Consider the following 263,226-nt stretch of genomic DNA (forward strand, 5'->3'; position numbering starts at 1 on the left):
TCTACAGTGTAGTATCAGTACTTTTTCTTATATAAAGCACCTGAATACGTCTTTCACCATTGCTTACAGCACTACTGAGCATTAAACAGATTCCTAGAGTGGAATGTCCCAGAGAATGAGTGAGCGGCAACAGCACAAAGACACTAACAAGACAAACCAGACATTAACCCTGCCAGCACCTCCGGTAGACATGCAATTGTCACACTGCACAACACCAAAGTGCTGGATGCAACCAACAAAAACTGACTGTTTCACAACACAACTATAGGAAGATGCATCTGAACATTGGCGTGCAGGCTCCTTCCGAACCTGATGGTGCCGCTAGGGTTTTAAAACACTTTAAATTAATAGTAATCTGGGCAGTATTAATCGAGAGAGCAGAGAGAGCAAGTGTCTGTGCTTATTTTGAATTGCTGCTGAGTGCATATGCACAGACATTTATGTGTCGGTGATGAAAGTTAAGTATTCTCATAAGGAAAAATAGCAGTGAAAATGTGAGCAACAATAACGTGTTAGCAGCAAAACACGCTTTCGGTTTCAAAACTAAAATTCCTTATGCAGAATGGTCTCCCTCAGTATCGTAAGGATCATTATTATTAATGCAATGACATGTTTAATGTTGTAATTAGTTGAGACGGAGCCAGTTTTAACTGCTTTGTGTAGCTTCATCCATCGTAAACTTGTGCTTAAGTGCTGAACTTTTTAAATGCACTTAGTTGCTTTAGTTACAGCTGGCATGCTCATCTCTCTCTCTCTCTCTCTCTCTCTCTCTCTCTCTCTCTCTCTGTGTGTGTGTGTGTGTGTGTGTGTGTGTGTGTGTGTTTGATCTACCTGTTGTGATAGTGGCACAGAGCAGCCAGTGTTGTGCTGGCTGTTATGTAACTGCTGATTTGTATTCACACAGTTGTCAGGCCTTTATACAGGACCGCCAGCCAAAGCCTGCTGCTGTCGCCCTGCAAACAAATTAGAGCCACCAGCGGGAGGCTTTTTGCTTTGATTCGAAAAAACAAAAAAAGAAACAAAAAACAGAGCAGATACAAACTTCTGTCTCTTTGCAGATCGTGTTTGCCACTGTCATCTGCTACCACACATCCACTTACATGATGTATTTTTGCTGTCTGTTCAGTAGTGCAGCTCATACTGCACTGCAGCCTGCAGAACATCTGCAGAAACTATGAAGTCATTCACTCCAGAAACACATTTTAAGCCTCATTTTAAACTTTAAGCCTCAAGTATTCCTGTGTGTTGCTGGTCTTTCTTGTTGCCATATTTTTTATTTGTTTTCCGTGTCTCTCCTGCTTCCTGTACATTGCTCCGCTCTCTGCTGAATTAAGTGTTAGCTTAGTTTTATATTCTTTCCTCGAAAGGACCTGTTTGCCACATGTTTCTGTGCAGGTGTGCATACAAACACAATAGTTATCGAGTAGCAGCAACGTGACCGTTGTTAAGGAAACAAACTGGGTCATCTTTTTGTTTTGCACCACCTGATCCTCCTGCGTTAATGCCTGTTGGTCCATGACTTTGGTCCACATTGAAATATCTCAACAATTGATTATCATGAAATTTGATGCAGATGTTCATGGTCTCCAGACGGTTACTCAGAATGACTGTGGTGATCCCCTGATGTTTCATTTAGTGCCACCAGCAGGTTAAAATTGTTCAACACGTCAACCTCAATTATGCTTTCAGGTGACGTGCTAAACATTAGCATGTTCCTGGGCACATGTCCCTGCAATCTTCCAGGGGTTAATGTGGAAGGTTCTGGAGAGTGAACAGAGGTAAAATTATACTTGCCTGAGGCTTTGCTGAGCTTCTCTGCAGCTTTTGAACTCACGCAATTGCATGTGGCATCCTCACCCGTTCCACCCTGGGCCTCTCTAACAGGGATCCGGCCTCTCCAGATGGGAGTAGTTTCTACATGTGCTGCAGGGACTCTGAAAGTATCCACCACACCTATCTGCAGCGTTGAACATGAAGCCATCGCTAAGAGCTGGAAAACGCAGCATACTCTGCTGATTCTGATGACATTTTTCAATTCAGTACAAAGGTTTGAAGTCACTATTTGAACCGTGATGTGAAGTTGCTGCTTCTGAGTGTCTTCAGTTCAGTCTGGTGCTGGTTTGAGCTGTTTTATTAAGTTCAGTTATATAACTAGGCCCATAATAAACCCTGAGGCTAATAACTCTTAGCAATAGAATTATTGCACCGTGATTGTTCCTGTGACTTTTAGTGACCTTTTAATCAGGAAGTCATATTCTGTATATCACAGCTGAGCTGACAAGCAGCATCCTGCTACCACTGAGGGGGGCAAAGACAGGACCCCCCCTCCCCCTCCCCATCACGTGAGGCCGAAGTTACTCTCTTTTGTCATGCGATGACACCTGAGTCAATAGTCAATTTCAGTATTGGACAGTAAAACATACATGAAATCAGTATTTTATTGGCATATCTTCATACACATTTGCAAATCTTGTTTTGAACGGTGACATTTTGTGTGTGTGTGTGTGCGTGTGTGCATGCATGTGTGTAATTTGTTGTATCTGTTGTTCTTATCACACATCTGACCTCATATTTGTGTGTCTCTTCCCAGGTGAACAGACTGAAGCCCAGTTCCCATGAGAAAGAAGGACAGTTGTCTCGAGAATTTCTAGAAAGTTTCAGTAAACACACACACACCCACGCACCCAACCAGACAGACACACAAATACTCACAGGAAAGCCTCATGCAAATGAAAAAATTGTCATCTGTTGCCACCTGCTGGCTGAAGTCAAACTCAAAACAGCTGCATTTCCTTTAATTGTCAGATTCTCGAGCAACATCTACATGCACAATTATGTGGGATTCACACATAATTTGCCAGCATTGGTTAAAAAATAATGCCAATAATAGACTTAAATTGTTATGTATTGTTAGCAAAAATGAAAGCAGAGTAGTCATTTGAAGGGTTAGCACTTTTATTAAGCATGTTTTGGAATAGTGTAACACTGCTGCACTGACTTCAGCTATTTCTTTAAATATCCTGTAGCGTAATTAAGACATTAATGTATTACTTTACAAATTCTAATTTAAACTCTTCTGTGTGACAACATGTTCAGTGTGGCAAGTGAATGAGTGTAACAGTTGATTACATACTGATGGATGTTAACTGAATGAATGAATGAATGAAACAAAGATAAATTCTTGAACAAATGCTGACTTCATGAGTCTGTAATTGATGGAAAATGGCAGCAGGACTCTAAACTCTCTTTGAACCCATGTCAGTGTTGTCACCTTAACCAGGACACCCAGCAAAGGAAGGAAGTGAGACAGCAAGCAAAGCAGCAAATAAATATGCAAGAGATGGGATAACGAGCTGTAAAAAGGCTGGGGAGAGGGAGACAGAGAGTTTCTAAGCATGAATAAAACGGAGGTAAGTCCACCAACACCACCACTGATCTGAGCCAAAAGTACTGACTGACCCTGACACACACACACCCTCTGACACACACACACACCCTCACACACCGCCCTTCTTTTCTTTCTGCTCACAGGAAGTGGTGTGAACTGCCGCTTCTTTCTCAGGCCTTGGTTACCGGCACACAGGTCACATGTTCCTTTCAGGCGCTGATGTGCTGTGTGATATCATCTGCAGAGTCTTACACATACGCTCAGTGGAACATGTTGAGGGTATGAAAGCTTGATCAACTTGTCCATCAGGGGGATGACAATCATGCCACAACCACGCTCATGATGATCACACAACAGCCGCCGTAAAGATTCAGTACACTGCGTGTTGATTTTCTTTAATATGTGGCAAAATATGTTTCTACTGTGAGACATTGGTGAATATTCATGAAAACCACACTCCAGCAACTATAATCATGTTGTACTTAGAAGCTGATGTAAATCAAAACACCTGCTGGTAACTTGGAGCAAAAAGTACAATATATGACAATGTCGCAGAAAATGGAAATTCTAAAGTAAAGTACTTGAGTAAATGTACTTTGTTACATTCCACCACTGAAGAAATGAATCAGTCGAACACCTATCACTCAACATGCTTTACTGCTGTCGGGGGAAAGTAAGAGCAATATACCACAGCAGAGGAAACACACATGGCTGCTTGTTCTCATCTCTTAACAGACTGTTTGCCCCAACTTCCCCATAACAGCAGCGCGTATCTACAGCATTTGTTGCCTCGTTCTCATAAAGACACAAATAGTGTGAAGACCATTATCACTGTTTCGTGTAAAGCGCTTTTACTCACGCAGTTACAAAGGATGTGTGAAACAGGAACAACATTTTACAGTAAAAACAGTATAATATTGACCAGAACATATAAAGCATTTGAAAGAAAATATAGAAGTATGGATTATTATGAGTAATTCATACCACAGTTTAGCGTCCATGACAGCAACTGCTTTGATTTTTACCATTTTTATCTGTCATGAGTCCTGCCAACAAGGCTAAATTTCTGGAGTGCCCCTTTAATAATGGTCGTTCAGCCGCCGCGTATGCTGAATCTATGGCACCGGCACAGCTCCGCCATTGCCTGGAACACGTTTTGTGTACTTTAACTTTTTTGCCTCTGCTTTTTCTATTCCTCTTAAGAAAACCGCCGGCTCACAAAGCTAGCGACCTTCTATCGCCCTTATTTTCAGTTTGTTTTTGCGTAGAGGGACTAACCACAGTGAGTCATTTCCTCTGACTTGGGTGCAGAATACACTGCTGCTGCTGTCTTCCAGCATGTTTGAATACGGCTTTAATAGATGCCTGTGAATATTTAATAGAGGAACTGAGACACATAAGGTCATTCTAAGTGTCAGCCTTGTTGTCAGATAGTTAGATATTAGTAGGCTCCTTAAGTCAGGACCAGATCTGGGTTCAAGTTCCCAATGTTGACATGCAAATACAAAACCACTCTACTGAGATGCTCTCACACATGAAACTGAATCCTTTCCAGCTCCAAGGATGATGCTCTGTTACATAATAGAATCACCTCCATCTCTTCTAACATCCCTCACTGAGGATTGTAAGCACACGGCCATTTAAAAACACAAAAACACCACAAAATATTAAAAAAAGGCTCTTCCTGAAATGTGTATCCGCCGGACACAGAGGAACTCTTCAGCACATTTGACCAATGGTCCTCATCAACTCCTTCCACCTCTCTCTCTTTCAATTAAATAATGCTTTGTCACCCTCTTCTGAGGCGGAATAAGGGGCCATATTCACCTCACGGACGCGCCTCTTTATGTGTTTGAGCTTAACAGGACGCTCGGTACAGACGCTCTTGGACACAGCAAACGCGGGGCACAGAAGCTGTGAATAGGGGGCTCTGTGGTGCCCCCTAAAAGAGTGTTTGTGTGTGCTTCTGTGTGTGTGTGTGTGTGTGTGTGTGTGTGTGTGTGTGTGTGTGCTGCAGGGGGTGGTCTATTTGGGCTGCTTGTTGGCGTGTGCCCGCTAGCATTTGTGGAGAATGTGCATGTGAGGCCCCAACATGTGCATCCATCTGTGTGTGTGTGTTTGTGTGTGTGTGTGTGTGTGTGTGTGTGTGTGTGTGTGAGGTGAGGGAGAGATGCAACAACAAATGCACCAAAACACGATGGAAAAAAAGTCATATTCTGAACCTCATTCTTTCAAAGCCGCAGCATGATGCATTCGTGGTCCCTTGTGTTATTCTTACTGAATTAAAACTGGGGGGGGAGTGGCGATCAATTGTTACAGCAATTACACAGACGTGAGCAGGACACAACAGGAGTGAGGGAGAGGGAGACATAGGGAAAGAGTAAAAGTGAGAGAGAGAGAGAGGGATGCCTCTTATAAAGCCAAGTCCTGTCTCTTTGGGAAGAATTTGTGAGCCGTGAGACCGGGCTTTGGGTCAGAAACAGGAGCCCGATGAGCCAATGACTGTCTCCATAATTCTCCTAAATGGTGTTTCAGTGTCGCGGGACGCAGGCTGCTGAAGTTACTCTTCCTGCAGATTTACAGTCCCAGTTGTGTGGTGCGAGCATGCGTATGACAACAAAGCAGACATGTGGACGAAAGGCTGAGGCTCCGGGCTCCTAACTCCTCTCTGCACGGCTCAATTAGATTGCAATCCCAGTTGAAAAGGTAAGAAAATGAATTTCTCAGCTGAGTGCAATGAGAATACGAAAAAGTAAAGAATTTTGTATCGCAACAAGAGATGGAAATTCTTTCTAATACAGGTAAGTCTCCATTTTCTTCCCACCTGGATAATGATGTATCCGGAGAGGAAATGTGCAGACTGTGAAATCTCTTGTTATGTTTCATTTATTGTCAACTTATATGTGTATTTATGGATATACTTATGGATTTACGTTGCATTTTTCCACAGCTGACTGTTATATTTCACTGGTAAGGGTGGTAAACTATTAATAAAATTTCATCCAATTTCTCATTTGGCCAAAAGTTTTAATTGAATGTCAGATTCACAATTCAATTCACCAAATCTTCACTGTGGTGGGAAAATGCTTATGATAAAAATCTAATAAGAAAATGATATCAAGCAGTATCAAAAGCTACATAGAACTTAGCTTATAAAAAAGCAGATATTGGTTGTTTTCCTAATGACTACCTCTGATTTGTTTACTCTCAGCTGCATTATGAACTGTGGAACATTTGAAGCTATCGTTTAAATAAGCCTCATTACTATAATAATGCTTTTTGATGCAAAGTCTGACAGGATGCACCTCCAGCATGTGATAACAACAGGACCATCAGAGATGAATGGAAGTATCTTCAGAGCTCACATCCAATCAGATTATCTGATTTTAGAGCATAAGATTTGATAAATACTGTCAGTTTGTGTATCCTGTAGTAACAGAGTAAAGCTTTAAAAGTTACGGATAAAAAAAAAAAAAAAAAAAAAAAAGACACTTGAGTTGATCACTTCACAACATGAGCCAGGCGGAGTAACGGTTGGTGAACTCTGGTTTAGCACTCTCATTGCGCTGCTCGCTGCAGCTGTGGGTGAAAACGTTGGAAACTGTGACCAAATATAATAAGTAAATGTTATTTTATGTCTGAGAAGTCGGAGGAGCACGATGGAAATAACTCATCAGGCTTAACTGTGTTATTATCCCCAATGGTCGTCTGCAGTACGTTCAAAATAAACCAATACACCAGCTTAACTTTACATATTAGTTTCCTTTGTGCAAGGTGTTATATATTTATGCATGTTTACCTTCCCTACACCATCACTCTCAGAGCAGAGTGTTGTACTGTCGCCGTCTGATTAACAGAATGGCAGCAGTTTTAGAGCTGGTGCCAGCAGAAAGAAATCTGAAAAAGTGAGGCAGCAGGAGAAACAAGGAGACACAGAGGAGTTAAACTAATGTTTGCACACTGACACACACTGACAAGTATTTTTTTTTCTTTATTCTCGCCTAATAAATCCCACCTTATTTAGGCGCCACATGCAATTCTGTTAATGCAGATAAAGTGAAATTGTTTGAGGTAAAATAAGGAAAGCGAGAGAGAGAAAGGAAGGTAAGAGCGAAACGAACCGTGGGGGAGTGTGTGAGTGTGAGGGGGAGAAAAAGAGGGAGAGATGGAGGGGGATTACTCCTCACTCCAGAATACTAACGAGGGCCTTTTGTCACAGATCTCTTTCTCTCTCTCTTCCTCTCTTCCGCTCTCTCGTTTTTCCTTTCACTCATCTCACACACACACACACACACACGCATAATTGTACACTCTTTTTCAAATAATTGCACACAAACACGCATACATGCGTACAAAGTCACACATGCATGCCGACACACACACACACATATGCAGAAACACGCATGTATTTGCAATCCCACTCTCACATAATCTCACACACACACACACACACACACACACACACACACACACACATACGGATGGACACAGAGTCGTTTTTGTCAATGGTGTCTTTTGTTTCTTTTATCTCAGCTCCAAACAAAGCATTCCTGTGTACACAGAGGAGAGAGAGAGAGAAGGAAGGAGAGAGAAAGAGGGAAGTAGAAAACGAGGGAGAGGGAGATCAGGAAAACATTCAGCGCTCCTTTGTTTGGCCAAAGAAAAAGTTTTGATTCAGTGTTTGGGTTCGTCTCTCTGAGGCAGGGCCGTACAGTCAAGTTGTCGTGTTGCCATGGAGATGGAATACATCCTACTGGAGAGGTTGGTGAAGAAATGTTTTCGCTCTCATTAACTCCCATTTGCTCTATTAGTTATCTGATATGTGCCGCGGAGGAATTTGAGTTTTTTTTTTTCTTCTTGGGACATGCAAGTGTTTGAAAACTGGGCGAGAGGGCGACGGACTTGAAAGAGTGAAGTTTTCAATGGTGTCATTGTAGTTATGAAGCTTTTGAGGGGCTCACCCTTGCATAATCACTAAAGTGTGATGTAATTGAAGCTGATTGGTTATGCAATCCGTGCTTAGCATTGCATAGAAGCTATTTTGATTTACACTATATGGCCATAAGTATATGGACGCCCCTGTCTCATACATTTGTGTACTTTTGGTCCATGGTGTGGGATTTTTTTTTTTTTTTTTCATGCTTGGTGTAGAACTGCAGAAAGCCCTGACCTCACCTGCATCCAACACCTTTGGGATACATTAAAATGCAGACTGCAAGTCAGACCTCCATGGTGGAAACTAATTTTAATTGAAAGTTATTTACTTACGAACTAGCAGTGCCTGTTTGTGGCTCTTCACATTTCAATTGATTAATTGCTTGAAGCCATAAGAGATTAAATGATCCAAAGATTAGAAAAAAGTCCCGAAAACTACAGAAATCTTTGTGGTTGAAACTTTTCCTCTTTCCAACCCATTCACCATCTCACCACCTCCAGGTCAGTGGACTATATTTATACACTAACTGTGTATAAATGCTGCTTAAGCGTACTTTTAGTTAAGATTTTGAATACAAGACTTTAGTGGAGTATCTTAACGTTATAGTGATACATGCGTAAAAGATCTGAGTTCTTCTTCCACCACTTCTTAGCACATCTTCATCAGTGCCCAACTCCGATATTTGATATTCAGCAATCACACATTAAACTAAAAACCTTATGATGATCATGACACCAGCTCTGACACCCATGAACATGTCGACATTCTGACCCATGATGCTCAGTACTCATGGGTCAGACTGACATTAACACCTGCCTCTGCGGTCGTTCCCGCTACAATAGGTGTCTGCTGGAAAACACTTTGCCGCAATGACACTCACACACGCAGACTCACATGGTGGACAAAAAGCCAGGCACGATGTCAAGGCTGGTAACAGGCATAATGCCAGGGTGTCCATAGACTTTTGGCCATATAGAACACTGTAAACGACTTGTGCATAAGATGCAATGGTACATTTCGCATTAATGTGTACTGTTTGAGACATAGAAACAGAGAGACCTTGTGAGGATCCAGATAAAGCAGCAAAAAACACCCAGAGAAAGGACTGCAGAAGGGCCCCTGCGCCAGGCTGAAAAAGAGTCCTGAGCAGGACACCCAAAAAGCCAAACTTTGGCTCTTTTCCTACCAAACCCTTACCGCCATCTCCAATTACCAGTCAGAAGTTCACTCTTTGTCCGCTAAAGGCCTCTCTGGTTAGAATCAACAGTACAGCCTTTAAAACACTTTATCTAGATAAATGCCGAGTTTCGGACAAAGATTTTTTACCTTAATTGATGCAGCCTCTCTCCTCCAGCTGACAAATGAGACTCTGTGTGGATGGTTTGCTGGGTTGATGCAGTAAATCTTCATCCTAATTCTTGTCCTCCTTCTTTTCTCTTTCCTCTTCCTTATCTTCCTCTTTTGTGGGCTGTCCTCTCCCCACTGGCCTACATGATTTGTTGGACGTAAGTCAGCGTGTCAGATGTGTGGAGAAACAGTAACTGTCTGTGTGTGACGGGTGGGCTGTGTCTGCATGATCTGACAAGCATCACACAGTGTAAAACACTAAAAACACAGATAGCACTGCAACATACATGAAACTGCTCCAGGTTGGGAACATTGGGAGTTCATTTTCTTAACATTGAGGCAATAATACATGAGGTTTGTCTTGTGGAAACAGCTCAAAATCAGGCCTGTAGATTTCACAAATACACTACAAAAATAAACAGGTGATTTCTCCCTGTAATACTGATCGTTATTCCCATGGTCATACCCACATTTGTCTTCTACAGATATACAATTTACCAAAGCACAATCACGGTCAAGCAAAAGCAAAATCAGTGAGTGGTTATCGTGCTACAATTATAGCATCCTGATGTTAAGCAGGTATAATGTTTCGGCTACCATTCTCCCCGTCTCGGTAGCATTTGCTAATTAGCACTAAACACAAAGCACAGATAGGCTGAGAGATGCATGTGTCATTATTTTGCAAGTGTTTGGTCATACGCACTAAACAATTGGACAAAAAAAGTTAAGACCTGAAGATGTGTTGGTGAAGAAGTGAGAGCATCATTAGATGTGTTTCCATCTATTGTCAAGTGAACCCCAAGTGAATTTTGAAAAGCTGCAAAAACAAAAAAATTAAGAAAATGCAAATTAGGCGCATTTCCATAAACTGGTTTGGAGCGAATAAATTAGGCTACACAGGTTAGCGTATATGATACCTTACACATGGCTATAATAAGATGAGTAGAAGAAAGCTGAAAACCAGAAACAGTATGAGTCGCCGTAGCCGTCTGAGAGAAAAATGGAGAGAGGTCTGCAGGAATTTGTGTCATTTGGGAAAGTTGTAATTGTTCTTTCCCGTCAACTCGTGTTGGACATGTTTCGTGCTGTCCAGAGAGCGTTATTGGAATATCGAGGAAGATGACGACAGCAGAAACAGCTTCTTCTTCTTCTTCTTTGGGTTCTGTAGCAGGAACAGCTGAGCAGTTTTGTTCGCCTCGTCAGAACTTGTTAGGCAAAGGTGTTTCCATCTCCCATTTAGTGCATTAACACTTTCGAAAAAGGCAAAAACCGCGTCCAGCGAGTGTAAAAACTTTTTTGCTTTTGTTTTTTTCAGATTTTGCAGTTTCCATCAAGCCCTTCAAATGCAGTATAAAAAAATGTGCAACACCTTGCTGGAATGACCCACAGAGAGCCATGCATCTAGTGTGGCTAAAAACCTTTCTGCTTGTTTTAAACATCTTTAATGACACATTTGAATAAAAAGGATCAGCAGTATAACTCAGCAGCTGTATTATCACACTCTTTATATTCGTTATTTTCTGAATCTGTTTTTCAATTGCTCTCTCTGGCCTCTAACCCAACATTACTTTAGTACTGTACCACACACACACACACACACAAAGAAAAGAAAAACAAGCCTTGCCCGTAAGCGTATATTGCTGAGAAACAGAAGTTGATAATTTCTTCATATTTGTGTGGCGCAGAAAGATGTTGAAACTGCGTTGAAATAAATGAGGAAACCAACAGTTCTTCCTCTCACAGCTGTTATCTACAGACGCTTTCTATTGACAAGCTAAAGATAGACTCCCATAGTGTTTTTTAATGTTCTTCACACTGAAGAGAAACTAAGGCTCTCAGTTTTTTCCAGTGTTGTAACAGAGAGGCAATTTTTGTAAATTTCCAAACTCGACAATACAGCAAGCATGGCCAGGTGCACTGACGTCAGACGGCAGACCTGAACTTCTCTTTTTATTTGAGTAATGTGACAGCAGATGGTTCAGGAGCAGCCATAAAGACTCCTGCCTGCAAACTTGGTCAGACAAGTATCTCAGAATAAATCTCAAAAATCTACAGAGACCTTAATGCTTGAAGGGAGCTACAGTTTAATTTTCTGGCTACAAACTACTGACAAGATGGCTCTGAGTATCATCCCTAAAATCTGCAGGGTTCAGGAACACTTCCAAAATATGAACATGAGACAAAAGATTGAGACCCCCCCCCCCCACACACACACACACAGCGCACCCATCCAGGTGTTTTTACTCATTCTGGATGTTAGACCTCGTCTTAGTACTATAGGTTAGGGTTGAATACCAGGAATCTGAAATTAAATAGATACAGGAAATACTTGCCAATCCTCCTCCTCTACTTCCCATTCCTGGTAGAAAGCAGCTTTTCTCACGAACTTTTTTAGTCCGTCACTGCAGTGTATGATGGGAGTGTGACTTGAGTCCTATTTATGAGACCACACATCTGCATTTAGAAAACCTCAGGAAACTCCCACTACACTTTCACCGAAATTCGGCAGAAAATTGAGTCACATGATGAAAAACAATGGTTTTGCTGGTCTGGTTGAAATGTGTCCTGCTTTGTCATTCAAAGTTCCAGTTTGATCTTAACTTCTCTGCTAGTTTTTTATTTTGCTACATATCTTGATTATAAGCAGTCACTGGTTTGGTTTCAAGCGTTGCTAGACTCGCATGTGACTGATTAACCCTGAGGATGAGAGCAGGTGGCTGCAGGGGAAGTTACCAAAACCTACATTCGTGGAAAGTTTCGAAATTTTTCTACAGGAAGCCACTATAATCTCAATCACATCAAATGCAGAAAAAAAATCTGCTCTACTTTTTCTCAGTAAACTTAATGTAAGCTCACATAAAGACCTCTCAGTCCCAGTCCACCCCAAACTAATCTCAAATGACCTTTTAACAGCACTGGCCAATCACAGAAATGACTGAACTCTTTCTTTGTTATTCACCAGATGACATCTGCCACACCTCCGTCCTCTCGTAGCTCCTCCCCGCAGAAGGTTTGCCACTCCCAGACACAGACAGATGTTTTAAAGCCCCTGCTGGGCGGTGGCATATCCGGCGGAGGTGGGACTCTGAGGAAGAGGAGGCGTGTCCTGTCCAAAGATGGCCGTAGCAACGTGCGCATCGAGCACGTCAGCGGGCGGAGTGCCCTCTACATGCGTGACCTGTGGACAACATTTCTGGACATGCAGTGGCGCTACAAGTTCTTCCTGTTCACGGCCACGTTTGCGGGGACCTGGTTCCTGTTCGGAGTGCTGTGGTACCTGGTGGCACTGGTGCACGGAGACCTGCTTGGTGAGAGAGCACGGATTGTAGGTTAACAGGTGGTTTGATGCTCACTCCTTGAAAAACATGCTGGGATCGTTGTACATGATCTACTGCCCTCCTCGCTGTGAACACTTTTCACTGGGACTATCTCTTTAGGAGAATGGCGACCCAATGAAAACTGACAGAAAGGATTATCCTGAATCACCAGGACACTGTTGACACTTTTTTTATGCTTTGAGCAGCATAAACAAAATTCTTCTGTTTGGGTCAAAGCAGAAATTTCATGCATATCTCAAAACCCAGCAATAGCACTGAAACTATTGTGAAAATATGTTTTTGTGGCTGTATAGATGCTGGGGGGGCAGGGGGGGCGACTGCCACCCCTCGTGGCCCAGTTTTTGAAAAATGTGCGCTAAAGTGCCTTCTTGGGAGCCAAAACGTGTGCTAAAGTGCCCCCTGGGAGCCAAAACGCACACTAAAGTGTCCTCTTGGACGCCAAAATGCGTGGTAAAGTGCCCTCTTGGACGCCAAAACGCGTGGTAAAGTGCCCTCTTGGACGCCAAAATGCGTGCCAAAGTGCCCTCTTGGGAGCCAAAACGCGCGCTAAAGTGCCCTCTTGGACGCGAAAACGCGTGATAAAGTGCCCCCTGGGAGCCAAAACGCGTGCTAAAGTGTCCTCTTCAGTGGCGAGGACACGCTATATGTGCCCTTTTTTTCCTTTCCGCCCCTGCCCTTCAAAAAGTCTGTGCACGCCACAAAGAGCATCTTAATACAAAATCCACTAAGTTTTTGATTTCATAAATTACATGTGCACTCACTTTATGACACCATCTATTGATCCTGGTCCTCTTTTCTGGTGCTCACGGTAACAGATGTTATCTGAAAGTCCTGTAATGCAATTCAATGTACCCCAGGACACTCCGCCACTGAACTATGAGGCGTTGTGTCATGCCCAGTCCACACCTACATGGGTATTTTTAAAACAGGGTTTTCCCTCTTTTGTTCTAAAAAAAAAAAATCAAGTCTGCACAAGCGCTGTGTAAAAGAGCATGCCAAACCAACAGAAGACAATATAACCCTAACCCTAAAGCCACGTTGGCCAATCAGGGGACAAAGTTCCATCCAGAGGTTCCATCCTAATATGGTCAACACATGGCAAGACACGACCCGCCTTTGCCACGGTACACAAATGAGCTAATGGTGCACACTCTGTTGCCACAAGCCCAGAACTCAGATTTCCCTGTCTGCACGTCAGCACTGCAGACACAGTTTTTGAATATTTTCATTCTGGAAGGGATTTTCAAAAAGCTCCGTTTTCATAGGACTTCCCAGCTGCCACACCCCCGACAAACACAGCAGTCAGCTGTCTGTGTGCAGCATGGAAACATCGAGATGGTGTTGTGTTAGGGTCCGACGACGCTTTCTGAATTGGACGTGGTCACACTAAACCGGGGTGGTGAGTTGCTCTTTAAGCTGTTTGTGTTGGTTTGAAACTGCCCTGAGGCATGTTTCAGTTCTTGTGCAACAGGGTGTAGCTCATCAGGAGTTAAATACACTACATTATATAAAGAGGCAGGTGGCGACATCAAAAGCTAGAATGATATCTAAATTGTAGGAATGCCAAAAATGCATGCTGCTCGAGCCCAGTGTCAACATCCAACAGTCAGCTAGCATTTTAACCAAATAACAAAAAGACATAGCCGTCGCCACTATTTAGTATTTTCTCTTCACTACTTTGGACAATGGATGTACTAAGAGAATTGGACACTGTGTTGATGATGAAGATGGCCCCCAGTTCAATCCAATGATAGTTCCTCAAGGGCTAAAGAAGTTGGCTGCGTGCACACAAATAGCATGAAGGCTTTTTGGGCCAGTTTGTGTCACATGACCTGCAATTTCAACTGCAGACGCTACGTCAAAATCGCCTCACAGCCCAGCACTATTTTCTGCCACAGTTAGAGCAGCTGTGGTTATTTCATATAACAGATTTTTTTGAAGTGGGCGGGGCCCAGTTAGAAAAATGTGATGTCATGTAGTTTGATCACTGTCAGTCCAATGTGTTTAAACCACACCCACAGTCTTGATAAAGCAGATTAGCACAGTGTCAAACTCTTAATAATCAATAACCAAAGTTTGATGTTTTGGGAAATGATGAAACTATGATTGTTGCCTATTTATTCATGAATATATTTAATGTTATACATGTTTAAGTTTTAAAGCCAAGTTCTCAGGCTTAAGTGTTAAAGCATTCACACCTTAGTACGTGCAGTTCTACAAAATGGCATAAAGTGCAATAAGCATCTATAGTAAAAGAATGTGACCACAACTGATTAACCATAGTGCGAGAATATGACAACCAACATGGGGGTGTGATGTGGCGTGCGTCATAGCTGCATGAAGTGGTACATGGGCGGCTCGTGAGAACTGCTGTCTTAAAGGAATCATATCTTTCATGTGTCTTTTCAATATGATCTGTCTTTTTAATCTGATTTGCTCTCCTGTATTAGCAATTTTATGCATATGAACTATTTTATAACTTAATTTTAAAAGGTCCTGAATCAAAAAGTTAATATCCACTGTGTGATAATGCTTTGGGCTCAGTCGAATTGTCTTTGCAGCTCTGCACAACTACTTCCATATCTGCACTCTGTCAGTGTTGTGCAGACATGAAGATGTTTATCGTATTTATTTTATTTATAGCCTTGTTTAATGTTGCAGCCACATGTTCTGCCCTGGGAGTATCTCATCTTTAAGACATTACAATGACCAGCATCCCATAAGTGTGCAGAAATAAACTGTCAACATAACAATTTCAATTCTGTTGCCTTTTCAATCATGTTCGTGCAGAGTTCGACCCTCCGTCAAACCACACGCCCTGCGTGATGCAGATGCAGACCCTGACGGGGGCTTTCCTCTTCTCCCTGGAGTCCCAGACGACCATTGGTTATGGTTTCCGCTGCATCACTGAGGAATGTCCAGCCGCCATCATCCTCCTCATCATCCAGCTCGTCATCACCATGCTGATGGAGATCTTCATCACTGGTACCTTCCTGGCCAAGGTAGCCAATCCTTAAAACATTCCAGCTGCAAAGTGAGATACAGAAAATGTCTTTGTACATACGTCCAAACAGTTTTTATAGTCATACAATATAAAAGAGAATTTGTTTCCTTAAGCAGATACAGTTAAAAGCAGATATATACTCTGCTACCTTCAATAACTGAAGCGCAACTGTCCACGCAGGGTGCATTCATCTTTCCCTAAGCTGTCCGTTTAATGCTAGACTCTCACACGGGTCTTCTCAGAGATTATCAGACCGACTACAGAACTGACGGAGCTTCCTCTGCTCAGGTTGCTCGGCCAAAGAAACGAGGCGAGACGGTGAAGTTTAGCCAACACGCTGTGGTGTCGACCCACGAAGGTCGACCCTGCCTGATGATCAGGGTGGCCAACATGCGCAAGAGTCTCCTGCTCGGGTGTCAGGCAAGTGTCCATAGAAACAGATTACCAGATATTTCCACCGTTTCTACAAATTCTACTTGTTTGTCTTAAGAAACTGAGAGGAAGTTGAATAAGTGACAATAGATTATGTGTATATGTGCAATTTATCAAATTCTGCACAGCTAAAACGCCTCATGCACACTGTCCCTCCCAGGTGACAGGAAAACTCCTCCAGACGTCGCTGACCAAGGAAGGCGAGACGGTGCGTCTGGACCAGAGGAACGTGCCCTTCCAAGTGGACACGTCCAGTGACAGCCCCTTCCTCATCCTGCCCCTCACCTTCTACCACCTCATCGATGACAACAGCCCTCTGCGAGCCTGGGCAGCCAAGGGTAAGTTTGATGGTGAGGGCCGGAGGTTTGATGGGCGGTGGTAGGTTCATCAAACACAATGGTTGGTAATACACTAAAAACCTGGTCTACTCTACTTTTTGCGACGAGGATGAAGGGTAGCGATAAATCCAGTCTCCCACTCTGAACCTGACAACTGCTCTTTAGGCTCCCTCATCTTCTCTGTACATTACGAAGCTGGGTAAATAGTGCTAGTGGAGAATGCCAATGCAGATTCCCACTGCCCTGCAGGCAATGAAGACCGATTTATAGTCTGTTAAAGCTACTTTTGCTCTGGGTGTCTGTCGGGTCTTCGACGCTATGGGCCATTAATATAAACCTGCTTTCTTCTAGCTACAGCAACAGTTCTGTGGTTTCTTACAGGAATTACTGAGAAATCATGTGACAGGATGGTAAACTGCATCCTCTCCAGATGTAGATTTGCTCTTTTTAGTTGTTGGTGAGCTCAGATGGTGTGAACCATGTTCAACCACTTGCTTGACATGAAACATGTGTGCATCCTCATTAATTCCTCCTTCCTTTCTTCTATTTTTCTTCTTTTTTTCACCATTCTTTAATGTCCTTCCATTTACCTCCACCAGGTGGGGGCTGGACAGATCCAGAGTTGGCAGACTTTGAGCTGCTGGTGATCATGAGCGCTACGGTCGAGCCAACCTCCGCCACCTGCCAGGTACGCACCTCCTACCTGCCGGACGAGATTCTCTGGGGCTACGAGTTTCCCCCTGTGGTCTCCCTTTCCCCATCAGGCAAATATGTAGCAGACTTCGCCTTCTTCGACAAAGTGGCCAAGACGAAGACCACTCCCATCTTCAAACCATCCAGCCCCCAGCACGGGTACCAGAGCAACGGGGGCGGGACTGTGCCTGAATTGTCCGATCCAGACAAGATCCGTCTGGAGCAGAGCTACAGGGAGAGGGGGGAGGACCGCGGCCGGGCAAGAGACGCTCCTCTCAGCGTTCGCATCAGCAATGTGTGAACAGATGGAAGGTTCAGATGGGAGCGCTTCATAGAGAGAAATGCACAGGAGACTGGTTTGCTGGCAACAGTGAATCTCTGATAAACATGACATCAACACAGTTGGGAGACTGTCTTTTTAGACTGATTTGAACTTATATCGGAATATCTAGGTCCCATTAGCACCAAATGATGCAGAAAGCAAATATGGAAGACTACAGACCGCTGGTCAACTTCATGTGTGTCATTGTCATACGTTTGCTGGGATAATGCATGTTTTACACTGGTTTGACTATTCATATGACGGCATAACACTGCCTAACTGCAGCTACTGTATGTATGTTGGATCATATACTGTAGACACTTTAATAACAACAAAACATAATAGGTTGGTTTATTTATTCACACAGAAAAAAAATCGAATGGAACAAAACAAGCAGAGGAGAGCACAGAAACTTCGGTGGGTTTGTTAGGGTTTTCCCCTGAGGAAAAAGAGAAAAACACACGAAGGACTGAAAGGGGTAAGGCCAGTATGATGGGGGCGGCAGGGAAAACCCACAGAAGAGGTAGAACCTGCTTTTACAAAAGTCGTATAACTCTGATTGTTCGCTTCTATTGCAGTAAAAACACCAATGAGTAGCTCAGCCAGGTTATTTAGAGCTCTTAAAATGCCCACCCACAACTCTGTTACAACACTCTCAAGATGAGTTTGTATTCCTGTTGTGAAACAGCAGAAGTGCTGGATTTAAAGACGCGCAATGTGTATTGTACATGGCAATGCACTGTAATATGTTAGATAAAGCACTTTGGAGGTTCTGTCATAGTAACGTAGCACCACAAGGGGAACGTAGACAAACTTCGATTGCTGTTAGCACTTTATGTGAGTACATGATGTACGTTCGCACCTTAGGAAGGTTAGCTGCCTCTGTCTGGAAGCTTAAGATGTGTGTTTTTTTTAATACTACTAAAACCTCGTACACACTGACTATCTGAGGCGTCTGGAATTGATACTTTAAGACAGATGATAGTTTTTTACCAGTACAAAGTTTGTCTTTCTCAGTGGCCTCAAACAAACAGCTGCAGTTGTGACTGCCCATCTGGTTACTATAAACACTGAGGAAGCTCTCCTCTCTGTGGGAAGTATAGGAGCCTTCTGTGCTTTCATTTCGAGTTAATATTAACCTTATCAAATTAACATCGGATATTTTGTCAAAGCCCCCTTTATTTAAGGACGTGAAGAGGACTTTTAATATGGCTGCACCAGACGTCACCTGAGTGCTGAGAGAAACGAGAATGTGTAAGTGATGTTGTGAGTCACCGATAATGATTCTGTTGGAATGGAAACGTGTGACAGCTATGGTTAGGCATGAGATGAAGCAAGGACGAGTATGATAGAGATCAACATGTTGGAAATTGCATGTATTTGTAACATTTCCTTAATTAACATCAAGCTCTGGAATGTTAGTAGTGTTTAAAAAGCAGATGGAGATATCAAATGAGACAAATTCTCTCTAAAAAGTGATTTAATAAAGCTGATTATGAGTTATTAAAAGGCCACAGTTTGTTTCATGTCTTTCTCTAGCAGTTTTACTCAGGTTTAAAAGCTGATTACTGAGGCCGGAAGGCAGGAACTCTGAGACTCATCCGTCTAAACTGCATGATGTAGACTTTCCTAAATCTCCACTGGAGACATGTGAAGTACTTATCCATTCTCAGTGTATTACTCGCATTCGATGGCGGTCGGCATGCCCCCAGTTTGGAGAAGCAGACACGAGTAGTGGCACAGAAGCTCAGCGCACTGCTGTGGACGGACAGCAGCGGAACATTTTAGCCGTCCAGAAAAAAAAGTCGATATCACTTTAAGCGTACGATACATCGGTCTTCAAACCCCCCAGACTAAAACAGTGATTTTACATCACAGAACACGGGTGAGTTAGTTTGGACCTGAACTAATGTGCTAGAAAACCAAAGTTACACACAAGCTAACACAAACAAGACAGCCGGTGGAGGCAGCGGTAGACCGCAACCTGTGATCGGGGGGAAGCCCTCCAAGCTGTCGCTCTTGGAGGAGCTGAAAGGCCGGAGTCACTCTGGTTTGAGACTCATTGCCTGTAGCCGGATGTCACACTCTCATTTTTATCTGGCCAGGAGAAGAAAGAGAAAGGGGATCAGTGTGACTGTCTGGATGGGTTGGGCTGCATGCCGGCCTCTCAACTGCCCCCAATTGAAGAGTCGGTTATGCAGCATGTACTAATAGCCATGTACTGCTGTTTGATGCCACAGCCAAACCGTGTTTTGGAGTCCTGTGGGGAAAGGCTGGAGGTTGATGGAAGGAGTAACGGAGAAGTAAACAGTAGAAACGTCCATGTTTTGCAGTTGGCTTGGCATGCATTGAATTCAATGCTTGTGACTTTCTAAAGTGCCCTAACAGAACTGTGCTGACGCCACAGCTGCACTCTATAAATCCAAATGATGGGTCACATTGTGCATCGATGCTGTATTTTACATTTGAAATCCAACTTATGATTCATCTTTGATTTTTCCAATTCAGTCAGTCAACTTTGTCAGTTAAAATCATTCGGAAAATAGCGCATCATGCAGCCCGCAGCATCAACTTACCGGAGAAACAGAAAGTGAAACAGATGGTAAAACCCATAAATCTACAAATGAACAGGACCTCTTCCTGAACATCAGCTCAGGGTAAAACATAAAAGGCCTAGATACAGAGAGTTGGTTGGGTATTTCCATATGACATTGAACGCGTCTTGCTCTTCTGTTTGAGAGGTTTTGAGTTAAAGGGTCATCGAGGTGAAGGCTTATGCAATTAGCAGTTTGCAACATTTAAACATTTGCAACATTTAAAATGTATTTTGGTAAATCTTTTGTTTTGAAATAAGACAGACTTGCAGTTCACTAACCTCCAATAAACAGACCCTCATGCAAACAGAAGTGTCACAAAAGGGGATGTTACTGTAATGGGCGTATGCCAGGCTGTGGCGAGTATGCCCAAGTAGCCAGTGAGGTTATGAGGAGGGCGGTACTCGATTCGTCTTGGTATAACACTTAGCTACTTCCTCATGCACCACGTTCACGATGCTGCAGCCCGTCGTCCTTCTCTCTGTGGCTTTTCTGCTGCGTTCATGTGAAGCAAAAGGTAAAAACTTACTATTGCTGATTTACTTTTCCTGTTGTTGTACTGTGGCGCTATAAGAAAGTGAGGTGAAGAATTTGTTTGACTGGGACTAATTTTTGAATCCTGAGAAACTTCTACAATTCTGTCAATAGTGACGCTAGTGAATGTACAACTTAGTGTGTGATGTGGAGGGCCACAGGAGACCAACGCAGTGTCCTCAATAGCCAGGAGGCTATAATAAAAGAGCCTTGCAACTGACAATAGGCACAAATGCATCCAAGAAGCTTTCAAGACACCTCGAGAGGTGCTAAGTGACTCTGATTTTCTTAATACATCCATCATCTGTCTCCTCTGTCTGTCTTACAAGAGCAGCTAAAATTACACTAAAATTACCCTGAAATTAGCCGTCGTTCCCTGTCTCATTCAAGCACCATGGAAAAAAAGGCTCCGCCGATCTAATCTCTCTTCAGTTCAACCACTAAATGATCTGTATGGGCGTCCTGTGTGGAACCTGTGAAGACGATATGATGCGTATGAAGTTATTCTTCTGGCTTTTTTTGGCAGCTACTTAACAGCTTCAGGTGCATCACCATCGCGCTCTGCAGTGGATTTAGGCTGGGAGAGCGGTGATGCCTACTGTGACACACCCTAACTCTCAGCAAGCCATGCCTGCAAGCTAACAGAGTCTTGCAACTGACAAATCATGATCTGTACTGCTGATGTTGCCAGTGAGAGGATATGATCGGATTTAGTACATCTAGATATTAATAATAATGGAATTCTGTCATGTCAGAAGTATAGGCCTAAATGAAAGCCCATCTGGATTTAATTACGGATACGAGACATGGGAGACAAACGGGGCCGTTAGTGTGTGATGTGGAGGGCCACAGGAGACCACTGACAGAATTTGGCTTCACACACAACGTTTTTTGTGTGTTTTTATTTAAATCACCAGTTTTGACACCATTTGCCAATGAGAATCTGTGTCATTATTTGTACAGCACAAAAATACACTTCACATACAGTTCTTAATCAGTTAAATTTACTTTATTTCATCCATAATAATAATAATCCACTCACTATCAAATAATGCTTTCCCAGAAGTCTAGGGTACATATTATATTGTGCTTTATGACCTTTGTGATATCACTTATACATATTAAAAGCAAGACAATGACTATGAATGCTGTGGAAAGACGAATGACACAACTTTCAGTTGCAGAGCGAGATAACGAATTAGAGAACCGCTGTAGTTTACGGGTACAAAAAAAATGAAATATACAAGGCTGAAATTATCTTCCCTGCTCCATGTGAGTGTGTCAGAGTATGTTCTAGCAGCGGGTACTGAGAAAAGAGGTGCGACAATGTACAGCAACAAAAAAGCATTAATATATACAGTATGTGTATACGCTGTATATACATATAGATTCTTTACAGCAAACCTGTGAAACTGTTATTCGGTTTTTGCCCTGTGCATTCGTTTGATAGCCTTTATTTAATACTAATGCTATGCTAACATGATGCAAACTTGGTTTATTCTCATAGATGTTACAGGGGAGCGGATGTTTATTTGACCAAAAGCACACGCAAACACACACACAACAGCGCTAATCATGAGATCAGTATCATCAATCTTGTTGCAAGAGTGAAATCTCAAACTGCCTCTACATTTTCCATCACTGAATAGAACATTTCCCTGCTGTTGCATATAGAATGTGTGCATATAGAAATAATGACATACACAAAAAGCAAAAACATCTATAACAGAAATCTATCATTGCTAAGCACTTCATATAGCACTCACTGCAGCTCTGTCTCCCAAATTATCTTTACATTTACACTTTTATTTTAGATCAACATTATGAGGAAACATTTTTAACGCACACAACATTGAGATATTATGGATAACCATGTTGCTGATATGGTGAGCTCATTAGCGCAGCTAATACGGAGCAACATCAACATTTTGTGCATGACCTTATGTGTCTGTTACTACGAGCGACACATTTCACATACAAGTAGTCTAATGATACACTGTTTATATGGAAATACTGATTATATCTGCTTTCTACATACAAATGATTTTGATATCTGTTCTGTTTGCAGGTGCAGTGATCCATGTGTTTGCGAAGACAGGACAGGATTTATTTCTGGATCTCAAGCAAGATGTTTCTTTAGAAGGAGACACTGACTTCATATGGAAATTCAATGACAGTCATAATATTGTAAAATATACAAATGATATTTCAGCAAGAATTCACAAGAGTTATCAAGGAAGAACTGTATTTTCTGCACAAAACTTTTCTTTACTCTTGAATAATGTAGCAAAGACGGACAGTGGACATTACACTGCACATGTTTCTGGTGACGACGACAGCCTTCTAGTTAAATTCACGGTCACCGTTCAGGGTAAGTTTCTCGACATTTTAAATGTCGATACACAGCAGCAGCCTGTTTCACACCCTTCACACCTGTTGTTGTTGTTTTTTCTTCCAGATCCAGTGTCTCCGGTTAAGCTGAGAGTTAAATCCACCGGCTCCTGTAACCTCACTGTGACCTGCAGTGCAGTGGGCTCTGACATCAGCAGCACTGCTACATGCGACAACAGAACCTGCTCTGAGGCCACAACCTATCCCTCCTCTATCAGCATCTACGTGGAGCAAGGCTTCGTCATCTGTAACCATAGCAACCATGTGAGCTGGGAACAGGACAAGAAGGATATTAAAACTTTCTGCGAGCCGATTCCAGGTAACATTAAAAGACGTAGCAACAAATGTTAGTGACAGCTCAAACTTACTCCTAAGCACTCGGAGAAGTTCTCTGGAGGCAGGTTGCCTTAGTTTAGTCGTAATGGAGAGCCATGTAACAACAAACTGACATAATATTTATGTAATATTTATTTATTTGTCTGTCTATGTTCTTTCAATTTGAAATGCTAGAATTGTCAAGTGTTGGTAAATCTAGAAACACACGAGCCAAGCCATTTTTCCATTCTTTTTTATGTTATGTACTGCTATCTTGAGAAAACAAAAGGGTGTTTCATCTGATGAGAGATCAGGAGTGCCCTGCCCGCATGTGTGCATGGCGCCTTGACAACTGCAACTACAGAAAAAGTGCCCATTATTGATTAAAGGTTACTGTACTTCAGCCTTCCGTATTTATATACATACTATATTAGAACATCCATACACATCCAGAATCCAGATTCGCCAGAATCCTTGACCACCGTCTGTGAGCCTGCACCTTACAATAATAGGCCACAATGTAAATAGATAGATAGATAGATAGATAGATAGATAGATATACTTTATTTATCCCAAGCTGGGAAATTGCAGTGCAGCAGCAGCATTACACACAGTGAAATAAGTGAAAATAAGACTATAAAGAACAAACTATACATAATAAAAATATAAAAATAGCGAGCAGTAAAAAGATTATATACATAACAATAATAATAAAATAGCCAAATAGTAAACAGTAGTAAAAGTATTGCACAAAAAGAATATCAAATGCAAATGAATATCAAAATAGGAATATCAAAAGCAAATGGCAGTGAAAATAAAGTGTACTGTGACTGTAAGAACAAACTATATATAATAAAATATTGAAATAGCAAGCAGTAAAAAATTATATACATAATAATAAAATATCAAAAGCAAACAGTAGTGGTAAGAAGTATTGTATTATTATTATTATCTTCAGCTGTTATTGTACAGTGTAATGGCATGTGGCAGGAAAGATTTCCTGTATCTGTCCCTTCGACAGCGGAGCTGTAGCAGCCTGTGGGAGAAGGTGCTCCGCTGTCTGTCCACTGTGTGATGGAGAGGGTGCTGATCATTGTCCATGATGGATAGCAGTTTATTCAGCGTCCTCCTCTCCACCACAGTCTGAAAAGACTCAAGTCTGAGTCCAAGTACAGAGCCAGCCTTCTTGATGATCTTGTCAAGTCTGTTGGTGTCGCTGGCTCTGATGCTGCTGCCCCAACAAACAACAGCAAAGAAGATGGCGCCGGCAACCACAGACTGGTAGAAGATCTCCAACATTTTGCTGCACACGTTGAAGGATCTCAGTTTCCAAGTACCCTCATATCAAATCACACGGAAAAACATTCTCACAATTAATGGAAAAAGTTCACAAATAGCTAACATGGTTTTCTTTGCAACTCCCTAACTTGCCCCACAGAGCAGTGTGTGTCATGGTCCACTCTTATGAAGCTTATGAACTGATGATAAACTTGCTATCTTGAGAAATCTGCCTTTTGTTTTCTCCAGATAGCGAGAAAAAAAGTCCGTCATTAGGAGAAAACTAGCTTTGTTATCGCAAGACCCTGATGACTGATCTCCAGACAACAGCGTTAAAGAACATAACTGCAAGCACGGCCGTTCCTGACTTCTGTAGAAATATGATGGCTGATTTTTTCCAGTTAGAAATATTATCCTGTGTCTATTGGAGCCTCATGAAGGGTCTTGAAAGAAAAATGCTGTTTCTCTGAATAGCAGGGTTTAAATTAAGTCGGGGAAGTTTTGTAATTGTCATTGTCATGTGCAACTCGTCACGACCCACAGATGCGTCATGAAATTCTGTAGAAGTCAACACTCTAACACCTACGGGTCAGAAAAAGTTGTCAAGATCTAAAAGGTCAGGAAACCGTTTGAGGTTAAACTCACTAAAGATTATTTCTGCCTCCAAGCAGAAACAGTCTGGAGGAATATCAAAACTACAGTCTTGATGTTTCTAAGGTTTTTCCAAAAGGCAGCTGGACTTGTTTGAAGTTCTAGAAGATGTTTCGCCTCTCATCCAAAAGGCTTCTTCACTTCTAACTGACTGGTGGGAAGTCTCAGGTATTTATCCTCTTGCAGGGTCATGGACCCGTCTGGCTATCATGTGAGTCGTTAAGGTCACATGGGCCAGGGTGTTACTGGGTCAATAGACTAACAATGGGTGGGTCCTGGTGTGAAAGGCCATCAAAGGCACCTGGCTCTTGGTGTGAATGAATGGATGTTGAGCTGTCTGGGGAGGGGTCTGAGTCCTGCTTTGTAAGTGATTGATTAGTGGTGTCTTAGGCCACACCCTCGGTTCAGTGATCGTGTTTCCAATTTGACATGGATGGCTTCTTTCACTCCTCTTTCAAACCATCTGTCTTCCCTGACCAGAATACGTCCATTACTGTCTTCAAAGAAAAAGAGTGTCCCTTGTCCTTCAGATATAGATATGGACTACTGAGTCTTGACCCGAGAAGTACCATGACCTGGATGAATGAGAACCTCCACATACAGTCTGTTTTAAGTTTTTAAGTTTATTTACTTTATTGATCCCAAGGCTGGGAAATTATTCTCTGCTTTTAACCCATCACTGCGGAAACACACACACGCAACATGCACCATGCAGTGAAACACACACAGGAGCAGTGGGCTGCAATCAAGCGCCTGGGGAGCATATTGGGGGGGGGGGGGTTAAGTGCCCTGCTCAAGCTGTCCAATGGAGGGGGAGGGAATACTCCACCACACCCACATTTTTCCACCGGTCCGGTGGGGGAATCGAACCGGCGATCTTCCGACCACAAGCTGATCCTCCAACCTCTAGGCCAACATTTCTGATCTATTTCTTTGTTTTCTTTTCAGTTTCTGGTGCAACACCCACAACTGCATTTGTCCTTGCCATTGTAATTGGTTGCGCTGTGCTGGCCCTTTTCCTGTTCATAAAATGTAAGTGAAAGCTCGCTTTTCCAGCACAATAACAGTGAATTGATGCAATTACAGTGTAATCCAGTATTTCAGCAGCAGAGGATACACACACCTCCCTTGAATGATTAAAGTGCAGCTGAAAAAATAAAATGTAGATTTTTTGCTACAGCAAGTTCGTCATAATGGATATGAATAAAACCACGTTGATCTGACGTGACTTGGGCCCATTACATGTTGAATGTGGTGATGTCGTGGCTTTTCTTGCTCTCAGAATCTACAGACAAACAAACACTGCTACAAGCTACAGCTACAGAGAACAAGCTTGCTTATACTGCATCTTATGACCTACCAGTCTACCTACCTGCTAACAATGGCCTGCCACTGTAGAAGCTTGTGAAATTGCTCACAAAAAGCGACATTTGTGGATGTATTCCTTTGAAAAAGGTGAAATGCTAACAAAATATGAAATCAAGTGACATTATCTTTAAAGAAAAAAAGAGAATGTTTCCTAGTTTTGGTTGGCCTGAAAATAATTGTAAACTAAACCCACTGCTGGGTCAAAAATTGCCATATAAACGCATTAAAACATTAAAGCTCCAAGGAAAATGTACATTTTAAGCCAATCATCAATGTTTCTTTATGACTGACCTACAGATTTAAGAAAGAAAAGAAAGAACCCCGGAAATACAATATATGCAGTTCCCCAGGTAAGCAGAAAGATTTGTGAGTAACTCAACAACTAAAGCTTAATTTTTAGAAATAAAGATATACTTTCCAAATCTATAGCTCTCTGTCTCTTAAGTGAAACTGAAACACAGCTTTTCTAACACGCTGGCCCGTCCATAATTAACTCTATAATTAACTCTACAGTCATGACTAAATGAATGATGCCTAAATTAACTCCATCTCCTTGCCACAGCTGCTGCTCCACCCAAACTGCTGTCACTGATCCTGCTGCATGTTCTCGTGCAGATGTCAATCTTAGGGCTGCTTTCTTGTGTTCCAGTGACTTTTTGTTAAACTGCAGTATGATCCATTTGTCCAAACACGTTGCCCGAGTTCTCTTTGAACAGCGGGTTTGGATACATACAGTAACGCCAAGCAAAGCAATACTGGCAAACATTACATTTTCCTAACAGGGTCATTTGATTTCTTTCTAGAATTCCTCTCCAGACCAAACTCGGACCCGGGATCATGCAGAAGATCCTACATCTCCGACCTCCACTTACAGCTTTGTCCAGTTTCCCAAAGCACCTTCAGTATCCACTATGAACAAAAAAGCCTGTTCACCAGAAACAATTTATGCTCAGGTTAACAGGTCTGCCAAGAACAGTGGCACAACAAAACCCATGAGCTGAAAAACGCTGAGAAGACATGTTTACAGGAATAACCCAGGACACGTGCAGTATATGCTGGATGAAGGACATGCTGGGTCCTCTCTAGCTATAAAGTAGCCAGTAAACAAATTAGAGGTACAAATTTTATGTTTCAGTATTTAATGATGTTGCTTTGATTTTTTATTCATTCCTACTGAATATTATAACGCATCTCTTGCAGCTGCATATTTATTAGGCACAATCAACAAGAAATGTTATGTTTAGACTTGTTATTTTTGTTGGGATTAGGAACTGGAATTAATGTAAATAAACCTGGTTCTGTTAGAGTGTGATGAAGTTCATGATATCAGTAGGTGATTTGGCTTGCGGACCCTACATGGGGAGGGACTCCTTCCACGCACACGTACTTCCCCTGGTCTTTCCAGGGGAACAACCGTGAAACCTCTAATGATGATGAGTTTGGTGATCTCGTCACTGGTTTCATTCAAATAGTTGAACAACAGCGAGAGATAAGTGCTCTTGCTATCAGCAAGCAAAGAACTAAACCACTAAAGTGCTGAAGTTATTATTCTTCTGGCTTTTTTTTGGCAGCTAAACTAAACAGCCGAACACAATATATATACACCCTAACTCTCAGCAAGCCATGCCTGCAAGCTAACAGAGTCTTGAGTCTAGTCTAGAGCTCTTTTTAAGTTCTTAATCAGTTAATTTTACTTTGGGGTCTAGGAAGCATATTATGTTGTTCTTTATTACCTTTATGATATCACTTATATATATTAAAAGCAAGACAATGACTATGAATGCTTTGGGAAAGACGAAATGACACAACTTTAAATTGCAGAGCGAGATAATGAATTAGAGAACCACTGTAGTTTACGGGTACTAAAAAGAATGAAATATAAAGCTCTATACAAGGCTGAAATAATCTTCCCTGCTGCATGTGAGCATGTTCTAGCAGCGGGTACTGAGAAAAGAGGTGCTACAATGTACAGCAACAAAAAAGCATGAATATATATGTATATACACTGTCTATATTGATTCTTTACAGAAAACCTGTGAAGCTGTTCTAGGAAACCAGACTGCTGCAAGTTCACATCTGGTTTTTGCCCTGTGCATTTGTTTGATGGCCTTTATTTAAAATCTTTGTTCATATTGTTTGACCCCCGGTATGCTAACATGATGCAAACTTGGTTTATTCTCATAGATGTTGCAGGGGAGCGGATGCTCATTTGACTAAAAACACCCGCAAACACACACACAACAGCGCTAATTATGAGATCAGTATCATCAATCTTCAACCCACCCACGTCTTCTTGTTAAAAAAGAAAGTACATTTAGTAAAGGAAGGTTTGTGTAATCTGCATAGCTACGAAGCTTTTAAAGATTAATCATGAAAGGTCCATGAAACGGCCCGTGTGGGACTCCATACAGCATGTCAGATATACCAGAGAAACAAAAATCAGGCTTTTTTCTCAGGGGGATTTTAATGTGATGATTGTATTTATTTGTTTTCAAATAAACAGTTTTTGTGGCAATCTGTTTTTCTCCATGTAAGTTTGTGTTACATTTACTGCATGTGTATTCATAATAATAATATTAATACATTTTATATATATAGCACTTTTTCTAGCAATTTTACAAGGTGCTCTACAAAAGAAAAAAACAAAACCTAAAATAAAGCAGATAAAATGAGAAACAGGCCAAGGGCATGAGCACAGAGGGAGTAAAGACAATACAATGAACTGAATAAGATGAAATGAATGAAAACAGTAAGAATAAACTAGAAAATTCCCCCTGGGAAATTTTGAAAGGGACACGGGGTGTGTTCGAGCCGACAAAATTATCTACGTTTTAAAGTTTGAATGAAGTCTCTAGGACAAAGTATGGCCGAGCAGCGGACAATTGAAAAAGGCTGAAATTTGAGGAAATTTCCCCATTCATTTCTTATGGGAAATTTATCGCAGTTGTTCGCGTCTTACGTCGGCCTTCGATGGTCATAGCTCGAAAACCGTAAGAGATATCAAAATGTGCCGAGGGTCATTTGGAGCCGACAAAATTATCTACGTTTTAAAGTTTGAATGAAGTCTCTAGGAGAAACTATGGCGAAGCAGCGGACAATTGAAAAAGGCTGCAATGTGAGAAAACGGCAGATATCAGAGGCAGTCAGTCCCTGATTAATGAATTGCTCTCAGCTGTGTTTCTGTGGCTTTCTCCTTGTCTGTCTCTGTTGATCACCTCAGCTGTCTGTGTCTGCTTCTCTCCTCTGCTTCATGTCTCTGTTAACATGAATTAATGAACTGAATCAATAAACATGAATGGAGCTAATGCTAACGGAGCTAACAGAGCTAACACTAATGGAGCGAACAGCTAACGGTGCGAATAGAGCTAACGGCGCTAACGCAACCAGAGCTAACTGTGCTAACAGAGCTAATAGAGCTAGCGGCGTTAACAAGGGGGCGGGGGGATGGGGTTTTCATTATGCATTTGTCTGTGTGTGTGTGTTTATGTATCTGTCGTTGTGTGTGACTGCGTATGTGTGTGTCTTCGTCTGTTTCTGTGGCTTTCTCCTTGTCTGTCTCTGTTGATCACCTCAGCTGTCTGTGTCTGCTTCTCTCCTCTGCTTCATGTCTCTGTTAACATGAATTAATGAACTGAATCAATAAACATGAATGGAGCTAATGCTAACAGAGCTAACAGAGCTAACACTAACTGAGCTAACAGCTAAAGGTGCGAATATAGCGAACGGTGCTAGCGCTAACAGAGCTAACTGTGCTAACAGAGCTAACAGAGCTAACGGCGTTAACAAGGGGGCGGGGGGATGGGGTTTTCATTATGCATTTGTCTGTGTGTGTGTGTTTATGTATCTGTCGTTGTGTGTGACTGCGTATGTGTGTGTCTTCGTCTGTTTGTGTGTGTGTGTCTGCTTGAACTACACAAGCAGCCCAACCAGCTCCTACATGGAGATGTGTCTGGTATATGTGTGTCTGAATGTGTGTGTGTGTGTGTGTTTGTTTGTGTGCGTGTGTAACTTCTGCCCCACCTGCTGATAATTACCTCTCTACCTCTCCCACTTTTTACCTGTTCCTGTTCAGTTTTGACGTGCTTGTTTTTAATCACTTTTTAGCTGTTGGTTAGCCCTTTTTGTGTGTGTGTTTGTGTGACTACTGTCTCAACCTTTTTGCGAAACTGCTTTCTGAAGCTGAGTTTAACTGTTTGTTGGACGGAGATTGTTTTCAAACAATGCCCTTGTTTTGACTGAGCTCGTTAAGATAATCACTCTCAGGCTGGTTGTCCTGCAGATGTGTGTGCGTGGGTTATTGACCGGTGTGTGTGTAAATGACAGTTGCACCTGTTAAACTCTTCCCTTGAAAAGCGGCTTTTTCGCTGTCGGTTTCTTCCGAACAACTTGCGATTGTGTCAAAACCGTAGCTGCTATCAAAAAACCGATTACACTGTGAGATGCGGACAAGTCTAGGCCAGATGTACGTGTGTTTTATGTCCAGATATTCTTTAGAAAAATGACAAAATGGTCGACTTAAAAAGACTCTGCCACTCAGAGAACAGGAGTTTGTATTGTATGCAGTGAGATTTGGGTTCGGCGAACCTCCTGAACTAAATCCTCTGGTGAGAGAACCGTACCTCGTATCAGAGTGTACTATAGATCATCGGACTCCCGAGAACTTCCTGAGTCCGACCATCATCTCGTTTTATTCCTGACACAACAACTTTTCGTTTTATGGCGATCTAAAGACAGGAGGCATTTCTGCTTTGCTCACAAAACAGCTCTGAATTTTAACATGGGACTTAATGGGAGAACAGGAGGGCGCTGGCTGCACAAAACGTCTCACTATTTAAATTCAGTAAGTCTCTCGGCTTTTTCGAGGACATCACACGAAAGAGGACAAGTTTGTCTACAAACTGATCCCAAAATTATGCGTGTAGAGTGTAATTTGTGGCCGTAGCGACGAGAAAAAGAGAAGATTTTCAGATCGTTTTTAGACTCTGTGCCACTCTAGCACGCACTCTAGCACGAACATTCCGCGCAATACACACCCATTATAATCTCAAAATTTCCCGCCAAACGATCACTGTCATTGAACAGTGACTGATCAAAAACTATAGGACCAATCAAAATGTGGATGAACACACCAATAGACCAGACTTGGGTCTACATTTTAAAGTTGAAATGAAGTCTCTCGGTGAATGTATGCCTGAGCTACAGATGTTTGAAAAACTCCAATTTCAATCTTGTTTTTTTCACCGGTCCCATTCATTTCTTATGGGAAATTTATCGCAGTTTTTCGCGTCTTACGACGCGAAAAACTGCGATAAATTTGAGAAAAGTAATAGCACACCGATCCCGAACAATACGCACGTTTTGATATATAATTTGCGAGGGTTTTCTCAAAGCTGCGGGGCGAGTTTGAGGACGAAAACTTGGAGGAAGATGAAAAATAACTAGAAAATTCCCCCTGGGAAATTTTGAAAGGGACACGGGGTGTGTTCGAGCCGACAAAATTATCTACGTTTTAAAGTTTGAATGAAGTCTCTAGGACAAAGTATGGCCGAGCAGCGGACAATTGAAAAAGGCTGAAATTTGAGGAAATTTCCCCATTCATTTCTTATGGGAAATTTATCGCAGTTGTTCGCGTCTTACGTCGGCCTTCGATGGTCATAGCTCGAAAACCGTAAGAGATATCAAAATGTGCCGAGGGTCATTTGGAGCCGACAAAATTATCTACGTTTTAAAGTTTGAATGAAGTCTCTAGGAGAAACTATGGCGAAGCAGCGGACAATTGAAAAAGGCTGCAATGTGAGAAAACGGCAGATATCAGAGGCAGTCAGTCCCTGATTAATGAATTGCTCTCAGCTGTGTTTCTGTGGCTTTCTCCTTGTCTGTCTCTGTTGATCACCTCAGCTGTCTGTGTCTGCTTCTCTCCTCTGCTTCATGTCTCTGTTAACATGAATTAATGAACTGAATCAATAAACATGAATGGAGCTAATGCTAACGGAGCTAACAGAGCTAACACTAATGGAGCGAACAGCTAACGGTGCGAATAGAGCTAACGGCGCTAACGCAACCAGAGCTAACTGTGCTAACAGAGCTAATAGAGCTAGCGGCGTTAACAAGGGGGCGGGGGGAGGGGGTTTTCATTATGCATTTGTCTGTGTGTGTGTGTTTATGTATCTGTCGTTGTGTGTGACTGCGTATGTGTGTGTCTTCGTCTGTTTCTGTGGCTTTCTCCTTGTCTGTCTCTGTTGATCACCTCAGCTGTCTGTGTCTGCTTCTCTCCTCTGCTTCATGTCTCTGTTAACATGAATTAATGAACTGAATCAATAAACATGAATGGAGCTAATGCTAACAGAGCTAACAGAGCTAACACTAACTGAGCTAACAGCTAAAGGTGCGAATATAGCGAACGGTGCTAGCGCTAACAGAGCTAACTGTGCTAACAGAGCTAACAGAGCTAACGGCGTTAACAAGGGGGCGGGGGGATGGGGTTTTCATTATGCATTTGTCTGTGTGTGTGTGTTTATGTATCTGTCGTTGTGTGTGACTGCGTATGTGTGTGTCTTCGTCTGTTTGTGTGTGTGTGTCTGCTTGAACTACACAAGCAGCCCAACCAGCTCCTACATGGAGATGTGTCTGGTATATGTGTGTCTGAATGTGTGTGTGTGTGTGTGTTTGTTTGTGTGCGTGTGTAACTTCTGCCCCACCTGCTGATAATTACCTCTCTACCTCTCCCACTTTTTACCTGTTCCTGTTCAGTTTTGACGTGCTTGTTTTTAATCACTTTTTAGCTGTTGGTTAGCCCTTTTTGTGTGTGTGTTTGTGTGACTACTGTCTCAACCTTTTTGCGAAACTGCTTTCTGAAGCTGAGTTTAACTGTTTGTTGGACGGAGATTGTTTTCAAACAATGCCCTTGTTTTGACTGAGCTCGTTAAGATAATCACTCTCAGGCTGGTTGTCCTGCAGATGTGTGTGCGTGGGTTATTGACCGGTGTGTGTGTAAATGACAGTTGCACCTGTTAAACTCTTCCCTTGAAAAGCGGCTTTTTCGCTGTCGGTTTCTTCCGAACAACTTGCGATTGTGTCAAAACCGTAGCTGCTATCAAAAAACCGATTACACTGTGAGATGCGGACAAGTCTAGGCCAGATGTACGTGTGTTTTATGTCCAGATATTCTTTAGAAAAATGACAAAATGGTCGACTTAAAAAGACTCTGCCACTCAGAGAACAGGAGTTTGTATTGTATGCAGTGAGATTTGGGTTCGGCGAACCTCCTGAACTAAATCCTCTGGTGAGAGAACCGTACCTCGTATCAGAGTGTACTATAGATCATCGGACTCCCGAGAACTTCCTGAGTCCGACCATCATCTCGTTTTATTCCTGACACAACAACTTTTCGTTTTATGGCGATCTAAAGACAGGAGGCATTTCTGCTTTGCTCACAAAACAGCTCTGAATTTTAACATGGGACTTAATGGGAGAACAGGAGGGCGCTGGCTGCACAAAACGTCTCACTATTTAAATTCAGTAAGTCTCTCGGCTTTTTCGAGGACATCACACTAAAGAGGACAAGTTTGTCTACAAACTGATCCCAAAATTATGCGTGTAGAGTGTAATTTGTGGCCGTAGCGACGAGAAAAAGAGAAGATTTTCAGATCGTTTTTAGACTCTGTGCCACTCTAGCACGCACTCTAGCACGAACATTCCGCGCAATACACACCCATTATAATCTCAAAATTTCCCGCCAAACGATCACTGTCATTGAACAGTGACTGATCAAAAACTATAGGACCAATCAAAATGTGGATGAACACACCAATAGACCAGACTTGGGTCTACATTTTAAAGTTGAAATGAAGTCTCTCGGTGAATGTATGCCTGAGCTACAGATGTTTGAAAAACTCCAATTTCAATCTTGTTTTTTTCACCGGTCCCATTCATTTCTTATGGGAAATTTATCGCAGTTTTTCGCGTCTTACGACGCGAAAAACTGCGATAAATTTGAGAAAAGTAATAGCACACCGATCCCGAACAATACGCACGTTTTGATATATAATTTGCGAGGGTTTTCTCAAAGCTGCGGGGCGAGTTTGAGGACGAAAACTTGGAGGAAGATGAAAAATAATAAGAAGAAGAAGAAGAAGAAACGCGCGGGATAGTAATAAGTGACTCGGGGCTACGCCCCGAGTCACTGGCTCCTGCAGCTATGAAATAGCTGTAGGAGCCAGTGACTCGGGACGTTGCCCCGTGTCCCTAATAAGAAGAAGAAGAAGAAGAAACGCGCGGGATAGTAATAAGTGACTCGGGGCTACGCCCCGAGTCACTGGCTCCTGCAGCTATGAAATAGCTGTAGGAGCCAGTGACTCGGGACGTTGCCCCGTGTCCCTAAATATATATCAAACATTTCCAAAGGCTTCCACTGATAGAAAAGCTTTGGGAAGCGATTTAAAAGGAGCATCGAAATAAAATAAATTTAATAATCATTGAATAATATTATCAATTATATATCAGTATTATCATAACCTTAATGGCAATAATAACCCAAAGCCAGTAGTATCTGTGTTTGTCTGTGGTGTATGAAAACAAAAAAAAGAGTTTCTGATGGGTGTAAACCGGAGGAGTTTCTACAGCGAGCTCCCAGCTGAGGGCTCGTCCACGTGGAGGAGAGACGGAGCGAGAAGCTCCCCTCGCACGCAATAAATATGAAAGAGCAAAGAGTCCTGTATTCAAACAAAAATAATCATCTGGAACTTGCAGGTACAATATCTCAAGTCTTTATGTGCAAGATTTGAGCTGAAGTGTCTGATTCAGTGGGCAGAGAGTTGCACAGGGGGGCTCTCATAGCAAAAGCCTGATCACTCTTGTGTACGTATGTGTGTGTATATAGTTTAAGTGTTTACCAGCTTAAACCTTGTTGTGCGTTAGTTTGACCCATTTCCGCTGGAGTTGTTTGAAATACTGCCCCCCCCCCCCCCTTTCAGCTCTGAAAGTAACTGCTGCTGCAGTTCAGACCCAGATGATTTTGTGGATGTAAACGGTTACACAGACCCAAAATGAAAATGTGTCTGGGTGATCATGGTTTTGTTGTGCTCACTGGTTTTGGCCTGTCAGGATAAAAATGTTTGGTGGTTTAACAGATTTATCCGCTAAAAAAAGAGCGAAAGACGTCCAGTCCCAGCTGCTTTTCAACAGCGACACTCTAACAGCAGCAGCACTATATGAAGATTGAGCCACTCACAGCCAATGCTGCTGGGGGTCAAGTTCAGAGTGTTGCCTTTAAAAAGAGACCTAAAACTGCGCGTGTACTCCAAATGGTTTTTTGGCTAATTTTTACTGCAATGGTAAGGGGTTTTTCATCGAGGAGCATTACTCATGAGTGTGCACACCACAAAGAAGTGACTCCCCCCCCCCTCTCTCTCTCTCTCTGTCTCTCTCACTGTCTTTTTTTCACTTCCTCAAACTTTGTGTATGAAAATGGAACTTGTTTTGCTCGCATGTGCTCTTTTCCTGGCGTTTTTCTGTCGAATTCAAGGTAAAAACAAGCCTTCTTTTATTTTTACGATATGCTGTATCTTAGCACTAAAACATCAAAGTAAAACATAAGCTATAAATGAAATGAAATGGATGACTGCAAAAGAGGAAGAAAGACAAGCGATTCGTATACAGTTGTGATATGAAGCGCTTCAGTTCAGTATAACGATAAACATTTGACCAAACAGAGAAGAATAGCAGAGTTAAAGAAATGGAGAAAAGTGACATACATCAAAGCATTAATTATCCTGACAACAGTATTATAATAAAAATGTACAAGCGTATGTGGGATTGATGATAATAACACCTCACTGTCGCACCTTTCACTTCAACATTGCAGCTCAAAGTGCTTACAACAAAGAAATCACATAAAAAAATATATTGCTGATGGAAAATATTGAGAAATGGCACAAGGATTTGAAAAAAAATTGCAATGGTTGGTATGGACAAGTTAAGTACAGTGATATATATATATGCATTGCAGAAAAAAATAAAAATATATTAGGTGTAGTACTTAAAGAAAAGAAAATAATGTAATATTGCACAAGGTATAGCATGTATGAGACAAAAGGATGTTAAACAACGGTTGTTCAAAAAACACAATGTGTGTGGACACAGTGCTGCATTACACAATGCCAGAGTTGAATAATCTGACGGCTGTTGCCCAAAGAAGGACCTGCTGTAGCGCTCCTTCCTTGTTATGTTTCAAAAGGGTTTGAACAGACTCTGACAGAGTAGACACAAGACAAAAGTACGTCAAGTTTTACTAAATGTTCAGCAAGCGAATCAACAGGGAGTTGAACAGAATTCAGTGGTGCACAATCCCAAAGGCTCCTGATCCGAGCCATGGGGGTTAGCAGACAGAACAGATGCAGATGAGGTCCAAGGGTGGGGTAGGATGATGCAAGGTCTCCACGAGGAGTCCAGACAGACAGGATCCAGACGAGGGTCTGAGTGGTTGGTTTTGGTCTGGCAGGGACGGGTCAGGGTGCTGAGCACGTAACATCATTTCATGACACCAGTTTGATCTTACAATCAAATGAGCCCATAACAGTCTGAGTTGAATGGAGATCCTCCTTTTCTTGTCACATGTGACGATCGAGCCAATCACAGCCAATTTTGAAGATGACTGATGCTTCAAATAGCCAATGAAGTTGTGAACACGCCGATAGACCACCTCAGTGGATATGACACACAGTTAGAAGGGATAATTATTGTCAAAGGCCTCAATATAAAGATATATAGCTTGATAGCTGGATATATAGACTGCTGGGGATAAAAGTTCAGAGCTTGGGTTTGAAAGCCTCCGTGGGTCTATATTTCCATTCTCTTTCAGAAACATTGAAAAGGATTTGGACATTTTGGTAGGAGCATAAGTTTAGAGCTTGAGTGATCAGTTGGTGCGTTTTGAGGTTTAGAAGGAGGCCAAAAGTCTGATGGCAAAGTCAAGATCCCAGAGTGTTTTCATCCACTAACAGGATGGGAACTAAAGTCTCATAAACCATCTGTATTTTGCTGATCATTATTGCAACCCCCCTGTGCCCTGGTATTGAAACTGGAGCCCAAACTTTACGCAGACGATCAGATTTTTTCAGATGTGTGGGGGACACTAAAATTAAGATTGGAGACAAGGAGTGTAAGAAAGTGGCTCAAAACAATGCCAGTTCTGTCCTTTCAGTAGCTGCATTGATTGTTTTGTCTGTGCTATAAATTATAGGCTAATCTCTTATCAAAACAAAACACAAAATTAAATTCGAACAATCCCACGTCAGCCTCCCAGAACTGCAGGAACAAAGAACAAAGGCTCCCATCCGAAATAAAATAAATTACACTCAACAAACAACTGTGTATTAAGCACACTGAATACAAATAGTGAATAATAATGAGAATTATGATGGCAGAGGAGCGACAGCGATGGGAAAGCCGAGATCTGCATATTGAAACAGGCACAATATGAATAAAACAATATTTAATTGTTGAAATTTATCTATTTTCTTACTTGGAGAAAAAAGTAGGAGTGAGAAGGAAGTGATGGAAGCTACCTGTGAGCAGCACAGTGAATTAAAGACCAGAAAGACTCTGCAATGTTGAAAAGTCTTTTCCAGCCCTTGATAAAACATGATAAGATGAAGGTACTTCATAATTTTGAGTTGATCCAATGTGTGGAGCAACAGTCATTAATCATATATAACCATGTATATTTCTTATTATATGGTTTGACAGGGTCCAGTGCTGTGACTCCTGTGTTTGTGCAGAAGGGAGAGGATGTGCTTCTGAATGCCAGGATAGCTGATGATTTCGAGGAAGATGCCATTGTCATATGGAACTTTGCTACAAATGATGTTGTTTTGGTAAGATTTATACCTGAGAAAGAGCCAATAATCCCTCCTCTTTACACTGGAAGGATCGAGTTTTCTGTGAAAAATTACTCCCTGAATCTGAAGAATCTACAAGAGGCAGACGAAGGAGTTTATACTGCACAAGTGGTAGGGAAACGAACCGTTCTCACTAAATACAACATCAGCATTCAAGGTGGGTTTGTTAACATTTCAGACATTAATACAGAGCTACTGCTGCCATGTTTCTAAGGCGTTCCACACAAACTTTCCCCCCTCAGATCCAGTGTCTCCAGTGAACCTGACAGTGTCCAAAACCTCAGACTCCTGCAACCTCTCGGTGACCTGCAGGACACTGGACTCTCACATCAACAGCACTTTTAGATGTGACGCCAAAACCTGCAGCGGGGAGGGGGGAGAGCGATCAGAGGTCTCAACCTCTGGTGCTTCTCTCCGCGTCTACCTGGTGAACGACTTGATCTTCTGTAACCACAGCAACCAGGTCAGCTGGACCAAGGACTCTGCAACGATTGAACGTTTCTGCCCCGGACGTGCTGGTAAGACTGAAAGACAAACAACCTGCTGAGAGTAACGCAGTTTGGATTGTAGCCTGGATAAAACATGACTGGATAAATAATTTGTGATAAAGTAAATTCATTGTGCTTTCGGGGTGTGTAGGCTATTTGATTGTAGCACTTCTCAAGGAACAACTGCTCTAGTAGCAGAAATGACCTCATTAATTGAGTTCAATCACAGTGAGTTGAGCATTTTAAAGCACCTTTTTCAGTGTAAAACAATTTTTGTCGTCATCTCAAGACTTTTTTACTATAAACTGCTTTGAATTTGTGTGTGTCGGGGAGGGATTAAAAATCAATTTAAAGCCAGTTTAAATGGATCGTTTCATTAAGCATACAAGTATTATTATTACATTATTTCTTAATACAGATCAGTTGGTCCTTTACCAAGAAATTTGTATACTTAAAACTGCGGTCTTTCAAAAGCACAGCCTGGATAGATGTGATGCTACAGTAGCACACTTTCAATAATGTTGCTTGCATGATTGACTTAAACCAGACACAATTTTTTTAATCTCTTGCTTTTCTTTACAACTACAGATAAACAAGTCAACAACATTACTGTCCCTGTGACTGTCGCCTCCATAACTTTCATTGTCATCATAATTGCTGGAGCTGTTTTTGTTGTACAGAGAGAAAAAAGTAAGTCCAAGTATGCATTTTAACACAGAATTGCAAAAAAAAATCTGTTTACTGTACATGGAAATTCAGTGTTCCAGCAAAGTTCATCATCTGTTTAAGTCCCCTTTGTGCATTAGGCAGTGCAGTTACAATAATTATGTAATTAACAATCATACAGTATACAATGTAGATGGGAATCCACAACTGTTCATTCTTTACCATAGTCAGTGTTATATCTTTGTAACTTAAAGCCTTATGCTATGCTTGTAGACTTTTCATGTGACTATTGCATCTTTCAAATTATTTTATTACCAGAACAGATTTATCATTGTAGTAAAACAAGATTAAAAAAACAAACAAAACATAGTTCATTCATTGATGCTGTGTGTCCAAAAATAATGATTGTAAGTCTGCTAATTCCTTACACCTTTAATTGATAATTATCATCTCATTGGTCAAAAAGCTCATGGACACATAAATACCCATAAATAACCAGCAGGAAAATCACTTCCTTCAAGTCAAATTTTTGCTTAGAGATAAGATCATTTCCAAGTGAAAATGAAGTGCAAATTAAAGCAACATGTATTTTTTGTGACTGACCTGCAGATAAAAGAGAGAAGGCAGAATATGAAGTTACACAGGTGAGTGCTAAAGTTTTTTTAAACATCAGTCTCTCAGACTGGCCAAACGAACCAAGGAACAGAACAATTTCAGATTTTGAGCCATTTAACAGCTGAGACTGGATCTGAGGAAACAGGCATGCATAAGAACCACAACACATTTTCCTGACGGGGCGGTCTATCTACTGTGACTCCTCACTCTGCTGCTTGCTCTTACCTGCCACAGGCACACATCAATGGTTAAATGTGAATTTGAGGATGCACCGCGATCAATAAGTCCAAACCTGCTGGCTGCTTATGTGTTGTTGGCTTGTGTTTTATTATAGTTTTTCCATCATTTTGAGGCACTGTTAGAAACAAAAAGTCAGTTTCTGAGAATATTGTACATAACGCAAATACCAAATCTGTGTTCCAGCTCCAACAGCATGAAACACACATGAAAAAGGGGTTCTTGAAACTCTTCAATCAATTACCAATCACATAGTGGTGCAGTTGCGTGCACAGACTTTTTGAAGGGCAGGGGCGAAAAGGACTTCACTTGAGCACGCGTTTTGGCGTCCAAAAGGGCACTTCAACACGTGTTTTGGCTCCCAAGAGGGCACTTTAATGCGAGTTTGGGCTCCCAGGTGGCACTTTAGCACGCGTTTTTCAACAATTGGGCCACGAGGGGGGGGGGGGTCGCCCCCCCTGTGCACGCCACTGTAGTGGTGTCTAAAGAGATAATAGTAATTTACATGTGGTCATGTATTTTCTTGTGTTTGCTTCTGTTCAGGTAACCTAAGCTATGTGGCTAAAAGCTAATTCCAACACATGCTCACATCTGAATGACTGAATAGGTTAGGAATGAGAAACGTGTAAAGTAAATAAATAAAGTTAAAAAAAGTAAATAATCTTTGCTCAAAATGTGTGTGACTTGTTTTCCAGAGGAGAGCTACATCCCAACCTGTGGAGAGTCAAACAAATGATCCGTCGGGTTTATCTCCGACATCCACCTACTGCTTGGTGGGGCCTCACTCTGGATCTGTGGGGTCAACTAAGAGTAGCGGTTACGCTCAGCCGGAGAGCCTGTATGCTCAGGTAGAAAAGCCTGCCAGGTCCTGAGACTACTCATCAGGAATTGTAATCGGCTTTGTGTACTAGCAGCAATTTCCAGTTCGCATTTGAATTTAAATGCACAGTAAGTTAAATGTTTGTATTGTTTGACCATTCTCAGTCCTCTCTGCCTGCCTTTCAAACATTTCGAGCTGAAGAGGCTCTGCAGTCCCCGCTGTGGCAGAAAACTCTCACTGAGGGAAGCAAATGTAGAGTATTTTGGCAATAAGCATTTAGCCAGGCCAGCATGCAACTGTTGCTCATACAGCATCTCGGGTGTGTTTGATTTGTGTCACTTGCCTGGTGGTGCATTGAATTAGTGATTAATTAAGATATGTGTCAGACCTGCAGACAGAACACAAAGGTTTTTCCAATATGTCAGGTCCAGCTGCAGGGAGGGGCATTCAGGAAGGTTACTGGTATTGTTTTCTAAGATGTTAAAACGGCAAGTTTTTCTGATGTACGACTAATGTTTTTTTTTATGTTCCCAGAATGCTCTGGGAAGGTTACTTGAATGTTTTCTATATTTTAAAAAGAGAGTTTTTTTTTTATAGCATTAACATGAGACTCCATTCCTAGAACATCCCTGGAGGATTAGCTAAATGAGCCTTATGTAACAATGTGTTGTAGCATCATGTTAGTTCTATGTTGAAAAAACGCCTGTTATGACACTGAATATAGATTCAACCGTCATGTACAAAGTCAGTCGGCAGCTACATTTTAAGACTAAAAGGTGCAATACAGAGCCAGAGAGGGAGCCTCAGCTTGGGAACCTGGAGTTTAGCCTTTATCTCACTTGTCCAAAAGCTTGAAAGCTTACACTTTTACCGCAGTGTTGAAGAGCTGTAACCATCATAACACACACAGAAACCTCGCTGCAGTGACCACCGTTGATCCAGCTTTCAGCATGACCTAAAAAACTTCAGAAAAATGAAAGTGTTCAACATTCAAGTTCATTCAACTCGTGAATGTTATCCGCTGTGCAAAGTGTCATTAAACATTCAGATTTTGTTGTGCGTCCAGTGTGTTTCTTCTAACAGTCGCTCTGATCGATCCTTTGCTGAAAAACTGACAATATTACATTAGACTATTTAAATTACATCCAACTTTATTGTCATTGCGCAGAGTACAAGGAAATGCAGTTCAGCAGTACCAGAGTGGAAAAAAAGGATGAGTAGGATGGCTTTTAAGAATCCAATGATGGCCCATGTGCCAGAAACTGCTTTGCTTAGTTTGTGTGAACATTAAAAACATGCTTAAACAAATATGAGGAATTATCAGTGTGATTTACAAAACATACATATATGCAATCTCTTTGAGAATTTGTAAATATGACAACATGCATTGTTGCATATAGTGTATTGAAGGCTATTTCTTGTAAGTTCTTCTATAGTCTTGATTATAAAAAATGGATATCCTTCAGTGTTATCTAATATGGTCATCTCTTTACACTCATTTTATTTATAAAGTAGTTCAGTAAAGAAACAAAGGTAATCTGTCTTTTAAGTGTTACTTGCCAAAATGTATTGTAATCGTATCTTTGAAGCCTCAGAAAAGTGTTAAATCCATTCCATGTTTTAAATCCCGCATTGGTTAAATGCATGTTTGCTGGCTTGCAGTCTTCTGCTGCCTCTGTCAACATTTCGTGGTGTGGCAGTCACCAAATGTCAGCGGAATAGCATTGAAATCATCCGCAGAAATGAGCACGCCGCCCCTGCAGGCTCGCACGTCCACAGCACCAACACAACAGAGACTCACTCATATATACACACTACAGACTCAGCAGAGAAACTTTAAGTAAAGAATGTGCGATACACAACATGCAAAACTGGTCGGTAAAGAATGGGTATATTTGTTCACTTTTGCTTCTTAGTCTTCTTCTCCATCATTTGAACACTGATGACGGCGGACACCATGATGATCAGGCCGACGGAGAACACGACTGTCTTCACCAGGCACACAGAGATACCAGCAGGGACCCCCTCTGAACCTGGAGCACAACAAAACAGCTTGTTCCAGTACAGAACTGTCCATACTGACTGTCGACATGCATCGAGCACCAAGAAACAGCATGATGGCAGTTTTATGATGATGCATTGTCTTTTGCTATTTAAAACAGTCACGTTCAAGGGCTCTGGATCTACATGTTCTGAACTTAATACCACAGCAAGAGAGACAAATAGCACTTTCTATGCAAAAGTTGGCACAAAGAAAAGCGTCAGGTAATCATTTAACTGATTTATTGAATTATTATTGTCATTTATTGCTCCTTTAAATCACATTTCTGTACTTTCTAAGTGAATTTGTATCTCATCCCTGCAGCACTACAAGGTGGTTTAGTCATGTTCAAAACATTAAAAACAGTAAAAAAAAAAAAAAGCTTAAAGTTTAACCTAACTCCAAACTGCGTTACTCTCAGCAGGTTGTTTGTCTTTCAGTCTTACCAGCACGTCTGGGGCAGAAACGTTCAATCGTTGCAGAGTCCTCGGTCCAGCTGACCTGGTTGCTGTGGTTACAGAAGATCAAGTCGTTCACCAGGTAGACGCGGAGAGAAGCACCAGAGGTTGAGACCTCTGATCGCTCTCCTCCCTCCCCGCTGCAGGTTTTGGCGTCACATCTAAAAGTGCTGTTGATGTGAGAGTCCAGTGTCCTGCAGGTCACCGAGAGGTTGCAGGAGTCTGAGGTTTTGGACACTGTCAGGTTCACTGGAGACACTGGATCTGAGGGGGGAAAGTTTGTGTGGAACGCCTTAGAAACATGGCAGCAGTAGCTCTGTATTAATGTCTGAAATGTTAACAAACCCACCTTGAATGCTGATGTTGTATTTAGTGAGAACGGTTCGTTTCCCTACCACTTGTGCAGTATAAACTCCTTCATCTGCCTCTTGTAGATTCTTCAGATTCAGGGAGTAATTTTTCACAGAAAACTCGATCCTTCCAGTGTAAAGAGGAGGGATTATTGGCTCTTTCTCAGGTATAAATCTTACCAAAACAACATCATTTGTAGCAAAGTTCCACATGACAATGGCATCTTCCTCAAAATCCTCAGCTGTCCTGGCATTCAGAAGCACATCCTTTCCCTTCTGCACAAACACAGGAGTCACAGCACTGGACCCTGTAAAAACAAGAGACACATACAACAATGCAAATCATATGTAGTATGTTGTGACTCAGTCAGTACTGACTACAAACTCGACAGAACCCCTTCAGGCCCACAGTGATGTCACCTATACTATATTACAACGCACTTTTGGACTTACATAAAGAATCATGACATACATACTGTAATAATATCACTTTACTCCATTTCTGTCCTCTCAAACCAGTCCCTCTTCTTACACATATGATCACTTGGTTAAGTGTTTTGCATGGTTCTACATACAAAGGAAGGCTCATGAATCTCTGACTGATCTGGATCTGAAGTAACTCAGTTCATGACACGATAAAGAGGCCTGCTCACACATCATTGCTCCACCTGTTGTACCATTTATAACATTTACAGGGTTCTTATCTCACCTGGTGCCTGGATGCAGACCAGCAGTCCCAGTATGACACAGATAGACATTAGAGTTCTTGTCCAGTTGCTCTGCCTGACTTCAGTGATGTGTGCGTTCTGTTTAGCTGTAGCAGACGCATCGCAGGGTTAAAGTCATGATGTGTTTTTTCTGTCAAAACCACATAAACCTTCAGAATGTTGCCACATTTATTCTGAAAGTTTCTCTTTCAGCTTCGTGGAGATCTGGCGTTAAAGAGACTGTTATTATCTGTTTCAGCTAATCCTGCAGGCTTTTTAATGAATATTAGCAATATATTTATGCACTATTTATTGACTTAAGTGGATGTAGTTTTGCGTGTTGCATCACCCAGGTGAAAAAAATATTGTACTTAAATCTTACTTTTTGAAGAATGTACTGAGGACACTTTGTGGTGTTTTTGTTGCATTCCAGTGTACTTAAGTGTACTCAACTCGTCCTTGAATACAACTTGGAAAATACCAGTGAAAATCACGAGTCAAGAGCAGTCAAAACACACTTGCAGTACTATTGTATCATATCACCAATGTGTTGGAAGTATATTTAAATGATGTGAAATTAAAGTGCACTTTAAGTAACCATGACGTGCAAATAAGTACATTTTTCACAAGGCACGTTATAACTATTAAAAGTATTTGTAATTTAGTACACTTTTTTAAAAGTACAATTTATAATACACTTACAATAAAGTTTTTTAAAGTACTGTAAGTACTGCAGAATTAGTATATGTATATATAAAATACATACACACAAAAATAAAAGAGTACTTGTAATGAGTTTACTATACTTAAATTACATTTGTTATACACTAAAGTTCTCTATTGTTTTTACATTTAGTTTAAAGATAAATTTAATCAGTTTTAGTAAAGTAAAAAAGGATGGTTTACAGTTTCATCAGAACACTAGATAAAAACTATAAAATACTGTTTGCACTGAGGCTGTTTGTTGTGTCAGATCAGGTTTTTGCTTCACTTTAACACTGAGAGCTTATCTTGCTGGCTCCCTGTGCTTGCATGATAACCACTTCCTCTGCTGTAACTCTATATTTACACCTCTTGCATGTTCCCCTCTCTCTGACAAATTAAAGTTAAATGTTCCTACTGAAAACAGACATTGTGTGCCACAGAAAAAGGAACCTGCAAAAGCGTCTTCATGCAATGGTCATTTTGTGCAAGTAACAGAAAGAAAGTGACCAGAAAACCTACATTTGCAAAGTAAAACCAAAGTCCGTCTTGATGCAAGCCATTTATTTTATTCAATTTGACTTGATCTTTTAAGCACTCTGCATTGCACCAATGATGTATAATAAAAATACACATGAGCATATAGTTTTTTAGCCACAGCACTGGCGTGGCTAAAAAACTACAAGCTACATACAACTCCTTGTTCACTGTTTGCCTTCAACAACACTGTGATCATCTGCTGCTGGTTTGCTGGAGGTTTTCAGCAACAGCTGAAAGAAAAAAGGGAAGTGGGAAGCGCTGGTAATAGTATGATATTTTTTTCCAGTGTCTGGTCTCTGGCATATCCCAACATCTGACTGTGTTTACAGTGTGAGGAGGTTTTCTTTTTGAGGATCCCAGCGTGAATCATTTCATTCTGGTTTACAGTCAGAAGACAAATCTGTCAAACAATGACAGATGCATCATCTGCATTTTGATGACATACAAGTCACTCATAATGTTTCCCAATCTGCAATCCAGAGACCTCAAACCCATTGATCTGAAGATCAAATCTGTATTTGCTTCACTCCAGGTAGGAACTGCAGCACAGTTTCTTCCAACAGAATACCAGCGGTTCACAGATATGTCTGTTCATAGCCTCATCAGATGCATCTCTGCATCCATAAACTCTTTGTGAAGGAAGAGGCTTTAGCAGCATTAACACTGAGGAGGAATAATCCGCCAACAGTTTTCACTGATCAGCCAGGGATTTCCAGACCATGACTCAAATAATCCATTTTCAAATAGAGGAAGGATGCAACTCGGATCAAAGTCTGAATACATTTGCATTATAAATTGTGCGCGTCGACTTTCACAAGAGAGAGATCAGTTTAAAGCCAGAAATCCTCATTCTTCTCCGCTTTATTTATTCATGTCAGTTACTGTAGATTTGCTTAAAGACGCTCAGAAATTCAAAACTGATGTGTTACAACAGGTTTTCAGTGACAGGCAGCAGCACAATTACAGTTTACCTTGATTAGTGTCAGGAAATTATTTCTATTTATCAAACTAAAGGACGAAATATATATATATATATATATATATTTGTGGATGCATATTAAAAGGTCGGTGTTAATTGGACTTGTGTAGGACTTGAGGTATGTCAGAGTTTGAGGTTGACCTTTAAATCTAGCATGGACAAGCATTCGTGGAGGAGCTTTTGGGTGGGTGATAAGTGGGAGGAGGTCAGAGAAGGTCTCAGTGTTGCTTTTTAAAATAGATGTATTTGTGATTTGCTTCTGCCTTACGTAGATGATAGCAGAACAATGTACATAAAAGTTTAACAAGCTCACTGAAGTGAAATTGGATTGTTTTTGCTCTTTGCGTGCACCTTCATCCACTCACATTAATAAGAGTGAGCTGAGAAATCTGATCTGTGTTTAATGAGTAAACAGCAGAAAACTGCAGTATTACTAATTAGGATTAGCAGAGTTGTTCCCCCTGAGATTGCCATGGCTACGGCCACGCTGTCTTTCTCACCTGATCTTGGGGCCCTGTGTAGAAGTGAGGCTGGACCTCGAACTTTGCTTTGGATTTTCAGCCCTAAAACAGAAAACAAGGTCATCAGATCCAGTTTCAAGACCATCACCACTTCAGCTTTGCACTAGCATGTGATATATTCCTAAATGACTGAATGTAAACCACAGAGCAGATGTTAGAAAACCCTAACCCTAACCCTATAGAGAATGGGAGAAACATGGCATTAATAAGTTGCTGTTTTTGATCATTTTCAGAGGATTCAGAATTAACATTATGCCCTCATGTGGGCAAACTTTACCTGTTATCGCACTTCATAAATAATTATTTATGTGTAATTCAGGGATCCATCTGAAACGCCCTACATTTTCACACTTTTATTTTTATTCTGTCCTTTTAGTGAAAAACTGAATGACGTGCCAGATATTTATCTATCAGTATGCATACATTAAATGTTGAAGTAGACCAGCATGTTGCTTGCAGTGTAAGTCCTTGTGATGTGATGCTGGCATGTTTGATCAAATATTCATTGACTGCCCTCGAGATAGATTCTTTCATTCTCCTTGGAGATTTTGAAGCTTTACTCTCTGATGACTTCTATGACTCCAGTAACTTTTTTGGGGTTAATTATGCTGCTTTTTGTGGTTGTCTGACTATGCATATTGTCTTAAACTACATGATTAAAGGAAGTTAAATAATGACATAAACAATGAACACAGGAGTTTTCTATGAAACGTTAGAGCTCAAACTGTTTCTAATGTGATATGTTGATCATGTTACACATAATTTGGCCTGAATATTCTTATTGGCTTTCTTGTTCTTATATTCATTGCAGCTATGTATAAAACTATGACTGTTTACAATGTATCTTAAAAGTTGTGCTAAAATACATTCTATTTGTGAAAATTGTGACGTTAAAAGATATTGATTATTGCCATGAAGCATCATCTATCAACAACTTTCATCCAAAAATCCTGTCCTTGGCAACAAACTCGACAAAAGCATGTCGGTCAAGCCCTGATTTGCAATCGAGTCATACCCAAAGTGTCTGTCTCTCGTCTTCTGTCCCTGACCCAACAGACCACGTCAGTACAGTTACACCAAGGACATCTCTTACGAGTCACATTATCCTCTGCTTCAGTCATAAATAATTGCCCACATCCTCACGCACTCCCTTCCCTCCCTCTCCTCGCTGCTCGTTGCGCAGTACCTTTTTCCAAGCACAAGATGGCGACAGCATCAAGCAGAAAAACCCCACGAACCACTTGACAACTTCTCTGCCTCCAAGATACAAAGCCAGTGACATCATCTGCGGAGGGACAGAGGGTGTGCGAAGGACAAATGTCTTGAAATGCATTACATCATTCTCCACTAATATGATAATATATCTCAGGCACTGAGTGCAGTGCCAAGTATGAGAGGGGCCATAATCCATACAACGACCGCTTCAAATGTGAACAAGGGGATAAAATGGAAGTGGTGGTGAAGGAGTGGGGGGGTCCGCCGGAGTCGGGGGTGCAGCGCTGAAGGTTATTCCAGACATTATTCCTCAGGGGGAGAGAGGAGACGATAATCACTATTACACACGAAGTAAAGATGAGGAGGGGAGGCTGTAATGCTTCCTGTCTGTCTTCTGTCCTTGTCTTTCTTTTTTCTGCTGTATCTGTTATTTCTCTCTCGCTTTCTCCTCTTCTCCACCCTCATTTTTTACTGTCATTCACAAGGGAGGAGAGGAGGAGAGGAGAGGAGGACAGAGGAGAGAAACGGTGAAAGGCGAGAGGAGTGAGGAGAAGTTTTGGGACGAAGATGGGTGAGGAAAAGGTGGCGGGGAGGAGAGAAGGGCTGAGAAGCGGAGAACTGAAGAGGTGCAAAATGTGAAAAAAGAGGGGCGAGAGGATGACTGAGGTGAAATGGGAGAGAGGAGGAAGAGGAGAGGAGATGAGAAGAGGGAGGAAAGACAACAGAGGAAGAGAGGAGAAAAAATTGTAGTGATGTGAGACAGCATGAGGGGAGGGAAGGAGTCAAATGATATTAGAAGAGCGAAGGAGGAGGGGAGGACTGAAATGATGAGGCGAGAAGAGGGTATAGACACTAGAAAGAAGGAGGACTGAGGAGATGAAATGGGAGAGGAGAGGAGAGCAGTGGAAGGTTGGAGAGGTGAGAGGAGGACAGTAACAAGAGGTGAAGAACAGAGGAACAGTGAAATGAGAAGTAAGGAGAGGAGGAGAGAAGAAGAGACGGTAGAGGAGGTGAGAGAAGGACTGAGGACATACAGCTGGAGGAGGAGAGCAGAGGGATGGGGGATGAAAAGGATTACTGAGGAGAAGAAGAGGCAAGAGAAGAGGAGAGACAAGACAGTTTGAAAAGGTGAAGGAGGAAGAGGGAAGAGAAAAGGAGAAATGATGAGAGGACAACAGAGAAGAGGAAAGGAGGACGGGGAAGGATAGGAGGAGAAGAGGGAGCGAAGGTGAGACAAGAGGTGAGAAGAGAAGAAGAGACAGGCTGAGAACAAGTGAAAGACAAAGAGGAGAGAAGAAGAGGAGGAGAACAGACATAAGGAAATAGGAAAGGCAGGGAAAAGAGGTGAAAAGAGAGGAGGACCAACAAGATGAGGCAATGACAGAGGAAAAACTGAATGTAGAAGAGGAGAAACTGTGGAGAGGAGGAGAGGAAGAGAAGGAGGAAGGTTGTAGATGTAAGAGAAGGACTGGGAAGGAGACCTGAATGCATGCCAAAGATAAGAAATGGGAGAAGAGGAGAGGCAAAAGAAAGGAAAAGGTTGGAGAGGAGAGAGAAGAGGTGAAGGGAGGAGATGGTTCGAGGGAATAGCAAAAGAGAGAAGGGAGCAGGAGGAGAAGAGTGGAGGAGTAAGGTGAAAGCAAAGATGTTCAGATGATACCAAGAGAACATTGTTTGTGAAAAGGAGTGAGAAGAGTGCAGAGAGACAGGAACTTAACACTGGAACAATGGTGAGGAGACGAGGCATGAGGGCAGGAGGGAGGAGAGAGTGCTGCACATGACGTGAGAAACTCTCAGAAGGACTGATTGGACGCAGTCGTTCATAGTAAAAATACTAAATACCTACGACAGCGAACTCTTTAAAACAGATGCCAACATCATGAAAGAGTCTGTTCTTATGAAAGCCGTGTCTTATTTTATTTTCTGTAATACTGTGGAAAAATAATTACATACAATTTGAAAGAAACAAAAGAGAGAAACGTGAAAATAAAGGAGAATTTGAATAATATCTTGTATGTTTTGTACAGTTTTTTTTTCTAGAATAAAAGAGATAAACATGTACTCGAACCCAACATGAACAATAATACAGGTGTGAACAATATGTAGGGGTAAAAATAAAGACTTGGAGTATGGAGAAGATATGCTCATTTGAACACCCACGCTGCTCCTCTCTCGCCCACATGCACACCTCCACTTCAAACATTTTCAAGTGCAATATGGAACCCTTCTCGCTGCACTCATCATTGTCTTCACATGCTTAATACCAAGCTGAACGGCAATTAATCCTCATTCAGCCGACTGAGAGAGCTCCTTCCTCGTGTCCTAAGGCCACGCAATGTCTCCTTCACGCCATCTTACCGGCTGCTTTATTCTATAGGGTTTGACTGATAATGATGAACATTTAGCTCCTTCAAAACTTACTTTTTTTTACTCCAAAAGCAAACATATAACATTTGCAGCTGAGTCCTTTTGCAGGGTGGAAACACCTTTAAAGCGACAGTAAAAACATAGGTGCGATTCTGTTTCTGCAGCTCTTGAAGGATGTTTAAAGTTATAATCGTTCAGATTTTAGTCCTGGTGGAGTCACTGCTGTGCGTTTTGATAATACAGCTCCAAGGGTCTTGTTTAAAATAACATGTTCGTCCACCACTAGGGGCAGCAAAGACGCTGTGGTCGGAAAAGCGAAAGACAAAGAGAAACTTGTGTCGCCTGATAATCAGACTGAATAGAGTGCTGTGCTCACCCAATGTTGTTTTCCGCTTTAAGTAAAATGTGTGTTTGTCTTTCTTTGTGGGTGGATGCACAATTTAAATCCTGTGTGGAAAAGGCGGACCCCGCCACTAACACTGCAAGCTAATATGTAGAGAAGCAACTACAGAATGCATATACATTAAATGGGTCTTTTGATATCAAAAGAGCACCAAAATTTGGGTATGATATCATAAAAATCAACTAGGTATAATAATACCTACTAATTAATAATATTTTCACAAAAATGATGATGAATACAATCTGTAAAGGAAATTAAATTTCAATGTAGGTTTTTCAGACGGTGTAAATGAATCTGTGGTCAGGAGGAACCTCCATCATACCAGCAGGTGACACCATTACCAGCTGATCAATCAGATATTTGCCCAAAACAATCAGTCAAACCCTAATTTCTACGGTCCAGTGGTCCCAGCACATTTATAATGGTGCGAAAACACACTGCTGTTACAGGCTGCCAACACACACACACACACACACTCGCATGCATGTCCACAGATGGATACGTACAATACATGTGCACGCATGGAGACACACACACACACTCACACACACTGTCACCAATAAGCACATGAACACAAAAGGCTGCTGCATTTGTTTGTCTGCTCAGTTGTTGTTGTTGTTTTTCTTTTTCTCTTTTTTGCACAGTCTTTTGGCACTCACTGATGACTCCAAAAGGTAAAAATGGACACCCAGCCGCTTCAGTCAGTCTTGGCCAGGGATGGCGCAGCACAGCACAGCATGGAACAGAGCAGTTAGCTGTGGGCCTGGCCTGGTTCTAGCCTGGGTTGGCCTAGTTGAGACACAGTTTTGGCTATTTGTGGCCTGGCTGAGCAGTCGTTTTGGCCACAGACACACACATCCCCTCTCTCTCTTTTTCGCCGGGTTGACTAATCAGAGCCCCTCTAGCCGACGCGTACAAAATAAAGTAAAATACTGTATATAAAAGTTTAAACACTCTTTTGACCACAGTCATTTCTTCCACTGGTGATTCAACACCACAACGCAATACCAAGAAAACAAGATTTAAAATACTTATTCTTTATAGAAAGAAACAGGAAACAAATGAACACTGAGGATGATGTCATGAGCTCATGAAGCTATATATTCTCTAAGAACAGACTCCCAACCCCCCCAACATACACACATTAATGCAAGCTAGATTGCTATACTTACTCCACATGTTATCATCTTGAAGAACATTTGGAGGAAAGCTATGAGAGAAAGGTTTGTTACGCTGTGATGAGTTTTTTCCTTTTGTAAAAAGACAGTTTCGACCTCTAACTCTGGAAGCCGGCTGGTGGTTATTGATATGACACAGGGGGGAGAGTAAAGTGTAGTATCAGAGAGGTACGCATGGAAAAGAAGGAAAAAGACATGAAATAACAACCTAGTGGAGTAAACACATCCAGATTTCCTTCTAAACCGCATATTTTTTCATTGCTGAACCAAAGCTAAACATCTGTTTTGCATTTTTGGCATCAACGGTGTCTTTTACATATTTATGTGTCCCCACTGTCAACAGACTGTAAATAGTTAAGAGGTAAGTACCTGGATGGCATGGCCGTGTATTTGTTGGCCTCAGTACCGCCTCCGTGTCAAATTTACTCATTCTACACAAGGTCATAACGACATTTCAAGTCAGATGCAAAATACTGCACGGCTACAACTCTGTAAAAAGGTTGTAAAGAGGTAATAGTATGCAGTACCAAGGCTGTGATAACCATATAAATTTAAAAGGGTGCTCCATCTGCCGTTCTTCTCTCTATAACTACTGAAATGGTTTATATAGCGACCTTGGAGCTACAAGGTTCCATCTGATATTCTAATCAGAAATGGCGTGGCTGCGGTTTCCTTTCTGAAAGTGTTTATTCAAAATAGGGGCAATAAATACAATTTTTACTGCCCCTTAGCACAAAATTACCATAATATACTGTATCTGTGAGGTGCTGATAGGGTGGCTGATAAGTATAAAGACTCAATGATTACCTCGAGAGGTGGTGAGATTTCTGGCTTCACTTGCAGCCTCTGGTCTTTTGTAAAGCACCGTCTCATCCGCTATCAATTTTAACTGCTCGGAAATGTATGGCAGAGATGGAAGTGAGTGAATCTTTGTTGCATAAAATCCCTCTTCAGTTTGACTTTCCCATAAAGCATCTGTGCCCCCAAGAAAAGGTAGAAGTAAAATGTTGAGGCAATTCCTGCTGGTTGCCAACACGAGATTTAAAAAAAGTCACATTTAATGTCCCCCCAAAAAATGAAAATGCTGCATTAGTGAACCATATAATTTCAAGCTCAGTACGTCATCGATATTGATGCCGCTGCCGTGGAGTCAACACATGATTGTCACCGTAAAAGGTGAAGTTGTGCGATGGCATGAGGAGTGCAATCCAATCCTGCCTTACTAACAAAGTATGCAAACATGAACCTTCTACAACAAGTGAAAGGCTCTTTTTTTAAAATATCTGCTTAACTCATCAAGATTTTAATATCAGGCAAGAAAGGAACATTTCATTTGATGGTTCAAACGGCTCCAGTAAACAGGTACAACGCTCACTGCTTATGTGAGCCTTCTGTAAGCTGATCATAGTATGAATTCACACTTAGTTGGTGTCAATAAATGAGCGAAACTACTAAACTGCTAGAAAAACGAGAGCTTTTCCAACAGCTGCAGACGTTGCACGATCCTACCTCATGCAGAGACAAAACAGACAAACTAGATTTTCTTGCTTGGTGGAAAAAAAAAATAAATTTGGTATTGGGGCAGCGGAGATTCATTAAAACATGAGACTTGTACAGTAGCTGTATCAGTAGAGGTTAGAGTAGAATGGCAACATTTCAAACACTGATTGAATTATGAACATGTGTAGTTAAAGGCCAATCACATGTACCAAAGCGGACACAATATAATGGAAAAATCTCAGATGTAAAACACCACCAAATCTTCTGTTGCCGTGAACGAGCCAGCACACTTTCATATAAATGTACAAAGTACCATATGAGCTAGATAGAACCATCTGTACCTTCATTTTGATATGTTAGACTACACTTGAACCTTCTCGTTGCTTACAAAGTTCACAGCCACAGCTCAAAGTGAGCAGCTGCATGTTCTCCATCCATCGTTTTGAATGTCGTCGACGTTTGAAAAAAGGCAGTCCGGTCACAAGACCGGAAGTCAGAGCAAGCGTTTCACACCGAGCAGAGACATCCACCAAGCAGGTGTCATTTTGCTGGATATTTATCGTGTTGGAAAGACGCTCCTCAAGGTTTCTAATTTAAGTCTACAACAGCCGCTTTAAAAACACCACCCATTGCTTTTTAAAGAAACTCAAAGCGTCTCCAATAAGGATCACGTCGTCACATACACATTAAAAAGTGAGTTTCACCCAAAACGCTGAACCTTTGGTCCACATCTCCTTATAAAAATACTATAAAATGTTTCTGAATGCCATTTTTTTTCATACATTTCGGTATAAATATGGAAAAAAAACTATCCTACTGTGCAAGTGAGAGAAACGAATACTTTTTGACACTTGAGGGTAGGGGAGGTATCTTTTTGTACAAATTGCAGAGATTCATCGGATGAAAAAGCGCTCCCGTCACACCTCGTTTCACTAATACTGTATACAGCATTGACCCCGAACGAAATGTTTAAGTGTGGAAATGTATGACGATAGAAAATGCGAGATGAGGAGAATGAGCATATAGAGACGCTTGCTACCACTCCTTTCCTTTCCCCTCAGATGTGGCATGTACAAAACCTCGGTGTCCAGTGATTATTGTCCGCTCTTTGCAAAAGAAGACACACCTCCATAGTTTGAGTGTGTTGGCACGTAAGCATTGGCACTCTGGTCACTAACTGTACCACTTTAAGAAGCTCTGTCCCATTTAAATCAAGGTATCATGTAAGCAATGGCCACTGGGCAGGTTTTAGCGAGGAAAAGGGATCGAAAAGTGCCAAATATAATTATAGTCCAAGCTGCCCCGTTGCTGCAATACATCGAAACAAATGAGTCTTTAAAAATGTGTGTGTGTGTGTGTGTGTGTGTGTGTTTTTTTTGCAATATGTGACAGTCAGAAAATGCAAAATGTGTTGATTTCAGGGAGGTTTGCTGTAGGTCACTGTACTGCATCACACTGTATAGGTTTGTACAAGGAAATATCTTTAAAATGACCCAAATCTCCATTTGCGCTTATTTACAGAGATGAGGTGGGAGGAAACCGCGGTGCAGGGAGAAGATCCAAGAGCAAGACGAGGACTGCTGGAAGAAAAATGTCCCTCTGCTTCTCCTTCAGCTCCTGTCGCTCTTCTTCTTCTTGTCTTCAAAGTGCTCTTCTTCTCTTTTTTTTCTCGTTGATTGTGGCTCTCGCTGTTGCTTTTGTTGGAGCATAAACACTGCACGCAACAGAACGTCTGCGCAAATGTGTGTGAGTGTGGCTTTGCATGTGTTGTATGTATTGCTGCTAATTGTATTATACGCGATGCTGCTAACTACTGTGCCTTGTCGGAGTGTTTCATTGGTTCAGAAAATGAACCAAATTCCATGCGCTGGATGCTATGGAAACAAAAAGCTGGTTTGTTTATGATTTTTTTTTTTTCATTTATGAATGTTTTTGTTGTGTGTGTGTAATAAGTACTGCTGCAAAAAGCAAGTCAGAGAGTGTGTATGTGTTTCTCAAACATGAGTCTGCATCCGCTGCGTGTGTCTTTGGGAATAGTCAGAGGGCGGGGACGAGTACGAGAAGCGAGTCGAGCTCCCATACTGTCCCAGCCCGGTTTCAGGACTCTGTTGGCCCGGCCCTGGCCCCGGCCCGGTCCCTTGTCCTGTTGGGTACATCTCATAGGCTGGCCCTTCTTCTATGGGTGGAGCAAAACCCATGCGGTAGCTGGGATACTGGGAGGGGTATCCGTAGTTGTCATAAGCCAGCTGGGTTGTGTTGTCCAGCAGGCCGCAGTCTCCGGGGTAATCTCCGGGCGATTGAAGAGCTGGATTGGGAGGTGCTTGCTGGCTCTGCGCCGCCCTGGAGAAGGTGTTGAACTGGGCGTAGGTGGCGTGGGACATCCTGGAAGGGGGGCGGGGGTCGTAGCAGCCTGCCCTTGAGCCTGGCACTGTGCTAGGAGGAACGGCACCACTGGCGGCAGCTGAGGGTCCACTGGACGTGGCACCGGCTGGTCCGCTGTTTGGGTTGGGGGAGCGAAACTCTCCCTGGTAGTGGATGGCACGGGACTGGGGGCGCGCCTCATCATGGGTGGTGGCTCGGACATTGTAGTAGCCATTGGTAGGATCCTGTGATCAGAGGGGGAGAATATTAGTCTTTCAGAACTGCATATAAGAAGCAGCAACATTGGGCTACGCGGCTAAAACACATAAACTTCTTCTGTGCTTCAGTTAGCTTAGCAAGATGGATGCAAAGTCAGTTCTTTCTCATTTGGGTGTATATTATGTTATAATGGTGGCAATCAGGAAGACTGCAAGCTCTACTGGAATCCACAACAAAACAAATCCAACTATAAAGGCAAATAAAAACACTTTGAAAAATATATCTATAAATAATTAGAAATAAAAGACATTTTAAGTTAAATCATGCATGAAATTAAAGTAAAGCTGCATAAAATGACACTGACTCCACCAACTGAATTTAATGTAATGAAGCGATATTGTTTGAATCGTATCTTGTCAGTCACAGCTGCAGGCCGATATGGTTGGTGGTCGGCACAGTTGGTGGCGCGCTGTTCTTCATGCTATGTCCAAAAATGTAATGGTGTGTGAGTGATGCAGCGCACAGTACGTGTATGAGCACGAGACAGAATGATACAACTTCATTCCACTGGGATAAAACATGGGTTAGGTGACAGGAAGTTGACCTGGGCAGCAGCTAGTTCTGGAACAAAACGTCTATTAGGGCATGTTTGAAGCAGTTTGTTTCCTCCTTTAGTTTGGTGATTTTGTTAAACGTGACTCGGTTTAGAGGAGATTTTAGCTCTCCTCTTGCATGAAGAAACCAATCTGAAGGAATTGATCATGCTCTGATTCAGTACAATCCTGCAAATGACGCATAAAGAATCACAACATCTGGTTCTGGGAACATGAGCGTCACGGGTTATGAAAAGTGGTGCTGTTATGAAAACCAAGCTTTTAACTCCAGTGAATGCAGAACCTGAGGAAAAAAGCAAGAACTGGTAATTGGCACTTAATGATGGATGTGGCACATGACATGTCTGTGCACCATGCAGGATATAATGTTCAAGATGCTGCAGAAATACTGATGTGTCAGCAGGCAGCCGTCTCACCTTGAGCTCGTACTCCTCCCTGGTGTCGCTCTCGCTCCTGATGTCCTGCTTCAGGTCCATGTCGTCTTTGAACGGCTGAGTGGAGGGAGAGAGGGAAACAGAGGGCAGAAACTAAACCATCAAACAACGAAACACACACACGGAAAGAGGGAGGGTGAGAAAGGAAAGGAGAAGGAAGAGAGGGAGGGGAGAGGAAAACAGAGTTTCAGGTTTTTCATCCCAAGAGAGCGGAAGACGAGAAACGGTAAGATGCTGGACAAAAGGTTTCGGGCCGAGCTTTAAAACCGCTTCAGAGGAGCCTCGTCGATTAGATTCTCCAGGACTTCCAGGGTTGAACGCTTTTCCACAAGGAAGGAGAGTGTGTGTACGTCTGTGTGTATGTCTGTGTTTGTGTGTATCAATTTTAACTGCACTGCAAGTATGTGTGTTTTTGCATATTCGCAAGGTTGCTTGTGTACGTATTGTACTTTTTTTTTCATCGTGTGTGTATGCACAGTACAGTAGGCAGGCGCTTTCTTGATTTTGGGTCAAGTGTGTGTGCGTTTGTGTGCTTATTTTTGATGCATTAGAGTGTGTGTGTCTGCAGGCAGGCCTTGTGCATGCATGCCTGTTCTACTGCGCGCGCATACGTTCAAGTGTGAATATGCGTGTGTGCGTGGCTCCTGCCGCGCTGCCCTTTGTGTCGGTGTGTCTGCACATTTAAGGCCATTGACCCATACGCCTCCTCTCCACGGCCCCCGGTGACTCAGATGGGTGTCTACTCACGGAGTACATGGCCTTGACCATCCGGGTTGCTGTGGAGACGTCGGCCGCCTCCTCCTCCAGGCTGTGGGTCTCTTTGTTGACCGTCTCTACCTTGATGTCTGGTTTACCGAGGGTGACACCTCGACGACCTGGAAGGAAAACACAAAACCTCCAGTCACACTCTGGGTCAACGTCAACATAAATTATTGATTTATTTAGAAAAGCAAGCAAAATAACAGCGCTTAATGCTGTTTTTGTCTGACATCCATTATTTGCCTTGTTTCTGCTATTTTCTCTCTGAGGATATTGGTGCATTAAGCAATTTGGCAGGCCGGCAGCCTCAAAAGGCAGATCTGAATTTTGAGGACTTCACTTTTTGCCATGAAGAAACGAGGTGTCAGAAAACTGCGCGTTCCTTTGGAAATAATAGCTTCTTAGAGGCAGCAGGAGTTGAATGTGAAGATGAACATTTTGAAGCACGTCTTTCTGCCAGAAAGTCTCAGGATTGTTCATGATTATTATTTAATATTTAACTTGTTTTCATGTAATTTTACACAGTTTAAAGCTCCTATAGTATGTGTAGGATTTCTACATTTCTGACACTGGTGACTCCTTGTGGCAGTTTCAAAAATTCACTGTGGAATTGTCTTATTCTTCTACAAACAAAAACTTACACATCGAAGAAATGAAGCATAAAAAATCTACATATAGGGGCTTTAATGCTGCATTTGGCCATTTTTTCCTCAAATGCCAGGAAAAGGTATCTGAGGACGTTATCACTCAGAAATCCTGCACAGCATTGTTATATCACTGAACTGTATTGTACTGTATATAATTGTATTTAAATACTTGCTTTTACTTTCTTTTGCTTTTATTTTTTACAGAATTTTAATACTTGCTGCTTTTCTCTTATCTTTTCTTGCTCTTCATAAATAAAGAACAATAAAAGATACAATATTCTGTGCAAAAAGGTGAATCTAAAGCATTTTAAGGCCCTTTCAGACATGCAGCTTGTTGCTGTACACAACATACTGTGCACATTGACACGCTTGTCTCATATTTGATGAAGTGCAGGAGGAACTTTTATGTAAAATTCACAATGGCAATCCTGCTTTAGCAGCACAAGGTTAAATTTGCACAGGTAGAGATTAAACATACTTTATGTCATTTCATTAAAAGGTTAGTTAGGTGGGACTGGAGATTCTTCTAAAACGTGGATTTGGGAGCAATAAAACAGGTTTAGTTTGTTCAACACTGCCTTGCGTAACGTGAAATGCTAATACTGCTCATTTTAATTGATACATCCCGAGCACAGAGCAGTCAAGACTCGCCAACATGAGCAACTCTCTTCCAAACACACAAACCTTTAAAGTAAAGATTTAAATCTGTGAAGTTTTAAGCCGCCTCACACAACAAATGAGAGACAGCTTATCCAGAGCCACAACGATGTTTGTTTGAGTTTCTATTTCCAAACGGTATCTTTTCTGTAGTGGTGTTATCAGCTCTGAACCAGAAAATACACTCGTATCCCCAGAAAATCCCTCCGGGGACTCTGCCAGTCACCTTCATTGTCTTTCCCGATTCTTTGCTATGGAGCAGCTCAAAATTAAACAACTTAAAGACGCCGCACGTTCTTAGCTCTGCGGTCTGCAGAAGTGTGGTTTGTGTTCATAAAAGCTAATTGGATTGCCGTAGGCTGTAGAAATAACATATAGGAATTCATAATTTAAATGCTATTCACCTTTAAATGCTCTTGTTTTCTTCTCTGTTGTTTATGCACTTTATGCTGTGTGTGTGCGGTATATAAATACGATTTATTTAAAAAATGATCGTACAATTCCATGTCAGTGGAGTGAAAAGGGAAACACACAGTAGGCGTTTTAAGGCCGTGTGCCATATTATATGAATATTCATTAATCTCATTTGAATAAAATGCTATATGGCTGGCATATGTTCCTCTCTTCAAATGTGAAGAGGCAGAATGACAGATGTGTGAAAGGAAGACTGACAGACACATACAGTATGGAGAAAACCACCGTGTGCACTCACTGCCTTTGCGTTGGCGGTAGAGGAAGAAGGCGAGCGCAAGGAGAAACATAAGCAGCAGGATGGAGGAGCCCACCGTACCAACGGCGATAATTCCCACCGGAACAATGTCTGAAACAAACACAGGCAGAAAAAGGGGTCGGGCTTGAGGGACAGCTGCTACAGAAACCGGCGCGGATATGGTGTCGTTTGAGCAGAAATCCTGTTGTGTCCTACAGTAGCTTAATATTGGATCTCTGAGGGCTGGCTATGTTGATAAGGCATGCAAGTCAGAGAAGGGATAAAACCGCTGTTAGTGTACATGTGGGGACAAATCCAAGCTCTCTCTCTCTCCCTCAAAGATGTTTTTAGAGATTTTCTGAAGCCTGTGAAATCTGACAGCTGAAAGAATAAGAGCCAGATAAGACTGACAGAGCATGAAGAAATCATTTTCTCAATGTAATGTGAATGCGTACCAAGTTCTCAAAATAAAATGCGTAACCATCCAGAATGGACTTACAGCGCTCTACTGTCTGTCCTCCAGCCGAGGCTATTGTGTAACCATGTTGCTCAAAGGCACTTCAGTTTGTAGGAGAGAGAAGAAGTATATTCCCTCTCTTAAAAAACTTTAGCGAAGTCTATTTTTGTACATATTTTGCATTGTCTACATTGTTTAGAGGTTTTCACTGTGTGCTGGCTTCATATAGACGTTTTCCTCTATTGCAGTAGAAGACTGCGTGTTGCATCACCCGTGTGCTCATGCAGGTAATTTAAGTTGTTACAAACAGTTAAAATTGGTTTCTGTCTTTTAGAATATTTGAGACTTTTCTACGTGCATTCTTTGCTCAGACGGTCTCCTTCTTTGCTTTTAAGGGTCTTTACTTCCACCGAATACTCAGGTGTGACTATCAGGAAGGCTGGGTATCAAGTGGTGAGTCTGCTCTGGCTGAGCTACTTTTATTACAATGACTGGGAGCCATTTCAAAGTCCAGTTCTCATAATACATCCATATATAGAACATGGGATACAAACAATAGATGGACCCACTTATCAAAACATTGCTCAACAGCGCCACTAGTGGCAACAAACCTCACAGGGTGCCTGTCATTTGCGAAACCCTCACATTCAGTCTAATATCATACACTTTGCTGTCTGACACTAAATTATAAATCATTAACTGTGTAGCTATGACACGATGACTATGTTGCGCTGCCACATTCTTTGTTTTTCCATACCCGTCTCCTCCAGGGTGATGATCATGGTGCCGGGTCCAAAGGAGTTCCAGGCGGTGCAGTTGTAGGGCGAGTGGAAGTCGGACTCCATGACGTTGTTGATGGTGAGGGTGGAGAGGACGGCCCCGCCCTGGGATGGAGGTTTGCTCTGCTCCACAGTGTACCTCTCCATCAGGGTTCCCTTCTCCTTCTCCCACACATTCTCCTTCCACGCCCAAACCTGAAAAACACAGTTCAGACCGGCAGGTATTAGTCTGAGGAGTCGCTGACTCAAACCTGCGATGGCTGACGTGGAGGATGGAACTATACACCAATATCAAGCTGATGTGTTGCATGCTGTGTGTATTAAGATATGTTATCCTCTTGGGTCACAGATCCTCATACAGGGGTATGAAAAGTCACCTGATTACCAAAGAGAGGCTGGAACTCTCTTATGAGTATCTCATGTTAACTAAGCTGCTATCAACTTCTAAGTCTTTTTGCAATTTACTCTTCTTTTATCACTGTTTCACCTCATCATTTAATTCTACATTATTAGCAGTTATAGCCTCTTATGTTGTTAATGGCACGCTGGTGTGTTTATCAGACTGTGGCCTGTTTAAAAAGTGGTACATAAAGTTTTGTTGTTATTCTAAAGTTAATTTACGAACACATACATGTCATCAGAGGTTATAGGCAGTCAGTGTGCTGAATACTAACCCTGACCCAATGTAAAACCTACACATATCTGTGTGTTTTGCTCTTGGGCTGTATTTCCAGCAGCTCAGATGCTACTGAACAATCACAGAAACATTACAGGAATATTACAGGCAGCAGTGTGTCTCTATGATCCTCTCACTCCTGATCATTAAGGTGACACTGTTCTATAGAGTATATAGCTACAATATAGTGTAGAATTGAGTATTTATAGCTTATAGTTTAGAGAGCTATTATTATAAGGGCAGGCCTGAAGGAAAAAGGCATCCGTCTGCTACTTCAGCACCACGGACAGCGCCATGGATTTATCAATATACGGCACAGTTAGAGCGCTGATATTCCACAGCCATGGTTGAGGCTATAGATTCAAACTTGCACAAACCTGAGTCAGATAAAGGATCAATGAGTCAGGCAGACTAGACTAACATATTCACCAGAACAACCCCTCCGCCCCTGCACTCTCTCAGCTCTGGCAGCTTAACAAAGGGAGATGCATGTTGGTCATTTGGTAACAAGGGGGATGCCAGCCTCCCTCAAATTGCCAACTGGTGAAAAGGCCAGAGAAAGCACAATGCTCTCAGCCTCACTGTATGTGATCCGCCACTTAAACAAGATTGAATCAGAATAGCAAAGCAGGTGTACATCAATTCAGGATTAAGTTAAGATCAAAGCTTAGTGCATCTGTACACTAAAACACTTGTAAATCTATAAATCCGTTCCTACTCAACAAGGCAGGAAAAGTCCTCCAAGGCCACAGGAGCTCTATATCAGTGTGACGAAGACGCCATTCTCCAATATGTTTTATTCATTCGGTTTTTATCTAAACTCCAATCTTTACAGCTGCAATCACCCAATTTCCCCTCTGGGATCAATAATGCTAATTTCACTTAATCTTATCTTATGTAGTATTAACCACACTAGCCCTCACATACACAAACACACACACACACAATCATGAGTAAACATTCAGCCAACAGATGGGCTGGTGTTCAGAAAGGTTAAGCGAGTCCGGGCAGGAAATATATTTTAAGCAAAACAAATTATATTCTCACACCTTGGGAACTATTTTTTTTGTTCCTGGCTGCAGTGAAATGCCTAATTGGAATTTGTGCAGCAACTTTTCAGGCTGGGAAAGAAAGAAATTCTTCACAAATAAATCAGAACACACACATATACAGACACTAACAGGCACACAGAGCGCAGCAAGAGTACATGAGCGATAAAAAGCCGAGCAGGTTTTTCTACTTAAAATCCGTTGAGGTAGAAATTTGAGGGTATTAAATATGGAGCATGGCGATATCAAATATACATAGAGCCATATGTTGGGCTAATGTACCTTTTAACCTGGTTTGAAAAAATGAAAAAGGAGAATGTGATCAGGAGTGGATCAAGGAGAAATTAAAAAAAAAGACCCAGATCTTGTGCTTTTTTTTTTCCTCTGACAATCTTACATAATGCGTCTTTTCAGTCTCCAGTCTGCCTCTCAGAATCCCTCACTTTCTGCCTCTATCGCTTTTTCTCACATTAATTTTGTTGCACCACCGCTGTCTGTATTTCGGTCTCTTTCTCTCAATTTATTTTACGCAGACACACACACACACACACACACACACACAGCATCACACTCCATATTTTATAAGTCCTTGTGTCTCTGCATTAAGCCGAGACTATAATGTCGTATCACATTATACGCTCTGAGCTCTCTGCCAGTGCAGCAGGGGGGCTGAAGCTTCCTAAAAGCTCTGATTTCTGTCATGTCGGCACTGCACAATTGGATAATTGACGCTGAAAGGTACAGAATTTCACTCTCCCGCCATCTCTCTCCCTCTTATTTCAATCTGTCGTACCCTCACGCTCTCTCTCACTCATCCTAGCCGTCAAACTCAAACGCTGTCACTTGATTTATTCCCATATCCCAGCTCCTTTTTGTGATTTGTGAGCATTCTGGTATTTCCCCTGTTTTTAAAGGTTTATATCGCCTGCCACATCACTCATTTTGGAACTTATATAATTTGCAGACACTTCATGTTAAACTGCAGTTTGATCAAGCATTGCACTCGGTGACTTCAAAAGAAAAAGCTGCATGCAGTTGTGCAGTTATGGCACATTCAGGAGGATATTCCATTACAGTTTGCAGGTGAGGCAATCCGTGTGAATGCTTTCCCATAAAGAAAAGATGGTTACCACTTTGAAAGGGATCACTGAATTGTCCAATCCAGACTAAAATCAGGATGGTACGGATGCTGCACTGACCTTTTCCTGCTGACCATAACAACAGAGCTGTTACTGTAAGTGTTCCTGAAGCCGCCATATGTAGAGTTTTATGTGCTTATAGCATCTCTCTCTCTACTGTGATGGCTTTCACACATAGTTTCCAGGAAATTACTGGGATAACCTTTAAGGCACTGCCCGTGATTTTCACTTTTCGCACATTCAGGAACAGCAGCTACATTCAGGAACATTTCCATCTTGTGCCTTTTCACACGTGGCATGCAATGCGGGAATAGATGGGGCAAGGAGCAGCCCAGCAGATGGTGGCAATGCGACGCTTACGGATGCCAAACGCCCTAAAAGTCAACAGAGGAAGAAGGAGATCGGCCAAGGCCGGATGTAGATGTATTCGGCGGGAGATGTCTGTTATTATTTTCAGGAAAGCTATTTTTGTCCGGGCTCTTGTAATGTATTTAATATTCACCAAGTTTGCGAGACAAGTAATGCTTTTTTGTGATCTGCTTGAATCAAGAACACACATTTGATGCATTAAAAGGAACATTAAAAGAGTGTCGGACGGTGAACTGGACAGAAGTGGATATAAAAAGGGATTCAAATAAATCTTCAGCAGGGTGTCGCGACTGGTCCGTGAAGGCATCTTTTGTTCGACTGATGTGACCCTTTGCGTGTTTGTCCCTGCGACGTCGCTGCTTTCATTCGCAGCCGTACCAACACTTTCCCTGAAATGTTCCCGGGTCTTGAGGTGGCTGGTGCAACAGATTTCCCTGAATATTGATCCGTGCTCCCATCTGCACATGACCCCATGCAGGAAATGTTCCTGAACATTTCAGGGTTAGACTACATGTGTGAAGTATTCCATGCATGTGCACAGTCCCACCTCAGTGCTGCCCAGAGGAGCACCTTTAATGCCTCATTCAAATGCAACTTGATAGAAATCTCTCTTAACGTCTGTGAGCCACCGAGGGGTCAAAAGATACATCACAGGAAAGGACGACAGGATAGGAAAAAAACAGACATCTGCTACATGAAATGATTTCATTTTTTGTAATCTTTCTGTTTTTTTCCTCTTTTGGCTTTTCTAATTAGTCAGATATATCAATATAAGAATGGATCTGTGGTTGAGCTGGTCACAACCCACTAACAAGTAGACAGACCCTTTGTTTTAAAAGGGTCACAAGTCAAAAAGGTTGGGGGACACTGCTCTAGACTGGCTTTGAAGGACAGAAATTTAGATTGTCTTTGTTTGTTCCCATTCATCCAGGTCATGATACTCCTGAATGCTCTCCAAAGGTAAATGCACCTCAAGCAGGTCCAGCTGCCTTCGGAAGGCAGAAAGCGAATGATATGACTGGGAAAGTTGGCAGGTCTTACAATAGAGATTCTCACCTAGGGGTACTTGTACCTCAGGGGGAAGCTTGGTTGTAACACTTGAACTCCATGTGTTGTGATTGAGGGTGCAGGAAAACTGGTAAGCAAGGTAGCAGAAAAGTCTAAATGGACAGCAACAAGTGGCGGCCGAGGCTAAATATCGACAATTCAGTCTGTGGCAGACAATCGCTCCGTCTGGTATGGATTCTCGTGGTGAATGAGGGTTCTGAACAACAGTCTTATAAGACTTAAATTGTGTCTTATAGGCTCGTAAGAGCAGAATAAGGAAAAGCCACGTCAGTAAAACGATAAAGGACGCTGGATGCTAGTCCACTGACCAGGGGTTCAGTGGACAGATGGCCCTTCAGCCACACATCAGCCATGTTTTGGTGATTAGCTGGATGTGAGATTTCCACTATTAGATTACCTTTAAAATAATGAACTCGTCCTCGACTATCCAGACATCAGACTGTTCTAAAATACTTTCTTAGACGTGGTAAGACGAGGAGCCGTGTTCTTCTTTTATTTATTATTTCTTCTTATCTATCTTATCTGCTGCACTGCATGTGTACAGTACAGCTTGTCTCCTCTTTCATTTCAACCAGGCACTACAGCAGCTGTTTTTGATGAGTCACATCTTCCACACAGAGGAGGAACAGACCGTTCTCACGCACTCGTGACACAGCCGGAGAACAATGCCACCCGTGCCAGCCGTTTAGCTCGTAGCGCACGCTGACGAGGAGGGGAGTGAAAATCAGCGTTTAGCTTTCGGGGCGCTGCGATCGGGATTCTGTGTGAGGCGGATGCGGCCTGAAAAAGGTCGAGCACCCCTGCAGCAGATTACAACTTCCAAAGATGGACTTACAATCTTATCAGGTGGGGGGGTGCTCGCGATGTAGCACTTGATCTCTCCTCTCTCCCCTCTGACAGCGTACTGGACCGGATCACTGGAGATGATGGGGGGGCCTGAGACGTAGAGACATAAGAGGATTACTACAGCAGATCATAAAGGTTTGAGAGATACACAAGCTTTGAACTGAACAACGAATCAACAAGTCCCTACCACATCAACCCTTAGTGTAAGGAGCCGGGAACCACTAGTGAGAAGACTGAATTTGAGGATGTGATATCAATCATTCATGATTTCTTCAGCAATGTGGTTCAAAGTGTTGCGCTCACTGACGTCTGATTCAAAAACAACCTTTCAGAGGTTTGTAGGATTCAGAATGGAGATGTCATCTTCATGATCCAGATCCAGAATCAAATGACAAAGTTGCTTCTGGCAGCAGGTTTGGCAGCTTGTGATGACTCATTAGTCATTCATTATTAAATATCTCGGACAAGGGTCTAAGGGTCTCAGTGTCTGAGGGTCTAAGGACAGAGGGTGTTGGGCACCGTACAGATTGTAAAGCCCCCTGAGGCTAATGGTGATTTGTGAATTTGGGTCATTTAAATAAAATTTGACTTCATTTGACAAAATAGGACCTGGTCACATCGACCTAGATAATTTTGAATCTTATGCTATGCTTTGAATGGAGTTCAATTGTGGTGACTCTATATTTTACAGCTACGCCATAACTGATGTCCACCTCCTCAGAAATGTAACTGAACCTCAGAGTTTTGGCAGCAGCAGAGATGTTGCTGTTTCAGAACAGGCATTTCCACTGGAAACCAGCCATCGCAGTGGTCGCTCATATTCAACAATGAGTGAAAGAACATAACCAGAGCAGCTGCACAGCGGTAGTTTTCTATTCAGTTATACATCAAGGCAAAGTAAAAGTTACCTGGATCTAACTTGTATATATGTATCACAAAATAAGTATATAAGTAATATAAACTCGATCACTGTGTAATGAATGCATGATACGACCCAATAATGTGTGATGTGTCTAGTGTTGTCGTGGTGATATCAGGTGATACCCTAAACGATAAATTTAAACCTGTGCTTTAAGTGTCTCTGTCAATGCAATCATCCAATAAAATGGTTTGCTCTGCTGGAGTATAAACGGCACCAGAGGAGCAATGCGTCATGGTTTGCAGTGGTGGATGGTGCAAAAATTTCCCTTTTAATTAATTGCATTAACACATTGTCCAGTTAATCTCCCCAAGCTTTCAGTAACAGGGTGTTCTTGGTGAATCGGTTTTGTTTTCTTTAGTCAGTGATTCCCAACCGGGCATATTTCTGCACTCTGAGGTGAACTTCTGCAGTTTCCAGGTTTTAAGTGGCTTAATTAATTTGAGAAAATAGCAATTACAGTTTGATTAAAAGTCATGGACAAATGGTTGGAATGCATTTATTTAATGCAAATTTGACCAAAATCGATAAACACTTTTAGGTAATTAACAGTAACAATACACAGTCTAAATTTAATCAATTCAAATAAACACGTCTGGAACAGAGCAGGTGCTTTGAATGAAGGGGTGCTCTGTTAATCTGTGAGGGGCTGCGGGGGTACATCATACGGAAATGGTTTGGAACCACTGTAAGTAATTGCTGGTCTCTCGGGGAGAGATTTCTGACAGTGAAACATTGGCTTTGTGCCTGTTTAAGAAGAGTTAGCTGTTGGGTTTGGGTCAGATTTGATCTAAATGAATCAGACTGGGTCAACATAGATACAGGGCCCACGCAGTCCTCTATATTCTTCATGCATGATGCACAGAATAAGTCTAGACTGAACAAACGCATCATTTTGTAAGCAGCCTTCCATGTCTGACACAGAAGCAGGAAGTAGAAAGATCTACAGGCTTTTATCATTTCTGCTAACATCAGCACTGTTTTTAACAGCAGAGTAACTGACCGTTGACAGTGAGAGTGACCTCAGTCTCCCCCACACCAATCCGGGGCACGATGGCCTTGCAGACATACTGGCCTGCATCAGCCTGGCTCACTGACTTCAGATACAGCTGGTTGTTGTTGCTGAGCACCTGGACACACACACACACACACACACACACACAAGTATAAGTATGGATAAACAGCAGCAGAGTAGATTTGTGAGGTGGAGAGCAGAGATAGGCAGACCGGGAGAGATGTTAAAAAGAAGGAGGGATGGAGGGAGATCTATATTTAATTCATAAAACATGTTGATTTACTCAGCAGGCTCCATTAGTTTTTCCTGGAGCTTTTCTTAACTTGTTAGGCATGAATTAAAGATTTAAGATATGAAGACGGAGTTTCACTTCTAATCGTCTGATTTAAAACTGAGCAAACATTTATGAAGTCTGGGTCTTAGACTTTAATATAGGTTGGGATTGGGCTTTTCTGCAGGATTTGGCTGTAATTCCTGGGGAGGGATTTACGCCAGTATGTTTTGTTCTGACTCTCTCTTTCCGTATAAATTTGAAAATATGACATTTCAGTGAAACAGAAACTTAAATCATGAATATAAAACACAGGCTTCAAGGTCAAAGGACAGGGGAGGGTTTGTTCTCACCATGTTGGAGCCCTTCTTGGTCCAGGTAAGGGTGAGAGGGGGGTTACCAGACCACTTGCAGTTCAGAGTGACATCGGAGTCCACATCCACTGTAACTGGCCTGGGCTCCACTACCAGTATTGGGCCAACTGAAAGAGAGTAAGTGGGAGCCCGTGTATTAATCTCCTTTATCCAATCATGTGTTCACAAAGTGGTGAACCTCGCTCCATCCTCGCTTGTGAACCACTGAGCCTTTCCAGGATGCTCCTTTCATACCCAATCACGATGCTATCACCTGTTACCAAGCAACCTGTTTACCTGTGGAATGATCCAAACAGGTGTTTTTGGAGCATTTGACAACTTTCCCAGTCAAACATCAAATATGTTGTTTTTGTGCTGTTTTCAGTTGAGCATTTGTCAAAAAAGATGAGCACAGTCTGTCTTATTGACGTTTTATTGATGTTTTACACAGTGACCCAACTCTTTTGGAATCAGGGCTGTGGATATAGAAAACATTTTAACTTCCAAACGGGCTTTGGAGCAGATGGGTTCTCTGAAGTTCTTTTTGTCCTTACTGATTCATTCGTATTCACTTAACTCTGTTTATGTAGAGCCTTTGACAACAAATTCTTTAAGGCTTTGTTGAATTGAATTGGACTGAAGTGAGAGAGTAGATTTACAGTAACCAGCTGTTGCAAATTTACTCTGTACAACACATGAATACAGTGCTGCAATAAAATGAATGCAGTGTGGCTCTTCAAACAGATACTGACAAATATAGCCACTAGAACACATACGCATCATCAGCGTCCCACTCAGCTCAGGAGTGTTTGCACTCTACTCACAGTGCACGTCCACCAGGATGCTGACGTTGGTGCTTCCCACAGCGTTGAAAACCTGGCAGGACACCGGCTCGGTGAAGAACGAGTGATCTGCCGTGGTGACAAACACGCTCTCTCTGGCCCCCTCCAGCAGCACGCCACCTTTTGCCCACCTGATGGAGAAACACGTCCCGATTTAGCAAGATATCAAGCAGATCATTGTTAGGTCTGTTTGTCAGCAGGAGATCTCATGAGCATGATGGGTTTTTATGATGTTTAGCTGGTGATCCAATTTTTAGATTTCCACTACAAAAGAATACGTGTTGTTATATTATCAGTTAAAGCTAAGCTAACATTTAATGGGCCAGGGTAAAGGATTTAGTGGCATCTATTGGTGAGACTGCAAAATGCAACCAACTGAAAACCCCTCGCCTCACTCCTTGTAAGGCAACAAAAACACAACTATTCTTATTTTCAGGTGATTATACACTAATGAAAACATAACTGAATGTTATACTACATTTCTGCCAATAGATTCCTGTAAATCCAACACACTGGACCTTTAAATGGCCTTCATGTCAAAACCTGCTGGATTGATTGCAAGTTAAAGAAATAAATTTCTCTATATTTCTGTTATCCATATTGTACCTTGCCAGATATATAGCTCAAAATCATATAACCATATTGTACATCTGCCATTAGGTGACACTCTAATATACACTCAATAGGCTTAGTGCCTAAGTGGCCTGGCAGCGCTCCCGCACCGGGACCCTCTGGTGCAGTCTGAAACCTCAGATTAAAACCACCGTGTGAAAGTACAGCATTTTGCAATTTCAGTGCTCCAGTGCTGTCGCTTAAGATAAAAGTCAGTGTTTAATTGTACAAATGTTCAACACTTTCACCAATTCTGTTCTGCAAGCAGAAATTACAATTCAGGATCAGCTCCAGATGGTGGTTACAAGAGTGTGGAATAGATGAAAGAAAATCTATTGGCATTAAATAGAACTGCAGTCCTGATGTTAGACTGCAGGTATCACTGGCTCTGAAAAACACTGAGCACCATTAAACAGTCCAGCAAGTTGCAACAGTGCTGTCAAAATGAGCAGGAACATTTTGTGTGTTTAATAAATAGTACAGGATTTTTAGATATTATTACAATTAGAGTTCAGATAAAAGTTTCATTCAGACCTGTAGCCCATGATGGGAGGGTTGGCAGTGGCCTGGCAGGTGAAGGTGACTCTCTCGCCCTCCAGGACAGAGCGAGGCTCGATGGACAGGGTCACCATGGGAGGGTCTACACAGGGAAGGATTCATCTTCAATGTACGAGCAGCATGAGCATCGATTTCCCACACAGACAAGTCCCACAAACTGTAAATTACACAAGATTTGGTGTTCCAAAACCCCCATTTCCCACCAGCCTCGTGCACTAACGCAGCACTGGTTCCACATCTACTGTTCCTGCAGTTATTCTCACAGTCATTACTAACTACACTCGGCTGGAAAAACACATCAATCTTCTTGATTGAAAATTCAAACTTTACTTGTGAGCAATCATTCCTTATTTCTTCGGGGAGGTGAATGAAATCCTTTTAAACACTAAAAAGTTTCCGGTTTTCCAGCAGTTGCAGAAAATCAACGCGCTGAACTGCTTTAGGAGGAAATTACTGGCCCCAAAGATGGTGCCAAATCAATGCAAACAGCTAAATCAAACCTGGAACCAGCCCAAGTTTGAGAATGGTGGAAAAACAGTGGCTGTAAATTCATATACACAGCATATGTGTTGTTATTTGCAGATATTTACGCCGAGTGTAGGGTTAGCTGGCTAAAATTATAGTGTGATTTTGCTATGTGTCTACACACAAACAGTCACCAGAGCCCGATGCACATTTCCTCTCAGAACAAAGGCAACATACGGTGGACGTTGAGGGCAACAGTGGCTCGTTTGCCCATCGGCACCGCCGGGTTGCTGGCCACGCAGGTGAAGTTGCGGCCGCTGTCAGTGTCGGCTGGTGTGATTGGCAGGTAGCTCCTGGTCGTCACTCTCTTCCTGTCTGGCAGCACTTCCTGTTCGGCAAAGAAACAGGGAGGGAGGGGGGGAGGAGGGTTGTGGGTAGAGGATGGTGTGGGTAGAATTTAGGGAGGAGAGCCGACAGAGACAGATCAAAGAAGAGGAGGAGGAGCACAGTTGATGGGGAAGGACGAAAAGGACAAAAAAAGGAGGGAATGGGAAACATCAAGGGAGAAATAAGAGGGAGGGAGACATAGGAGGGTTATTAATGGAACCAAGAGAGATAAAGAAACAGAATAAAATGGAAATAAAAGCAGCAATCCGAAGATAGAAAGAAAATAAACAACATTTTTAGACATGATGCAGGAGAAAGGTGGAAACTCAAAAAGTGCAAAGGAGAATTTAAAGGGAGTTTAAACGAGACATTTCATAGAAACCTGAGTTCTTGTATCTAATGTTGGAAAATAACTGCCTACAAAATGTTCTTCCAATTAAGACAATAAGTGATAAACGGATGTGTATATATATGCATATATTTAGGTTTTGGTTAAGGTGAGAGAATTTCATTTGAAAACATCATGTTGGGCTTTGGGAATTCTGGAGTGGAAATTGTTCACAGTTTTTGACATTTTATAAGTATTTCGTTATTAATCAGAAAATCTTTGATAGATGAATCAGTAATGACGATAATCCTTATTTGCATAAGTCCTAAGGTTTTTTCTGCACGATGAGATCCTCAGATCCAGTCTCCTCCAGTCAGTCTGGAGGTGGGATTCTGTACTGCAGTCACTGTAGTGTAAATGCGTGGTCAGTAACATAAGAGCAGCATGTAATATGCATGAGCATGTGTGGGGGGTATAAACTGATGTAAAAACATCTGTGTTTGAGTGTGTGAGTCAGTGTTTGCTGCTGCTTCTATGTGCATATGAAAGCATGAGTGTGCATGTGTGAGTGTGTGCCTATGTGCTTGTGCTCGCTTGTAATTTCATGTGTGTAGGAGAGTATACAGGAGCGCGAAGAGTGTGTGAATGTGGGAGAAAAGAATGCAAAATATATCACTGTGATCATAAGTGTCACCTAGTACAGTTCCTGCTTTTGTGTGTGTGTGAGTGGGTGTGTGTGGGTGTGAGACAGCTTCACATGTGGGTTAATTAAACAGGTCTTGGATCTGTGCATGTTTAAAGTTGCGTCACGACCATAAAGTGTGGAAAGCAGCTGATGGGGAGGATGTGTGTGGTCTGTATCCACATGCACTTCTGTGCAAGCTTTGATAATGGTAAAACAAAGTGCGTTAAAGAGGGAGTGCATTGCATGGAGATACTAATAAAAACATTAGATCAATGGGCTCAGGTCAAGATTGATCTGACGAAGTTGAGACGAAAACGTCTATTTAAATAAATATGCAGTCATGAGTCAGTATGTAGCATTTGAATACAAAGTTCACTGAAATACCACGAATGCATCTATTTAACTATTGCGTGCGGCCTAAGTGGGAATCAAAACTACAGCAAAATAAAAGATGTGTCATCAAGATTCATTCCGTACTTCACAGACTTTTATGCAACTTTTAAAGCTCTTAAAGGATAACTTTCCTTTTTTACAACCTGGACTTTATTTGTAGCATTAATTACGACCATTTAGACACCCCGACAACTTTGGTGGCATTTGGAGTCGTTTTGAAGAAATTAGCCCCAGAGGAGCGGCGCGTATTTTCGTATAATGCGAGTTATCGGGGCACCCGTGCGTAGCCTCTATAAACGCATAATCTGCGTCGAAACTCGTTCATATTCCAATATTTTGTTCAGATATGCTGGTGCTAATCCCCTCTGAGCCCGTGGTGGCATGTTATCAACATCCAGTGATATACACGCCGCTCCTCTGGGGCTAATTTCTTCAAAACGACTCCAAATGCCACCAAAGTTGTCGGGGTGTCTAAATGGTCGTAATTAATGCTACAAATAAAGTCCAGGTTGTAAAAAACGAAAGTTATCCTTTAAACGTAGAGAAACCAAAGGAAGAGTTACTATGATACTCCCATATTGTCATGATGCTCAAACACAGAAATGGTTAACAGTGGCTGACTGAATGCAGCCCCCAATATAGACTGATATGGTGAATTAATTATACACAGTATATTGAGCAGAAGTGTGACACTCTCATGTCATGCTGGTGTTTGTCTCATCTGGGGTTAAAAAAGTGCTGCACTTCACATGCGAGCATGTGCGTCCACCAAACCCGCACAGCGTTCTGTGCCTGCACTGCTGACTGTGGCATCATTCTTCAGCCAGGCAGGGGAAGTTTTAGCGAGTCCTCGCAAAACTCAGTTTGTTTTCATGTGACATGTGAAAAAATGCTCCTGTCGTGCCTTTCATCAAATAACAGAGCAGTCAAGGCTTCCTCGGATTGAGAAGATGGGATGTTGCCATTGATGCCGACTGATTTTAGTTTGATATGCTAAATAGATGCATTCCAGTGATGTTTGGGTTCTTTCATTGCCACTATTGAAAATAAATACTGTTAATTGGATCCCAAATGCTTTAATTCTCCTACAACGTTTCAAGGTACCAAATTCTGCTTCCCACTGGTTAGCAAGTCAGAATCTCTAATTAGTTAGCATCGAGAAGCATTACTTAATAAATATAGCCCCCCATTTGCTGAGATGTTATCATTTGGCAACCAAGAACCAAAACTTGTGCTGACTTTGTCTACCATACTATGTGCAATGCATACTTTATTTCCCTAATGCAGGACTCCAGGGGTGATGTTTGGCCTGAGGTGTGCAAACTGTACCTCCCCTTCAAAGTGCCCACGGCAGAAAGCATATAAACAAACAACAAACAGACTGAGAGTGGCTGCTGGTGAGGAGCAGATTGTAATTGTGTTAAACAGTATGCGGGTGAGATTTAGCAGATCTCATTTTAATGTAATAAACTCTTCACGGTTTTATGTGTGTTTCATGTTGCATGACTTGTACAGGTGTGCTCGCTGCCATCTGCACGTGTTCATGGGTGTGCATGAGTCACCGTGGAGTGGTAGGCCCCCTCCACAGCAACTCCATCCTTGGTCCACTGGATGTGTGCTGCAGGCTTGGCCCCGCGGGTCACGCAGGTCAGGTTGTACGGAGTGCCGGCCATCAGCAGGAGCTCCGGGGATCCATCAACCACCGGGTCCTCAGGGGGTACTGGAGGAGAAACACACACAAATCCATAAGTGTGCAAATCCACTTGATCACTCATGCAAGCGTGCACTCATACAGACAAATCTACACATGTGCATACACACACACAAAATACCGTCCAATATCTCTCTAATAGGGGAGCGAGAATTCCTTCAACCTTAACTGTTTTTTTTTGCCTCTAATGCCAATAAAAACCATTAAAAACACATCAGATGTCCTCAAGAAGCATTAGCCTCATATGTAATACAAGGCTGAGTTCATTAAAAGTTCACATTTTGGAAATACGTCATCTGGCTTTGACGAACCAACACTTAAAATTTATATTAAACTACTTATCTCTTCTGGGAATCAAGAAGTTTAAGCCATATCATTGTGATGTCTCAATCTGCTGTCTGTCCAGTATTTTCCTCAGAATGTTGTAACTGCTTGACCTTTAACCTCTTTATCTCGGTAGCTTGTAATTTCTAAATTCCTTCCCAATGTCTTGCAACTCTCCCATATTTCATTCTTCCCATCCACCAGTATTTCACAATCAAAAGCAGCCTAATGCTAAATCCAAGGTCACGGCTACAGTTAGAAGGTAGTCGGGCAGACAGCTCCATAAAATTTCACTTCTCTGTTTGGATGCTTGTGCTGTTTGACCAAATAATTTGCTTTACTTAAACAGAAACTGGTGGATTCTGGAGGAAGGATGAAGATTCAGCTTGTGGAAACAGATAAGAAACCCAAAGATTTTCTGCAAGAATGATGGATCAATTCTTACAGCCAGTCGGACCAGGCCTGAAAATGTGTGAATACAACTTGATGATGTGCTTCTGACCACACTGCCCATCCATTATGGTGGCATTCTAGATCCGATAAGCAAGCAAAAGAAGGTCCATTTCTCTAGGTTAAAAGAAAATCAGAAAAATGTGTCTGCAGCCGGGTCACTTACTGAGCACATTGAGTTTGGCCCTCCTGGAGCGCAGGGCGGCCTCGGTGGCCTGACACTCGTACAGAGAGTCATCAGACAGCTCAGCATTGGAGATCTCGAGGTTGTACTGGCCAATGTCCAGAGCCCGCAGCACCCGGTACCTGGGCCAGGCTGCAGGAGACACACACACACACAAACACACACACACACACACACACCAGGTTTGCAGCTAAACAGGTGCAGAGACATCCAGAAGAAAACTGTCATTCATGTGCTAGTTGGAGTTTCTGTCCTCGCTCCACTGTAAGTCATGCGTGTTTATTTGCAGGTCAGAAAAGACTGACGAGTTTGGCAAATGAACTTTTGGAACGTGATTTAAAAATAGTGCTTCACCTGGAAAACAACCCGCTAATTTAAAATAATCGCCGGCATGAAGGAAGAGGCACATTACGCGCAGCGATTACAGCCATGAGTCATCATAATAGTGCTGGCTTCACAACTGATCTGTGCATGAGGTTCATTTTTATTTTAGAAACACTAGTGAGTGATGAGTTTCAGGTAGATACACAGGAAAAAAAAAACCCTTTTTATTTCCATCTGCTTATAAAAGAAAAGTAGGTGAAAAATGTAAGTTTATGGGAGAAAGAAAGCTGCAGGTTCACATTTTAAACCTGCTGTTTATTCACCTTTTCTGATCATTTCTGTTATGATGGATGTCTTTAAAAAGTACAGATAATGAGAAAGAAATGCAGTTTCTCTGAAAGGGTAGTGACCTAAATTTGTTTTCTGATTGGTACTTTACTTTTTAGATGGTTTTTTTTTTAATGCTGTGAGTTGCACAAACAAAGTTCCATTAATCTCCATTGTATTGGAATTGCAGCAGAAATTTCAGGGATGGATATGTCAAACCCTCTGCAAATAAAACCAAACTATCTGGATGGAAATAAACCACTAACAGGCAAGTGAGGAAACATGTTTTTTTCAGTAATTTTGACAATCTCACCCTTTTAAATTGTAATTTCCCAAGCTGCATAAAGAACACCAAAAAAAAAAAAACCTTTGAACACAATTATCTACTCATCAGCTTCTTTTATTCGGTGTCAGCGACTGCATTTGTGTAGCTCTGCTGACACCTGACTTGTTTACAAGATAAAGCAAATGTAAAAGCTCTTATGAAAATGGATAAAAGCTGAATCACAATCGCATCACATCAATCATGGACAGAGAGACATGCATTTACGCGGAAATGTCAAAGCTTTTTATCGAAGCACACAGATAGCATTTAGCATTAATAGCATTTATTTCAGATGTTCTGACGACCTTTTTGGATTGACCGGAGTGTCTGGAGATGATAGCATGTCTTTTAGACAAACAACAGAGGAAGGTAATGAATGCAGGAACGTGCACACACACACACACACACACACACGCACACACAGCAGCACAGTCAGAGATAAACAGCTGAAGGGTTTTTCAACAAACACTGATCAAACATCGCCACATATACAACGGCGTCACACCACTTCCTGTATGATACACAAACTGCAGAACTACAGGTAGCGCCGTTCCAATTACGACACCCCCCCTATTCTCTCTGTTTGAACCCTCGCCTCTCAGACAAAGACATAATTGAGCGTGACGTCCCACTAGGGGGCACTCATTGATCCTGCGTGCCCAATCCTAACATGACATCATGGATTCAGATGGCAAAGGCAGGCAGGCAGGCAGGCAGGCAGGCAGTTGGGGTGCGGAGAGGAGGAAGAAGGGTGGGTGAGGGGGAAGAAAAGTATTAGTGGAGATTACATCATCCACTCCAGCACCTCGCAGCATAGCAACCACAGAGGTGAAAGCACCCCGGGGAGAAGGAGAAGGAGAAGAAGGAGGAGGAGGAGGAGGTTGAAGACGAACAATAAACTGCCACCACTGATGCCTGCTGGTAGGCAGTAGATGAGAGTGTGTGTTTGCATTGATGCATGTAGACACACACATACACACGTATATGGACATTTCTCATATATCGACAGGTCTTTTGTCATATGTCAGGTATTTCACATTTACATGGACAACTACGTGATATCGAGCAAACTGTTTTTGTCGGTGAATGAACGCAGATCTCCTGCGTGTGTGTGTGGGTGTGCAAACTGCAGGTATAAATTTACTGCACTATCTGCACTCCCACGCTGTCATCAACAGCTGTATGAAATCATACAGGGCACATAACAACAGCCTCTCATGTGTCATATTCCATGCACCAGCAACACCTCGTTAGATCAGGACACATTCATATTGCTTGTTTGCGCAAATATTAAAAACTTGCAGACTTTCCTCCATCCATAACGTGGCCTCGCGGTCGAGTATAAACAAGACAAGCAAAAGATTGAGAGACAGTATGTCAGGGATGAAAGGAGGAACCGCAGCACAGACAACTTAAAGATAAGTAATGGACAGAGTGTGATGATAGATGGCGGAGAAGCAGACAAAAAGAGACAAAGAGGACCACATGTTTATCAAACGGTGGTGTGTTTGTCACCGGAATCATGCTCGCAAAAGGCTGCAAGGACAAAGAGAGCATTACCGAGGGAAAGAGAGAGGGAGGAGGAAGGGATGAGAGGAGGACAGAGGAGAGGAAGACAAGTGACAAACAATGGAGAGGGATCTGGGAAATACATAAAGCAAGAGATGATGGAGCTGCGGTTTGGAAGGCGGAGGAGCAGGAAGTGAAAGGAGGGTGGGGGAGTGAGAGGCACGCTGACCTTTACTGAACCTGCGAATTAAATTCAGTCGAACACAAGATTCACATCACATGTCCGATCATCGCTTGCGTGCGTGCATCTGTGTTTTTTGTGCGTGCGTGGGCCGGCTGGATTTGCACGTGGGTGGATGTGTGTGTGATGGTGGAGTGCCGTGTGGAGTTCTTTTGTGGATTAATTTACGGCGCGATGAGAAATGTGATGCGTGGTTCAGAGCCGAAAGGGCAGAAAGTATGCAAGTGCTAGGTCTCACATCTCCCACCACTGCTACGCCGATGATACCCAGCTCTGTGACCCCTGAAGCCCAACTGCCCATCGGACCTAAAACTTCCTGAAGGTGCGGCTTGAGGACATCAAAAGCTGGATGTCCCTCAATTTCCTGCAGCTTAACAAATCAGACAATGCGCTATTTAGCTAACTCCTTCCTTACCTCATGCTACCAACCTTGGTCTTTGACTCTACCCTTAGATCAATGCAGCTGAGTCTAGTTTCCGAATTAAAGCCTAGGCCTGGAAGTCGTCATCCATTCCTTCATATCCTCATGGATCAACTACTGCAGCTCCCCCTGCTCCGGTATCACCCAGTCATCCATGTCCCGCCTGAAACTGCCGCTGCTCGGCTGCTGACTGGATCCAGGAAACGGCCCACACCGTTCCTGGCTCCCACTATACTACTAAATCAATTTTAAGACCCTGCTGTTTGTTTTTAAAGCTCTCAAAGGCCTGGCATGCCCCTGCTCGTCCGACCCCCTCAGCCCCAACTACACCCCTAGACCTCGCTGTTCTCCAGCACTGGTCTCATAACCATCCCACGATCCAGCTGCAAACTCAGGGGCGAAAGAGTCAAAACTCTGCCGTCATGGCCCCTAAACTTTGGACCAATCTCCCCTGTCTCTCTTAGATGGGCCCCTAAGCTCATTTAACTCCAAACCGACCGTTGTTCAGTAGCATTTGTGTCCACCTGAATTATGCCCTCCGGTCTGTTTTATATAATGGACTGTCATTATTTCAGCTGTATTGCCTCTTAACGTTTTTTACTCTGTTTTATTGATTTTTTTTTATATTGTTGTTGCTCTTTGGCTTTAACCACTGTACAGCACTTGCTGTGCTCCATAAATAAACTTGATTAATGTCGTATTTTGCTGAGCATGTATTAAGTAAATATCTGACATTTTCATATACTTCAGAAGTACATGCTGTTTTCATCCTCTATGGGAATGGTTTTGAAATGCAGGAAATGAAAGCTTTGATGGTTGTTCTTGGAAAAAAAAAACAGAACAGAAGCAGAAAAATGTATTTCACATCATATTTGAGGCCTTTTAGTGTGGCCAATATGCGTCTCTCACAGTTTGATTGACAGGTGCAGGCAAATACAAAGTCTTTATGTATTGATCGACAAAGATACAAAACAGTTTAATAATAAAAAAATTGTTATATTAATTCTCAGTTGTTTTTTACCGCCCATATGTCGCTTCTGTTTGACTAAACGCTGAAGTACTGTACTTAAGTAATGTTGTGAGATACTTGCACTTTGCTTGAGTAATTCATATTTACACTACATTATACTTCTGCTCCACTATACTTATTTGACATCCTTAGTTACTTGTTACTTTCCAGATTCTGATTATTAATTAAAAATGTAACAAATAAATGATGTATTGTTATAGATTAAGCCACCCAGTAGTGTACAAATCAATTAAAAGTAGCCCCAGATGCAACATTAAAGGTGAAGTCAGCGATTGTGGAGCAGATTGGTGACATTTGACCTCAACAGCCAAACAAGTGCTCCTTTCAGTGCTCCTTCCTGCCAAAGCAACGACACTAACAACTGGGCTAGCAGACCAAAAGATAAACACAATCCAGAGCTTCTGATGCCCGAGGGAAAGTCAATCAATGAGTTACATGAAGTCGTGCAATAGAGAGACAGCAAGAGAAATATTTTCAACCCAAGTTCGAAAGGTAATCTCTCCGATGTTATTTACCTTTCATTACCATAATGGCGCAGCTGCCTTCCTCGTGGGTGAGGACATGGAAGCCGGAGAGCAGCTGGCAGAAGCAGAGGAAGAGGCAGAGGTCGGAGTGTGACTGGTTCCTCTGCGCCTCTGCAAAAGTGTTTTGCGGCTCGGTCCGAGCAGCTTTGTTTGTTTCCCATGTCTGTGCACGAACACTGGATTTATTTCAATTTTTTTTTGCAGTGCACACCTGACTGTCACTTGCTGCATTTTTCAGAATCCAAGAGAAGAGTAACCGAGCCCAACCTGAACCCAATAGGCAATCTGTTTTTTCTGTCCGAACTGGGCCGGACGCAGTTAATGTAAGCTGAAGGACTGAGAATGTGTCACCCAGCTAGGCAGTTGTTGTTACCATGGTCACAGCTTGCCTGTTTACCCTGACTGCACATGTGGCCAGTGTAAATGACCATCAAAAGGCATTCTTCTATTCATACGTGCCAATTCGAAGGCGAACCACACAGATATAAAAAATACACACGCATATATATTTTATATCTGGGGCTATGCACGTCCTAGAACTGGAGGTACATCCAGGCAGTAACTGCTGCTTGTTTTAAATGCCATGAAATGGTCTTATATCTCTGCGACAGTATGCAACGCACCTCTCTGTGATCTTTGCTTTGGCCTGCTGTGTAATTTTCTTTGAGGAAGAAGTAGCCAAGCCAGTAATAGCAGTCTGCAAACCAGCCGCAGCAGCCAGCATCCTGCACCCTCTGTCCACGTCCCTGCAAGCCTGAATTCCCAGTCTCCCTGCTGTCATATCTCATGAGAGTCCCACACATTTCACATTTTACATAACGAGCTGCTTTGTTGTTATCTGCATTGACAACTAAATTAAAATGCCTCCAATCCGCTGATTCCCCTGCACGGTTTTGGGTTGTTTTATACTTCCCCGATGGCAAATTTCGTTTGATGTCCTCCATCGTTAGCGAGGCTGCATGAATATTTACTGCCTGAATCGTAACAAATAGCCTACGTGTTGCGTTCATGCATCGTCACGAAAATAAGAAACCGTGGCACTAAACGGGATGTAGCCGAACACAGACAGCATGTCCATCACTTTTATTTATTTTCACTCTATGTTTCAACTAAAGAGACCTTGAAAGCAACATGTCAAGTAGGCTCGCCCAGCAGACATGACCGAACCCGACCCTGAACATCATTTCTAAAATTTCATCCAAACCCAGCCCGGTCTGTCAGGTCCTGGCGGGTCCTGTTGGTCTTGGGTCAGGTATTTACACTCTAGCACACACAGAACTGACAGTTGAGGGGAAGATACTTGCTGAATTTGACAAAAAGTGCATTGAATTAAAATTGCTGACTGCACCTTTAAAATGGACAATAATGCAACCCCGCAATCCGCCATGTAACATTTTGCATCCTTTTCCTTTTGGTATTTAAGTATATTTTAAGGCAAATCCTTGTAGTTTTGTTTGAATAAAAGTATGATGGCACGATTATTACTTGCGTTGAGTATTTTTACAGTGATATTGCTACTTCTAGATCAGAGTACTTCCTCCACCACTGACCCTGATGACAAACACAACAACTGAGCATGCTGTATAATCGTCCTTCTGTGAGACCTTCTTTCTTCTTTCAACAGATAAAAGGCGGTTACAGTCTGTATTAATTTTTATTACTGAAATATTCTGCCAAAAATGAATCATGGGCAAAGAGTAAGAGCTATCAGCAGCTGCAGTCATGAGATTTCAATAGCAGCAGTCAGTGAGCCACAGCGGTCAAATGCTTGTTTGAATATTTTGCCAAATGGGGTTGAGGTCAGAGAGGGGGACATTTTTGTTTTCTTCTTCTTCTCTCAGCCTCTTATTTTTGCAGTTCTGACTTTCCTCTGAATGCAGAAGAAAAGCTCTCTGTCCGTGGTGGCTTCGACCCTTTGACTCTCCTCACTTTCGGTTGCGTGTGATGTTTCCCATCTCTGAAATGAAGTGTGTTCATGCTGCTACACTCACAGCGAGTCGTTCTGGATGTGCGTGTCGGCTTAAAATGTAAATGCGAATGTGCGTCTGCTTTTGTCAGCAGTGTGAGGGATTTTCTCTAATTCAGCATGATATACAGGACTCATTTTTGCCCAGATTGTCACTCACACGCCTCTTGGCTCTTAACTCTCTCTCTGTTCAGTGTTCATTCCCTTAATGTTAAAAAACCCCTACACTTTCCAGGCATAATAGCTTTTGTCAGGGTTCTTACAGTCAAAACTGAACCGAAACCGTGGCTGAGTTATTCTCCTTTGTCACTTCACTTTGATCCCTGCAGCTCGGTGAAGCTGCGAGGTTTTTTCTCTCTCCCACAGCGCGACTCTTTTCCCCCGCCTTACCTCGGAGACCCTCTCCGATGCCGAGGGCCAGGCCGTCCTTGGTCCACTGGACGATGCCGCTGTAGTTGAAGACCACGCAGGACAGCACCACCCGTTCCCCCAGCACCACCGACTGGTCCGCGGGCTCCTGGGAGAAGCGAATGCACCACGCTGCAAGGGACAGAAAGGGGAATCAATTTCAAGTTCTTTTCATTGTGATCTGGCCATGAGCTGCCATCTTTTATTGCACTGTATCGAGCTACACAGTCCCTCTCCAGCCTCATCGACTCGTGCTTGTCTATATGGTGACTGTCGGGGTGATTTGTTACGTGTCTTTATTGTGTATGCAGCGTTTTTATTGTCCTTTTTTTATTACGTGTTTTCATTGTGAGTGTGTTTTAATATAATCCCTGCGTGAGTGAAATTTCTCTTGCAGGACAACAAGGCTTTGAATTGAATTGCCTGCATTCATGCACATATGCTCTGGCTGAATGGAGAATTTGCAGATTTTATTTTAGAAAATCATTCCAATCATTTCTCTTTCTAAGTGGACCCGCAGCTCATTGGCTCGGATTTGCATATTTTCTCATTCTTCTGGGCCTTCTGCCTCCGTTTAGTCTCTTTCTTGCCCCCTTTTTTAAGTTTTTCCCTGGACTTCACTGAGGCTTATGTGTGTCTCTGCGTGGGTATGTGTGAGTGAAAGTGTGTGTGTGTGCGCCTGCATGGATGTGTAAGTGTGCTTGTGTAGCAGGAACATCATTGCCAAGCTGTGATGCAGCCTGCTCTTTTTCATCACGCAGTACAAAGGATTTTGCTTACACACACACATTTCCTCCAGCAAAATAAGCCTTTTGGCTATTGCAGTGCCACTAAAATACACGGATATATAAAAACTACAAGTGTAGCGCCCGCATACATTAACGCTCTCGCATAAAGAGAAAGTGTCAGGTGAGGAGGCGAGGCACTAACCCGCCGCTGTTTTCAGCCGTTTGCATCATCAGGTAAAATTGTTTCATATTCCAGAGAAAGTCTTGCAAGAAGGCGCGTTAATTAAGGCAGAGAAGGAGACTGTGGAGCCTTAGATGACACACGCACGTGCACGGGCGCACACACAAACAGACGCTGCTGCACACAGGCAGCGTAGAATCACACCCAGTTTATGCACTCGTACATGCACACACCTCACTGAGTCACTCACTCACATGCACATTGAGTCACAAACACACACACACACACACACACACACACACACACACACACACACACACACCACAGGTTGGTGTTTGTCTTCCCGTGGGCTATTCTGTTCTTGGATCATGGTTAAAACAATCCTATTAGCTAATTAAGGCAAAACTGGTTAATAAAGCAGGCCGTGGCTCTGAGGGACACGTCTCAGCGGGATTCAACCACAAAGGTGCAAACAACAGGGAGATTTACTGATTTGTCAGGAGGATTACACGACCTGTCATGTTATTTGTGCAGAAGGCTCCTTTAATGAAAACCGGAATCTTCAGACTTCACAAGAAGCACTTTGATGTTTCGTCAACTTTCCTTTTGAACGCTGAATTGAGAAGACAACTGCTGTGAGCTGATAGCTGCGCTCTCCATTTGAAGTTAAAGGGAAAATCTGCCTTAAAACACTGAACTACCGCTGCTGCTTTGTTGTGTTTGTTCTGCCCATTTTCCTGCCCTTGTTTTCCTTTGTTTTCTGTACCAATAGCCTTTCATTTGTAGCTGTGAATGATTTCGTAATCCAGTGCTATATACAATACATCTGGTGCGAGAATGAAAGCGTTAAAGACACTTTGCTCTGATAAATTGGTAAAATAGGACCAGTTCCTTTGCAAATAAAGGCAAAAAAAATGCTCTACAGAAAATAAAATGTTCCTCAAGCACTTTTGAGAAAAGCAAGGAAATAGTTAGCTAGTTTTAGGCCCGTCAAAATACTCTCAAACAGATATCCTGCTCAGGAGTGAGCTTCAAAAAAATAAATAAAAATAGCCTCAACACAGTGGTGTCATCAGGAGCGAACCATTCACACAGACACTCAGCCATATAGGGTTCAGAGCCTTTCCACTTTGACATGTAGACTAGTTTTTAATGGACGAACACTCACAGCTGACCTTAATGGATGATACAACTCTTACTTTGTCTCTACAAGACACAAAACAAGATAAAACACATTTAATGGCTGACAGGTCAAGAGAGGCAGATCCTCTGCTTACAGATGAATTTATTTTATGTATCTGAAGACTTAGACAACCATGATGAAGGTGCCAAAGCACACATTTTCTCTTTCCTAAAGTCTGGCAGCGAAAGCCATCGTGGTTTTCCCAGCCGGCAACTATGTGCATCTTCCTCTCTTTCAACTTCAGGAGTCAAAGACAAACAGAGGAGCTGAGACAAAACAGGGAAAATGGAAGCTGCCGCTGTTTCCTGCAGAGAAGAAGAATAAGGAGCTGCTGGGATGTGATATCCAGCTGACATGAGTGATTTACATGTGGGTCATGTTATGCATGATTTATGTAAAATTAACAGTTATTATGAGTAGGGGCCCTCTTCTTCCTGTAGAACGCAGTACAGAACAGCACGTGTTCTCCTGGGACACACTGTGGTGTTATTGTGTGTGTGTGTGTGTGAGCGAGAGAGGAGAAACAGTGACAGAAAGACAAAAAGGAGGAGACAGAGAACATTTCTGTTTGTGTGTTGTGATATATGAATGTGCATGGATGTGTGTGTATATATCTGTGTTTATGAGTGAGTGTGTGTGTGTGTGGCCTGTCAGCCTGCAGCAGGGACTCAGATCACGGAGGAGAGACCCGCACTGACAGAGAACAGAGATGTAATTAACCCTACGGGATACCCACCCTCCTCCTCCTCCTCCCCCCAACACACACACACACACACACACACACACACACACACACACACACACACACACACACACACACACACACACACACACACACACACACACTCCTTCTGCCCCCCTCCACTTTAAAATTCCCCGTCCATCTCCGCTCCCATGTGCTCACTTCTTCTCTCCTCCTTCCTTTCTTCTTTCTCTATGTCCTTCTCCCTCCCCTCCTCTACTTCTCCTCTTCTGTCATCTCTTCTGTCTTACTCTCTCTTTCCAGGTTTATCCACCTATCTCTCTCCTTGCCTCTTTTCCTATCTTTATCTCTACCTTTGCCTATCCCTCCAATCCCTTTCATTTTTCGTTCTTACTCTTTCCATCCAAATTTTCTCTTTATCTCCATATTTGAACATTTCCACCTGTTTTCCTATCGCTCTCACTCTTTCTTCTCTTTCTTTCCCTGCAGTTGTTTCCATCTGCGCCTCTTTTCTTCCCTTCTCTTCATCCTTACCGCCCCGCATTATTACCCTGCGGGATGACATTAGGTATATCTTCTCTTCCCCTCTCTCCCTCTCATTGCATAATGACCCAGCGGTACAATCGGCAGAGCTTCACAATAACAGCCCCAGTGTCCGAACATATTATCCTTAATGTCTTTAATATCTCTTTGTCCCCCTTTATTCCATGAGATGGAGCTTTATTAAACACTTTTACGAGTATGATCAAACTGGCCTTGTATCCATTCATACACTTGAATTTAAGTATAAAGTGTCTTACTGTAAATTTTCTGCATATTTGAGGATACAGAATAAGCCTCAGGGGGAATCACTGACTCTCATCGAACAAATGAGCTGCACTAGAAACTCAAACAAGTGCACGTCGAGTCCTAACAGTGGATTTGATTTTGATTGACAGTGAAGACATTTGTCTAAAGTTTAACTTGACCAGACTTTTTTTTTAAAAAATGGCCTGGGTTTAGTCGAGCATTCATGCAGGCAATTAGTCATTTCTGGGTTTGAATCTGCCATCAAAACGCTTATGGGCAACACGCACCAGCCGCGTTTCATCGTGTTGCGTCAGCTGATGCAGGTGGCACACAACGATTACTCCACACGGGAAAAAAAACAAATGACAAAATAAGTAGCTGGTCATCGTCTCAAATGCTTTTCTGACCTGACGCACCCCAAAAAACTCTCCTTGTGAGTTTGTGAGATAATCTTACATTTAGGTTTGAATCCAGTCTGATTTGTTTGGAGTGTAAATTGGATTATTTAGGGCTGACGATGCAAAGCTGTCAAGTGAATGCCACTTGTCTTTATTTGGGGTTCTGTTTGGCGAGAGACAAGAGGAACGTTATTCTACGCTCTGACGTTTAAAGACAAAACTATCTTTTTACCTACCTAATTTAAAGTTTGTTTTCTTGTCACATGCCATTGATAGCAGCACTGCTTAAGATTTAAGTCCCATTCAATTAAATAAAATCTATAGTTTCAGAACAATCTTTAGACCTGACACCCATCTGATATAGCACATATCAAACTGTGCATCGACAGCAATGATTACACACGCTGGCCTCCCATAAAATGAGGCAGACTCATGAAAAAGGACCTTGAAGGACCAACTGTCTTATGTTTTCTATTAAGATAATGAGGAAATGTTGTTAATTAATGTACATGGCAAGACAACAAAAATGCAAGTCATTTCAGTAAAATGTTCACTGGCAACGTATTTCATATTTTTTCCAAAAAGATGCCCAGTCTTCTGGTGGCAAATTATTATAAATTATTTCACTTTTTCTGGTTGAGCTCAGGGCTGCACGGTGGCTCGGTGGTTAGCGTCGCCTCACAGCTAGAAGATCCCCGGTTCGATCCCGCCTGGGGTCTTTCTGTGTGGAGTTTGCATGTTCTCCCTGTGCAGCGTGGGTTCTCACCGGGTTCTCCGGCTTCCTCCCACAGTCCAAAAACATGCTGAGGTTAATTGATAACTCTAAATTGTCCATAGGTGTGAATGAGCGGTGTGTGTGGTTGTTTGTCTGTATATGTAGCCCTGTGGTAGGCTGGCGACCTGCCCAGGGTGTCCCCTGCCTTCGCCCGAGAGACGGCTGGGATAGGCTCCAGCCCCCCCGTGATCCTGCAAAGGATTCAGCGGTGTATAGATAATGGATGGATGGATGGTTGAGCTCAGGCACTCGCAGCACGTAGTTAAAGTGAGGGAAAGATCACGGTCTTGGTCTACAGCACAACCTGTTAACAAACATTTCGCCAAACCCACAAACTTTCCCTCACCATAACCAAAGTGCATTTGTTGCCACAGGCAGCCCGGATGCAAACCCTGGACTCTGTCACCGTCCTGGACTTGAAGTGAATCTTATCAAGTAGTTTCACATTTTCCAAGGTATCGGCCTTTCAGGCAACGATTTTAATCAAATCACACTTTGCTCTTGCTGGAACTCAGAAAATGACTTTGTAAAACATAAAAAAGCCAGAAGACACTTTAATTCCTGGACATCTTGTCATCTTATCAGACACAGTCACGCTATTCATTGAAGAATGCAGTCATTGTTGCCTAAGAGCTGAAGACCTCTAATGTGGCCACCAGAGGCCAAATACAATCTCCTGCAAGCAAATCATTCCCGTGTAGAAATGAAAGGACAGTTTGTGAGGTTTGTAACCCTAAACTGCAGCCCTCCACACCCTGAAGCCTTCATCTCCCTAACCCCCGCCCCCCAAAACTGCCACGCTGACCCTCTCTGTGTATTCATGTCCCCGCTCTGCCTCGGGGCTACAGCTCGCTCCCATTTCAACTCCTGCACACCACTCTCAGGCAGGAGAGAGCATGCTGTGTCTGAGTGTGTGTGTGTGTGTGTGTGTGTGTGTGTGTGCGTATTGTCTGTGTTTACACGCATGCCTGCATACATATCTGTCACCGTTGCGCTGTGTATGCCGTGTGCATATATTTGCCATTTCTGAAAAGGCAGCAAAGGGCAAAGTGTGGAGAGTAAAAAAAAAGGTGTTTGCATGAGAGAGAAAAGAGAGTGAAAAAGCGTGTGTGTGTGTGTGTGTGTGAGGGAAGGAGGGAGGGGGGGAGAAAGAAAGAAACAAAGATAGAATAGAGCAGAGAAAGGGAAGAAAATGCAAAGATGGAGAGATGTCATAAGAATTAGTAGAGTAGAGTAGTTTCTGGCATTTTTCAGAAAGTTAAATGTGGAGATTAACTAAAATCATCATCATCAAAAGTTTGGACGCTTCTCAAAGTGGAAAATGTTTTTGTTGAAGAGGCCTTTTCTGATGATTACTGGTGCAGGATCAAGAGGTCAGAAGAAGCTGACCTGATAGCTGAGCTTTCATTGTTTAGAGCGTTACTTTACTGGAGAGTGCATTCCTTTGGTGTTCTCTTTGGATTAAAACATGAAAGAGAGCTTTATCAACTCTTAACAGGCTTTCTTTTAAAGTATAAGATGTTTTTTTTTTTTTTTTTGCATACATCTTGTCATGTTGTCAACACTTCAGCTCCATGAAATTACCGCATTCACATTGGTTTTTTATTGTACGAAATTTCAAACAGATTTAGGTCACTTTAAAGCGGGCAACAGAATGCAGCCCCCCATTGATTTGAATGGGGCGATGTGTTCTTGCAGCTGGGGTGCAGAGCAGAAGAAATGTTCAACCTAGCTTCATAAATCATGCTAAAATGTTTTGAGCCTTCAAACTCGTGGATCTATCTCGTCTTCCTGGGGCCTGTTTGAACAAATCTGCAACATGCAAACTGCAATTTGTAGGAATCACGAATCAACGCAGATGTTACCCAGACTTCTGTGCCCCAGGATCTGAAACACTACCTCTATCGAAGCAGCTCCTTTTTATTTATTTTTTGTTTTGTTTTCAGTCTTGACGCCTACTTCAAGATGAGAGAAAACGCAAGCTGGGAAAAGTGTTGCATGAAAGAATGTCATCACATGACAGCAAGGAAAGGGTAGGTTAATCGTATACACAGAATCAGAGGCAGTGCATGTGCATGCAAACGTTTGACGCACCATTGAATCTTATTGGGTTTGTTCATTAATTGGTGTTTGCTATTTGCATGTCTCTGCTGCATTTGCCGTCCTTACAGGATTGTATTTATGGTCCATTAAGGCCTGCAGTGGGCTAGACACAAACAACACACACACACACACACACAAAGTGACCACAGAAAAGTAATCTGAGTTCTGTGTCACATAACAAAGCCATGTGTCCCTCCGGTCATTTACGAACATAAGTCAGAATACCGCGACCTGTTTGTTTCTGATTGGCCGTGAGGGACGACTGCATCATTCTTGTGGGACGATATGTTTACCGCTTGCCTTGTTTGTTTTAATGTTTGCGGGAATATCATTCATGTAGCATTTATACGCCCGAAGCACACAGCATGAAACTGACAGAGACGAACACGAGAGCAGACAGAGAGACAGGGAAGGACTGAGTGAGACAGACGCAGAGGGACAGACACAGGGATCAGAACTTTGTCGCTGTGTCCCGGCCCGCTCTGTGTTTGCTGTAAACAGTGGCTCAGTGATTTCCCAGTGTCCCCCTCGCCGCCAAGCGCTGCTTTTATTCCCCCTCACAAACACTTCCAGCAGAACAGAGGAGCAGCGTGACGTCGACGGCAGAGGAGACGCTGAGCAAACCGAGCAGTTATTGGAAATCTAACACACACACACACACACACACACACACAGATGCACACACACGCAGGGGCAATTCCTCTCGTGTGGATGCAGAAATACACACTGTCACAAACACAAACACTGCATAGAGTCACACAGACAACTGCATGCATGATTCACAAGCACACAAACACATAGAAACTAGTCGGAACAATTACCAAACTGTGCGCGCACACACACACACACACACACACACACACACACACACACACATACACTTATTGCACAAATTCACACAAATGCCTGCAGAGTCGAATGCACTCTCAAATCTAAATGCACTCACACAGAAATATACTCAATTACACTCCCAAAAACACTGCGAGACAGCGCGGCTGGATGCAAATACACAGATATTTTCCATTGCCAACTTGAACAATACTGTGCAGCACACACACTACACACACACACACACTTACATGTAAACACATTTTAAGATTGACATTGCTGGGACACACAAATCTAATGATTACATCAGATCATAGCAGCATTCTGTCTGTCTGACTGTCTCTTTCTCTCAGTTTAATTCTTTTTTTATTCCAGTTTATTGCAGCGTGGGTCATATTTTTGCAGTTTTGTCCATCATGTCCAAAGCCTCCGCCGAGATCTGGGAACACGGCAACAAAGTCAGGGAGCGTGGAGCGAGAGTGATGAGGTGATGTAGCCAAATCGTGTAAACCATTTTGCTTTGGGTGACTTTCCACAGGAAATCTGTGCACACACATTAGGTACGGTAGTGACCTGCAGCACCGAACGTGTGTAGCTCGCTGTGTGAAACCAATGAGAGCGGCAACACAAAATGTCCTAATGACACTGATGTAAAAACTGTATTGAATGTGATTTGGTCTCTTCATGTCGATGAGGTTTCACTTAAAGGTATCTGCAACACTACCAAGGTGTCATGTTGGATCAGAGCATCTCTAGAGAGTTTGGGTTTAACCTTCGCCTTCAGCTTTGCTTCTGAATAGGTTGAGCTAAACTGCAGGTTTGTTTCAACCTGTCTGATCGTCTGACTGCTCGAGTTTCCGTGAGGAATGATGGCCGATGCTATGGAGATAAGTTGAGAAGATCAGCATATATGTCCTATATTCTGTTGTTGCTGTGAACATGTTTTATTCCAGATAAAAGATGGCATTTAAAGCTTCAGTTTGGAAGATGAGATTATTTCCTCACCAGTTAATTTTGACATGCTTCACTAATTAAAGCAAGCGGCATACATTCGAGCCATACATGAACATGCGGAGACCTGATTTATTTGTGATGTTTGTGTGACAATTAGTGCGATTTGCGATCTGTGTGTTAGCCTTGTGCACAATTTGCTTTTTAGAAATGGGCCCCTGGTTCACAGGTTATTTGCTTTTTTATACACACACACACACACAGAATGATGTTGAGTCCTACTGAAGTTCAGCTCTGTAAAAAAAAGAGCACGGTCTAATCATCACCGTATTGCAACCAACCAGATTATGCCGCCGTGGACTTCAAACAACTGGGTTGTGTCGGTTGACTCTTTTCCGGAAAGCAGGCAAGAGAGACACACACAAACACTGTGTGCACATGCTCGCAAACACACACAAAAACACACACACACACACACTTGCAGCAATCCCTCCCCTCTCTTCCTATCTGCTTTTCCCTGAAGCTCTCTCTCAGTCTCTCTAATTGACTTCTGCTTTCTTACATTTCATTTCATCTCTTATTTCAGTTTTATTTCCCTCTTTTTTATGATCCCCACTGTCTTCAATTATTCATACCTCTCTCTTTCTCTCTCTGATTTCTTTCCATCTGGTCTCGGTGATGTTTAATTCACCTCTTCATTTGGAGGAGGGGGGGCGGCGGCTGCTGTGCACTGTTAATTGGTTTTTAAGAGCGGTAAGTACACACACATGTACGCACACTCGCATTTGCACATACCCACTTGCACACATGTGCGCAAACACACACACACACACACACACACACACACACACACACACACACACTCCCCTCCCTCTGCTGTCAGAGCACACTGTACATGTCTGCTGGCATTAACATCATCAAATGAGCACGGAGTGAAAAAGCATGTGAGAAGAGGAGGGCAATTGTGTGCATGTGTGTGTGTGTGTGTGTGTGTGTGTGTGTGTGTGTGTGTGTGTGTGTGTGTAGTTAAGGGGATTATGTTGGTGTGTATGTATGTTTTTTGGTGCATGTGAGAGCCAGTGCGTATGAGTGAGCAGGTCAATGCTGTGAATGTTGCATTCGATAAAAATTAGACCAAGTGCATGGATGAGTGTGTGTGTGTGTGTGTGTGTGTGTGCTCTTCTATCTTTGTGAGGACCCACTGGTGACTTTGTGGGCAGTTCGCCCTCAGACATTTTGGCCAGTTTTAATTTCACATGTGAAATGGTTATCAAGGTTATGCTGGTGATAGTCCTTCCCAGTATATAAGCACAAAGTGTGTGTGTTACTGTACATGCAGGTGTGCAGTGGAATGTTAAGCTACTAAAAATCAATTACTCAAATTGTGGCCAAGCATTGCTCAACTCTGACACTATCTTTATTTAAAGATCTGGCCCAAATCCAAAGGTTTCCATTGATATTTAACACATAAAAATGTGCATAAAACATTAAAACATGACTCCAGTAAATCTTCTACATTTGATGCAGTCATGATAAAAATGTGTCCTCTTTGAGTATTTCACTCACTAAAAGTGAGCAACAAATGAGTAGATAGGCAATCCATGACATACTGGAGTAATGTGGAAAATTGGTTTTACTAAGTTCCTTTAAGGGGGAATTTTAGAGGAAAGAAAACAGCACACAGGGTGAAGGCCAAACGTGTGTGTCAGTGCGTGACATTAAAGAGAACTCATACGTATAAGTGCTTACAGTGCGTGAGCAAGTGAGTGACTTACAAGTGAATGTCTGCAAGTATCTTTTGTGTGCGTGTGCGTGCGCGTGTGTGCTCACTGCATTCTCAGACAACGCTGCAGCCACATCATTAGCCACATCCTCTGACTCCAACCTGGACGTCGGATCAGAGGAATGGAATTAAGTCGGGAGCAGATTAGTCATTATCCAAATAACGACCTCGCTCAGCAATTGCTGTGCGATTTCCCCTTCAATAAGAATTGGTGATGTGAACTCCACTGAGGCAGAGGAGATGAGATTCGGCTGTGAAGTGAAACGGTGAAGAGAGAAATAACCTCGCTGTAGCCCTGTGAACAAGAGGACAAAAAACTCTGCTGCGAACAGGGACGAGGGTCCTTTAATCTAAACGACGATGAAAAAAGTGAGTCGGAGGGAAAAAATCCGAGCTGCTGCCGCTGCCGCCGCCACACGGTTGAAACGTTCATACGGTGTAATCTAATTGTTAATAAGCTAGAGTGGTAATGAGTGAGTTTTCACGGAGTTACTGCAACGCAGCATGAACGAGAGCTGGGCTTCCTTCCAAGAGCTAGAAAAGCTGAATGTAAATGTCAGGTTTTATGCTCACTCGAGGTAAAACAGAAAGGTCTGCAGGTTAAAAACTTTGTGAGGGGCTGCGCGTAAACCGTGACCTCCCGGAGAAAAAACAAACGCACGTGTTGTCTCTGTAGCTGCAGCCGCTGCCTTGCAGTATGCAAAGTGCATTCCATGATTCCCGTCTTGAAAATGAAAGCATGAAATATCACTTAAACTATCCGACACGAAGGCGCGATAACAACTTGCCAAATAGGAATCAGTTCTTGAAAGTCTGTGTGGAAATTCAATTTATTTTCTTCAATGCGGCTGATGGAAACACACCTAATTTGCATTTTAGTTTCCCCCCTGCATTTCAAAAATTCACTTTAGATTCCTTTCCCCTCCCACAGCGACCGCCTGACATTTCTCTTGCGGTTCCCGCTCTTCTCGATGCACAGATATAATAGAGCTGCATTGAGAGCGGGTGAAAGCTTGCCAAAGCCGTGCGTTGGAGGCCCTTTTTTGTCAGAACTTCACAGCCAAGCAGCATTCAACATTCATATTTTTTTTTTCCTCTGATGTAAGTGCAAGATACTTCAGCTCCTGCAGACTTTGAAGATCTGATCGTGCTACTGCAAAGAATGTAAAATATGAAAAAAGGCCTTTCAGGTCTGTATGTGCTAATTTGGACTCTGTCACACGCTGCACTGTATGTTTTAGATCTGGCATGTGGAGTTTAGGGAATCTCTGTATTCCCCACCTAATGTTAAATTCAAGAGCAATGTGTTAAGCCAATACTTGAGAGTTTGAACCTTTCAATTATCCTAATTTTCAGTGTTACAGAAAGATAAATAATAATCTAAGCTTGTATCAGTTTGTAAAGCAAAGTTATTAAGAGACAAATTGGAACGTTAGGCTTGTGTGTTTTACGTTCATGCAGTCACGTCCAGGGCGCTGCGGCGTTACTGTGCTGCATTTCCCAGAAATCAAACAATCAATCTAACTGTGTTGGGATATCACCTGATTTCCGAGTGTTCGTCTCCAGGGGACAGGGCTCTCCTGCTCGAATAATTATGTTGAATGAAGTTGGTCTTCGAGAAGGGAAAAAAAAAACAACATTTTTTAAAGTGATCTTAGTGAAATTTGCTGCGGGGGCAGAATTAAGGTAATAGGTTTGATCACTGCTCTGAATGGAAACTGTCTTTATCTTTTCTCTCTCTCAGCAGCAGAAGCGAGGACGAGCACAGCTGCAGCCTCTCAAAGCAAAGACGCTGACAGAAAGAGAGATTTGACAGATTTCCTCTGGATGAAGTTTTGTTTTCTGGTGGTGTCATTTAAGTGCTCGCCGCCATCTCGCTCCCTCTCGGAAAGACCCAACTATAAGCCCGGGTTGGGCTGAGGTGGGACAAGACCACCATGGCTCAGTGTTAATGCACTCCGTCTACACCCTTTTCAGTCATCCGTATCATCTGGATCTGATGAAACAGGTGAGCCTCAGTTTCAATCAATACAGCTGTCCACACCTGCAGAGTAACAACACTTCACTCACTCCTGCTCCTGCGTCACTGTGAACTGAAGAATATTTTCACACTTCTGGTGCACAGCAATAAGCACTGAACCTGCTGCTGACATGATGAGGCCGGTGTGGATGGAGTGTAAGGCGCCTGTCAATCAAACTTTTTGCCAAATGTATATCCCTTTAGGCCTAAATGTCTTCTTATAAAGTGTATTTTCAAAATGTGAAATCAGCTACTGAGACCATTTGAACAAATCTCCTTTGACGTCCACAAAGAAGTTCAGGTTTGTCTCATTAACATCAATACAGCCGAGTGCTGGAGGTCTCATTCATCCTGCATCGCCATGAAAGGATGCAGCCCAGGACAGCTGCGTCCTTCAAACTTACTGAGACAATCCCGCCTCATGCAACTGAAGGTGCATTCAAGTTGCCCTAAAACCGCTTTCCATGTTTTCAAGTACGACTACTCAGATGTTTCTGCGTAACAAACCACTTTATGTGCTTCATTTTATGTCTGTGTCATTATGTCTGCCTCTTCTGTCCATTCTGCACATGTCTGTCTGTCCTGGAAGAGATTTCCCCTTTTTCCTGTTAAAGGTTTTTTCTTTAATGTGATGTTTCCTCATCCAACCCGAGGTTTCAGGGACAGAGTATTGTCAATGCCCAGCAATGATGTGAGGATTGCAAAGGGTACAAAGGTTGCACGCTCCATATTTATAGAAAATAGGGCTCCATTCCACTACTTTGACCCGGCATGGCGCTTGTCAGCTTGTTGGGACATTAACAGTGTTTGCAGACTTTGGAGGGTGTGACCCCTAAATTGGAACACAGCATGAGTTTCATCCATAACAGCATCCAACAGAAATTAGACATTCGCTCGTTTTCACAGCGGCTGCAGCACAAAGCTGAGACGGCAGCTCCTTGAGTTCCTCTTCTATTTATTCAGAACAAACAACCAATCAGAAAATGCATCATTTCCTGTGCCGCGGATGATCTCCGTGCAAAACATTACCAAACGCTGAGAGTTCTGCGCAGCGAATATAAACGGCGCCATGAACCGAGTTTTTCTCATGAATCGCTGCTGTCGAGGCGCGCCGGAGGCAAAACCAATATTTGTGATCGAACCGGTTGGTCACAAGGTGTTTAACGGAGCAACTGAGGACACGAACAGACAAATACAGCAAGTGACTGTCACTCGGCCCGTCTGTCTGTCTGTCTTTTTGTTTGTCTCTCTGCTGTCTGTTTCGATTTGTATGTGGCTGTGGATCACTGCGTCTCTCTCTGTCTTTCCCTTTCCCTCTGTCACTCTCTTTCCGCTCATCCTTTTTTCAGTCTGTAGGCGTGTCTGTCGGTCTCTGTCAATCACTTCCTGCCGCCGCCGTGTGCACGTATGTGTGCGTGTGTGCACGAGTGTATGATTTTTTTAAAAACTCGTCTCCCCACTGTCTTCATCTCTCCATCTCCGTGCCCTCTCCAGCTCACGTCTCCTCTCTCTTATCTTTCCCCGTCTCGCTGTCAGTCTGTCTATTTCAATCCGTCTATGTATCTGTTTATCTCGATCTGTTTTGGCTCTTTTTTTTTTTTTCCTCTCTTCGAGGTTGCGTCGCTGCGTTTCACGTGCACGTAGACACACACGCGAACACACACCAGCCTGCCTTCCCTCTCTGGGCTCCACGGGGACATGTAAGTGGGACAAGGGGGGAGAGAACAAACAGATCAAAACTTCAATCTAGGCTTTTCACTCTTTCCTCCTCCTTCCACAAACCCCCCACCCTGCCCCTCCCACCCAAACCCTCACACACACACACACACACACACACACACACACACACACACACACACACACACACACACACACACACACACACACTCTCCTTTGCCGAGACCTAGCAGACTGTTTGGCAGGGTCGGATTGTTTCAAACACACACACACACACACGCACACACACACACACATACGCGTGCACACACACACAGGATGCAAATACTTGAAAACGCACAAACAAGCACACACAGAGATAGGAACATGATAAAAATTGCACACGCACACACACACGCACACACACACAGACTCGCTGCCTTCTGAAATGGCTAATTGGCTTGTTGACAGTGAAATATTTAAAATGAAGCATGAATTATATAACGAGACATCGATTGTATATTTGCAGTGTGAATAAAACATGACCGTCCTGTGTTTCTCGTCTCTCTCGCGTGCTCTTGCTCCCCGTCTCTCAATCAAATTCTGCTCAATTCAATACGACTTTACAGGCGTCGCGTTTGATCAGAAAACATTGCGCACAGAGTGGAGTACATCATAAATAGATGCAATCGATAAAAAAGTCATGATATTCAGCTCAACTAGTTTCTCTCTCTCTGCTGCAGCGTTCCCTCCACACATCCACATCATTGTGTGTTCACACATTCACACATTGGCTGACCTCGCTGCAGCTCTCTCTCTCTCTCTCTCTCTCTCTCTCTCTCTCTCTATCCTTCTCTCTCCTGCTTTCTTTCTCACTCCAAACACTCTCTCTCTTTTGCTCTATCAAACTCCCGCATGGAGGTAAAATTTACCGGCTTCTCTACATCGTTCCTGTGTCTCACTTCCTGTCTGGCTCGATCTGCTCTGTGCAGATTGACGCGTCGTCCATCAAAAATAGACTCCGCAGTTATTCTCCATGGAGCAGAGCGGAGAGACGCTTCTGGGACACTTCTGAAACGGAGACGCTACACCCTGGTGGAAATGCACACATTGACTAGAATTTTAGTGATGAGCTCTGTCATACGCGCTGCAGACATATGTTACACGCCCGGTGGAAATTAGGGGTAAGGAGCACAGGTTGATGCTTTGGTATTGAGGTTTTCTTTGAATTTCTTCATAATATTGTCAGAGAATACGGTAGCGTTCCAACTTTTAGGGACAGTTTGGGGAAGGCCCTTTCCTGTTTTAGCATGATGATGCCGCCGTATGCAAAACCAGATTTGTAAAGAAATGGTTTTCCAGTTTGGTGTCGTAGTATTTGACTAACCCTGACCTCAACCCTATCCAACACCTTTGGGATGAACTTGCCCAACAACAGTGGCCAACCCTAGAAAAGCTCTTGTGGCTCAATGGGACCAAATCCCTGCAGCCTGGTTCTTTGTGGAAAGAAAAGTCAAAGGTTGTCATAGTGGCAGCAATGACATTTTAATTCCCATATTAAAGATATGTGTACTTTTGAGCTGCTGGAACTGCAAATTTCTCTTCGGAGATGAATAAAGTATCTATCTATCTAATTATAGGTAGGTGTGATGTTTGCGCGTCTATAAAATACTTCTCATTTGCCCTGTTGTCGTTTGAATCTCTCACATCTCCTCAACTTGAGGTTACATAAAAATTGAGACTGTCCTGCAGCAAGCACATTAAAACCATGACAAAGATCTCCAATGGGAGCATGACAGCGGAAGAGTAGGAAGTCAGGTGACGTCATTATGGAGCCAAACAGTCGACGGAATGAGGAGAGCGGCGTGGACGGATGGGTCAAAAAAACCACTGGACTTCGACACAAGCGACTGTTTGATCACGATCAGTGTTCATCATCATCACCATTTCTCCCGAAACCTTAACGATCTACTTCTTTCACTCCAAACCTAACCCAGTGAACTCATTTTCATGTCACGGTTAATGTCACGGTCGTCTAATTCATTAGCACAAATTGCTCATTTGCGGACACAATTTTATTTATGTAGCACAAAATCACAAGTTTGTCACAGAGGCCCGTACAGCATATGACAGGCTCTGTCCAAAGACCTTCAATTAAAGCAAGTAAAAACTCCACCAAAGAACTCAAAAACCCCAGAAAACTCTCTCTCACTCTCGCTCTCTTTGCCTTCGAGTCTTTTCCTTTCATTTCTCCCTCCTTCTCTCTGTCTCTGTCCTTTCAATCTCTCTATCCACTCCTCTTTTTCTATGTTTTCTCTCCCTCCCTCATTTCTCTGGAACAGTTTTAATTAGCTGGTAGCCTGAGGTCAACCTCTGCTCCTCCGCATTAGAACACACACACCACACACACTCCCACTGACACATGCGCACACACACATATACATACATATGTGTGTGTGTGTGCGCGCACACGTGTGTGTTATGACAAGCAGAATTGATTTTTCCACTCTATTCCAACAGCAGATATGTGTACTGATTCCTCCTTTAATGTTCGGAGTGGAAGAGTTTGAATTCCCATGATGCCCAGCAGGAACATGACATGAAGTGTGTGTGTGTGTGTGCATGTGTGTGTGTTTGTGTGCGTGCTTGCATGCACACACTATATGTGAGTGTGTGTGCATTATGATTCTGAAGCACTTGAGTGTCTGGGAGCGTGTGAATGTGAGCTGTTTGTGTGTTTAGGTGAAAGTACATTTGAGGATGTGTGTGAAAGGGTTGTGTGGGTGTGTGTGTGTAAAGTGCATGCGCGTGTGTACCATATGTATAGTGACGTGTGTGCAGTCCTGTATGATGTGTGTGTGTGCCCGTGTGTGCAAGTGTGTGTAGACTGCAGCCCCCTCGAGGTTCTTGCGACATGCGACATTAGCAGTGACACAGAAAAGATGCATCAGTTCCATTTCTTGTTGCACACAGACACACATACACATTGATACACACGCGTGCGCGCGCACACACACACACAATTCCACCACCTCCTCTTCAAAAAAGACAGAAAAAACATCCTGGACCTCTCTTCCAATTTGATGAATTTTTCATTTGGTTTTTTTACTCTAAAATCATCAGTGAGAAAAATCGTGTTTTTGTGACCGACTGCTGCAGGGAGGAGGGAAATGAAAGCGATCTCTGTGGAGACGAACCAGAGAAGTCACTTTTTAAAGGCGGCTCTTTGCTCCCAGATGTGGAGCCGTGGGACGAGTGCGTGCATGTGCACTTTACACATGTATGTGTTTTTGTCGGCAGGCTTCTGAGAGTGAGTGCTCCTCTATCTGTGTGTATTCATGTGCTCTGTTGTTTGTGCACCCGTACTCAACACGCTTGTTTTTCTGTGTCGGCATATCAGTAAATAGACTTCTGTCTGTCAGTGTGTGTGTGTGTGTGTGTGTGTGTGTGTGTGTGTGTGTGGCTCTGTGTGTTCAAATTTGTGTGTGTTTGTGTAAAAGAGAGTGAGACAAAGAGAGACGGGGCAGAAGGTTCCTCATTAGACAAAGTATGAAGGAGTTGGAGGAAGATGCGAGGGCGGCTGGAGGGAAGAGATCCCAGTCACAGGACTATCAGCAGGGAGGCAGCACCTCGGACCGTCCACACACATACACACATGCACACACACGGTACAGACACATATACTGTGCAAACAGAAGTGCATGAAGAGGAGTGCTGCAGCATCATGTGTATCCACATGAGACAAAGAAAACAAGCAAAATATTCAGTATTATACAGTGAGTCTCTTGTTTGAGAGTAGAGTTTACCTTAACTAGCTGCTGAATGTTCAGATGTTAATCTAAATCAAATATAATGCACTGTGCCGTCAGCACCGAGAACTGACATCACACTGAGTAAAAGTATGAGCTGATTATATCATTAATGATATATTAAAGATTGAGTCTGAACAGCAGGCGCAGAGTGGACACACATACGCCGAGCACCGGAGTGTTGTGACGTCAAGGGCAGAAATGCTAATTTGATATTTGGTGGTGAAAAGGTGCCATCAAAGGTAACAATACTCTCAAGAAAAGAGAAGAAGAAAGTAAAAGGTAAATATAGTGACTATCTCCTAAGTGTAGAGATAAAAACTTGTCCTTTTGTCCTTGTAAGACAAACTGGGAATCCTCAAGTAAGGTAAGACCACCACGAAACTAGAACTTTGGTTTTAAATTAAGGCCCCAAAACTAATGTTTATGAAACACATTTCTAGCCCATGTTTCAGCTAATTAACATGTCCTCTGCATTAGATATCATAAGGCATTCTCCTCTCTGCACTCCTCCTTTCATTTGCACTGATAGAAATTCTTTGAAAGAAAACCAGAAGAAAATCTTACTCTAAAAAGAAATCAATAACCTGGAAAAAAAAAAGTTAAATTACAGATGCCATGTATTCATGTTTCGTGTTGCTGTGATCACTGCATATTGACAATAAGCGCGCTCACACGTACTTTATCGCTTCATCTCATTTCACAAAACTGTTTTTTTTTTTCCAGCTCTCAAACAAACCTGTTCCAGTGTTTACCCACAAAGCCTCTCACATACAGTACACACTCACTCCTCGATATCAAACACTCAAAGATATGAATCACAAACAGCTCACTTCCTCTGGCGGCCTGAATGAGCGTCACGCTTCAATCAGAAACATCAGAATAAAGGCAGGTTTTGTTCTGTCTCGCTTTTCTTTGGCTTTTTACTTTTCTAAACCTTTTTAGCTCTGCCTGGAGGTGGATTTAAGACCATTTAACCTATGTGACTCGATATCGACCATAACGTTCCTTAAACTGTGAAAAATCTTCTCCAATCTGTGTATATATTCTATCTATGCTTGTCCCAATGCTTTGCTGAAACTCTGCGGTGCACATATTGAGTGAAATATTCACACCCAATATGCTGTGTTTTTATGGCTGCACTGTTACATCAGATGCTAATATTCTTGCTGCCTTGTGCATCATTTACCGTATGCATATTTCTGCAAAATTCAAGTTGACATTCTCGGCATCCTTTGGGATCTGCAGTAGAATCTGAAATAATCATGGATCTATATAAGTATGGAAATTTTAAGAAGTCGAAACCTAAATGTAAAAAGAAGCTGGCAAAACAAACTATTAGAGCCAGTGCATGTTCTGAAACCAGAGTGTATGAGCAGAGCACGACGACCTTCAACAGGAAAAGTGTTTTTGTGAACGAAAAGCTGCATCGCATACAGTAGTGCAAACTTCATGCGTCAAGTCACGTTACACAACATGAGCAAACATTAAAACACTTAAAAATTTGCTTCTTTGGGTGAAACGAGGGCCCTCCTCTCAGACTCAACGAGATATCTCTGAATGCAAAGAATCTGCTACAACCAGGATCACTGCGCGTCCGTGGCATTTGTTCAAGGCTTGCCCAAGTCTCATTCTGACTCATCTTGGCCTGAATCCTACTAGGAAATTGTGACTGGGCTGCAGAAATGAGAAAAACATCCACTTTCTCCTTTCCTCCCCGAGCAGGAACAGATATAGTATCAGCGCAGCTGCAAGACGATGAAATGGGCTCGCTGGAAAACTGCATTCTGATTCAAGGTTAGCTGACACAGGTAGATGTATTGGAAGGTAAAGCGTTTTCAGTTTAAAGCAGCGTAAGAGAAATGAGCAAATGGACTCTCGCACGATATATAAAACCAAACGGTTATTTACTTAATGGAGGAGCAACCGCAGCACAATCACCACATCAGAACACCGCGAGGCTCCTTCAGACTGAGGGCCACTCGTCTGGAAGTCGTTTATTTGAAATGTTTCATAGAGGATCAACTGTGCTGAGTCACTGAGGTCATTCTGTGTATGAGCCCCATTTGTTATTAGCGTGTGTTTTCAAGGTGCTGATGCTTTCAGGGATCTGATCTGCACCATTACTGACCTTTTTAAGTGGACTGGGTATCGGCCAAATGTGAAATACAGTTTCACCACTTCCAGCTTGTGCTTCACAATAAATGCATTTAAATGTGAAGGGAGTGGTTGGACTTTACTGTGAAAACCAGAAGAGTAAGAGCAGACTTTTACAGCTAGCTAGCATTTCCCCATATACATTTTTTCATCATTTTCTGCACTTTTGATTGGTTGTTTTTAAGCTTTGCATGGATGGATTACGTTTTATCACATGTTTGATGAAACTTTAGAAAGGCAAAGGAAATGACGAGTGACTTTACATCTTATTGCGAGCTTTTAGCGACTTGGAGGAGCTACATGGTATGAAAAGATGTGGAAGCGTGTAATTTCCAGGTGGACTCACAGACAGTAAAGGCAGCAGCAGCTCAGTGCTGTTTGTAACGGCTGCATCTGGCCACAACACCATCAGGCCTACAGCATGAACTGCGTGTGTGTTACATGTGCTAGACAAGCATGTCAGAGCATGAAAGTGTATTTTCACAGTTTCATAAAAGAGCACTGATATCAGAGCCTGTATTTGCCATCAGGATTGGTATCAGGCAGAAAACGTTGGATCAATGCACTGCGAGTTGCTCTTAACCTTGTACTTGTGTTATTATGACTATCGCTGATGATGTAGAACGCTTGACATTTAAACATTAATCGAAAGCACACTCCTTAAGACGGCGCTAACACATTTCTAGTTTGAGGCGACACGCATTTGTGCTCGTCGCATCATTACATCATACAAGCATGTGAGAGACAGCCTTGATCTCCTGAACAGTTTCTGCAGCTAATAAAGCCAGCCTTGTTTTGAGCCCGCTGACCGTCTCTGTGGCTATGAACTTACTTTTCTAAATACTCAGGAAACAAAAAAGTTATACAATTTCTTCAGCTCAGAAAATGTCCTTTTTTAAATGAAAAAAAAAAAAAGACATGCACAGTCATTTTGTTCCTCTGGCCTTCCTCACACTCTATTTTCCACATTGAAATGAGCGAAATAGAAAAGTTAAGAAAGTCTGGTCAGTGTTGTTTTTAGGTTGCGACAGAGATGTGTCACTATTTTCATGCACTGAAGTAGTTTTCCCTCATGACAGTTGCTATATTTTTGGACATTACTGTGCCCTTTTTTCCCATAGATCCCGCTGAGATTCTCTTCCATTGATCGGTTCTGTTTATCATATTAAAGGATCTAAGTGTATTAAATTAAAGTCTCTAAAATGTAGAGTTAAGGTAGATTTTAAAATAGTACAAAATGATTTAGAAAATGAAAACAGAAGTACCCAAAAGTTGTTCAAAATGAGATAAAGTCAAGGAAAAGAGATGTTGATACGCTTTTACAACATACAGCAAAGGTGCAATGTGCTGATATTCTACTTTGCACAGAGAGGTATCGCTGACACACAGAAGCATTAATCATGACTCATCCCGGGGCTGACATTAGTCTATTGTTCATACTGTCAACAAATCCCATGAGAACACCAGTCAATACGTCTCGACTTCCCTACCCTGCGTGGCTCCACTCTATTCGTCATTACTGAAGATGTAAATCTGTCAAAATTGGTCACAAATATGTAGTTTCACTTTGAAAAAAGGCACAGTTATTTCCTAAATCAGCTGGGCACTGTAGTTTTTAATGAACATTATTCAAATTGGCGCAAATAGTGAATTTGTTGGGGACTATTCTCAGCTGCGGATGAATACACGTTCGGTGCTCCAGTGGGTATTTCCAGCAGCTGGACAGTGTATGAGGGATCAGTTCAGAATAAACTACAGTGGCTGTGCTCACGGCGATTGAGAAACGTGTCACATAGTTTAATAGTGACGCTCACTGATGTGTGTTTTTTATAGTTTTTGGGCAGCGGTGGAGGTCCAAGGCAAACAGGAAGAGATATATCAGGCTTCGGCTTCACAGGCGACACTCAGTGAGATCAATTCATTGTTGGTTTTGGGATTTCTTAACAATTACAAACACATAATTATATGTCAACTTATTAGCCTTTAGCGAGAGGCTTGTAAAACCAAGCAGTTTCTAGACCAACACCGGGCGGGCATAACATGGGACTCTGCCTTGACAACTTAAGAACAAACATGGAGGCCGTGAGGATGTGAAGCGCTGCCTCGTCTAACATTGACTCCATTTTCAAAGGTCAGGACCACAGTTGAGGCGGTGATGAATCGAGCACTTCATTCCTTGGCTTATAAACCCCCTTTTCTATCTCCATCATGTCTTTATGTACGGTGGTCTAATCCCTGCCCGCCCCCCTCCTCCTCCTCTACCTCTCCTCCTCCGTTTCCTGTATTTCTCTCTCATTTCTGTCGTTTCCTCTCCTCCCCTCCCCTCTCTCTGTGGTTTTCTCTGGCCACTTAATGGAATGCATGGCATTTCCTCCCTCACTCCCTCCCCCTCCTGTTCTTCTTCTCCTCCTCCTCCTCCTCTCCCCATCCCTCTCTCCGGCCCCCACCTTCTGTAATGAAACGTAAACTTTGACATTTGTCAACTTAGTCCTCCCATCAACAATTTGCGGCGTCCGGGGGTGGAGGGTTTACTGTAGCGTGGCGTCTCCAGGCTAAAGCGCCACTCGCGGCGAGCCCTGACCCCTCGCCCTGTTCTCTCGTTCTTTAGTTCATTCTTCTGTGTTTCCTTTGGCTCCTTAATCGTGTTTCTCTTCTTTCTTTCATGCAATCTTTGTGCTCTTTCTTTCCTTTACTTTCGTTCTACTTTGTCTCTTTCGGTCCCTTTCTGTGCCGCTTGATAATCTCCTTTTCCTCCTTCAACCATTCTCTCTCCTTCTGTCTCCCTTTAATTCAATTCTCTGCTGACTGATAATCTGTTTTTTCTTTCTTTTTTTCTTCCACTGAGGACTCTCATTCTCTTTCCCCCTCTTTCGCTCTCCAACTTCATTGATAAGGTCTTTTGCCCTTTTTTCTCCTCTCCCCTCGCATTTCATATTCCAGTCCTCACAGCTTGAATCAATAGCAGTTTCGGAGCTAATTCCACAGCTCTACATCAATACCCAAAGGCTCCAGTCTCCTCCATCACACCCCCCACAGCCCCCTCTGTCTGCCTACTATGAATATTCAAATGCATATTATAATAAAGTGGTTTTTCTAAATGCATTAGCACTCAGAAGGGAGGGGGCTTCAATACAAAATGAAATTTCCACCATTTTGAAGGAAGTGTCAAACAAATTTGCAACATCATTCACACAAACAAAGAGGAAGGTGCTTTTTAAGGGATGATGGGTTAGTTCGGTTTTGTTTGGATTCAAGAAAAAGATTTCGTGCTTGTTTTTTGTTTTGTTTTGTTTTTTTTTTCCAACATGGCGATCTGCAGGAGAGGCAGAACAAAGCGAGGCCAGAGCTGAGAGCTTAATGAAGTGGCTTTCATGCATTAGCAAGCAGAGACGGGCTTCATCTCAAAAGTGAGCTTTGGAAAAACTGGCACGCACTCCTGCAAAGTGATCGACCGGATAAAATTTAAAGAAAATGCGCTAGTTTGAGAGGAAAGCTAAGAAAGCCGATTCATCTCGATGTTTCATACTTAAGGGATTTTGAATGATTGTCTTCAGGTGATGTTTTTCTTCCCAAAGTGAGTGAATTTCAGATTAAATCTCAAACTGCTGAAAGGACAAACCAGGGCCAGCATGTACCACCAGAGCCAAAGACACGCTTTCTTTCTATAACCCCCCCTTTCTTTTTCTATCCTCACACATTTCTCTCCCTCCTTCTATCCTTCTATTCATCCCTCGCTCTCCCCAGCAAATCCAAAAGTTGTGTCGCCATGGCAACAGCTGCCGTCTGCGAAAATTACCTAAATCCCTCCCTTTTTTTTTTTGTTCACTGTGTGTTCCCAGTGACATTCAATGGATACTGTTTTGATGTGGGAACACACAATCGAGTCGGGGGGGTTAAAGAGAAAAAAACAGCAAAAGAGGAGGGTGGAGAGGTTGATGTTAGGGGAACAACAGAGCAGAGCAGCAGGGCAGAAAGAGGAGAGGAGGGATTAGAGGTGGAAAAGCCTGGTGGCCAGACAGGCAGCCAGTCAGCCGGAGAGAAAGAGTGAGACAGAAAGCAAACACAGACAGGGACGGACGCAGGAAAACAACCAGACAGACAATCATGCAGATACATAAAAAACACGAAACAAATAAACAAAACAGAGAGTAAACAAAGAAAGGCGAGCCAGAGGCACACAAACAGCCAGCGACAAACAGAGCCGCAGACAGACAGGTGGAGAGACTGACCCAGTGAGACAGGGCAGCATGAGAAACAGGTAGCAGGCAGAGAGGAGACAGACATGTGTCGCCATGGTAACACCGAAACCAGCGAGTAAAGGAGAGAGGGAAATAGAGAGGTGGTGGTGGTGGTGGGGTAAGAGGGAGAGATATAGGAAGCATGCCGTCCCCATGGTAACACACACGGAGGGATCCTGAGAGAGGAAGCGAGGCACGCACACACACACACACATACACACACAAACACAAAGCGCACATTAAGAAAGTGGGAAACATCGCTCGTCATATCCCAGCATCCACCTCCCATCTCCGTGCGGTGCTACCACCTGATTTGCATCACCATGTTCACATCGTGTGATGTGCTCATGAGAAGCCCGAGCCCTCTTCTTTGTGGCCAATTACTTCTCAAACATGCCATTTATGATCCCCAGACTTTGCCAGCGAGCCGCAGTTTTATCTCCGCGACGAAGAAGGCATTTAGTTGTGGAAAAACCCTGACGGATGGTGTAAATTATTACAGCTTGCAGCATTATTCTTGGTTGGATGGCGTACAAGGCAATCTGTTGTCTTATCATGTGTGTGAGACAAGGCCAGTTTCCAGGATCATGGCTGAGCCAATTCGGCAAAGACAATCACATTCAATTGAGATAAAGCCTCAGTGGAAATCATGTAGCTGGGAAACTTCCCCAGAACGCTTATCAGACGCTAGTAATTACTCTTCAGCAAACACGCCAGCAGATTTGCAACTATTGTACCACTTAATCAGAGCATTGTGGAAGCAAAAAGGCTCGTGGCAGAATGTGACGAAATGAGTCAAGTTGCTTGACCTGAATGTGCTGCTGACTACAGCGACTGTCATTGCCAGGAAAAGAGTCACCAAACACAGCCCGCGGATTTACACTGAGAGCTAGTAGTGGCGGCGTGGTCTGAATGAGCCCGCTGTCATTGAACAGAGCAGAGCACAACACGGGAAACAGCACAGAGAGCTAATGGCTAACCAGTTGGTGCCCACCGCTTTCAAAAAGCGCATGAGGAGCAGCCACAGCTGAGCTCAGAGGGAAATATATCTTTGTGGAACATTAAAATGCTTTTTGTCTAGTTTGTTAAGTTAATTTGTCGCATAAGTGGCTCTGCTCTTTGTTTTATTTACAAAATAACCCATCTTTGCAAACTCCATCAGTATTCACAGAGCTTGCATGCTCTTCAGAACACAGATTGTTACCGCAGGTATCATTGAAAATCCCCCCCTTTCCCTGGCGTATTTACCATTGTGTTGGGTCATTAATGCATGCTCAACTCATAATTACTATATTTCCAACAGCACTTTAAGGCAGCATAATTGCAGTGTGCAGCAGATGGCTGTTGGCTAACTGGCTTGCAGTTACGCCTAATGGCTATTTGCTATCGGTGTAAAACAGGCTAATGGTTCGCTGGCCAGCAGCTATAGCTTAAAATAGACAGCTGTCCTGTGTGGGCTCAGCCAGAATTGAAATGACTATGTGCACCTCATTATCTGCCGCGGTGAATTCACCACACAATTATTATCCATAAAAGCAAAAGAGGAACGTGATGAAAATGTTCTTCCTGTCTGATGTCTGAGTGCACGGACGCTTCAGTCAGGAAGGTTAATTTACGTAGAGAAGCTGGACCATGTTTATGTCTAATTGTAGCGGATATTCCTCTTGAAAATTAATTATCCTAGTGAAGTTGAGTATAACAAATGTAAACCGTTAATGGTTGTATATAGCATGAACGCAGTTCAAAGCCAGACTGTGTGGATGTTTATGCACTCCACAAAAGACATTCATGCTGTTTTTGTCTGCAATTTTATCTTCCAACTCAAGAGGGAAAATAGCGGGAGACGGAGAATGTATATTCCTTTTCAAACATGGAGACTAATTACAAGGGATTAAGTAATTGCACAGGGAATATTCAGGAAATCTTTCTCAAAACCTTTTGTTCCAAACCCCATTAATTTCACCCTGCTCCGTCTACAGCGGGTTGACTTTACGTGAGCTGTTTCAAAGGACAAATCTGGATAGATATTTTCTGTTCTGCTTAGAAGACGGCACTTCACGGAGGCACAGAAAGCTCCAGTGTGGAAGACTGAGGCTAAAAGTCACGCACCCACACTCTAACTTTACAGAGGAAGCATTTTATGTTGGAGGAAGTTTGATGAAAGTACACTACCTTTTTAATAATTCAAAACAAAATAATTCTGGCGCTGCTGGCGTGCTTTGCTAAAAAGAAGTGTGCATACAAGTACAAGTTTGTAACGCTGGTTTATGAGACAGTTTTTTAGTTTCACTTGTGTCGAGGTCTAGAAACAAAGTATCAAGAGGAATGCAAGGAAAACTCGGTCTAATGGCAAGCTGCTGCTACTATACATGGATAGCATTAATAGCTATAGTATTCTAGCTATAGACTGTATAAAACATTGACGCAGTCTCTGTGACGTCACCCACAGGTTTCTGAAGAGCCACTCTGAAGCTCAGTGATGGTGGCTCCAGCCATCGCCATCTTGGCAGGGCCTGACTCCACCAAACTCCCGGCTAATACAAAAATGGGCAAAAAAATGGAGCGTGGGTGGAGCTGAGGCGGGCCAAATGAAGCCTGGTTGCTGAAACCAAGCGACTAGCTGTCACTCAAAGCAGCCATGCCCATAATTATACACAACTTTAAGCCTTGATATAATATATACAAGTGAGTTATATAAAAACTCACCCCCTGTAGAGGTGTCATGAATGGCAAAATTAGCAATAGAGACCACAATAGTTTTTTTTTTTTTTTTTTAAATGCTTATTTCTGCTGTGGAGTTGGCCATTTGAATATGGGGGTCTTTGGGGATGGACTCATTTTTTCGGAGCGAGCCTCAAGTGGACATTCAAGGAACTGCAGTCCCCTCTCTTCTGCATTGGCTGCATTTTTCAGCCCCAGAGGTTGCCAATTGATACTAATGCCACGCTAGTTGAACATGTGCATTTGAATAGGAATAAAAAAATCAGTATGCATATAAAACTGCATGGCTGTGGTGTTAATGAACATCAGTGCAATGCACGGTAGAAATAAAGGCTATGATTACTGTTGGAAAATGTGAAAAACAAATGGCACCTCAGCCCATTTGTAGCGGTACAAAGCAAAGCTTGCACAGAATGACGCACACCACAACACCTGCACCTATTGTTTTGTTTTTTAAGCCCACACGCATGCGGTGTCAACACCCACATCATCATGGATCGATACATGTCATCACATCAAGATATTCCCCAGTGCTATTTTCCAGCACCGATGCACGCCAATGGTCCAGGAAACCAGTATTTTATATCAGCTTCACTCCCACTGGTCCATCCTGGCTACTGTACCTTGACGACCTCTGCAGCCTGTCTGGCATGTCCGGTATCAAATGACAATATCCTACGTGACAAGAACATTTAATATTTCACTGAAGTGGACCTTCATGTCTAAATTCATTGACAATTTCCACCATATAAACAAAAGAATGAATATCCTTGCTCAAACCAGAAGAACTCAGTCTGTTTTATGCATTATATTAACACACATTACTTGGATTATTATCTTTGCACATTCTTTATACTGTGTACATGTGCACCTTGCATCCTCTTTGTTTACTCTACAATACTGTACAGCTCTTTCACTTTCACTTCATCATTTTGTTTAGAAGCGTACTAAATATGCATCCTAATATTGCACACCCTGGAGTTTGTGTACTCAGTGTGTAGGATGAAGAACTGTCGACCCATGTTGACTCTTATTCTGGATCGCCGTGTAGCTTCAGTGCATTTGGGGGAAACAGATCAAGGCCTCCGTGGTCGGAGCTGTCTGAACTCTGGGACTCCCAATCAATCCTCTCTCTCAACCCCCCCTCTGTGTTTCTCATTGCTCGCTCGCCCTCTGCACACAGTGATGGAGGTCAGGCGTGGTCAAAAGCTGAGAATGGACAATCAGGCAGCAGCCGTACCCACTATTATCACTGCGGCTCATATCTCTCCCCCTCTCTGCCGGCTGTATACAGAGCAGCGATATTACCCAGCTCGCTCTGCCTTTATTGTCTTCATCTCCCATTTACTGTACAACACTGAGCAGCACGGCAGCGCCATTACTTTTTTTGTAATGAGTAATGTAAGGGATCACATCTGAAATTCAGTAATAACACGACAGTAACTAATCCCGGTAACAAACTACTCAGACATTTTGGATACACGAGAGGGATTTTAGCAGTTTTGCATCCGTGCTTTCAAAACCGAAACTTCCAACTTCATTGTGTTTCTTCACTGTAAATTCCCATTCTAAGGATTTCTTTGTTGATGATAAACTTAATGTCCCTCCATATAGAAACACAATAGTCTCCTGGATTATCTAACAGTTCTAATTGCTGTCAGTTTTAATTATTTCTTTGAAATATTTTCCAGCAGTGTGGAATAAGGGATGGCTTTAAATACAATCATTCCCATAAGCTTCAGCGATCATTGCTATAGAGAAGAAGCCAGTCGGGGGAAGACTGCGAATCGTGACACACTTCTCAGGTTTTGATTCGCGATTCAACTTGGATGCCTGTCAGAGGAAAAATCAACCAATCAAAGCTTTGCAGGAAGGATTAAGAATGGGAGCATCATCTTCCCTCATAGGTATCTGGATACTTAGCTATGGAAGCTAGCAGCCACAAAGATGGCGGCAAGTGTGGATGAGACTGACACAGCTGCACCAGTGGACATCAGCCAACGTCCAGAAAACTCTCAAATCGACATATTCCTCCAATCTTTGTGAAAAGACGCTCCCTAAAACTTGCAATCAATTACATTTTTTTAAACTCGCCGACTCATCTTTTGTCCCGAATGTTCCTCCAGGAGAGTTTTATGCTCCAGCTGACAGTCACCTCACATCGTTTATGCAGAAAATAAACCGGACTTTAACAACCTGAAGCCTGGACGTGCGTAGCGACTCCTCCCACTCCTCAGCTCATAAGTAAAGTCGTGTAATCACTTTTTCACTGAGTAATGACGCATTAATTAAATCTTTTAATTAACTTGGCCAGTGCTGCCTGATTACTCTTCATCGCAGCCCAGTAAATTCACTCTTCCTTTGCTTATCTTGCCTTTTACATTTTCTCCCTATATGTTTTTTTTTAAGTTTCTCCCAAGTCCTTTTTCTCCCTCTTCCTCCGTTGCTATGGTAACTCTCTCTCTCTTTCTCTCCCTCCATCTCCCTCTGTCTCTCTCCCCCCACTTTCCCCTCTCTCTCTCTTTCTCCAGCGGCTGGTTGGATGGTTGCTATAGAAACAGACTTATTTAAAAGAAGAGCTAAGAAATTATCTTTTTCTCTCGCGCTCCCCAACATGCTTGCTTTTGCTCCCTCGCTTCCTCTCTCTTTCACTTTCCCCATCTCCCTCGCCCTCCCCCTCTTCCTCCCCGCCTCTCTCTCTCGCTCTCTCTCTCTTTTCTCTCTCGCTCTCTCTTCCTTTCTTGTTTTGCCTCAATCACAAGCGAGCAGACCTTCTCTTTTATTTTCCTTTGGCTCTCGCCGTACATTGTGGATTTGCACACACACACACACACACAAAGCTGCAATCTCTCTCTTTCTTCATCTGTCTTAGCTGAGAGCTACACACAAGTGTCACAATACCTTTCTTAAAGCACATACAAAACAGACACACACATTTTCTTTCCCATGCCCCCCCCTCTCTCTCTCTCACACTGGTTTACATCATTTTTGGGGACATCACATAGACTTATATTCATTTCCTGGAGACTTTTCCTAACCACAACCCACAATGTGATTGTGTCCCCACAATGTGAGGAATACATGGCACACGCACACACGCACGCACACACACACATACAGGAGAACTTTGAGACTAACATTAATCCCACAGAGATTCACCTTATTACCTCTCGGGAACTTGATTTTTGTCCCCTGATTGGACTCATAATGTGAGTGTCTTGATAGATTAATTTAAATTCATTCTCAGAACATTTTCCTGAAATGTCTCTGGCATCCCAGGACACACACACACACACACACACACACTGTCTCACATGAACAACAAAACACAACACTGAGCCAGACAACAGAACAAATACATCAGGCTGCTTCACACATTACGGATTAAGTGGCTGCAGTGCAGTCAATTGAATCACTTGCTTTTATGTCCTCACAGTATGAAATTCAATAAGAATCTTTCATGGAAGATATTTGACAATAAATCACAGGTGTAAATAGTGAAATTAATGATGGCTGAATTCCAATTAGCTGCTTCAGTTTCGGTCCGGATCCACGGATTTACTGGGACACTTGAACAGAACAGCCATCGTTCATTTCGTTATTACCACCTGTGCTGATTAACCCACCTGTGCTTATTAACACACCTGTGCTTATTAACGCACCTGTGCGTCTCCATGCCAACACCTCTGCTGTGAAAAGGACCGCTTGAGAACAACCGCGAGCGCACGCGCTGCACGCGCAAACGTCCCAAAAAACGTTTAGAGTCACACTCGCACTCTTCACATGTGACGCCATCACTTCACTCACCGCCACGCGACCGAGAGACGAGCGGCGTGACGTCACCGTGCCCGCTCACCGCCGTCGCGGAGAGCCGCACGCTTATCTCCCCTGCACCCGGGCATATCAGCCTTCACTGAGGGGGAGATAGTGTCACCCCCACCACCACCACCACCTCACCCAACCGTGCGCGCGCCTTCCCCTCTCCTCGCCTCGTGGAGCGGAGCGGAGCCCGGGGTGTTATCAGCTGCTGATAGTTATCGACTTCCATTAAAACATAAGAGGGGGGAGAGGAGGAACAGGCAGATAGACAGACAGGAGGAGGATGGAGACACAAACAGAGTGGGTGGTGATGGATACCGGCTTTCATCATCTGTAATCATGTTGTCCATCTCCATCTTCAAGTCGCTGCCTCTTCTTTTATCACTGTTCAAAATCCACCAAAGGAGAAGAAATAAAAGGGATGGAGGGATGTATTGAGACTTCAAAAGAAAGAAAGAAACTTGGTCGTGGTGCCCACGCAATAAAATCATTTGGTTACACAAGTTCAGTTTCCGATAAGGGAAATAAGTTTGGAAAAGCCTCTGTGGGAAAGATTGGAAGGCGCTAAATGTTAAATTAAGTGAAAGTGGAGCCAGTGGATACAGGGTCTGTGGGGTGTAGAAAATCAGGATTATGATCGTCACACATTTGCCTTTTGAAAGAGGAAGTATTAAATATTACAAACTTTTCCTTTAGCAGAAGCTTTGGCTTGGATAAGAGATGCTGTCTTAATAGAATTAGTAACTGCCTGGTTAGACGAGGATGAAAGCAGTGACTGAGTGTGGACACATTGTTATCAAGTTCAATATAACATAACATGGCATGGCAGGTTTTTTTTTTTAATGTATGCATATATGAATCCAAAGTTTCGTGCCAATGTAACATGTACAATACGTCAGTGCTTCGGAGAAACATAAATGTGTTTCTGCTACACAAGAAAAGAAATAAAAGCTCTAAAATGTTGTCTAAACACGAGCAGTCACGCAAGAGCTTTTCCAAAATCAAATAGTCTTAAATTGGCAAAAAATTGATTTAAATTAGGAACTGATAGTTCAAAAAATAAAAAAATTAATGTTTGCAACTTTTTGATCTTTAATGTTTTTTTAAGATTTGTCATTTTTGTATTATTTTTATATTATTTTTTACAGTGTGCAGTAGGGTGATGGACAGGCAATGTGGGGAGAAAGAGAGGAGGGCATTCAACCAAGCTCCCCAGCCGGATCTGAACTGATGATGCTGCAGCTAGGCGGTACACGTCCCACATAACCCCCAGACCACCATAACAACATGCCATTGTATACGTAAGCATGGAGTCCAATAATTTTGATTAATTAATCATTTCATCGTTTCACAGTGTTATGTAATGTATGGAATACAATACACACACAGAGAGAGTTATCCAGCAGCATGCATAATCCAGAGCAAAGACAAAGGGGAAAACCTCGTGATAGCGATCTTGTAATGGATCAGATTGATTTAATTCGCTGCTCTGGACAATTTCTCATTCTTAATCCTCGAGATGTCTCTGAATGGATTTTACGTGGGAGGCCCATTCAATTGTTCTCTCTCACCTCCACACACGGGACTCTCAGGCGGCGAGCGAGTGAGCGAGAACGCAGGCAGACAAAGGAAGCGGGGGGACAGCAAGAGGCAGAACCTCGAACTACCTCCACACGAGGCTCGACTGATCTCTCAGTCTTGTCTGTTGACATTTTTCCTCGTGCAAAAAGGAAGCACTTTCGGGTTTTTTTTGGCGCTTTTGTGCTTGATGTCTGCGTTTCTTTGAAAGCCTCTCCTTGGAGAGGGTGGCTAGTTTGGTTTCTCACTTTGGCTTCCAAAAAATCTAAGCAGGGTCACTTCCAGCCTTTTATCACTCTTATTGAATGCTCATGCGGAGCGAGGAGACCCACTTTATTTATCCTTCCAGGGCCGAGGACTCTGCAGCGCGCTGCCTGGATCAGCGCTGAAATATGCTGGAAATGCCTGGAAAGCTCCAGACCCGGCTCTCCCAGGAGAGCCCCATCTATAATAGGCCTGGCTGTTTCCCTCTGCTCCCTCGCTGGAACCCCCTCCACACATAAATCTCTGCTCCCCGACCCTCCTCCTCCTCCGCATTTCACTACTGCATCCCCCTGCTCCTTTTTTTTCCTGCACTCCTTCCATTAAGTGCTCCTTCCTCCATTTCAACTGGTGCTCAACTCTCCTTCACTCCTCTGCCCTCTTCCTCCTCCACATCTCTTTTCTCCCTCCACCTATTTCTCTGTTTCCCTGCTCCTTTGCTCCAACCTTTGCCAAACAATAAATCTCTGTTCCCCAACCCTGCTCTCCACCTCCTTTAGTCTCCATCTTCAGCATTTCCTTTCACTCCTCTGCTGTGTTTCTACCCAAATTTATCTCCTCCCCTCATTCTGTTGTCTTCTTATCTCCTCTCTCCTCCACCCACAAGTGTTTCCTCCATCCATCTCTGCACCTCCTCGGATTATTAATTAATCTCCACTTTGCTGCCCTCTTACTCCCAACCAGTTGTCTCTCCTTCTCCTCTGACCTCATCTGTTCCTCTTCCACTGCTCCCTTGCTCCAGCCCTCTCCACATATAAATCTCTGCTCCCCAACCCTCCTCCTCCTCCTCCTCCTCCGCATTTCACTACTGCATCCCCTATTCCTTTCTTTTTCTTGCGCTCCTTCCATTAAGTGCTCCTTCCTCCATTTCAACTGGTGCTCAATTCTCCTTCACTCCTCTGCCCTCTTCCTCCTCCATATCTCTCCCTCATCTACTTCTGTTTTTCCTGCTCCTTCACTTCAACCAAACTCCCCAACCCTGCTCTCCTCCTCCTTTAGTCTCATCTTCATCCCTCCCCCTCTTTCACTCCTTTGCTGTCTTCCTGCCCAAATTTCTCTCCTCTCATCATTCTGTGTTCTTCGTATCTCCTCTCTTCTCTCTCCTCCATTCGTGCTCCTCTCCTCCATCCACAAGTGCTCCCTCCATCCATCTCCACACCTCCTCCGACAACTAATCTCCTCTTTGCTGCCCTCCTTTACTTGTCTGCCTTCTTACTCCCACCCAGTTGTCTCGTCTCCTCCTCTGACCTCATCTGTTCCTCTTCCCTTGCTCCAACCTCCTTCACACATAAATCTCTGCTCCCCAACCCCACCCTCCTCTTTCCTTCTCCCTTCTGTTTCTGCTACTGCTCCTTCTGTCCTCACTCCATTATTGTTTCCTCTACCCCCCCTCTCTGCTGCCTTCCTTCACTCCTTTGCCTCCTTCCTCCCCACACTTGTGTCTTGTCCTAATAGTCTACTCATCTCCAACCTTTCTCTCCTCCTCCTTCACTCATGACTCATTCCTCCTCCTCCTCCACCTATACGCATCTGTATCCCCCTTCATCCCTTTTCTTCTGCTCTCCTATCAGCGTTTTCTCCCTCCATCTCTGCTCCTCCTCTGAGCGCCCACAGAAATCTGCTGCCCTTCTTCACTCCCGTTACCTCCCACTCCTCTGCACTCCTTTTCTGCCTTCACCCTCCCACCGTCTCCTTCACCCCTTTATCCTCCTCCCACCTGAGTTCCCCTCCTCTTCATATCTCTCTTGCACTCCTCTGGCCTAATCTACTCTTTCTCCTTCTGCTCCTCCTCCCTCTCTCTTCCTCTGTCCTCCTCCTGTCACCTGAATTCCTCTCCAGCTCTTACTCTCCCCTCTCATCTTCTCCTCTATTTTTTTCTGCTCCACACTATCTTCTCCTCCACCTCCACCCTTGTTAGCCCTCTCACCTCCTCTGCACCTCACTCCAGCCCTCTTTCACTTTCTTCTTTCCTCTTCAACCCTCCTTTGATGCCACCTTCTTTCCCCAATCTGAATTTCTCTCCTTCTTCCTCTTCTTCCTCTCTCCCCTCATCTACTCCATTATATTCTTTCTATTACAGTCCTCTGCATATCGTCTCCTCCTCCTCCTCCTTTCCCTCCCAGTCCACTACTCCTCCCTCATTCAGGGTGACAGATCAGCCAGATTGACGGGTGTCAGTCCAAATACCAGTTGAAGCCCCTCTGTTAGGATCTGGGCACTCTTCAGTCTTTCACTCCCGCACACACACACCCACCAAAACACACACCAGCCCGTGCAGAGGAGAATTTGCCAGCGTCGTTTTAGCAGATTACTACATTATCGGGGCAGCGTGGTGAATTAGGCAGCGGCTAATTGTGGCGGTTATTTTATTTATTTATTTTAATTGCTGTTCCTTGTCACCTCAGATTACACTTCCTGCACCATAAGGATATCAGATCTGTCAGGTACTGGAGGGCTTTGGGATGACACACACACACTCTTAAACAAGGCTCGTCTTGCCATTTCTAATTATCCTCATTTGAGAGTACAGTGCATTTTTTTTATTATTGAAGTTGTTTTTAAACATCAAATTACAGCAGCACAGTCACAGTCAGGACAGTGTGGCACTAACGGCCAAGGCTAGAGATTTAATTCATCCTGAGGCCACTCACGCATCAGTGGTGCTTCAGATGAGAAAATCCACCACGAAGAACAACTTGGTTCATTTATATTGAACAACAGTGGTGGTATGAACTCAAACTGTGGGGCCTTGATTAATAATCTTCTCTCTTGGTCCTTGAATTTTTAACTCTGGATTAAGAACACAAGGCCACAAGGTAATTCCACCATCTGGTCTACGGATAAAACCTGTTTTTTAATGCAATTCAAAACAGGCCTCTGCCCTGGGGCCCAGACCTTCAGGGGCCCTGGAACTTCACTTTTGCTTGCTGTAATTTGATTAACTGCAAATTTGTTTTTGAAAAGCCACAATTAAAAAGGACAACATCAACAGAACGGGTTCAGATTCTGAACTTTTAGTTGATCTTAACTCCTTAGTGGGTGTTCAGACTGAAAATGGCTCTGTGTTTACAAAAGGCCCTGCCTTTTGGCTGCATTGGTGGGGGCACGCTGATTTTACTGCTCTGGAAGGTTAGCAGTGATTCTATCTCCTGTGCAGAAAGAGTAGAGATACGACATGTCACGTTACAAAATAATCTACCTGGAATGTGTGTTTGCACTTGAAGTCACAGGATGACGTTGTAATTTGATGCAGCCGGGTTCAACTATTTTGAGGACGACATTGCATTTTCTGTGCAGAAAATCTCTGCATTGGCCCCCCTGCTGCGTCAACAGTGTAGCCTCATTTAAATAAATTATGGGGAAACAGAGAATATGATCTATTTAAAATGCACTCAGTGCAAAATGTTCATTACAGTCCTATGGCCATAACAGTTTAATTTGTCAAGTAAAAAGCCTCAGGGTGCATACACAATGCATGAGTGGTGGTGTTGGTGGTTGGAGGAGGTGTCAACAGGGTCAAATTTTTACCCAAACAACCTGCTTTATCCACCCATGCAACAGTGGATCTGCAAAATCACTGAATTGAATAGCTGAATTACTTGGAAATTAATCGCTCATATCCTCCAACACACACTACAATCGCTAACGTGTCCAGCACTAAAGTAGCATGAGGTCGCGCTTGTGGTTCATTACCTAGAAATTAAAAAACATGGTAGCGAGTTGTTGTGCATTCCTCCGAATCTTTACATGCTGTAAATGCCAAAACAGTTCTGACTTAACCCACAAAGCCCCAACTGAGAGTGTGTTTGATGTCAGATGATTCAGAAAGGAATTACACAACTGTTTGAGGGCGGAACAGTGGAGAGCTTGAAACTAATGATCAAAGACAATCTCCTCATACAGCCTGTCACTGCGCTAAGTTATAGCAAGTGGAATGAATCATTTTTGGGGTCTGTGAGGGCTCTCGGTCACGCAGCTCACTGTATATCAAAGCCAACTGGACTTGCTTTGGATTCTCGAAGATGTTTTGGATGTGAGTCTAAAGAAAGTCCTGCAAGTTGTCTTTCTAGATACATCTTAAGAGGCCTTTCTGAGGATCCCCGGGTGCCCCTGGAGCCCACTTTGGTGTAAACCTGTGCTGATGTAAACCATCAAACATTGATGGTCCAGCTGGGTTGCAGCTGAAGAAGAGACTCAAGCCAACAGGGCCTTCTCCTCCTCTCCCTCTGCCTCCTGAGTGCTCCTGCTCTGCCTCTGTTTATCCTCAAACATCCCCTCTTGTCAACAGATTAGGACTGAACCCCGCTGTCTCTTCCTTTCTTCGTCTCTCTCTGCCTCCATCTCTCTGTCTTTTGGCCTGTCTCTTTACATCTGCGCCTCTGCTCTTCTTGTGACGGGAGAAAAGAGTCGGAGGAGGAGGAGGAGGAGGAGGAGGAGGGGAGAAAAGGGAGAAAAGGAAAGTCTATGTGTGTGTGTGTGTGTGTGTGTGAAAGAGAGGCAGAGGAGAGAGATGGGACAGGTGCTTGCAGTGCAGGAATCGCTTTGCTTGCTCTGCTTGCATGATCAGGCTGCAAAAATGTTCAGCTCGAGCAAAAGTGCTGTTCAAGAATCGACTCTGAGAAATAGGCTTCCTCGCCTGTGGCCAGACCGGCGCTGGCAGCGGTGTCGGATCACAGCGGCAACACGCTACGTCCGACCCGCACATATACACATGCAGGGCTGGGCGGTAATTACAGAGGCCCACAGACATGCGGTCAACCACACCGGGATGTAGCTGGCCTGTGTTAGGAAGCCAGACACACCACCGGGCCGAGTAGTAAATCAGGCAGCTCAGAGGGAGACAGGCAGCAGAGGGAAGCAGGCAGAGACACCTGGAAGACTTCGAACAGGCTAAACACACATTAGGCTGCAGCTGCTGCATGTAGGGGACGGATTCACTCTGATCACATTTACAGGCTTACAGCGGCTCAGCTGGAGACACTGATCTGCCGCTCGGCTTCTGTTCAGCTTGTCTTCTGTTCGGGTCTGGTCTGGCCCGCTCTGTTCTGATCTGTTTTTCACTTCTGCTTTGGTCTCTTTTGTTCTGTCCTGTCCCGCTCTTTTCTGCCTTCCTCTTTGTTTCCTCCTGTTTGATTCTCTACGGCTCGAATAGTCAAACTTTGCTTTCTCTCTCTCTGCTCTTGTCTTTGGTCCAGCTACAACAGACACACTCAGAAGCTTCAGCCCTAATTTAATCTGAAGATAGCGATTGATTGACATTTATTATAACATCCGCTGATTGAATGTGATAGGCAAATGCATCTGTTCTTCAATACAAGATACTCAAGACTTTTTTCCCTCATGTGTATTACTCTACTCAAGCAAAAATTCTACTGTATTATATTCTCTTCTCTTCTATTCTCTTCTATTCTAGGCGCTCAGCCTGGGAGCTCCTCTGACTGTCTGTCTCGACAGATCACTGTCTGTGGTTCATCACACCGGCGGCCTGCAGCACCGGGGACCCAGGTGCTGAGGCAGGTACACAAACTCACACACACACGCACACACACAGTTGAACTGTTCACATCAGGCTACCTCAATTAATCACCTCTACCTTAGGAGCTGTGACTGCCCTCAGACACAAACGCACACTCACCCGCTCTCTTGCTGAGGCGTGTGTATGTGTTTGTGTGTGTGTGGAGAAAGAGAGGGCAATCTATCAAGGTGATCGATAAATAGGGACATTAATATTAGTAATGGGGCTCTCCTCCAGTCCAGTGAATATGTCTCCGTCTTCACGGTAAAATATGAATTTTTCTTGGCACCTGCACGTTTGCAGCGGGGCCGCGCGCACGGGCACGAGCACGCGAGACTCTACCTGCATGCTAAGAGGATGATGCACTGGTCTCTATTATCTCTCTCTCTCTCTCTCACACACACACACACTTTGTGTCTCGAGGGACACTTGCGCTTTACTCTCCACTTCCTATGCACAAACAAAGCCACTGCGATTAAGGGAATGCACGTGGCTGGCGCGTGCGTGCCGTATGCGTGTGCGCGCGCGTGTTGGAAATTGATCCAGTGTGACTCATGTTAAAGCCCGGTGACCAGCATTGGATCCTCGCCTCATCAATTATCCCCGGCTGCCAGCCTATGCGCAGTGTGTGTGTGTGTGAGTGCTTCTGTGTGTTCACGCGCGTGCAGGCGTGCGCGTGTTTGTAACACATCCTCTGTTGACCCACACTGCGCGTGTTTGTGTCAACCAAATCTATCTATTCATGCGTTTCAAAGGTCACGTCAAAGCAATGTCGCGTGCAGATGCTCCACATCTCTCTCATAAACGCGTAATTGAAGAAAAATGAACGCAGCGCGTCTGGACCGTCTGCGTCTGCACTCTGAATCCTATTTTTTCCCGGCAGAGCGAAGACCCTGAACACCCCACGACTCTGCTCCCTTCAGCGCGCTGTAATGATGATGTCCAGAGCAGCACAAATCTATAACAACATAACACATTTACACACGCGCACGCGCACAGACCCAAACGCACGCACGCGCACGCACACACACACACACACAAAGCCAGACATGTAGACGCACAAACACTTACACTGCCGACAGAAAGGCACCCACACAGCGCACAGACGCCCGCACACAACAGGGTGAGGAGGAAGGGCAAACGGAGAAGAAACGGGGCATTAAAGAGAAACTTTTCGCTGTTGTCTCTGCAGCTCAGGCTGAGTGCGTTCAGACATCTCTCACCTTGGTTCAAAGTGATCGCCAAAGTTATGATCCACAGGGCTGGCATGGTTCAGCCGAGCGCATTCAGATTCCTCCCCTCGGCTCTGCTTCCCCGAAAAGACACCATCAATTCCTCCCGACCGGCTGAATTTAACCGGAATCCTCTTTGAGTCATGAGAGTGAAAGCGGCCAAATTCAGAGGAAAAAAATCCGAATCCCCTTTTCCTCTCTGCTCTTTTCCTTTCTTCCACTCGTTTCCCTGTTTCTCCCGTGCGTAAAATAAATCTGTTTCCACTTTTTTGTGTTGTCAGCTCTCCTGGTTTCTCAGTCTGCGCCTCTTTTCCTCTCTGCGCTCTAGATTCCCATTTAAACAGGACTGAATTCCTCTGCCCCTCTTTTCTCTCGCTCTCTCTCTCTCTCTCTCCCCCCTCCTCTCATACAATCAGTAGCACACACACCCTCCTCCTCCTCCTCCACGCCTCCCCGCTCCAACCCTCCGTTTTGGACTCCACAGAGAGGAGGTGAAGGGCGCTCCAGCGGCCGCAACTTGAACTGCGCTTTAAACATGAAACTTAAACCATCAAGTGCTTAAAACTCACAACCGAGTGAACCCCGAGCACAGATTATTTAGCTCTTTATTATATAGATTTTTTTAAAGTTCTGCAAATTGGCAGTGTCGATGCCAATTAAATTAGATTTTTTTTTTACAAAATAAAAGCATATTCTCCGACATCACAGCAGGGATCTCGCAGTTTTAGCTGTTTTTGTGCTTCTAATAATTGTGCATGAATACGTTTTCCTCACACTGGATAGATTAGCGCATATTATAAAGCCTCTGAAAAGCTACTTTCTCGATCAGCTTGTTGCTGTAAGTCATGAACATTTTAACAGTTGTCTATCAGGTTGTTTCACATCACAGATTTATGCACGTCTGTCTTTGTCTTCGCTTTTCTTACCGGTTTGAAGTTGGCAGGTGAAAGCTAGAGACAGGTGTGGAAGCTGATTGCTGAGCCAGGTGACTGCCATCAGTCGAATAAACCCCGCCCACACAGTCTGACAAAGCACGTTAGTTTTTGAAAGTAAAACACTTAAACAAAAAAAAAAAGTCAAGACTTGAATTTTTCACTGATTTCTCAAGTCATTAATATTTAATGTTATAGAGAAATACTTAAGTAATATTAGTCGGACTGAACTTAAGTATCAGAAATTTGGATTTTATTACCTGCTATAAATTCCCTGTATGAGAAGTCCTGTCAATCAATTTTAAAGTGACACCAGCTCATTATATAGTGCTACGTTTGAATTTTTACAACTACTGTTGTGCAAACAAACAAATAAAGTTCACTTGTGATTGGTCGCAGTGAAATTGTGACATTTTGTTCTATTTTTTGATCTGCTGTATGTTTGTGCTGTAATATTCTTACTCAGTTCACAGTATTGGGATACTGATGACTGGTATCACTGTGATATTTCCATCACTGTCTGTCGCTGTAACATAGCAGCTGTGTCACACTGTATATAATAAATTCATTCATTCTTCAGTGGGAGGTTACAGTGTGTGTCTGGCATCCAACAGTGATGTCTTTTCAGGGAGGCTTTGAGTCAGATGAACCACTTTCCAAACATTTTAAAGAATCTATATGAATGCTTATATTATTGCAGCTACAGGATTCAACAATCTGCAGATACAGCTTTTTGTTGCAGGATTAACATTTGGTGAAATCACTATTTTAATTAAACATGTGCTATTCAACACTTAAAGGATGTCAGCTTTGGTAGTGCGCACATGTTGGAACTAATATTAATGCATTTTGCTCAGTTTTAACTGGATCACGTTGGTCTGGTGACCAGCAGAGCAGGACAGTTCAACAAAAACAAAAAAAAAGTCCACAAGGGTTCTGACGACTAACTGTAACTAGCAGCATGTGTACAATGTCAGGCTGATGATTAAAACACCAGTATCAACATGTGGTAGCAATAGTCCCCAAACCACAGTCCATACTGATGGAGTGGAGGCAGGGAAGAGATAAGAGCAATAAAAGGAAACCAGAGAGACTCAAAGAAAGTTCCAGAGGCCCTAAAACAGATGGATGTTTTTGTCTGTGAGAGAGGAAAAAAAGCATTATTTAACCATCTGTTTTTGAGATAATAAGATAAATTATGAAATGTAATGTAATTCTGTTGAATTCGCAGAGAAAGTCAGTCTGTGGCTTTTCTAAATTTTAACCAGTCAACCTTTTTTGGTTTTTAACAAGGGGTTTTGAATTATTGCACTGTACTGCCCTCTGCTGGTCATTTAAAATAATGCTGGCGCATGGCTTCTTAAACCTGTTGATAACTTAGTTTTGCATCCAGTGGTTATTGGATGTGTGAGTTATTTAATCATATCCATTATTTATTGAAATGACAATGCATTTACTCTTTGAACAATCTGAATTTGAAGAGTCCTGCTGTGCCCACCCGAGTCCCAGCTAATATGATGCTAAATTATTAATACAAGAATTGAATTTCAAACGCTAAGATTTGGGAGGTATTGATGTGCATATTTCATCATGTGAGCATTTATTTGTTTTTTGGAACAGAATTTTTCAGTCTGTTTGAGGCTGTGAGGTACAGGAGCAACCCGGGGAGCGAGAGCAGACCACCCTCTGGATGAACTCTTCAGTGTTCTGGATCAGATCTGCTTTTGTAGGTATCTGAGTGGAAAGAAGCGGCGAGAAGACCGGTGAAATTAACCCAAATGCATGTTTATTGAAGTCAACAACTGAACTGGTACTTTAACAAAAAAATAAAATAAAATAAAACAAATACTCTATGAACATAACAGCCAACAGACGCAAACCCTCCACAGCATGCGGTTGGGTCTCGCCTTGATGACATCATCAGCCATAGTACAAATTAACATACATGACAGCACTATTCTCATGTGATATGGGTATTTATTCAAAAGGAAGACTTGTCATCCAAAATAATTATTCTAAAAACAAAGATGTCGTTTTAGTCATTTTCGTGAATGCAACACATGTAAGAGTGTCTCCGGAGTCTGTTTGGGTCAATTAATACACACCTCACACTCATACACAAACACACATACACACACATTTGTACAAATACACCATAGTCACAGACATCATGCCTGCCGTGCATATCCAGATATGTGTGTAGATGTGCATGTACCCAAAGTGTGTGTGCAAAGTGTGTATGGGTGCGCTTGTAAGAGTATCCAGTAAAGGCAACACTATATACATGAAATTATATAAAAATGGTTGTTGAAACAATAGCATACGCAAAATTTCTAACCTTCAAGTTTTGGAAAATCTAATTTAAAAAAAAAGAAGAAAGAAAATGATTATCAACTGAAGCGAAAGTAATAGATTTAAAATTATGCACACCTTTTATAAAACATAATTTAAAAATCAATTTGTTTTATACTACAGAATGAAAAGAGATGACTGGCAGCTAGTGTGCGACTGCCTGAAGAGGAGGTGGTGAGAGTCGTGTGATGGGGCAGGACAGCTCGGCCTGACTGAAGAGGGAGGAGAAAAGCTGCTGTCTGCTGGCATCTGGTGACAGCTAGTCAATACTGCACTGATGCAATGAAATATGAATTAGACTGACTGCAAGTCCCAATTCAGCGCCACTGGACCCTTTCATCGTTCTAATGCAGCGGCGGTGGCTGGGAGAGGCAGAGCGAGTTTCCTCAGTGTTGCTCAGAGGACTGCTGTGTCGAGGAGGTACAGACGGGTTTAACTGGGACGTGGGCCTATGTTTGCAGATCAGAGAACAGCAGGGAGGTCAGTCGGACAGACCGCCGGTCTCGTCTCAGGAGAGAAGCTTGTCGGCACTTGTCAGCTCCAACGCTATCTACATTTCCAACCGTTTCTCATGCAAGCTACATGCTAGCACATTAACTAAGACGAAGGACAGGACGATAAATTACAGGCAAATACAGGTCCATTAGTTTTTAAGAGACACTACACTTTGTCGAGTATGAGGCAGGTATTTGTTTCTCCATTCACAGAGCAGAATTAGACTGGGGTTAAATACAAATCAAAGGTTACTCTTCAAAGTGGACAATGAAACTCGGTGAGACGAAGCCCATCCTCTGGTCTGCAGACATGAGCACCGTGAAGAGCAAACGCCGGACAATTCGGATTTCTTCAAAACGCTCAGCTCGCTTTCTTTAAAGCTGTCAGCCGCCGGCAGAATTCAAACACTTTTTAAGCAAAGTTTACGACAGCGTTCACTCAGCCGCCCCAAATCCCGACAGAGCTCTCTGAGAAACCAAGAATAAAAGAGCCGACCCCGTTTCTGGTCGCCTTCCCCTTCGTAGGATGGCTAGCGCACAGACACACGAGCCGGGCGTTGCTTTCAGAGCAGCTAGCTAGGTAGCACTTAACGACAATGCGGGGAGAGATACGGAAAAGCACAATCCCTGAACGGTCCCAAGAAGGGTGTACAAAAACTACACAGACATAACTGTCTACGGGTAGACTGACAACAGCAAATGGATTCTTCTCCAAAGCACTCCCAAAACAAACAAACAAACAAAAAAAAGTGCTGCAGAGAGCCGTCGGCACACGGCAGCAAAACTAGAGGCCCTACTTCTACTGTACGTTCACATGGACTCAGAATGAGAGAGAGACCAGCAAGGAGAATCAGACATCGATCAGAGATGGAGGGGGGAGCGGAGGGGACGGAGCGATGAAGAGAGGAGCGGCTGGGTGAAGGTGGATGAGGACGCAGACGGGATGATTGATTAAAGAATGAAAAGAAATGGACGAGTGGAGCGGCGGGAGGGGGGAAAGAGGACATTTAAGTTCCTAAATGACTTTCTTCAGCGTTAGTGCAGCCCAGACTCCGGCTCGGCACCCTGCCCACCAAGCCAAACCTTGGCATGTGTACAGTCTGGAGCCCAGAGGCTCTTAGTTAGATCGCAATCAATTTCCACGACTGGGCCAAGTGGAGCTTGCCAGTGCCAAGGTGAACTCCCAACCTTAATAAAACACCGTTCATTTATGGGAACCTTTTGCTAAGCTGGCGAATGATTCCTGCAATAACACACACACAGAAAGAGAAAAATAACATGATTTTTTTTTTCTTGACAGGAAGTTTGTCATAATGCATGTAGGCGGTCCTGTCTGGCCCCATTGTGGAAAGCAAGCAAGCGTTTTCACCTCCCTGAAGCAGCGACCGCGCCAGCTTCTCCGAGGAAGTCATGATACCGCCGCTCGACGAGTCTGCTGCAGGGAGAGGAAACGGCGGAGCCGGGGCGCCGCGTTCGGCGGGCAGTGATAGTCCAGGAAAGCTCCGGCAAACACTTTGACACCGTTCGAAGCTGTGTTCGACCGAGGTTTTTGCTACAGTTTAGTGTTCGGGAGCAGACGGCTGACGGAGCGGGGAGAAAATGGCGCAGAGACAAAAGCAAAAACCAACAAATAGCATCAAAAGTTCGAACCGCAAACTCAAAATCAGATCTCCCGGACTGACGAACTGACAGACACTGTAAACTGTTAACACTGACAGTAACACACTGAGACACCGAGGAGAGAAAAATCTCTCAATAAGTCCCAAAAAACCAAAAGGAACAAAAGAGAAGAAAAAGAAAAAGGAAGGAAAACGTTCCTCATAGAAATATTTGCAGTTAAGGTTAGTTATCATCGCAACATCTTCGTCGTTATTTTTATGCTTTTTTCCCCAGGATATTGATAGTTTTGACTCTGCATTTCCACGCATGTAATAAAAACAGGCAGGCTTTTTTTTTTTTTTAGAGTATATAAGTTACTGTAATGCAGTAACAGACTGTATGAGATACAGGAGAGATGTAGAGAGAGAAGAGGAAGAGACAGAGGGTAGAGAGAGAGTGTATTTACAGCACACCAAACATTTTCTGTCAAGTAAAAAGAATGCTATATAATTCTATATATATATATATTTATATATGTATACTGGAGCCCCTCGGCTTGGTGGCGCAAGGCGGGAATGCTAATGTTGCATGAGTGTCGCGTGTCCTGTGGTGCTGCGCTGTGGGAGGTTCGACGGCTCGTGCCAGGGTTCGCCGGGGCGCGGGAGGAGGTTTGATGGCATAAAAAGATTAAACGGTGAGAGGGGGAGATTATGTTTGTCAGTCATAATTTGCTTTGGATGGATTTCTCTGCCACTGGGATGTTTACGGAGGGATACCGGCTCGTTAGGCGGAGGGCGTGAGGAGACAGAGCTGGTTTGGTTTGGATGTCGAGGGGGCAGGCCGGCGCGGCGCGGGAGGTGAAGTATCAGGAAACCGGAATGTGAGTTACAATTTAGCTTTTTTCGAGGCGTTGACAGTTAGAAACAGGGTGCTTGTGCAGAAATGTGTTAATGTGTCATTCGGGAGTAACTCGGGTTAGTAGGAGGCTCGCGTTCGTTAATCGGAGCATCGACGAGCATTCAAGTCTGTGTGAGAAGAGATTTCCCCAAAACTGACTCGTGTGTGTGTGTGTGTGTTTGTGTTTGTGTGTGTTTGACTGTGTCACTTCAGTTCGTCCGTATGTCAGTGCAAAATCTCACTTCCCTGTATCAATGCAAAGAGGGTAGTACCAGTTGAAGCTCAGCTCGCCGCTTTATCCTGCCCACAGTTCATTCCCTCCCTTCCCCACCCATCATCCCTCCAACCGAGTGAAGAACTGAAGCGTCGTGAAAACAAATGGAGGTTTTTTTTTCCCCTTCGCTCCTCCCCTCTCCTCCACTCCATGTCCTCCATCTTTTCCTCCTTCTCCTCCTCTTCCTCCCGCTCCTTTCCTCCACCGCTCCGTCCTCTGTCTAGATGAAGTACTCCTTCTTGTCCTCTGCTCCGGAGTGGCCTCCCTCTGCGTTGATGATGGCCGTGTCGGCGTCGGGGGCGTCGTCCGAGCCCTTCGCCTCGTGGGTCAGATACGTTCCTGTGGAGGGAGAGAGAGACACAGACAATGAGAGAGAGAGGAGGAGGAAGAGGAGGAGGAGAGATAAGATTGCTGAGGCAGTAAAAGTCAAACACTGGAACTTTAAGCTGGCTTAAGGCGAGCAGGACAGTGGCAAGATGTTCCAATATGACGTCTAAATTGTCGCTCCAGGTGCTTCAGGTAACTTTTGATGTGAGTGAGTTACTATGTAGCAAAGTTTTCTTTAGGTTCTTCAGGACACCAAGAGACACAAAGTCCTGAGAGCAGCTCATAAAAAAGTGTTTATCTGGGCACCACGCAGGACTTTTCATTGGAGAGGTTTTATGTGGAGGTTTCTTTAGCTGTCATGGCTCTGAATTAACTCAACGTCTTCCGGTGAGCATTGATTTGGTCTGCAGGTCCAAAGACATCTAGACACTTTTTAGACATCTAGGTTACATATAACCATTGTTCTAACAGCATTTCAGAAGTTGTATTTCAAAGTCTAGCTGCCCAGTGAAATATTTAGTATGACAAAATTAAAATAATGAATTAGTACAGACGTCATGCATGACCTAGACATTTAAAAAGCTTTTTATTTTAACCAAACGTAGCTCAGTTTTATCCTGGGTCATCAAATCAGTACCTACAGGGCTCCATCGAGCTTTCCTCATCCTGTTCTGTTCGGGTTTTATCCTTCAGTTTATTCTCGTGTTAAATTCAAAAGAGCAGCTCCAGAATTAAACGTTTTTGCAGTTTTACTCATAATGAGTAAAGTGAAAGCGCATTCTTGATCTCGGATATAGAAAATAATTTTAACTCAAGGTCCACTTAGAGGCTTTTTCTGCAGTTTTCAGCAGCAGCAGTCATTGTTTGTATCACCCAGTAGACTTAATTAGTTCTCAGCTGTCATCACAAGGCCGAGGTACAGTACGCCGCTTCGGTCATGTGATAACAGGTGGCCACATACAGCGTAGAAACATGCTATAGCTGAGTGAAACGCTACAGTGGCATAACAGCAAGGAACTTGGACCAAAGACTGACTGAGCAACGGAAAAAAAACGATCACCTGACACCAGAGACCATCTTTGATCTTTGAGGAGTCGTTGAAAGCTCTGGAAAAAGCTAGCACATCAGACCTGAGTGTTTTGCCTGGTACAACCGTAGGAGATGAATCTTTCTGGCCGTCATAATGTAAGTGCGCAGATTGTCAGCTGTTTCATACAGTCCATGTAATCCTCTGCTGGACCCCAGACAGGGAGGAGCCCCACACACTACCACCCCCAGGTCCTGCTCTGCTCTGCACCGGTGCCTGGACCAACCAGAGGGAGTCACGAATGCAGCGACTGGGACGTGATCCCTCACAGACCTGGCATCTGTGAACACTGGCCACTGGAGGCACTGGAGCCGGGGGGGAACGTGGTGATGGTGGTGGCGGGCAAGTGTTTATCAACAGCGCCACTTGGGAGCTGAAACCTGGAGTTGAGATATCTGAATTTGCTTTGTTCTTGCTTGTTTGTGTGCTAAAAAGCCATTTTGGAGACCTGAATAAGACTAAAAAAAAAGAAGAGCAACAGAGTAACTCACTAACATCATGGCCAGGAAGCATTAACGCTTCAACCACACGTGTTTTAAATCCCATATTTGACCACATTATCAAAAACATGCAGCCGAAACATTGCAGACATCAGGAAGTATAACTCACAGGAAGTTCTGTGAACTAAAATGCATGAAAAGCCAATTAATAAACATTCTCTTCTTGTCATTCTTCATTTCTTTCTCTGCTTTGCGAGTGAAAGAAGTGAGGGTTATGCTTAGAATCTATATTTAGGTATGAGTGCACTTCTGGGTGTCCCTGCATTTGCATGCATATGCATGTTTGTACGTGCAAGATCTTGTCTTGGTACCCGTGTGTCCATATTTATGCAAGTGTATCTGAGCGTACACTCATGCATGCATGCATGAGAGCGTCCGTGTGTCTGTGCGGGCGAGTGCGTGAGCAGTTGACCTTTGTGTCTGATGAGGTATCTGCCGAGGACGATGAGGAGGCAGAGCAGGATGAAGACAATAACAGCTACCACCCCTCCGATCACGGCGTGGTCCACCCCCGAGGAGGTCGACATGGCTGTGGGGTCTTCAGAAGAGTGTGGTGGGATGGAGAGGAGAGGAGAAGTCATGTTGTAAGGGTAAGAAAGCGGGGGTCATAACGAGAGAGAAGGAGAGAGAGAGTGAATGAGAAAAAAGGAGCGACAGAAAATGAGGTAGAGAGTGAGGAAAAAGGGGAGAAAGGGAAAGAGCGACGGAGAGCGGAGAGGGAGGAGGAGGTGGCAGATGAATATTGGTGGAAACGGGAGACGGATGATGAAAGGCAGCAGAAATAGAGAGAGAGAGAGAGAAAATAATGGGGAGAGTGACAGAGAGAAGGCAGAAAGAAAAGAAAAGAACAGGGGAGCGGAGAGGACTTGTCAATATATAATACCCAGGCACAGCGGCAAACCTTCAGAAGACAAAGACAAGGATGTGAAAAAAGCCAGGCGAAAGAAAAGAGGCCACCATTAAAAACCGCTTGTGACTAACATGCAACAGGATTTTGTGCAGTTTATCAGCCAAGGCCCGATCACTTGTAAGAGCCGCGTGGGGGCAGCTGATGTCGGGTGAAATCCTGAACGCCCCTTCAGCAGTGGATATTTCCATGTCTTCGCTTTAACCGAGGGTTTCATGCTCTTCTGTGGACTGAGAAACTCTGACAACTCTCAGTCTTGTAGAATCCCAGGCTGAATTTTAAACTGGAGAGCGTGCCCCCCCCCCCAAAAGCCCCACGTTTAAAACTTCAAGAAATTCAAGTTCAAGTGTTTAAAATCAAGCTGCTGTTGTTGTGTTTAAAAGGCTGATGAAGATGTATTTAAATACACTCATATATTTGTAGCATATTTTGCGGTACATTTGGCCACCAAACAGTGTATTATCTCAATTTGAAATATCAGAAGAATCGTTTTGCACCTGCACTAAAAGCACAATAATAATTCAATTTTAGTTCATGCAAAAGAACTCAATTATCATATTAAGAATATAGCAGCTGCAAATACATTTAAATTTGAGGAATTCAAATTGTATTTAATAAATAACATATTATATTAATAAAAATACATACATTAGATTTATAAACGAGACTCGATTACTTTCATAAAGTATTATGTAATTACAATTTCAATGTAATACAGGTATTAAAATGCTTCACTTTAGCAAATTCACAAAAGAGGTGATGTTGCTTTGCTATAAATTTACTGTAAAAGCACATTAAATACACAAAGTATTTTTAAAAACAGTACTTAAGACAATTAATTTGAATTAAAGTTTACATATGATTGAAAATGTATTCAGTATATTGAACATGTTAAAGAAGTGCAATAAATATCTTTTTAATAAGAATAAAATACGCCACTATATCTTGTAAATGTCTTATAAATAGTTGTTAATTTCCTCACTGATTACTTTGAAGTAGTACCTGGAAATGTACACTGTCAATATACTTCTATACATATATACTTTTCTGTATAGAAATACACCTGTATAGTTTGTATACTGAAAGTATGCTTTCATCATGGAAAAATACACATTTCTTTCACTTGTGGAAGTTTGTGGATAAAGTTTGTAATTCACAGCAGGCGAGTCTTTTCCTCATAAACTGATAAACTGGCATGTTTTCGAGATTCAAGGTTTTCACCCAACAGCAGAGATTTTGATATTTTTCCTCCCAGTTCGCCTCGCTTCAGCCACTTTAGCTGCTTGCCCCTCAGAGAAGAAAGCAATCTGCGCGGAAATAATTTGATACATCATTTATTTCGCCTGACTTTTCAGATCAAACGCTGGGTGTCAATTTGAAAGTCACCCAGATACAGCCACAACTCGAAAGCAGCACTTCTCATACTGAAAAGCATAAAAAGACTAAAAAAACAGAGTAAAATGGACAGGGAGTTGGAGAGAGAGAGACTGGCTTGCACCTGGTGAATGTTTGAGGGGTAAAAACCAATATGGAGGGCAAGGATTCAACCAATCAGACGAAGAAACAGCTAGATCAAACACCCAATCAGAGAACAGGAATGAGAGGCAGAGGCACAGCAACATCCACGGACAACCAGAAATGTGGACAAAACTAAAAGCCTAGCCAGCTGGGGCACCAAATGATGGGTTGAACGGTCCACTTTGGAGGAAAAAGTCACATTTCAGCCACTTAGAGGAGTGAAGGGGCATGACAACAGCCAACCAGAGGCCAGGCGGAGACAGAGAACAGGGGGCAGAGGGGGAGAGGGGCGCTGGGGAGGAGAGACTCTGAGCACCAGTCAGAATGACACACGCACACACACACACACACACAGAAAGTTGAACACACACTCCGGCTGGCCGGCGTGGAGGTGAGAGGGGCATGCTGACGAGGCGAGACTGAGAATGAGCCCATAAATCCTGCTGTCAGCATCAAAGGAAAGCAGACAAGACCCAAGAACACCTCCATGCCTGACTCCCCCCCACCTCCCCCTCCTCCTCCCAGCACTCACACACATAGAAAAAAAAAACCACACACACATAGAGAGACACACACAGAGGAAGTGGAACACTGTGTAAATGACTTGTACCACTTAGGAGGTCATGCTTGTGTGTGTGTGTGTGTGTGTGTGTGTGTGTCTTTGTGAGATAGATGTGAGGGCCTGGTGTGAACGGTGCCGAGGTGAGTGTGTGTTGCATTGTGTGATAGTTTGTGTGTGTGTGTGTGTGTGTGTGTGTGTGAGCTTGTGTGTTGAGCCTGTCGGTGCATGTATGGGCAACAACAAAGCATTACGTGGGCAGGAGTATGAAATATTCATCCCTCCGCTTTCAGAGTTCAAAGTGTCCTCAGACTAGACTTTTTCCAGAGTGACAGACAGACCAAAACAGACAGAACCACAGACAATCAGACCTACGGATGGACAGACAGACGAAAAGTTAGAACGACAGAAAAGGCAGGACGACAGGTGACTGGTGGAAAAGTTATACCTGCAATGTTCTCTGCGGCATCTTCTCAAGTGGATGAGTAGATGGATTAGATTGATGGATGAATGGATGGATGGATGGTGAGATGAGTGGAGGAGTGTGTGTTGGGGGGGTTGGGGTTAGGGTTAGGGATTGTTAACAGGAAGAAAGAGGGGAAACAAGAAAAAAAAAAGCATCAAACAGCTGTGACAAGGCCACACGAACGCCATTTTTTCCTCCATCGTGTGCTTCTTCAAATCTGCTCTTGCTGTCAGCTTTGAGTACGTGTTTGCATGTGTGTGTGTGTGTGTGTGTGTGTGTGTGTGTAAAACAAACTCCCAGTGTCTTTGCCTCCTCCACAATGCAAGCACAGTTTGTGTGTTGAAGAACAAAATGGCAAAGTAGTAACTTGAACGCTGTTTGTTTTTCCACTCCATTACTAAGCTTCTCGCATCTCGTTTGTTTGCAAGTGTGTGTGCAAGTGTGTAACTCAGATGGTTTTACCTGTGAATGTGTACACTCCATTCAGCCGGACGGAAACTGAGGGAGTAAGGGTGGAGGCGGGGGAGGAGTACGAGGGAGTGGAAGTGGACGGAGCGATGCTTGCAGAGGAGGGGGAGAGGGGCAGGTCAGGGAAGAGGGCGTTGGAGAGGGTGGTGGTGGTGGAGAGTTCGGATATGGCGGTCGCATCGTCAGCCGCGGAGGGGGTGGGGGAGGGGGAGGACTCGGTGGAGGAGGTGGAGACGAGGTCAGGGGCAGAGGAGGAATATGTGGGGTCAGAGCCAGAGCCAGAGAAGATGTCAGGAGGAGAGGAGGATGAGAAGGAGGAGGAGGAGGGATGGAGAGCTGGATGGGCTGAAGAGCCAAGGGAGGGGAAGGAGGTGTCCAGGGAGTCTGGGTCCATGGGATCTTGGGAGGAGCAGGAGGAGGAAGAGGAGGAGGAGGACGAAGATGAGGCGAAGTGGGAATGAGCAAGCAAAGCGCAAAAATGGCCGTGGATCGAACGAACGGGACCATAAAAGTGAAGGGAGAGAAGCGCCAGAACGAGCAAAAGCGGTTGGATGGCAAGCGGTGGCGGTGGCGGTTATGGTGGCGCGGTTGGATGAGAAAAAACAAAAGAAAACGACAAACAAAAACAGGAGGAAAGAAACGAAAGAAAATCAGAAGAGAAAAAAGATGGAAGTACAAGCAAAAGCCACAACAAACGACAGAAATAAAAAAACGTGATGAAGAAACGTAAAAGAAGAAGACATCCCAAACTCTTTCTCTACATCTCTTCCCCACCACACATCCCCCTTCCTGACTGCTCTTCCTCCCTTCTTTTCACTTTGGCCTGTTACCTTGCACCAGGAGTGTGTACTCCCCCTGGCTGTTTCCAATGCCGTTGTCAGCGTTGCAGAGGTAGACGCCATTATCTGATTTGTTGAGCATTTCGAAGTGCAAGAACGCAACGTCGACTTTGGCCAGCGGGGGGAGCTCTCCGTCCTTCTTCTCCCACGTGTAGGAGGTGGGCCTGAGACAGGAGAGAGAAAGAGAGACACAGAACGAGTGAGAGAGTTAAACTGTATGTATTCTGCACATTTTGCAAAAAAAAGCAGAGTAACTAAAAGTGAAAATCAAAAAAGGGGCGAAGAGATGAGAGGAGAAGGGAGATGTGTGTTGTGCTGCAGGAGAGAGAAAAAACGAAAGGATCAAGGGCGAAGAGGAGAAGCAGAGGGAAAGAAAGAGACGGTTAGAGGGGAGGTTAGACCTGGGGGGTATGAAGACGGGAAAAGAAAAGATAAAAGCAGGACAGGGGAGCAAGTAAGAACAAATAAGAGAAGGTGATGGATGTTACTGTAAGAAAACAGACAAGGGACTGAGGGGAGAGGGCTGTCGCAGCAGACAGCAAGAGTGGAAAAAAAGGGAGGATGAAGCGAACGATCAGAAGAGGAGTGCCGCAGCTTGAAGAAGAAACGAGATTAGAAGAGATGGAGGGAGAAGAAGACAACAGAACAAAGATCAGCATTTCAAATCAGCCTGCCTTAAAAAATCCATTCTGCATAACAGATTGTGTATGAGAGAGATAGCGAGACGTGCCTTGATAAAAGAATCAATTATGTAAATGTGCGAGTCCTTAAGCGCTGTACAGTAATTACAATGACAGGGAGTCGGAATCGGGGACAGACCTGAATGGGTTGGACTGATTAATCGCTCTTGGAAATATGAAAAAACCCTCAGCGACACCTAAAGGTGCAATATGTAAATTCATGACGGAGGCCAGGTGGCTATTTGTGGCTGTGCAGTAACAGTTAAAAGAAGGAGCAACACCTCTCCTCGCTGCTCCTTCGCACCAGTATTTTAAAATCTAGCCGGATGCTTCTGACAGACAAAACCTGCAACGTCTCCCTGTGATGCTGGACAAAATTCTCCAGCTGAGTGAAAAATAACGAGAAACATCGTCGGCTCCCTCGACACCTGCTGCTGAGCAAACACACGGGGGGACGTGCGAGGCAGCTCAAAGTTTTGTGACATTTGAGGAATATAAAACCGAATATTCGACGTCCATGTTTGCACCATGTTTGGCAACATCGTCTGGTTACCTGCAGTAAAGCGTAATCAGCTGTTGTACTGCGCTGCCTCCAACAGCTATATAATATGCAATTAACTGAACAATTAACTTCACATTTACAGGCTGTGACTCGTGTAGTGTTATTAAACACAATGCTCAAAAGTCAATCTCTGTTATACAGCAAGTAGCTTAAGTGCAGGACGGTGATTGGTCAGACCGTGCCGATAATTCCCATCATGCATGTCTGTTCTATTCTGGGCTGTGAGTTAAGTGGAAACTTTTCAATTAGCATGTATGCATTAGTAAACCCTGCATAAAAGTCATGATACGCTCGAAGACATCGCTTATTGCAATTATGAGTACTTTGGTGCTGCATATTCCTACATCTCTCATCTATAATCATTATCACGGTAAAGAATTAGCCATTGGGTGTTTTTGTTCAATTATTAATATGAGATTTGCTCGGTTATGTTAATGTCTAAAATCTTTGTAATCCAACACTTATTTGCACATTGCGCATCGGTCACATGAGCTGTTAGAGACTATTAAATGAGAAGTCTGGTGTTATTTTACATCGTTCTCATTTTCAGTAAATCCCTGACAAGAGAAATGATGCATTAGTCCAACTCTCATTTCTTTCTGACTTACACTGTCTGGGGCACTCAGTCCCAAGGCCAATGGTTGTTGCAGAAGATGGACACATCTAAAGCTGCTCAAATCACTATTCATTTATAACGAATGCATGAAGTGACTAATCACCTGACTTTGCAGTTCTGCAGTATAGCTTCATTTACTGTACAAAAAGGCCAAGTTTCCTAAAGCCACTGCTCGCTGGTAGCTCAAACAGGCCTAAATTGGAGACTATTTTGCACTGCGGATGAGTGCACATTTGGTGCACTAGAGAGTATGTACGGCAGCAGGACAGCATATGCTAATTTGACTCAAAATAAACCAGTACGCCCATTATAACAAGGACCAGGACACTAAGTGCAATGATGTGGCTCGCTGATGAGTTTCAGCAGTTGCTGGACAACACTAGAGATGAATAAACTACATCACGCTTTGGTTACACAGAAAATACTTGTCAGTGATATATATTCATTGTTGGTTTTGGTCATTTCCTGGTCTTTTTTCTACTGAGGAGTATACTGTAGAACATGGCCGGCCTTAACCTTTCACAGAATCCAGATTACTGTAATCCTGTTTCATGTCACCTGCTGCTTTCTAACTGTGGCCATGACCTCGCACACGCAAGGAATCTTGCACTGAATAGGCCAAAGTTATGCAAGGCGTGTTAGCTGTAAATGCGTTAAGTGAACAGTCTTAGGGAGTTGAACTGGGTTTAACGAATTCGAGTGCAGAAATGTGATGCAATTGCAAGCACTCCTGGGCCGTTCTGATCGAATACAAGGGAAATATAATAGAATGTAGAGCACGAATTCCTTTCTCTTCTATTAAAAGGCTCTTGCTGCCGGGTGTCAAGGAAACACGGTATAGAATCTGATACGGTGAGTTATTCTTTTGAACCTGACACGATGTGACCGCGGAGAGAAAAGCGCGTATCATGGAATGGAGTGCGACATTCATTGAGTTTGATTGGGGAGGGCAGCTCGAGCGGAGGAGAGGGATCAGAGTGGCCGGGTGTGTCGGAGGAAAGGTGTTGTCGTGGTGATTGGGTTTTGACTGACAGCTGCAGGGGGCAACCTGTATCTGATTTGATTGGACAGTAGCTCATCCATGAGCGGCGGTGCACATAGCTGAGCACGCTCGCCCGGTCTTGTGCACACACACACACACTGGCGTTCTCTTGTTTGCTCTCCCTCTCTGTCTTAGTCATTCGCCGCTTGTCACCAAATCTTTCTGTCTCCTCTCCGCCCACGCTTTTCTCCGCTTCCCTCCACCTCTCTCTCTCCTGTCGGTTTGTTTTCCTTCCCTCGCTCCTTCCCTTGTCATTTTTTTTTTTTTGACTCGATCTCACAATTTCCCTCTTCTCTTCCTCTGTAGCCTCGTTGTTTCTTACATACAGCCTCTGTCACTCAACGGACGCTTTTATCTTAAGCCTCTCCGTGTCTCCATGAGTTAAATACATTTTTAGAATACGGGTGATCCCAGTGGGAGTTGAACCCTTAACCCTTGCGCTGTCAAGGCCATTTTGAATGGCATGGAACCATTTATTGCCATAGAACAAGGCCATTTCTTACATACAACATACATCATGTAATAGATGCTTTTATGCACAGAGTCTAATTGTATCAAAAATAAATATATTTCTAGCACAGGTGGTCCTTGTGTGAACTGAACCCCCGACCGTGGCACACTGTTCATGCCTTGCTTTTCTCGTGTCTATAATTTATCGACTCCCTTGCTGCCTGTAAAAGCACGTACATTCAATGACAGTCACCTCCTCCTTCCCCGCCCCCTATCTGTTCCACCTGCCAATCAAACTAAACGGCTAGTCTTATTCCGAGCCTCTCCTGTGATGAGCTGACAGGGGGGGAGAGGGGAGAAGGGAGGGGCGGCAGTAGGAGAGCAGGGCGGGAGGAGGGATGCGGAGTTAGGAGGGAAAAGGTGTGAGGAGAGATAGAGGAGAGTTATTGGAAAGGACGGGGAGAGGTGGCGGTGGAGGAGGGCAGGGAGGCGTCGTGACAAGACGGAGAGGGGCGAACGAGCCGTGAGTGACACGGCAGCGGAGAGATACCCGATGATGGAGGGATGGAGGGAGGCAGGGAGGGGAGGAGAGTGGATCGATAGGGCTGGTTGGCTGGAGGTTCATCTATAATGCAGAAAGGCCAAGGGAAAGAGTGTATTTGTGTGGGCAGGGTTTAAGACGAGGGTTGCAGTTTGTTTCTGTGCGTGTGTGTGTGTGTGTATCAGAATAATTGTGCACACACTATCAGTGAACAAGCGAGAGCTTGTACAAGCAGGTGTTTTGGCAAACTGCGTCCATGTGCGCGTTTGCTTACGTGGGACAAGCGACTACTTGTATGCGAAGGTGTCACAAATTGAACATGTTAATGTGTGACTGCTTGCAAGTGTGTTTCTGTGTGTGCAGTGCTGCTACGTGCACATGTAGCCTGTAGGGGTGTGTGGGCAAAGCGCATTTTTTAAGGATTCTTTTGTGTTTCGTGATTGTGTACCTGCCGTGTAATTTGACACCTTTTGAGGAACCAAATGTGGGTGGGTTTTCATGTGTGTCTGCTTCTTTATATGCTCATCCAAAGTGCCTCTAAAGCCTATTGAGACCCTCCACATGGCTGTGGTAAAAAAGCTTTGGTTGGAGCAAGGACAGCAGCACCCAGCCTGCCTTATTTGTGAGAGTCGGGGCTTCCATCAGTCCTTGCTTTAGTCAGAGAAAAAGAAGCTATGTTAGAGGAAGCCTAAGCTTGATATAATTGATAATCTATTGGGTTATGTACACAGAATAACTAGACAAAAAAAACCTGGGTCAAGATCAAGGTGAGAGATTACATTAGCACAGGCTGAGACGAGACGATAAAAAGGCTATGAGCACTATTAGAAAGATAGTACATAAAACCTGAATTGGCTGTCTGAAACTGTCTGACCCACAGAAATCAATCAGTCATTTGTTCAAACACATTCACATATTTATGTTTTCATGATCTGCGACCTGTTGGCGGAAGGCTGAAGTTACCGGCTTTGTTACAGCGTCTCAAATAGCGTCTGACTTTGACACCAAACATGAACAACACGGCCGTCTTCTAACCACGACAACCATCTTTCCCTGACCTCAACCGAGTCCAAATCAAACCCAACCAGAAGAGAGAAAAATGACCCGTGTGGGTGTTTTTTCGGGGGGAACAGACAGACATGTTCTGCAGTTAAGCGATGAGGATTTGTTGGTCCATCTGCAGTAAACAAACAGTAAAAACTTTACTGAGGATTTCATTTGCAAGGTTCTGCCTGTCATCACACAGACGTGCCACACGAACAGCTCTTGTGCTGGTGCGGCTCTGGCATACACAATTTACTATTAAGTCCTCTAACTTTCTTGTAAATGTGAGCAAATTATCATAATCCACAGCTTGATGGCACAGATCAGAAAAAACTTATGTTGCAAACTGCCTGGAGGTGCTGGAACATGACACGTTGTTCATTCATGTTACTTATGTGCTGACAAAATGATACTGCGTAATAAATATTGTTTGGATGTACTGTTCATTTAATTACTTTATTTAATTAGTTGTATTTAATGCTTTTTGTACAGCAATTTGAAGTCAATAAACCAACCAATAATCTCTAACCAGGATTTTGTACATGTGAAGAAAATTAAGTCGGTTGGTGTATGTGTGCATGTGGGTGCACCTGCTGTATACACTGTGCTTAAATCAGTGTGTGTGTGTGTGTGTGTGTGTGTGTGTGCGTCTTACTCGGGGTTGCCCTCGCCCAAACACTGAAGATGAAATTTCTCTCCCTCTCTGGGCAGATCGCTCTCGGGCAGGATCTGAACGTTTGGGGAATCTGTAAGTGGTGGACAAACACACACACACACACACACACACACACACACACACACACAGAGAGAGAGAGAGAGAGAGTATAGTTACATAACACAGGAATCATAACCGCACAGACATGGAAACAGCACCAATCGTCTCATTCATCCCCGTCTCCATCGACTCCCATCTGCATCTTGTAGGCGTCCCCATCTCTCTGCCTACCACAATGACATAACCCCTTACACAACGACATCACTCTCCCTCGGCGATGCAGTACCACGGTCGTGCCCACAGGGTGGCAGCACCGGCACAGACTCCGAAATGCTGCGTGTACAGTCTCGTTTTCGATGATAACCTGCTCTTCTCATCCACAGTGACTCAAATCTGGGCAAGTGCGCCAGCAGAGAAAGGTTAAATTCCTGTGTGGTCATTATTACTGGTAGCTAATGTGAAATTACTGGGCCAGAGATCAAACTGCAAAGGGGGGGAAATGTGCCTACACTGCCCAATAAAAGAGAAGAGCAAGGCAGAAATAAAAAACAAAGCAGTCTGAGGTTTCCATTTCCCTCTCACATCCGTCCTCTACTCCCCCTCTCCTCCCCCAGCATCCTCCGTATCTCCTCTCCTCCCCACTCCACCCCATTTCCCAGTTGACTCACACAACACCCGCAGGGCCTGCTCGCTCCTCTTGTCCCCCGGGGCGAGAGAGGGATGGTCGACGGCGCAGGTGATGAGGGCGTTGTCGTCGCTGCGGCTCACCTTCAGGGTGAGCTCGCTGCTCACGTTGTATGTGGGTTCGTCTGGAACGGACACCACCACGTCTGGGCGTCCTGAGGTGAAGAGGGACGAGAAGGGGAGGGGACAGTCAAGAGGAAGGTGTCTGCATCTTAACCGGGGAACAGTACAACACAAGGCCCAGACGGATACAAAAATACACACCAAACATAAACTAAGGCACAGAAAAAGAGTCTTTTACTGTAATTTGGATGTGGTAGTTTCATGTTGTACAACTGTACAGAACTGCAGTGACCCCCATTTGTTCCCATTAAATGAAAAACAGCTTTTCTGCGCCGTTACCTTATGCCCCTGGGTGTTTTGTCCTGCTATCACTGTATGCTACATATACTGTAGGTCTAGCAGTGCATTTCCACGCATTTCTAAAGCTATATCACACATTTTACCACTAAAAGGATCAATATTTTCTGCTGACTCATTCGGTGATGCATACCAAAGTTTTGTCCAATGAAATGTGATCATATAAAGCCTGCAGGTTTATCTTCAAAGGCTACAATGAGTAGCAGAAGCAACATGGGTCTGAGGTGTGGATTTCTCCCACTTTGTGGAAATGAGTAGCCAGTTAGAGGATCAACAGAAAATTAATCAGTGACAATTTTTATAATTGATTAATGTCTTAATTAATTAATCAAGCTAAACTGACAAACATTCAGTGGTTTCAGCTTCTCAAATTTTGAGGATTTGCTTCATTTCTTTGGGAATTTGGACGGCCCGTCAGAAAAAAAACAAAAAGGAATCAGTGATGGAAATGGTGGTTAGTTGCAGTCTGAAATGCTGCCATTGTGGTCGAATCCACTTAAATTTACTCACTTATAAAAAGGCATAAATAAACAGTCCAGACAGTGTCAGTCTCACATCCAGCCACAACATCCTTGTTCACGTGAAAAGTAAAGAAAGGGAAAATTTCACTTCCCTTCAGCCCCTGTAGTGTAACATCAGTAAACTGCATGCAGTGCGCTCATGTTTTCTAACCAGGCCTGTCTGTGATGTTCCATGCTGAAGGACACCAAAGGGACGAGAGAGGCTAAAGATCCAATGTTGCTCAGTCTGGCTTTCTTTGGATTCACTTGCTCGCTGTTGCTTAGGAGACAGCTTGCATTTCACATGATGTAATCAATCACTGAGGATAGAGAGGCAACTATACCCAAGAACAGAGCTTCATTTTAGCAAATAAAGAGAATCTATGGCATCTTAAAGGCAAGCTGCTGCAGCCATATTTTGCTGTTTGGAGTGATAAAACAGGTCTGTTTTTACGGTTTAAGCTCCCTGGAATAATATGCACATTCAGGTACAGATTTTCTGCTGTTTTCCCCTTTCTTTCCTTTATTTCACATTTTTGGCCGTCTGTGCAGAACAAAAAGGAGAAGAAGAAGAGTTGGGCAGGTGCAAGTGAATTCGAGCAGCAGCAGCAGGCACGAGACAAAGTATGAAAGCATAAACACAGTGGAGACTGTCATCCGGGGATCGCACTCTATTGTAAGAGAAAATATCAAACTGGGTGGTCAGACCGTGAAAGTGGTTGGTGAATTTTGGAAAGTGGACTGGAACCTTATCACTTTCTCCTGCATGGACTAACACACACACACACACACACGCACACGCAAGCATGAGCACATGTAGGTCAAGCTCATGAATAACATACACACAGAGGAGACAGAGATAGTGGCAGGGGAGCAGATTGGAAAACACACACTCACACACACACACATGCTTTTTCCTCTGTCTCGCCCTTTTTCTCTCAAACACACAGATATTACAGACCCCTCCTCTTCCTCCTCCTCCTCCTCCTCCAGAGAACTCTTCAAACACCACTGAATCTAATGACATCTCTCTTTTTATTACCATAACCAGTCCTCTGACCCACAGAGAAAATTAGTTTACTTTCCAGGTGCATTTCAATAATCCTACGCCACTCAGAGGAGTCCTTTCGCCACCATCCTCTCTCTTGGCACATAGACAGTATATCGCCTTTATTAAAGACCGTGGATATCCAAAACCAGACCTGGGATTGAAGAAATCCTGTTTGTTTACTCACTCTCTCTCGCGTACAGTATTTTGGAAATCATACCATTGTGTTTTAATAAGTTTTTCAGGCCCAAGGGGTCATGGAACCGACTCCACACATTCATTAAGGAAAAAATAAGATGCAGTCAGTTTAAGTGTTTTTTCCCCAAGACAGCAGTGATGCACATTTAGTCGTAATTCACATTTCTTCAGTTCATTATTAGATAATCAGGGTAGATTTGCGTGTCAGCTGCTGCAAGCGGAGCAGCAAGCAAATCAGACCAGAGAGCAGCAACAGGTTGTGTTAAACTGGATTACATACAAGCAAAGAAAGGGTCAGTTCACAGCAATTACAAACAGGAGCTCTTTGTTTTTTGCCCAGGTTTCAAGATATTCATCTTTACCAAGCCTGTCTCCACCTTTATGTACAAGGGAGTGTTTAGATTGTGGTTCTCTCTCCTCATTACTCTGGGTAATCCACACAACAGGCTGGGAGCAGTTCTTCATACTGAGGAATATTTCTATGTTAGGAAGTAGTTCCAATAAAAACTGTTCTCCGGTGGATTATCCAGAGTAATCAGTATTTTGTTTCTGGAAGCAGACGTTGCTGATGTCATTCTTCAGTACTTTGAGGACTGAGAACAAAATTCTATTCACCACAATCTTGGCGACTTCTCAAAACCTGCACAAATAAAATGAAAAGTATCTGCATGGCCAGGCACCAGATGTAAATGAGATGTGTGATTTGGGTTAACCAACCCTTTAATTGTAGTTAAAGCAGCTATAATGATTTTTATTACGTCTTACGGGACTATGTGAAAGAGATCATTCACAGTGATGAAACAAAAGACAGTTAGCACCTGACTCCAGTGTTTTTAAGTGTCTTTCAGCTGATTGTTTTGGGCCCACAACGGCTCTCATAGCGTCGTTTCCAGCTGCAGCAGGCAGCTGTTTTCAGCTAAAGTCACTGTACCCCGCCCGTCCAGCACCAAACATCAGACAGGTACAGTTAGCGACTAGCTGGTGAACATAGTGGAGCATTTAGCAGCCAGATATTGCCTCACCAGTTAGTGAAGACTAAAACTGAGCTGAAAGAGAGTGAACACTGGACTTAAATTAATCAGGTGAATGCAAACACGACTCTAAATGAGTGATAATGCAGCTCCATAGCTGCCAGATATGTAAATGTTGCTCCTACCAAGTTCGACATATCCAACTTTATAAGATGTCAGTGTTGGTTGCAGCTTGTCTCCACAGCTCCCAAGTGGCAAAAAATCAGTTAGTGCAGGTTTAATTTATGTGCAAAGTATGAGAGTTGTGCCCTCAAGCTAGAGAGCAAGCTGGATCTCTACATATATAAGCAGACTGTAGAACAGACCATGCAACAGAAAATATGATGCAGAGATGAAGGTGGGTAGAGGTAAAAATAAAGGTGTGAAAATGATGGTTGATCAGTGTTAAATATAAAAAAAACCAGAATATATTATGACCCAGATATATTTGCAGGAAAGCATGCAGTAGATTTGGCTAACCTCTTTAAGAGAGCTTATCTGAGAGAAAAAAAAAATTGTTGATAAAAATACTGTAGTCACGCACACTCATGCTTCTGCGTCCTCAATTCATTGTGTATGGACATGTTACAGTTTCAATTTATGAAATAATCGCATTATCACCTGATTTATTATTATGGTAGAAAAAAAAAAGCGTGAGGGTTTACAACAGTTGACAAAAATACCAAATAAATCAAAGTAATATTTTTAATGGCCGATAAATAATTAAAAATAAATATCAATATTCAATCGGTGTACGTATGTGCGGCATTCTCCTTCGTTATTATTTAATCTTGAGTATATTCCAGCACCTGCTAAAAGTTTAATGGTATACCGGAATACGTTTTTATTAAAACTCCCTTTTCTTCGAATAAAAAGGTGGGCAACTGGCACATCCTTGAGACTAACTACCCCCAAGGTGGTGATGCGATGCAGATGAGGTGCTGGTGCTGCTGATGTTTCAACCCTCAAGCGCACAATCGGCCATAAAATAATCATATTAGGAGAATCAAACAACTGGATGCAGCAATTACTGCATGCGGCATGCTAGGGCCTTCAACGCTGGAGAAGTGTGGTTGTGACCGTGGGTTCTGGATAAGAGCTGAGACTGAATCAGTCCATGAATCGATTAGTGGATGGAACCAATGAGATGCAAAATGTTGTTTTTATAATCAAAGACATGAATCTGAGAGCAGGAGCTTCATGTGATTTTAGAGCCTGGTCTCATTCCCAGAGCGACAAATAGCGACACTTTGTCACGCCCCTCAGTGGCTCACGCAGCACAAGGCGCCCTTAAGTGTCTTTATGAGGCGCACCAGGTGTTCAACTAACTCGACTGTAAACTCATCTGTGGCAATATTAGACACTCGGAGCAAGGCGGCGTAGTATAAAGAGCAAGAAAGTCTTCAAATGGAGGACGGTGGGCTAGATGGATGGATCAAACAGATGCAGGACCTTTACTGGGATTCACGTCCCGCGAGAAACCAAAAGTGAACCATGTTTCCTAAACTTAACCAAGTAGTTTTGTTGCTTAAACCAAACCAAAGTGTGACTGTTTGACAACAAGAAGGCTTAAAGCAGCGTCAGCATTTTTGACGACCTGGGATGAGATCATGTTGGGCGGCCGGAGCAGTTGCAGCGGAGGAGTTTACGTTGGAGTTAGCTGAAAGTCCGGTGCGTCTCATAGAGAGGCTAAAGGGTACGTTATGCATCTGTAAGAAACGCCGAGGTGTGTGACAAAAAGTTTAATGCAGTTCATCATCTTGTGAAACATGACTACTTCAATTCATCAACAGCCACCTGAGAGGAAGGAAATCACTGAAACCTTTTGTGTGTGAAATTATCCACATGATATTGTTTTCATTTAGAAAATATTCAAATGCAAAAAGATTTATTACAGTAAAACTTTTTGCAGTGTTTGCAGAGTCCACACAATTTTGTCCACAACAAAAGAATCAATGTATCATTTCAAGACATTTAGCAGGTGAAAATAGGCTGTGCTAAATGTGCTGTTTTACTGCTTGTCTTGAATATCTCTGGGTTTTGGATGGTTGGTCGTATAAAACAAGTAACAAAAGCTTAAAGCTGCCACTTTGGGCTCAGCTTAATTATGATGCCTCCAAAAACAGAAAAAAAAATATCAAAAATGAAAGTAATCATCAGTCGCAACTCTATTCTGGATGAAATATAACTTAAAAAAAGACCAGATGGGCCACTGTGGGAAGATAGAGTGAATGAGTGAGTAAAACCTTCTTATTATTCAACAACTTCGCCGACTGAACAAGGCGCTTAACCCCCAGCTACTCCAGTGAAGCTGCTCAGTCGCCAGAAGTAGAAGACTCCGGTTCTACTTGGCATTTCTGAGGTGTGAAAATGTGTAACTGTGAATAGACAGTAGCGCATGGCTTAACACCACCGTGCATGCTCAGCAAAAGCCCTGCTTCCCTGGATAAGACGGAGGTTTTAAAATAATCAAAACAGTCATCACTTTTAAGTTTAAATCGGATTACGGCCGGTGAAAGCGCTCCGGTCTGATTCGGGCGTTCATGTGAGGTCATCTAATTTGGAAAGAGGTTTAATTAGTCCTGTTAATGGATTACCGGGCGAACATAGCTATTCTGGTTCTGTCTTCATATGTCTAAACTGGAGGTGAATAAGTACATTTACTCAAGTACTCAAGTCTAAAATCTTAAGATGTATTGTAGTTTTTGCATTTTCTGCTAATTTCCTCTTTTACTTTACTACATTTCAGACGTTAACACTGTACCATTAACTTCAACACATTTATTTCACAGTTAAAGTCACAAACTTCTTTAAAGACTAAGTGTTTAAATACAAAAGATGTCTGCAACTTGTCAGATATGATGCATTGTTATAAAATTCTTCCCAACGTTATATAAAGTTTGTTAGATTTTCTCCATTTCAACCCCCCACTGTGCAGTAATAAAGTCTGCTTAAGTATTAATGCATCTGTGAAAACAATTAGCGTTGAAGTGATTAGTCAGTTAATCTACCCGCAAAAATATAATTGACAACATAATTGACAACAGCTAATTAATCGTTTAAGTCAGCTTTCAAGCAAAGATGTGAATCATTCGCTGGCTCCGGCTTCTGAAATGCGATGTATCACCGCTAAGATGACTGGCTCCTGGACGGTTGGTACGACGAAACAACCAATTTAAAGACATCATTTTGAGCTTTGGGAAACTGTGATGGTAACTCCTCTCTATCTCCTGCCACTTTATGGACTAAACAATTATGTGAATAATCAAAAAATACGCGACAGATCCATCTGTAATGAAAATTAGCAGCCCTGTATTTGTCCCGTTCCCCAAAGTGCTGTGATTGTGGTGGAATTTATTCCTGTTGAAAGAGGCGCAAATGAGAAATCCAGACGGAATGAGAACTGCTTCTTCTGTTAACACTTAATTTTCAAATCTTCTTCATGCCTCAAAGCTACTTCATTTTCAAAGCCGCACAAGGTAGGTGTTATATGACATATATATGTGATTATGGACCAATCTCAGAGGTGTCATTGTGAAAATTATTACTTTTACTTTTTTACTGTAAGCAGAAATAGGAGATTATGTACTTTTCACTCAAGTACAAATTTTAACGGGGGAGTTTTACATTATGCTGCTGCTGATTCAAAGATCTGAATACGTCTTCCACTGCTGTCCGTCTCTCTCACGGCTCTTACATTACGCTGCTCCATACGGACACACGCCCATGTACCCTTCGCCATCCGCCCCACGTCCTGCATTATGACAATTTGGGCCGGTATGCAGCCGGTGTGGCCTTAAGTGCCACCATAAATCCCCATTATCCCCAATCCAATACATCGATGTCACTAAATGATCCATAGCCCTTTCACACAGTACAACTAATACAGTCTTCAAAGCTCTTAGCCTTTCATTCTTCTCAATTACCACTCCCTTTCCCGCACTCTCTTGCTCTCCGTCTCCCCTCCTCTCCCCCCTCTCTCTATCTAAATCCTCTTTCCGGATTTCTCTCTCCATTTCGTCAGCCTCCCCTCCTTTTCTCCCCTCTCTCGTGTTGCGCTCTCGAGTCCCCTCTTCTTTAAAACTGGTCCCCCTTTGCTTCATCCTCTGCCCCCAGTCTGTGCTCCCACTCAGCTGCAAAGCCGCTTCGCTTCTTCTTCTTCTTCTTCTTTTTCTGCTGTGGTTCTCTTAATTCCCCTTCTGCTCGCTCTTTTTCCTCCGGTCTCTCTCTTCTGACGCCTCTTTGCAACTTCCATTGCTCGCTCTCGCACACATACACACACACACTCTCTCCCGCTCATTCACTCACTGCCTCTCTGTTCTGTTTTCTCTGCAGCCCCTCGCTGCTGTCACTTTCTCGCCGTCTCTCTCATTCACACACACAGAGACACACACACACACACAAACACAAACACACACACACTCTCTCTCGCTACATCTGTGTCACCCTCATCCCCCCCCCTCTCTCTCTCTCTCTCTCTCCCCATCCCGCTCCTTCTTTGCTTGTACTGTCAGTGAAGCTGTCAAAGAAGCAGTGGTGAGCAGCAGTCTATGGACGCATCTTTTTAACACACACACACACACACACACACACACACACACTGACAACGAACTGCATGAATGAGAAGCTGTGCTAATAGCACGCTGACCCTGCTCTGCTGCTATCTAGCCGGAGATGAGCACAGTGCGACTGTGTGTGTGTGTGTGCGTGTGTGTGTGTGTGTGTGTGTGTGATTATCATCTGTCCATTACCAGTGTTTGTGTGTTAAACCCACTGTGTGTGTGTGTGTGTGTGTGCGCGAGAGAGAGCGAGTGTGTCATTCCAGCAATGACTGATTGGTGTTGTGTGGTGTCAGAGCGGCTGGGCGAGGCCTCGAACACACCATCATTCACATCGAGTTGATCTCCTTTAAATCTCTCTCTGTCTGGCTCCATTTTTCTCTTCTCCCGCTCTATAAAGGGTCGGTTCACCCAAATTACTAAACAGAACCAATGTCCCTGTTACTCTGGATGCAACTATCAGCAGACAAGACCGCTGATTCAGCAAAAGCCTTGACCGCACTCAGTGACAGTGCTTTTTAACATTCAATGCCAACGTTTTTACAGCAATTCATTTATGCAATGAATCTGCATGGGAATGGAAAGGATAACGGCATATAAACTATGGCTAATGGGGCACAATTTTATACACAGTGTTTCGTTTGGTAGTCATGAGGAGTACGAGTCAGCCTGTGGAAGCAGCGGAAATGTCTTCTGTGTCTTTTTCCACAGTCTGAAAAAATAACCCTGATGGTGTCGTATCTATCTAATATATCACCGGGCTGAGAGACGTTTCAACAGAAAGCCCACATTAAAAAAAATGATGCATGGAGTTTCAGAGACGATGAACTTTACCAGACAGGGAAACAACTAATGAAGGATGCTGTCAAGTTGCATTATGGGAAATGTATGGATGTTGTGTTTTTGGAGGTGGATCAATACGATTAAGTTTACCAGCGTGCAATACTAATTTGTCAGAGTACCCTATTATGGTTAAGGTAAGGGAAAGATTGTGGTTACAGAGGGGGAGAGAAAAGCACTAATTGTGCATCTATGACAGGACATAAACTCTGGTGTCGGATGTGCTACACGCCAGTCCAGCTCCTGGACCTCCACCCCTCTACTTTCCATCTTGCCACATAAAGGGCACACTGCTTTCTGGGCTGGTACTGGATGGATGGAAGTGCAGATATGCTCAACATAAACATAATTCCTGGGGATCAGACTGTTTCCTCAGAAGACGTAGTTCCTATGGAAACTGGTCAAAGTGAGAGCTGTGGATCCAGAGAAATCAAAACATCGTGTCTGGAAAGACATCTTGCTGCAGATTTTTTTTTTTAATTAAATGTTTCAATGTTTCAACGCACCACAAACCAAATTGCTTTCACCTCCATTATATTGGATCATTGCTCAAGAGACTAATATCTCAAAAGCTGGACAAATAAAACCAAAACTATCTGCGTGGCGGGCTACTATTACAGGTAGGAGGTAAAATACATATTTTTGTATTTTGGTGGAGCTGACCCTTTAAACAGAAATCCAATCTCTTTAAAAAGCAACAATCTCTAGACTCCTCTTTCCCTCTGTCTCCTGTATTTAGTTCAGCTGTAACAAAAAGAGCAGATAATCTGTCCTCAGGCAGGCAGCTCTCCCATTCCTCCTTCTCTTTGTAGCTTCAGTCCATTCTTTTGATTCATTTCAATCCATAATTATAGCAAACACTAACACTGCCAAGGCATCAGGACACAAGACGGGCATGTTTGCATTACAAAGCCTGAGGAAAGCATTTTCACATCAATAAATCATTAACATATTACATCATCATATTATATTAGTATAATTACTGTAGAAAAGGCCATTGCAAAGAAGATCTAGCAGTCTGAACACTGCAGCGTGCACAGAGCAGATTTGGCGGGACATCTGCTGGAGAGCTTAGCAAACAGACAGAGGGCGCTGTTCTTCAAACAGAGCTTAAAGCTTTTAGAGTTTCTGATAACGGCAGATGGTGGAAGGAGCGAAAGGGTGACAGAAACAACACTTCCAATATGTTTGTTCTGCTTGGTAAAGCTAAACAGAAAACCTTTGACTGATGAGGCAACACGAAGCAGGGGGATTTACGGGAAACATGGTCGTATTTTGGAGAAATGCTACCACTGCCAATACCACTGGTGTGAGTCAGAGGATGCCAATCGTCTCTCCTTGATTTTCAGTTTATCTGTAAGAAGAAAGCCGGTTAATTTGTCGTCTCATGGCATCCTCGCTGCGCTCTCTCTTTCTCTTCCCTGCTCATTTCTCCTGTTTATCTGTAACAAAAGACCAGTCAGTCTGACCTCATGCAAAGCTCTCTCTATCTCTGTTTCTCTGTTCGACCTCATCCCTTCATCCTCTCCTCCGCCCTGCCTTTTATTGCTGGATTCTGTCGTTATCCCCGGCTAGATCCGACCCACGCTATCTCTTGTTCTCTGTTGTGTCACTCCCAGTTGCAGATATGTTGCAGCTCAACGGATGACACACACACACACGCTTGTGCAAATAAACTCTGCATCAACACACATGCACACAAAATAGAAGAAAAGCGAACACATTCACAGTTCCTGAATACATGCATAAGCACAAATTTACAGGATCAGGACACGAAGGAATGAATGATGGGAAAGAAGGACGCAAACACACTCACAGCATGTTTCTGCGCTCACACGCACACGCGCACACACAAGCAGCATGCTCTCGCATTTGCACATACACATATGCTCTTGCACTTGCGCACACACATATGCAGGCACAGGTTTGGGACACACAGAGAGACAGCAGGCAACGTGGCAAGGACACAATACGCACACAGCATGATCACACGCGCCTGCTACGTTCTCACACGATCAAAGACACACACAAATGCTCACATGCGAGGGATATGTGCACAAATTTGCACGTGTGCAAAAAGACACACTTGCAAATCCACATACACACTGATTTCTGCAGGGTCACTCAAACACTATTGTAAACCCGCAGAGAAACACATTCCACGTACGCAAGCACAAACCACATCCTTGCATTCCTAACCTTGCAGCTACACAAACACTGTCCAACACACATACACACAACCACACAAATGCGCTTCCTTACCACACACACAGAAGCAGAATGACTACAAGCCAGAGACACGTCCAGCACGCTTTTTCTCACCACACAATACACACACACACACATTGTCCCACACACTCCCTGTGTCACTCACCTTCCAGCTCCTGGTCTCCTCGATACCAGCGCAGCCTGGCGGGGGGTTTGCTACCAGTGCTGGTGCAGGTCAGGGTGACTGTGTCCCCCTCTGGCACTGCATTCTCAAAGCCCAAGATCTGAGGTTTACCGGGCACACCTAGAGAGAGAGAGAATTATATAGTTAGCAAGAGAGAGGAAAAACTTTATGCTGCAGGGCTAACCTTGTAGCTAGAAATAGCAAAAAAAGTTCTGCAGTACTGCAAATTTTTGCAAAGTTGTTGTGTATTGAGTTGGGGAATTTATTTGGTCAACTCTGAAAGCTCAGATGGAAACCAGCTTGGAGAAAAATAATGATGCAGGATTTCAATGATTTGCCCCCAAAGTGGTTCAAAGTCATTGCACAGCAGCTCATATGTCTGTAGACCTCCCAGATGCATTAAACCTACAGTCTCTCCATCAGAGTCCATCAGGGGAGGTGCACAACAACAGTTCTATGTTTTGCTGACAAGCGATCACTTTAAGCTGTGCATATAGTGACCACTGTGTCTCAGAAGCTAGGACGGAAGTATCTTAATGTTGGTGCAGCGCCACAAAACCTTTTAGGGAGGAGGTCAGGTTGAGACACTGAAAAACCACAAAAACCCAAAACATTGACTACATTCTTTTCCTAACTGTAACCAAGTAGTTTTTGCGTTTAGACTTAAACACACCCCAACTACAGTGCTATCAGATCAGATCAGGTATCAGAAGCCAGGCATGTGAATCATTCAACATTGGTCATATGTAAAAAAAAGAAAAAAGATGGCATCATGACAGCTGGGGATCAAAAACCCTCAAATCAGATGTTGTGGCTGTTTGCTTGTGGTTGAGTTTAGAGGACGTGTTGGAAAAAAAAACAAAACAGAGCAGCAGGTTGCTTGTAATGTTCTTAAAAAAATTAGAAAATTCAAAATCACTTTTATTTAAGGCAATATGGTGCCAGGGATTGCTGTGGCACTTAAAATAAGAGGTGATTTAAACACTTCACACATCACATTGATTAACTATCTAATCCAGATCAGTTATTTCTTGCACATCCCAGATCTGCTAACTGTAATAAGGTCAGCATCAGACCCAATAATGATCTGGCGGATTGGATCGATGCACCCCTGGTTGTACGACGGTGTTTTCAGCGTTAAAGAAGTGGTCAGATTGTTTCATGTATCTTTCTAGTTGCTATTAGTAAGACATTTCACTGTGAAATCCCACTCTTACATGCAGCAGACTCTTAGTGTATCATTGATTCTACATGGTGCATGTCAGTATCATGATGAATTTGAATAACTGAAATGCCGACAACATTTGTAGTACGACTTGAAAACATGACAGAAGCATACAGAACACAGAGACGATTCCTAAGGCATAATCATATAACGTACCATTGCACTGGTACTCGTGGCATACATATAAAATATTCCAACACATGCAGCGAAGCCACAAAAGTGAAGACGGCTGTCTACTGAGATGAACACGGACATGTAATTAATTCAAACGAATGTGCTATCACTTTAAAATCAGCAGCATGACGTCTGCATTATCTCTGACGGCCGTGGCATTTCCACAATTCAAGTCAGTCTGGTAAATAATATCGTGTGACTGTTCATTCTCAGCACCTAGGTCAGTTCAAAATGTCAAGTAAATTAAATTTTGCAGGGATTATTAAATACGACTCCCAGAATTCATTAGTTTAAAGCCAAGATGGGAATTAGAATGATTTAGCGAGACTAAATTTTTTTTTGGGGGGGGGCACTGGTGGCTTGTGAGAGAGTTTTTGCAAGACAAACTGAAAGGGACGGAGGGATGAAGTGAGCCAAAGGTCAGATTCTTGCTTAGCCAAGTGAGCCAGCAGGACGCCCCCCCAGCCAAACCAAAATTTCATGATACAACGTCCTTTCCCAGAGGTGTCCTTCCAGATTCCGGCACAGTCGGTTAAAATGAGGAACATTTTTACTTAATTACTATTGTGAAGTGAAAACAACACAAGCAGGCGAAGGAATCTACACATGCACTCTGCCAAATGTTTCAGAACCGACTTTGTCTTCACCATCGTGGTTGAAGGCAAGAGTGGAGAAAAAATGAAACTTTTCTCGCCGTCCTCCATCTGGAGCCATTGTGGGCGGCACTTTTCTCCAAGTGTTGGCGGAGATTACTGCCATTCTGCTTTTTGAAAAATAACTAACTTGCTGCTTTCCGTCGGCCGCGCACCGGCGCCTCGCGCATTAAGGGAGGAGAGAGAGAGAGTGATGGACAGAAAGGGAGGTAGAGCTGAAGAAGTGGGAGCAGAGACACAGTTAGAGAGAAAGGTAGAGATGGAGACGGGTGACCAAGTCACGAAGGGATGCCGGGAGGGAAACTTCATTAAAATATATAAAAAAAATCAAGCTTTTAAATCACTTTTTTTTTTAAATGTGACATATTCAGGCCAGAAAACTCTAGAAAACTCTAAAATATTACAAGTATGCAGGGAGTGAGGAATGACTAGATAGATAGATAGATAGATAGATAGATAGATAGATAGATAGATAGATAGAAGATGCCACAAACTACCACCGTATAGATCAAAATAGTAAAAATGTCGTCAATTTTTAATGTAGCAGTATTTGATGTAGCGCTCTGTGTGCGGAAGCTCTCTGGCTGTAAAGTAACATTGAATATTAATGAGGGAATAATACTGCACATATAGAATTGGTTGGAGGAGCCCTGTCGAGACCCTTTCCTCTACAAGGAGAATAAAAGTGAATAAAGCCATTATAAATTATTCTCTGCTCAGATCAGGAGAGGGCAGAGCGGCATGCCACACGTTTTACACTAAGAGACACAAAAAAACTGACCATTCTCAGCAGCTGTGGGCTCGTGTGTGTTTGTGTCTGGGTTTGTCAAAACCTTGTCAAAACAAGAATGAGTCTCACACATGACCGGTGCCGTGCCAGAGCTCGATATGTTTGGCTGATTTTCCCATAGGGATCTGTGCGTTTTAGACATTTTACCATACATTTTTAATGGTTTGTCTCCCTCTCAGGGGTTATGAAATATTTATTGAACGTGGAATACAGTGTCACCGCTGTCAATTACAGCGAATGAAAAATGCTTGAATCACAATTACTGCAAAATTGGAAGAAATACAGGAGTGAATCTCATGTTAATGTGAATTTAAAGAGTCAGAGCAGACCTGTCTTCACCCAGCTTTTGACACACGCGTTCCCCTCCCCCATTGCACACACACAAAAACATCACATTAACATTGCAGGCGTTCCGCTCATGCTGTTGTCCGGAGCAACTATATTGAATTCTTTTCTATACACTCTGCAGCACTGCCAGAACATTTGAATAAATATCATCAAAATGATTTATTCAAGGATGCTGCCACAGCTGTTGACTGACAAACCCAAAATTTGGGGAACAACCCTGTGGCCTTTCAGCCACAGAACAGCCGTTGCAAACATAAGCTACCCTGCTCCGCCCGAAATTTCAAAATTCCAGCATCTCTCGTCACTTGGTGCATTTTCCAAGAGAATTAGGCAGAAATCCTCTGCAGTTCGTTTTGCCTCCAACAATTTGTTGGCAAATTATGCTGTACTGAATTAGAAAAACTGACAGGAAATGGCAAAAAGTGATTAAAAAAAAACCCTTCTCAATATCACAAATAAGTGATAGAGTAAAAACATAAGTCCATACTTGTTCAAATGTGGATGCAGGTTTTTAGTGATCAGCATAAAGAACGACTCAATTCGATTACACAGCTATCTAAAAGTGGAACTGGATGCCTTGAAACGCTGGCCGTAAATCTGCCGACCGCAAGCTCCTAGGAATATCTGACCAGCTGTCTCTCCCATGTATACAGTACGTCCCCATTGTGGTTGCATGGCCATTAGCTGGTGCATTACAGTATTGCCAAGCACATTGGTTTGTTCTCGTCTTCAAGAGAAACCATGAAATATGGCCAGGATTAGCTGACACTGAGGAACAACAACAACTCGAATAATAAAAATCAATACTTGAAAGACTGTGTCTGTGGGGGTCCAAAGCCGATTACGCCAATGTCCAATCAATAAACAGGCCCAACCACCGCTGACAGGATGGCCGCAATTTATTGCAGGCTGCAAGGAAGCACCGCACGTAGGTAATAACAGCCATCTGAAAGAGGATGAGTGGAGCTGGTTTATCTCCACACAAGAGTTATATGAGGTCATAACCTCATGGAAAGGTTAACGCTATAAGCAAGGATCTGGATCAAACTGGATGAAGGTATCATGAGGATGGCTGCGGAGTCATAACATTACCATGATTCAGTGTTCTTGCAGCTTTACGCACATTGGGAACTTAATGTCTGTATGCCTTCACCATTGCTACGTTGATTGAAGGCATTCTTTTCTAATAGGTCTTTCAAAAGATGCCTGAATTCATGGAATTGCTGAAACCCCAACACTTTGCCTCACGCCAACAGGCAGCCTGTCTTAGCTTGTCACACCTACAATAGACATCCACTGGGTCAAAATGCATTCTGCTTTGAGAGAGGGTAAACTCTGCGGGGTCCGTCAGGCTAACACAATGCCACAGCGGCGTGTGAAGGAGAATTTGAGTCACTTTTTCCAAATTTTCTGTGTGTACTCTGAAACCGGCAAGTAGACATTGTTGTAAAATTGATATAAACAACATGACAACCGAGGAGAAAATAAGAAAAGATGGCAAAAGCTTCGAATCATCCATTCAAATTTGTCACAATCCTACAGGTTCGGGAGAGAAATTAAGATAGACTGCAGTCAAGCTGATTTGTACAGCCGTCAATCAGTCTCAAAGAAGACGTGCCGGAGTGTGAACACAAGGAAGGTAAAAATGTCATTCTGCACCATTAGGCCTCTGTGAGAACAAAGGCACATTTTTTAAAAAGCCTCCACTGGAAATAAAATCTTAAGAAACCTCAGGATGGGCCTCACACAGAGGGATCCTCCTCCAAGGACAGCCAGATAGGAGGGTTAAAGTTAATAGAGTAAAGGGAGTTTTACTAAAATTCTAATAATAATAATTGATTTTCTTATCAAGAACACACTCTCATTTTCTCCAAATCCAGAAAACGGATTTAACACAGCTGTTAGAGCCACATTAACCTTGCAGTTTCATTTCCAGGCCTTATTTTAAGGTCTTGGAAAAGTTGCAACCTCTGTTTTTGGTAACATCAAGATGAGAGATTTTCCTCCTGATATGCACTCTGCTTGCGCAGTGCGAGTGTGCACAGTGTGACCCACCTAGCACGGTGACGGTGGCTCGGGCGGTGCGGACCGGCATGGTGAAGATGGAGCAGGTGTACTCGCCCTCGTCAGACAGCTGCACCTCAGCGATGGTGATGGAAAGCTCGGTTGGTGTCGAGCGGTGCAGCTGGATGCGGTTATCTCTCAGCGCTGGAGGAAGAGGAGGAACAGGATATCAAAAATTAGAAATGTGCATATGTAATTGTTCTGCGTTGTAAATTATTTAAAGAGAGTAGTCGTATAAGGTATGCTTTCTTAATTATTCTATCTGTTTACTTATTAAACGTGTTTGCTTTTAAACTTTTATAACTTTAAGACTAAGTAACTAATTGCAATTTTTTTAAAATATTGTGATGATAGCTCTCATATTCGGCATGTGGTGGTTTCTCGTTTCAATAAAGAAGAAAAGAAAGGAGGAGAGCGCTGGTGAGGTACAAGGGACAGAAAAAAGGTGGAGATAGGAGGAAGGAAAAGTGGGAGAAAAGATGAGTGGGGGAGGTTGGGAGAGGACAGAGGTGAGCAGTGCGTGGAAGTGGGAGAAGAAATGTAGCATAAGGCAGGAGAGAAGGAGGTGAAGGAGAAAGATATGGACAGGATAGCAAAAAGAAAGTGATGGAAGCGGGAGAAAAGGGGAGTTAGAGGAAAGGAGAAAGTGAGAAAATGGATGGACAGAAAGGGGAGAATTTAAAAGTAGGGAAAGAAACAATGAAAAGAAAAGGAGAGGTTGTGCAGATGTAGCAAGAAAAATAAGGGAGGCGGGCAGAGAGGAGGAAAGCACGAAAAGGAGGGCGAGCCGGTATGGGGAGAGCAGAGTAAAAGGAAAGTAAGAAAGATGATGTGGAGAATTTAAATCATGGGAAAGAGAAAGGTAAAATGGAGAGAAGGGGGAGAGGGAGGCGGGAGAGAGGTGTTTAGAGAGAAAATGATGTAAGATGGAGCGAGAGAGGAGGAGGGGGAGGAGGAGAAGGCGGAGTGATGAAGATGAGGTGAGAGAGGAGGAAAAAATAGCCAAGATGTGAGTGCGAACAAGGCAAAGAGAGCCAAAGAGGGGAGATGCAAAATGAGTATGAGAGACGAAAGAAAGTGCAAGAGAGAGAGAGAGAGAAAAAAACAGAAAAATAAAACAGAGGAAGCATAAATAGCAAGGAGAATAAGGGAGAGACAGTGAGGGATGGGTGGAGGAGGGAGGAGGATGAAGAGGAAGGAGGCGGGGGGGAAGCATAAGAGAGACATAAATGGCTTTGTCATCAATGAGAAATCCAGCCATGAAAGAGGGAGAGAGAGCGCAAGCGACCAAGATAGATGATGATGATGAAATGCTACGAAATAACCGCTCGTTTCCGTGATAGCATTGACCTCTACGGTGTTTGTGCTGTGATTGCTGTCTGTCTCCCTACCTTCCTATCTGCCTGTCTATCTAGATGTCTATCCGTCTATCTCTCTGTCTCAGTGAAGGCTTTTCGGCTTTGTTCCCCGGCACCATCGTGTAGAGTTAACATATCGACTCAACGTATAACAAACCAGACGAAAAGAAAGTGGACACAAACTGCTGTGGTCAAGCAAAGAGAACAGTCCAAAAGGTTTGATAGCTGAAGTTTGAGAAGACTCATCTAAAATAAGAGCTATATTCTAGGTATCGTTAGGTGTACTAGACCTAGACGTAGCCACAGGGGAGGCTTCTGAGGGCCTGGTAGGACACAAACGAATGGGGATTCAGCTCAGGTCGCCAGGTGTGTAACAGAAAAAGTGGCCCCTTGCTGCAAGTTGCCCACAGAAGCACTTCTGTTAGCTGTATCACAGCAGTTAAGAACATATTCTAACATAACAAGGATGGATGGGGTTAATAGTTAAGTTCAAGTTGTAGTTCTGGTGTTTGTTAACAACAATACAACCCTCATCAGCACCTGGTTTTACTGTGGAAACAACAGAAAGAATCAGAAAAACAGCTACTAGCCAAACAGCTAACATGCTTGTTTACTAGCTAGCTTGAAGCCATACGCTAGCTTACTAACTTGATTGTTTTATCAATCAAGTTAGTAAACTAGCTTGAAGCCATATGCTAGCTTACTAACTTGATTGTTTAATGAATTTGGTTAAAGTTTATCTTTATGCCTCATGTAACAGCGGACATGTACAAAAGTTTTAGCCTTTCCCACTACCAACAGTAATACAGCATTCTGATGAGTGTTTTTAGCTGGCGACGTACATAGCCAGCAGGCTAGCTGACTCTATGTCACTGTAAATGATTTTTGCCACTCAATGATCTTTCAAGTATCACTCAAGGTTGAGTGAACGATTCTGGGAGAATGCTAATGCAACTGCTAATGTTAGCGAGGGTGCCAATCAGCAACAACACTGTCCATAAGATAAAGAAGAGCTGCATTCGAATAAAATTATGGTATGCATATATTAAGCTCAGACTTTAGCTCAAATTTCAAGAGCTGCATCGCACACTAACATTTTCAAAAATAGCTGCACCTTTGGTTTGTTTGTGGTTTTGTTCCATCGGCTCTTTTCTGGCTCCTAAACACGATGCTGAAATGTGGAAACCTCAGAATCATTCACTATTTTTCAGCAGGGGGACACGGTGGCATTGATTTTTGTAGTCTGTTGCCATAGCAACAGCTTTGTCATGACATAAACCAACTGAATGCTAAGCCCATTAGTGTACATTACTCAGCTTCTCACCTGGAAAATATGGACACACAAGTTGAATTTAAAGGCAGTTGTTATTTAGAAAGGACGTTTTTCTGCTTACTGTTAGCCACGTATGCTATCTCAGATAGCGGCTGTTTCAACTGTGCTAAAATGGAAAAGAACTTAACACCAAGCTAAAAATCACTGCTCCACTGACCTCTTCTGTTCGATGTTCAAGTGAGCACACCTGACAGTGATGTCACAGTGCACTGACCACACCCCGAGTACACTGCTACATCACTGCGACAAACCAGTCAGTTCCCACTGGTGTTAAGTAATGCATTCATTTTATCCTGAAAATGTTCAAAAGAGAGTTTTGTGTGGGCGAGTGCAAATATGTGTGGGTAATTTAATTATGTGTTATGTATTTTTCATATCCTATTGTTTATTTGCCTCTGTCAGTATTGAGCCACATCTGTGTCATCTCTTTGTCTTTCTTTCTGTCTCACGATTATCTCCATGTCTCTCCACCTCCCAATCTGTCTCTTCACCTATCTCTATTGCACTCCCACACACACACACACACACACACACACTGTTTCTCTTGATATTTTTCAGTTATTTCATCCAACACTACTTTATCTTCATGCCTTATCACTAAGCAAGGTCACTACATTTGTCTTCATGAGCTACCCTCTCTGTGTGGGTGTGTGTGTGTGTGTGTGGGCGTGTGTGAGGCATACGGTCACTCACACTCACACACACACACGCAGACACACTTATCCATGCCCTCTGGACCCTGCACTCAACTATCAGTCCCCTTAATTCTCTTCCCCTCATCTCTCCTCTATCTCCCCCCTTCTTCCCCTCACTCTTGTTTCTCCTCGTCTTTCTCTCTTACATCTCACCCATTTCTAATCTCTTCTGACTCCGGGCTTTTCTCTTTTTTTTCAGTCATTCTTTTTTTCACTATAAACAATGTATATTGCTTGCGAGTGCAGGTATGATGGATTTTCAAAACCGATTTGATATCTAGTTAAGGGGCATATCGATCGCGAGGCCCCTGAAAATTGTACATGTGCGTCGTGCTGTTTAGCCTGCGATGTGGGTAACATAAATAGTCTGCCAATAGGTCACACTCTCTGCTGTTTGGCTTTTGTTTCTTTAGTGAAGGGATGTAATGAATTTCTTAGTATTGAGATAAAGTGGATTAATGGACGAGGTGTGTGTGTGCGTGTGTGTGTGTGGAGGGGTAAAGGAATATAGTTGCAAAGTAGAAGTCTAAGTTTATTTTCTCATAGAACATGTTAGGTGAGTGACACTTGGAGCCCTTCCAAGACTTGGATGGACATGAAACTCGAAACATCTAAGGCTTAGAGCTCCCAACTTTCGACATTTTTAGAACTCTCAGAACCAATGGAAGTTTGTCTTCTACTCTCCTCTTCTTATTCCTACTGTTTAAAAGCAGACTAAAAACAAATCCAGTAAGAATACTCCAGACCAGAAGCTGGTCTACGGTTGAATTACTGGCACAAAGGATGATTAAGAATTAAAACACCGACCGTCAGCCACAAGGTCGACTTGTTTCCTGACATCTCACTCCCTACCTAGTAAAGGCATTAAATGTCCTAAAAATAGCAATGGTAATAACTAATAAATAATAAAGTGCATCCCCGTGTACATAAAAACTTCAAGAGAGGAGCTATCTATGATTGCTGACAGCGATCTCCTCCATGCCGACATCAGCTGAGGCTCATGGGTGTCACAGTGTTTAGAGCCATCTGCTAACCAGACAGGGAGAGGTGAACTAATTTAAGTGATTTCAGAGACAGTAAAGCTGTCTCTTCCTCAGCAGCCAAACGTTGAACATCGTTTCGAGTTGTTTAGCAGAGAATTTCACGTGTTAAAAAAGCGTAATGGAAACACAGGTGCAACTTATGTACAATAAATGAATGATAACAGACACTTTGTGGCTGCGTGATTTATCTTAATTTTGATTCTGAACTTCTTGAATCTTGTTTATCAGCAGGAGAAAAATGTAGCGTTCATTCTCGTACCTCACAAACTTTGACATGACACGCTAAACAGACATATGCGAAGCAGACTTTGTACAAAAAGACGAAGTCATTAACAAACTGCGTCATTAAATGAATCAATAAATATACACTTTTCCTTGATTGTCATAATTGATCATTTTCGAAATTAAATTTCATGCTTTAGAGATGCATGCGAAAGCAGAACCGTCGCATAAAGTTGCAGAGCGGAGCCTCATCCGAGACACTCCACTCGCAGACATTGGCACACTGGCTGGAATGGCAGTGGATCGTCTCCAGCAGCCCTATGGCATCGTTAAATTATGAAGGAGACCCCCGTGTCACTGTGCTGAGGGATACGGAGGATAAAAACAAAACTCAATTAAAATGGGAATTTACAATGAGAATAAATACTCCTGCAAACTGCATCGTCTTCCACTCGGCAGCTCTATGTGTAAGCATACGGTCTGCGTGAGAGAGTGAGGGGTTTCTAAGTGGTGTCAGGAGGGCTTTGAGCTGTGAACATGGAGCGTTTATGTGTGTTGATTACACACCGAGTGCGGGATCTGCTTATCAGTGTACAAACCTTTTTGTGCGTCGCTGTTTCAAGGTGTGCCTGCATGTCTGCGCTGCTTGTGTGTGTGTGTGTGTGTTTGGCCAGACAGTGGTTCTTGTCTGCAGCTCAAACTCGAGACTCGATACTCCCCAAAGGTCCAACTGTTGATCTGGTCACAGCAGCTATTTTTCGCCCACTCGTCTTCCTCCTCCACCTCCTCCTCCTCCCTCAATCTTCCTCATGCTCTTTCAACTTCAAACATTCAGGATGAGGGGGATTTCTCTCACCACACATACTGAGTGCACATACATATATTCCTTTTTCATCTGCCTCCTGCCTCCTTGTGCCTTCCCAACCAAGTTTCCGCTCTGTCGAAAACTCTCCCAAATTCGAATGTGCTTTATTGGCACGATTGGGGCGAAACCTGTGTTGCTGAAGCAAAGTGCATCAGTTACAGACCAATATTTCATAATTCCGTCTCCATCTCCCTCCCAGCTTCTACATCTCTTCATCTCTGTCTTTTGGCTGAACTTGAATCTGCATTTCACCTCTTCCTCCTACTCCCCTCTCCGTCCACTTTTCTTCCCTTCCAACTGTCTTTCTCCTTTCTTGCCTTGTTCTTCTCTCTTTCTTCTCCTCTCCCTCACCCCTCCTTCTCTCATCACTCAACACTCTCATTTTGTTCTACATTTTCGGCATTTAGCTGACACTCGCAGCCAAAGAGACTCCATCTCTTCTTCCTCCTCTCCCTCTCTCTCTCCCACACATGTCGCCTCCATCCTCCCATCTGTTTCTGAATATTCTCTCCAGCTCCCTAATTATCCGTCCTTTCCGACAGCTGATCTGGGTTCAGTGACCGCGGGCTTCCCTTGATCATACCGTTCCCACTGATCTGAGAGTGTCAATTGATCCTGGATCAGTGCGCCAACTATGAAACACTTGATAAACACACACCTCTGTCTGTTTTATCCACCTCCCCCTCCTTCCTTTCACCTCTTTCTCCCTCTCAATCCACTCGCCTCTCTTGCTCTACCTTCAGACAGAATTAAAAAATAATCATATAGAGGCGACATCCCAAATGCATGCAAAATCCATGGAAGGAGGCAAACAGAGCGAGATGAACCAAACTTTGCCCAAGGTGGTGCAAATTGAAGGAAGGAGGCATTAGTTCCAGTTGAAACTTGAGAGAGAAATGTTCCCAACGGTGTATCAGCTTCAAGCAACATGCCAATGAAATCCTGCCATGTAGTATTTACAGCAGCGAAAAATGTCCATTGGGGATTTCTGGCAAATAACACTGACCGATGACACATCCTAAGAGCTAGATTACCTAGAGAAGACACTGCTCATGCTGGCTGCTCAGCCTGTTGCAAAAGGATTAGAAAGAAAGCACAACAGAGGAAATGCATAATGCTGAAGCGCAGCTTAGTTTCTCATCTTTCCTCACCTTTATAGTAAAAAGAAGTCAAGGAAGCAATTATCATAATGGCTGCCACTATCAGCCTGCTGCTTTCAGCTGCTTTGCGTTGTCTGCGTGCCATCACATTAACTTGGCTGCTCATTTTTCAAGTCAAAGGATCAGACTAATGCAAAGCGGGAATTATTTGCACACCTGATGTCTCTTGATGTCCCGCGGTGCTTTGATTTGATTTGATTTGCACATTTTTCAAGTTCTTTGTATTTTTATAAACAATGTCCTCAAGTGGTGCAACCTTGCAGGTACAAGAGGCTAGTTTAAAGGAAATGTTAGACGTTTGCTTTGTTGTCGAGAGTTGGGTGAGAAGATCGATACCACTCTCAAATTTGCCCATTATGTTTGAAGCTGGAGCCAGGAGACGGTTGTCTTGGCTTACAATAATGACTGGAAACAGGAGCAAACAGCTGCCGTGGCTCTGTCCACACGCGACAAAAAGCAGTTTTCCTCCACAAACAAGACTGCAAGCAACATGCAAGAATTGGTATTTTTGTGATTCGGTGCCCCTACAGTTTCTCAGTACAAGTTCACTTCTACACCTCTATCGTAAATATGGACAGCTGTGCACGTGCAGTTGCAAAAAAACTAGTGAACTGACAACTCTGCTAACACAGCCAGACTTCAAGCACGTGCAACACAAGACATAAGCCAGGTAATATACATAATCTAACAGCAAAAAGGCGACTGCCAGCCTTTTCTTTCACGAAGCTCCTGCCAACAGGTAGAAGCCAGTCCGAGATTTACTGTTGTCTCTCGGCTTTTGCTCACTCACTCTCTTTTTTTTTTCTTCTTTGCTTCGTCCATCAATGTTCTCTTCAGTCTCTTTGGCTCTTTTCATGATGTCCGTAAACGCTGCTGAGCCTTGTTCTGTTGCCCGCTCGCCCATTCCAGCGCCGCTCCCAGCCAGCGTTCCCTGCTGGGTCATCACAACCCGAAATCCACCTTCTCTTCCCAGCAGTCCGTGGTAGCAGTGAGAACACAAACACTCCCTGCTGCTCCGAGCTCGGACTCCAGTCTGGGAAGAGTCAGCCAGCTGCACGGCTAACTGAGCTAACTAACTAATGGCAGCTACAGCTAGCAGCAGTTAGCGGTCACTTTAGGAACAAGCAAAGCTAACTGTGTATCAGGAAATTCCATAAAGGGTGTCAAATTCTGAGACTGAGCAGCCAGTTTCGCCAAAATCCGCTATGTAGTTGGTGTTGGGTGACGTAGTGCCGTGAAGTGTGACGCACTTCTTGCATGACATCGCATCCAGCAACCTGAGTGACATAATGGCAGAGTGGGAAGGAAAGAGGCACCGTTCTCCCTGTTTGAAGTCTGTGTACCATAAAATGATTCTGAAGCTGCTTTTCAAGGTAAAAAAGCTGCATAATGTTGCTTTAATGTGTTAATTTGTGAGATTCAGTAGTGCTGCTTTATGCTAAGCTAAGATAACCAGCTGCTGGCTGTAGTTCGTTTTTGGTGTACAAAGATGAGAGCGGTATCAATCTTTTGATCTAACTCTCAGCAAGAAAGAAAATAAGTGTATCTCCCAAAGTGTCAGTTCCTTTAACGGTGCAGTCAGGGATTCTGCAGACAGATAACTGATGGTTGAGTCTTGTTCTCAGGTCGTCCGATAGCGATGTTTGGGCTTTCCCAGACCTCAAATATTTTTCTCTTACTGCACCTTTGAAAGGGTGGGACTTTGGTCTCAGCTAGAAACAGTAACCCACAAATTCCACCAGAATGGCTGCATCATGTTCCGGCTGCAATGTGGCCACTGGTGCTGATCTAAGCCATTCCAGACAGTTCCTGTGATTCCAGCAGAAGCACCTCAGCGTGCTTCAGAAGCTTCCCAGAAGCGGCACTCCGCTCTGCTCGGTGGAGGATACGCGCCTCATCTATTTTTAACTGAGGCCCCATCAAGCTGCACCGAGCAGATTGAGCCAGGCAGGAAGTCAGAGAGAGAGAGTCTAGTTTCAAAATTAAACGCTCTGTCCGGACTCCTGGACGTAAAGCCTATCAACAATAAACACAAAACAGACTAAAAAAAACCCCAAAAACATTTAACTACATGCCTACTTACCCAGGCAGAAGCACAAATATCAGGGAAAAGTGGCTAAATCAACAAAATCTGAGCAAGTCAACAAGGTCGGGCAGGCAAAACGCTCTGCACTTCTGAAACGCTCTCAGTGGGGTATGAAACCCTGCAGAGGAATAAAAAAAAAAAAAGTAGTCGCAGCCAGAGCGCCACACAGCCGTGCCCCATGGAAGCTCCGGCTAAGAATTAAAACTGCAGGAGAACTAAAGCAAAAATGCACACCTGTTCTTGTGATGTGTTTGCTCGCAGGTAAACATCAGACGAAAGACAAGAGACCCACCCAATCACTGATCTCTTGCAGTCTTATACGAATCATTGTTTGCTGAAAATCATTGAATTAAAAATAAAAAGATTGTGACAGATTGTGTTCTGACTGTCTCCTCCTTCCTCCAAAAAAAAAATATATATATATAGTATGGAGCCATAACAGTTACTAATAAAGTACCAGTGTTTGCATGCCTGTACTATTATATGCTTGGTTTATTGATTTTTATTTATCTTTCTATGGGTGAGAGACAAAAGGCCAATTTCTGAATCACACAGGGGATGTTTTTCATATATTTACTTCATTAACCTCAAAAATAAATTGGATTTTTAACTTCTTTGTATTTGCGTCCCTTTCTTCTCCCCGCGCTTGTCTTCCATTACGCATGATTATTTTAAGGACACACGGAAAAATATAGAGTTCAGATGAAACAAAGAGAAAATGCAGAAAAAGCCTTCTTTCAAGTGCTCGATTTCAAACGTCTCTCCTGCAGTCTCTCGGTCCTGTGATGGTTGTTGTTAATACATTCTCCAGAGAGCCTTCCAAGACACCAAGAAAACTTTGACTGATGCGATGTGGATCAATAGTTTTTCAGAAAATGTCAAAAAACATTTCACGCTCTGCATTTGGAGTACCGTCTCGCAGTGTTTTCAGCAGTCATTGTCAGTTTGTCTCGTTCTCTGAGAGTCTGAGTGGGGATCTTATCATCAATTTCAATATTTTTTGTGCCTGTTTCACTTAGGGCTGCTTAACGCTGTGCTTAGTGTGGTTTTAATGAAATGATTTACAAGTTACAGTCATTTTCACCACATTCGAAGTCTGCCTACTCAGTATACTCCCACTAGGCGAGCGCGTCCCCGTCCACCGTGGTTTGTAAATCACCAGAGATCCATTACCTTGTTAAATTGTACAGAGGCAGATAGCCTGTCTGATGTCGGCTGATATGCTTTTATTGAAAGGAAGGAAACCACACATGACAAATAAATAATATTACAGGCAGGCTAGAAAGAAATATACAGATTTGTTTTCCTGGAGAGGGAATATGTTTGCAAAACCTCAGATTCTGAGTATTTGCAGAGCATGTCTACTTTTATAGTCTGCACACTTTGTAAAATGAGCATTTTAGGGTACATTTCACTGAGGAAAACATGCATGCCCGGTCTCTTGACATTTTATTGAATGAACACAACTTTAGATCTACTGTAAAGAATAAGATCTTTGTGCATAACGGATGAGAAATAAGCAAAGTGCTACGTGGTGGGGACACAGCTTGAAAAATGATGGAGTTTCACGTTGGACTCGGGGAGTCCAGGTGTTAAGGTGGGCAGATGCATTTGCCTTCCATGCTGGATAACCTTGGTTTAGTTCTTGAATCTAAAATTTTTCTGATCCCCCCCGAAGATTTTATTTTTTAATCAGGAGCAACCAACCAAAACAAATATCCTCATTCATCCTTATTTCTCCGGTGGAAAGTTAATCGTTAGCTTACAAGTGAATGTACGCCGTCCAATTTGTGCTACTGTCTCATAATCTTTCACAGCGGAGGAAAGTCATTTTTATGTTATTTTGTCGACGTCATATAAGATGCATTTCAGAGTTTGTGCTCATTTTCTGAAATTGTTTTGTGATGGCGGGAGCATTTGTCCTCACATGTGGAGGGAAAGTAGAGCCCACCTCTGTCTTTCTGCAGAGTTTTCCAAGATGTAGGTAAATTACGTTAGCGCTAACATTTTTCATTACTCAGAAATGAAAAACACAGGAGAAACAAATGGATCCAAAGCATCCAGAAGGATGCAGGCTCACATTTTAAGTTTGGGTTTAATATACCAGGACCATTAGTTGATACCTAAGTGGCTCATAAATTACAGAACACAATAAAACACAGCTTTGTCTTCCGCAGAGCAGAAAAGTCTCTTTAACTAAAAAAAAACTGCAGCACAACAGCACGTAAAATACAAAACCGATATGGTAACAGGATGCAACTGGAGTGTGAAACACAGCACACCAGAAAATATGAATCCAATATTTAAAGCATAAAATAGTCGTAAGTATAAAGAAGTAAAATTTTCCTGGCAGTATGCAGAAGTCACTCAGCTTTGTCTGTGGTGTCCCAACTATTTTGCCGGTTGTAACTATTCCAGCATCTCACCCCTCAGTCTGCAGCTCAGGTGACTGAACCCATGATGTCAAGTGGGATGTTTGCACACTCTGAGTTTTGTAAACCATTTTTAAGTCTTACTGACTCACTCTGACACTGTTGAGTCTCCTCAGAAGAAACTCAGACAGTCTTCATAGGTGCACTGAATTAATATTAGTCAGAGGCAAACTGCTTTGGTTGAGAGTACGGCTAAAAGCCTGATATGTAAATGTAATGTCCTCATTTGTTTCCCTTTCTTTGTCTTGATTTCTGTGTTCCGGCTTCTCCGCCTGTCTTTATCTACCTCACGTCCATCCCCTTGTCTCAATGTCTCTCTATTTCGCTCGCCGTCTCCCGGTAGTCTCGCATTAACGTAGGAACCCATCTGTTTTCATGCTTTCCTAGCTGTCTAATCTCTTCTATTAGCAGCACTGGGTCTTTTTTCCTCCCCTCATCCATCCACCCATCCACTCCCACACACTCCCTCCAGGGTATCTCCGGTTCCTTAAAAGGGTCTTAAAATAAATTATCGAGAATTAAGGCCTTAAAACGTATTAAAATATCCTGCATTGGCTACAGCTATCAGATCATTTGTTTTCACCATGGAGTGACAGGTTCCTTTGCTCGAAATGTTCACGCTCAGATTAATGCAGGACAGGATTAGCTGTACATTTTTTTTTTGTCATTGTATCTGCTTTAATAAACACAACTGGGCTTTGTGTCCCTTAACAATTAATTTCCTGTTTTGCGTTATCTTTATCTGGGCAGTTGTAGCTGCAGAACTCTCATTAGCTCTGCTCCACTGGAACCAGGCTGGTTTTCTCAGTTCGTCCCTTTGTTTTTTTTAAGCGTAGTGTTTATATCACTTCCACGTAGCTTTTAAAAAGTCTCTTAAATGTTCCCTCCTCTGTGTCTCCGTCTCTTTGTATGGCCTCTCATCTGTACAAAGCAGGGTCGAATTAAACTGGTATCAATGGCTTTCCACGCCTGAATAGCGATAAAAGTCGTCTCGAGCTTTCGATATACCGCAGAGGACTGGATTGAATTGATGTGACCCTGCGATTATGCAACATCAACATCAACATTTCATATATCACAGCTTTGGCTTTGATTTCTCATCGTTTTCCACATTATTTATGAACAAGAATATTGTTATAAATTAAATCCAAGGTCTCTGCCCCTCTATGCACCGCATCCCTTCTCTCCACAATGTAATATCTACCACTCTGTCTCCAAACTCTCCATCCATCCCTCCATTTCTCCTCCTCTCCTCTATCCACTACTCTCCTCTCTCTCTCCAGTCTTTCTGCCGTCTGGATTTGCCATCTCTGATCTTGCCGCGGTACAGTTTCTACCCAGCAGTGTGGCGGCCGTCACTGCGAGAAGTTGTCACTCATCATTTTCTTCCTCTTCGTCTATCTCTCATCACGCTGTTTGTCCATCCCTCGCTCCCCCTGCTCCCTCCACCCATCCTTTTTTTGTCAACTCTCAACTCTCAGAAGCCCGGTGCATGCTGTGCAGCGTTGGAGCGCGGTGGCGAGGAGTCCTGATTTTCTCTCCTTTCCAGTCTCGTCTCTTCAATCAACTCTCTTACTTCTTTCCCTTCCAATCCCTGCTGTTGTATTTCCGTCTTTTTCTCCTCACTCTCATCCCTCCGTCTCTTGCCGTATCAGCTCTGTCTGCACTTTGCTGCTCAGGCCAACTGCATTTATGACTTGCTACTCCATCTTGCTCCATCATTTCCAAAGTGGATCATTAAGGGATTTTCAGGCATTCTTTTTCCTCCACCCAGCTTCGCTTTTTAGGTCCCAGCAGTCTTTTATTTTGCTTTCTGAATCTGTCTGTGTGTCCTTCGCATTTCCCTTTTTGGCGGGACAATTACAAAAAAGCACCAAGCAAGAATTATTTAGACGGTCATGTGTGGGAGATGGCAAAGCTCCATGTCAACCCAAAGGAGCAGAGCGTTTTCAAAAATTACTTTTTATGACAAGTAAACAAATCACATTAAAGCAGCTTTGGAACCGGATCTCTTATAATCTCAACAATATTTGTGTGACTTTGACAAAGGAAACTGCTGTTCACATCCTGTGTCCTCAACCAAAAGTCAAAATTGGTTTCTTTTAACCATGACTGTGATCTTTCTCTCAGCATAAGGCTGCACCAATCAATATTTTTCTGTTAACAATAAATTAATCGACTATGTGTGATGTGAAACGAGCCACGTTCATGGAGAACTAGCCCCCAACTTTGCAGCTGATGTAATAAACAAACCGAACCCCTGACAATGTCTGCAAATAGTTGGTGAAGCTACTGGAGCATTTAGCAGCTTCAGACTCGTCTATTTTTCCTAAGGAGTTGGTGGAGACCAAAATGGAGCTAAAAGGAAAGTGAACCATGCAGTTGCCTGCTGGACAGAAACACGATTTCAAGTGAACGCTAATGTTGCTCCTGAGGATGAGGAAGTATTGGCCAGACCCATTTTCTTTGATGATAAAATGTCAGTTTTTGTGTTTAAAGCCAGTACTCCTTCTTATGCCTATGAGGATTCCTTAATTTTACCCTTAACCTTGAGTCATTTTTGAGCCTAAATTTAACCTGGTGTTACACATGTTTGGAACACTCTTTTGCGTTCTCAAAGGCACTGAAAAGTAATGTTTTTATGCCTATATGGGTTCGTGCTTGGAAAATGCACAAATGAGGCAAAGACTTACTTTGTTTACTTTGGAGGACTCGTTTTTTTCTGTCCCATTTCTTTCATAAACCGATGCAAGCAGCGTGTAAGGATGACTGTGGACATCATGACACGGCCCATCTTGAGACTATTTTCTTTGTTGTATCATATCAACTCTTTAGAGTCTCATCCCTCCTGCTAGTCTTCTCCACAAGAATGTTGCCTCCACTTTACAGCTTTTCTCCTCCTTCCTCTCTTTCTGTCCCTTGTCATCAGGTTTAATCTTTCCTCCACTACATACCGCCATCTTTCTATATTCTCTCTCCTCAAAAGGCAAGATCGTCATGTCTCCCCCTCTTGTTTCTCTCTCCATCTGCTGCACTTTGAACAGAAGACATGGTTGAAGGGTTGAATTCTGAGCTCCCATCATCCTCCTCTCCCCTCCCTGTCTTTCAACTCTCTGTCTCCCAAAGTACAGCATCTGCTGCTCATGTTGGACCACTGCAGTGGGGAGTTTCTGCTCCATCTCACTACCCCCTCCTCCTCCTCCTCCTCCTCCTCCTCCTCCTCCTCCTCCAATACTCTTCTCAATTCCCTCCAAAGTAGCGGTAGGCCTTTAAGTGTTCTATCATTGCAGCGAAGGGCCTCACTTTCTATCTCTCGCCTCTCCACTGTTGTTGAAGCTCCATCTGGAGTAAAGACTTGCTGATCTTTCCATTTGTCCTTCCCCACCTCCCTCCCTCATCCTCTCTCGCCACTATCTGTTGTCTGTTGCAAAAATGTTGGCCCTTTGCGATGAAAACTTCTCAGCCCATATCCGTCCCTACTCTCGCCATTCTTAACTCCATCTCTCTATCACTTCACTTCTGCTGTTAAGTGTTGTTTCAGTGCACGAGGGAGTCTTTCTGTCTCTCTCAGCACCCTTGTGTCTAGTTCTCCAGCTCTCCCATCCCTCCCTCCATCTGCACCAGACTCTCCTCGTTTCACTCCCAAGTAGTCAAGTCTGTTGTGTGATGTTGGACCATTAAAAAGAGACAGACTAGAAAAAGTTGGAGCTAGCATTTTAGCTCTTTAAAAGTTTCTTTCAAATCATCTGACTTTAACTATCATTTTTGCTGCATTTATTTCATCATGTCAAATAAAGAAGAAAATGTATTTTTATTGCAATTATAGCCTGGTAATGTCAATGTCTTTATACTCAAACCAGCTGCTGTGCATGCTCCTTTTCACTCTTCACAATGTTTTGAACCATGGGCTTGAGCCAACACAGTCAAAAGCAATCATTAGCACCAAAGCTCCATGTTTATAACGTCAGTGTTTATTTACAGTGTCATTTTTTTTTCCCACCACCGCCGTCCCTCTCACCTAGTTTTTCTTTTCAAAATATGAGGTCTGTTGTGTGATGTTGGAGCAGCGCGCAGAGGAGTGGGAAGTCTCTCTTTTCAAAATATTATTAAGCCGGCCAGGCTTACCAGGCAGTTATGCCGTCAAGTTACACAAAATGGATTATTAAAAAGCTGAGGCAGTTTTTCTTTAAAAAGTCGCTGTTTGAATTGGACACATTGATGCACTTTAGCCCATCAGACTCTGAGGTTTATTTTTGTCCTCTGCTTTCATTTGTTGCATTTATTGAACACTTTTGGCACCATACAATATTATAATAACATGTTGTTTGCTATCTCAGTTCTCTGATGTCTTTGTTTGGGGCTTTTTCTCTTGAACAAAGCTTCTGACCCAGTGTGTACAAAGTAATTATTAGTGCCCTGTTCAGCAAAGATGTAATAGCAAACGTCTTATTGCAGCTCTGTCTCAGTCTCTTGGACGCAGTCCTATGGAACTAATCTGCATTATGATGATTTTTTTCATCAAATTAAGCACTTTTTACATTTAGTTACTGCATATTTGGGCAGATCGAATAACTGTCCAATCTCAAAAGTGTAAATGCATCCAAAAAGCATTCAAGACACACTGAATTACAGTTCCTCAGGATACATTCTAGCCAGATGTTGAAAATATTTAAATCCAAGATGCAAATTTAATCTTTACTCCTCCCAGGTGGAACTACGTCAGTGAGCAGTCTGTGGAAGAGGCCTCTACACGGTCTCTCCCCCCATGGTAACAGCAGCCTAAGTGACACTGAAAAAAGCCACCATACCTGTCAGTGAAGGAGAGAAATGTGGCTCCAGTGATTTCAACACATATGATGACACAGAAGGCGCACCAAGGTGTTGTAGCAATTATCTGATCCCTGATTGGTTCTACCACTCAATGACCTGTGTAGGTGAGAGAGCACTAACCTACACGAACATGAGGGAGGGGTGTGAACGAAAGCCCTAGAAGAATATGTAACATTTGTCTCTCCTATAATGAATAAACACTATTCATTCACATGTTTGGGGGCCCCTGATTTGATTTGCATGTAGTCTGGAAAAACCAAACTGGACTGTAGTCAGATTGGTGATCTGGCCTACAGGGATGCATTTATAAATATAAACACTGTGGATCTTATACAGATATGCAACGTTTGAAATGATATGTAAATTGTGTCATAATGAACTTAATTTAAAAAGATGTGCAAACACTTTTACTGGCAAGGCAAAAGGTTCACTCGACATATTTCATTACAGACCTATCACTCCTGGAAATGGAAGGTTTAGAGGTCATGATTTATCTACTCAAAGCAGTACGTTAAACTTAAGGAAAGATCGTGGCCTTGATTAAGCTATTGGAAAAAGCAATCACTGACTTGGAGCACATGAAGCCCTGACTTTTTAAATATTTGACCAAAACTACAATCAAAGAGCAACGACCCATGAGGAAACTCCAACGATCGACCAGCCAGTGGTGTAACTTCATCACCCAGTAAGTCAGGGACAGACTTTGGCGTTTATGAGGCTGACCCCACTTTGCAGAGGTCCAGCCCAAAAAAAAAGTCTCTTCACGCACCCAGCTCCCCAACCCTGCACATCTCATCTTCTTTCTGGACTGGAAAAAACATAACCAGCGAACATAATCGAGACAGAATTTATGTTCCCATCATTTGGCAAAGTAGGTTAGTCGTACTTGAAGATACTGACATGTTCATAGTTTCTCTTGTTCCAGTTCTCCATGCCTCTCTCCATCCCTCCCTCTCACCTCTTTTCTCTCCAAAGTACAGGGTCTGCTGTGCAGTGTTGGACCATTGCAGGGAGGAGTTGTCACTCTCAGCCACCCGGCAGGTCAGTGTCACCGTGCCCCCGACGGACACCGTCTCATCTGAGGTCACCGGCTGCAAGGGGTCTTCATCTAGGTAGCAGGAGAGAGAGGTGGAGAAAAACCATAAGACAGAGCGATAGAGAGGTGACAGAGACAAGTCAGACAGACACTGCTCTCATATGAAAATACAAGCAAAAATAGTAGCACACACCAACACACAAATCAGATAAACTCACAAAATGCATTACTCGCCTCGCTCTCTCTCTTTCTCTCTATCTCCCCCTGCCCATCTCTTTCTCCGCTTGTCAGATTATCTATATATCTCTATCTGTCTTTCTGAAAGCAAAGACACAATGCACGCACGCACGCGGACATGCTGTCAGAGGGACAAAAAAAGCAGACAAATGGCTATCTGGTTGTATGTCTGCGAGGCCAATGTAAGAGCGATGAGTCAGTAGCAGCCCTGGCACCCAGAGACTGCACGACCTGAGGGACCAGCCAAGATGAAGAGACCTCGGCAGACAGTGGCTCACGACAGGTCAAAGCAACAACAAGAGCACTGTCTTATACCTCTAATGGCTTTCTAACCCTCTTTTGTCAATATCTGTGTCAGTTTTTAACACCATGCATATGTATCGGGCTTGTACAGAACAAGCTCAAACGGGACAGGCATTATGGAAATGAGCAGGTCAGAGGGAAAGAGAAAGAGAATACAAATGACCCAGCATAATGAAGGGATTCCAAAGGCTGGAGCTGGAGCTGGAACACCACAGAAACCACTGAACGGTGAACTGTCTGGGTGTGTAACAGTATTCAAATTGGCTCAAATTATGGTATTTAACAGCACCCCCTTGATAACGGGTGATGGTGCAGGCTAATTCCGCTCTTTGCATTCAGTGAGGGTGGCAGACGATTACGTGAGTCAGAACAAGAGATGTGTACTAAAACACGCAGGCCATCGTTAGAGTAAGTAATACTGAACATGCCCACTACGGTGCGTTCTGACACGCTAAGTTGCCGCGGCCCTGAGCGCATCCGGGCATGCTTTGAGCTCCCCTCCCTTCCTGCTTGGTTCAAAACGTGCCAGACCTCACTGAACCTAATCTCAAGCAAAACAAAAAAATAAGGCATAATTGACGACAAGACCAAGCCAACAGAGGGAACATCTCATAAGAAGATATGCCTCAAAGCGGTCTCCTCACTCCTGAAAATATGGCGTGTATAAATAGTTTAATTGGAACCAAATTGTGAAGCGGGAGACAGGTTTATATTCGGTGTGGAGCGTTATCGCATCCTTGCACTGGCGGTGGAATTGATTTTTTTTTTTCTGCAGGAAGAACATCTGCTTAAGTGTGCTTCGGCGGAACTCCCATCAAGACATGAAGCGGGGAGGGGGACGCAAGCAAAGAGAGGATGCAACAGAGGAGGCGAGTAAACTAACTGCATGTAGGATCAAAAACGCATTTGCAGTACATGAGCTGAGAGCAGTAGGTAGCAAGTATGGGAATTATTTTTTAAATTTTAAAGCTGGTCCAGTTCAGCATCTCAGAAAACAAAAGTTTTTGAAAAGGAACAAAAAAAAAAAAGCACAGTTTGCCTCTGGGCTAAGAGGATGCAGAGTCATAACAGGTCTTAAAGGTAAAGCCGCTGTTCGCCAGCATTCACACGACAGTCAGAGACTTCCAGAGCCCTTCGTGTCAGAGTAAGTCGCTCCTTTGCTCTCTGTGGTGTTTTACTGCAGCCCTGACCTTGTGGTTCGTTTATCTAAGCACCATGATGGCTGAGGGCTAAATGTGTGGTCAAGTGCACCACGGATTAGTGTCTCCTTTAATAGCATCTTGGGCTAATTCTTGCGGCTGATCGCAAGAGCTCCTCTACTTGGCATGAACACTTTGGGTAAATTGGCTGTCCCAGCGCATCACTCATCAAGCCAACCACAATGAGCTCCGACAAGTTAGCCAAACTTGTGTCTTATCTTTGGCGGCTGCAGAGAGCTGGCATTTCTGACCGAGAACAACCTGTGTCCGAGGCTCAGAGTGACACTCGCGCTGGTAAAACGCTTTCAGTGGTCAATTAGCGGCTCGTCAGCGATGAACAGAATTTGAGGAGATATCTGCTTTTTAACTGAACACATTTTTACAGAATCTGGAATTTTGCCTTTGCCAAGGTCAAGCCACGCTCAATTCATTTAACTGCAATTTTCCCCTTCTTTTTAAATGTCTTTAAAACATTTATTCACAAAATACTTGTCCACACTGCATAACAACATCACGTATAGCATTATCAGCCTGTCCCATCATGTTATTAAATTGGTATAATGTTTACACAGTAAAACACCAAAACCCAGAATGTTTCTTATGGTTTCAGTATTACATGAAATGGATATTGTTGTTGGTAAATTAGGCATCATAGTATACATATTTCTGCAGACTTTAAAATTTGGATCCTTGGAAACTATGGACTTGAAAAGTGCAAACAAACCCACATTAAGTCTTATGGGCTCGAAATAAGCTTGTAATAAATAATGATTCCTCAACAGGTCCAGAGGAGCTGAAGAGGATAAATCCCATTTGTCTTTTTATCATTTGCCCATTTCAGTGTCTTTTATTTTCATTTCAAATTATTGATCTGGGGCACTGGTGGCCTAAATGTTAGAGAAGGTGCCTGGAAGATCAGTTTCGATCAACCGGCAGCATAAATCTGACAGTAAAACGCAGCACTTGTGGCTTGTTCATTAGCACTGCTGCAGTACCTTCGAGCAAGGCGCTTAACCCCAGCTACTCCGGTGGAGCTCGTTGGCCGACAGATCACAGCACTGTGTGTGCAGTGGATTATAAGGGGTCTCAGTTAATGCAAGCTAATAAATAAAGGTTAACCTCGCTCTTATTGAGCATGCGGCCTACATGTTTTAATGATAATTAAACTGCACTCAGAATCTAAGGCTCCACTAATGCATACAAATCACTCGATGTTGTACAGTACACAAGCATGGCGGCAACCTTGTTACAATGCCGGTCAAATATTAATCACAGTTATGTTTGTTTTAATTTAGTTGGAGCACAGTGGGGGTAGAATTTACCTGCATCATGTATAAATGTTTTAGCAAGATTTCAAATAGACGTGAGCAGTCGTCATGTGGTGCGATGGGTGGGGCTAGCTGCAGCGGGCATTAAGAGGGGCCCCAGAGAGATTAGGCTATTTGAAAATCCTGACTGCCCTGATGGCACACCCAACCCATCGACCGGTCCAAACTGGTTGACACAAACACTATGCAGAGTCACTCGCCACTAGCATATGACCCCTCTAAGCCTCAGATACAGATACAGCTGTTCTTCTTAGCTTTGAAGCTACTTAAGAGCAAAGTTAAAGGGGGGAAATTAAGTTCAGCCAGAGTTTAAACGGTTAAGTCAGGCTAAACACCCGAGCTGCAAAAATGAAAAGAGAGACCTATCTATCCTTAGCAGACGTTGAGTTAAACAGTGTGGCTTGCTCTTCTTTCTTCTCTCCTCACATCCACTCCCCCCACCTCAAGCTGTAAGCCCGACGAAGACACGGGTATTTAAAGCAACACAATTTACACTTTTCCTCACTGGCAACAAGGTGAGAGCACGCAGAGGTAGAAGGCTGGTTGGGATATCAAGCCGAGGGAGGGGAGCGGAGAGAGGGGGAGAAAGATGGATGGATAAGGGTATGTAGAGGAGGGTGGGTGATAAAATGAGGCAGGAAACAGAGTGTATGTGTGTGTGTGTGTTAAAAAGGGAGGGTGTGGAGAGAAGAAGCCAGTGAGACAACAGAAGGAGTGTGAGAAGCTCGAGGGCCCTCCAATGATGACAAAGAAGAAAGAGGGGGGGAAACTTCAGGGAATAGTTTCAACATTTTTTTTTTTTTTTGAAAATAGGCTATTTGCTTTCTTTCTGAGACTCAGATGAGAAGATCAATATCCATCTCATGTCTAAGCGTTACATAAAGAGCTGCAGTCAGGGCATGCTTAACCTAGCACAAAGATTGGATGCAGGTGGCAAACAACCAGCCTGCCCAAAGAGAGAAAATACACCAAGCACGCACTCACTATTAGTTCCTTCACTACAAAGAAGCAAGCCACACACTGTCTCCTGGATGTTCCACTCGGTCCCTCATATCTGAGGCTCCAAATTCTATTCAGTCAAGTCGGGTTGTTGATTGTTGTCTCTGGTCTGGTACGGCAGCTTTAAGGCTGTTTGAGTCACACACATTTTATTCATGTCTAATTATCTTTAGGTTTCTGTAGTATCAGGTCTTTACTTTTTTCTTTTGTTTCAATTAATGTGTGCACGTCAGGTTTCCACCCTGTGTTCGGGATAATGTTTTGGACCCAAGACCACGTCTAATTTGAGCTGTGTCTTGGCAAACAACGCATGCCGTACAATAAGAGCATGATACCGGCCTACTCATTAAAATGAAAATTGCTCAAGTGTATGAGCCAAAGTTTCCTCACTTCCTGGAAGAGCTGTAAAAGATAGCTGATTGACAGAAAATGAATTGCAAAACACTGTGAAAATCGTTTAAGTTAGTGCTCAAACAAAAGTGTCCGACGTGACTGTTTGGTTCTCAAATATGAGAATTTGCTGCTTTTCTTGGTTTAACATGAATGAAAACTGAATGTCTTTGGCTTTTGGACGATTGGACATTTGATGACGTCACCTTGGGATCAAAAATATTGTGATGAGCTGTTGAGCAACGAATGGATTAATCTAGAAAATTAACAGCAGATTAATCAACGATATAATGCACATAAAAAATAGCTTTTATAAGCTTTGGGAAGGTTTTGCAGATATAAAGTCTTAATGAGGCGTCCTGTCTGTTTCACAGACATCTCTTGTATAACGGAGTTCCTGCTGGGAAAGTCCAAGTCAACAGGGGTTTTTTTGATGCAGTACCATGGTTTCCCTCCGGGGGAAATTGGCAGCACAGCTGACTCGCAGTGCCATATCCAGCTCCCCCAGTTCACCCTGGAACAACTATGAGTCTTGTCATTACTGTGAGCTTTGCCAGGTTTGGTACCATTGAGCCTGTACAGAAAACCAAAATCAGGTGCTCACTAACCGTCTCTGGCAACCTGTAGCTGTCGAAGCTTCACTGGGTGGATAAATAAACTCCTCCTAAAACAAATCCATTTTTTACAATTCTCTTCATGCATCAGCTCGTACACTGTACGAGAATCATAAGTCAGATTGAGAGGTATTGATAGGCTTCAGTCCCTAAAAAGAACAGCAAAAAATTCAGATCACCTTGGCCATCTTCATGTTCACCCCCTCTCTTCCTTCCTACTCCATCTGTCTCCCTCCATCTTTTCCCCCCTCCTCCTCTCCATCTGCCCCGATGTCCTCCTCGGTTTCCTCTCGTCCTCCCTCACCTCTTCGCCCTTCTGTCGAGCCTCCACCCTCTCCTCCCCGATCAACTCGTTTACTTCTCGCCAAACCTTAATTCCTTCTTTCTCTCCTTTTTTTGTTCTCCCGGGGAAGCTTTGCTGTGTTGCCGCTAATTAGCACAGGTTAATGAACTTTATTTACTGCCTGGGCTAGGTGTGTGTGTGTGTGTGATGAGGTTATTATAAACGTGTTTGTCCATGTGTGGGTTGTGCGAGCTGTGTGCATTTCTGTGTATTTGCTTGTAAGGGTGTAGGTGTAGTTGCTTTGCAGGTGATTACCTGAAAGTGTGTTAAGCACATGCACCTTTCCTCTTGCGCGTGCGAGAAGCCTCAAGAAGCCTATTATCGATGTTTGTGTGGATCTGTTTGCAAGCGTGTGTTTGTGCTCAAGTGCAGCAGTATTTGTTTTGTGGGGAGGAATTTATCTGCGGACGAGTGTGTGGGATGAAGTATCTGTGTGATTTATGAGATGGGTTTTATCTGCATGTGTGTTGGCATGTGCGTGTGTGTGTGTGTGTATGTCTGCAGCTGCTGCACACACAGTATGTTGTGCCACGGTGTGTGACAGACAGCATCATGTGTCTTTGTGCTGCTGATGCTGTACACATTTGATGGGAAATCCAGCCAACAGTGAGCGGTTTGATATGGCATGGTATGATACAGGCCATTACACACACACAGAGGCATCCACTGGCACACACGGCAAGCATGCTGACACGCCCCCTGAGTCACACATGGGAGCGTGCACACACACGCACACACACACACATGCAGGCACACACACGCACACTCTCATAAAACATACAAACAGGAAGACATACATGTTAGTCAAGCACAAACAACACCCACGCTTACAGAAAAACACAAAAACCTAAAATGTGCTTGAAAATGCATGAAATACAGTTGGACTCACAAAGCAAATGTGCAAACATATGCACACAAAAGGCACAGAGGAAACACACACACACACACACACACACACACACACACAGCAACCTCCCCCACACCATCCATCTATCTATGCCCAGCTGTCCCCGACTAAGACCCATCCCCCTGGGTGAGTGTGTGTGTGTATCTTTGAATATATATAAATGTGCGTGTGTGTTTGTGTGTGTGTGCCCTTCTGCCCACCTCTAACCTTTTTCCTTTTTTTATCTCTCTCCATCCCTTACCCCCCCGCCTCGCACGCCTGTTGTGAGTCAAAAGATGCAAATTCAAACCAGATATTTGAAAATTTGCCCCGTGAATGAAAAAAAGCAAAACATCTGCAATGTGAACCCCCCCCCCCCCCTGCTCCTTTTCACTTTGAGACAAACACTTCTCCGGCCTGTGAAGTGCGGAACAGAGCGGGTGTAGCAAAAGGCTTTGTTTTCCGGCTGATTTTCGCGGCTTCGCAGCCTTTAATAGAGAACCGGTTGTTGCAATTCTCATTCTCTTGTCCTGCCTCCGTCATCTGGGGGCGAACAAATTACTTATAATCTTTGAGGGGTGTAGGTGGGTGGGGAAGTGGAGGGGTGGACGGGATTGGGCTGTGTATTTGGGATTTAAGCACCCCGCCTGCCATTTTAGCACAAACAAACTCCTTAGCCCTTAGTTTTTCCTCCAGCCCGCCTTTTTTCTCAGGGCGGAGGGTTTAGGGGGATTCTGGGACCAAAACAGCCCCCACCCATGAAGTACCCCCTCCAACTACCACCAGCAGCCCTGCAACCCCACCCCTCCTCTGCTGCCTGTCAAACATAGTTAGCTCAGAGCTCAGACAATCCCCCTCCACCTCTTCGTCTTCATCCTCCACCACCTCCCCCCAACACACACACACACACACATCACTACCATCACAGCCCAGCAGTGTATCTGCAGCAGCAGTGAGGCGCCAAACTGGCCGCCCCACCCTGCCACTGGAGCAGCGCTATGAGAAAGAAAAGAGAGCGCGGGTTGAGCAGAGGGGGGGGGGGGCAGCAGAGGGGTTCAGCTTGCAGAAAAGGGCAGCGGCATCACTGCTGACAAAAGAAAAAGAATAATGATTTGCCAGGAAGAGAAAGACTGAGAGAGTTGGGGCGCCGAGAGAGAGCAAGAGAGAGAGAAAAGCACAGGGGAATAACAGAGGGAAAGAGGGACAGAGAGTGAGAGGTGAGCGAAGGACATGGCAGAAATAAGCATATATAGATAGATGAGACCAATGAGGAGAGATGACAGGGTGACTTAGAAAGGGGACAAAAAGAGTGAAAGAGCATAAAAACACAATGAGAGCGAGATGGAGGGAAGTAGAGCAGAGTGGAAAGACAAAGTCAAAAAAAGGAGACAAAGGGATGGACGAGAAGTAAGACTGAAGGGATGCTGAGAGAAGTGGTGAGGAGGAGAGAAGGACCAACAGTGATCGGATGAGAGTCAAAGGATAGGTTCAGTTTTTTTTTTTTTTTTTTTTTAATCCAATAAGCATGCTGAAAGAGTTTCCGGCTCCTGTAATCATTCAATCCTCCGCTCCATACGGGTCTGAAGTGATCTCTCTCTGAGGTGATTTCACTGTAAGTGATGGGGGACAAAATCTTCCATCCTTACTCTAAAGTTCAGCTGGTTAACATAATACGTCAGCGGTCTAAATTATTCAGACCAAGTGGGTATCTTCCTAAGTTTGAGTCTTTTCAGCGCAAAATTCCCTCTTTGTGTGTCCTTGTTAAGTGTTTCCTTGCTCAGGGAAGGATACTACCTGGTAGTCACATGTACAAGCCTGGATCACTAACCAGGCAAGGCGGGCAACTTCTCGAGGGCGCCGGACCACCAAAAGCTACAGATTCACCACAAATCAATTCGTTTTTTTAATGAGAAAAGTCACAAATTTGCACCACTGAAATAAAATAGCAACTGAGGCAGGTTCTGCACAGCCTTGTGTCCTACAAATTACTTCCATACTGGATGATTCTGCACATCACGGTTATGTCCGATACCAAGGTTCAGTGCCAATGCAATAAAGAGTGAGGCCCATTTGTAGCGACAGTATGGATGTGGACATCAGGATGGTGGATGGGTGTGCAGCAAATCCAACTTTTTATGCAGGAGACTGGTTGATGTCCCACTGCAGTTCTGCAGTTAGTGTTCACTTTTTATTATCTTTCCCTAACCTGAACCAGGCATTAACCTTACCCTCACCATACCTTAACCACAGTTTATTTGCCATATCCACAATCCTAACCTTCACCATGCTGTAGTTGGCATGTAGCCAATTTGGAAAACATTTGTCTTTGGGTTCTTGCAGGATCATCCATCAGGCGATAGAGTTGTTCTGCATTATCATCTGATTTTGTGGCCCTGTCCTGTAGAGGTGTGTTTGGCTGGACAAACAGGTAAACATCCATGCAACTGGCAGAATGAAGACACCCACTTGATTTGGCTACTAAGACTGCTGAAACTCAATATTAGCTCCAGAAAGCGTTTTTGCACAGAATAAGGTCTGGATTTGGTCATGTTAGGCAGATAAGGCTTCACATTCAAACATATACTTTAATGTGGTGCATGCCTTATTCAGTCACTCATTATACTGAAATCCATTAGTCAGCTACTGTTGCATCATAATTAGTTCTATAATCATCTCTCTGTAGTGTTTTGATACCTTCCTTGCATTGTAATGCACTGTAAACCACTTTGGCAATTGTTCATTATCTGACAGCTGTGCCAGCTAAGCTTCTTTAAAAATGAATCAATTGGACACAGACAGACAGACACTGAGAGATATTTTTGATTTTAAAGAGACGAGCCCTTTACTGCACCACTGTGCACGCACAGCTCCAAAGAACCTCACCCACCAGATATCATCGTTTGATAAGAAAAAGGAAAACCAAGTTTTATCTGTCCATCAGCGCACACACACACACACACACACACACACACACACACACACACACACACACACACAGGAAGATAAAGAGAGTGAAATCTTTAATGCCTTGGCAAATGCACTGACTGCCCCTGCCAATAGGCCACTTAAAGAAATGAGTAGTCAATTACCAGAAGTCTGCCCTTTTTACTAAGATCACTGGACCCACTATGGTGAGCGTCAGAATCTGCACTCACTCTCTGTCTTTAGCTCACACTGTCTCGCTCTCTGTACAGACAACACCCATCTTTCAAAATAGCAATAACAGCAAGGCTGGAAAAAGTTTCTGGTCTCTTCTGGGAAATGCACAAGTGCAATCACACACACACACACTCTTACATAAGCATGAAATTGACGTGCACACTGGGTGATAATTTAATATCGTCATTTGTCTTTCAGTGGAATCATATCATGATGATGTTAGTGTTCCACCAAATTCTGTTATGTAGATTAATGATTCTAAGCAAACGGTGATTAAAAAATAACAAAATTAATGTTTCACATGTTTGACGCAAAGCTTAATGACAGGTTGTGGCTCATTGCTCTGAACTTCAGATCATTTTGTATGTGAGCTTGCATAATTGCCCATGTCACACATGCACTCGATGCCAAAGATACATGTGGACGCTAGCCCTGTGCATTTTATCTTACTGCTGCAGTGTGGTTCAAATACAGAAAGTAAGGTCAAGTTCTTCACTTCCCGTTGTGTCCATCGTCAGTGCTCGACCTCACTAATGCTCTTGTGGCTGAATGGGAGCAAATCCCTGCAGCCAGGTTGAAAAGCCTTCCCAGAAGACTGCAGGATGTTATTGCAGCAGATTAATGCCCATGGTTTTGGAGTGGCAGGTTCAGCAATTACATAATAGTGCGATGTTTACGTGTCCACATACTTTTGGCCATGACATGTACATATTTATTGTTAATATGTTCAAATGGAAAATGTGACATTGTCTTTAACCATGAAAGCCATCTGTGTAAGAGATCCAAACCACTCTGCACCTGTTATTCCATAGCATGCCCAACAACACATGAAAGATATATGCACACACAGAGGCAAGCAAAGTCACCACATTCAAACTGCGCACATACACACGCGCGCACACACACACACACACACACAGACACACACACACACAGACAAACACACTATCCACTCGTAAAACCTTCCGATAACAGCAGAGACTTATACACCAGGCAAAAGAAGGATACGGCTCTCGATGCCCGGGTAAGGGCCAAGATTAGAAAATGGGAATAGTCCTAAAGCTCCAGCAAAGAGAGAGGCTGAGGAGGATGAAGGAAGAGAGGGAGGAAGAGAAGGAGCGAGAGAGAAGGGTGAACCAGTGAGCCAAGGGTGACCAGGGAAGATATGCTTCAAATTAAATCATTTGGAACAAAAGAGGATTGTTGCCAAGCAACCCAGCCAGAACGGGGTTACCAGGGCAACTGAGGTGACCCGAAGCTTGACCTAAGAAATGAAGTCGCCCTTGTCGTCCATCGGCACACGCACACACGTGAACACACAAAAGCACACATCCACCTCTCGCTCTCTATTGCCTTCAAGGTCCGTCCGACAAACGCAAACAGACAGCGGGTTTCTTGTGGAAAAATGCAGAACACAACGGAAATGTCACCCCGTGGCACAAACAAAAAGCAGGGCTTTCAATCAAGAGGGGTTTTTAGAATTGAGAGGGGATGAGGTTAGGCAGCTAATGGATGACGTTAGCCAAAATCAACAGCTAGTGAAGCACAACAGATAAACTGTCCAATGTCCAAGATGAGCTTGTAGAATAAATAAATAGAGCTGCATTTTTCAGAGGGTTTTGGCAGCACTGTGAGTACACAAACACTGTTTTGAAATGATGGAAAGATCCCAGACTCTCCTTTAGTGAGGCAAAGGATACACAATCCTTATTTAAGAGACTATTAGAGAGGCTTTAGAATAGACGGCATTTACACTGAAATACCATGGCACTGTCCTTAGAATGAAAACAATAAAGAGATCTACTGCTACTGGATATTTGAAGCCAAATCAGAAATTTGACGGATGAAAAAAATCTAACAACATAAGAGTTTTCAGTTTTATCCTTCAACTTAAAGGTCTAGCGTGTCGGATTTAGTGGCATCTAGAGGTGAGGTTGCAGATTACGACCTTCCCTTCCAAGCATGTAGGAGAACCTGTGGTAGCTGCTAGAAGCACAAATACCGCAAACAGTGTTCTCTATATCAGTGTCTGGTTTGTCCATTCTGGGCTACTGTAGAAACATGACAGTGGACATACAGAGCTCATTCTAAAATAACGAAAACATGACTCTTATTTTCAGGTGATGAAGCACCAATAAAAACAGACTTATGAATATTATCTTTGATTTCTGCCAGTAAATCCTACACCCTGGACCTTAGCTTTCATTAGCTTAAAACCACCTCATTGCTCTCAGTCACAAACTGTACGTCCTGTATCGTGTTGTTCCAGCTCTTCAATGAGGCTGTGAGATGTTCGCAATGACTGAAATATTAAAACCAGGTCTCGGCAGCGTCATTACACAATGCATTATGTTTGACATGTTTGCTTATGATTGAAGAGCCTCTGACTTCATTGTGTTTTCAAGTCTTCAGAGTGAACTGAACGTATTGAATCACCATTGTTACTGACCAAACTAGTAGCTTTTAGCCATGGAGCTCCTTGCTGGAGTGCTGTCGTTGGCTTAATTGTGACTCAGAGTGTGTTACTTCCTCTTTAAAAGCCTGTTAAAAGACAGTAAAAGTCACAGACAAATAATTCTGTCATGAATAATACAACGTAGGCTTCTGAGCTATTAACCGCATAAGCAGTGCTTGTGTAGGCCTCGTTTTGTCCTGAAGTGAACATGAAAGCTTTGACTAAATTTAGACTGAACGTACTGGAACGAAAACCGTCTGAATCAGTGCTGACCGTCCGGCTGTGACGCGTTCACTTCATGCAGTCACTTAGCTTGGAGGGAAGAAGGGAACAAACTATTCATCTCTGAACTGAACAAAGTGATTCATGATTTCCACCTGTATCGCGCCGCCCAACACCATTAAGAGTCTGGAACTGGGAGAGGTGGGCTGCATCCAACAACCTTGGGATCCTTCCAAAACTGACAATCCGATGAGCACAGTCCACTTCTTGGAGGAAATTGGCCAGGTGTGCTGAGGTGAGGAAGAACCCAGGATTTGAACATTTCTCTGACGCTCTCCTTTTCATTCTTCACTCGACTACTTCCGTCACTTTGCGTGTGGAAAACCGTGAACGCCTTTGAAGAGAAACTGAGTAAAAGTGTGCTTCGTTATCCCCATTTTTCCGATTCATCACCTCAAGACTACAAAGACACAAGAATAATGACTCTGAGCTGTTAGAGACAGATCAGGCAGCAGTCAGGAGGAGGCTATAACAACCCCTACTTTGAGTGTGACTGTTGGGTAAAGGTTTACAATTTTACCACTAGATGTGGTCGGACAACAAGCTGTACGAATTCCTTTGTCTCAGCTGAAAGCCTTTGAATAAGCTCGGTTTACAACAACATCTTTCAGAGTTTCAATCATCCCCCTTCAAGACTGCTGTCAGTGCAGATTTGATCAGAAATCCACTTAAATTACTGTAGAAATCAGTCTAGCATGCAGCGTTTCAAGACTGCATGTTTTTGTTTTCCCCGCACAATTAGGAAATTATCAGAAACCTGTCGTGAAAGCCGCACAACAAGCTGCGTTACTTGCAGGTACTACTGAAGACAGTTTCTTTGGTATCATGTCAACTCTCCTGTCTGGCTCCCTCCACTTGAAAATCACAAATAAAGGCGTCCTCTCCTCTCATCGTGTAATTGTTGCCGAGTTACATGAGACTGGATGTTCTACTGGATGTTTTTTTTTGTCTTGTTTCAGGCAGACCTCGTTCCTTTCCTCTCATCTCTGTGTCTCTGACTGCTCAGCAACATGACATGAAAGGACGAAGAGCGTTTTGGAAGTGCGTGTGTGTGTGTGTGTGTGTGTGTGTGACAGCAGGGAGCGTGTATGGAAGAGTGTGTCTGTTTGTGCGTCTCCCTGGAAATAGCACAGAAAGAGAAAGCAGGGTTGAGAGAAGCAGAAATGTTAATGTGGACCAAAGTTTGGAGTATATTGTGTGTCTCTTTCCCTTTACTGGAAGTGTGTGTTTGTCAGTGCGTTGGGATGCTGTCTTCCTTGTATCCATGCGTCTCTTATCTCCAGGGACCGCTTTGAGAATATGTGTACGTCGATCACTGTGTGTCCTCATATATGTGTGTGTGTGTGTGTGTATGTGCGGGCATGTAAACCCCCTCCCCTCCGCCCATCATGTCTGTAGGAATGTTTGTGTCTTGTAACAACGAACGCGCACTAACGAATGCAACCTTTCAGATGGCCCCCGCGGTTTGTCACTCCCAATCAAGACAAAGGAGATCAATGGAAGAGCAATGCGAGGGTTAGCAAGATGAAGAAGATGAGGAAGAGGAGGAGGGGGAGGGGGCTCACTGTTTTCCAACAATGGCAGCACAGACGCAGACGGTGACACAATAGAGGCTGGACAGTTGCGTTTTTATGTGCATGCACGCTGAGTGGCGTGGCGGCTCCAGACATCGTTAGGGCGCCCCTCGTGGGCTAATTTACTAATTAGGGTCACTCCACACGGTCTTAACTGTCATAGCCACCAACATTGGCGAACTGTGACCATCTGGTGTCCCACTTGACATGAGAAATGAAATATAAGGGAAAGGCATAGTCGTATATGAAGCAGGTACTCAGATGCAGATGCACAGGTGGCTGAAATGTTGAGATTCTCACAGCGCTGCAGTTTTGTTTTTTTTACATCACAAACATGTAAATTATTATTATTATTCTGATAAATTAATTTCTGACTGAATCAAATTACAGTGAAATGAAACCATTTATCATTTTTGCAGGAGACCTGCTGGAAGCTCCATCAGCGACCCCTGGAACCTAATGATTTTAAAATGCAGGCACAGTAGTGTACGGCGCACTCATACACACACCTACACACACTATAAATACATATCAAGGCCAGGATAATGCATGGCAGTGATGATACAGTAAGTGTAGAACATGGGTGGTAAAGAATGAACCCAGGTGAGTGTCAATCATGAGACAAGGCACCACTTATGTAACATATCATCTGTGCTTTCAGAGAGAGCCCTGTTTAATTCCTAAAGAGATGTGACTGACATCCATGTGATACTACTTACTGTAATTTATTCCAACAATGTATTCAAATTTAATTAATCACTGCTGAGTATTTATACGTGTGTTTTATTCTTTCCAGGGCAGAACAGCCTCTGAAACACCACTTAGAGCATTACAGAACACTAAAAGTCATTTCCTAACCATAAAACTCTTAGCAGATCCCTAAGATCAGCTGACACATCGCTCTGCTTCGATTGTGGGCCAGAGTCCGGGATATATGAGGCCCTTAAAGGGAAAATAACTCTGAAAACACAAAACCGAATAATTAAAATAATCAATGCATAAGAATAAAACTTTGACACAGGCATTCCTGACTGCTTTTCTGCAGCTGTGGACAGGGAGGTACCATCATTTACGCAACAGCATAACTATCTGATATGTGATATAAAAAGGCAAATACCAGCCAGATATATCATCCGGTCCCTAATGTGTGCTATAAATTTACATCATAAAGGTATATGTCAAGCTAAAAAGCCGAGTAAACACCAAACACCCTTCACTATATCTTCGTGCACGCAAGCACAGATGCATGACAGATGCACAGTAGACTGTGCAGATGTGTGTGCACTGTACCATCAATGTCATTTGACAAACTCGTGTCACCAGGTCTAAAACTGTCACAGACTATGAAAAACAGCCTAATTTTTTAGATCTATCACCGTGGAGTTTCAAGTACTGTATATCCGATGGGTTTTGGAAAACTTTGCCAAAATTGTTTTTCTTTCCCAGCTCTTTCCCAGATATCTGTTTATTAAGGTCCCCTTTTAAAATATCAATTGCTTCAGATTGGTTGTTAACCTTTTAAAGTATCTATAAACCCAACAAGAAAAAGTCTTTTTAAGGTTTTGCTCCACCAAGTTTCTTTAGAGCTGTTTCAGTGCTCCTTGACATAGAGTCTCTAAAATATACAGGATTTCAATTAGAAGAATGCCATTCTTCTAACCGATGTTCCCTAATTTAGCGTTTTGATGATGGCACAATCTAGGTGTTTAATTTGGTTGAGATCTGGTGACTGCACAGGCCAGTGCTTATGATTCACATCATTTCCATACTCGTTAAATCAGTCTGTGGGAAGCATCTGCATTTGTTATTTTCCTGCACTCGTTTATTTGGGTTTTTCCTCTCATTTTACACCCATTAGTATACAGTGCTGTATATGTGCTTACTGCCACTTGCTTGCCTATATGAAATGCCTGACAGAGGTTACTGCACTGAACTGTAGCTACAGGTTCTCCAACTTACAGTCTCACATAGCCAGACCTAGCACCTCACTTTGTTTTAAGGCCGTGTGAGCACTGGAGAAAGGTCTGGCAGAAACCATTATCATTCTGGTACAGGGGGGAAGGAAAAAAAACGCTGGCTGGGTTGTTTGTGTTTCTTTAAACCAATCAGAGTCGTCTTTGGCGGCGCTAAGCCCAGGAGGCAGCGATGGTGCCTTTGCAAAATAGTGTCTGGAGCGGTTTTGGTGGAACATTTGTACATGGAAGAGCTCTGGCAATAAAAAGTCCTCTCAAAACAAAACCGTAGAGGACATGTGCTGACTATGTGATATGACTTTTACACTACCGAAACCATGGCATTTTCCAAACATTTCTCTGTGTTTACCTTTGCTAACTCAATGCAGACGATTGGCCACGCTTGGAATATGAAGCTTTTTCCACAGCTGGTGGGCAAACACGCAAGAACGTCCCTGTTCTGTATACCTGTACAACCATTCACAAAGAGATACAAGCAGCCCTAATCTTCGTTAAAAATGGCATTTTCAGAGTTTTGGTTGCGAGCTCAGCGGTTGTTGTTCTTACCGTAACATGCAGATAGAGGAAGGGGAGGAGAATTCAAACTGAAGTATTTGGCCAATGGGAGACTTGTATACCCAGACTACCCAAATTACGACTGGCTTTTACCATAGAATTGTTTCCAAAGCAGTTGCTAAACTCTGTTGGAAAATTAATCTGTTTTCTGAAGTTTTATAACGCTCTAACTTTCGTCAAGGGTAGAAAAACAGTCATCGTGCTTACAATAATAAACACTTTGATAAGGTTGAGGAATGATTGCGTTCATGGTTAAAAAGCTGATGTTTTGTCCTGACATCTTCCTGCTGCACATTAATGTCACCTGACTTCCTTCTTTGCTCCTGTCATAATTAAGGCCACAATTTCTTTGGAATAAAACAGTTCCATTGAAAACTACTCACAATGAGGTCTGTGGATTATCCAGAGTCATGGGGATACATTCCTGCAGACACTTGTAAAATATAACTTTACAATGCTGTGGGCTCCCAAAATGAAATTTCATTTTGAGCTGAAGTCAAGGCAGAAGTCACGGAAAGTGATTCACAGCGAATAAAACTAAAACTATATGCATGGCTAGCTGCCACAGAGGTGAGTCGGAAAATGTTCTTTGGTAATTTGTGTCAACTGACCCTTTTCACACACGACTGACAATATACGTAAGTGTATTCAGTGTTCAGGCTTGTGCAGACACAGTGTAAGTAGTTCTCTGAGCGGAGCTACAGTACAGCAGCACATTACTATGATATACTTATGCTCTCCATTCATACACTCAGTCGTGACGCTGAATCTTATTTAATGTCACGAGCCACATTTGCCTGGAGTGGAGCCCTACAAGCCCAGCTCCGAGAGGAAAGGACTGAAGTCATCTTTCTTTTCCTGCCGTCTCCCTCTGTTTCTGCTCCCGCTCCCTCTGTATCTCTCTATCTCCTCCTCTGCTGTGATCGCGCCCGCCCCCTCCCCTCTTCCTCACTCCGTCTCTCTCCATCTTTGCCTCTCTACCGCTCTCTCTCCCCCTCTGCAGTCAGTGAATTCCCCCGGGTTCGACAGCGGGAGACTATTACACTCACAGACGGATTCGCTCTCCTCCAATTTCTCTCCGTCCTCTTCCTCCCCGCTCTCCCCCTCTTTCATCATCCCCTCCTTCCTCACCTTCTCCTCCTCTTCCTCCTCCTCTCAAGCCTCTATCCCCTCTTATTCATTACCTCCGTCAGCATGAATGTGGTATTTGTGCATTTCTGTGCATGCATGCACAGGTCTTCCAACTCTCCCCCTCCTCCTCTTCCCGTCTCCTTCCCTCCTTCCCTTTCTCTTTCTCCTTCTCCTTTTCTTCAGTCAATATAATTGGCATCGCAGGAGAGCTCCCTGCAGAGTATGCTAAAACAGCGAGCACAAAAACAGAGGGAGAGAGGGAGGCAGGAAGGGGGGAGAGATGTGGATAAAGGCAGAAAGACGAAGAGAAAGCAAGAGGGGAGGACAGAAAAGCAGAGAGTTTGGAAGAAGGAAGAAAAAGATGAGACGGAAATAGAGAGAGGGGCCTAAACGTGATGAGAGGGGAGGAGATATAAATATAGAAAATAGAGGTAATACAGCTATATAAAAGACGTGAGGGCAGAGAGAGAGAAAAAAAATTAGGTGACTGAGCAAAATAAGAAAGAAAGGTTGAGCTGAAAGGAGGGAGTGAAATGAGGAGAAAGTGGGAATGGAAGGAGGGGAAGAAAGCAAGGCAGAAAAGATAATACTGGAGGGATGAGGGAGGAAAGAAGAAACAAAGATAGAGGAGGGAAATTAGAAATAAAGCCGGGAAGTAAAGCAGGGCCGAGAGCTTCAAAAAGACAAAGAAACAGTGAAGAAAGGAAACAGAGAGGCCAAAAATAAAAGAAACCGGGATGGCTAGGAGAGACACATAAGAGGAAAGACAAACAAGAAGAGAAAGAGGGGGGAATTAAGAGAGGAGAGGAGAAAAGAGGATACGAGCTGAAGCAGATGCAGGGAAGATAAGACAAAGGGAGACACAGAGCAAAATGAGGAAGAAAAATAGGAGAGAAAAGTCTTGAACATAGCAATCAGCAACCAGGGAAACCAGAGCGCATCCATTCAGAAACCAGCCAGCCACTCAAGGCAAATTCAGCCATATATCTCCTCCTGACTACACACACAAGTGCCAAACCACATTAGACTGCAAGACAACCATCCTGAAATAACCCAGACCTCAGTCGCAGCAGCACTGTCTCTGTCTCTGCCTCCACAGGCTTTCTGCAGGTTTCAGAGGGAATAAATTAAGAGTTTTTTTTTGAAGTTATAGGCAATATTTTACTGTAAAAGTGCACGTCTCATCCGCCTAAATCACAGATTCTTCGCAGGATTCAGCGAACAGGAGCATCCCACCGTTGAGACCCTCGACATTTATCCTAATTAAGCAACACGGTGTCAGGAGCAGGAAATGTTCCTGGCAAACTGCACATTAATCAAAACTCAAGTGCAAGAAACAAACAGCGGCAAGACGCAGCCAAGTGTCCTCACCCAACAAAGCGGGCTGACCGGCCACCCGCCTGCCCACCATCCACTCATTTGGCAGAGATGCAGGTCAGGAGAGTGCAAAGATTACTGACATTACAGTACTTACATTACCGAAGATTATCACATCACATGACTTCTGGCTAATGAGAGTCTCGCTAATGAGCTAATGAATCTCCTGCTGCCACTCCGGGTCGCTGAAATGAAATGTGGCCTTGCTGAGTTTAAATGTGGCACGTGCGGGGCTGCGACGAACCTTTGTTGTCATTATTTTAATCCATCAATTACTTTTTGATTAGTCGATAACTCATGTAGGAGCTAAAATGAAGACAAACGCCCACCGCAACAACGCGACAGGGCTTTGAAATTGCTTACACAGTCTGAGCAAACAAACTTTAAAAAAAAGGTAAAATCTCTCTCTCCTTCTATTTCTATTTGACTTTCACCTGCCATGCACTTATGCCTTACTTCATGCTCCTGCAACCTTGTGGCACATGTGTCAGGTGGAACTGAGCTTTGTGGCACTTATTCTCGAAGGCTTCTCCTTCATCTACTCTGGCTTGGATTATTCCTCATTTGTGTGTTGCTTTGGAAGAAAAGCACCTGCCAAATGAATAAATGTAATGTCAATTCACAGATTTCAAAGCTTAGAGAAAAAGCAAGTAAATGTTCACACTTAAGCAGCTGGGGCCAGCAAAGGTGATTTCGCATCAAGTGTTTGTTAAATATTTCAAGCAAATAAATTGATATTTTCACAACAGCAATGCATCAAATAATGTGAAAACAGTGTGAAAGGTCGTGATGATTAACCTGCAGAGAATTATCAGCTGAATCTGCAGCCTTACAGAGCTTTATAATGAGTGTCAGCTCATTCTTTAGCTGTCGGGCCCCCAACTTTAGTTGTTTTGGTGCACTCTCACAGCATCGCAGCAAGTAGCAGTTCTCAGTGAAAAAGCTCTAAAAACCCACTGCAGCCTACCTGCTCGGCTCCAGACAGCAGACAGACACACTTAGCAGCTAGCTGGTGAACAAAGTGACGCATTCAGCAGCTAAAGAGCCACATATTTCCCTCAGGAGTTGGTAGAGACCCAAAACAGAGTGAAAAGGAGAGTGAAGGGGGTAACAAGAAAGGGAAAGGGAATGCTGTTGTTAAAAAGAAAAAAAACATATGGGTCACACACTGAGAAGTAAATCAAAGAAAGTCAGAGAAAGATTCTTTTAAATTCTTTAAAATAAAAAAAAATAGAAATAAAAAATACGGTAATATAACATGTGCTTGTGCAGGTATCTCCAGCAGGCCTGTTGCACCTGGACCCCTGTGGCTGTGTAAAATTGCTTGGTATGCACTATGGTGCTCCACTGGATGGCTTCTATTCCCCGAGGTTATCTAGATACTGTACATGCAGCAGCATTATGATATATCACATATATGTTATGCCCAATTAAATTGTGTGTCAACCGTATGATAATGTGGAAAAGGTGTTCAGAGAATGTGCAAGAGTTGTATAATATATGGTAGTTAATGTATATGGAAAGAAATACGACCCAAATGTCGAGGTAAATAAATCAAACGTATGAAAGAGCTAATATTTGAATTTTTAATCAATTGGAGTCTAAGAGAATCATGTCAGCTCCAGACACAGAACATGTCGTCACTGATATGTGTCGCTGATGAAGAAAATACGGCATCTTCATACAAACTCTGTGTCGTTAGTAATCTATCAGATTTCCTGCAAAATCTGCCTCTATGGGACACTGTAGATACTGACTAGAGGCTGACAGTCTCTATTACCATGGTAATAGTGTCATTTGCTTATGGTAATTACTTTATTGTCAAAATGTAGCAAGGGTTTACAGATCTTACAATACCACAAATAGAGGACTACAAAACCAACCAAAAGCAACTTATTTGCGATTCAGTAAATAATAAATAAATATTCCGGAATTTGGAATGGGCAGTGTAAAAAAAAAAAAGAGAGAGAACATGAAATTATTTGTTAAGGAACATGAAGTCCAATTTTGTTTACTAAAGCAGAAATAATGAATAAAACATTAACCAGCCTATTGTACTGCTAACCCTGCCCTGCTCTGAAAAAAGAGGAGACATGCAGGACAAAGCAACCTATCGCAGAGTGCTCGAAAAATAAGACCTCTAATACAGACATTTCACACATTTCCACACTTTTCAAGGCCTTAAATTTAGATTTATTTTAAGGCTTTTGCAATTTTAAAGGCTCGTGGATGCTCACACTGTTGCTCTGCATTTCTTATTTTCCCTCTGTCTCCTCTGACTCTGCTTTTCTCCTTCTCTTTATGTGTCTCTTTGCCTCCCTACCTCTATCTAATCTTGCTTTCTAAAGCAACGGAGGCAAAAAAAAAAAAAAAAAAAAAAAAAAAACCCAAAGAGGACAGACTCTATTCTATTCAAATCCAAAGCCGGGAGAGCAGACTCAAATCCAACCCAATCGCATTTATAGCCGGGTTCCGCTCCAAATGGTAATTTGTCGACTGTCTATTGGCTTGGGCGCAGGGGCGCCTGTGATTGACGCCGCGACTACAACACAGCTGGGGGAAGACAAGGAGAAGGAGGAGACGCTGACATCATGTTGCTGTGATTATTTCACTTCCCTGCATTCCTTTGTTTGCTTTGTTTTCCGATCACTATGTTTCCAGTTATTTCTGGTCCTTCACATTCTCTGGCATTTAGATTGAGGTCCTCGTTTGCCTGCTTTTTCGGCCATGCTAGCGGCGTGGTTCTACGGTCTGTTGGTGCACCACGTTGGTCCAGAATGATATCTGAGCAACTACAAGACGGATTGCTATGGATTTCTAAGCAGACGTTGATGGTCCCCAGAGGACCAACCCAAATGAATCTGGTCATCCCCTGACTTTTCCTCTAGTACCACCATGAAATTCCCATTTGTGGTTTTGAATGTCTTAATGACTGGATGAATCTCAATGAAATTTTTTATTGCAATCACTAGGTCAAAATTTAAATTTAAAACTAACTTCCACCAGCAGTACTTTGTGTTTAGTGCTAATTAAACATTTTACCTGACAAACAAAATCAGCATGTTTGCATTGTCTTTGTGAGAACGTTAGCATTAGCATTCAAAACTCTGCTGCGCCTAAGTGCAGCCAGATTCCTGGATAAGCCCAGGTGTCACACAGAATCTCAAGAGATAACTACTCCTCATAAATGAAGTTCATCACATCAAGAGCCTCGTGTAGGATTTTAAGGTCAGAAAAAAATAATTGCTGTCTATCTATGGCAGTTCTCATTCATACAGATCATGGTACTGTAAATAAAGGTGTCTAGACTAGACTTTCCTTTTGGCTTTATGGATGAGTCAAACGCTGAACTGAAGGCTTTTATAGATGACAGCAACCTTAAACATATGACTTTTAGGTAGAAATTACGTGCGTCATAACTTGAGAGATTGTTAAGGGAGTTCTGCAAGGCATCCAGTGCTACGTGCAGTAAGTTTAAGATCAGTAAAACACGACTGATGGCAATATTGAACGATCACCCAGATCATGATACCATAAACCAAAGGAAGCTTAACTTGCTGTTCGACAGTAAAGATGTCTGAATCTGAGCTGAGGGCAGGTGAAACGCGCAAGTCCAGTTACCTTGGATATTTTGGATGGGAATTACTGTCATTTCAGGAAGCACGTGTCTGCTGTTCAAACAGGTCTGTCCTAAGGTTCCTGCTAATGGGCAAGAAGACCATTTCCCAAAAGACTGACATCCTCTATTGGCTATTCCAACTCAAATCTTGCATAAAATCTGCTGCATTGCTATATTTCTCTGAGGATAGAGCTCTGCACCAACACTGTCATGGTTAGGGATTCCCCCTCGGGCCACCAGCACTGAAATGTATGCTGTCATGGCTGCGCTTTGGGAGAAATCATCCGGCAAACGGCAGGTGTTGCATCACTGTTCTATTTCTTGTTTTTAATGGATTTACTTTTCTGACAGTGAAGATGTTCGTGACTTTACTTTGAAACTGCTGTATAAATAGTTATTTTATCATACTGTCTATCACATCTGGCACTCTGAATTATTAAGATTTATCTGCGTAGTATCCAAGTGGAGCTTTAAAGGTCCTATTTCAGTGTTTTCGGGAAAGAAGGAATAATATGCATGATGATGTTTGTCACATAAATTTGTGTTTTTTTTAAACCTCCCTCAGCGAGGTGCTTTGCAAATACAGTACATGAGCCCAGAGGTATACTCAAGTTTATTGTAGTGAGCATACTGTGATGCCCCCCTCCCCAACCGTGCACCACCCGTCCTGGAGCACCGCCGCACTCACTAATGCATACAGGCATTCTAAAAGACTGCGTACGTGTTATCAGGACGAAACCTCCTGAAACAATTTATTGTAAGCAACACAAGACTTAAACAGCCAAGGACATTTACAGCCGGGGAGATTTAAACGCTTTGGACTCTCAGCTGATTTTCCACTGCCTTCACAGTCCTTTGCCAGCTCACACTGTTATTTTATGTTGACGCTGGTATGTGTCTGGACATGCTGCACATCTCTTTTGTAATCTGCTCCATAGAATTATGAGTTGATATTGTTTTGGATTATGACTGAGTTTTTCTAAAATATTGCTCATGCACACAAACGATGAACACGTCCTTCATATGGTCAGATAGATGACATTCTCGTGATGTCACATCAGCTGTGACTTGAGACTGAGATATCATAAACCTCATACAGGTATGGAGAAACTGACAAGTTTAATTATTCCTACAATAATGCTGATAAGTAGGTCATTGCACAGTGAACTGTTGACATATAATCATGATATAATGTAAACATATTGCACAAGGTATGCAATAATTGTGCTTTGAGAAAATCTATGTTTTGTAAGACAAGTGACTGTGATAAAGACTAATGGTCTAAAATGATTGGTGCATGTGACCCATGACCATGTTAGCGGTTGGACGCCTGTTCCCAACAAATATGGTATGTAGCCTGGGCCCTACACTGCCTGTGGTCACAGTGGCTGCGGGGTGGGGTTTTGGGTGGGGGTGATTAAAGACGAGGAGAGCCTCTCTGCATGTTTGGACACGTTTTTCAATTTGCTGTCACATCTTTTGACCCGGTACTAGCAAAAATAAATCACTGAAATTAAAGTTCTGTCACAAAGCTATATTGTTGTGCTCCCTTGCACATTTTTCAGTGGGTATACAAAAATCCTGGAGCCTTCTTAGTGGGTATACATCATATACCATGCATACCACTGCATGAACCGCTGTGGCTTTATTAATCTATTTGTGAGCGTTTGCACATGTAAGCACGTGGTTCTACATGCAGATAGAAGCTAGCTCATGAGAACATTAAAGGGGGGTACTTATGAGTAGTTAACTGATGGTACATATAGTAAAATGCTCATACTTGTATGCATGCATTGATCGTGTCTAACAGGTATTTCTTGTTTGAAATTGAAGATGTCAGGCTTGATTCAAGTGTAGCTTTCAGTTTTCATTTAAAACTGTGTAGCATCAGCTGACTGCAGGGAGCTAAGTGATTCAACTCTGACAGCAAATTTGACAGCAGTAGTTTACTGAGGATGAGCCAAATTGGAAGAGTGACAATTAAGTAAGAGACCAGTATCTCCTCCTGCTGCCTTCTGTTGTAACTCCATCACTATGGTAGCGTATCCCCTCTAACCACTGGTAGTTGTGTGTACATATGCTGCGGCAGACGTCTATTGTTTCGGGAATGAGCACCAGTCAATTTATGACATGCTGGCTGGAGCTAATCGGAAAATGCCAGTAGAAATGATTGGATTTTTGAAGATGGAATTACTGCACGTCTTAACACACCGGCCATTTAGCTGATGCTCTTAGACGGATCCAAGCACAATGACTGAGCAGATACCGGAGGAGTCCAGTGTCTCAGCCAAGGGCGCATTTTACAGCCAGACGATTGCAGTGGGGCTCAAACATGCGTCATGCCTCATCCAGAGCTGTGAGTCTGGACTCGACTTTACTATTGTGACTCCCATCATACTTAATTTGAGTTGAGCACGTGTGAACTTGTGCATGTTAGCGAAAACATTCTCAAGTCTCGAGTTTTGACGTAGTGAAGTGCCGCAGCAGTAAAGAATTAATGAGGGCTGCAACGAACAATTATTTTCTCGATTAATTGGTCTATAAAATCTTTGCCTTAGCCAGAGGTGATGTCTACAAATTGCTTGTTTTGTTTTTTTTCCAACCAGCGGTCTAAGACCTAAATATAATTGGTTTACTATCACGGAAGACTATGAAAAGAAACACATCCTCACAAGTGAGAAGCGGAAAGTAGAGAATGTTTGAAAAATGACTCAAACTATGAAGCCAGTTCATTTTCTGTGGTTTGATTTATCAATAAACTGACTAATTGTTTGAGCTCTGGAATGAGTAAGCCAGTGTCAGGAAGGCTGTGCGCAGTCATACAGCTTGAATATCTACTCAACCAATGTCAGCTATATATTGACACTATTAACACAACTAATTCTAATAAAGGAAAAAAGTTTAGAGAGTCAATAGTCGTCCTTCAAACTGTCTTCATTTTCAACTTATTGTTAAGACTTCCCACTTAACTTTGACTTGTCCTCAAGGACGTGAAACTTGACTTTAGACTTAGTCTAACAATCTTTGAACCGCCTGATGCCAGTTAAATCAAATCCATTGCATTGTAAGCATGTGTCCTTGATTGCAAAGTTTATTGCATAACCAAATAAATATTCCCATACATCTAGTGGCAGCTGATACAAAACTAAACCAAATGATGGCACATTTCAAAGAACCAGTAGTTCTGGTTAACAGATGATAGCTTGATCTTCAGTATTTTCAGATATGTTAATAAACTTCAGGTACTGGCTTAGATTGAACAGCAGCTATGTGTCCATGCACAGAAGTCTTCAACTTAATTCTTAAAATAGGATCCCCTTCACACTGCACAGTGGGATGGTAGGTCTCACCAGGTTGCCATTGTTTTCAATGTTTGGGCCATCAAGGTGTAACACACAACTTTATGAAGAAATGTCAGCATGCAGCCAGCTTGCCACTGGCAACCGACCCTATGACGTAAATGACCCGTCCTTTTCTCCTCGTCCTTTCAAACAGAACCCCTGTAAATTGTACCGGGAGGCTGATGAAACCAGGCCAGCTCTGACTTTTTCTGCCCCTGAGGGGAAGAACCAGAAAATGTCACAGAACCCTTCAAACAACAACAAAAAGAAGCTCTCCCAGGCACGTCGCCGCGCACTGTCACAAGCCAAGCGCGGCCCCTCCCATGTACAAGCCTACATGCCTCCCCTCCCTCATGCCTGTGAACATATCAACCTGAAAATAGCTCTGTGAAGCTGAACACTGAGCCGCAATAAATAAATCACAAAAATATTTAAATATTCATTGTAGAATAAGAGAACAAGAAAAAAAAACAGGGATAGAGGAGAGAGGATAAACTCCTTCTTCTTTGCTTCACAAATCAAATCAGTTTGCCTTGAGGAAGTTCGACTGCATTATCAAATTCTCCCTTCAAGGGGCTCATCAAACATACAGTAGCCTGTGTAAGAGGCTGATAGTCGTCACGCCTCGGGCTGCCCGTATGAATGAACAGCAGATAAGGGCGTGTAGCTCATTAAGTCAATTATATCGTTCACTTGTGCCGTCTGCTGTTGCATTTCGCAAATGGGATCGAATTTGCTAGTAGATATGAAGTCATCTTCATTGACACGCAGGCCAAGGGAGAGTGATTGTACTGTAAATATACAGGGAGGGGGTTTTTCACAGAGAAACTAGACCCCGTGGACCAGTCGAGCCTCACAGCAGGGGCTTTGTCAATAAATCTGTCCTTTAAAAACGCCAGTCCATTTGTTGAAAAGAAGCAGAAAAAAGCCAGAACAATCAAAATAGCACTCGACATGCCGCGGCACTGTCAGCGTGGAAAACGGGAGGTCTGGCATGCACTCCTCAAACCGGGCCCCGCTGTTTGCTTTTGATAGCAAAAGTCATAATGACATTCAAGTACTCACCAAGCTGAGAAATGAAGCAGCGACAGAAGGAGAGGAATGGAGATAGAGACCGAAAAAAAGAGGACCGTGTGCTTGCTCGTACAGTACTCGTGAGAGTGTGTGAGCTCATGTGTAAGCTACTGTACGTGTTAGTAAGACTGAGCGCGGGGTCGGCTGAGACATAAGTTGGTCGGTTGCCAGGTGGTGCAGCTAGCTCCGGTGGAGCGGAGACAGCAGTGTTCCATCGAAACCTAAGTCTGTTAATAAAGTGTGTGATTAATTCACACTGTGTCATTTTCACACACACCCCACCCCCCCTTCCCCAATCCTTAAACAGAGAGGGATTGAAGAGCCGTTTAATTACTCATCACTCTGCTCGCTTTGCTCAAGTCCCAGGTTGGACACCACCTTACGAAAAAAAACTTCACTTACACTGTATGTACAGAGGTGGTAGCTATGTGGGGAATAAATACATATGTATGCATAAACAGGCACACACACACATACATATATACATACATACATACATATATATGTATGTATATTTTCATTGGCTGGCCTGCTATTCACACATACTTATGCATCCACATAGATATAGTAGATCGGTGTGCACACAGTTTTTCACCTGATGGTGAACAGCTTGGCTCACAGGGGTGCAATGTGTGTGTTTAAGTAAAGACCAGACGGCCTTCAAAGCACTATTTGTGTGTGCATATATGTGCACTCGGACATCTCTTCATGCATGAACGTACGTACATAAGTGGTTTTCCTCAGTGGTTTCTTGGAGTGTGTTAACACGTGTTTGCACGTTTGTGCATGCGTGCGTTTCTGAGAATCTCTGTGAATGCATGCATTTCTCTGTGCGTGCGTGTGGCCACATACAGGCGAGGATTTGCGTGTTCGTTGAACAAGGAGCATGTTTAAGTCTGCGTGTGAGGAAAGCCGGCTGAAAGACAGAAAGATAGACCAAGTGTGTGTGTGTGTGTGTGTGGTTGCTACAGAGTGAGGACCAGAACAAGGTTTTAACCAACAGAGGACAGTTTTGGAAAGTGAGGACATGCTAGCTGGTCCTCACAACTTCACAGGGCTGTTTGAAGGTTAAGACTTGGTTTTAAGGGTTTAGGTTAGTTAGAATTTGGTTTAGGTTAGGATAACGGTCAGGGTTAGGCATTTATCTGTGATGGTTAAGGTTAGCGCAAGGGGCTAGGGAATGCATTATTTCAATGTGGGTCCTCACAAGGATATAAGTACAAGTGTGAGTGTGTCTGTGTCTGTGCATGTGTGTGTGTTTGTGTGTGTGTGAGTGTACAAGCGTACCAGGGATTCTTAATAGTCTGCCTAGCAGGCTGTATGAAAGCAAAGTGAAGAAGAGTGAATCAAAACAAGGTGCGTGTGTGTATTTTTTTTGAGCACGCATGCAAAGGTGTGTGTGTGTCAGTGTGTGTAGTAGATTCTCATGCGGGGATAAGCAGCTTAGGGAAGGAGCATATTCTTTTCTAAGTAAATCTCATTAATTTTAATTAGCTGTATATTTAGCCCATACACCTGGATTGGGTGTAATTCCGTTTGTATATATAGCGACTAGTGAGCAGAGCAGGTGAAATGACTCAGGTAGCGATTATATTGCCGTAGCCGCGTCACATTTGCATAATGTCCTGTTTTTGATTGTGTCGCGCGCCTAAGGAGGATATCACAGGCAAATATGCATTCCCTTCATTTTCATATTGCATGCTCTATGTAGCGCGCCATGGCTCGTCCTTTTAAGCATTCACCTTTTTTCTCTAGTGTGTTTCTTCTTTGTTGCTGTGTCTTTTCATTTTCTCTCCGGTCTGTGCACCCCATCATTAGAGTGCGCTAGTTTTTTTTTTCTACACTACCCCTCCTCCTCCATTTCCCTGCCCTCGTGCTCCCTTACTGTATGGATTTCTCTTGTTCACGTGCATGCCTCTGTCTTTCTCCCTCTGTCTCCCTCGCCCTCCCTCCTTTCCTGGGTAATCAGCTTATCCTATGTGTGTCCAAGCCTCTATGTCTGCGTTCCTCCTCTCTTTGTTTCGGATTCATTCAGCAGGGAGATTAGAGATGCCTATTTGGTGCCTTTGTTTTCAACCGGCGCAGCAGCACTGAGTTACACCGCACGGCGATGGCCTCGTCGTAAAATGCCACATCCACTCATCATGTGCTCATCATACCCTGATCAGTGTCGAGGGCCAGATGCAGAATTAAAGCCAAGGCAGCACCTGTCCACTGGGCAGTGTGACAGTTTGATGCTTTCACTTGCATCGCAGTGATTAACTGTTTGATTAACAGCTGACCTTATTTAATGTTTAAAAGCAATTAATACATTCCCTGCACCAACTGTCACAGGGAAACATGCATGTGTCACTCTTTCAAAACTCAAGGATAGCAACAACAACATCAATAGACTGCTGTTTTGGAAACTTTAAACACTGATGATGTCTATTCCTCCACTTGAAAAGAACAGGTGGGAGCTGCAGATTCAAAGAAAGCGAAATGATGCCTACTGTAGGTCACAATGACCATATTCACTAGGTGCAATAAAAAGTATTCAAACAATGAACATATTCATCATGTTAGGTGCGTTCCAATCTAGGCTGCGGCTTTGATGGAGAAACATAATCAGCCTAATTCATGAGAGCACTGGAAGGAACTTAAACTGCAGCGCGAGGGTAGAGTGCAAGACAGATAATAGACTATTTACTTCACTTTCTGTTTAAACATTTAGCTGCCTGACCTCATTTACACCTTGCATTAACATGTGATGTCTGTGCGGATATATCGGATCAGAAAAAAATAAAAAATACAGTGAATAAATGCACATTACGACGTGAAAGTCATCAGGTCCTTCAGACCGCCTACAGAGGTGATCACACCTCTGCCAGGAGTAAACACGGTCCACGCAGTGTGCATCCACATCTTGCAAACGGTGCAGAGAAGTTTAAACTCACTCCAAAGTTTGCCATCACTCAGCGCCTCCAAAGACATGTACAGCATCACACTCCATTCCCACCCGTTCTCACGACTCCTCTTCTCCCATAGAATTTACTGCGGCAAAAAAACCCCACACGTCATCATTTTTGTTGCCTTCCGGGAAAGACTCATAAAAGACGACCTTTTCCACTTCAATGAAAAGTAAATCCAGCCTCTGTAGCATCAACTCTAATGATCCAACACCCGTCATGCCTGTTCGTGTTGACAATGCAAGCTCCCAGACTACGTCCTCGCTTTGCATAGGGCGCATGAAAAATTTTATCCAATTACAATGCAGCCTTAAATGATGATGAAAACACGTACACTAAATGCCAGGTACGGTATAAATGCAATGGACATTTAAATAATACAAACTGCATTTTAATAGCAGATGTACGGCTTATGGGAGCAATGAGCATTCGAGCAGTGTGGTATAGTGTGATTGTGAGGCATAAGGAGTGCAGCAGTGCAGTCGAACAATAAATGAACTCCACCGAGCAGTAGCTGTGTTACAATACAGACACTTTAATAATGATGCCATCCAACAGTTTCAATGCTAAAGCCATATCTCAGCACACAATAAACAAACAACCGAAACAATAAAGCAGAATGCCATGTCAAGGAAACAATATTCAAAACTGCCTCAGCACAATAAAGTACTTTCAGAATAGAGCAATTCGCACTTAGTTTAATCGCTCGCTAAACTATCAAAAACTTCTCTGCGTGTGCCAAGACAGGACGCAGCCTCGAGAACTCTTGTCAGTCTGGCTGCTGATTCACTTTGACATTGGATCAGCTGGTAAAGCACAAGCGCCAGACTCTGCATCAGCCTGTAGTCCATTCAGCGCTAAAGTGGTATATTTATCTCAAATTATTTCCATCAAACAGCCATTTATAGTTATGTTATCGAGGCGGAAGTGAAAGGAGCAGCCAGCATTTCAAGTAAGAATGCAATAATGCGCAAATACACACCTTTTGCAAATATTTATACTTGTGGAAATGATGTCCATGAGAGTTCATAGCGCTGAGCTCCAATCTGGAGAACACACTGCCAACAACCACCATAGAGACGACTGTACGTGACAGCGCTATGCTAGAGGCTCGATAAGACTGAGTGAATGGACATTGATGTCCTCAGCAGAAACCAGACGAGGGAGAATTCCCAAGACAGCGCACAGGTGAATTAAAATGGCTTTATGGTTGTGGTATCAGCGATAAGATCCCCCCCCCCAGACACACTCTCTTCCACCAGCTGAAGTGATGGCATCATCAAATAGAGGCAATAAACAAGAGCAACCTCCGCTCTTTCATTGGAGGAGCTCCTGCGCTCAGGGGGGAACCCTCAGCACTCAGACTCAATCAATACAAATGCTGCGCTTAACAGCCACGCGCTCGCGTCTTCCGGCACCCCGTCATCGTTGGGAGTTTCACACGGTGCGGCGATGGGCTCCAACAAACAGACACACCTTTCCAGGAAGCCCTTGGTCTGACCAACCATGCATCAATGACAGGATGGGTGATTTCCACCCCCACGGCAATCAATTAAAACCCCCCATCAGAGAATCCCGGCAGGTAGCTGGAGAAAAGGAAGGGGGGGGTGGGCGGTGGGGGCGGTGCGAGCGAGGCGCCTGATCAAAGGAAAAGCCAGTTGAGTGTGGAACGCAATAATAAGGGCTCTTGTTGTTGGAAACCAGGTGAATTAATTTATTCCAAGGCTGACATTGTTATTGTTGTTAGATTTGTTTAATCTCCGGCGTCTCTGTGAAGTGATGGTTTAAAGCTGACAGCTCCGTCACCGCTGGACCCCTAATTTTCTCGACCCTGAGTTGCTGCAGAGTGATGTGTCTTTTAAGAGCACCTGAGAGGATGCTGAGTGTGTTACTGCTTTGCGAAATCTCAAGAGCACTTCTCTTTTTCAATATCTAAATGGCATTTTCTGTTATTATGACGCCGGCAAACGAGATTGATCTGTTCTGATGTAATCTCACGTTGCCTGAGTGGGCCTGGGTGGATGAGATCTGCCTCAGATTGATGAGGTCTAATGGAGTCTTGTTTTGGTGCTCCTGGTATCTTTAAGATCCAATGATACTGGCGCGCCACCACAGATTAATTCTGCTTAATTTAGCCATAAATTACTTATCAACACTCGTGTCTTGTTGCGCTGTGAGTTTCGCTTCCTGTCGCTGACGCATGTGTAATGTCTCAGCATGTCTGAGGAGCTATATGAAGATAACATGAAGACACAACCAGTGTGGATATTGTGTGATGCAAATCATCCCCTAGTGCTCATGGTTGGAGCTTTGTTGGGAGTTTAATCAATCAGCCACAGCGCCTTAATTAATCGGCATGATGAACAGGAGAAATAATTGGTTTTCTGCCAGATGTGAATCTGTTGCAAACTAATGCCAGCCAATCAGGATCCAATTTGTAATCACAAAACTGATCTGGACGACAAAACACTTAAAGGATCAGAGAAAAATAAAGACACGAGACAATGGGAGTAATATGGCTTTGGATTTAAAATTCTGATAGGAGGCAGTTGCTTGGAGCTCTTCTGTATATTGTACTGGGTGTATTTTAGATGCCTAATTGGATCTATATAGTGTCAGAGTCATCATCAGTCTCAGTGATTGACATCTAGGATTTGAGTGGGAATATGTCGTTGTCTATTTTCTTAAAAAAAAAAAAAACATATTGCTAATTAATTGGCATGATCAGCAAGAGAAGAATTAATTGGGCTCCTCCCCAGATGTTTCTGAATGAATCTGCAGCAAACTAATGAGGGGTGTCTGGTTTTCCATTCAAGCGGCAGATGTCATTAACTGCAGCCCACGTTGACAATACTGATCTGGCCCAATCCAATCAGACCAGGTAACCAGTGGCTGAAACAAATGGAAAAGCACTGGAGCCAGTAAATAGCCAGGGTCGAGATTGGAAACCATTGGTTTAGCCCAGTGCCAGCAGAGCCAAATGGAAAAATAGCTTAGGCCTCTTATTAATGTCACAGTGGCTAGGCGGTAATTCCCCCAGGCTCTGTGTACCTCGGCTTGTTAATGAGTCAGTGCTTATCAGTCAGCCTTGTTAACAGGCAGAGGCCTCACATCCAAACCGCCTACTGCTATTGTGTGCTATCCGTACTGTGTATTAGCCAAATGTTCCCCCATCTTGGCACACAGGAAGTCAACAGTAAACAACAGCAGCACACACAGGAAGTAGGCATCGAGCCAGCGAGAAAGAGCTGGTCCGGGGGGGGAAGGAGCCCATTTTGTGGCAGGATAAAGTGAACCGCTGGCAGAAAGACACACATGCGGAGCCCTCCCGCCTGTAAATCTTACCACACTAACGATTGGTCCACACTGCTCCTGTCCTTTAATCCTTATTCATTACTGGCCTCAGCTGGAGGCATTAGGGCTTCATTCACTTGTTCCAACCAGCAGAACTCGTTGAGGTAAATAAACTATTAGACATGTTTCTTGTCGCGAATGCAAACATTCTCCTGGGGTCTGGGAGCAGGCTGCCGTGGAGTTGAAGGCCAGGTGGTTGATGGGAGGCCGCAGCGCTCTGCTCTACAAGCTGTCTGCGGAGCGCTCCAGCGGATGGACCCTCCACACTCCGCAGCAGCCCCGAGGTAACTGGGTCAGCAGTACAGAACCAGGGCACAGCCGGCCAATTGCATGCCTAATCTGTGCCCTTCTGAGAGGCACTTTCCATCCGCAGCGCATGGCTGCACATCCAGCTGTGGAAATGGATATGTCAAATGGTGCGCAATTAGTGTCTCCCCGATTCGTTCGCTTGCTCGAAGGAAGCCTGGTCACAGATAAATCCAGGAAAAAAAAAAAAAAAAACAGACTTAGTGCTGTCCTTTCCCTGACTTTGACATACATCAAATGAAGGCAGGGCATTGGGAGTGGGAGAGTTGGGGAGTCCAGAGTTGGTAAGGAGTTTGTGACATGTAGCCTGTTTGTTGCTATATGATAATCATGCCCATTACCCACGAGCGAAGCTTTTTTTCCTCTCTTTCCATGATTGATTGATGAACAGGCACAAACAGCGTGCATGTTTTTAAATCACTGTGGACTCTGAGCAGTGATGGACAGTCCTGCTCTCTGATGGCTCATATGCTCTTGCATTGATTCGCTGAGCTAATCGTATCCTCTCTGATATACAACATTGAATTATTTATGCTAAGTAGGCCCTTCTGTTCCAGGGCCTCTTAGCATGGAGATCTCCATTATGGCAGCATTATCTGACTGCCCACCCCGCCCTGCTCCATCTTCTACTTAACAGCTCTGCTGCTGTGTCACAACAACACCAATCAGACAGATCGGAGCAGATGTGAGCGATGCTCTGCTGCTTATACACATTTCCCTCTGAAGCTGAAACACTACGGTTTGCCACATTGCTCAAATGTCTGGAAACTATCGAACAGTGAATGCAGGATTCATATATATATTTATGTTTCTATATATGGTTTCTTGTCTGCTGCATTTTTGACACCGCTCCTCAGTTTTGTATGTGAAGTCCCGGAAGAGCTGAGTTCTCTGCTTGCCAGTGAGAAAGTCTATAAATTGTCAGTATTTCTTGCATCAGTGCCACCAAGACAAATTCCTGTTCTACGTTGATGAAAAGAATCATGCATTCTTACTCTGATAAATGCCTGACAAAAGTGATACTAATTCATTTCACTGGAGAAATGTTATTAGCTTTGTTTCACTGTAGTTGATATTAGAGGATTTGATTATGCTTTGATAGCACAAATGAATGACAACAAGACCTTGACTACAACTTAATGGTTTACAAGATGCACGCTGAAACTGTTAAGCCAGCACTCCCTCCCTGCTTCCCTTCTCCTCTCAGTTGCACTCCTTGACGTGTTTTCTCATCTCCTAAACACTGTCAGACGTCCCAGGCTTAATTACTCTCCTTGACTGACATGATAATGTAAAACAGCACTTAGGTGAAACCAAAGCAGGAATTGGTCATGCATGGTCAGGCCTCACGCTAGGCACACCTTAATCAAATGTGACGTGCGTCTGAACGCGAGCCAAAATCGTTTTCGGACCCAAATAACGAACCGCTGCCTGCGTTTCAATGACGAGCTACACGGCCGGGGTCAGCACTCTGACGAGAGATTGATATTTCATCATCAGCGCCTCAATCTGGAGATTGTTTGTGCATTTCTCATCTTCGGCAGCTTTCGGGGCCTTGACAGGCCTACATTTGCATTTGTTTAGCAGTGACCTCATCACGGCTTCTTGGCTCAGGCGGATCGTTTCGCACTTTTTACTGCGCTGACCACTCTGAGCTCGCACTGGCAATCCTCTTCACTTTCCTACATTTCATACAAAAATGCGCAGGGACACCAGTGTGCATAATTCAACAGAAGGCAAAAACAGCTGATGTGGATAAATTAAGTGGAGGTACGGCAAATGTGGTGCGTGTACCAGCATATTCATGTGCATACATGTGGACACAGTGCATGTGTCCATGCATGTGGATGAGCAACGACGTATTCAGATTTGTCAATGTGTGTGGGTGTGCACAAGTGAGCGCAAGGGGCCTCTGAGAATATATACTGCAAATGCAAATCAGGGAACGTCTATTGGAAGCCTTCATGCCTGCTATATCGTCTTACAGTTCTTTGCCAAACACTCTCCACAATTAAATCCTGACTGTAATGAGAAAATGCCAACAGGATTCTACCTGTGTCAATCAATTTTCTATGGATTGAGGGACAATCATGATGCACCATTTCGCCATCGGCACAGTTTGCCCTCTAAAGGTTGTATTACCGGCAGCCACACACTTGAGGGTTATGTAATTGGAAAAGCACATTGGACAGTATATTCCTGTTCACTTGGTGCTCACAGCAGGGATGATATCATTACAAAGTGCTACTCTCATCAAATCCTCGCTTACCATCCGCTTTCAGCCGCACCCAGCTCATCACAGGTTGAGCTTCAGCCGTAACAAGAGTCATGTGCCTGTGCTGACTGTGTGTAATAGGTGTGCACACAAGAAATTGTGTTCTTGTACAAGAAAGCAGATGATTACTGGTTATCTCCGGGCTGCATGGACCTCTGACACAGATGCAGTCTGCAGACAGAGAGATGCTGAGCAGGTGTACACGAAATGAAGAATGTTGTGCGAGCGTGTGAGTGTGCGTCTGCTTTCAAGGGAGTGCGCGCAGTTGACTGGAGATGTCATGGAGAGAGAAAAGGAGAAGGAAGAGGAAGCCACGGGGCAAGTGAGCCACTCCGGCGAGGACCTGCAGTGTGCATGTGTGTATGAAGTCCTGCGCCCACGTGCAAGTCACACACATTCCTCAAAAACAGCATCAGAAATTCCACCGGGGTCCGGGGAGGTGGGAGTGTCCCATGTGCTTATTAACGGCTCTCTGATTCCCTTGTCATAATACAGGAAACAACAAAAAAGCCTCAAGTCAACAGATAAGGGGCACCATCGGGGACAGAAAGAGGGGGTCGGAGAGGTCAGGGGCCCACGGAGAGGCCGCGAGATAGAGAGAATAGGAAGCGGACGGATAAAGAGGGCGAGAGGTGCTTACCGTAGACAATGTTGCTGTGAACCACAGCAGCGAGCAGGACTGTCAATAAGCTGACACTCCATAATGCGGAGGGGGCTGATGGGAAGGCCATGGTCGGGCGCACAGATCCGCCTGTCTCACTGAAGCCTCAGGAGGGCAGAGGAGCTCTGGAGTGTCACCTGCAGGGAGAGCAGTGGAGAGATAAAGAAAACAAGCAGGGCAAGCCGACTGGCCACTAATTGCGTCTCCTGCCACTGGCTGGCTGCCGCTGAATAAACGCTTGGCCCACCCGTTACTCACGCGTTGCTCCATGGGTACTCATCGATCTGCTTGTGTCACACCATGGTGAGAGGCGATTGAGACAGGCGGGGTAAGGGGAGAGGGGGGCGGCGATGGAGCCAAACGGCAGGAAAGAGGGTGATGGTGTGTGCGGTGTATAGGTGGTAATTAGGGGAGAGGGGGAGAGGAGGAGGGGGTGCATATTACTGAGAATTTATTCATCCACTTTAACGAGCTGTGCGCATGTGGAGTGAAGGAAAGCGAGTGTTTTGGACAGCTCCAACTAACTCGCGCTAATTAGAAATAACGCAAAGGAAGGTTCCCTCAGCTGCTCGTGATAAAAACAGTGAAAACTGGAGAAAAAAACGCAGCAGCAGAGATGCACCTGTCGCCCGATGAGGATACTCGGCGCGCTTTGCTCAAGCCTGGAGACGTACAGACGTGCATAATAGCCGCTCGGGCACTCGTCCTCTCTCCCTTTGTCAGACACACGGACTCATTCTCTCCCTCTCCGGCTCTCACGCACATCCCTTAAAATAGCAGTAGCCTGCGCCGAGCTGAGCCCTCGGTCCCCCCCCCACCTCCCTGCGAAAACGCTCCCTCGTTGTCAACGCTGTCAGGGAACCGTGGCTGGATGCTGCCTGCGGGACGGGCGGGCGGCTAGGGCGGGGATGGAGGAGCGGGGTGGGGGAGGGCATGGGAGGGGTGGGGTGGGGTAGGAGGGCTTGTGTTTATTGTTGCTCCAGCCGTTCCTGTTGAGTGATGGCGAGAAATGAAAACAAAACTGGAACAAGTGCATCCATGGGAAATAAGCGGAATACTCTGGGCGTGATTTGGCGCAAGTTCTCGCGCTCGGCTCTCACGCGGAGCGTAATAATAGTAACGATGATATTAATAACAACAATAATAACAGCTCCTGGTGGCCTGCATCGCTGCGACGGACCGCGGGAGCACCGGAGCAGTGTTTGTCGGGTCGGAGCCTGATCTCTAACACCTTCTCCCGCACTTGCACAAAGACCTGGTGCTGATGGGATGAGATCCGGAGACTCTTGTAAAGGCTGGGGAGAGGTGGCTGCTGCACACAGCGCCTTGCTTTTTTTTTATTTTTGCAGAGCGACAGAGCCGGGAGAGAAGAGGAAGGGGAGAGGAGTCGGGAACAGCGCAGCCAACCCGACAACACGTATATTCAGAGTAAATTATAAAACACGCAGGGATTATACAGCTCTCTCCCTGGGCAGGCATAACGGATTACACACACACACCTACCCAGAGTGCGCACACACACATTCCTGGAGACGGAAAAGCGTCAGCACTGACAGGTGTCTCCTGTCCGCCCTACAGGCTACATCCTAACCCCGGACAATAACACAAACTGCGAAGCAATGCACGGTGTTATACACACGCACACGCACACACACACACACACCGTTATATTCCGCCTCCGGAGTCGGGTTTTGTTGGCGCTGGTCTCCAGTAAGGTCCCCAGTAAGGTCCCTCCTCTGATGCGCAGCAGTCGCTTGTCCGGAGCCTCCTCTCAATCTGCTTTTATCGACTTTTTTTAATCTCCTTCTTCCTTCTCCTGACTCTTTGTTTTTCTTGCCTTTTCCTCCGCTCGCTCGCTTCCTCTCTTCCTCTCTCTCTCACTCTCTGTGTTTGTATCTATCTCGCTCTCTCTCCACGGCTGCCGCTCACTGCAGCAAAAACAGTCTGTGTGAAAGACGAGAGGGAGGGGAGGGGACAAGGGAGGGAGGGATGGAGGGGAGGGGAGGGGATTTTAATACGATTTGGCCCGTACCATCGGGATAACAGGGCCAGAGCAGGGGCCTACTGGCTGCGAGCAACATGAAGGAGAGATGGAGCAGATAGAAAAGTGTGATCTCACCACACCGAAAAATCGCCATAATGTTCCCACAATACTCCACAGAGTCTACAGTGACCTTATCGGGCTTTATGGTATTTTACTCCCGCGGTAGCTCCGCTCACTCAATCTAAAGCTTTGATGCTGAGTAGGCCTGCTTAAACACCATCACGGGTTCGAGCCTACACATCTCCTGAGATGGAGCAGCAGAGGTCACCTGAAGTTGAATGTCACGGTGCTCAGCAGCCTCAGATGACTCTTATCATTGATATTATGGAGCTATTACCACTATCTGGCGGATGGGCAGACTTCTATTTCCCGTAGGTCTGATAATTTGATGATACAGCCTGCTGAGTCCTTGTGGAGTTGTGGGACTTTTTGTCTGGATCTGTTGCTGCTGGCCTGCGCCTTCAGCGGTGGCTTTATCTCCAGATTTGTATAATGCTCCCATAACTTTAAACATCATAACGTTTATACCCTTGGGAATGTCAGTTTTGCATATGCTTGTAAACTTTATCACGGGGTATATATAGTCCATATAGCTCTGACGTTACATGCATTGAGCCCGTTTGGGATGGGGCGGGAGGGTGGGGGTGGGGGGGTTGTTCAACTTGCCAGAGAGGATTAAGGATTAGTTTTACTGGCGGATTAGGTCTGTGTGTGGGGCGGCATGATGGGGTTAAACATGGATGGCGGCAGCCGCGCGGCAGCCCAATCAGTGGTGGTGGCGACGAACTGACACCGGGGAGGTGGGTTTGAAGGAAACACAAAATAATAAAAGCCATGGGGAGCCGGGGAGGGGTGAGAGGGTGTCGGGGAGTTTGGGAGATCTTCAAGCAAGCAGCTGCTTTCCACGCTGAAAACATAAATAGTGCTGCTCTGGGCTTCCATGATTTGGGTAATGTAGGTTTTTCTAAAGCAGAAACTTTAGTCCACCTTCAGGGGTCCTTGGAAGGATTCCAGAAAGGTCCCCACTCTGATTTCACTAAATTAAAAATACACAATGACTATTGCAGTCTTTATTCTCCGCTTGCACCGCCACATTGCTGCGAGAGTCCACAATTCAACACAAAACCTGCATACAAAAATCTTGAGACGACACCATTTGTGGCACTGAGTCATTTCTGTTCAAAGTAAAGCGGAGTCTTTATCTCTGCCTGCCGCTAACCCAAATGGGAGAGTAGAAATGCAGCATCTGGCATCATTAAACACTTGTTACGAGGACGGTGAAGGCTTTAAATGTTTTGTTGTTAGCCCTGCATTAGAGAAGCTTTTGCTCGGCCTTAAATGAGTGGACAGCCCCAGGTGCTGGAGCCGTGCGCGAGCCGGCGAGCGCGCGTGTCCACTGACTTTCACGCGCCGAGGCTGCACGGCACTGTGTCCTCCTGCGGTGCCTACGTGGTAGCCGTATAGAAGACCCGAGCCCAAGCATGCAGCCTGGACAGTAATAGGCTGGTAACGAAGCGCGTGCTGCGCGGCTACACTGGAGCTGTGGTTTCAGGCTTTTTGCCCGTTTGAAATCTGCATATTTAAGCGATGACCTTTGAGCGCTGAAACGGCTCCATGTGAAATTTCTACGATTCAGTCCAAATGGACTGTGTACTGGGCCTGTGCAAAATATACTCATCTCTGGAAGGCAGCCTATCCATCCATCCGTCATATCTGTGGACAGAGCGGCCTTGACAGATGCAGATGCAAAACAACATCGCTGCTTTTTCGTCTATCACTTTATTTCCTCACATCCAAAAAGCCACAACCTATTCTTTCACATCTCTGCCGGGACTCGAACCCGGAGCCTCTGGATTAGAAGTCCAGCGCGCTATTCCATTGCGCCACAGAGACTGTGACACATTTTTTTCGATCAAAAGCGGGTTTATACTCCCCCTCCCAGCCCTGCGCAGCATCCTCACCATCCCTCAGCATCAGGACCGCAGCCTGTGGATAGTAATTTGCCGCCCGGTAGGGGGTGCTGCCGCCGCGTAATCATAAATCTCTTTATGCCTCATCGAGACGCGGAGAGCCCCTGTTCTCTATCCCCCATTGCTTTCGCACAGGTTATCTCGTCAAATCATCATAATGGTGATAATATCGGAGCAAAACCAAAACATGGGACATCTTCCATTTTAAATGCATCAGTAACGACGAGGCAACGTGCTCACTCCTTGCAGGGAAAAGCTCCAGTGAACAACCCATGTTTTTATTACCACACTTTGTGTTGTACCCTGAAAATGGGAAATATTTCTGCAAGGTTTGGTGTGAGCAGACTATAAGCAAATCCAGTCTTAAACCCTGCAGAGTTTGAGCAATTTTACTGTCAATCACAATCGAAAATTGCAGTCCGATGGATCTCCAGCTCAGATGGAAATGTGCCTGTAACATGGATGCAGTGTAGGGAATCATCTAGATGTCACATTCACTGCAATTGGCCCAACAGTCACCCAGAGAGAGCAATTTTGCAAGTGTTTTTTTTCCTATAGCAATTATTTTGAGCTGGCTACTTTTAAATATAGAGATGTTTGTCTCGTGGTATGAGGCTGATGTGGCTCCGAGGAGAATGTAACAACATCAAAAGGCACTAACTCTTGAGTTTTATATACACTGACAGTTATTGTAGAGCTGGTTTGCTGTGTCCTTTAAACGCAATATGTTTGATCACATGTGTGGCTCACAAATAAATTTTATCAGCAGCTATGAAAAGAAATGCAAGTTGACAACCATTTTCCCTTCGAGCCACCTGTAACAAATTGATAAAGCAATTTTGTTGGAGGTAACTAAACTAAGTGGTCACAGTGTTTCTCTCAGTGCAAGTTCAGCTGATCTAAACAGACACATTTTCAAACCAGCGTGTTCAAACGCAGTATGGGTGCAGCCTCCTCCCCGAAACGTTTAGTGTGGGGATTTTTTTCCCCCTGTGCACTTGCTACTGTACCCTACATAAATGGAGTTGGATCTGACATTACATCATGGTTTGCTTTTATTCACACTGCAGGACAAAAGCTGTTCAGGTGCAGTGTGTAGCTCCTGCGTGGCACTGTGGGAGGTAAGGCCTGAGGCAGGCTGTCGGTGAGGAGCCTGTTCACATGCACAGCTTCCACCACTGGGCTGCCTCTCCGCATTTCAGCCCTTCTCTTTCCCAATGTTAAAAAATGCAACTGAGCAGCTGCGGCCTGGAGAAGGTAAAATATGAATGACAGCCTACAGTAAACAGCCACGATACAGACACAAACACAAACACAAACACATACTGCTGCGCACAGAGTCAACTGTAGGGCACGCTGGTTGGGCCGGCAGCGACAGAGCACTTAGGGCACAGAAAAGTGATTAATAAATTTGACGTCACAGCATGATTAGACAAATTACGTAAGGATAGAACATGTAGGACACGTCTAATTTTGGCCGCCGGTTGTTGTTCAAACCGAAAACAAGTGTGAAATAAACTGGGTCACATTTGCATGCACTTTGCACTCTTGCTGCATTTGCTGACCCCAAAGCTTTCCAGAGTATAATTAATTCCAAGGGACAAAACATCACAACACCTTTCTCTGCATACAGCATAATATAATCCTTTATTCAATACTTTGATCAAACAGGGTCTGCAGTAGGCCAGAACAGAACATATACACAAAACCCCCACACTGAATCCAGTCCACATTCCCTTCAGCTCCCTCCTCTGCTTTCGTTGCTGTTCATCTCCTCTCGTCCTGTGCTCAGAGACAAGTCAGGGCTATGGAGGTGATGATGGACAGACCAATAACCACGTAGCCGGTGCGGTAGACTTCTGGGATTCTGAAGCCCTTGCCACTGTCCCACCACTTATTTAAATATCAATAAGAAAAAAAAGAGAGAAGAGAGAAGAAAATTTAGCATAGGAACAATAGAACACCATCAGCTAATAAACCTTAGCAAATGTACTACATGTTCTATGAAATCAATAAAATGAGCAAACATGACAAAAAGGCTTAACTGCATAGAGAGCTGTCTCCTTTAAAAAGCTTAAGCTGAGCAGTCCAGACACTAAACCAAACAGGGTTACAGCAACAAACTACCAAAGAACCTAAATTATACTTCAATATGGGAAAAAAAAGACAAATATTCAGTCTATAATAAATCAAATTATAAAGTCTTACCAAGTGGCGGATGCCGTTATAGGTGTGGTAAGATACGGGGAAGGCGATACCGAACTTGGCCAACCCAATGAGAAAGGGGCCGACGGAGAGCGAGTGGATCAAGTCCAGGTAGTATGGATAATTTCCCGGTAATACCAGTGCTGCTGCAGCAAAGGCCGAGATAGCTAAACACAGACAGAAGTAATGAGACCAAAGATTGGACAAGGTGTGAATGCATGCTAAGAGGAAAATGTTGTGCATGCATGATTTTATCGTGAAAGCACTAAGTGAGAAATTAACACATGTCCAAAGACTACATTCTGGATTAGACTCTATGAGTCACCACATCCCCACTGACCAGATATTTCTAAACATTTGAATTTCTCATTTATGTAAAAACTTTTGTCCCTGTTGACTACATTAAATTAAGGCCAAACAATGGCTCTGTATCAAACAGGCTCCTCATTGGCAGCCTGTTGCAAGGCACTGCACTCAATGGTTCTGGCTGAGCTTCTCTTTCTGTGCTGTCTGGGTGGTTATTAAAAGGTCTAATGGTAGAAGAGACTTCAGGTTATTGCCTTGTGGAAACAAATAGCAGGTGTGAATCAATGTGAACACAAAAGGCAGAGATGCAGAAATGCAAACAAAAATAAACGTCTATTTCACATGAGAATAGACAACCTTTAAAATCAAACATTGGATTAACTCTGAGTTTTAATTCCATATGCAAAATAGCATTGAAAGGAGCAGCAGGATATCTAAGCATTACAATAAATCAATATGGCTTGTAAAAATTACTCTCAGTGGGTGATAGTCTTAGTTTACAGCCCTTTGCAAGGGAGCCAGAAAGTTGATTTCAGACAGTGATTAGGCATCTGGGATGCTTTGATAGAAAGATGGGACATAATGACTGACTGCTCTTAAACTGGCAGTTGAGGGTGCTGGCCTTTATTGAACCCATTAACATATACACAAAATTCGACCCAGCTTTTACAGCATGGTACATCAAGGTCAACAGTACTGATACACAATGTCACAGTAACACAGAGTCAACCTTTACCCATGCAAATGACTTAAAGCTATTAGCAGTCCAGTGTTAAACTTGATTTTCACATGCAAAGCGTTGAATTGTACTGAACAACTTCTGTTTTGTAATGCCAGTAAATGCTCTTAGCAGAAATCAATAGTGGTGGACTAAAATGCCCTGAAGAGATTTTCAGGGTCAATCAAAAGCTGACAGCGGCAGTAGAACAAGTGTTTTATGTAATAATAACTAATAATAAAATAAGCATAGGGAAAACAGATGTGTTACCTCCACTGAGGCCCACTCCAGTTCCTCTGTGTGTGATGGACATCATCATGGGGACGGACCATCTGAAAAACAAACACAAACACACACACACACACACACACACACACACACACACACACACACACACACACACACACACACACACAAACAACACTTTAATGGCAGATCTCAATGGCAGAACTCAAAGTGGTTGAGATACAAGACAAAGCTGCAAGCCATGGGAGGTATTTTATATTTTTAAATGAAAGAAAATATTAGCTGACACTTTCAGCCTCTGCTGTTAGAAGATAATGTTCCTATACAGACTAACATTAAACAAGCGAAAGAGAAGGATTTAAATCACCAATCTAAGAAACATTGGCTAGGAGTTCAATTGTCAGAGACAAAGTGTCCTGATACAGACTAGCCATAAGAATGATTCCAGATGAAAGAGAAATTCTGAAAGAAAAAAACTGAGTCAGGACAGAAAACTAGTCTGAAATTACAAAGCACATGTTAAATAACAATGTTTTCTTTACTGCAGTTTTTAGGATTCTAATAACTGCCTGAAAGTCCATCAAGGTGCTCATTGCACTTAATATATCTAAAGTAGGGATGCACGATATAGTGCAATGTTTCAGCATCAAAATCACGATGAGCAAATGTGCAATAGTCACATCACAGGATGTGCGATGTCAAATTAATGCAAACAAGTCATGCCACAGCTTTTTAGCTGCTTGATACAAATACTCGCACAGCTCTCATTTTCCATGACTAATCTACAAGAGGAGTCTGCCTGATATAACATAATTTAATCCGATTTAAAGGTTCTTGGATACACAGAGTTTGTTCCTAGTGAGTGACAGGCAGGCTCTGCATGCACAGTGAACTGTTAGAATGCCTCAGAGCTGTCACTGTTTTTTGGTCAGTGGTGGAGAGATATGCAGGCTTTACCCTCTGCATCAGATAACACTATAATGGTAAAACATAAACCTTGCCTCTGAAGTCTGTGTCAAGAGAAGAAATAATCTGGTAAATGTGTGTATTTCCCAGTAGGAGTTTCTCCAGGAATTGCTGTTTTGTGGTGATCTGTGTTAAAACAGCAGACTTTTGAGTTGTCTTTCTTTCTGTGGTTGTGATTAATTATTTCCAAATAGAGCTATTCAAGTCATAGGTTTAGAAAATTGTAGTTATATTTTTTCATTTTTCTGCAATGTCAGTTGTTGTAATATCGTGCAACCCTACAATTTCTGGTCATGGTGGGTTGTCCTGTTTTTTTTTTTATAAACATAAACAAACTGAATAGACTGCATGATCTAAAACTGGACTTCAACGGAAATATTGTTATCAACTTGGATAATGTTCTGCAGTGGAATCTGAGTGGCCTTGAAAATATTAGGCTTAAATTATAAAAGCATAAGTGAAGCAAAAGATTTCACTCACACACAACACAGTCATTGCTGTCCTATATTTAAGATTATTTCCTGGACAAGACACACTGGCTACACAGTGCACTGCATGTGACCTACAGTACATACTTGTAAATGGTGAGATGAGGAGACATTGGTCTATTTAGTCTGGCATTTTTGGACCAAAACTTGTTCATCTCCTCCTTAGCTGTGGTTCCCATTGGAGCAGCACTGTAGTGGAGAGAAACACATTCAGAATACAGAAGTGCACAGTAGAACAAATTACAATACATGGGTTTAAGCATGTATGTGCATCATTATTATGATTTAAAGCAGTACATTTATGTGATGCCATCTTTCTCTTTCATACAAGCACACACACAACTCACTGTTTGTAGAGGCCACTGTAGTGTGGTCTGGAGATGCAGACACCCTGACGGGCAAACGTCCTAAATACAAGAAAGCAGTGTTAGAATTAGATTATGTGTCTGCAGTCATATAAAAGAGAACTAGGACTGAACATATCTCAGTAATTACATCTATCAATAAGTCAATGTATATACTTTGAACAATGATACAAATTATGCTGTCTACACCAACATTAGAACGAAATTGCTAGGTGTTATTTCTGATGGCATGATTTCTAAAACACCCATTCAGTGGTTTAATCCAGTGTTGCCCGAAACAGATATGCAGTACACATCACCGTTGGACGAAGGTCGTCCATTAATTAATTATAAAATCAAGCCTCCCTAATTAAAACAGACACCACAAGATCGCAAACCCAAAGCAATTTGATGGAGAATATTAACAGATCAGGAAGGTGCAGCCGTCAGTGACTGTTTACCTAAGTCTCTACGGTGCAAAAGAGGTGATAAACTACCATCGCGGGCCATTAACAAACATGTTTTATTAGCCTGAGCAGCGCCGTCCTTACCTTCAACAGCCGACTAAGGTCAAAGGAGTGGACAAAGTTCGAACACTTGACTATCGTCTTAGCTAATACTCTCTTGACAGAGGCTCAAGAGTGTAGCTAAACTGTCAGTTAGCTATCATAGATTCAAGTTACACCGCACGAAACATTACAATTTGGAAGACCATCTGAACAACGGGGAATTATGTTTGTACAATACAATATTAGGGCTAACTGTGACAAATAACGCATTTTGAGTGCGTCATTACTACTCAGAAAGTTCACTCTCTGCTAGCTTTCACCCAACCGACAAACAGCTAGCGTTAGCCCGCTAGCTAACTACAGCTAGCGCTATGGCGAACCATGTTTACGTAACATGAGGAAAATAAACCACAGTGAAAGGTTACACTCGAGCGTAATGTTCTAACATGTGACGTCATTGTGCTGTTAATGCGTCTGTTTGACACGATAACCCTGAAAAGCGACAAGAGCTTTCTCCAAGCCCAAAAAATATGTAGCTCAGATGTACTGACCTTAGGAGCAGCGCCATGTTTGCCAAGCAGCGAACGGAAGTGACGTTGACGGATGTTGTTATTCCGCCTGGTAATCAAAATCCTTGAAGGGCTGAGTGGAGAAGGTCATGTGAGGTCAGAGTGAGGAAATGTTGGTCAAAAAATGTGAGCTTGTTGGACTTTCACTTTATATTGCACATCACAATATACTGATGAACCAGAAAAGAAAAAATTCTCCCCTCTCAGGATGCAATAGCCTAGAATGCGATAAATAAATAAATATAGCTTACAAATAAAAAATTATATCGATGTGTCTCAATAAAATAAATGTAAATATAAATGTAAGCCTATCACTAGTAGCTTGATTCTTATTTTTTGCATTAGCTGAGTTTAGAGCTGAAACAGTTGATTGATTAGTTGATCTGCAAAAATTTATTGGCAACTATTTTGATAATCATTGAATCACTGAAGAAATTTTGAACAGCAACAATATCAACATTCTCTGGTTCCAGCATCTCATTCGCAAGGATTTTCTGCTTTTTCTTATTCCATATGTGACAGACCGAATGATTAATCAATTACTTTCAAACATGAAACACATAAATAATGAAAATAATTGGTAGTTGAGGTCCTAGTCGAGTTAATTGATGTGGTGTATTTACACAAATCAGCCCCTAAAATAAATACTGATGAAATATATAGAACTTAAAAGGAAATGATGCAGTACAGTGTGCAACAGAATAATTTCAACGGACAACAATATTACAAAATGAGGAGAAACTCCAAGATGGTACTGTGACAGCCCAAACTTAAACTCTTGTCACTGTACCACCAATCTTAAAGATGAGAAGTCAAGAAGACAAGAAAATCTTTACATGAAGAAAAAGAAATACCTCAACCCAACTCAAAGATGGAGCCACAATTGTAGTATCCAGAACACTGCACGGACAATAAAATGGTCAGTGTGACATTGAGATGGGAAAACACGAAGCACCTCCCATATCCACTCAGGTAAACTAAATGCATACAACAGGTATTTTAAAGTATTGAAAAGCACCACACACGCACAATCAGACACCTATATACACACTCAGACAGACAGCAAACGGGTAGGAAGGTTAATGATGCCCAGAAGCTGCCCTCGACTGGCTTCCCAATGGCCCTTTCCCATATTAATGTTGCATAAAGGGTTAGACTAGACCATGCACCATTCAGAGTAGACCAGGTTTAGGTTGGTGGTATGAGAGTTCAAATCCCATCTAATTTTTAGAATACATTTGACATTGCCTTTCACTTCATATTGAAAGATTCCTGGACAAATAGCATCCACAAAGAGCTGGTTCCAGGGATTTGGGAGGAAATACTTTGCTGCCTGTGTTTCTTTTTGCCAACTATTTTGACAGCAAGGTAACGAGTGTCCAGTGGATAGAAGACATGAGGACATACATAATGGATGGTGAGATCAGGAGCCTATGCACATAGGCAGAGCCTGGCCGGCAATGGATGTGTGAGGCCGACACTAGTATCGATATTTCAGAGTTTTAAAATCTGATGGAATGTATATTGGATGATATTTGCTTTTTAATATAAACACGGAAACGTTTTGATGACGGTGTTGAAGTATTGTGACCATATTGAGCAGGACATTTTAAATATTACATTTGTTAGTATTCCGGTGAACAAACTAAGTAACATGAAATGTTTGCTAATTTTGTACAGTAAATCCTTGTTGCTATACTAATGGACTGGCTGCTGCTACTATCGATGTTATGAGCTAATATCGGCTAATAAATTTGCCCTTGCTGATTAATCTGCGGCATGTGTAGGATCATCTGATAAAGTTACATGCAAAGCAAAGATCTGGCTTAAGTTTAGACCCAATGTCTGAAAATGTTCAATCTAATGTGGGTAATTACGAGGAAATAATATGTGGTTTGGAAAATATTATAATTATTGGTACTTGTGGTGCCCTACATTTTTAAACTGACACGTTTAAGGTCTAAACGTCAATTAACTCAAGAGCATTATTGTGCATTAATACCAAAAGGGATTGTTGCTGACAACAAAATCAACGAATGAAAATTAAAATAATGTCCAGGAATATGTTGGAATATATTTTATTGTGTACATTTCACATGATGAGCAACATTTGGCATTCCTCTTCAGCCAAACAGGACATGATGCATCACTTTGGTAACAGTTTATGTAAGGCACACAGGTGTACATTACCATTGTTCTACTGGAAATGTTTTCAGAGAAAACAAAAAGAGAAAACTCAAAGCACAATCAAAAGCCTATTTTCAGCAGTATTTTTATGATAATCAGATTTGTGAACTGATCCATGCAATATTACAACTGACAGACACACACACACATGGTTCCACCCTTACAGGCACACACAAACACACACACACACACCCACGCAGACACACATACACCCACACACACAATTCAAACTGACATTTTCTGAATGTTAATAATATGTCTCCTGCTCCACCCAACCTGGAAGAGAGAGACAGAAAGAAAAAAGGGGAAAGTGTCAGAGACCAAAATGACAGGCGAGCAGTTTTCATAATATCCTTTTGTATCACTCTATTTGTATTCATCCCGTTGCCTTTGTCTCTGTACATTTCCAAATGAATCCCCTTATAACTCCGAGAGTCTGATCAGCAGCCCGTGACACACAGATTAACAGAAATGATTAACTGTCACGATAAATTGTATTTGTCTCCCCGTGTCTTGCCCCTCTCAGCTGAAACGTCGTGGCAGTGAGCAGATTTGGAGCTATTGTGAGGTGTCTGTATCGTGCGTGTGATCTTTGGGGCATATCTCAAGAGTCTTCATCAGCTTTCTTTAATTTCCCCTCTCATCATTCCCCAGTGTTTCTGTTGGAGTTGGACAGGTGTAATCTGCTTCCTGGTGCCAGTTTAACACATGTCCACTGAGTTGAGTCTATACAGATTGCTGCCTACATGCTAGACTTTCACACTGACAGAGATTTTTACCTTCAGATTCTTCCAAAAGAAGAATCACTGAGTGTTCTTGCAGTAATCTATGATCATATTTCTTCACTGCTTCCAAAAATAAAATTAGATGTGGCGTATGTTTCCACCTTTTTCTGTTAGGCAACAAGATATATTAAAAAGCGTTAAAGGACTTGAAATCTAGTGCAGATGCATCCCTTGGCCCAACAATCAGATTAGATTAGATTTCAGTGGTGATGTGGATGTTTGATTGTCACCATTTTATGCTGCATTTATCAAATGGAATTCCCCAGCAACAAACAGCAGTGCATTTACATGCTACTTTGTCAAAAATCAAAGCTGGAAGACAAACAGTAATCAGTCAAGTGTTGCAGAGGCTGCAGCATTGAAAGCTGGAGGAATTGTTCAGTATTGAGTGGGTTTGCTGGATGCCTCATAGTTTTCAGCTGCACTGCTTTGGGTTAGCCCTGAAGTCTCTCATGTAGTTAAAGCTATGCTTAATGGTAACTTTTAAATGAGCATGATTACTGCTTTATAGAAAAGGACAATGATTACATTGAAATCTGCCTGAAAAACTATGCAAATTGCAACATTTGCATCATGTACTTTATCCAAAAAAACTAAAATACATTTTTAATATGACAGCTGGCACCTGTCTTGAAAACCCCTGTATTCAAACCCACATTTTCAAAATTACACAAAACTAAAGCTTACTTTCTTTGTCACCAGTAATAATCTATAATTGCCGCCAACATTGTTTTGTAAAATCGGTGCTGTCCTTTCCTTAAGATCTCAGTTCAGAGTTGTTTTTTATATAATTTTATTGCACTCGTTTGGACTGACATTGAACTTGAGCTCCTGCATGTCACCATCTGTCAGCTGCTTGCTGGGATCCTTCAGGTCAGATCAGCAGAGCAGAGCTGTGGCGGCTTTGTCAATCAGCGTGCCCTTAAACAAGTGGACACTCTACTTTTTTAGGATGTGGTTGGACGGATGAGAGAAGTACAGAGGACGGGGGAGGAGGAAGGGTCTTGATGGGAAATGGCACATGTGGCTCCAGAGATAGGGGTGTCAATCACTATACCATCACTTGCCAATTTTTTTTTTCTTTCAGCTTATTAACAAGACAAAGGAGGTTGAAACCCTTTAATCTTGGTTTCTCTTAATAACTGCTTACCTCCAGGGTTCCTCCTCAGAATGAATTTACGGACCTCATCATAAATGAAGATGAGGAGACTGTATGGGAAGGCACAGAACCACCACAGGGTCCTGAGAGAAAGAGAAAAAGAGTATAACTGGGCGGGGGATGGATCGAGTAGCAGCGAGTCACAGGCAAAGTGCAAATTGTTAAATTCATTGCAGCCATTTTTGAATATTAAGGATAACAACTTGGCGTTTAAGAAGATCACAGACTTCATTTAAAGCAGAGAGTGACAGGCTAATGGCAGCCTATTAGGTCTTTAAGAGGTTATTTTTCGGTTCGGTGGAGATATGCATATGCAGAGCGTACTTCAGGGGGTACATGCGCAAGGCAATGTCCATTCCAGGGCAGTAGGAGAGGAAGGCAGCCAGAGCGGTCTCAACAAACAGACCGAAAATCAGGATTCTGTTCCTGTTGGACAGAGAATGAGAGGACATCAGAGAAAGGACAAGGTTTAGACAGTTAAGGTACAAATAATGAAAACACTCACAATGACTTTAAGGTGAATCTGACTTTCTTTCATTCGATCCGTGATTTCACACCATTCTATTCATCTGTTACTCCAGCCCTCTCGTTCGTCCTCCCTCACTTACTTCATGCCCTGCTGAAAGAGGGAGTTCCTCCTGGTCTTGCAGATAATAAGATCGGCCCACTGGACAACCACAATGCTGACAAAGAAGCTGGTGTGGCAGGTGAATTCAACGATCTTCCTCTGCTCGTAGGTCTGCCAGGTTGAAACACACAATGCATTTATTCCTGCCTGACTACGAAATATTCAAAGGGTGTGCTGGTTTGTCTTCGTCCCAGCTCCTTACCCACTGCTGCCCATAGCTGTCCTCCACGTCGTTGATGTTGCGGTCATCCCAGTTGATGCGGATGCCCACCAGGTCCTTTGGGAGGAAGCCGTTCTCAGCCAAAATCACAAAGTAGGTGAAAAAACCACCAAGAGCCTGCATCATGCCTGGAAAAAAAGTGCAATGGATCAATGCCAAAATATCATATGAACATTAGATCTTATGGCAACACTTTATTTTATGGGTCTGACATTTCCTAATCGGCTTCCTGTAAGGAACGATGTACTAATGGTACTAATTCTAGAGAAAATAGCAGATGTAGCTACTTATATTATTTCTTGTATTTCAACGCAGTGTAGGAATAGAGGCAATGATTTTACAGAACAAATATAAAAAATAACAGGATTTATAGATAATGGTCGTCTTTAGACAAAAGGCGTTTTTGACAAACAGCAGTGCTAATAATACCAATGGTCCAATATTTCTGTATCACCTATTTACAGGAATTTTATCAAATTAAGACAAACACACAGACATTGATTTGCATTCACTCAGCCTCAGTCCACCTGGTGTTTTTCCTCTTAATACTGTTTCAAAAACAGCACCGGTGATTATATCTGCCCTCCGCAACGTTGCTATTTTGTAAGTAAATGCCTCCAGACAGCTGAGAACTGCAATAATAGCCGATAGTGAGTTTTAATTCCACGTTGGAAAATTTGTTTTGTCAGAGTGGGCGTAACGTTTTCAACATGATGGACATCTTATTTTAGAGCTTAAGTCTTCACATACAACAAACCTGCACAAGCACTGATGGAGGATTGTGGCAATGCTTATTAATCACCTCGTTCAGTGCGTAGTTAAATTAAAACTTTGCACCAGTTCGGTGGTTCTGTTGATAGATGTCATTTTCTCAGTGATAAGAAAATTGCGTCTGTTTTCTGGACGCTGCTACCTTCAATTCTCCTCACTGGTGTTTGTCTGTGAGTTGGACATTTTACCCTACTGTTGCATTCATAGTTTGTCACTCTAGATCAGATCATCAGTTAAACGTTCAGGACTTCAAGCTGTAAAGTCAGAACAGTGGCTTGTAAATGTGATTTGATGTGACCTGCAAAAGTTTTGCCCCAGTGGTGCTCATCTTGGAAGAATTATGGGAGTTGATATGAGTTGCAGGCTGTTTTGAGCATGTTCAGCTTTAAATTGTCATCCAATGAAGCCCTGTCATATTTTGACCTATTTAACAGCCTATGAAATTGGGCCAGCCTTTGATTTCCACTATTCCCAAACCATATAAAACCAGAGATAAAAAGCATGCATTCAAGTGAGGTTCCAACCAGTGAAACATGACCAAGATTAAGTAGAAAATAGTTGCACTCTCCACTTTCAATTTGCTGTAAATGTCACGACAATTAGAGGAAAATTGTGGGACTCTCTCCTGACTGTCTGCTCACCTTCGGATTTATTTTTCATAACTGCATGTACCTAAACATTTACAAAGACAGTAATAAATGCCTGAATTTCTGATGAACCGCAACATTTAATGTTTTTACTCCTCATGTTTATTATAATGACAAGAGGCCTGTCTCAGTGATTCGGATTTAACAGATGTAGCACAAAGAGACATTAGAGGACCTATCTGTCCGTAGGCCATGCTGATGAGGCGTTCATTGACCAGTTTGTCTGATTTGGGGTTCCTTGGTTGGCGTTTCATGATGTCGCTCTCAGCCGCCTCATAAGCCAATGAAATAGCTGGAACCTGGAGGGAATGGAAGGATAGCACAGGATTAGCTGACTTCATGCACCCTGCGCAATAAATGTGCAGGAATTTGTCTTTGTGACAACAGTACAAAGGCACGGTGACAGTGCCAGACACGGGGTACCCTAGACATATTACTGTTAATGCGATTCAGCATTCAATCACCATGTGGAAGGAGAAAAGACAGAAAAAGGGCAAGGAGAGGGAAAAAAGGAGCAGTGACAGTGACAGAGAGAGGGGTGGGGAGAGGAGACAAGAGGAGAGAGACGGATAGTGAATTTCAAGACACTCATAAAATAGGAAGGTAGAAAGGTCCCTGTAATAAAGATCTTATATTGGCTGGTTTTACCAGGTAAGCAACAGAGCAATATCTGTGACTTAGGGCAGGATATCTCTGCGACTTAGGTGGGATTTGAGGTGTGGACTCGGCACTGTGTGAAACTGAACACAAGCTCTGCGGTCTACAAATCCAGTTTGTTTTGGCGTTACACTCCCCTGACCCACAGCAGTGGAGAGAGACAAGGAGAGGCAAAAGGATGTGACTATGCCTGGCATTGATTTTTCTTACACCTCTGAAGTGTGTGTGTCTGTGTGTCTGTGTGCAACATCCCAATTTCTGCATAGAAGCATCTTAAGTGTGCCACATCCCACTTTGATAAACATCTTTCGCAGCCATCCTTTTCCACATGGCAGTGCTTGCTAAAAATAATCATAGCACACTCCAAGTGCTGCTTGTCACTGCTAAATCTCAGCAGAGCCCTGGAGCCTGTTGCCTGGAGTTGAACTAAGCTGTTAACAAGCTGTTAACAACCTCACCAGCAGACATGGGAAATTTGTAGTTTTACTTGTGTACTGTACTATAAACACTTCTCAGGTACTTTATTGAATATTTAAATATTTTCATTTTAGGGTCCTATTCTTCAAAGCAGACATCCAGCTGTTCACTCCACCAGCAGTTACTAAGTACATGCAGACATGCTACTTTGAAGGGAAGGGTTTTTATATGCAAAGCAGTTGCACAAATTAGGTGCTTTTAAACTTCAATCATCATATCTTTAAAGAAAAAAAGCCAATAAAGAATGCACTGTACCTGTGATCTGAGACAGGTAAGTAAATATTTGTCGACATGAACAAATCTGTCCCGCTGATAGAAAACCAGTTCATCTTTGATATCACTTGAGCAAAATAAGTGGAACTGCTTTATTAACAATGTTAGCAAACTGCTCCTCTTTATCTTTAACCTGTGGAGACTTAAAATGCTTCTTGGCAGTGGAACATGAAGCACATGTGCCTCATTTTTTGTCAAATGTTTGCTTTTGGCTCGTTGGGATGTATAAGAACCAGTTTCAGCTGCATGCTTCTTTCTGGTGGCTGAGAGCAGGAAAATGAAAGTTAAAGTAATGAACACAAGTGAGCAAGTCCTTTTGAACATATTCATCCCGGGCTTCCTTTCTTTTGCAATGATGGATTACGCCCCTCAGGCAAGCAGCGTGCCAGCAACTCTTTTTGTTACTGCTGGAAATACAATGGAGAGACTGGCATCTGGAAACGGCAGAGCTGTGAAATGTAAATCTGTATGTGAGCGTCACCCGGTCTTTGTTCTGCCTGAACAAATGGTCGTCGGCAGTGAGCCAAAAGTGAATTTCTCCCACCGACAGAAAGAACAAATTAAACCAGACGTTTTGTTCTTTTTACCTTCAGGCACTCATATTTGACACCAGTACTAACACTAGTTTTCTTAATGCCACCTTTAGTTTGCCCGTAGCAATGCAATATGCTAACAATTAGCATCCCTTCGTTAGGAAGAATCACTAAAACTTGCCAACAATTAGCTTTGAGAAGTGAGAGTGCTTGGAATATAACCCAATAAATAAGACAAATTTAAAACCTTATGTTGTGTTGTAATGACCTCCTGCGAAACTCCTTTAAATTGAATGTGCAGAGAGGATGAAAGTTGCCTATAAGCTATAATTTTTCACACAGTGGAAACCAGCATCCAAAAGGGCAGGAAAAAAGGAATATGTGTTCAATAACTGATACATCATGAAGCACAAAACAGGGTTGACAGCAGTCTGTACATCAATGAAGTGATCATTTTACAGCGACGTAGTCAAAATTATCGATTGAGATAATGAGATAATGAAGGAAAACTATTGTTGTTGTTAGGGACTGACGGACTGAACAAAAGGAGCTCGTTCCTCACTGCTCACCATATCGGTGCCCAGGTCGATGCAGAGGATGGTGACAGTTCCCAGCGGAAGAGGAACACTTGCGATGATGAAGAGGAGGAAGGGCGAGATCTCTGGGATGTTGCTGGTCAGAGTGTATGCAATGGACTTCTTCAAGTTGTCAAAGATGAGACGACCTGCAGCGACAAAAAGTTGTTGTAGAGACGCAAAATACATGTATATTAATAAGCCAACTACATTTCAAGAGCCAAGCCGTTCAGCTCTCTGAATGCTGGCCATTAAAGTCATGCAACATTTGAATATTTTCCTTTTAAATATGTAAATAGCATCTTTCACATAGCTGATGCCAAGTCCTTCAAATACATACACATTAAAATAAAAAAGTCAAATCTATAAATATTGATAATCAAGTCTCAAGACTTTCTATGGTGACCTTGTCATTTCTGACTGAAGTCTGACTCTAGTCCAAGTCACAAGTCTCAGGTCTGCAGCTCTGTTAAATACTGGGTCAAACACATTTTCAGTTGTCAGGTATTCATTAGAAAATACTCTCCAGTCTCAGTGGCCACATGACGAAGGAGCTTCCTGGAAGAATGTTTTGAATTTTAAACTTTTTAAATCTCCCGTCCCTTGCTTTGTTTCCTTTTTCTTCCTTCGCCTCCTCTCTCCCCATCACTTCCTTCTTTCATTCTTCCATTGTGCCCCCCTGCCTCCCCCTCTCTCGTTCCACCACGCTCACCCTCCTCTACTCCGGTGACGATGGAGGCGAAGTTGTCGTCCAGCAGGATCATGTCAGCCGCCTGCTTGGACACATCGGAACCGGCGATCCCCATGGCAACGCCGATGTCGGCTTTCTTCAGGGCCGGGGAGTCGTTCACGCCGTCGCCCGTCACAGCCACGATCGCCCCCTGCGCCCGCGAGGACCAGCGAGCAAAAAGTGTCAAGAAGAAAAAGATAAGTACCGTGATTTAAGCTTTTCTCTCCCAACTTGCCTGTCTTTCCCCCTCCCCTTCTGTCTTAATAATGTCTTTTCAAAGCAGCTCTGGGGAGATTAAATGAAAAATGGAATTGAGTTGCAATCATTCAGGCGCAGGGAGTGAGAGTGAGTGAGTCAGGGTGAATTGTAGCATGACCTCAATATTAAGGGGATGTGTGCAAGTGAATACACACATCTGTTTTCCACTTTTCTCACATAAAAGCTGAGCACAACTTTAAGGCATATTGTATATATAATGTTTAATATCTGAGTTTAATATACAGCTAATCATATACTTGACTGATATACACTTTCATTCAACCATATACACTCACAGATGGACCTCCATACCGTGCGCACACACACACAAACACACACACATGCACAAAAGCCTGTATTCATTCATTCAACCACCTGCACTTACAAATGGCTGAACCACACTGACACACACACACACAAACAGCTACACACACAGTAAACAGCATTCAGCCTTAAATGGCAAGGACACACACACAAGCGTGCGCACACACACACACTCACATGCACACTCCTGTATTCAACGATACCTCCACACTTAGACATAAACAGACACATTCGAGCATTCATCCAGACTTTATCACAAACACACACACACCTCTATTCAGCTGTGTGCTCTCAAAAAGGCCTAAACTCACTCACTCTCTCTCGCACACGCACACACACACACGCTCCTGTCCATTGACCTGTCTCTGGCAGCCCTCCACTATGATGAGCTTCTGCTGAGGCGAGGTGCGAGCGAACACTATCTCAGTGTGGTTCCTCAGCAGGTCGTCCAGGTACTCAGAGCTCATGTCCTTTAGGTCCGAGCCGTGCACCACACAAGCCTTCGCATCCCTGGGAAAAACACACACATACACACACACACACACACACACACACACACACACACACACACACACACACACACAGTAAGGAGTCAGCGATACCGGGGGGCAATTATGCAAAGGGGAGCATTGACATTTTGTTGCCTTCTCCTAAGTTTGTTTTTCTGTCTCGTCCTCACACACAAACACACACACTCCACAGACAGGAAACATACACATTTTCATGCTCTCTTTCTCTTAAGGAAGAAGTTTGACATTTTGGGAAAAATGCTTATTTGCAGAGCTGGAAGAGAAGATCAATACCACTCTCATATCTGTTCAGCAGCTGATTATCTTAGCTTAGCATAAAGATTAGAAACTGGTGAAACAGCTACCTGACTCTGGCCCAAGGTAACACAAGCTTACAAAAGCATACAGAAACCACAGTGTAACAATGATAACTGAGGGTTTTATAGGGTTTTCTGTGCCACACTGTCTCTTGGCAGAGCCCGGTCCTGGAGTCGTCCCCTGTCTGCTCAATACTGCCATTCTGATTTTCCATATTGTGACTTTACTATTGTTATTTCCATCTACTCTGTGCTCATGCATCTATTTGTGATCAAATTTTTCCTTCAATGAACAAGATTTATTGTATTCATCTATGAGCATTGGAAGTGATGGTATGTGGATTTTGTTACCTCTTACTTACCAGGCTAGCTGTTTCCTCCCTGTTCCCAGTCTCACTTCATATTTAAAAGACAAATATGAGTGTTTTTGATCTTCTTATGTAATGAAATAAACGCATAAACACACACGACCTTGCATGCGCACACATCTTTCAGACACATCATTGCCCACACACTCAAACGCAGACACAGTCACACAAAATGCTACTCTGAGATGTGAGGGCACACACCCTGACACACACACCCACCCCCACCCCCACCCCCACCCACACACACACACACACACAAAGACTTACATTAATCTACATTATTGATTATTTACATCAGGGAGTCCAGCATTTTGGTCCCCACGAAGCTGTTGCACCCCCCAACCTGAGCGGGCTTTCGTTGTTGGGACCCCACAAATATAGAAAAACAAGCACGAACACACACACACACCTGGGGTTAACTTGGCTCAGAGGGATATTCAGTCTTTCAGCGATGTCCTCAACCGTCTCGTTGCCCTCGGAGATGATGCCCACACCTTTAGCGATGGCCTTGGCTGTGATTGGGTGGTCCCCTGTTACCATGATCACCTGACCGCAGACAGAAGGTCCCATAAACCACAGGGCATTATCACATTAAAGCCCGCTGTATCTCATCTGTTTGTCATGTGCCACAGCACACTTGAGCTACAGTGCATTATGGGCCTGAAAGCGCTATAAGTCATTCAAATGTGTTGTGTAGTTACACTGGAAAAGAATGGCACCATTAGGGGTTAAGGGTTCAAATCTGGCAGTACACTCCAGCAAAAATAGGTTTCTTTTTCCAGTTTCTCCAAATTCTCACATAATGTATGGGATACTTATCGATTCTAACTTTTCCTATTTCTGTGGCCAAAGGTAATGTAATAAATCTCAGCCAAACGTCCAAGTAAGGTCTTTGGTTTTTGGGTACATTATTCTCATACATAGACCGTCATATGAGAACAATGTGTTCACGGTTTAGGGTTGTACCACAACTGCATCCATATAAAGTGCAATGACTTAACTTAGTTTCAATGTGCAATAAATCACATCTGAAGTGTGTATGAGAAGTGAAAGTGCAATAAAGACAGAGCCCTACATATTGCACTAAAGCCTTTGGACTCATGCCTTGAACCGCGGATGCACTTTGCACTGAAACGTTAGCACTGCATCCGTTCATTAAAGCAACAGAGCCATGGGCTCTAGTTTCCTCCTGGGCACTGCTGCGAGGAAAAACACAGGATTTGTATGGGTGTTCAGCAGCTATATGAAGTGTGCCGACAAACATCGTCACAGCTAGTAAAATTACATCATCTGCGTAGAATATAATTCTAACTATCATATCAACCACTTTAAATCCAAGGTTTGAGTTTAGGTGTTTAATTATTTGTATGAATAGTGGTGGAAGAGAACACATATCCGTGCTTGCTTTGTAGGTTTTTGCAGCCCCTACAGTATCTACCTACTGAAATGCGAAAATTGATTTGGCTTTATGAAGTCTAGCTTGTGTGGTATGTAAACCTATAACATGATGACTTAGAGGAGGAGTGTAATTATACAAATGAGTAAAGAGTACTGTGTGTCTACATTCTGCCTCAGTCAAAGCCAAGCTGATATATTGCAACTAACACTCACTCTCAGACAACTTTGTGATTTAAGCGTTTTATCAGACATTTCATCTGGTTTTGGTAATAAACTCCTCAAATAATAACATCCTCACTCCTTTCTGCCTCTAGTTCCTTCTTTAAGCCAATTACAGTATGTCTTTAAAAAATTCATTATCAAAGGAAGCATAATAACTACTGTACCTGAAATTAAATGTGCAAAATCCCTTTTCACATATCAGTAATACCTCCCCTGAAATGAGAACTTCTCATTCTACTCATTATCCATTTTTATCACTGGTGGAAGTTGTTTAACCTTCCTGCGGCCCAGCTTATTACTTCTCTGGCAAAACACCTGCTCTGTGTGTATTTGCAGTTGATTAACATTTAATGAAAATTTGTAATAAATGTACTGAATCTGCATTTTACAAAGAGGAACCTTTTCTAAAACTGATGTGGGAATATGCTGAGTTCATCCTTCATCGCCTGTCTTTGCTTTTTCGTTTATACATCAAAAATGTGATTTTTGCTGCTCAAGATTTTGTCATTTCTGAAAACAGTCATATCTGGGAGATTTGTATACACAGCCCCTAAAGAAACATGAAAACTGTTACTTTGGCTGGCCTTCTTTGTGTTTGGATTGAAAATGCTTTCAGGAGCTTCCTCTAAGTAAGAGAACTTCATTTACCCATCAATTATCATCTGTCAGGGCCATCTGACGTGATCGGCTGTCATTGGGACTCCTCTTTGTGATTTAAAGACATTTGACATGCAAATCCCTTCACAAAAAAGCCCAATAAGCGAACCCCCAGAAAAGGCTTTTCAGGAACTACAATGAATGTTGAATCTGTGGAACCAATTACCTTGATACCAGCGGAGCGGCATTTACCCACTGCGTCAGGCACAGCGGCACGCGGCGGATCAATCATGGAGATGAGACCCAGGAAGCAGAGCTGCTCGATGGGGAAGTTCATGTCGTCGCAGTCGAAGGTGAATCCTCGAGGGAACTGGGATGAAGACAGATTCAAGTGGCAGAAGCCTGCGAGAGAAGAGGGATCAGGGAAGTGATTGTTCATAACTGACTGGAATGACATCTCAAAATACACTGCAGCTATTAAAGAACATGTTGTTTTGTTGCTTTGACAATTTATCTGACACTGTAAAGAGTTGACAATTTTTCATGACTCTAAGGATGTTTTCAGTCGAAAACATCCAATAAATTAAGGATGCTCTGGTGCATTTTGCTGTGGCCATTTACAGTCAAACACTACAAAGAAATGTTAATATCAAAGAGGTGTGCAGGCTCTCCACAGAGAATGTATTGTCCTCTGGCTGCAATGATCCCTTACCTTTACAGTGTGCATACAAATCATTTTTAATTTTAGATGTAGATTCGGAGGTTGCATGTCTGAAACACATTTTGAATCAGGCACTGTTATTAATTAATAATCCACAGATCTTGAAATATGCATCTCTTGAGCAAAGCAAAACAAAATGCTTCTGCTAAAAGAACCAGACGCAGTGTAAAAGTGGAGAAACCTTTCTTTTTTTTCGTCACGAAACACCCGACCCATCATCAGCTTCACCCAAGGCATAACTGTGATTTAATAATTTACATGATTTCAGGAGTTTCATTCCAAAAATGGCACTATTCCACATTTTGCAAAAGTGACGCCTACTCTAACAAAATGATGATAGCACATAATTATTACCTATGGCACTTTTTAAAAGATGCCAGGTAACTTTTTTCCTTGGTTGTCAAAAAGATGACATTTACAGAGTCTGGATGTTAAACACTTTGGAGATATTGAAAGTTGAACTTCAGGGTAATGATTTTTCTTTTACACCCGAAATGTGTCTATGGCATTTTACAAGGGAAAATGTTACTTCATGTACAAATTATATTACAGTTTAGTGCAGAGTTTGATTTGAATTAAATTACCCGTCCATTACCAGCTCATAATCCATACAACATTACATGCTAAATTCACACCATAGAAAAACCCATATCTCGAACATTTTATGTAATGATAGTAATTCCAGCTTCCACATCAGCCTCTTGCAATTCATTATGAGACCGCCCAAACCTTCTCCTTTGTCTACACTGCTGCAATAAAAGCATTTTACATGTTTTATGTGTGGTTAACTACGCTGTTTACCAAAGGGATTAGAAAAGGTGAACTGCTTATCTCTGCTACCGTTTCCCAAACAGGCTAATAACAGGTGCCATGAAACATACCAAGCACTCTCTCTCCCAGTCCTCCCAGCTCCATGTAGGCATTCTGGAAAGCTTCTCTCCAGTTCTCGTCAAGTGGATGCTCCTGGCCATGGATCATAATGGTACTGCACCTGCAAGACATTTATTAATAACTCTTTTACAGCTACTACTGCTAATTATATCATCTATATCTGTAGAGGAATCATGTTAATAAACTTTCGTAAAATAAAAGGAGCAAGCAAACTGAAAATCAGTAACAATGTTCGACATAGAGGTGGGTAACCAGTGACCCCCCATTCAATAAAATAAGTTATCTGTGCTTGCAGAAGCAGAATTTTCGTATGAGATAAAATTTTATGATTTGACTGAAAGGACAGTTGGACTCAGCAGATTAGAATTTTTCGCCAAAATGAAGCATGATGGTGTCTCATTTCAAAAGTTTTAAAAACAGGCCGATTCAGCGCCTCGACCTCACCTTCCATGCCATTAATGCGCAGTTACCACAATTAACACCAGACATTCAAAATTATCAGAATGGAGTTATTCTATATTTTTCTCATTTTCATCAAATCCACTGAAAGGCTCGAAGTGTTTGCGTGTCTTCCAGCACTTCCTGATTCTCTGCTCTCCGCTCTGAGGCCATTAGTTCCTACTGAAGCAGGTCAAATATATGTTGTTTAATGGCTTTGTGCAAGTGCAAGTTTCCCAAAACAGCTCTCCAAACATTGCTCCAGCAGAAGTCGATAGCGAAGTTGTTGGGGACTATTTTCATCAGTGGATTAATACAGATTTGGTGCTCTAGTGAGTAATTATGGCAGCAGGACATCGTGTGTGGGATCAGCTGAAAATAAACTACAGCGTGTTCATGGTGATGAAGGAACACGTCAACCATGGGGTTCAATTTTTTTTAGACGTTTTCTATATGGTTTAATAGTTATTTTGTAATATTTTTCATATGGTTTTAAAGTTTTTGGTCGTAAGTGGAGGCACATGGCCCAAAGGAATAAGCTATATCGGGTTTCAGGTACACAGCTTGCAACTATAATCAGTTCAAAGCTAGTTTTAATCTTTTCAGGGGATTTGTTTAAAAAAACAACGTATGGAATATCGCCAGCCTTTCAGGAGAGAGTATTTCGTTTCACTACATCCCTGGAAGAGAAGGAACAGGTAAATGAAAAACAAGAAAAATAAATGTTGTGCTACTCGTTAGACATATAATCCATCCATTATTGATCGACCAACCTGTCCAGGATTCTCTCTGGAGCTCCCTTCATGACCAGAATATGACCGGAGGGATTGTCCTCCACTTCATGGACAGAGAGCTTGACGGAAGGGATGAGAGGAAGACTGGTGAGGACATAACGCGACAACATCTAAAATGTGTCTGTTTTAGTAAAAAAAAAATAAATAAATAAGAGACAGACTCCTCAGTCACGCTCAACAATAAATTCCTCATTCATGCCATTTCTTTGGGTGTTGGTGTCATATTTTTCCAAAGGGAAAAGTGAAAGTCTTATCGAAGCTGACTTGACTGAACGCACATTGTAAGTCATATGTTTTCCCTATGTTGAAGCAGCATTCATTCACGCTCTCAAATGTATTCCTGCGGTGTTACATTTTGTATTACCCCTTCCCCCACACAAACACACACACCCACACATACAAGCACACACACACACACACACACACACACACACACACCACCCCAGGTAATTTGTATCTGAGTCACAGCATATCTAATCTCAGAAAACCAGAGCAAAATTGCTTTTTTCCCCCCCTCAACACAGACGTTCCTATTTTAAGTCAGGGAACAGGTGCACAAAATACATGCAGGAAGTCCTTTGTTTGCTTCAACATCGCTGTTGTGTTATTCATATGCTGGTTCAAATCTCCAGACAGGATGGGAAGGACTGGGTGTGGAAAACAGAAACATTCCCCCTGCCTTAATTGCTACGGTGCCCTTGAGCAAGGTGTTAAAGCTTGATGTGATGACTTTTTCATAGTTCAATATTAACTTTTAATTTCACCGATGCTGCTGTCGACTCCTACAGGACGTAACAAAGCATGTAGCTTAACTTAAGACCTTGTAGTTGTGCCTGTTGAGACCAATAGTGTAAAGCAAAATAGCACAAAATTGCTGTGCCACCCATGAAATTATACTTTTTATTGTTGCTTATGTAGCACACAGCAGCTGCAAATTCGGAGATTGTATGTGATGGAAGTTATCGCATAGAGCTTCTTGTGCTTTGCCAATTTTGTTTAAGGTCTTCCACAGTATTTACATCCAGAGCATCAAACACCGCGCTGAGCTTCCCACCAGAGTCAGTTCAAACAAAAAGGATTTCCGTCCGTCGAAAGGCAGCAACAGCGCGTCTTCTGAGCAGCCAAAACGAACCAGTTTGTAATCCACATTTATCCCTCCATCACAAATAACACACATCACGACACGGCAGCGGCATCTCTGTGGCTAACGGTGTTGTGTTTGTGGCCTTTTTGTTGGGCAGCTTCCAAGTATGAATGTGTGCAACGGTGTGAATGTAAAGCAGGGTGTCGCTGTAAAAGAGCGTGCATGTTCAGGCTGCCTTCCCTGCAGGAAAAAGGTTAAAAATGAATATGCATGATTCACTCAAAGCATGTAAAAAAAAAAAAAAAAAAAAAAAAAAAATGCTTTCCAAGTCTTGGAAATGCATCTTTTAAAAACATCATGATATTGTCAGTTTAAGGACACTAACAGAATCGTCAAAAACATATAAAAGTTTAATAAGAAAAAGTAATAAAATGACTTAAAACATTAAAAAAAATATGTTTAACAATAACATACTTCAAATATTTTAATTAAAATCTTGTATTTGTGGTTGTAAATGTTGTATAAAATATACAGCACCCATGAACTGACTCATGAACGGTCTATAAATGGGAGCCAGGGCTTCATTATAGACTTGCATCAGCTGCGCCTTCAGCTCAAAGCAATGATGCAACATTAATCCCGTACCTGGTACTTATTGGTGGAGTTGAAGGGGATCTCTGCCACTTTGGGGTTTCTGGCTCTCATGTCACGAACACTCCCACAGCACAGCTCGATGCATTTCAACAGAGCCGACTCTGATGCGTCCCCCGCTGCCTCCCTCTGGGGAGACACACACAGCCACACATTAGCACAGTCGCTCACATACGCATATGGAGAAATGAGTGCTGTCTGTCTCACCGCCTGTGTTTATCACACTGTGGTAGGAAGGGAGCTGTAAGCGACTAAAGCGGCACCTGAGAAGACTCTCTTCACTTCCATTACGGTCCTCATTAATGATGCAGGTAGCCCAGCATCATCTGTATCATCACATTGTTTTTAAAGTTATGTCACAGTTTAATGCAAAAGTAATGAAAGTGCAAAACCTTTCTTTTTCAGTTTAGGGGATGAAAAATAATTCAATTAACATCTCATTTTTCTTCTGTAAACATGTAGCTGATTAGCCGGTATGCCATTTGCAAGGTTTCTTTAGGGCATTTTTAAAGATTTAGATGTAAAAGGCTCTGAATATGAAGAATTTGCATTATACTGGAAATATATATTGTTGGAGGAACACATTAGACATTGCCTATTGGCAATAATCAATAGCAAAGTGGTTGCTAAGATTGTAGCTAACAAGGATGTTCATGCAGGAATTATTATAAGGCTGTTCACTTATAATAATTTCAGAAAATGTCCACGAATTTGAGCATGTGCGCACACACGGTACTGAGCTCTGGATGCACATTGCTCGCTATTTGTCTGGGCACTTTTCACAGGTTTATCTGCTTCAGCATGTGTGAAAGAGTTGCTCCTGTGGTGCTTGAATCATTTAGGAGCAAATTTCCTTCTGATATCCTGCAAAATATCCCTCAATGAAAATTCATACAATGCAATTCATCCCGCTTTTGGAGTCAATTTATCAAAATCCTTGCTGAACTGATTGACCTGGCGCCCAAAACACAGAGAGGGGCCGGACCAGCGCAAGAGATTTCTCTTTGTTCCTGATTATTCATTCATGAACAGACGCAAAACAAGGACAAGCATTCCGCAAGATTTGTCCTTGTTTGTGCCTTTTCATGAATGAATAAACAGACCAAGGAAACTCCATTTCTGTTTTTCTGGGTGCAGATGGGGACTTGTTCTTGTCATGGTAGTAGAACCTGGGCCTTGACTGCTGTGTTCGAGTGCTGTCAGGAGATACGGCGGTTACTTAATGCACAGAGGAAGCCAGGGAGGAGCGGAGAGGCCACAGCAGCAGGTGCTGCTCCCGCCAGAGTAAGAAACTGTAATCCCTGTCGCTCCGAGCCACGCAGAGCATCGCTTCAGGTCAATGTAGCACAGGTTGGAGGACAGCGGCTGGTAGAACACTGGAATATTATTGACTTAGCTTGTATCGGTGTGTGTGGGGGGGGTTATTTCCAGGGATGCATTGGATTATCCTCAGTGAGTGTGTGTTGATGTGTGGGAGGGAGGCTAAGCCAGTGTGTGTGGTGCACCTGTGTCAAGCGGTATTGACAAATTATGATTGTGGGTTATTTTCTTTCCCATGTGGGTGCCATGTGGGTGAGGATCGGCTGGCCACAGACGAGAACACAAAGCACATTTACTCAAGTACTGCGTTGATGTACAGTGTTGAAGTACTTAAACTTTATATCCATGTGCTGTTTTCAACTTCACAATATTCATAAGACAACTTGTTAACTACTACTATTCAGATTTAGATGTTGAATATGAACATACGAATATCATCAATTTACTTTGTTAAACTACCCAACAGTAGATGATATATGATAATAAACCCTGATATGGGCCATTCTGCTGCGTAATGAGCCCTTTTTCCACTAAAAAGCAGTTAAACTTCATTTAGCTGCTGATACTTCTGTACTTTCAGCCTTGTATTTGTAATCTAGTCTTTTTACAATGTGTTTTTACTACATTTAAGTGAAGGGCCTGAATTTTACCTCCATCTTAGCCCAATTGTAATTAGAGTCGTTACAATTAGTTACATTTTCACCAGTTACAACATTAAAATGTGGATTACATCAGTAATTGTAAAACAAGTCTTTGAAAAGTGAAAAATCCTCTAAATTCTACTTTTACTGTAGAGGTTTAGCACAGTTTGCTGCTAATGCTACTGAAGTTATTTTATCCATTTAATATTATCAACAGAACCCTAAAAAGTCTAAAAGTGCCACCGAGGTGTAAAGATGTGGCTCTTTTTATGTTCTTAATTGGTTTTGGACAGTAGTTTAGTTCTGTGCTTTGGAGGAATGAGCTGTTATCAGGCCACACAGACAATATGTGTTAGCAGAATAAATGAATATTTGTTTTCGGTCCCGTCGTGAGAAGATTCCCCCGTTTTAAGCACAATTTTGCTCATAACTTTCAATTATAATGGAGTATTTTTACAGTGCACCATAGCTACTTTCCCTACCCAAGTAATTTATCTGAATACTTCTTCCAGCGCTATTTTTGAGTGACAGCTCACCTGACACTGTCCTGATGTTTCACTTCACTTTACCGGCAAACCATGTAGGCAAAATCATGTCTCATGAATCATGTACATGCATTATTTGATCCAAATCTAAAAAGACCTGCTCATAATGCTCTTTGATTCAACTCGGCCTGTCATACCGCATCGCTTTAGAGAGTAGAGATAATTCATGAGGTGGAAGCATCAATGCAAAGCTTTGGGAAAGCTGCTGTGGTGTCTGTGTGTGCGCTGGAGGTTTATACCATCACAATGGGCAAGTTCTCCTGTCCGGCTTTGAAATCAGCTCTGTTGCACAGGCCGGCCACGCGAGACAGAGCAGTCCAAGTAGCAGAGCTCTTGTCAAAACCCAAACCTGAGAGAATAGCAGAAGGAGCAGTGTTAGACTTTTTTTTAAAAGTAGGGCTCATGCAGTATTTATGCTACTGACTCAACTCTCGGTTCACGGGGTAGCAATGGATATTGTTGCTAAATAACGGAGGTCACTTAAGTTGAGCAATCACTTTTTCCTTGACAAAAGTGATTTTTCAACTCCCCAGTCTTAAAAATGCCATTCATTTTTAACCAGAACGTCTCAAAAGAAAAAAGCTGTTTGAACATTTCTCGTATCAAAATTTCATCCCTCCCACCAAATCGAACTGAAAGTGACCCTCACTCTGCTGCCGGCACCCACATTCATTTTTCATTTTAGCCCCGACTCTCCAGAGTGGTCACTGTCACCGTTATTGTGAAAACAGAATATGATAGCATTGCGCTACAGACCGTACACGGCAGGCAAACTGTGGCTGGAGTTGTTGAACCTGACAAATCGCAGCGCAAATGGCTCAAAAACCTGCAGCAGCTGCACAAATAGTCAGTACTCCTGAAAAATGAATACTGTGTACTACTGTGTCTGTTTCAGCCGCGCAGGCTTTGTCTGCGCTGCTGGCTGTTCATTGTATGACTGCACAATCATCTGACTCAATACTCATTGGTATGCAAACAACACCTGTTTTTCTCGCAAACCTTTTGGTTATTGCTAAAAGCCTCTTTGAAATCTGGCTCGGTTTGTTGCTGTTTTGGTAGGAGACAGGAATCCGATTGGTTCCGCAGCAGCAGCCGTGCCGAGGAACTCGGGGAAAAGACATGTTTGTAGCTGAGGGTTGTGCCGCCCACTGCATACCGCTGCTCAATTAATCCAAGCGCTAGCATGAACAGCAGTGTTGGTTGGCGGCATGAACATTGGACAGATGAATTTCAGCAGGTGGTCACGCTCCCTCTCTGCATTCCCGCACACTCTCTATCTCTCCATTATATCTCCATCTTTCCTCCAAGCTCTCTCCTTTCCTCCTCCCTTTCTTTTTTCCCCTCTCTCTGTCTTACCAGTCTGGTCCTCAGTGGTGTCAGCCTCATGGATCTGGTTGTCAAACCACATGTGGGCCACGGTCATACGGTTCTGGGTCAGCGTGCCCGTCTTGTCGGAGCAGATGGTAGAGGTGGAGCCGAGAGTCTCTACGGCCTCCAGGTTCTTCACCAGACAGTTCTTCTTGGCCATTCGCTTGGCAGTGAGAGTCAGACACACCTGGGAGAATGGCGGGAGGTGAGGGGGGAGAAAGAGTGGGGGGGTGAAGGAAGGAGGGAAGGGAGGAGGAAGAGGAGAGGCGAGGATGGATGATTGTTATAGTCGACGAGGAGCGAGAGCATGTGTACGCACCGGTGCATTCAAGTGTTTGTGCATGTGAAACCATGTGTGGTCCAGGTGCCTTACAGTGTGTGTGTGTGTGTGTGTGTGTGTGTGTGTGTGCGCATTTGGTCGGCTGGTTAACAGCAGGTGCACAGGAACATAAAAATACGATGAATAGACACATTCCATATGTTGTAAGCGGCGCATCAACACACATTAATTCAAGCTGACCACATTACTCAAATAGCAGCAAATGGAGCACAAAGACACACAAACATTTCCACACACAACTCACGGCGCCTTTAAAGCAAAAGCAACTAAAGAAACCGTTCACTGGAAGTTAATTTATTTTCTGGAAACAGTGAAATGTCGACTGATGGCATTTCAAATGCCAGCTGGCATCCACCTCAGCTCACACTTTGTTTATTGTTGCAGAAAAAGTTAGATGCACTTCAACATTTGCGCTACTTCAAACAGTCAGTAATAAATCACCTGCTTTGCTGTGTTCTGTAGCATCATTAGAGCTACAGCTAACATTCACTGAGGGTAAATTAGCATTAGGAAAAGCACAGGTGTAACTAATAACATTGATGATGGCGCCGTTCCATTTAGGTGTGCCAGTAAGCCATGACGGCGAGCCAGCAGGCACAGTATCAGGGCTCTCGAACTGGCACGCTTAAAGCTGCACTAATCAATATTTTCATGTTAACAATGGATCAAATTACTGCATGTAATGGGAAACAGCTGCTCAAGATGACAAAGCCATGGAGAATTAACACCCAACTCTGCATTTCCCACCTTAGTTCTACACAGCTTTGAAGCCTCTTTTAGCTCATTATTTTGGTTTTTAGGCCCACAAACTCCGATCTCATCAACCAGCATCCAGCGGCCTCAGGCAGCTCTTCTCAGCAGACACGACTGTAAACTACCTGCACTGCGACAAACAGTTAGACACATCTAATAACCAGACAACAAGGCATTTTTCTCAGGAGTTGGTGGGGACCAAAACAGAGCTAAAAGGAGAGTGAAGATTGGACGAATGTTGGCCGGAAACACAACTCCAGATGAATGCCTCTGTTGCTCTGCGCCTGCTGGATGTGCAAATATGCAACTGCTTGCTGCCATGTTCGCCAAAACTTCACGAGGTGCACGGTGGCCGATTGTTTCAGTGTTTTTGAACTGGCGTCATTCTGAAGCTGCAGCACGTTTCTCCTAATGGAAATGTTTTGCAGCACGTTTGCCCTTACCGGCCACCGTAGAGGTGAACATGTCAAATGATGCATTTTCAGCTTGTAAATGCTCAATTAATGCAGCTATAAATGATGTGCAACCATTGACGATGTTATTAATTGCACCTGTGTTTAAGTGTCAGAGGCTCTACACCTCATCATGCTGTATAAATACAACCAAAAGCCAGCCAGCCACCAAATTTATACAACAAATTAAAACCACACCCACATACGACAGTCCACCACCACTCATCTCCATCTTCACACACAGCTTGTTACAGTGACTCAGCATATTTTATTTTGAAAAGCTAAAAAGAAATAATAATTTAAAGTATCATCAGCAACATAAACTAACCTTTAACCATTTTGTGCAGTTCAATGCAGCAATTTATGACTTTTCCCCAAGGCTCTGTTCACTGTTCCCAGGAGCATATGTCAACATGTCTTTGCAACAGTGGGACCTTGTGCATTATAAACTGAAATGCACATTGTCTTCTCAATGTCCTCCTATTAGCAGGCCAGATCTTTTCAATCCAGAGCCTTCCTCGTAAAAAAACGAGGAGGACACCCACACACACTACTCACAGTGACAGTAGCCAGCAGGCCCTCTGGCACGTTCGCCACGATGATGCCAATGAGGAAGATGACGGCCTCCAGCCATGTGTAGCCCAGGATGAGCGACAGGATGAAGAAGGACACGCCCAGGAAGACGGCCACGCCCGTGATGATGTGGATGAAATGTTCGATCTCGATGTTGATGGGCGTACGGCGGACTTCAAGCTCTGACGCCAGCGTGGCGATGCGACCCATCACAGTTCGGTCACCGGTGGCTATCACGATGCCGTGGGCCGTACCTGAGAGGGAGGGGGCGATTCGAGTTTTTATCTTTTACCAACCATCATCTTGTCACAGTGGGCTGTCAAGTAGGCTGTCTTCCTGCTGTATTGAAATGTTTACGTGTTTCTCAGAGCAATATGCAACAAGACAAATGACTGTTAACAGTGTGTGAGACACTGTAGGAGGAGAGAGCTGTATTTTGTAAACAGGAAGGAGGGTTGATAGGGAGGTGATGGCTGGATGAAGAGTAATGATGGATGGAGGTGACTTACAGGGGCTGGCGAGTGATTGATGGTTGGTTGGACTGAACAAATGCTGCACTGACTCAGTGAGAAAATAATGTGAATCATGTAAAATACGACAAATGTACTCCACAGACCTCGTTATCAGCAGTTTTAACAGAAGAAAGTAGTCCAATTAAAACAAAGCGAGATCTGTGGATTATCCAGAGTTACAGGGACAGTGTTTCTGGAAAGACACGTTTCATTTACCTCTGTTGTATTAATGTGGAAGCAGAAATCTCAGGGACAGATTTTTTAAAACCCACATGGACAAAACCCAAATTATCTGCGTAGCGAGACACCAACAGAGTTCAGGAAGAAAATATAATGGGATTTTTCTTTTTTTTTGTTGTTGTTGTTGGCGAGAATTGATCCTTTAACACAAACTACAAAGAGGAAGCAAAATTGAGTAATAACCTACAAGGCAGCAGACTTCACTCTTTACATATAAATTTCATTAGTGGAAAAAAGCTTTTATATACTCTGTCAAGACAGGACGCAACTAGATCCTGCATCTGGGCTTTTAAGTCAACATGGACAAAAAAATCCTTAAAATTATCAGAAATAAATGGAAATTTTAACGGCTACAACTTGATGACAACTGATCAAAGTCCATCTACTGATCAAGATCATATGACAGGATTGAAAGCTCCCTAACAGCTACAAAAGGGACCTGGTTTTCTGAACTGTTTCCAAGGTCAAAACTGAACTCTGAGCCTCGGCTAAATCACTGCTGGATCCTCCACTTGTTGTGTTATTAGACTTTAAACTAATATCTTTTTTTCTTAAGATGAATGAACTGTACTGTGGGAAATAACTGTTCACTTTATATGCAGCCAACATTAGAATTTAGATGTAGATATTGATGAAGTGGCAGATTCTAATATGAAAACCTCATTGGAATTCTTCTTGCATCCCTGTTTGACGACTGATAGCAACTGTAATACCATTTTAAACCCCCTTCGGTTGACGCTCATTAATATTCTTTATGCATTCAAAATTCAGCACCAGTCATATCTCCAGCCTACGGTACAGTGTGTGCTGTAGGTCGAACTGACGAATCGTGAAGTGAAACACACTCATGGTTGGGCGGCAATGCAAAAACTGTGTTGATCTCCAGATGGCCAAAAAAAAAAAAAACGTTTAGAAGCGATAAGGGACAATCTTGGCCAGATGTAGCCTACTGACCTTCGACACAGTTGGTGGAGAAGAAACAGATGTTGCGGGTCTCCAGAGGATTGTCGTGCGTGAACTCCGGGGAGCGAGTCTGAGGCTCAGATTCTCCAGTCAGAGAGGAGTTGTCCACCTTCGATGGGATGGGGAGAAAGAACAGTGTTACCCGGCGAGAACGCGCCACAGACACGGGGCAGCGTGACGAGGCGATGCTGACAGGGTGGAAATGACAGAAGCAGCACTTATCACAAACAAGTGCAGTGATGTAACACTTGTCATGTCAAAACCGCCTTCGGGTCTCAGGGATTTTTCACATGTTCGTCTGTCGGTGGAGAAATTTATACCGCTGGTCGTCACAGTTTCATTACGCTGCTTCAAGATCCAGCGGGATAAACTCAAAATGAACGCCGGTCGAGCTCAGCGGGTGACATGTCGGAGAAATATTCACCCTAAAGCGACCGTAAGTCTACAGGAAGAGAGAACAAATTGAGCTAAAGACTGAAATCTCAGAGGAAGATTGGTAAAAATGTGTGTGCTATCACTAAGACATTATGGGATATTCTAAACAGCCTGTTTGTAATGTGTGTGTCTGGCTAAAATATTGCTTGTTGGCAGCAAAATAAAAGCTTCAGTGAAACATTAATTCTTCAAAGACAGAGCTGTGGCTTGGGAAATGCGCTCAATAGGAACTGACCTTTTGAGAGTCAAAGAAAATGTGTCTGACTTAAACTAACTTGATTGTTTAAATATGGAAGAACTGGAGGTGAGAACGTAGATTGACGTCTGATAGCCTTATGACAACTATTTGTTCTTTGAAATGCGGTGCCGTGGCTGTGGCTTGACTTGAAACAATAATATAATAATATAAGTGTTGGACAGATTGCTGTGATATTTTGTGCAGACATTCATGGTCCCAAGCAGATGAAGCCTGCTGAGACTTTACATTTTGGTGAAATACCTCAACAACTGGGGGGTGGACTGCCAGGAATTTGGCAATGATAAAAAAGGTTCCCAGAGAATTAATCCTAATAACTCTGAGTTTTCATCAAGCACAACCACTGGATCAAGGTTTTAACTAATCCAGTGAAATATCCCACATCTACAGGAGGGATTTGCTCGACGTTTTACACATTCATAGTTCTCACAGGACGTATTTTCTCACACTTGGGGTGATCCTCTGATTTTTCCACCTTTTCAACCAGTAATAACTTCAAAACTAACAACATCCCAGGTGAGAAAATATTTTCTTTAAATTGCAGTTTTTGAAAAATGTACTATGTCCACCAGTGAAAATCACACTCAGACTCATGAGCAGTCAAAGCACACTTGCAGTACAAGTGTATTGTATCCCCAATGTGTTGGAAATATACTTAAATATACTTAAAATGTAAAGCACACATTAATTAAGCATTGTAATAGTGTATCACCAAGGACTTGAAAATAAGTACGCTTTTCTTAAGTGCACTTTATTACTATTAAAAGTATTTGTTGTATTTTTGTGCGCTTTTTGCAGTTAGTGCTAAATGCACTTAGAATTAGTTCACTTTTTATAAGCACTTTGAAATACCACTGTAAGTACTGCAGAATTAATGTATTCATTTTTGATAAACTGAAGTAGAACTTAAAGACACCAACTTAGAAGAACACTTTTTAAAAGTATATGTCAAGCATACTTTAAATGAAGCACAAAAAGTAAAACTGTACTTGACTTTTGTGGACTTAAATTAAAATTCTAATTCACTGAAGTAAACTACTTTTTGGCCTGGGAAACCCATCAGCTTCAGCTGTACTTTGTTTTATCGCTATTTGCAATTGTTAGCACGCTAACACGCTAACTTTAAGATCGTGGACATGATAAACGATAACTGATAAAAAGGAAACAACGAAAGAAAGTGGACAATAAAAAGTAAATAGCAAGTGAGTTGAGCTCCTGTAATCCCACAGAGACTCCCGGGGCTGAGCCTACAGCACCCCTCCCCTACCTTGCATCCGCTGGAGGAGATCACTCGAAGGTCAGCTGGGATGCGGTCTCCCCCTTTGATCTCCACCAGATCTCCCTGCACCACAAGCTCGGCATTGATATGCATCTTCTCCCCCTCCCGAATCACCAACGCTTGCTGGCATGGGCAAAAAGGAAGAGAGAGATGAGAAGGCAGAGGGAGTACGAGGAAGAGAGCGAGAGAGTTTGGGGAACAGAGAGAGGATTTAGTCAGAGGAAGAGAGAGCAGCGCGATAAAAAAAAAAAAAGTGCCAGAGGGTGTAGAGGTATGTGAAAGGGAGAGATAGAGGGAGGAAAAGGAGAAAGAGAGAACAGACAGGTAGGGAGTGGACAGACAAGGAAGGAGTGAAAACAGCCTAAATAGATTAAAGAATTAGGCAATCGAAGTGCTAGAGGTGGATAACGCGAGGGGAGTTTTTATGCAAACACTCACAATCCGAAGTTGGCTCAAACATTTATTCTTCCTTTGTGCAAGCTTATTAGGTTTCCACTCAAGTGAGTGTGTAAGCCCTACTTGAGGGACGGCTTATTGATTCAGAAAGCTCTGAGACTACACAAACACCAACATGCATCAACTTACCTGTGGCACCATTTTCTTGAAGGAGTCCATGATTCGGGAACTCTTGGCCTCTTGGAAGTAGGAGAAACAACCGGTGATGATGACCACGGCCGACAGCACCACGCCCAGATACAGCTGAAACGGGGGCAAACCCGGGCCACAGCGGGGAGCCGGTGTCATTATCGACTTAGTTCGGTTCATGTAAGGCATGTTTGAGCGCAGGAAAAGGGGATTTACAAACCTCGAAACGGTTTTAAAGACAGAAAACCCTTAAATGCAGAGTGCAAGAGAAGTGTTCAGAGCGAGGAAACCCGGGGAAGCTCTCGGTCTTAGTAGAAGATTTAGGAGGAAAAGTCGTCCTAGAGTTAAATTCTCGTGTACTATTCCTGTCATCTTGGACGGTTCGTTCAGTGTTGGTCCAAGTGAACATCTGTCTCCCAAACCCAGAAAACCAAGAACTGACACTCTGATCTGCGAGACCACCAAGAGACACTTTCAGAACTGGAGCTCGGCTTTGTAGACTTCACGCCCGTGTTTAAGCAAGGAACATTTATTCTGGTGTATTTGACTTCATTTTCAGTGAATATTTTCAGTTTTACCAGTAAAAAAGCCGTTACGGATTGATGCAAACGAGACAGCCAGGCACTTGGGATGAAAGCATCTGCCAGCTGGTGTACTGCATGTCCTGGACTCCTAGAAACAACATTCCTAAACCCTGAAAAGTTTCCTTTTTGGAAGGTGCTGCTTTCATTTGACAGCTACAGCAGAATGTTTTGCTTTTTTTAACGCTTGAGTGCCTTTTTTCTTACGGTGGCAGTGCAAAATCTTCTGAACCAGGAAATACATTTGTATCCTCAGAAAATCACTTGTCAGTGTTTACAGCTTTTTCCTGCGATTCAGTGTTCAGTGTTCAGCTCCCGGTTTTGTCTACACGCGGGTTTTGCAGATTTAAGCTCAGCTCTCTGCACAGAAGTGCAGGAGCAACATCTGTCCAGGCCGGTGACCCGTTTGAATCTGCTACACTTTAAAGGACTGAGACAATAAATGCATCATTTCCAGAGCACGAGCATGAATTAATCATAAAATATAAGTTCAGCAGCACCTTCACGAGCCCGAGAGCGCTTAAACATTTTCTCAAAGCAAAGGAGACAATTCAATCTTTCAGCTCGAATACATAAAAATAATGAAAATTAAGTTTTAATCCGACAACAGCAACATGTAAAGTTCTGCTATGGTGGATTTTCATCTCAAATGACTGCTTGTACATTATGCAAAGGCTCAAAGTGCCAAAGCTGCAGGCAGCCGGTGCTTTGAAGTGGCTCACCAGAGCATCCAGCTGTACATACTGAGTACTGAATGTAGAGATTAAATCGTGGGGAGATTAAAGTTATCACGTGTGTGCCGCGCGTGTGTCTATCAGCTGTACGTTACTGTATATTATGCAAAGACTTAATGCTGTCTGGGGTTTGAAGAGCGCTGAATGATGATTGCGTAATGACCGAGAGCCATAAAGTGCAGTATGGATGGCTGCTTGGCGCCATTTTAACAGCGGTCGGTCTGAGTATCTGTGCTAATGCCAGGAATGATGCCAGAGTGTCAGCGGTTGTTTTTACGTCACACTCTCTGATGGGTTTGTGGGTTTGTGTTTATTTGTACTTCTACACTAATGAGGACCAAATCCTGGTGTGTCTTAATGGGTTTTAAATGCTTTTTATGTTCTTTTTCTTCCTATTTTAATGCCCTTAAGGTTTTCCTCCTGCAGCTCTTCCCTCGTCTTTCTTTACTCTGCTTCCTTTAGTGAATGTTGGCACTGTGAGCGCTCATGTGACCCAACTGTGTTGCCATTTTGGCCAGGACTCTCGGAAAGGAGATTTAGATCTCAAGAGGCCACCCATGTTCAGTAAAGGTCGTATTAAGAAGAACAAAGCTCAGGGAAATCCACCAAAATGAAGAATTCTGACAATTTCTGGGTTTAAAACTAGGATTAGATTTCAGGATTTTGGGCTTTGAAATATTTGATATCCCCCTTTGTCGATGTTCAGTGGAATTATTGCATTGTCCTTCTGACAGATGGTATGATCATATTGAGTTATCATTCTGTTGTCCAAATTAATGACTGCACAGAAATTATAATTAAACACAAATGAGTCATTTAAGATTTTGATTAACTCAAAAGATTTATCTTTCTTAGAGGAAATTCTTACACAGGCTGCTTTATGCATATGAGAGGCAAGCTGGGGTTAAATCCTCCTGAATGTATGAAATGTAATTCAGAATTCTGCACAGATGCACACTAGAATATCCTTATACATAGCAAGAAAGATTCTTAAATTTTGGATTTCTAAAGATGCTCCTTTGGTTTGGAGACACTGACCTTCAAACTGAATGACAATATCTAGAGACTGATCAAGCCAACCAGTCACAGACGTGCAGGATGTCCTTCTGCCTAATTAACAACCCTGAAACTGACTGTCAGTGACTTAAATCAGTGACTGGATTCAGAACTTCAAAACAAGGATGGACCAATAAGATGTCATGCCGCACATTCAAACACTGTGCATGTAATCTAAACATTGATTCAATCATTTCATATGCACGTGTTTACCGTATTGCAGTAATATTCTGCGACTGGACCCAAATACAATGATAAATGGTTAGCAAAATCCCCCAAATTAACACATTTTACCACTTCTGATGCACAAGTCTGCATATTGTGTGTTTATTTTGTCTGCCCATGTGTATATTTATGTAAACCTCCATCTTGAAGACACAGATGAGTGTATCTGTATATGCAGGTGGACTGTGTGTGTGCATATTACCCTCCTTTGTTTTCCACTGTGCCTGTATTATAACAGTAGCTGTCTTTGCATACCTGCGTCTCTCCCTGTGTGCGATTAATATGTGAGGCGTGCGTGCATGTTTCACAAGCAGTTTCTCACATTGTCATTGGGTGCCTCATCCTCCGTGGCCACCTGGATGCTGTAGGCCAGGAAGCAGAGGATAGCGCCGATCCACAGCAGGATGGAGAAGCCGCCGAACAGCTGACGACAGAACTTGACCCACTCCGGGGTGGTGGGGGGAGGGGTCAGAGCGTTTGGACCGTCCCTGGCCAGAATCTCCACAGCTCTGGCACTGGTCAGGCCCTGAGGGAGAGCAATTTTTAGGAATGAATGTCTTTCTGCATGCACTGGGAATCTTATTACAACACAACGGCCCCATTTTCACCGCGGCTTAAAAAGCAATTTTACTGCTACAGTTGCAGAACATCAAGTATTCCTGCCTGGCCTATTTAACACCACAAGTATAATAAACTGGGTGACTCTTCTCATCTGAGGTTTTATGCTGTAGAACTATTGGATTTAAGTTTATTGAGCATTTTTTCCTGATTCGATGCCTAATAGAGTCAGGGTCTAATTTACGGAAAATCCATGTGAATGCCTGAAATACTACGATTTAAATATATTGTAACAATACACAAACTGTGTCTCTTTCAGGCTTTCAGCAGGTTTTTGACATTTCTACAGCTTCTGATATTTTTGGAGCATCCCAGCTTCTTTTTTTTTTTTCAAACGCTAATCTTAAAAAAGATGAAAATCAGTTTCACTACACCTGCAATGTCAAATTTAGGGTAAGCAGCAAATGCGGTTACAGCGTAAAGACTTTTGTGATGTGTATGTGTATCTGCGCGTTTATGGGATTGTAGGAGTTGTTGCATCAAAGCGAGCATGTTTGTGTCTGTGTGTGTGTGTGTGTGTGTGATTGAGGGATTAAAGATGAATAAAGCTCAAGGTGAGCTGGGGACGCTGTGGTGGATCTAACTTGACCAAAGCAATGCCTGGCCTCAGCTTGGATGTTGCTTTCCCAGTACAGGCGAGCAGAGATTACATCTAAACGGGAGACATTACAGCAACTCTTTGTTGTGTGTTTGTGTGCGAGCGTGCACGTGTAAATGAGCGCCTGGGTTTGCGTGCAGTTACCCGCGTGAGGTCCACTCCATAGCGTTTTCCCAGATCATCCAGAGCTATTTTGTGGTCGTCCTGCAGGGATGAAACGTTCCTTTTTTATTCGTGCTTCAGATGAACAAAAACATTCAACAGAATCAGAGTAACTCTAATTGCCCAATACGGTTATAGGAAGGGAATCTGTCTTTGATACATCATGAATGGGAAACAATTATTTCACAGCAATACATTCAGCATTGTGTGATCTCAAGCAGTGTGGCTGCAGCAGGAAGGGAAGTTTAATAACCAAACGGGATAATGGTCAAATAGATCTTTAGGGCGTAGCACTGATGCATTACACACCTCCATCTTTCTGCAAAAATACGCTATTCTCTGTACCTGACACGGGTTCAGGGGCTTTATAATGTATGACTCATTCCTCATGACAGGTCAAACAGGTCAGTGAGTGACCTGCATCTCAAAGTAAAGCCGATCCAGAGGTGAGCAAACTGTTCTCCTGTGTAGAAATGTGACCCATTCAAAACCGTAAAAGTATTTTATGTTGTGTTTCTGGGTTCAGTTTGTTCTTTGGTGGCAGGTTTGTGCTATTGTTCCTGTCCAGCTGGCCAAATGCCACCTGGAGATGTCTCCACTCAAGCTAAAATAGAGTTTGATAGCGAAGCAGCAAAAACTTCAGCTACCGGCTGTCGGGACGGTGTCAGTGCAACAAAAACAAGGGCTCCGTCCTTCACTCGATGATGAGACAGAGAGAAATCCACCAATCCCGTCACCAACAGCGGCCTCGGAGGACCGCGGTGAATTGTAGCTGCAAGTGATTTGGCCACAATCACCGACATGCCCCAGTGTTCACAAACAGTTTGCCAGTTAGGCTTTATTTATACATCCCTACACCCAATATTGATCAGCCATTCTCTGGTGGTTGTTTATAGGATTTGTGGGACAAAAAGCGCAGGAAATCGCTAACTGAAGAAGCACATGAGGCCGAATGATGAAAGCAAAATACAGCACTTAATCATGAAACTACTTCTAAGTGTTGATGGCGTCCGAGGCATTTTCAGTCACAGGCCAACTTGGTAATTGACAAGAGCTGCTTTATCAGCATGCAGCAAAACTTAGCCCAGTTTTCATGGGCATCGCTTGGCTGCATTTTGACAGCACCTCAAAGAGCTACAGCTCTGCACAAGACAAAAACTCTGCACTACACTGTTGGTGGCCCACAAATTATTCAGTATGTTTCTCAGTACAAAGAAGAGCAGCCAGAGGGTGGTAGAACAGATAGGAGAGGACAGCCCGGCTTAGAAGTCATCTGCTACTGACTACACTAAGCAGGTTGGATTGTCATTTTGTTTACGGGCCACTGTTTTCATTTACAGCCTTGTTAAATAACCTAGCGTCTTTGGCGTGACGCTGGGGATCGTTTGGGAGCGGCGGCGATGGAATCAATCACCGTGCAGAGTGAGTGTGGGTTGGACCAGTGACAGCTTGTTTTTCTTACCAAGGCCACCTCCTTCTTCAGCTCATCCAAGTCCCTGTCCTTCTTCCTCTTCCCTCCATTCTCGGCACCACGCTGGAGGGAAAGAGAGAGCGATTACCATACGTCAGGCCCGTAGGCCATCATCCCAAACCGCCACAGGAACTAAGTGGGAAAAGTCACATTCTTGTAGCCACATTGTGCACAGCCATTTACATTCACTGCCACGTATTACAACATCGGGGAGAGCACAATGGACTTTGTGTACGCTGGTTCATTTCAATCTCCCGGCACTATTGGCAAAGCACTCGCTGAATATGGAGGGGAAAATATTTTTTCTCATAGCGCGAGTTCCTCATTTGCGTGAGTGAGCAAGCAAGAGAGTGTGTGTGTGTGTGTGCGCGCGTGTGTCACGAACAGTTGGAAGAATGGTGCATCATGGAAATCATCTGCTGCTGTCAGTCTGCTCTTAGCAGCACGTGTGCATGTCAGTGACGGAGGGATACACAGAGGGAATGAGAGGAGAGAGTGTGAGCAAGTGACACAGTGAAAAAGTAATCAAAAAAAGCCAAAGAGGGAGCACAGAGCCGGTGGAGTGCCCGAAATGTGTCTGGCATAGCAATTTCCCCCCACTGTGTGTGAGGAAGATTACCAGCCTGTCCTCCCATAAAGCTAAATGGAATAGGCCTGATGGAGAGAATAAAAACAAAATTACGTAATTACCCAAGTAAACAGCAAGCCGGGAACAAAACTTATTGAGGAGAAAAGCCATCATGGAGATGCTACTGTCTTCAAAAAAAAAAAAAAAGAAAAGAAGAAGAAGAGCATTCTGACACTCAGATATCAAGCCCGGCGGACACGTTTAGAAATCTCAGTATTTTTCCACGATGCACGTCCACGCATATGCTGTGACTGTACATGAGATACAGCAAGAATGCCTCATTCATGTTCAGCCGTTCAGCTCTGACAGGGAGGACTTGAGCATAATGAAAAAACATGGAGATAAGAGCGCGTTCTGCTTTTATTTTTATTTTAAAAATAAAGAGAACTTACCCCTTTGCCCATGGTGGACGTCCAGACCTCAGCAGGTTATAATGTGAAGGACAGCACTCAGGGGCCCCGCCACAGCTGAGACCTCCCGCCCCCACTTGTGGAAGACACTGGTGGCTTTTTTTGGGCCTGGCACCCCCACACCAAACGTCCCGTTCCCTCTCTACTTCCTGCCTCCTGTCAGGGTAACCTGAGCCATACAACCCCCCTCCTTTGCCATTACTCTGCTCCTATCAGGGCTCCTCTGCAACCAGGCGCCCACCACCACCACCAAAAAACACAGAGGGGGGCTCTGTTTCTGTACCTGCACCTGCTCAATATGTCCCCCTCACCCCTAACACATGTGGTTCTGTGGAGAACAACAGCTCATCAATCACTGCTGCCAACACAGCCAATGAAACCCTGCATTCCACATAACATGCAGTAACACACACGATAACGAGGGACCAGTACTGGAGCTCAAAGATGTGCCACGAAAAGGCAGCAGCGCATTCTGGATTCCGAGCACAGACCGAGTCCTCAGGTCTGTTCTCAAATAAATCCTGTGCTAAACTGCTGAATCATTCGAGAATTCAGCCCCGAAGATGAATCGCTTGCATCATTTTTTATTCTTTCTGCTTGAATTCAAAGCGACTCGTAGCCAATACCGACGCTGGAATGATCTTAAAGTTCGACATATTTCCAACATACGGTGGGTCGTCACCACTGCGCCCACACAACAGATGCAGCGAACGATCCCGTGTCAGAGAAGCACCAAATGTCTCCTCCTGAGTTGCCAAATAGTTTGTGTTGATTTTATGTTTGTACTCTTCCTACACTGCAATACATCCAACCCTGCATGAACTGTATACTTTGATGGACGTATGAGCCCCGGTAGAGTTCTCCTTTTCAAGGTTTCTCCAAATTTCTCTCCCACGAAAGGGTTTCTCAAGGATATGTTTGCTTGCTTGTCTGGTTGTCCTTGTCACTGGAGTTTAGCATATATCTCCGCCGAAACGCTGTGCATAAAGCTTCTTCCTGAAGTTTATCATTTCACGGAGTAGAATATTGAAAAATTAGCTATACGATAAACAAGTAATCAAGCAGGTCAATTTAAACCTTGATGTGTCAAGAGGAAAGGGAACGAGAGAGCTGAGGAAATGTTCAGCAAGTAAGCTTGCTTCTGATTTAAAGAGAGATTATGTAATTTTTGAAAGATGAAATAACACAATCCTCCACAATTAATAATCAATAAAACACACTTATCCAGTTCAATACACTCAGGGGTCTTGCTCCTCCAGCCTCTATTACAGTCAATAGTGTTGCATATATTTTAATACATTTCAATGGTATTATTACTTACTTAAGAGAATTTTGGAAAATTCAGTGCCTGCGATCTGTAATCACCACTTGTGGCTGCTGTTCACACTGATATTCTCACCTTTATGCCCCTAATGTGTATCAAAAAAGTGTCTTACTATCAGTCCTTTGTTAGAAAGACCGCTGATTAACCATCCTGAGGAGGACAGGAGATGGAGATGAACGGCCAGGAAGCAACACACACCCATGACTGCACCTGGAAGCAACACACACCTGTCGACTGCACCTGGATTGTCTCCTTTTCCTACAAACTAAAACATTACTAACACAATACTTTGAAGACACAACATTTTGGGAAATATGCCTATTTGACTTCTTGTCAAGGCTTCACACTCGTGTCTGTACGGAGTTACTAGTTAGGGAGCTGCAGCCAGGAGGATATTAGCTTAGCTTAGCGTTAAGACTGGAAGCTGAGGGAAACAGCTAGCCTGTCTCTCTCTTAACGAAGAAGCCTTCCACCACCTATAAACTCACCAATTGAAACTACATTTTTTTTATTTGCACAAATGCAGAAATTCAAAAACAAAAACACACAATTTGTTGTTTTAGGTGGAGTTACTGTATGTGCTGAGGCCTCGACCTCATGGTGACAAGGCTCGTACAAGTTGTTTGTCAAGAAATACTGCCTCTAAAGCCAGAAATTACCATTTTTAAATTTCTGTTTGTGAAGGAAATAAACAAGATACACATTAATAAGTGCGCTTTAGAGGTGTCGCTAGGCATGGCTAGCTGTTTCCCCCTGCTTCCAGTTGTTATGCTAAGCTACGCGAATAGTCTCCTGGCACTAACCCCATAATGAGAGTGGTATAAATGTTCTCAACTAGATCTCAGCAAGATAGCAAATATATGCACCTCTCAAGATGAGCCGTTTCTTTAAAAAAATGCTCTAATCAGCCCTTTAAAACCCTGGTGTGGTGACTCCACGTGGTAGCATCAAGGCAGTGTGGCAGACGGCAAAGCCGTCATCACCTCAGCCCGGCATTCAGATGCTGTAGCTGAGCAGGTCAGCGGGCATCAGACTGTGGGTTTGTGTGCAACTGTCTGAATATGAAGCAGAGAATTTCTGAAAAGGTTATGTATGCTCACTGAACCCAGCCCGCAAGTTAAGTCAGAGAAAATTAAGCCTTTGTGAAAATTATACCTCGTATTGTCGCCCTGTAAAATATGAATAGGTTGTAAATGGCCACTGAGCGTTTATTTTCAGTTCATCATCATCATCGCTTTTTGATAGTTGGGTAACAAAGGGCAGAATGAGGTGAAACCATTTTAGTCCTCACCCGCTGCCATGAAGCTGAAGTTTAAAAGTTTAATTCCAAAACCAAATTCCCTTTGTATTTCAAAGAAAACCCTGCTGGTCATTGCTGCTGCATTTAAAACCTCCAGATTACATCCTCTTAAATGTTCTTATTGTGTATGCAAATTTTTTCAGATGGCTATTAAGGCTCGTGCTATCCCATCATGAGTTTTGCTTTCATGCCGGCCATCAGAGAATTCAAATATCTCACACGGTGGATCTCATTTTGGAAGGACTTTCTTCTTTTGAAAAGTTCATGAAAGCGTATCCTGGCAGAGGCACTCGTGACAGATTTAAACAGTGCTCGGGAGTTTGAAGTGAAAGAAAGACGACTGCAGACGTTTTCAGCTGGGTTTACTTTGTCTTCTGTTGACGACAGCTTCGCTTGGGGCTTTTATTTTTATTTTACGTTCTCTTTACAACATATTATACAGAGTCATCAAAAGTTGTTAGTGCTCTGGAATTATCACAAGCATTAAAATAAATGTAAAAAAACGTAAGAAGCTCCAGTCATTTCAAATAAAGGAAGGTTATTGTGCAACTATGACTAATACAGTTCATAATACATACAAAACACTTTTTTAAAGGCATTTTAATGCTGTCTGTCTTATGTCAGGTGTCTGTGTGGCTTTGCAGAAAAAAAACAAAAACATTCTAACTAATCCATTTGACTGGATAGTTAAACAGCGACTAGTGAAACAGATCTCCAGTTATAAAGATGTGGATTTTAGCACCTCCATTCCCGTTATGAATTTTAAAGGAACATTCAAGTCTACTATCCACCCTGCATATCAAGCACGCAAATCGCAATCCATCTTTGGCTCAGGGTTGGGGAAGGAGCACCTTTAAAAGAAAGCTCTGGGGAAGAGCAGGCTCTATCTGTAGTGATACATATGGATTTTTGGCTTGGCTTAACACGCCAGATAAGTCCCTTCCTCCCAAAGCTTTCTCCCACAGCAAGCACCTTCCTCCCCTTTTTTTTTTCTCCCCAGCCACATCTCGCTGAATCTGAGGCTAACCGAACCCTTATCCACGCCTCATCTCCTCTCTGACACCGCACGACAACCTCGATTTCCCTTCGTCTCGGAAAAAAAAGAAAAGAAAACGTGCACCGCGGAGACAGCCACACAGTACCTTCAATAACACAAAAGGTCAGAAATATAATGACACATTCCATCGAATGCAATTACATTTCTTTCCTGTCTCGATAAACATGTTCTTACATGCGTACGCGTGTAAAAAATGTCTCCGGAAACATTATTTGCTTTACTTAGGGTGACATACGGGTGTTTTTTTGTTTGCTTTATATCAAATCTCATTTTAACAAGACACACATATACATAAAACACGCGTCGTATTTGCGACCGGAAGGGAGCTAGCTAGATTAAAAGTTTCTGTTTGGCGTCTTCAGTGAGAACTAAAGGCGGATTTCTGCCCATGTGTTTGCTTCCTTTGCCAGTAAGGGGGGGGCAGAGGTGAGCATTTTGGCATTCGAACCAGCAGAAAAAAGAGGGGAAGGGGTCGGAGGGAGGGCTGGCAGGGGACGTGCCTTTAGGGGAGGTGGCGTTTTGAAGGGCAAGCGGGAGGGCGTTTGTCGACCAGTGGGCGAGACCGAGGGAGGGGAGAGAGATGTCCGTCACCGAGTTTGAAAAAGAGAAGAGGGAGAAGAAGAAGAAGGACAAGGAGGAGGATGAAGGGCTGAAGAAAGAGGAGCAGAGCATTGAGCTGTAAGGCCTGGCAGCCAGATAAGGAGAGGCTTAAAGAGTGGAGTGGATTGTGTATAGGCCTTTTCTGCGAGGGAATAATGCAGTGCAGACTCACCAGACGACAGGAAGAGGGAGAGATAAAAGACGTAAGGACAGAGAGAACGAAACAGGGCTTCGGAGGAGACGAATCCCGAGATGGGAGCGGAGATGAAGAGTGAATAACCGAGGAGTGAAGGCAGCAGAGGAGGCAGGGAGGGAGAGGAAGATGTGGTGAGAGATATCTCATTACCCGCACGTGCTAAAATAATTAGCCCCGGGTTGGCGAGGAGAAACGCGCGGGCGGATTAGCTGCACCTAAAATAACTCTGAGAGCACAGAAGCTGCACCTCTTCCTGGTAAGCCTTTCGTCAGACTCCTGAGAGGGTCCGCCGGCCCTCGGGGGCCCGTGACGTCATTCCAGGTTGTCAGTCGCCGGCCGTCGAGTCAACAGCGGACAGCCTCATGCGCTCAGGCGCAAACAACACAGCGGGCGCCCCTCCACCCGCCCTGCTCGCCTATTTCTCCCCCCCCCCACTCCCCTGTCGGCTGAAAAATGTGCAGCTGTTACAGTAAGCCCGTATGCTCTTATAGGGCCAGAAATAGCCCCCTTTAGCCAGGGCAGGGACACGGCGACAACCTCCATTAGCTCAAATGTGAGAGGATTGAATCACCCCGAGCTCCAGGGCTTGAACCTCTATCTACGCCGGCTGAGAGCAGGAATCATATTTCTCTCCCACTATCACTCTCCTCTCCGTCTCTGTCTCGCTTTTTTCTCCATCTGAAGTCCGGAGTGCACTCACAGCTCCGCTCAGTGGGTGCGATTGAGTCGTAAACATTAAGGGGGAAGATTCAGGGGACTCTAAACACAGAGGGATGTCTTTCGGGTTCCTCTTAAGGATGTTATGTGCGTAG

General features: G+C 43.2%; 8 protein-coding genes and 1 non-coding gene across 12 annotated transcripts; 3 read left to right on the forward strand and 6 right to left on the reverse strand.

Moving 5' to 3' along the window:
• The first annotated feature begins 3,356 nt into the window (after positions 1-3,356).
• On the forward strand, positions 3,357-19,299 carry LOC121614853 (ATP-sensitive inward rectifier potassium channel 10-like). 2 transcript variants are annotated; one of them, XM_041948942.1, is made up of 7 exons: positions 3,357-3,410; positions 5,924-6,094; positions 12,634-12,979; positions 15,800-16,011; positions 16,302-16,433; positions 16,606-16,783; positions 17,383-19,299. In XM_041948942.1, exons 3-7 carry the CDS (start codon positions 12,634-12,636, stop codon positions 17,775-17,777), a joined length of 1,263 nt encoding a protein of 420 aa, XP_041804876.1. In that variant the 5' UTR covers positions 3,357-3,410; positions 5,924-6,094; the 3' UTR covers positions 17,778-19,299. The 2 variants fall into 2 exon arrangements, with proteins under 2 accessions (XP_041804876.1, XP_041804877.1); XM_041948943.1 differs by lacking the exons at positions 3,357-3,410; positions 5,924-6,094 and adding an exon at positions 8,037-8,149.
• Positions 19,300-20,777: 1,478 nt separating this feature from the next.
• On the forward strand, positions 20,778-29,439 carry LOC121614917 (natural killer cell receptor 2B4-like). Its single transcript, XM_041949015.1, has 6 exons — positions 20,778-20,909; positions 22,995-23,297; positions 23,385-23,636; positions 26,510-26,593; positions 27,227-27,279; positions 27,733-29,439. The coding sequence occupies exons 1-6, from the start codon at positions 20,849-20,851 to the stop codon at positions 27,928-27,930; spliced, it is 951 nt and encodes a 316-aa protein (XP_041804949.1). The 5' UTR covers positions 20,778-20,848; the 3' UTR covers positions 27,931-29,439.
• A 6,936-nt stretch (positions 29,440-36,375) lies between these two features.
• Positions 36,376-42,705, forward strand: LOC121615132 (SLAM family member 9-like). The gene is made up of 6 exons (XM_041949326.1): positions 36,376-36,452; positions 38,675-38,983; positions 39,069-39,344; positions 39,903-40,004; positions 40,590-40,624; positions 41,528-42,705. The coding sequence occupies exons 1-6, from the start codon at positions 36,389-36,391 to the stop codon at positions 41,702-41,704; spliced, it is 963 nt and encodes a 320-aa protein (XP_041805260.1). The 5' UTR covers positions 36,376-36,388; the 3' UTR covers positions 41,705-42,705.
• A 108-nt stretch (positions 42,706-42,813) lies between these two features.
• Positions 42,814-45,323, reverse strand: LOC121615452 (SLAM family member 9-like). Its single transcript, XM_041949810.1, has 4 exons — positions 45,211-45,323; positions 44,501-44,809; positions 44,140-44,415; positions 42,814-43,685 (listed from the first exon to the last, which is right to left on the reverse strand). The coding sequence occupies exons 1-4, from the start codon at positions 45,257-45,259 to the stop codon at positions 43,552-43,554; spliced, it is 768 nt and encodes a 255-aa protein (XP_041805744.1). The 5' UTR covers positions 45,260-45,323; the 3' UTR covers positions 42,814-43,551.
• A 5,746-nt stretch (positions 45,324-51,069) lies between these two features.
• Positions 51,070-123,735, reverse strand: kirrel1b (kirre like nephrin family adhesion molecule 1b). Of its 3 annotated transcripts, none has more exons than XM_041949101.1 (15): positions 123,388-123,735; positions 83,951-84,100; positions 76,876-77,025; positions 75,787-75,944; positions 72,669-72,819; positions 71,943-72,048; positions 70,779-70,927; positions 69,955-70,082; positions 69,319-69,445; positions 67,386-67,486; positions 62,228-62,444; positions 61,017-61,124; positions 58,989-59,116; positions 58,224-58,298; positions 51,070-57,219 (listed from the first exon to the last, which is right to left on the reverse strand). In XM_041949101.1, exons 1-15 carry the CDS (start codon positions 123,431-123,433, stop codon positions 56,608-56,610), a joined length of 2,406 nt encoding a protein of 801 aa, XP_041805035.1. In that variant the 5' UTR covers positions 123,434-123,735; the 3' UTR covers positions 51,070-56,607. The 3 variants fall into 3 exon arrangements, with proteins under 3 accessions (XP_041805035.1, XP_041805034.1, XP_041805036.1); XM_041949100.1 differs by having other exon boundaries at positions 58,224-58,334; XM_041949102.1 differs by lacking the exon at positions 61,017-61,124 and having other exon boundaries at positions 58,224-58,334.
• A 6,381-nt stretch (positions 123,736-130,116) lies between these two features.
• Positions 130,117-177,247, reverse strand: cadm3 (cell adhesion molecule 3). Its single transcript, XM_041949019.1, has 9 exons — positions 177,190-177,247; positions 176,153-176,302; positions 159,162-159,314; positions 153,899-154,036; positions 142,934-143,104; positions 142,206-142,296; positions 136,607-136,779; positions 132,271-132,396; positions 130,117-130,283 (listed from the first exon to the last, which is right to left on the reverse strand). Exons 1-9 carry the CDS (start codon positions 177,245-177,247, stop codon positions 130,165-130,167), a joined length of 1,179 nt encoding a protein of 392 aa, XP_041804953.1. The 3' UTR covers positions 130,117-130,164.
• A 39,229-nt stretch (positions 177,248-216,476) lies between these two features.
• Positions 216,477-216,550, reverse strand: trnar-ucu. The gene has a single exon. It is a non-coding gene; the product is annotated as a tRNA-Arg (tRNA).
• Positions 216,551-218,255: 1,705 nt separating this feature from the next.
• Positions 218,256-223,016, reverse strand: sdhc (succinate dehydrogenase complex, subunit C, integral membrane protein). Its single transcript, XM_041949307.1, has 6 exons — positions 222,961-223,016; positions 221,904-221,963; positions 221,644-221,745; positions 220,127-220,188; positions 218,836-218,999; positions 218,256-218,520 (listed from the first exon to the last, which is right to left on the reverse strand). Exons 1-6 carry the CDS (start codon positions 222,975-222,977, stop codon positions 218,416-218,418), a joined length of 510 nt encoding a protein of 169 aa, XP_041805241.1. The 5' UTR covers positions 222,978-223,016; the 3' UTR covers positions 218,256-218,415.
• Positions 223,017-225,076: 2,060 nt separating this feature from the next.
• atp1a2a (ATPase Na+/K+ transporting subunit alpha 2a) lies at positions 225,077-257,010 on the reverse strand. The gene is given in 23 exon segments (XM_041948517.1): positions 225,077-225,441; positions 227,101-227,192; positions 227,434-227,535; positions 227,718-227,848; positions 227,940-228,085; positions 229,551-229,674; positions 231,885-232,039; positions 232,603-232,771; positions 233,562-233,712; positions 234,806-234,942; positions 236,840-237,015; positions 238,216-238,325; positions 239,437-239,516; positions 241,187-241,321; positions 243,938-244,047; positions 245,055-245,253; positions 247,170-247,438; positions 248,891-249,008; positions 250,858-250,992; positions 251,455-251,568; positions 254,373-254,576; positions 255,411-255,470; positions 256,891-257,010. Coding segments are annotated over 23 exon segments (3,066 nt in total). The 3' UTR covers positions 225,077-225,412.
• Between the last annotated feature and the right edge of the window lie 6,216 nt (positions 257,011-263,226).

This window comes from Chelmon rostratus, chromosome 12 (assembly GCF_017976325.1).
Source record: "Chelmon rostratus isolate fCheRos1 chromosome 12, fCheRos1.pri, whole genome shotgun sequence".
Taxonomy (NCBI): domain Eukaryota; kingdom Metazoa; phylum Chordata; class Actinopteri; order Chaetodontiformes; family Chaetodontidae; genus Chelmon; species Chelmon rostratus.

Coding starts and splice junctions, on each gene's coding strand:
- LOC121614853 (XM_041948942.1), top strand. CDS start 12,634: ATGACATCTGCCACACCTCCGTCCTCTCGTAGCTCCTCCCCGCAGAAG. Junction 12,980..15,799: donor GGTGCACGGAGACCTGCTTG/GTGAGAGAGCAC, acceptor ATGTTCGTGCAG/AGTTCGACCCTCCGTCAAAC. Junction 16,434..16,605: donor GTCTCCTGCTCGGGTGTCAG/GCAAGTGTCCAT, acceptor TGTCCCTCCCAG/GTGACAGGAAAACTCCTCCA.
- LOC121614917 (XM_041949015.1), top strand. CDS start 20,849: ATGCTGCAGCCCGTCGTCCTTCTCTCTGTGGCTTTTCTGCTGCGTTCA. Junction 23,298..23,384: donor ATTCACGGTCACCGTTCAGG/GTAAGTTTCTCG, acceptor TTTTTCTTCCAG/ATCCAGTGTCTCCGGTTAAG. Junction 26,594..27,226: donor CCTTTTCCTGTTCATAAAAT/GTAAGTGAAAGC, acceptor ACTGACCTACAG/ATTTAAGAAAGAAAAGAAAG.
- LOC121615132 (XM_041949326.1), top strand. CDS start 36,389: ATGAAAATGGAACTTGTTTTGCTCGCATGTGCTCTTTTCCTGGCGTTT. Junction 36,453..38,674: donor GTTTTTCTGTCGAATTCAAG/GTAAAAACAAGC, acceptor ATGGTTTGACAG/GGTCCAGTGCTGTGACTCCT. Junction 39,345..39,902: donor TTTCTGCCCCGGACGTGCTG/GTAAGACTGAAA, acceptor TTACAACTACAG/ATAAACAAGTCAACAACATT.
- LOC121615452 (XM_041949810.1), bottom strand. CDS start 45,259: ATGTCTATCTGTGTCATACTGGGACTGCTGGTCTGCATCCAGGCACCA. Junction 44,416..44,500: donor ATACAACATCAGCATTCAAG/GTGGGTTTGTTA, acceptor TTCCCCCCTCAG/ATCCAGTGTCTCCAGTGAAC. Junction 43,686..44,139: donor TTTCTGCCCCAGACGTGCTG/GTAAGACTGAAA, acceptor GTTGTGCTCCAG/GTTCAGAGGGGGTCCCTGCT.
- kirrel1b (XM_041949100.1), bottom strand. CDS start 123,433: ATGCCAGCCCTGTGGATCATAACTTTGGCGATCACTTTGAACCAAG. Junction 70,928..71,942: donor CCTCCCATCATGGGCTACAG/GTCTGAATGAAA, acceptor TTTCTCCATCAG/GTGGGCAAAAGGTGGCGTGC. Junction 69,446..69,954: donor CCAAGAAGGGCTCCAACATG/GTGAGAACAAAC, acceptor GTGTGTGTCCAG/GTGCTCAGCAACAACAACCA.
- cadm3 (XM_041949019.1), bottom strand. CDS start 177,247: ATGCGCTCAGGGCCGCGGCAACTTAGCGTGTCAGAACGCACCGTAGTG. Junction 176,303..177,189: donor CACCGTAGTGGGCATGTTCA/GTATTACTTACT, acceptor CCTGCTACCTAG/ATGAAGACCCCTTGCAGCCG. Junction 132,397..136,606: donor GTACACACTCCTGGTGCAAG/GTAACAGGCCAA, acceptor ACTCTTCTGAAG/ACCCCACAGCCATGTCGACC.
- sdhc (XM_041949307.1), bottom strand. Junction 221,746..221,903: donor TACAGTGGCCTCTACAAACA/GTGAGTTGTGTG, acceptor TCTCCACTACAG/TGCTGCTCCAATGGGAACCA. Junction 219,000..220,126: donor TGGAGTGGGCCTCAGTGGAG/GTAACACATCTG, acceptor GTCTGTGTTTAG/CTATCTCGGCCTTTGCTGCA.